Raw genomic sequence first — 288,358 nt, 5'->3', positions numbered from 1 at the left:
TACTACCTGTGACACTCTACTGCCACAACCAGGGGAGGTTGATCAAGCCTCCTGCCCTTTCCCTCGGGCTTACCTTTCTCCGCTGCAGACCTGTCCCCTCGGCGCCGTCCTCTTTTCTCCCTCAACCAGGATGTCTCCACTCCAGGACAGTGTGGCCAGTTCCCCCCACGAAACAGGCGGGGTGCGCACGGGAGCCTGCAAACGCTGCCGAGCTCTTCACCGTGGTTGAGCCTGGCCCTCCCCGGACCTTCAGGGTGGGGCAGATTTCCTGGCCAATGCACCAAAAATGAAGGCTTATTTTACCTTACCAGGGAATCGTTTGCCCGCGGCCCTGGGCCGAGGAGAGAACAAAAATGCACCAGAGAAAGTTCCTCTTTCGGAGAAAAGAGTTTATTTATAATCTGCGCAGAGACAGTCAGGAGAATCACTTCTAAAGCCTGACTGCAAAAATTCTGTGTCCAGCAAGCATTCTTATACCTAAAAACACACATTTGCCTCCCCCCAAGCAGCCCAATCAGCTGGCAAGTTTGCACCTTATTCCCTTTTATGGCATACAGCTATATGGCTAGCTAAGCACCCCCTCCCCTCTCCCCTATACGTGTCTTTTCTTATACATGTCTTTCTTCTCTTGCGTTACTGGAGCAGGAAGCACAAGGCAGGAAACGGCCTCTAGCCTGCCTGGTCAAATTTAGCAAGCAACTGTGGGTCCGGCTAGCTGCTTAACCACAATTGCAGAAGTAAGCTTGGTGCAGAAACTCACTATGTGCAGATAATATTGCGAGTAACCCTTCCTTCTCCCTTCAGTATTGCACCTTTAAGTTTGGAAAAAGGAAAGGAGGAGCCTGGAGTTCATATGCTTGGTGGTCATGGGTTATTTGTTCTTTTCCTTTTTTTTCTTTTTGGTGTTCTGGTTTCTATTTTGCACATGTAATTAGTGATAGAGGTGCAGACCTTCCTCCGCCCCCGTGGGAGAACCCATAATGAGTGTGCATGCAGTATTATCTTGTAACTTTAGATTGGAGGAAGTTTATGCATATGTATTGCTTTAACAGATAACAGCTATGTATATTAAGCAGGCCCCACCCTTTTGGGCTTTGCTCAGCTTTTGGAGAGTGATCCCACTGAGCCTTTATTGCTAGCAATAAACACCCTTTTGTTATTCCTCAATGCTGCTAGAGTTTTTCCTTTCAGCCCAGAGATTTATTTTGCTACAAGCTAAGCCAAGGTTTATGGGACGCGGGTGGCGCTATGGGTAAAACCTCAGTGCCTAGGAATTGCCAATCGTATGGTCGGCGGTTCGAATCCCCGCGGCGGGGTGAGCTCCCGTCTTTCAGTCCCAGGTCCTGCCCACCTAGCAGTTCGAAAGCACCCCTAAGTGCAAGTAGCTAAATAGGTACCGCTTTATAGTGGGAAGGTAATCGGTGTTTCTGTGTGCTGCGCTGGTGCTGGCTCGCCAGAGCAGCTTCATCACGCTGGCCACGTGACCCGGCAGTGTCTTCGGACAGCGCTGGCTCCCGGCCTCTTAAGTGATATGAGCGCACAACCCTAGAGTCGGACACGACTGGCCCGTACGGGCAGGGGTACCTTTACCTTTTAAGCCAAGATTTAGAAGGGACACGGGTGGTGCTATGGGTTAAACCACAGAGCCTAGGGCTTGCCGATCAGAAGGTCGGCAGTTCGAATCCCCGCGACGGGGTGAGCTCCCGTTGCTCGGTCCCTGCTCCTGCCAACCTAGCAGTTCGAAAGCACCTCAAAGTGCAAGTAGATAAATAGGTACCGCTCCAGCGGGAAGGTAAACGGTGTTTCCGTGTGCTGCTCTGGTTCTCCAGAAGCGGCTTAGTCATGCTGGCCACATGACCTGGAAGCTGTACGCCGGCTCCGTCGGCCAATAAAGCGAGATGAGCGCCGCAACCCCAGAGTCGGTCACGACTAGACCTAATGGTCAGGGGTCCCTTTACCCCTTTTAAGCCAAGGTTTGGCTGAGCACATTGTCCAAAGCCAGGCTCATGCTTAAACTCCCTCCTTGCTACCATGAGCTGTAGCCAAGGTTTGTTAGGAAAGAAAAAGCTTAACCATGAACCCAGGATTGGACAACACACTAAGCCAAACCTGGTCTTCACTCAGCACAGGGCAGAAGTAAAAACAAACAAATAAGGGAGTAGCAAAATGGCTGTATTCTCCTCTCTGGGAGCCCCCATATGGCTGTACAATCCTGGTAAGCCATAGTTCCTTTTGTGAGAGGAAAATATATGAATTCCAGTGGAACCATGTGTGGCAGTGAAGAACAGAAGAACTGGCTGGGTGCCTGGATTCAAAATGTGGGGCTTGCACCCAAAGAGCCCCAGCAGCAGAGTATTAAACTCACAAAAATAAGCAAAGCAGTAAAGTGCTAGGAATATAGGTCCCTTAAACCTATTTATCCTGTTCAGCTGAACACAGCAGCTCACCTCTTTCTGCCCGTCTTGCAATGAGCAGACCACACATTGTTGTGGTAAGAATTTACTTCTAAACCACCTCTTAATGATTCATGCTCAAATGAGGGTAAAGCACCTTAAAGAAAAATGCAACCAAGAGAGATATACAAGCTCAGCATCCAATAGGGACCCAATTTATTGAGAGATAAGCAATAGTGACAGCTATCCCAAACCAGGTGTTTAATGAACCACCAGTTAGGAGAACTGCCTTGAAGGCACATTTTAACAAAGCTTTTATAGGGTCTTTTAAACATCATACATCATAATAGCTCATTATCTCATAGAATGCATACATCAAGAGAGGGCACAGGTCAAGAAGTAAGAAGTGTCTTCCTCTCCATTATCTTCTTCCCTTCCTTTAGTGTGTGAATCTCCAGACTCTGGAGCTTCAGTTATCATGCTTAACCCACTTATCTTCTTTTTTTTTTTGACAACCAGACCTTCAGAATTAACCTTAACCTTGCATTCCTATAGCTTCCCACATCTTGAGGAATCTCAAAGAGGGTACAGCCTGTAGCCTAAACCTCCTAACCATTTGTGCCCTTCAGCTATGCAAGCAGTATACAGAAGGAGATAGACCAGGAATTTAGCAGTTCAGAGGTTCACAGAGTATAGAAATACAGGAATAAAAGAATCAAACCATTCATTGATACATAGCTTATATAGAGAGAATAAATGCATTTTCTAAAAGATATATAATTCTACTAAGTGGCTACAGCAAAATTCTATAATATTGTTAAGCAAGTTTAAAATGATTTACTTACAGATTTAGTGTTTCAGACATGCATGTTCCACACAGCAGCAAGTATAAGTTCCAAACACATGCTGTAAGCTCAGGAGCAAGCTTACACATGTCCTCCATGATGGAGAAAGGAAGACAGGGCTTAACCTAATTGAGTCTTTCTAGCGATACAGCTCCATGGTCCTTAACCCCTTCATGCACTAACTAGCAGTTGTGCATAGTTATGTTTGACCTCAATCTCCCACAACTTTATCATCTGAATCAGGCCAATCTAAGCAAAAGGAGTGTCTGTAAGGTTGTTCTCACCACCTATAGAAAGCCTAGAGTGTCTATGTGTGTGAAAGAGGGTGTGCATGTTTCTTTCCAAAACAAGAGCTCTGTACATTGTGTACATTGTATATTTTAAATTTTCCTAACACTGCAAGGCAAACTACTAGGTACTTACGTAGATAATTATCCTGCTGCGTTTTGCTTGAAACTCTATTTTGGTGTTTATTCTTGGGTGCTAGTTCATTTAGGAATCCATAGTGAGACTGTTTCTCTTTTCACCCCACCCCTACAAGAAGATCTCCAAAGATTACAGTGGTACCTCGGGTTAAGAACTTACCGTATTTTTTGCTCTATAAGACTCACTTTTTCCATCCTGAAACTGTTCTTAACCTGAGGCACCACTTTAGCTAATGGGGCCTCCTGCTGCCACTGCGCCGCCGCCGCACAATTTCTGTTCTCCTCCTGAAGCAAAGTTCTTAACCCGAGGTACTATTTCTGGGTTAGCAGAGTCTGTAACCTGAAGCATCTGTAACCCGAGGTACCACTGTACTTGAGTTGAAGTGCTGAAGTAAAGAAAAGCACCTTCCCATCTATATCTGCTCTGCGTTTGGCATTCTTAACTAATTACTCAGAACATGTTCCAAAACGCACAATGCAAATAAATAAGGTAGCCTGGAAAGGTCTAATTCAATACTAAGATACAAAATCTGCCTACCTGCTCATGCTACCAATTATCATTGTTATATCCTACTGGGGAAGAAGATTGTTTTGTCACCCAAATGAAGTGCTAGAGCTGATTGCTGATAATTTGGTGGACTGTTGTACTAATGACTTGCTGGCTTTAATAACAATTCTCCATGAAGCGATAACCAGTCACCATGTTTTATTCATCCCCCGCCCATTTTTTAAAAAAATCCAAAGAATAAATAAGTATATTGGGTTGTATTTACTGTAGTGCTAAACAAAATCTTCTCTCAGTGCAAGGATTTCTGCTTGTGTGATAGAATGTTCTTCCCCTCTCTTCTCAAGGTGTGCCCTCTAAACCTGTTCTAAAGGTTCCCCCAAACCTCTGGAGCAGATTTGGGGATGGTATGGGGTGCATGCAGGGGGAGGAGTGAGGGGAAATCCCATTGTACTGATGCTAATCCTTGCACAAGCAACTGTGGTAGGTCCATCAGATTGACTCCAACTCACATAGAGAGCCTCCACTAATACCCAAGCCTACTTGCTGCAGAAATTCCCTATGAGTGCACAAAGAAGCTGGAGGGGGTCCTATGTGTTAGGGGATGAGGCTAAAGTCGTTTATGCACAGTCCTGTTTTACTTAGGTTCCCTCTTCAAGTAATAAAACCTGAAGACTGCTGAACACACACAAAGACATTGGGCAACTGGAACTCTCTAAGTAAGGGGTCTATCAGATTAGCAGCAGCAAAAAGAGGATGTAATTAATAAGGTGGAAACCAGCAGGAACAGACGTCAAAAGAGGTTGGGGTAGTGATAAAGAACACCCACACCTCTAGACTTCGTGCTACTGTTCCATTTCCTTTTTAAAGAAATGCATTGCAAAATAGGTAAGGGATAAAATTCTACAGTAGCGTGGGAAATGCAGGCTGATTAAAGCAAGGCAGGCGGCGTCATGCTGAGCCCCCATAAAATGTGAGGTAATGAGACATGGCCTCCCACTTTAACTATCTGGAAGAATCCAGGATTGCTCCACACCAGCACAGAATTTAGTGCTAGGAACAGAGGTCAACATTCTAAGGGTTCTTCCAGACTGACTATTTTGGGGTGGGATTCAGTCGCATTTCAGCAAATTCAGGTTGTGCCGTTATAGCTGGGAGGTCTTGCACAACAAACTCACTTCCCCAAAAGAACAGACTTTTTGCAAAATGGAAAGTGATGGGAAGATGCACTGGGAAGTGTGGGATAACACTTGCTATGATGCAGTCATCTAATCTCCCTGCAAACAAATCAGAATGAGCAGGTTGTCTTGAACTTCCTTCAGTGTTTCAGATTTCAGACAGTAGGGAATGGAGACAAATTCCTAGCATACATAAGGCTTGAAAATATGTTGCTAAAATCTAGAGCAGACAAGAGGGAGTAGAGCTTGTTGCGTTGCTGTTCATCATTATCTGCTTCTCCCAATTGTTAGCAGAAAGGAGAATCGTTTAAGCAAAATAAGACTTGAGTACACATTCCCAACTTAAAATGCAGCTAGGGCTTTCTTTTTCTCAATTTGGATCAAAGCTGGCTTGGGAGAAAACATCAAAATGTAGTGTTTCATAAGAAATAACAGGATAGAAAGAGAATAGGTATAGATTGTGGCTACTGTCTTTTGTACACCACTTCCCAAACCAGTGCTGGATGCACAATAAATGGGAATGTGTACACAGCCTAAGTGAATAAATGCAGATTTCCTTTATGCGCATGTAATCTGGGTTATTTCCATGGAACATGACTTATTTTTATTCTATTTCTTTAAATATCATCTCTGTTTCAGGGCTCCCAAGCATGAGAGTTAAAATTGGTACAATTTATTGTATGCAAGGGAGTTCCTGGCTATTGTTGCATGAAGACGAAAGTTGAGACTGAATAATAATTTGTGCTAGAGGATGTTTAAGCAGACTTATTTTTCTTTATTGGTGTATCTGCATGGGCTGTCTAGATCTTGTGAGATCATAGATAGACCAAGAGTCATCTAGTCCTGACACAGGTTTTCCTCTAGAACTGAGAGAGAGCACCCAGCAAACTCAAGGGCTTGTAGTTTGAGAAAGAGAAGAGGGGAGTGGGTGGGGATAGGGAGGTTTGTCACCGGTCCATGAAAACATAGGCAAGAAGAAATTTTGCTATGCCCCCGTAAGGACAACTCATGCAAAACGTTTCTGTCACTATAATGGATTGGAAATCTTGATAATCACAACTAAACATCTGGAGTGCATTGCATTTGATTATGGGATCAAGGATGACCATATGTCGATTTTTCAGCATGACTTTAAATTTGGTTAGAAAGATGGAAGAGAGAAGTCTTTTTTGGTTGAATATGTAGTAATCGTACCTACAGGATACAAGACACTGCACATATAGAAACATTTTTGAAGTTCAGGATGAGACCTCTGAAATGTTGGCCTTTGAGATCTTGCAGCAATTATTGTAGGAACACACAGTGACAGGGCTGGTGGTACTGTCAGCCTGTCACCTGCTCCTTTGTGTTAATTCATTAGATCATCACTGTGTGCAGCTGTTTATAACAACAGCCTCTAGATCTCTTGCTTGAAGGCTTCTTTTTCCTAAGCTGCGAAATATTTTATGTACTCCATTCACCAAAAGGTATTTCTGTACTAAGCTTCTCCTTCTCTTTCTTCTTTAATAACTTCAAGAGGTCAAATAACACCCAGATTCCCAGTCATATCTAAGATTCTGCGGTTGAAATTGCCCAGACCCTCATCTACTACTACACAATGGAAACTGGATATTTAATAGCTCCAGGCAGATCTGAGCCAAGGTCTTGTTGCTTCAACATACACAAGATTCGGCTGCCAGCATCAGCGACTGAGCAGCTGGAGGGATGCTCTTTTCCTCAGCATGACATTGATAAATGACCTGCAGGAATGCTTAACTAGGTTTGAAGTATTTGTCTTGTGATCTGGACTTCATGCACAGCAATTCTGCATGGATTCTAGCAAGCAACATTAAATACGTACGATTGATTGATTGATTGATTGATTGATTGATACCCCACCTTTTCCCCTGATGGGTCTCAAGGCAGCTTGCAGATAAAAACTAGATTTACTAAAACGTAGCAAAAAACACACCCTATCATTAAAAATGATTAAACTTTAATAGAATTAAACTATATACATATATAGGTAAGGGAAAGTACATATCCATATACAAAATCTATTTAAAAATCTATTTAAAACATACAAGTAAATCTAATTAAAACATACAAGTAAAAACAGCACAGCACTAGCTATTTAATTAAAAGCACTTGATTCGCAAAAGCCTGTTGGAACCTGCCTGCAGAAGGACAAGGAGGGAGCCAGGGTAGCTTCTCCAGGGAGGGAGTTCCAGAATCTGGGAGCAGCCACCAATAAGGCCCCAAGCTATCTGAAAGATCGTATTCCCTTGTATGAACTTGCCCAGGTTTTGAGATCTTCAGGGAGGCCTTTCTCTTGGTCCCACCAAGATCTCAAAACCTGGGCAAGGGAATACGATCTTTCAGATAGCTTGGACCTAAGCCATGTAGGGGTTTATAGGTCATAACCAGTACTTTGAATTGTGCCTAGAAACAGACCAATAGCCACAACCAGTGGGGCTATTCTAATAAGGGAGTCATATGCTCCCAATTTGGCTGCAGCTCTTTGAGCCAGTTGAAGTCTCTGAGCACTTTTCAAAGTTAGCTCCGCATAGAACACATTACAGTAATCCAAACAGGATGTAACTAAGGCATGTATCACTGTGGCATGTATGCATACATACAAACACACACACACACACACACACACACACACACACACTAAGGAAGCTTTATTGTATCCAACTTAGATACTACAGTGGACATGGGGCTAACCCTAAATTAAAATTTGCAGCAGAGGCCTTGCAAAATTGTAATATTTGCTTTGTTGAATGCTGAGAATTCTAAATCAGTTCTGTTTTTATAATAATATGCCACCAGTCTCTAAAGCCGTATCAGTTCTTCCCCTTCCCTGAAGTAAACAGCATGTCCTTAGAGTACCTCCTTAGGGTGCTTCTTGGTGGCCAGGCACAAAGAAGTCTTCAACATCTGTTGTCTTCACTTCTTTGACTCCAATGACAACAGTGCTGCTGTTCAACTCCTACACAATCAAGGTGTTGGCAGTACAGGGCTCACTGCTGAAGGCCATTCCTCAGGACAAGCAAATGTTGATGCCCATGTGTTGGAAACTCTTAGAGAAACATTCTTCCTCACCCCCAGGTAGATGAACTCCAGACTGGTCCAATTCTCCCAGTTCTGTGCAGTTTTCAGGAGAGAGTGTGAATGAGAATGTTTTGAATATACATATATTGTTTCCTGTCCTCCTATATATGGCTCAGTGATTCTCTTAAATATGACTGCATGCATTCTACCTATATGTGTATTTGAGGAATAGTCATGTGAAACGTAGGCCTTTCAAATGAGGTAATCAGTTGCCAAGGGAGACACAAACTACTCCACAACAACTTGTCAAGGGGATGGAGGCAGCATGTTTTTCTCCAGCTGTTGCAGTGTTGATTGATGCTGCTGGGAGCCAGTGCAATACCTTCCTGCTGTCCCTTCAGCTCACTTGTCACATGTCATGGTCTATTTCCTCTTTCCTTCTTTTGCTGTTTCTGTCTTCCAACCTAGAATGAGTCCTTCCAGTTGAAGTGCAAGCCTTTGTGTTTTCACTAACTGCACAAACACTCAAAGCCCTTTTCCCCTACCACCTTTGATTTAGGACTGCTTTCCAAAGAGACCCACTTGGTCAGAGTTTTGGGGGAGGGGCAGGTTACAGGCTGGGGTGTTGTTGTTTTTTAAAGAAGGCATTAGCAGTCCAGGATTTGAATGATGGCCTGTGTCAACAGATGCTATTGATGCCCTGGGACACAGATTCTTAAGTACAAGTTCATATGACTGTTCTAAAATATATCTTCAAAAGGATTGCATCAGAAATTCTTTTGGCATTAGAGCTGCTTCAATGCAGATGAATGTTCCCAGTGTATCCCACATAATGGATAGCATGTGTGCAAAGCTTTTCATACCTTCCTCTCTCTGGGATAAAAAAAAGGAGAAGAAGATACAACATAAAAGAATTACCCTTTTATTTATGCTCTGCAAAATCTGCATCAGCACTATTGCTATAGGCTCCTCTGCACAGACAAATGTATTCTTTTCCCAAGAAGGGGATGACTCGAATCTTTTCTTGACTGGAACAATTTACCTTTTGTGCAATTTGGAAATGGCTGCAAGGAGGACATTAGTTAAAATGGTCAAATTATGATGCTCTGCTTTCCTGAAGCCTTTCATAAGGTACCATTACTTCTCCAGCCCAGGTATTGGCAAGGGGCTGAGAGCAGCAGGAAGGAGAATAGTGGAATAGTGGTCTCCAGGTGAATAAGCAGATACAGTGAATGAATGTAAGAGCCCTGGTGGAACAGCCCAAAGTCCCATACGGTCCAGCATTCTGTTCAAACAGTGGCCAACTGGATGATGTCCTCAGGAAGTCCACAAATGTGACATGCAGACAATAGCATCTCCTCCTGTTGTTCCCCAGCAACTGGAATTTAGAGACATGCTATTTCTGATCATGGAGTTGTATAAAACCATAATGGCTAGTAGCCATTGAGCCATAGACATCTTCTATAAATTTGTCCAACTTCCTTTTAAAGCCATCTAAGCTATTGGCCATCACTGCTGGCTGGAACAGCCTAAAGCAGGAGGTGAGGATATGTATGGGGCTGGAAACAAGGTTGGCCAAATTACAAAAGCAACTCAAACGATCATTTTCAGTTACAGTATTTTGCAGAGAGATTCCACTGAAGCAGCATGCCTCCTGGAGTTGCATTCCAACATCCCTTGAAACACTCCAATACATCACAGGGTATATAGATATTTTTTTGCAGGGAGGAGGCAACAATCTATACTGGACCAAGACTGAATGTGTATCTGTATAGGCTGGCCACTTTGGCAAAGAGCTCAGCCCAAAATGTTTTTCAACAGGCCTGCTGCCATGGGGAGTCATGCTCTTTGCTTGAGGGGGAAAACTCCTTTGGATCAAGGTTAGAAGAGAGATCTGGTATTTGTATCACTATCATGGGATAGTCTGCATTTATTCAAGATTTGCGTATGCCACATGACCACATGATAGCTATTGAAGTAGGAAATATAGTTGGTGGTGCAGAATTCAGCGGTCTGAGAACTTCAGTCTTTGATATTTAAATAAAAATGAAGTTTGTAGCTCTCATGCCTTCCTGAGGCTTTTGGAATAAGGAGGTCATGTCAGTGAATAATATGAGGTTTCTAATAGCACCCCACTGTCCAGAAATATTGTTGTTCATAATATTCTGGGTGCTATTCAGAAATTCTACCATTCATGGAAAGTCTCAGCCAGCATTACCATATGAAAACTCTCATTAAAAAAAAAAAGTCATAGAAATATTCTGATGTCCTTTTTCTAGTTTAAGAAGACATTGAAATATTAATGGCCTGCAGTCTCTTTGTGAATTACTCTTACGTTCTACTAAAATACATTGTTCTGCTTATAATAGAAGAACAAAGGGAAATCATAAGAAATCTATCTTGATGCTTTTAGAATGTAATCAAAGAATAAATATCTGGGGTTTATTTTTATTTTTTTACTTCAACTGAAGTGCAAGATTGTGCCAGAAAGGTTTGGGGCAATCCCATTACCAACCAGAAAATCTGTCTGTGATTGATGGGCATGAAACAGGAGCATAAACCTTTTATGGGCCATCTGTAGCCATGAAATCTCCACAGTGTTACCTGAAGATGAATGGAGAACTCACTGTGTGGGGTTCAGAATTGCTGCATGCTAAAATTTGCAGGGTGAAGAGGGTGCACAAACACAGAGAGACATCTTGTCAAGTAACTCCCTCTCAAATCCTTGCTTGGGTGAGGGTCTCTTTCTTGCAGACTTTGCATCCATCCGTGCCCTTTAACTGACTCCAATATTTCCACAACCTAAGCTGTGCCGGTCCCTCTGCACCACAGTTAATCTGTGCCTTATGGCATCTAATTCTCTTGGTATAAATAGACACAAGTGAGAGTCATTTCTCAAAAGTAGAGGCTTGGTGATAAATGTCTGTTATACACTAGGTTATAAGTCGCATATGGAAGCTGTACAGCCATATCCTGCCCATGTTCACTTAAACCATGCTTGTATTCCACCATATTCAGTGGAGTTTGCTCCCAAGTATGTGCGCATAGGATTGCAGCCTTGATACATTTACACATTTATAGACTGGATGCATAGAGGAGTACATGGAAAGATCCACTGATGGTCTGCTCTCTCCTAAATAATGTGTGTGTTAAGGCATGCTGTAGGCATGGCCCCATTTCTTGACCAACATGGGTCTTGACCAACATGGCTCTCACCTTTTGTAATGTAGAGAACGAATGGTGTAGGCAGACATAATAACTTCATCAACATGGAACTATAGGGTCTTTCAATGACATTGTATTTTCTCTATGTAAAATTTACTTAGGAACAAAATCCGCCGCCCCCCCTTCAATGTTCTCTCACTATTTCCCCCTTCCTTCTCTCAACCCTATATCTCAAGTGTAGAAGCATTTCCCTTCCCTATGTTCTGAAATGGCAGTGACTGACCAGTAACCTAACCATCACAGTAGATAGGTGGATTAAGCTATTGACCCAGTGTGCAACAACTGTGGAAAAAGGTGAATTCTGTGTTAAGGATCATTAGGGAAATGACTGAAAATAACACTGTCAATATCATAATGCCATTGTACAGATCTATGTTGAGACAGCACCTGGTATTCTGTGTATGGTTCTGGCTGTCTCACCTTTAAAATTATATTGTTGAGATGGGGACAGCTAAGGAAAGGACAACCAAAATTAAGGGGTTGGAGCAACTATCCTATGAGAAAAGCTTACAGCATTTACTACCCGGCATTACTGAAACCTAGTGTGATGAGATGTAGAAATTGAGGAGTACAACCTGCTCAGAAGGAATAGATCAAACATGAAAGGGGCGGGGGAGAGTAGCATTAAAGATTTGTACATTTGTGAAGAGATCCATGACTTGCAGGCTAAATACAGATTGAGGGTATATGGGTAAAAACTTTAGGAGATAGAAACAACAGGGAGCCTACTCTGCGTGTCTGCTACAGATCTCCAAGCCAGACTCAGGACTTGGACGATGCATTCCTAGAGCCAGTGGCGGAGTATATCTAAATAGTGCTTGGATCTGGCGCTCAGGGCACGACCCCAAAAGGGGTGGGGCACAGAGGGAGCCTGCTGCGGCACGAGTGCAGGGGCAGATGCATGCCCCAGTCCAGGAGAGTGGGCGGCAGCATTGCCAGAGCTGCCATCCCACTGCAAGGAAGCAGGAACTTCCTTGCACACCACAGCCTCTCTCCACCCCTGGTCAGCCTTGACCCAGGGAAAGAGGAGCCTTGACTCTCCTTCCTTGGATTGACCTAGGGAAGGAGGAACTTCGGCCGGGCTCACTGGGCACCGCAGCTGCATCCTGCCCCCAGGTCAGCCTTGACCCAGGGAAGGAGTAGCCTCAGCCAGGTGTGCCACAGCCACTCTCCAGAGTTGCAGCTAAGCATACTGGGTGCCACAGCTGCTCTCCACCCCTGGGTCAGGATTGGGCATGCCAGGCGGGGCCAGGACACGAAGAGGGTGATCTTCACCCTCCATGCTCTCCAGCCCCCACCACTGGCAGCGTGTGGGGCTCTGTGGGGGGGTGTCTCCCCAGAATGTGTGCCCTGGGCCACAGCCCCATGGCCCCCCATGCTACACCACTGCCTAGAGCACATTACCAAACATTCAAAAAGGTAGTAGTCATAGGGGACTTCAACTACCCTGATATCTGTTGGAACTCAAAATCTGCCAAGAATGTAAAGTTCAAAAAATTCCTCATTATAAATGAGTGGCCAACAGTCGCAAGGAGAAGGTGAGGCGGGCCAAGCTCTGACTGAACTCAGGTTTGCAAGAGACGTTTAAAATAATCAAGAGGTTTGTTTGGCTATGTTCGAAACAAGAAGAAGAAGGAGCAAGCATGGAGAAGATGGAGGAAATGCTGTTGCCGGGGGGGTGGGGGAGAAGACCCAGGTAATGACTGGTAAGTTTGACATTGATATCAGGAATAAAAGGGTGCTGTGATTACCAAGGCCCAGCATGGCTTCATCAAAACAAGTCATGCCAGAAGAATCTCATTTCTTTTTTTTTGATAGAGTTACAAGCTTGGTGGATCATGGGAATGCTGTGGATGTAGCATATCTATTATCTGAGGCTTTTCTGTTGGTATAAAAAAATTAAATGCATGGTGTGGAGAAAATGAATCATTTGTCTCCCTCTTTCATAACACTGATGGGTACCATCCATTGAAGTTGAATGTTAGAAGACTCACGACAGACCAAACTTTGTGGGTCTCTCTCCATAGCAGTCCATTATACTACAGTGGTACCTCGGGTTAGGGACGCAGGTGGCGCTGTGGGTTAAAGCCTCAGCGCCTAGGACTTGCCGATCGAAAGGTCGGCGGTTCGAATCCCTGCGGCGGGGTGCGCTCCCGCTGCTCGGTCCCAGCGCCTGCCAACCTAGCAGTTCGAAAGCACCTCCGGGTGCAAGTAGATAAATAGGGACCGCTTACCAGCGGGAAGGTAAACGGCGTTTCCGTGTGCGGTTCTGGCTCGCCAGAGCAGCGATGTCACGCTGGCCACGTGACCCGGAAGTGTCTCCGGACAGCGCTGGCCCCTGGCCTCTTAAGTGAGATGGGCGCACAACCCCAGAGTCTGTCAAGACTGGCCCGTACGGGCAGGGGTACCTTTACCTTTACCTCGGGTTACATACGCTTCAGGTTACATACGCTTCAGGTTACAGACTCCGCTAACCAAGAAATAGTACCTCGGGTTAAGAACTTTGCTTCGGGATGAGAAAAGAAAATTAAGCTCCGGCGGCATTGCGGCAGCGGGAGGCCCCATTAGCTAAAGTGGTGCTTCAGGTTAAGAACAGTTTCAGGTTAAGAACGGACCTCCGGAACGAATTAAGTACTTAACCCGAGGTACCACTGTATATACTAGCACTCAATTCTAGTACTCATATGTGGATACTTATCCTCACACACGAGAGCTTTATCAGCAGAGGAAAGCCTAAAATTTACAGTTAACAAAACATATTGGGGGGGGGCTAAGGGGAGGAATCCCCAAAACAGTTCAGTGAGAATTGAGCATGCCCAGTGGGCATGGTATGCTGGCTGAGCTTTTGCGGGTGCAGATGTGTGTGGAATGGAATATCCTGGAAAGGGGCATGGCTGGCTGGAATCCCAAACAGAAGGACTACCCACTGCAACCTTTTGCTTCATGTCCCACATTGTTATCTGACTTAAAAGTCTTCTAGCCTTCCCATACCAATGATTCTTTTATATACAGTATACCTGTATCCTGCTCCCCAGCTTGTTTACTTCTGGCCTGCCACCCTCCTTTGTCAGAGCCTGCTAGATTTTTAGACTCCTTATCCACAAAAAACAAAACAATATAAGCCTTGAATTGTTGCACAGTTAGAGAACGCCAGCTCCCAGAGTGATGTAGATTGCCATGAGAATTGCAATCCTCTTTTGAGATGCTCCGGCAGAGAGATCAGTAAAGAGATTTCAAGGCCGTACCCTCGGCTCCACACACACTTTCATAAGAAGGATGGATGCTGTGTGTGCGTGTGCCTGCGTATCCATCTGTTGGCACCCAGTAGTAACAGACCAAAGCAAGCAAGCGCTTTTTGTACATCTTTTTTTCTTAAAGATAAGGGCTGTGTTTACAATAAGCACTGTTTTTCAGCATGGCAGAATTCTGTAGCTCTCTGTAGATTGTGGTTAAGTAACTGTGAAGATAAGGACAGCTAAACCAGAGAATGAAATACAAGACACACCAAGTCCAGAGTACATGGAGGACAAAAGGTGGAGCCGCCAGATTTCAAGAGATCTGTTGCAAGAAGGGGAGTGACTGGAATGGAATTGGCCATATTTTGTATTATGGTATGTGGGTAACAGACCCTAACAAGCACCAATGATCCTACTAGAACAGGCATAGGCAACATCGGCCCTCCAGATGTTTTGGGACTACAATTCCCATCATCCCTGACCACTGGTCCTGTTAGCTAGGGATCATGGGAGTTGTAGGCCAAAAACATCTGGAGGGCCGAGGTTGCCTATGCCTGTACTAGAATCTCTCTCCGAGCGCTGGTGTGACAGTGGGATAGGCAGTCTTCTGCAGAGGCCTGGCAACTCTGCTCCAGAATTCAACCAACAAGCCTCGACTTACTGGGGAAAGAATGCTGCCGTCCTATGAATAGTTGTTCTGGATCACTGAAATCCATATGATAGTTCAAAAGGGAGCGACAATCACTTGAAAAATAGCATAGCTCCTTAAATTAGAATTTTGATTAAGGTGGCACACTTAAACTTACATACTTAGATTTAAATCTCATTGAAGTCCATTTAGCATCGGGGGGGGGGGGGGTAAGTTTCAGATCATCATATATGTGAAATATAGAAATGTGTGTTTTTTGGAAATATTTAATATGTGAGACCAAGAGCTTGTCCTTCTCTTTCATTCCTACATACATTTATATAGCTATCCCTATTTGTAGGACTGCTACTGTTTAGAACACCAGAATGAGGATTAGTTCCATCTGCTCAATAAGCCTAAGACCTGGTGCCCTCCATATGTTTCAGACTAAATCATGGGAGCATCAGCTCCAGCCATGACCAGCCCCTGGACCATCCAAAAGTGCTCTGCAGAATGGCTCTTTGAGATTGCAGTGGAGACATAAAGTAGTTATTTTCCATCTTTACCAATGCTTGGTTATGTAACCTAACAGGTGTTCAGTCAACTTCAGAGTGACTTGACACCTGCACTCTAGCCATCTCCCAGCCTCCTACGTTGTCTGCAAGGAACAGCGAGAGCTGTGCAACACTGAGAGGATCTTGAGGAGCAATCATGTTGATAGCCCTCCTCATCTCACCTGCCAAAATGTGAGACCAAGGCTTTGACAAAATCACATTCTCTAGCCACTGGAAATGGGACGCGGGTGGCGCTGTGGGTTAAACCACAGATCTTAGGACTTGCTGATCAGAAGATCAGCGGTTCAAATCCCCGCAATGGGGTGAGCTCCCGTTGCTCAGTTCCTGCTCCTGCCAACCTAGCAGTTTGAAAGCACGTCAAAGTGCAAGTAGATAAATAGGTACCACTCTGGCGGGAAGGTAAACGGCATTTCCGTGCGCTGCTCTGATTCACCAGAAGCGGCTTAGTCATGGTGGTCACATGACCCAGAAGCTGTACGCTGGCTCCCTCAGCCAATAAAGCGAAATGAGCTCCCCAACCCCAGAGTCGTCTGCGACTGGACCTAATGGTCAGGGGTCCCTTTACCTTTACCTATCAACTGGAAAATCCCCCAGGGTGGAAAATCAATTAGCCCCCAAGGTGGTCCCCCAGTCCTGCAAGGTGGGGCTGCTACCAAATGTCCAAACTTTACTAGAAAGTGATCCAACATTGGCAATGGGGTAGAGAGACACCCCCTCCCATTATATTCAGGCCACCCTTTACCTCTTTAGCCATGCCAGGCAAGAATCAAGAGAACTGATGGTAGGTCGGATACTTGATTTCAAAAACCAGGACAAAATTGTGCTCTGGACACCTCCAGATTTGCATAAAATGTGGTGTTGGGGTCATAGGAGATAGGGGTAATTTTGCCCACAAAGTGCTTTGCAAATTTGTCGCAACAGGTTTCTGAGGATGCAGACATTACCTTCAGGCCTTCACCACCCTTGACAGCTAGTCACAAAGTAATATTTTCTTCACTGTCACCACATGGTAGGTACAATTATGCTCTTACCAATATTCAGTTGTACTCACTTAAGTTCTGCTTCAGCTGCCATCTGGTCTGCTCCAGCATTTGGAACTTAGCAGAAAAGCATTCTGGGCTCCACTGTAGTGGACAGGGCACTCAGGGGCTATTGTGTCACTAGCCCTCTCCATCTTGCAGTTTGTTATGTACTGAATTGAATAGGATCCAAACTGCAACAGTCTGATTGGTCCTAGAACAATAGGATTCAGAATGCAGCAGTCTGATTGGTCCTAGAACAATGCAGCAATATGATTGGTTGGCAGGAACCACCCAATCATGCTCCAGATAGAAGTGAATCCACAACCTGATTGGCTTACAGTAGAATTCCAGAATTAGCCAATCATGTGCAGCCCATTGTGTAAATAATGTATATAAAGCAGATACTTTGAGGGGACATTCATTCATTCCTCCTCACCACTATGAGCTGAATAAAGAGCATGAAATCACTTTGCGACTCTGAGTATATTTCACTGGCGACGAAGGTGGGATCCCGCTGAGCTGACTGCCACACACAGCACTGCAGCACCGCCACCTGCCGCACCGCTGCCTCGCACCGGCTTCAGCTCCGGGACCCAAGGAACTCAGAATGGCAACCGACAGCAGCTCCTCACCGTTCAACCCAGCATCTGGAGACTGGGAAGTGTACGCCTCCCGTTTCACCTTCCTCCTAGAAGCCAAAGGGATCACCGATGAAGAAGACGCCAAGAAGAGGGCAATATTCTTCAGCGTCTGCGGAGAGGAGACGTTTGAAATCGCCCGGGCTCTCCTTGCACCTGAAGATGTCGCTACTGTTCCATACAAAACAATAATGGAACAGCTGAAGGGGCACTTTTCGCCACAGCCCTCAGTGGTGGCTCGTCGAAATGCCTTCTACGCAAAGCGGCAAGCCCCTGGGGAAACCATAACTGGGTTTGTGACCTCTCTCCGCCAAGCTGCCCGGTTCTGCAACTTCTCAGAGCTGGAAAACATGCTTCGTGACCGCCTCGTCGGTGGCCTGAAGGATGAGAAGCTGCAACGATGCCTCTACGCTAAGAAGAACCTAACGTTCCAGGTCACTCTGGAGGAGGCCCTGGCAATGGAAGCTGCCGAGAGGTCGACGCAAGAGGCATGGCCGAGCCAGCCGTCCCAACCGAGGGTCCACCACGAAGACCTCACCAACAACTCAGGATCTGACAGGGAGGAGGTGCACCGAGTACAGCAGCGCACTCAAGCAGCCCACATACCACAGCTGCCTCAACGAGAAGGAGGGAACTGCGCAAGCTGTGGAGAAAGTCACGAGAGGAGGACCTGCCGTTTCCGCAACGCAGAGTGCAGGCAGTGCAGAAAATTGGGACACATCGCCCGGGTGTGTCAGGCTCGGCCCACCCGACACCAGGCATCAGATGACCAATCCAAGAGCCCCAGGTCCCGGGGCCCAACGCACCAAGGCAACTCAACGGAGCTCACAGACTTCCAGGTATACCAGTTGCCCCACCCCAACGTAGAGAAAATTTATGTAGAGGTACGGATAGAGGGGGCCCCATGCCGCATGGAACTTGACACGGGTTCAACTCTATCCATAATCTCGGCAAGGACCTTAAGGAAACTGTGCCCTACTGGGGGTCCCAAACTCAGGCCGGCCCCATTCACCCTCCGGGACTTCCAGAAACGTAAGGTCCCCACAATGGGGGTGGGGACCTTCAGGGTGCAATACAGAGGGCGGACGCGGCAACTGGACTTGCTTGTGGTCAAGGGCCCCTACATTAGCTTACTGGGATTGGCATGGTTTGGACCACTGGGGCTAGCCATCACCGGGGTGAACCACATGAGCTTACAAGTGGACGTGGACGCCATATGCAAGGAATTTCCGGGGGTTTTCGATGGGAAATTGGGACAGTATACGGGGCCCCCCCCATTGCTCTACAGCTTGACCCTGCAGTACGACCGGTCAGGCTCAAGGCCCGCCGGGTCCCGTTCGCCCTGAAACCCCATATAGATGAGGAATTGGACTGACTCGTGGAGCAAGGAGTGCTGGAGCCGGTGCCTAATGCCCCCTGGGAAACCCCAATCGTCACACCCATCAAGCCTAATGGTTCGGTCCGCATCTGCGCAGACTACAAATGTACCATAAACAAGGCCCTCACGGCCCATGCATACCCAGTGCCAGTGGTCAGCCATGTCCTTGCCACCCTGGCTGGGTCGAAATTTTTGGGCAAGCTGGACTTGGCCCAAGCATATCAACAGCTGCCAGTAGATGAGGCTACAGCAGAGGCACAGACGATTGTGACGCACAGAGGAGCGTTCAGGGTAAAGCGGCTGCAATTCGGGGTCAGCGTGGCACTAGGCATATTCCAGAATCTAATGGACTCTCTCCTTAAAGGGATTCCTGGTGTCACCCCCTTCTTTGATGATGTGTTGATTGCCGGGCCCACACCCAAGGAGTTTGAGGACCGCCTCCGCACCGTTCTGCACCGTTTCCAGACGGCGGGTCTCAAGGTGAAGCGGGAAAAATGTCTACTAGGAGTGCCTCAGGTGGACTTTCTGGGATTTATGGTGGATGCAGAAGGGGTCCACCCAACTGGGGACAAGGTACGGGCCATTTGTGATGTCCCAGCGCCCAAGAACAAGACTGAACTTCAGGCCTTCTTGGGACTATTGAACTTTTACCATTCCTTCCTTCCCCACAAGGCGGCGGTAGCGGAGCCCCTACACAGACTCCTGGACAAGCGGGCTCCTTGGGTGTGGGGCCAGTGCCAGGAGGCCGCATTCCAGGCAGTCAAGGACTTGCTTGTCTCAAACTCGGTCTTGGCACACTTCGACGAGAGGCTGCCAGTTGTGCTAGCATGCGACGCCTCACCCTATGGCATTGGCGCTGTCCTGGGACACCAACTCCCGGATGGAAGAGAGGTACCGGTGGCATACTTTTCCCAGACACTCAACGAAACCGAGCGGAACTACTCGCAAATCGACAAGGAGGGTCTGGCAATCGTGAAGGGAGTAAAAAAATTCCATGATTTCTTGTACGGGCGGCCCTTCACTGTGGTGACTGACCACAAGCCGTTGCTGGGCTTGTTTGCCCCCGAAAAGCAGACCCCCCAAGTGCTGTCTCCTCGCGTCCTCAGGTGGTCAATTTTCCTTGCCAGCTACCAGTATGCACTGATTCACCGCCCTGGGAAGGCGATGGGCCATGCGGACGCCCTCAGCAGGCTACCACTACCGGAAACAGGCCCCGACCCAGCACCTGCACAAGAGGTTATGAGCCTGGAGCTGCTTCCCGACCGCCCCATTCAGGCACAAGAAGTTGCACACCATTCCAAGAAATATAGGGTCATCTCCCGGGTCCTGGACTGGGTGTGGAGGGGATGGCCCAGCAGCAGCCCCAGGCCAGAATTCGCCGGCTACACAACCCGCAAACATGAACTGTCAGCCCACAAGGGGTGCCTGTTATGGGGAAGCAGGGTCGTTGTTCCCCAGCCCCTCCACAAAAGGGTCCTCACAGCCCTACACGAGACACACCCAGGGGTAGTAAGAATGAAAGCCCTTGCCAGGAGTTATGTGTGGTGGCCGGGGATCGACGGAGAGATAGAGGCCTGGGTCAAACACTGCCAGGCCTGCCAAGAATCCCGCACAGATCCCCCAAGGGCCCCAGTCCAGTCCTGGGAGTCCGCCCGAGCACCATGGTCACGCCTGCATGTGGGAAAACATTCAGGGGAAAACATTCTTCATAGTGGTGGACTCCTACACCAAATGGCTGGAAGTCGCACTGGTACCGTCCACTTCTACGTCCGCAGCCATCCGGGTACTACGCCGGCTGTTTGCAACCCACGGACTCCCTGACACTCTCGTCTCAGACAACGGGACTGCATTTACGTCAGGAGAATTCCAAACCTTCACAGCGCAGAACGCCATCCGCCACATCCATTCGGCGCCATTCCACCCAGCCACCAATGGCCAAGCAGAACGCATGGTGCGGAACACCAAGGACACCCTTCGCCGCATGACGCAAGAGGATTAGGAGTACCGCCTTGCCACATTCCTTCTAGCACAGCACAGCACCCCCAGCTCAACGACTGGCCGGAGCCCCGCTGAACTACTAATGGGTCGCCACCTTGCAATCAGATTGGACCGCCTTCACCCCGATAGAGCTCAGGATGAGGTAGGGGTGGGGGAAGGCAGGAACCCCCGGACCTTCGAGGCCCAGGACCCAGTGTACGCAAAGAATTTTGGGGCAGGCCCTGCATGGGTACCCGCCACAGTCACCAGGGTCACTGGCCCCATGTCGTACGAGGTGCTAACAGATGGGGGGCAATGCTGGCACCGCCACTGCGACCAGATACGGCGACGATTCCCGGGAGAAAACCAGGAGGAGGAGGACAGGTCAAGGGAGTCCCAAGGGAACAGTGGGGCAGTGAGGCCCATAGAGCAGCAGGGGCAAGCAGGAGAGGCAGAATCAGTAAATACAGAGAGGACCCGTGAGGCCGAAAGGACACCAGAACCAGAACTACGACTGAGCGAGCAGGTTGCACCAGACCAAACAGCCCCATCACAGCCAGCATCCTAGGAACACGAGCCAGAACCTGAACCCCGGACCAGGGAACACCCCAGGCCGCAACGCACACGTAGGCCTCCGGCGTACCTTGAGGACTATGAATGCGACCTCCCAGGCAGGACTGGAACTTAGAGGGGAGGGGTGTTATGTACTGAATTGAATAGGATCCAAACTGCAACAGTCTGATTGGTCCTAGAACAATAGGATCCAAAAGGCAGCAGTCTGATTGGTCCTAGAACAATAGGATTCAGAATGCAGCAGTCTGATTGGTTCTAGAACAATGCAGCAATATGATTGGTTGGCAGGAACCACCCAATCATGCTCCAAATAGAAGTGAATCCACAACCTGATTGGCTTACAGTAGAATTCCAGAATTAGCCAATCATGTACAGCCCATTGTGTAAATAATGTATATAAAGCAGATACTTTGAGGGGACATTCATTCATTCCTCCTCACCACTATGAGCTGAATAAAGAGCATGAAATCACTTTGCGACTCTGAGTATATTTCACAGTTCTAAAGGAGAAGTCAGATACCTCAGTGTTCAGAAATCTCTTGTAGATGCATCAGAATCATGAGGCTAGATTCAAAAGAGAACAGTGCCCCTGTTGTGCAGAAGAGGACTTTATAGCAGGTGTTGTTTGTATGATAGCACAACTATTAAAGGTGCAGAGAAGCTCTGTCATTTGGCATTTAGATATCACTTTTTAAAAATAAGGTAAGCATTTTGTAATTGAGATTTTGTATGTCATAAGTTCCAAACTCTTCACAGCTTTAAGGGGAAAAAACCTTTTGAAAAATGGAAAGAAAAGCTGGTTCTGTTATTGACTTGAGTGCAACAGATATAGTTGGTGAAACTAACTATTTTAAAAACTGCAGAAGGTGGATGGGCAATGTGTTTATTGTTAATTATGACCTTGGCAATGATGTTTAAATGCAACCCTGATATTTAGACTTGGTATTAAAGCTACATACAACTGTATCACAGCTCATGTGACTCTACCTACATTTGTATGCATTTTCTCAGATCTACTCATTAATGTTCCTATTAACTATGCACAAGTACTACCAGGTGCGGCTATCATTATAAGTTGCCATTTACATATGTTTTTATTTCAGCTGTGACTTGCCATTAAAAGCCTATAATTAAGATAATTAGTACAAAAAGATTTATCTTGTAAGCAGCCTACATTTCAATTAGTTTTTTTTAATTTGCAGATGAAATTTTTAAACTTAAGCTACAATTTGTATATAGAATGACACAATGTTACTAGTGCCAAGTGTTTAGCTATCCAATTAATTTAAGGGATTTGCAGGAGAGCCTCCCCCCCTCCCCTTAATCCACTCAGTTGGTGATCCTGCTGAAGCATTCTGGAGCAGCAGTATAAATTCCCCAGCTGTGGAAGCTCACAGCTGCTGGGGCCCTCCAGAGAGTATACTGGACTCAGTAGAAGCCAGTGCCCTTCAGGTTACTCAGCAAACAGAGAGGATGAGCTATGTTGCTGTAGCAACGGGATTGTTAAGTGCTAAATCACACTTGTCAGGACCGTCCTGATAAAACCAACACGTAGATTCCTTGCAAGGCTGTTGCTCAGCCATGCTATCTTGATTCAATCATTCAAACTGTTCCCAATAATGTGCAGAAGACAGTTACTGCTTTAGGAAATGATTCCTTACTGCATCAGCAGTGGGGGTTTCTCCATTAGGGTAAATGAGGCACTGATCCACCCGCAGCCAGCCCCACCTGACTACCTTATTTCTTATAACCCCTACAGAGGGTGGCACTGCCTGTTAGCTTTCTCCTTAGTCTCAGTTTTGCCCTGGTAGTATTCAGAAGAGAGGAGGACAAAACTACAATTAGTTGGTTCTGCCTGTCATTGGTTCTGGCTCCACTTACTTTTGGTTTCTCTGCCTTCCACCCTAACGGTCCAATGGGCACCAGCCTCACTGTCAGCAGGGTAAGCACAAGTGGTCTGTTTTTCGTGGTGGTACATATGGGCATTATTTTGCATCACAATCATTTTGTTCTTTTGTTCCCTGAGTATCGTCAGGCATTATTTTCTTAAGCCTGATATGGAGTGAGCCCCTTTAGTTGGATCATGTATTTGGGAGATGTTGACTTCAGAATAAGTTTGGCCCAACTCATAGCCACGGACATGCCTTAGACCTGGTGTTTACCTCTACGGATGTTGGTAATCTGACATTAAGTAAAAGTGAAACAAAAGAAGTGCCGTGGTCAGATCACTCCCTGGTACAACTGGACTTCTCCGCGACCCTTCCCCTCTGCAGGGAGGTGGCGGGGTATAAATAATAAATAATTCTTATTCTTATTATTTTAGAACATAAAACTGGTGGTCAACTGGGTGATACACATTGCTGGGTGATACACAGCTGGGTGATAAACATTGCTTTTTTATGTGGCAAGAGAAGTGTGGAAGGTGGAGGAAGAGTGCACACAATCCTCCATTTCTCATATAGATTTCACAGATGGGAGACCACCTGGGAACCACACCTATGTCACCTTCTGTACCATAACAGAAGAAGGTTGGGTTGTAAATATAACATTAACCATGCCCCACTCTGGCATCCATTTTGCCAAAGGATGCATATTCACCCTCATCCATGTCATCAATACATCTAGACCATGGGTAGGCAAACTAAGGCTCAGGGGTCTGATCCGGCCCAATCGCCTTCTAAATCTGGCCCACAGACGGTCCGGGAATCTGTGTGTGAGTAGAATGTGTGCTTTTATTTAAAATGCATCTCTGGGTTATTTGTGGAGCATAGGAATTCATTAACCCTCCCCCCAAATATAGTCTGGCCCCCCACAAGGTCTGAGGGACAGTGGACCGGCCCCCTGCTGAAAAAGTTTGCTGACCCTTGATCTAGATTGTGCTGAATTGTGGTGACTGTAATTTGATCCATCTTGAGTCACAGATTTCATGAGAAAAAATACCCCTCGGGTAAATACTGTTGCAGTTTTTAAGTAACAGCTAATGGGACTTTGGTGTGTTTGAAAATTATCTCTTAATATCTTGGCATTGGATAATGTGTTGGGGTTTTCTATGCAGCATTCTTCTTTCACACATCTGGTTCCAAGCGTGGCAAATCCGTTTTTCCAGGCCCCGCACACTTTGATGGGCTACAGGCAATTTGCAAAAAGCTGTCTTCTATTTAATGCTTCGGAAGGCCATTTAGTTAATTTTACAACACATTGGGGAAGGCTGCTAGCTCAGCTGCAAAGATGCAACACATTTCACAAAGCTACTGGCCCAGAAAGAAGGAAGAAAGCCAAGCCACTTCCTGGAATGATGTTTCATGCCGTCCCAAACCTTTCACTGTTGTTTTTATCTGTTCTGAGGTGGTTATTAGTTTATTTTTTAAAATCCGGTCTGCCCTGGCCAGAAACATTTGAGAAAAGTTTAATGCAGATTGGGTTAAATACCGTATTTGTCAAATATTTGTACTCTTGATCTGTGAGCTGTTATAGAAGTGATTTATCCCAAAGTGTAAATCAGAACCCGTCCCAGATGGATGATCCAAGCAAAGTTCTAGAATTCTGTAACAGGTCTAGTTTGGGCTGTTTCCTGCAGGTACAAGAATCTTTGTCTGTTCTTATTTCTCAACCTTTCAAGGTAGCATTCCTTGATATCTCTTGGGGATAAGCTGCCCTTTAACTCTCAGATTTTAAAATATCAATAGGATTCCTTAAACAGACTTGCAGTCCCCAGGGCAAAGTAGAAGTTAAAATTATAAACACAACCAGCTATTTCCAGAAGTAGGTTGCGTAACTCTAGTATAAAACCAAGGATCTAATTTTTGTGCTGAAATTAGTAATCGAGCATTAGCTTCCATTAGCCAGTTGTGAAGTCCAGTCCCTTTGTGATAGTGAAAATCTTATTACAGTATATGCATTTATTAACACTAATTTGTTTGATAAAATTTGCTGAAGTTATGTAATTCAAGCATTATGTAGGTTGATGAACACATGGGTATTTTTTAAAAAAAACACCTTTTAGCTTATGATTAATTCTACCAGTTTTGACCTTTTAAAAAAACCTCTTCACAGCATGCTTTGCTGTGTTGACTCTCTGTCAATGAGAAGCTCTAGTGCTGCCCCTCCGCCTGGTCCTGCCGCCCATATTAAGACTCTGAACAAACCAGTACCTGGCTTTTCATTTACCACCTTCAAAGGCAACTGAAAAACTACATACAGAACAGGAAACATTGTAGGATGTATTGTTATGAGTTGTGGGTGCCAGGGTTGGTGGGTGACAGATTCCCCTAAATTGCTGGGTGTGTTAGAATTTAATCAGCACTTGACATGTTAATGCTGTGATCCCCTGTCATAGGCTCGGGTTGTATATACAGTCATACCTCGGGTTCTCATCCTGGGGCAAAGTTCTCAACTCGAGGTAACTCTTCCAGGTTAGCGGAGTTTGTAACCTGAAGCGTTTGTAACCTGAGGCGTTTGTAACTCGAGGTACCACTGTATTACCCTGCCTAGGTTGCACTCAGGAAAAGGGCACTGGTTGCCCTGCCGTAGTTATATTACAGAACATCAGGCTAGTGGTGCAACCTTAAATTGTACAGTTAGTTAAATAATCTTAAGGCTCATGTTAAGCATAGCCTCACAGAGTCATCCGGCATGGAAGAAACCCACAAAAAGCTCTCCAGAAATGTAGAGTTTGTATTTGAGGATAGCTTTCTGCACATCTGATATTCACTGCTGCAGTAAAGAGCAGTTTTAATCACCCCTCTGGCAAAGTCCATTTTCTCGAGCCGGAAGCATAACTATATTCTAATTGAGAACCAATTCATTAATTTGTAGCATATTGCAGTGGATTCCACTTGCTTATTCAAGTTCTAATTGCATGAGACATTCACAGGTTCTGCTGTTTAGTTTATGGTTGCACAAACAAAATGGCAATAGTGTACATAATTTAATTTAACTCTGATCATCCAGCTTGGTTTGCCAGAATATGCTGAGAGATGCCTCTCTAGAATCCCCTGCAGCATTGCAAAGAATACTGGGCCACTGTGTCCTGCGGTAATTTGTGCTGCTCCAGTCAGACTGAAAAGGAGCAGGTGGTTAATGCAGCATGGAGAAGGCGCAAGTGTAGAGCAAAGTAGTTTTGAGAAAATAGGGTAGAAGCACCTTAACAGTATTGCAGTATATCATGGGGCACTACTTCCTATTACAGAGGAGGTATCAAAGCCTGTCCAGTCTAGGATCAGATAGCTCCAACTTTAGGTCATTCATACTGATGGCACTCATATCAGATAGGATGTTAATATACCCATTGTACAGACTTAGGCCAAGACTGAATGATGTGCCCAAAGAAAGCAAACCAGAAAAAAAAATGTATTTCTGCCTATTACATTTATATGTCACCCATTAACTCTTTCATTAATTCCTGCTTACTGCTTTCCCGGACCAGTAAAAACCATCTAGGGCAGAAAGCCTTTTCCTGGATCATTTTCCTTGGCAGGAAAGAGTATCAATTTAAAACCAGCACAAAGCCTGTTAGGGGGAAATAAACTGGGTGCAAGAGTTTAAAAACATCTGGGTGACATTCAATTCTATCTGTCAGATTGTGCCATGGAACTTTGGGGTTTTCTTCTCCCTCGCTTCCCCGCCCCATTGTGCATCGCCAAATCTACTTTGAACAGTCCTCCAACCCTCCAGAGAATATTTGGGAGGCATGTAGGGGGCTGCAGTGGGGTGGAGAGGAATGAGAAATCCTGTGGCGTGAGCAGGTGCCCTATGCCTATTGTCACAACCTTACATAAACTACTTTGTGAGGTCTGCCTGGAAAATGGTGTATTAAATAGCATGGATATAAAGGTAAAGGGACCCCTGACCGTTAGGTCCAGTCGTGGCCGACTCTGGTTTTGTGGCGCTCATCTCGCTTTATTGTCCAAGGGAGCCGGTGTACAGCTTCTGGGTCATGTGGCCAGCATGACTAAGCCGCTTCTGGTGAACCAGAGCAGTGCACGGAAACGCCGTTTACCTTCCCGCCGGAGCGGTACCTATTTATCTACTTGCACTTTGACGTGCTTTCGAACTGCTAGGTTGGCAGGAGCAGGGACCGAACAACGGGAGCTCACCCAGTTGTGGGGATTCGAACCGCCGACCTTCTGATCAGCAAGCCTTAGGCTCTGTGATTTAACCCACAGCGTCACCCATGTACCCATGAATAGAATTAACTAAAAGGTACTGTAAATTAAAAGACCCTAGACATGTGAGGTAAAAGGAAAACAATTAACATTAAATGCATTGCTTAATTACGTGTGGTGTAGAAGGCATAATGTAAGTTGTGTGACAAGCGGCAAAGTTCTCAAATGACCCTGTGTTCTTTGGTTTTCTGCCCATGTGGATGGTGCCGAGGTTGTCTGGAATTCACTGAGCTTTGGGATTTGTGTTTTTGTGCCACAGTTTAATCTGGGAACATGTGAAGTAACAATTAAGGCAAGTTCCTCTAACTATGTGCAGGGCACATTTTATTCACTGTTGCGAGCACAACCTTGTCTCCAGTCCACACACAGTTCGGATTAGAGAGCAAGTGTTCCAAGAAGGACTGACTTCTAACATCTCTCTTCTGGAAACTATCCCGTTCTGGGGAGACGCTGCTTCCATTAATATTAGCAGATGAACAATCTAATTTTACAAGGTTTCGCTTAATTTTTGTTGTTGCTGGTTATTGATATACAGGCATGTCAATCCAAAGCTTTAGTTTCTCAAGGGAAATGCAGCGTTGCTGTGCCAGAATGGGAAATGACACCTTCCAGCACTTCCCTCCCCAGCACCACCTTCTATCATCTTTCTTTGAATTCTCCAGGATGTGTAATTAGCACATCTGCCTTGAGAGAACAACCTAGGCTATTAGCTACGATGTGCCAAGTGCATCCACTTATATGAGAGTGGAGGGAGAAGAGACTTTTTAATCTGCTTATAGAAGGAAAACTTGGCTCTTTCACAGTAGATTTTGCCAACCAAATCTCAGGTTCTTCTGACTGCCTCTGCCTTCATAAACACTCACACATTAGCAATTGCAAAGTTTTTTATCCACGGCTAAAAGGGCATGAATTATGCAGCAGCAAGATACATTAGTTAGCAGTGTGTTGGTTCTCTTGGAACGACAGTGTTGCCTAGCTCAGGGGTATCTCTTTTAAAAATGAAATCTAGCTTTCAGTGTTCCTGAACAAGGCTGGCGTAGCCTCACAGAGCCTTCCAGCAGAGAAGAAACCCACACAAGGCTCTCCAGAAATTTAGAGTTTGTATTTGTGCAACTCCCCTTGTGAGTGATTGTATTTGAGATTTATTGTGCTATGTCTCCAATTTTCCTTGTATTTTCCTTCAGTAATGCTTTGGACACCTTCCCTTTCAAATTACAGAGGGTAACAGTTTTCTGAATGTCCAGTGGTGCTACTAGCTTCTCCATTACGGTGGAACAGCATTGGAAACATCTACAGCAGGTTTGGAACATCTGAAGGGAAAAGGCGGATTTCGTGATAGGGATCAGTAGGAAAGGGACTGAAAATAACACTGCCAGTATCACAAGGCCATTATAAAAATCTGTGGTGAAGTCATCACACTTGGGACAGTATGTACAATTCTGCTTACTGCACCTCAAAAAGCATATTATAAAGTTAGAAGATGATCAGAAAGGGGCAACCAGAATTATTAAGGAACTGAAGCAACTCCTCTATGAGGAAAGGTTGCAACATTTGAGGGGTTAGGTTTGGGGAAGGAAGGCAAGTAAGTGGTGGCATGATAGAGGTGTGTAAAATTATGCATGATGTGGAGAATGTGGCTAGAGAGGTTTTCTCTCTTTCCCATAATACTGTTCCTTTTAAAGGAAGGGGCTGTTGATGTTTTTATGGTAATTATCAGTATGTTTTAATAGATATTATATACTATTTGAATCCTATTAATGTTTAATTGTTTTTTCATGATTTTTTTTTACTCTGTTTTTAGCTGCTCCTTTCTTACCTGTGAACTGCCTTGGGTCTCTGACAGGGAAAAAGGCAGAATACAAATAAACATGATAACAATAATATTAGGATGCCATAGAATTGTAGAGTTGGAAGGGACCATGAGGTCATCTGCTCCAACTCCCTGCAATGCAGGAATCTTTTGCCCAAGCTGGGACTCAAATCCACAACCCTGACTGAGATGATGATGATGATGAATTAACGAATAAATAAATAAATAATAGAACCTGGGGATATCTGATGAAGCTGAATGCTGGAAGATTCAGGACACACAAAATAAAATTCTTCTTGAATAATTCACTGCCACAAGTTTTAGATATGGCCATGCATTTGAATGGCTTTAAAAATGGCTTTAGACATAATTATGGAGGATAAGACCATGAATGACTACTAGTCATGCTGTCCATGTGGTAATTTTAGTATCAGAGGCAGTATTCCTCTGAATACCAGTTGTGCTGTAGGCCGGAGGTCTTGCTCAGGGGCTTCCCATAGGGATCTGGTTGACCACTGTGGGAACAGAAGCCTGGACTAGATGGACCCTTGGACTGATCCTGCAGGGCACTTCTTGTGGCTAAAATTACCGGTAATTCAAGATGCAGGAATCTTGCATAGATGTACTTTTTGCCTTCTCAGTTTATCATCATTCAGGGTATCCCTTGTGTGTCTTTCCTATGGAATATTTCCCCATACATTGTTGCTGAAATATATGAGAAGAGCTCACAGAAATTGCTTCCCAAGTGATTACCATTCTATAGGATCTTTTAATAAGAGCTATTCCGGTAACTCCAAGTGGAGGTGGTAACTGATGTGTAGAAGCTAAGATTCCTATTAAGTGCATCTTTCGTGGAGCATCATTTATCAGGGTAAGGAAAAGAAGCAAGATGACTCCATTTCTGTCGCTCCCTTCTGGTTTCTATAAACTGTAGTAGTAGGTTATAAATGAGCAGCTGGGAAAGAATTTTACATAGTTTTATTTTCTTTTAGTGCTACCCTGATCTATGAGCCATCACAAGCAAAGCCCTTCCCAAGAAGCTATAATAAATCATAAATATTTATGGCATTTAATCACAAAGCAGCAATGGTGCAGGAGAAATAATATTCAATCCTGTTATGATGCAGTCGGCATACAGCCCAGCTAGATTGGAACTGCTTTTTTTATATTCTCGGCTTTGAATAGGTCTTCCATAGTCCTTGCCTCCAAGACATCTAATCCCTCTTTGCAAATAAGGAATATGAAGTAGAAGTCTGTCAAACAAAGAAAATGAGTATGTGCTGTGGTGTGGAAAAGGGAGAGTCCATTTAGGAGTGGTGGACAGAACTTGGAATGCTAGACACGAATGAATCTCAGCTCCATTTAAAAAACAGAGCTGTGAATGCCTTATCTAGAAGGTGTCTAGCATAAAATAAAACGAAATACTATTAATAAACATTTCAGCATCTGGCAAGCAGAATTCCAAAGGGTATTCCCCCACCCATTTTTCAAGACTAAGTAAAAATGATGCACTTTGTTAGTGGTGAAAAGCTTTTTTAGGTACAGCTAGTAGCATCATAAGTCAGGTGATCCCATCAATCCCATCAAAAGCATTTCAGTTCCATCTCATAGTAGGCAAAAGGCTGAGTCAAAATGACAAAGGAGTTAAGTAAGGGATTATTGAAGTTTAGCAGGAAATGTCTGTGTGTCATTGTAGAGTTGAAGGCATTTTGAATTTATACAATAGGGGGCAGAGGACCTTTCCAGATCTGCCAAAATAGAAAACAGCATTTCATTCTTTCAGGCCCAATGCAGTCCATAGGGAAAATATTTATTTCTTTATTTTATATCCCAACTTTCTCCCAGTGAAGGACCCAAGGCAACTCACAGCACAGACTAAAACAAATGCAACTAAAAGCAAACAATATGAATATGTTTTTTAAAAAACAAAAAACTAAATATGTAACCCTATCAAAAACAGCACTCAAAACACTTAAAATCATGAAAAAGTACACACAGACACATAAAGGCCTAAAAGAAACACCAGAATTACTACACAGAAGAGCATATATAACACATCCTAGGCACAGTTTGGGGGCTGCAAGCACAAGTGAAAGCTGTGTGTCCTGTAATGGATGATTCCAGTCCCCTCTTTGGGTTGCCTAAGAGGAACAAGGCCAATCAAGGAAGAGGAAAGAAAGGAGGTGCCCAGATCCAATCTAAAAATCTGTGCGTGCTCTCTCACTCTCTCCCAGCCTAATGGCTGATCAGCAGTTTTGGAAGCTGAAAATGCAAACTCCTAGCTGGTTTATTGCAGGGTGAGGAACCACAGACCAAGGCGCTAAGCCTCTTTTTTTGGACCTTATGGCTCTCCCCTCACTGGTTGTACCTTGCACCCCAAGTGTTTTTGCCTGACTGGAATGTGTCATTGAACTCTTGTATTGTTTCTTGCTTGTTGGATGGAGGTTAGAGCAGAGTGTGTGACCCTATGTAGAAAATAGCCTACTGTATAAAAGTTTAAAATTTAACTTTTTACTTTTCCTACTACTATTACATCTGGACCCACCCACCACAAGCATGTAGCCCTCAGAAGGTTGCAACCCCCAGGCTGAAAACTTCCCCACCACTGGTTTATTGCAATACAAGAGTAAAGTCTATTTGTTTGCCCTGTATGTGATGGTGTGAGGGCACTTGTACTCTTGACTGCAAAGTCCTGCTGTGACAAAATCTGAACACCACCGTAGCTTCTTCTGACTTAATGCCATGGGACTCATAGCCCTGCGTTTGTACTGTGGAAGGGACTTGTGCAGATAAATGCATTTAAGTCTGAGAAGTGCCAGGAAGCTGAGGAGATGGGAACAACAGGAGATGCCTTGGGGTCATCCAGAAGAGTGGAAAGGGACACGTTTTAAATGCTTGTTAGACAATAAGAAGTCAGACTGCACCAGGGAACCTGTCAGCCCTGAAACAGGTGTCTGAAAAATCAGCTGTTGCAATATCACAGCTAGATTCAGTCTGATGTTTGTGCATTTTCAGGCAGCACAATGTGAAGCTTGGGGCATTTCATTCATCTCATGTAAATAGCAATTCATCAGATTAAAATATCTGTGGGAAAGTTTTTTGAAACCCAAAGTACATTTCTTCCGCATCGCAAGAGCAGAATTCTTAATCCTGTTTTCCTCTCTTGGCAGGGCATCTCTTGTTAGTGATTTAGCCTAGCATACAAGATCACAATCACCATGTCATCCTTTCATCTTCATAAGGAGGGTCTTGTCTGGAGAATACCCACCCATGATGAGTGTTTCGTTAGGGCTGTGTATAGACACCTATGACTGCAACCCTACAGTCTCAGCACACCAACCAGTGTGCTGCATCCTCCAAGCCACCTTCTGGTGTGGTGGAGGATGCTATCCCTTCACCAGTGTTCAACTGCATGTTCAGTCAGGCTGCGCATGGAAATAGGGAGGAGAACCACCATCTTGTCTTTTGCCTTAGTATTGTTCTGGTCCTGGGCATAAGGCAGCTGAATAGAGGACACTGAAAGCTACTTTATACTGAGTCAGACCACTGGTCACTCTAGCTCAGCATGGCCTACTTTGACTACTAGTGGCTATCTAGGGTTTCAGACAGGGAGTCTTTCCCATCCCTACTTGGAGATGCATGGGATTGAACTCGCAACTGCCTGTGTGCAAAGGAATTGTTCTACCATTAAGTTAACACCCCTTCCTGTGACACTGAAGCATGCCACAGTGCCTTATGAGGTCATAACTTCAAAAGGGAATTACAGTGGTACCTCGGGTTAAGAACTTAATTTGTTCTGGAGGTCTGTTCTGAACCTGGAACTGTTCTTAACCTGAAGCACCACTTTAGCTAATGGGGCCTCCCGCTGCCGCACAATTTCTGTTCTCATCCTGAAGCAAAGTTCTTAACCCGAGGTACTATTTCTGGGTTACCAGAGTCTGTAACCTGAAGCATCTGTAACCTGAAGTGTCTGTAACGCAAGGTACCACTGTAGACCCGTTTAAAAGGGAGTTGGATAAATCCATTAAAGTTGGGTCTATCAATGGCTGTTAGTTATAATGGTTATCAATGGCTGTTAGTTATAATGGCTATAGAATCCAGAATCAAAGGAAGAACCCTGAATACCAGTCACTAGCAGGGCTGGCCCTGCCATTAGGCAAGAGTGAGGCAGTTGCCTCAGACAGCAAATGCTGGACAGTGGGAGGCAGTGACAGCTCTCCCCACCCTACTGCCATTGCTTTTGAACCAACTGTCCCTTCTCTTCTGTTGGGCTACAGAGCTATGTTTGCTGTTCATCCAGCCCTATGCTCCCTCATAGCTGTCAACTTTTCCCTTTTCTTGCGAGGAATCCTATTCAGAATAAGGGAATTTCCCTTTTAAAAAGGAAAACATTGACAGCTATGTGCTCCCTGGTGTCCTCAAGTGCAGTGGAGGGTGTTGTCCCATTTCCAGTGTTAGAGTGAATTATTTTATTAAATGTGTATCCTGCCCTTCCTCCTAAAAAGCCCAGGATGCCAAACATCAAAACTGTACTATATATATATATATATATATATATATATATATATATATATGAATTATATATATATATATATATATATATATATATATATATATATGAATTTAAATCAATTTACAAACATGTAAAAGCAGTTACTTGCCCCTACAATTATTAATTTAATGGTTGCCACAGCCAGTTTCTATCCGCCATAAATGTCTGGGGTAAACAAGAATGTTTTTAAATTTACCCTGAATGACAATAATGAGGGAGAAGATGCATCTCACCAGGGTGGGCTTTCCACAAATAGGGAATCACCACCAAAGGCAGCACCATCAAGAGGGTCTCTCCTGCAGAAGGCCTGAGATGGTTGATGTTGGGGAAGTTGCTCCTTTAGATACTTGGGTCCTAAGCCATTTAGGTCAGGCTTCCTCAACCTCAGCCTCCAGATGTTTTGAAACTACAATTCCCATCATCCCTGACCACTGGTCCTGCTAGCTAGGGATCATGGGAGTTGTAGGCCAAAAACATCTGGAGGGCCGAGTTTGAGGAAGCCTGATTTAGGGCTTTAAATGCTAGTGTTAATACCCTAACTTGGCTCTGTAGCTCACTTGCAGCCAGCACAGACTTTTCAGGAGTGGTGATACAGGGTCCCATCAGCCTGCCCAACTTGACAACCTCGCAGCTGCATTCTCCACTGAGGCCAGCCTCCAAACTGCCTTCAAGGGCAGCCCTACATAGAGTGCATCACAGTAGTCTCAGCAGGAGGTCATTGGATCATGGACAACTGAGACCAGGCTGTAGACTGAGGTTTGGTCTGGTAAAGTTGTATGTGCAATAGGTATGTCCCATTTTGTCTTTTGCTTCAGGGAACAATGTCTTGGAAACAACAACAAATGAGAAGTGTTGCTGTCATGCATTACTTGTGAGCTTTCCAGAGTCAATGAGCCTGGGTAGCTCAGTTGGTTAGAGTATGGTGCTGATAACACCAATGTTGCAGATTTGATCCCCATATGGGAGAGCTGCATATTCCTGCATTGCAGGTGGTTGGACTAGAGGATCCTCATGTTGTTGTTGTTTAGTCCTTTAGTTGTGTTCGACTCTTCGTGACCCCATGGACCAGAGCACGCCAGGCACTCCTGTCTTCCACCGCCTCCCGCAGTTTGGTCAGACTCATACTGGTAGCTTCGAGAACACTGTCCAACCATCTCGTCCTCTGTCGTCCCCTTCTCCTTGTGCCCTCCATCTTTTCCAATATCAGGGTCTTTTCCAGGCAGTCTTCTCTTCTCATGAGGTGGCCAAAGTATTGGAGCCTCAGCTTCAGGATCTGTCCTTCCAGTGAGCACTCAGGGCTGATTTCCTTCAGAATGGATAGGTTTGATCCTCATAGTCCCTTCCAACTCTAGCATTCTATAATTCTATGTGATATGGCTGCTATGAGAAACAAGAAGCTGAGATTTATGGACAAGAATCCAACTGCTTGCTTTTATATTCTTCTCAAAAACTTTTGATAGAGAAGGTGAGTGAGAGGTCAAAGTGTGCCCAGAATAGTGGATTAAATTCCTGTTCCCTTACAGCTTTGGCAAACTCCTATTCAGCTTCCCTCCTATTCCAGCAACTCCGTTTTTGGCTTTGAAATCTTTTGCTACAGTACAAACTGGAAACCCTGGCAAGTGAGTATTGCTCGCCAGGGATAGTGATCTGAGTAAAGCTAAAAGTAAAGCAGCTCCTCTCGGAGCTGATGCCCAAAGACATTTTCCTAGCGGTATGATTGCTGCCAATTTGGGAAAGCCTGCATCACTGTAGAAAGCAATTTGCTTTTAAATTTACGATGCATTGCATTATGATGCCAAGTAATGGAATGTGAAATAAGTTTCTTAAAAACCTTTTCTTTTCCGTGCACATGCATGCAAGAATGCAGGAAGGGAAAATACAATACATTTGGGTAATTATCTGAGTCAGAATGTTCTTGTTGTTGGCAGGTTCGAGGGAAACAGGCTGGTGGCTCCTTTCCAAAATATTTGGCTCTGCCGCATGTTTGGGAAGGCAGGGAAGGGAAGGGATGGAGAAAAGACACTTTCCAGGCATTGCATAAACTCGCCAAATCTACTGGCCACTCCAAGCCAAGTGACTACAATGTGCTTAGAGGCTAAACCTCCAATATTGGGATACCCCAAAGTGTCTGTTGTCAACTATAGATGTGTGCTGCTGTAAGCACCACAAACCAAAATTCCATAAAATAGAAGTGAGTTAGGATGCAATGCAGACATCCCTTGCCTTTTGCTAAATGAGGGCTTTGGAGATCCTCGTTCTAAGTAGCCATTGCTGATTATCTTGCTGTCAGATCTCTGCTCACTCAAATAGGCCCTGGCAGAGCCTGGCCACTGGGCTGCTGACTGCACCAAGAGTCACTTATCCCCAGACACAGTGATCACTCAGTTTGATCCATCCTGAGATTAATTATCTTCTCTTTGCCAACCTTATTTAATGGTTGGGATTAAACAACCTGGTCGGAATTGAACAGCCTTGTTAACCTGAAATGAGGGGTCTAGAGAACATTTTAGTATGAAACGGGAAAGGGGACAAACATACGAAGAGATACAAATGCTTTTAAAGACCTGATGCCCCAAATGAACATTATTATTGTCACACTGATGCTCGAGCTTGCCTCTGTGCAGCTGAAACTGTAACCCACCACTTCAAATCCAAGGTGCTTTATGATGCAAGCACAAACAAAATACAGCAGTATTCAAATTCACACCATGCAAACCAGAGAGTGATGGATGAATAGACTGTAATCCAGGAAGTTCCTTTCATCTTCTTAAAAAAAAATCTCCAGATTGATGCATGTACACTGTTTCATTTAAGACACAGCACTTGCAGGCTTCGGAATAGAGTTAAGATCTTTATTGAGTTCTGTGGACTTACATGCTCTGCTCTGGGCAAGTTGCAAAGAGAGCACAGTCAGTCTATTTCCCTTCAAGGTACTGAGAAGGGATGGAAGGATCTGCCAATTTCAGTCCTTTCAGTTTATCATTTTTCTAATCTCAAATTCAGCTCACATTCAGCAATTGTGATTTATTTTTTTAAAAACCTCATGAAAATTATTCAACATGTTAATTTCTCCCAATAAACACATTTTTATGTGCAGTTTTGACAAATGTACACATTTTTGCATAAGTTTCTCTAATAAAATGCATTTTTGTGTTATCATCACTAATATATTCTTGTAAAACATTTTTGTAAACATTTGTTGGGGAATGCATCACAAAATTTGGAAAAGTGCAAATTTTGAAGGATGACTGTTTAGGTAAGTGCAAATTTGATAAATTCGGCTTTAAATGCAAGCAGAATCAAATTTCTCCCCCCATCCGTATTCCTGAGTTTCTCTCCACTTAGTTATACTACTTATTATACATCTTTCCTCTCTCTTTTTTCCACTAGCGTTTTTCAGACTGTGTTCTGTGGAAATCTGGATTCTATGGACATGTGTCTCAGGGAGATCAGTAATGGTGGATAAGCTTCTCAACATAATATATGCATCAGCAACTAAATATCTGGCATCTGTCCCCTTGGAGAAAAGCAGCTATGCTTTCCAGAGTGATGCAGACTTCCACAAATTGGCAGCAATCATGCTACTTAGAAAATGTATTTGAGCATCAGCTCTGAGAGGAGCTGCTTTACTTTTAGCTTTCTCAGATCACCATCCCTGGCTAGCGATGCTCACTTGCCAGAGTTTCCAGTACATATATTAGCAAAAGATTTCAAAGTCAAAGATAGAAGAGCGGGAACAGGAAGGAAGCTGAACAGGAGTTTGCCAAAGCTGTAAGGGAACAGGAATTTAGTCCAGTATTCTGGGCACACATTGACCTCTCACCCACTCTCAGCTATGACCCAGGAGGCCAACTCCTGGAGAGCTGACTCAGAGGTGTGGTTGGACTGGAAATGTTTCTGTGCAGGCTTCCAGGCATCATCAGAAATAAAGTTTGTTAACCATTAATTCATCTTGTAGTAAGTTTCTACTTAAACAGCTAAAAGCAACACACCCAAAATGGCAGCTTGCCCACTACAGCTGGTCTTGCCCTGCAATGTGCAACCATAAGGAATTGTTGTATGGATTCTAAGATGTGCACTCAGGATTACTTTAAATCCTAAGAGTCCTCTGGCCAGTGCCTTGTTTGAACTACAGTGGTACCTCGCGTTACAGACGCTTCAGGTTACAGACTCTGCTAACCCATAAATAGTACCTCGGGTTAAGAACTTTGCTTCAGGATGAGAACAGAAATCGTACGGCGGCGGCAGCAGTGGGAGGCCTCAGGTTAAGAACCTGAATACCTCAGGTTAAGAACAGTTTCAGGTTAAGAACGGACCTCCAGAACAAATTAAGTTCTTAACCCGAAGTACCACTGTAGTTGCACATTCCAATCCAGAGCATGTCCTCCACCATGTGCGACTTAGCAGGCTGGTATGGAAAAGGCCTCTTGAAGGGAGAAAGTTTGAAAATCTGTAATTTTCACATGTTGGGTCAGGAGTCATCTGTCAGTTATAAAAGGTCTGGGGATGCTCATCAGGCAGTTATATAACTAAACTAATGCAAAAAGCATAGAGAAAGTGAGCCTTGTGTTGGGTGTCAAGAAAACGGGTGGTAGATCATCTTGTGTTTATGTACCATACTGTTTATTCAAGTGTCACTAATGAGAGCAGGCAAAAGAACTTGTGGCTCTCCGATTAACCAACTTTTTGGGGTCTGCACACTTGTGATATTTTCTTTGTAACCTGAGAAATTTAGGAAAGCTACTTGGTGCTTTGAAAGAAAAGCACAGATGAAGAGAATTACATGCCCAACAAAACCCATCTTCTTTGTCCCAACCCCATTTTTATATACTAGTATAAAATCTGAGATCAGATTTGTCCTGTATTTATCACCTTGGAATGCTGTAGTGCCTGTAGAATTAGGAAATAGCTCCTTCATTATCACTGTTGACTCCCCAGATTTTCGCTCCTGTGTACAAAGTTGGAAGCAAACAAATGCACAATTGCAAATACCCCTTGATTTTATCTGCCTCATATTCAAGTACCTGTGCAGTACATTTTCCACTTATCACACTGGCTGTTCTAAATTCTCTTGATAGAAACACTGACTTTATTTCTGTCACACAGTAATGGAACAGTGACCATGTTCTGAACTCCAGGGAACTTCTTTGTGCAGGGAGCAAGATGGATGTACTCTTCAAATTTAAGAAACTCACAGACATCCCATAGCAGAGAGCCAGACTTGGCAGGAGGCTTGTTCTGGGTCTAGGATTGTCTTTATACATATATATATATATACACACACATATATACATGGGCGTAGCCAGGGTTTTTGTTTGGGAGACAGGACTTTGGGGGGGCAGAACCAATATGATTGGTCAGTTAAGTATTTCTATTGTTTTACTTGTTCTTGGGGGTGGGCAGCTGGCCCCTGCCCCCCCCCCTGAGCTACGCCCATGCATATATAGTATACGTTACATACACATTTTGTTTCAGGGCCTTCTAGGTAATGAAAAACAAACAAACCAAGGGTGTAGTCCAGCCACAACTACGCACTTGCATTTAAATGTATTTAATTTATATGCTTAAATCTCTCTCATTTGAATCAATGAGACTTAAAAGTGCCTAGCCTTGGCTGGATTGTGCTCTCCCGCCCCCCCGGCCCTTCGTACTAAAATGTCACAGAGACATCCTGTTCTCATGAAATGGAAGGGTGTGTGATCTTTCTGTACAGGTTGCAGGCATGCTCCACATGGGGATAATTTAAAAATAAAAATAAAAAAGGGCAAATGTCTTTGCCAGGATTTATTTTAAAGGAAAAACCTCTCACACAATGGCCTGGGGTTATGGGTATGGAGTGACATAGTTGGTATTCATCATAATTTTTCCTTCCTTTCTGATTATAAAATTCTACTAAGGGCTGCTGCTGAAATCGGTGGAGCAAGATGCCATTCCACCTTTAAAACAGCCAGAAACATAAATTTAGAATAGCTTTCAGAATATAATTTTTCAAAAAGGCACAGGCCTTGGGGAGGAGTGTGCCTGTTTCATGTCCATGGGTATCTAGTCTAAACAGGAGTGGGGGCTAGAGTTGAGGGGGAAGATCACATTTCCCCAGTGTATGAATACTAATTTTTTTTTGGGGGGGTGGAAAACTGCAGTCTCACCACAGTGCTTAACTTAGGAGAGGCATTTGGAGTATCCAAATTGTGCAATGAAGCTGTTGTCTGGAAAGGCCCTTATTTTTAATTAGATTAGGAATTCCTATCTAATAAGCTCTGCATTTTTATCCACAAAACTCATGCATATCTGCCATGAATCCATCTCATGAGATGGAGCTGAAATGTTGCTAAAATACTAATCACACAGCAGTAGGTTGTAGAGGACGGAGTCTGTTGTGGCTGAGAGCCCTTCTCACCATGCGCTGCTCAATGAGCTCTTTGTACATTTTTTGTTGTTGCCATCTTCTTGTTTAATTAGAAAACATTTTCTTTGCTTTTAAGATTTTACAGTAATTACAGCCATTTATTCCAGCTGCGCATCCCTGCAGATTACTAAGCGCCAGCCCACCCTGCATCCAATATGCAGACACACTACGTGATTACCGTGTCTGAGCCAAGAGGGGATCCTTAATTAGGGCTTTCCAGAAAGTACACAGCTTTCCTTTTCTTTCCCATGTAGCTTTGCCAATGAACCCTTAACCCACAGTAGCAAAATATATTCTTATTTCTGCATCATGCTTACTTTTAAGGTTTCACAATAGCTGCAGCAGCGTTTTCCATCCTTGCAAACCGTAAAAGGCTGGTTTATTCTGCATTCAGTATACACAGAGCAATCCTCAATAAGAGTTTACACAGTTCTTCTAATTGCTGCTTCTCTTCAGCAATATAGCTCTTCCACATTAAGGGGGCATCTGGGTGGTCACTGGGAGCTACTTCAAATGAGGTGCATGGATAACTTTTCTGACTTCCCTGAAGAAATTAGCATCCAGTCTGCACATCCGTTCTCATATGGCTTCTTGTAACTTTAAATCCCAGTGCACACCTGGCTCTCCACCCCAACACTAAGGTCTTCTTCAAAGTGCCCCAAATATTTAAGTGTCTTCTTGGTGGTGGTGCCAAACTTGTAGAATCCTCTCCCTAGGGAACCTTACCTGATGCTGTCTTTGATGTCTTTTTAGTACTAGGTATTTTTAATTTCCCCATAGCTTTTAATTCTTGGATCTGTGGTGGAACTTAAACTGTTGTTATCCTATTGCTTTCTTATACAGTGGTACCTCAGGTTACATACGCTTCAGGTTACATACGCTTCAGGTTACAGACTCCGCTAACCCAGAAATAGTGCTTCAGGTTAAGAACTTTGCTTCAGGATGAGAACAGAAATTGTGCTCCGGAGGTGCGGCAGAAGCAGGAGGCCCCATTAGGTAAAGTGGTGCTTCAGGTTAGGAACAGTTTCAGGTTAAGAATGGACCTCCGGAACGAATTAAGTACTTAACCCGAGGTACCACTGTACTCATCCCCTTGTTAATCAGCTTGCTCTTTTTGTGTTTTACATAAAAGGGGAGGATGTAAGACTACAAAATAACTTTAATAACCAGCCAACCTGGTAACACTTAAGCTTCAGGATCTGTACAAATATGCAGAATAGTAGTAGTAGCAGTAATTGTTAATATGTTTACCATCGTCATCATCATTATTATATTTGTATCCCACCCATCTCACTGGGTTGCCCCAAGAGTTCACATATGGCAATATGTTTTGCTAATAACATGAACAACAATAGATGGGGTCCTCAGATCAGGATTAAACCGCTCCCTATGTCACCTTCTGTGCAGAACAAGTTGCTAATTCCTACTTTGGAACTTCCAAGGCGAGAGATGCATTTCTTTCTTTCTTTCTTTTTCTAGAACAGATGTAGCATTCTCTGATCTCCCATTAATTTGCTATGAAGTCTCCTGCTCAAGCGAGTGTCTACATACTTTGATTAAATATCACTTTCTCCCACTGATCCTGGGAACCTGATTCATGGCACCATGCAGGGTTTGACATGAACCTGCAGTTAATTATCTGCACTTGCTAAAAAATAATTGGACAGCCTAAAGTTCTGATCACCATAATTGCAGCCTAATGAATTTATGTGTCAGCCTGTTGTGTATGACTTCAGCTTCCCTAGTAAATATCAAATACCATTTCTCATTCCGTCTCTATGTTCGTTATGTCATCGCTGCCTGACGTTGAGCTATATTTAGCAAAGACTGCTAAGAAGTCTTTGGACCATCTTTTCCTTTCACTAATTCTTTCTGTGCTGTCATTCAATACATGACTGTGACTCAGATTGTAAGAATAATACTTTGTTCATTGAGAATTCCTCTATTTAAGTGAAGGTTTATACACTTAGACCCATTTAGTTCATTAGGCATTGAAGAATGCTTCCATAATTGTTCATGAAAGAAGTTCACTGCAACGTCAAGAAAGTTTACACCCCAGTAAGTATGATTACAGCAACAATCCTAAGACAAAACAAAAGCTGGTGGACAGAGGGATCCAGACACACTTTGTTCTTTTCCTCTTTCGTAGTTGTAATGAACCTTCCATCCTCAGATGTTACTGCTTGCTAGTGCTGATGTGTGTTACAGTTCAGCAACATTTGGAGAACCAAATGTTCCCTATCCTTGGGCTAGCCTGATACATGGATACAGATGTTATGGTGACATGTTTTGGGGATGTACTATACCAGGCATTCAAACAAGAACAATGATATGATATACAGACCAGCTTTTCCCATCTAGGGGTGGCTAGTTATCCACTGGCAAAAAGGAGGTTTTGCATCAAACAAAGAGGACACCAGAGTGCATAAAATCCACAACTGGTAATTTATATGTGTAGGTGCAGGTTTTGAAATAATTACTAAGATTTAAATAGATAAACAAAACATCTCACCATAATGGGGAAGGCAACAGGTGACTTGTATGCCTGCTCAGTCTGCTGACCAGGTGCTACTAAACCCAAGTTAGACCCAACAGTATTCAAGCAGAAGACACCTTCAAATTAGAGGACTGGGAGTATGTGGGGACCACTGATGGGTGTTGTAGTCCAAAGCATCTGGAGGACATCAGGTTGGGGAAGCTTGCTCTAGGCTATAGAGGCTTTTAAAAAGTCTAAAGTATACTATGTTATGATATACGGCATTGTTTGAGTTACGGGTTGCCAAACTGGTCTGCAGACCACCAGTGGTCCACATGCTTCATCCAGGTGATCCACAGAGTGTCTGTGGATTTGTGATTGAAAACAGGAGATGGCACATCCATTGCATTAAATATTCATACTGATTTTTAATTGTATTTTTTATTGTTCCATTGTTTTTAAATGCTGTATTGCATTTTTAATTCTATGGAATTCACAGTGTAATGCAATAAAATAAAATACATAAGAAATAAATGAAGTAATAAATATCAAATTAAAAATCATACAGCATCAAGCCCACTATACTACAGTTGCTATGACAGACAAACAAATGATCTGCCAAGATGCTCAGCAATTTCCAAGTGGTCCATGCAGAGGGGTTGAGTTTTGGAACCATTGGATTAAGGATTTAAATACATGAGGGGATAAATCATGTTTGATCATCTTACCAGTTTTCTTTCTTTTTCCAACTATTTACAGCTTCATCATTATGACAGGCTGTATATACTTTTTCCTGTAGGGGATGCAGGTGGAGCTGTGGTCTAAACCACTGAGCCTCTTGGACTTGCCAATCAGAAGGCCAGCAGTTCACAGACTTTCTCGACCTGAAGCAAGATGAGCACCACACCCCATAGTCGCCTTTGCCTGAACTTAACCGTCCAGGGGTCCTTTACCTTTACCTTTAAAAAGGTAAAGGGACCCGTGACCATTAGGTCTAGTCATGACCGACTCTGGGGTTGCGGCGCTCATCTCGCTTTACTGGCTGAGGGAGCTGGCGTACAGCTTCCGGGTCACGTGGCCAACATGACTAAGCCGCTTCTGGGCAGAGCAGCGCACGGAAATGCCGTTTCCCTTTCCGCTGGAGTGGTACCTATTTATCTACTTGCACTTTGACGTGCTTTCGAACTGCTAGGTTGGCAGGAGACCTTTTACCTTTACCTTTACTTTTTTCCTGTGCTTCTTTTTTTGTCCTTTGAACAATTCATCCTTAAACATTCTTTCTCAATCTTTGCCAGCTGACTTCTTGATGCCATTTGCTGTTGTGACTCATTTAGGTGCCATTGGATCAACTACTCTGACATCACAGAGGGCCTGGGCAATCTTGGATTAGGCCACTGTGTGCTGAAGGGTGGGATTAGTGGACATTAGAATTGGAATTCCAACACCAGCTTAATTAATTGTACTGCATAGGTTTTTTATAGACTGCACAGAATTTTGAGTAACACGTTTTTGGTACAGATAAGTAGGATAGTTGCAGCCTGTCAATAGCACTTGGCAGACAACTGAACACTTGCTGTTTATGTTATGTGGTCCCATTTTTCATGTGTGATTTTTATTTATAACCAACCAAAATACTTGTCATTAACCTGATTTAGCGTGGTTTCACATTAACGTTGGTCTATTACCATAAATTATTTTTTAAACTAACATTGTGTGCAGTTCATATGGAACCAAAGGACTACTATACTGTATCTTGAATGGTCACTGGAAATCCTAATTAATTGCCCAATGATGCCATTTTCAAAGGACGTAGGCTGTTAGCTGAAGGCATAGAGGCAACCATGATAATCAGCTACAATTTATTGTTAGAGGAATGGATAATTGGAAACTGCATGACAGCGTCAGCCACACAGAAAGGATGCAATGATTTACAGCAGTGAATGTGATGGTCCTACAGATCTTCAACAGTTTGTCTTGTGACAGTGCATTTGTCTCCAGACAGCTGTGTTTTGTATAAATGTTTTTGGGTCATCAGATTGTGTTTGACACTATCTGCCTCTTTGTCAGCTTGGCATGGTGCCTGAACTCCTGCTGCAGAGCCTCTTTCCTAGAGCCTCAGTCATCTAAAGATTCAACGAGTTGCACAGCAATCTTTTCGGATGCATACACACCAAGAATCCTGGGGATTGTAGTGTGCCACTCACAGTGGTACAATTCCCAGCACCTTCAGCACAATACAGTTTTCAGGATTCTTTGGGAGAACTCATGTGCTTTAAATGTGCTTTTAACTGCATGTTGTGTACACAGTTGTAGCCTTCCTTAAGCAGGTTGTAAGCAAGATCCTAATGCTGGTCTGTCCCTTGTGAATGCAAGCCAATCTGGCCATTATTTTTCTCTGACAAGGTAGCACTGCCTGTTTTCTAGGCCTATCATAGACAGCTATTCATTTATTTATTGCCATATGTCTTGCCTGTATCTAATGAGCTTGTCTAAGTACACACACAGGAGCTTTAAATAAATAAATAAGCAGCTTGTTAACAGTGTCAAGCTAAATGGGCTCCAGAATTAAAAGTGCTCTGTCTCATTGTGATTCCCTCTTTTCTTTCCTCCAGAATGAATGAAGAGACAGCGCCTTAAAAGACTTTTAAGGGCGAGATGCACCTAAAAAACCCCATCAGTGGAACTCCCACAAAAGGACTTCCGCTTGCGCAATGGGGCTTCCACCCCCCTTCTTCCCTGTAGTCTCCAGAATTGGCTGTGGGGGTATTGGAAGACATCTTTCCCAATATCCCAAATTCTGGAGCCAAGATCAAGAAAAATGCAAGAGGGGCAGGGTTGTGGGAGAGTAAGTAGAGATCAACATAGAGTTGCTTTCCCCCCTCTGGCTATCACAAGTTCATCAGTAAGTCTCATTCCACCTTGAGGCAAAATTCTGCTGGGAAGCGTATGCAAGTTTTAATAAGTCATGGGAAGCAGTGAATCAGATATCGGATATTCCATGTACTTTTTCGCCTCATTCTCAGTGTGCTTGAAAACAGTATGTGATTGATTTCGTATGATAATCCTTCCCCAGATTACAGCGATGGAAAATCAACAAGGTTTTGTTTAAAATTCTAAAAGCCAAACGATTTCCCTTTTTAAAAAAGTGTGTTGCAGATGCAGATAAATTCACCTCAAAGGATGATGGCCCTTTCTCCCCACCCTGTGTGTCCTTTTGGAATTTTTAATATCTACTCTGATAATGAAAAAAAGTTATATGAACTTGAAAGTGCTTAGGCAACATTTCTGAACTCCACTGAAAAGTCAGCCCAATAGAATAGATTGGGACCTTTCATGTGGGCCCATCACCTCAAGGACAGCCTAAAGTGCAGTGATCATAAATCAAAGAAGTTGTATATCTATGGGGAGAACAAAACAGACGCTCAGCTAGAGTTGCTAAGAATCTAACTTTCTGTTTCTCCTGCAGCAATTCAAAGATACAAATTATAAAACTGAGTGCAGATAGCTGTGCATGCACCTTATTACTATTTTTTGCTCAGGAAATGTGCAAAAGCGCACAGGCAGTTGTAAATTTGCTTGTGCGGTTTTCTGGTTTTGTTCAAATCTGAGGGATCAAAAGAAATATATATAGAGAGAAAAGGCTAAGCTCCTGGTGTATCCTTACTAGCACACTGGAAAAGAAGTAAAAGCAAGCATACACTTTTTAGACTTCAGCCTAATATATCTGGTCTAGACATTTTTAATGTGGATTGCTTGTGAGGTTTTCTGGTTTAGTGTGAATATGAGGGATTAAAAGGAGAAGGGAACCATTCAGGAGCACACCAGAAATAGTTATATGCACAGCTGAAAAGGAAATGAAAGTTTTGAGGAAGTGGGCATGGAAAGAAAAGTAGTAGAAAATGGCAATTGATCTTCCCCTCTCCAAACACCAAAATGAGTAATCTGTGGCCCTGAGTGGAGTGGTTTGGAGCTCAATTTTCCCCAGTTTATCAGATTATCCTCATATTGGGTAAAACCAAATTTGCAGGGGGAAAGCATGAAGAGTGTTGTTGTTTGAGGGTGACATCATGTGGACTACACAAATTAAATGGGAGCACAAACAACTGTCAATACACAGTAAACTCCAGTGTGAACAAGCCCTATGTCTGATCTTATTGAGCATTTGTTCTGATTACCCGGTAGCTTGTGTGGCAGTTACACAATGAGCATTCATCCTGATAGACTTGTGCAATGTTTATATGCCTTTCTGTTAATAATTTGTATGAAAGAAAGAGAGAGAGAGAGAGAGAGAGAGAGAGAGAGAGAGAGAGAGATGATGTTTTGGTGGTCTGTGCTTAGTGTCCTGGGTTTTCATGAGAGCCAGTGTGGTGTAGTGGTTAAAAGCAGTGGACTCGTAATCTGGTGAACTGGGTTCGATTCCCTGCTCCTCCACATGAAGCTGCTGGGTGACCTTGGGCTAGTCACACTTCTCTGAAGTCTCTCAGCCTCACTCACCTCACAGAGTGCTTGTTGTGGGGGAGGAAGGAAAAGGAGATTGTTAGCCACTTTGAGACTCCTTAGGGTAAGTGATAAAGCGGGATATTAAATCCAAACTCTTCATGGAGGAACTGGAATTCACAGCTCAGGTTTTGCCAAAGACTTTTATTTTCAGATTAGAATGGTACATAAGGCAAGTCAGCGGTTGCAAGGATCAGCAGCTACATGACAAGCCAAAGACAGGGCAAGGCACAAGTCACCTGCACTTGTCTTTTGAAGGGTGGGGTAGGCATAGCATTCAGTCCAGCAAGCACTTAGTCTTGAGACTAGGAAGCAAGCAAGCACTCCTTCTATTAGGCTGGCTTGGTGATGTTTGTGCATGCCAGCTCTGATGTCTCCATGTCCTAGGCAACAAAGGTGGTGGGGTGATGCTGGCACACTATCAGATTTCCTCTCAGCGGCCTCCTCTAAGGCAAGTGTGCACCTGTGTAAAAGGGAAAGGTGCTGGATGCAGCTTCTTGGTTGGAAAAGCTGAGGGCAGGGATCTAAAAGGAAACTTAGGTCAACTTCCATCCTGCTGGAGCCCTCCCTGGGGGTCAGGGTCCTGCAGATCTGATTCCCCAATCTCTTCCAACTCCTCAGGGCCTAACCCCACCCTACCCCCGTGACAACTCCAGGGGGACTCGTGACAGGGCTGAATAATCTTTGGTATATAGCCTAGGTACAGGAGGATCTCCACATTGTTGGTACATTATCATTGCTATTGTTATTATTGATTCATTTATATTGTGTTCATATGCCAGACATCCAGGGGATACCTGGTAGTTGGGGGCTGTAGGCCTAGGACCTCAGAGACTTACACTGCCATTGGTGCGTGCTGAATTTCATGTATTGATTGGAATTTCCTAGCCAAATATTTGGGTGTAGGCCTCTAATCTTGTTCATGATTTGCTAAAATGTGACCTCCTTTTGAGGCTGAATGGGTTTGAAGATGAACTCATTGAATTTCAGTGTGTGATCTTGTTACACAGAGACTTGTAATTGTTTTAATGGGGTTTTGAATAAAGCTGCTGAAAATACTCTTTTAAGGGAAGAACATTACTAATCAGTCAGTCAGAGTGACTGACACTAGCCAGCCATTCTTTTCGCCTGACTAGATTGGCTGGCTTCCATTCAACACTGTGTATTGTTGCTTGTTTTCATGTTTCCTACCAAAAGGCCACCTACGGCTCCCATGCAAAATTATGCACGTTCATTAACCTCATTAAATCCAAAAAGATTAGTCAGCTCAGCTATGCCTCAACCACAGAGCTTTTAGGCAACATCTAAGGCTCGTAGTTATGTGGTTTGGAAAGTGATTTTCTAATGCCTAAACTTCAAAGGAATTTTTGAAATCTACAGTGTAAGGGAGACAGCCCAATGCTAATCCACTGGAGTGCTGCTTAATGGTCTGTTTAATTTTTGTCTTGATAGGTCTTTAATAAGCTGCTCAGCTTGAAGGCTGCCTTCATGGAAGCATTGCATTGGTTCAGAATTGCCTTCAGGCATTGCATCCTCATACACCATTCCACTCAATCTCCCTATGCATTTGGAAGATTGGAAGTCATCCTTTTCAAGGATAGCTTTGTACTGCTATGGTGTGGAATGGGGCAGACTGGAATGTCTAAATAATTTCCAAAGGGTCATAATTCTCAGCACCTTGCAAAATCTAATCACATCTGGAGCCACATTGCAGCCTTAAATATTAGAGTTCCTGTTTAATTTTAGTAACTTCAGCCCACCTTAACCAATCCACCTTAAGAAAGCAATGCCTTACTGACACATAGTATTGTCATATAAAGCTTAGAGCTGGCTTTCTGCCAGCTTGGACATTTTATTCTAAGCTATGCTGACTGTAGCAAAGATGAAGGCAAAAATGGAGAGGATAAAGATGTGCACGGCATTCATTGTTTTAAGTCTCCTGTGGCAAAATCCATTGAGTTATATTTTAGGATAGCTGTCATAGCATATTAGCCAGTATCTGGCCTGTAATTAGTTGAGCTCATATTGGGAAAGGATGGGTTAATGCCACACACAAGACTAGTAAGGCTGCTAAGTTACAACCTCTTGGTCGCATGCTACATTTCCTAAATTATTATGAAAGGGCTATTCATGGTGCACTGGTGGATCTATAATTGCAGACCCACAATATAACTGCATGGCTGGTCTTCCTACAATTGTTGGCTGGATCAATATGTATGCAAACACATTTGATGTGCATTGACCTTAATTGACTCTTCAGCTCGCTGGTGCTTAAGGCTGTTGAGAGGCTGAAGTCAATATATGGAATAGTTGAACTCTGTAAAGGAGGGCATTTATTCCTAATCTTAGGCTGGGCATCCCCAAACTCGGCCTTCCAGATGTTTTGGGACTACAACGCCCATCATCCCTAGCTAATCGGACCAGTGGTCAGGGATGATGGGAATTGTAGTTCCAAAACATCTGGAGGGCCGAGTTTGGGGATGCCTGTCTTAGGGACAGAGAACATCTATAGAAGAGGCATGTTGGCTGTCTGGTGCAACCATGAGAACTAGACATTTAAATAAGCAACCTTCTGAGAATATTAACTAAATTTGACCAAGACAATTTGCGTAACAATTCCAGATCCAGATGCAGATCCACAAACAACTTTTAGTCTTCTAGGGTAGTAGAGCAGTAGACAGCAACGGTTACTTCCATCAGCACGCTTGATTGAACTGCTCAACTTTTCCTCTTGGCTGAGACCTTGTAAAATTAGAGTCCTGCTTCCTAGGACAGATATAGCAGGTGAAAATGCTGTATTTGAGCAACAGCCCAAATAAGGGTTGCAGGGAATTGTAACTATGGAGTTATGAGGGATTTTCAGGAAAGGGTGATAACAACACAGGCAGCATCATAATACTGTGTTGTAAATTTATGGTGTGACTGTATATGGCATATTGTGTATGGTTCTTGTTGCCCATCTCAAAAAGCATCTTGCTGTGTGATCAGAAAATGACCTTGACTTGCAATACCACAAGGTAGCATCATTGAGGTTGGGCAAATAACATGTGAGTTGTGTTTTGGCAATGTTGTCAAACACTGAGGTCCAGCGCCGAGGGCCTTCTGGTGGTTCCCTCACTGCGAGAAGCAAAGTTACAGGGAACCAGGCAGAGGGCCTTCTCGGGAGTGGCGCCTGCCCTGTGGAACGCCCTCCCATCAGATGTCAGAGAAATAAACAAGTATCTGACATTTAGAAAACATCTGAAGGCAGCCCTGTTTAGGGAAGTTTTTAATGACTGATGTTTAAATGTATTTTTAATCTCTTGTTGGAAGCCGCCCAGAGTGGCTGGGGAAACCCAGCCAGATGGGCGGGGAATGTATGTATGTATGTATGTATGCATATAAATAAATAAAATATATATTTGCTTCTAACACAAAACGTAGACATGAATGCTCTTAAAATGTCATTTGTACACCTCTGAATCAACTGCAAATTTCTTCTCCCTTTGCCCTTCCTCCGTGCTTCAGGTGGAGTGTCTGCTTTTTAGAGACCCTTTAAAGTGCTGCTACTCACGAAACACTTGTTCAGCAAAAACCCTATCAGTCTCCTTTTTTAAGCTGAAAAAGCTACTCCAGAGAGATAGGGAGAGAGAAGTGGAAGCACAATATCAGAAGCACCAGCTAATCAGGGCTATGCTGTACATAGTCATTTGTGCTGGAGATCCTTTGCTCCTGAGGTTGATGTGAAGAAGCTTGTATGTCCAACTAAGATGGGATATCTGTGGTTTTACCATGGCATCATTCTAATGATTTACATCTCTGCTCAGCTTTCCTCCCCCATAAATAGGCAATGCTAAATACTTGATACAAAGGATTTTGTCCACATACTGAAATAAATCCTCCTAACTTGGCAACCACCGTTCCTGATTGAGAACACATTATTTATCCCCTTTGCTTCTTCCCCAAAAGGCAACCACAGACCATTTCAGCAGAAACTGCACAGCACCATAGAGCAGTCTTACAGTATCTTCTGCAAAAGTGTTTTGACACAGATAGTAACTGAAGGGGCACAAATTGCTCCTTAGTTTTTACTGCAAAGCTTCTGAAAATGGCTAAAGATAGACTCAGTATCTTAAAGTACCAAGAGAGAGCATCTTATAGTCTGGCTCAGAAAGGGCAGAAGACGAGTGCTGATTAGTGCCAGCTACTGAGTTTATGAATGAAATTCCCTGTATAGTGTTCAGTAAAAGAAAGGCTATAAGGGCAGTCAGCTATGCTATATATGCAATAGCCTTAGCATACTGCAGTTGCTTGCTATTTCAGCTGTCCTAGGAAAGGAGGAATAACATTCTGCAGATACAAAAGAGGCTAATATGATAGCAGCAACAGCATTTTTAAAAACCAAGTAGGGAACTAGGATGAGATGGGTGTGATATCCAAAAATATTTGGTTCCCATTTCTCTAGACTTGAGTCATGCTTATAAGGTATCTGCCCACAGTAGAAAAACAGGCTCCAGCTTCTCAAAAATTGGACTTTCTTGTATTTTAAGCCCAGGGAAATCTTTCCCCTGCCTAAACATTTATAAAATACTGAGAAGACAAGCTAATGGTAGGGTTTTCTTACTTTGCAAAGCTGAGCCCAAAGACTCAGAGCTTTGAGCCACACACATTTTGGCCTGAGGAGGTAGTGCTTGACCTTGTTTCAGAAAGTGCTTGAGAGCAACTCAATTAAGAGAGTTCTTGCAGAACAATGCATATGCTCCCATCACATATGACATTGCTGGAACCAGGCTCTCTGTGCCTATTTTACTCCCAGGCAGTAACAAATGTTCCAAGTAGCTCTGTAAAGTGGAGACAAAACTTGAGTCCTAGTAACAGCTGCTACATGCTAGAAATTGGGGGTGGAGTGGAGAAGGTAGATGGGGACAAATGTTTCTTTATAAATCAGAATTGGCCACAGCTTTAGACACATGCTCAAAGAGGCCAAGATTCTGCATTAGTCGTGTCTGGTGTAGGTGGCTCCATTAACGGTGCCAGAGCTGATGGCTGGCACAGTCATGCTGGCTGTTGCGAAAGTCAAGACACAATTTGATGAGCTTGTGAGGCACGGTAACAGAACTGTCCTCTTGTGGATGCTCACTCAGAGGGCCTTATCCACACTTCCTCTTGACCTGTTGCTCCCCACCACCACCCCCGGGAAACTTCCTTTTCGCACTCAATCGGAGCAAAGGGCAATTTGGGCTTTCTCTGGATTGATGTTTACTCTGATTTTGAGCTAAAGAGCAGGTTTTTCCTGGGAAGGGAGTTGGCCAATGAAGAAACTGCTCAGCCCTGTGCTTGGAAAGCAAAGAAGTAAAAGTATGGATGAGCCCACAAGTGCTCTCAGCAGAGTGGGAAAGGATCACCGCATGAGACCTTGACGTGCTGTTGTCAGACAGAGCAGATAGAATTATGTAGGGGCTCCTCCAGGTGACCTGATTATTGACCCTGATTTGCTTGCACAAAGCTTGTGAAAAGTTAGGCTATGGCTGCGTATACATTACTGTTTACAGTGGTACCTCGGGTTACAGACGCTTCAGGTTACAGACTCCGCTAACCCAGAAATAGTACCTCAGGTTAAGAACTTTGCTTCAGGATGAGAACAGAAATCGTGTGGTGACGGCGCAGCAGCAGCAGCGAGAGGCCCCATTAGCTAAAGTGGTACCTCAGGTTAAGAACAGTTTCAGGTTAAGAACAGACCTCCGGAACAAATTAAGTTCTTAACCCAAGGTACCACTGTACTCTGGTTCCAGTGCATTCCCACTGCTCATTTTTGAATCTGTGTACACACACAGCTACCCGGGTCCCAGCGCTATACTGTAGTTTCTAGTGAAATACTGTGTTTTGATGCAGTTTTCGCCAAGCTAGTTTCAATCCAACTTAAGCACTGTATTCTTATTCAAGTCACACTGAACCCCAAGTGTGTACATGTGAGAAGCCTGCCTTGCTTCCAGATTTTTGGGGGGCAGGGAAATCTACCAGAAAGTTCCATCTGGTGAAGACATCACTGACCAGTCTCCAGCGATTAGTATGGGCACACAGCAAGTGTGTACAGCGAAGGGCAAATTATTTTTTAAACTCTTTTATTTTGCTTCTTTGATATTGACGATAACAACAATGAACAATGACATCCAAGGAGGTAGTTACCGTATTTTAGGAATATTGTAAGAACTGGGGTGTATGGGGTGTTAGGGGAAAGGTAGTACCTCTGGTGGGTGACATGTCATGCTCCGTCTGGAATAGTTTGTCCACCTTTGGTCCCCACCCTGCACTCAGCTCTCACCTGTGGCTCCTAGAAGCTGTCGGCATGTGACACACCCCATGAACAGCTTCAACTGGCCAGCTAAACCAGGAGAGGGTAGCTGATGGATCTCACATTCTCAGGGACTTCCCCTGCATGCAAAGACATGCTTTGGCGGATTGAGCAGACGAGATGAATAGGGGCCCAAAGGTCAAGTAGGCGTTTTCTGCACATGCTGTAGAAGGAAGTGAGGGGCAGATGGGGCCCATTAACCTGGGAAGGTAGCCCATCTGTTGTTGTTGTTTAGTTGTTTAGTCGTGTCCGACTCTTCGTGACCCCATGGACCAGAGCAGGCCAGGCACTCCTGTCTTCCACTGCCTCCCGCAGTTTGGTCAAACTCATGCTGGTAGCTTTGAGAACACTGTCCAACCATCTCATCCTCTGTCGTCCCCTTCTCCTTGTGCCCTCAATCTTTTCCAACATCAGGGTCTTTTCCAGGCAGTCTTCTCTTCTCATGAGGTGGCCAAAGTATTGGAGTCTCAGCTTCAGGATCTGTCCTAGTGAGCACTCAGGGCTGATTTCCTTAATGGAGAGGTTTGATATTCTTGCAGTCCACAGGACTCTCAAGAGTCTCCTCCAGCACCATAATTCAAAAGCATCAATTCTTCGGCGATCAGCCTTCTTTATGGTCCAGCTCTCACTTCCATACATCACTACTCGGAAAACCATAGCTTTAACTATACGGAGGTAGCCCATCTAGGAAAAGTAAAACTCTGATGCATTGTGGCATATCTTTGGGAGAAGAAAAGGCCAAGGAGTAAAGCCTACACAAATCCAGAGTGGAGTCCCAAAGATGCTTGAATGGCACACCTTGTAACCGCTTTCCAGCAACTCCTGCACCCAAGCTGGTGCCAAAGGTGTTGCTCTGCTTTCCTTTGGACCACATCAGCAAGGCCAAGAGGTGGGTCTTGTTGTATGGGCAACCTCCATACACACTGACCAGGCTTGTGCCCAGTGGTCACTTAGTTCCTGCTATCACAGCAGTTTGACTTCACCCCCAGAGGCACACTCCATTGTCTCTCGAGACAAATGGACAAGGTGCCATCCAACCGTATTAGGGACTCTGCTCCACTTCACTTCCTCAAGGGCAAAATGACTAGCAACTGTATGAAACTATACTATAAACTTTTTTCAAATTTTAAAAATTAAATAGTAAAAGCAAGAAACTGAGGGGTGGGAAATTTCCAGGATGTAGCCTCGGAATCCGGAGGCCACTTCTGGACAATGGGTTGTATTCAATGAAGTCTTACTCAGAGTAGACCCATTGAAGTTTATGAACATAAGTCAGTTATATTTATTAATTTCAGTGGGTCTACTCTGAGCAGGACTAGCATTGACTTGTGAGCAGATCTTCCTGTTGGAGTAGCCAAACCATTCATAAGTCTTTGTTTATCTGTGTCAAAGCCACAGGTCACTGCAGTGTTCTGACATGGATCTTTGGCATGGATCCTCTGAAGAGGACTTTCCAACCTGCTTATTGAACATTCAGTCAGATTTGTTACAGAAAGATTATGCAACAGTGCATCAAGCAAGTGTTACCCCAAACTTTCCCATGCATTTCATGTCACTTTCATTATAGCAAAAAGTCCAGTATTTTGGGAAGTGGCTTTGTAGTGCAATAACTCCCATCAACTCTAATTGTGTGACCTGAATTTGCTGGTATGTGATTGGATTCCATCACAAAATAGCAACAGTATGGAAGCGCCGTAAGTCTCAATTTCCCACCCATACGACGACAAACACCAGTAGGTTACTTCTAGTTCGTAAAATTGTTGTGAGGGTGAACAACATACAAACGTTATAGCAGTGTATGATGACATGTGCTTTGGAGTTGGTTAATAATACTTCTCCTCCTGGAATATTACTGCTCAAGTGGATCCCTCCCCGCAAAAAAACCTTTTGACAGAAATTACCATTTTCAGCAAAGACAAGGCTTTTTTTCAGGGGGAACTCACAGGAATTGCAGTTTTAAGAGAACAAGGGAGGTATTCAAGGAGAGTTCCGGCACCTCTTTTTCTAGAAAAATAGCACTGAGCATAGGTATATATGCATGGAGATGAGGCAAGAAATTGTGTATTTGGGAATATAGAAGGAAATAATCCACGTGCAACATATGACAATTAAAAAATTATCCCCATGTTCCTAAAAAAAAAAAAAAGAATAAGGAACCTGTTTTGGGAGGGTGTATAGGATGTGATAAAATAAATATGGCAGAGTTACTGTATCAAATTAAAACACATATCTTTTCATCAGTAACACTTGACCAGCCCTTAACATTTACCGGAGCCAATAACAAGCGATTGCATGAACATGCCATCTCTGTTCAAGACTCTTAATGGCTGATTAGCAGTTGCACTGTACCATGACCTGAGTTAAAGCTAGTTCTGCATTTTGCCTTCAACGTAAAAGCATCATTTTAACAGGCCAGCATGTAAGTATACAGGGAAGCTATGGTATTCCATTCAGAAGCATGTAACTGTAATGGAAAAATTAAGTAGCAGAAGTTAGTAAGTTCAGCTAAATAATTTATTCCCTGGTATAGTATCAGCTGAAAAATCTGTTAGTAATAAAAACACATATGGAGAAGCAAGTGCACATGAATTTTTGATTGGCCCCAAGCATCCTTTAGAATATACCTAGCCTTCACTGCCTCTGTAAGCTAGGAAGCAAGCAAATGCAGCGGTGGGAATGCATATAGGGATTTATTTCCTTGTCTTTTAAAATGAAGAAATTAAAACAAGCTGTTCCTGCTCAGGGCTCCTGTAAATGGCAATGCTGCCATGCTGCCAATGGGTTGTTTTAGGCATGCTTCAGTGATGACCTTTAAACAGCTAGTGAGGTCAAGTGTGTCCTTTTTAATCCGTCACTGGGAATCTTATGCATCTACAGCAAGATTTGTGTGTGTGTTGCATGGGGGGCTTTTTAAAAAATGCTTCCAAGACGATTTTGCATCTTTAAGACTGTTGTAGTGCACCTCTCTTACCAACTTTAAGACCACTTTAAATTGATTATACAACACATGTTCAATAAAACCACCCATATGACAGAAATTTCAAGAGATTTGCACTTGGTGTGACTGTGGCGCCTTCTGATAACTTCTGGAGACAGACGCTACATTAAATTAACTGCTTGACATGGAGAATACTGGGCAACACTTTCTCCACACCAAATGGATGTGTGCATAGTATATATATTTTCTGTATACAAAATTATATATATTAATATGCTACAGGCAGATGTAATGTTAGAGAAAAATAAATGGAAGTTCCTCTGCATTCTAAAAGGTGACAACTGCTGCCTTGGCACTTACTTCTCACCAGTATATTTTGAGATGGGGGAAAAGCATATTTCACTCCCTCGTATTTCAGACATGTTCTAAGGCTGGGGGTCGGGGTAGGATCTGGGGGAAAATTCCCTGGTTCAAATTTAATTTCTGTCAAAAATTTAGTAAGGCTGTAATCCTAATGCCTCTCAGCTGGGAGTAAGCTCCCATCAAATTCATTAGGATTTACTTCTGAGTAGATTGCACTATAGTTTACTACAGCGCTTCAAATGTGCTATAAAGGTGTACTATATACTTAGCCCAAGTAAGCACAAAGGAGGCATTACAGGTAGTGTCAAATAAAATGAGCTAACACATCTTTAATATTGTTTCTGCACATCCAAAACTACTGCAAATATTTTCCAGTTCTGCCAGAAATTTACAATTTGGGATTTTGTTTTAATATTGACATACTCAGATACAAACACTTTGCAAAAGCCATATATGCTTAACTACAGTTCCATATTGGTAAGGTTGACATAAGTATAGTATGATCATGTATCATGCATGTTTATTCAGAATTAAGTCCCAGCATGTTCAATGAAGATTACTCTTAGGTTGCAATCCTAGGTTGAGCAAACCCCACTGAACACACTGGGAATTTTATTTCTGAGTAAATATGTTTAACATTGTGTTGCAATAGTAACCTCCAGAAAACTCTAGTAAATAAGAGACACTCACTCTCTCTCTCTCTCTCTCTCTCTCTATATATATATATATATAACAACTTGCAAAAACACACAAAAATGATGTGACTTTACATTTTCTAGTAACCAAGCTTTTGGAAACTAAACTGTATATATATATTTTAAAAATATGTTGACAAAATACCATTTTCAGAAAATCCCGGGTTGAGCAGAAAAAAATGGATTAAAAATGAAGACCTGAAGGGTTGGTAATGAAGATTATTTTTTTTACATGTTCCATTTTCAATCCTTATAAGGATACTTGAAAGTAGTTTTCATTCAAGATACATTTTAATTGGTTGCTGCTAGAATTTTGTTTCTCCTAGAATAGAACATTTGTAAGTTCAGACTATCCACTTTAATTAAATAAAGTGCTCTGAAAGCATGGATTTTGTGGCTGCAGCCTATGCAGCCTATTGAAGATGGAGTACTTGGATTAGAGCCAATTTAGCTTCCCAACAGAAAACTGGCATTTGGATCAGACTGCCCATAAAATTAGAAATAAGGGGTTTTGCATTGTGCCTTTATCTTCTTTCTTATCTATCCCTGCTACCTTATCACTGGCAGTGCCAGAGCTTCATGCAGAGAGGAAAATGACAGATTTCAGTTGTATAGCGTTGTGTTGTATAAAATTACAACCTTTTCCCCTGTCTTCAGTGCTGCTTTGAAAAGATACATAAAAAGAACATATTAAATGGCTGTGGCTTTTCCTTATAGGAAAATGCAGTGATTGGGGGGAACTCTCCATTAATCAGCCTATTGTCCATTAAAGGCACTGGAGTCTCCCCCACTCTAGTGACACCCCATTAGACTAATATGGGTAATAGCCTTCATGCCCCGTTGAATTTTTTTTAAAATGGCAACTTCTTTGTTCTTGAACAAGAACAAAGATCCCCAGGATCATGGAAATTTGTTGTTGTTGCCACTTCTTGTGTAGCTGCCTAGCACAAGGAGTTATTCCCTGTGCCTGATATGTGATGATGAGTGAGGAAAGTTCAGTATTTACTTTTTTTTCTCTCTCTCTCATAGCTGAGTAAGATTGTCTTCCATAAACATGGTTTTAACAGTGGGTCTGTAAGTGATTGTGGAGGCCAGTTCTGGATCCACACATCCTTCCACAGTGGGGACATTGGTTTCCGGGCGGGAGTTGGTCATGGTGAGGGTTTGCCAAGCGTGCCTTCCTCTTAGGACATTTCTCCCTTTCGTTCTGAGTTCGACCATCTTCAAAGCCCATGACACCTCCGGTAAAGGCTGTTCTCCAATTGGAACGTTCACAGGCCAGCTATGAATCTGTATAAAGAAGACCAAAGATAGTGTGAAGAGTCCTTAACAGTCTTTGTATGGTATTGTTATATCTTTGTGGGGTTTCCTGGCTCCCTTTCTAATTTCTGGACTCCGCTTCTAATTTCTGGGTGCCAGAGGTAGAATCTTGCATGTTAAAATATCAGCCAGTCTGGCTTTCTGATGTAGTAATCACCTGAGAGATGGGCCATTAAAATAACACAAAAGGGATGGGTGATGGCCAATTAAGAAAGCCATCAGCAAAGCTAAGGCTGTACCAGCTGGGAAATGTCAGTGTTTGTAAAAAGCAAAAAAAAGAAGGAAAGGGTTCTGACCTCCCTTTGTCTCCTCAGCCTGGTCCTCGGACCCTTTGCGGCACAAAAGAGTCCACGAGAATATCCTTGCAGAGTTTTATTCTTAAAAGTCTTTGTGCAAAAGCGACTGAACAACTATACACACCAACACTAACTAACTAACTAACTAATTAACTAACTAACCAACCAACCCAGACACCAGCCTCAGCACAAACTAACATTTCTCACTTTATATATACAACCTGCTGCAGGCCGCTGAGTCATGCTGACCCAGCTGTATTCGCATTAAAGAAACAGTGGCCATTTTAGCCGTGACAGGAAATGGGTGAAGCCCTCCCTGAGGTCAGAGTTAAGTAGAAGAAAGCCCAGTAGTAGAGTTTTCAGGGGTGGGGGGCATAGCTGTCAACTTACAGATTTGAAAATACGGGACCAGCAGCCAAAATAAGGGACCTGCAGCCTCACCTGTTCCAGGCACTCCAGTCTTCCTGTCCTCCTGCAGTCTGGTCAAACTCATGCTGGGTAGCTTCGAGAACACTGTCCAACCAACTTTGTAACCAGAGGTTCAACTGAATAGAATCTGAATCACATGCACCACAAGGCCTATGCAGCCTCAACTTAAGATGGCTCCCCGGCCTGGCTTTGCACTGCAAAGTTTGCAGCAGCACGTGCAACAAAATGGCGTCCAGAATTCAAAAACCTCCTCAGCTTGCATTAATTAGCCACACACAAGGCATACAAGCTCCAACCCCCAGTCATTCTTAGACTTCTTATTGGGTGAGCAACACAGCCAAGCAACACAGTTGGAGCCTCCCTCCTCCCTGGCTGGCAGGGAGGGAAGGAGAGGAGCTGCTTCCTTTGAAATTTATGGGACATCATTTAAGGGACATCCATCAATAAGGGACAGCAGCGGGACATGGCGCTGGAATAAGGGACTGTCCCTTCAAATAAGGGACACTTGACAGCCATCCTAGGTTCAGGTTGTATATTTGTGTAAATAAACCATATATCATAAAGACACCACAGTCTCTGCTGTGTCTCATTTCCAAAGGAAACACAAAACCTGAGTAGGTGCCTGGACTCCTAGCTGTGGTAATCCTAGCACACCTCATGAAACCAGAGAGACAATGGTATCTTGAACTCTGTGGTATTAAGTATTTTTTTTAAAAAAAGAACACACAGTAAAGTTCCTCTGAAATCTTATTCTTGCAACATTTAAGCAGTTCTAAAAGGAAGCTGTTCTGCTTTCCAGTAATGCTAAAGTAACAATTGTTGCAGAGCTCAGTATTTGAATCAGAGGTTCAAATCTCAGAATGGGCCGGAGGTAAATATATATATATATGGACAGGAATTCCTGAATGACACATACAACAGGAACTTTTAAAGTATGGTGTTTCTTTATTGCTCAAGAAAGGAAGCTAATTTGCAGGAGGGGAGGGAGACATCAATTCAACCACATGATTGCAATTATGGAGTGACTGAAGCTTAACCACATGGTCATATTGACTGTGTGGGAACCTTTACTCACACAAGCATCACCCAGAAATCCGGATGGTGTATCACCTGATTGTGCCCAGCTCTGAATCCCAATGTTGCTCAGTTACCAGCTATAACGATAGGAGCCCCTGGCCATATGGTACTAATGAGTTGTGCTCCAGACATATGGCTGCAATGGGGAAAGATATGAATCATCTCTAAGTGCGAGTTGACTGTTAAAGGGGGTGGGTGGGAGAGTATACATCCTTGACTACTCCACAAACATAATTTGTTTTAATTAATTTTGCTACAAGCTTTTCAGCATTTGGAATCCACTAGAGGGAATAATGTGTTTTAAGCTTGATAATGCTGAGTTTTATAGGGCCAGTGCCGTTCCATCTGGAGAAAAATGGTTGACAGCCACATCTGTGACAATGTGGACTGTGGTGTTTTTTTGTTAGAGACCATGACGTGCAATGGAAAGCGTGTTTTCAAAAATAACATGAAAGAGGTGTCATAATGACAATGATGTGCATTTCAAAAAAGCAAGCATCATTATTTGTAAGGAATAAATTAATGAAACAGAAGGAAAGCTAAGCCAGTATTTAGAAGCTGGAGAGAGAGAAAGTCTCATTTACAGGTAATCTACCTCATTATATTTTTAAAGAGTTGGTGGTGGTGGCGGCATCAGTCTTTCTCAGGAGACAATGGAAGAATGCACCTTCGGGGGTGAAGTCAAACCTGACTTTCGGTCTCCAGGCACTGAGGTCACCCACAAGACATTCCCACATGGTGGGTTTGATGTTGCAAGCCCTCGTGTCTCATTTGCAGACATCTTTGTAACACAGAGTTGGTCTGCCCATGGCCCTGGTGCCGGAAGACAGCTACCCATAGAGCACGTCCTCGGAGACCCTGCCATCTTCCATTCTGTGGACATGACCAAGTCAGCATAGATGTCACTGAGAGAAGAATGTGAACATGCTGAGAATGTGGGCTTGGGAGAGCACATCTTTGAGACTCTGTAAAAACAACTTCTCAGGCCAGCATACAACAGAACTAAAAACAAATTTATTTATTTATTTTTAATCAAACAAATAGGAAAGGTTTTATTAAACAACAACAAAAGGGTTTGTGAAACAAAGTGGTTCAGGAAATGCGGTCCTTCAGGTAGAAGTTAACTTGTTTACTTTAACTAACTCTAAGATGATTCAGGCTTAAATGCAACACTATAGGCACAGCTCTTCCTAAACTTCAGTTGCTGAAAATCAGTTGTTACACTTCAGGTGGTAGATGTTCAGTTTTTCTTACATCATCCCTGGTTGGTGGACATCCAGCCTCTGCCTAAAATCTTCTAGTGAAGGCAAGGCCACTGTCAACCATATGGCCAAAATCTCCTTTCTTGTCACTTGAACCTTGTTGCTTCATAAGGTAGGACCCAAATCAGTTGAGGACAAATTCACTGCATCCTTATGGTGTTGCTCTTTGGAAGAAGCAAAACAACAGAAGGAATTATTTGGGGAAGGTGAACTTGTGTTGACACCATTTCCAGCCTCATGGCTTGATCACAAATATTGCCCACTTCATAGCCATTGGGAGGCATTTCATTTAGATGGAGGCATTTCATTTAGAGGAGGCATTTCATTTAGTAAAAACGAATTTAAAGTACCTACAATAAAGCAGATTAACAGTAAAACATAAGAATTCGAAGATTCCTTTTACACTGCATTACCTGCAGTTATAGAACTGTGGCCCCTTTGATCACCATTCTAAATTTTAAATAGTGGAGGGAAAGCTGTATGGAAGAATACCACCCCAAATTTGGTCATGTGAAATTACAATGCAAAACGCCTATGATTTTCTAAGTTAACTGAATTGCTAACAGATTTTTTTTCCCTGGAAGCAAATAACAGGGACATGAGCACTAAGCTTCCACTAGATTCTGCTGGTTTTCCAGAAGTGGCTTTTAGACCATTTGAATAATCACATAATATTTGAAATTTAACAGGTAACAAACATTGGGAAGTTGGAATATTGTGCTGTCTATAGAAAGTGTGCGATCTGCTTTCCATTTGGACCACAGCCTCCAACAAAATTGACTTTTGTCTGATTTATATGACCACTAAGTTCCTGCTGCCCACTATGAATTCCTTCATATGCCAACTCTCACATGTGCAGCATGTGCAGCTGTTAAATTTTTAAGCCTACATACGTGACTTGCAGGGGGGAGGGGAACTATGTTGTTGTTTTATGACAAAAAAAGTGGTGAAGATTAGAGTGAGAGACAAAAAATTTAATTTATATTTGATGGTTGTGATGGGTGCATACAACCAGGCAATGGGTAAGGAATTTATATGTGCAGCAATTCAGGTAGCCATCTGAGAGTCACGGAATTTCTCGGTTTTTTCAAAATAAGATGAACACTGAATTGATAGAAAGAGGAACAACTAATCTCATCCAACCTGCCTCACAGCCTTCCCATTTAACAATCAACTTCTTTATATTGGGCAACACAAGCTAAGTGAAGTTTACTTGTCCCATAATACCCACTGCCATATTCTGATATATTTTGCAAATTGTAAAGCAGCACTTTAAAAAGGTTTAATTTTCAAGGCAATTGGTTTGATGGATGAGCTCATCTGCAATACCTAAGAATCAACCATAATAAAATTACAGAAGATGGATTGTAAAACTGGTCAGTTAAGAAGCCAGGCATAAGCAGCTAGGATAGTTAAGCACGGAGCTTGGGTATTTCTGTTGGTGTTATTCTGGTTTTTGTTGTATATATTCAGAACCTAGATTCTCTTATTCATTCTCAATATTCTGTACAGTAGCGTGTATCTTAGAGAGAAAGAAATATAGGACATGGAATTATTTACAGAAGACTAAACCCAGGAGACAATACAGCATTACCCTGCCACAAACATATGCATCCGCTGATGAAGCAGGAAGCTTCTTGGTATCCCTGATTATCTGCTTGCAAAAGTATGTTTTCTTTTTAAGCAAAGCAGATTTATTTTCTTCCTTACGTCTTATACTTACAAAAATTGACATCTACATCTATCAATGTAGAGAAGAGAGCTTCATTTCCACTCCAGTGCACTGTTCTTCACACTATGGAAAATCCTTGCAGCCAATGCAGGAGAGTCAGACTGTTATCTGTACATGAAGCTGGAATCAATCTTGGCTCCCCCCTCTTAAAAACAAAAAAAGCCTCAGCTTTCCAAGACAAATTAATTCTGACATCTTAATTATAAGCTCAGCAGAAAGGTTGGTGCGAGATTCATGAGCATTGAAGATTATCATTATATTGTCATTATTTGCTAATGACTGCAAGTGACTCCAGCACAGAATGGCAATTTATAACCATAAAAAAACTCTGGAAATGCATATTATATTCTATTTGTTCCAAAGGAGTTCTTTTGCTATTATGCTGATAACAAATAACAGAAGCGACAATACTGCTTTGACATTGTTGCTTTACAGGCATGAAACGCATTTTTGTTGTGGCAGCAGTCTAGAAAATATCTGTCAAGTGCTTGGTTATTTTTATACCAAATTGTAAATAGGGCATATTTTTGAGAACCAAATTAAGGAGACATCTCTCATTGCAGAGCTACTTCTCAGTTGACACAAACAGGTCTTAGCATCTGCATGAAACCAATGTCTGAGGCCATGATCTGGACCTAAGTGCTCAGGCCATTATCTTTCAAAAATGTGCTGAGGGTATTGCTAGACTTTATGTGGCAGACACAGGTGGAAGTCATTGCCGGAGGCCTTACAGTTGTTTCCCACTTAGGAGGTCACTGGAGCAAATAGGCACGTTGATGTTAGCAATCCCTGCAAAAAAGGACTGTTACTCCACAGATGGCTTGTGTGGACACCAAAAGGAGATCCCACCACGTAGCAATGAAAGAAATGAGGAGGGCAGGCAGCAATGGAACAGGATTCAAACACTCTGCTCAAAGGCCATGTGGGCCAAATGTGGACTTCTCCGGCATTACTTCACATAAGTACGTAGCCAAAAGAGATGTGGCAGATTAACCAGAGATGAAGATGGATTACGGTGCAACGAAAGATCACTGAAAGCAGTTGGAAGCATGCTCCCTCCATGCTTCTTCCCAGTAGATGCACCTACAGATAAAGAAAAAAATTCTCTGGAAGATGAGCCATTTGGTGAGCTCTCCAGGTGAGAGTGTATACGCTCATTGGAAAGGAGTACATGGCTGGAGGCTTTACTAAGGAGGCAAGTTTACAGAGGTGGAGGCATTTGTACTTACTAAATGCATGGAAGGCCTGTGCTATGTGGCTGATATCCAACTGAGTAAATGCTCAGAGCAGACCTCTTTATTGCAGTGGGTATGCTCAGCTTATGACTAATATTAGATATCGCCCTGAATTGTCAACTGTTCTTTGAAAGAGGGAATTGGAGTAGGTGCGTTTTTTGTAATCTAAGGCAGGGGGAGATGCTGCACCCATTGAAATTCTTTCTTCTTCACAGTTATTAATGACACAAGAAGACAAGTCATGTTTGTATGTAGCTACTTTAACAGTAAAGGTATATGTGCAGTAACTACTGGAAACTGGAAGCTTGCCATAGTAGGGTTGAGGTTCAAGGGAGAGGAACCTGGTGCCTTCCAGTTATTATTGGAGTCCCAATATCAATCAGCCCAAAGCAGCACGCTCCTTGATCAGGGGTGGTGGGAGGTGAGGTCTGGCAGCATCTGGAGGGTCATGGATTGCCCACCCCGTCTCTAGATCACCTGTCTCCAATGCAGCAACCAGGTTCCATATTGCCCTTCTTCTCCCCTTCTGCTGGGACCTGGATGGAAGTAATGCCCATGAGCAGGAATTTTGGCTTGAAGGGGTTAATTCCTGCCAAGTGCTTGTGTTAAGTAGGTATTCCAATTCAGCCCTGGAGATGCTTGACTGAAAAGCTATCAGGGCAACAAACATGCTCTCTCATCTTTCTCTACTAATGGGCTCTTAACTGTACTAGCGTACAGTTAAAAAAAATCTGACAGTATCCCTGAAAATAAGCAAAGCATTCCTTTCCTAATTATTCAATGGGCTGCATCAAGTAAACATTAATAATTTAATCAATGTACTTTTGAGCTGCTTTTCTGTGCTGAATTGCGTTAGAACAGCCAGAATACAGAAAGAGCTCCCAAGGGTTATCCTCCAAGCTTTGTATTTAAGAACATGTTTCTTGCAGTGAAGGCCACATCCCAAGAGGCCAGCTCATGACCATTTGACCCCCCTCTTGTGATGGTGCAATACCTCTATGGTAACTATAGTTCACTGAACCTTCCCTTTATCTAGTTCCACAGTAGCAGGAAGAAACAACCTCTTAATCCACTTCTGGGCTGGCCCCCACTGGTAAGTGTCCCAGAGACAACTGTGTGGAATGTGGAACTCTGAAATTCAATAAAGGCCTTAGCAAATGAAGTAGATAATTGCTCTACCAAATAATGACTATGTGGTACAAAGTGTGGGGATATTCTTGGAGCCTTCTGCCTATATATTCTTTAAATCTTATCCTTCAAAAACAACAACAACAAACCCTTTATCAAGGAATATTCTGGGATGCTAATTGAACTGGATAATATTCTATGTTTTGCCCTCTAGATGAGGACAATGATACATTTAATTGAATGATTAAACACTGAATTATTAATAGAATTAACTGGTCTGAAGGAACTCAACAATGATACATATGGCACACTGCTCACAGACTAAGGACAAGGTGGAAACTAAGGTCATATTTCATCATGTTAGCAGAGAAGAACAGCGTTAGTAAGTCTGAACAATTCCATAATAAGATCTAAACTGAGAGTAAGTAGTGACTTAAGAGTGAGGTTCAAATGTCATATTTTCTTAAAAACTCACCAGGTGGACTAGGATAGACACGAGTCTCTTAGTCCCTCATCATATGGTGATACCAGCAGTTTGCTTTACCTGACTGTTACATGGACTGTGAAGGCCTAATTCTCACTGAAATAGTAAACTTATAGTCTGGGTTGTACCACTATTGGTGGACAAAGGCTCACATGACTGAATAGATGATAGATGATAGATAGATGATGATAGATAGATAGATAGATAGATAGATAGATAGATAGATAGATGATAGATAGATAGATAGATAGATAGATAGATAGATAGATAGATGTTAGATAGATAGATGTTAGATAGATGATAGATAGATAGATGATAGATAGATAGATAGATGATAGATAGATAGATAGATAGATAGATAGATAGATAGATAGATAGATGATAGATAGATGATAGATAGATAGATAGATAGATAGATAGATAGATAGATAGATGATAGATAGATAGATAGATAGATAGATAGATAGATAGATAGATAGATATGATATAGATAGATAGATAGATTAGATAGATGATAGATGATAGATAACCAGCATGTTTAGGTTAGAGATTCATGTTCTAGCCTAGTCAATGTAGTGTCTTCCAGATGTGTTGGAGACCATCTCCTATCAGCCCAAGCGAGCATGGCCAATAGCCAAGAATAATGAGAGCTGGAGTTCAACAAACTCTGGAGGCAACACATTAGCCAACCTTGCACTCTGCTCAATTTAAGGTTAGTCCACTGTAAAGCACTATAGATGGAGTTCCCCTTAAAGTCAACCCAGAAGCTTCTATTGAATCAAAATGTGGTAGTAAGGGTTTTGATGGGAGCCAGGTGATCAGATCATGCTACACAAACCTTGTTCCAGCTACATTCGTTGCTTAATTTGCTTCTGGTTCAATTCAAGGTCCTTGCTGTTGGGACTGTTAAAGCTGTAAAAGTTTGCGTCTACAGTATCTCAAGAATTGCCTCCCACTCTCTTGCTGTTTCATCTTGTCAGTTGCTAAAAAGTGGGCTGGGAGGAGAAGGGTACTACTTATGGGCTGCTGGTGGAAGTCGAAGCATATTTGTCAATGAGTCCCATGTCCTTGTGTTTCTCTGCATTAGTTCCGTGTGTGTGCAATTCTAAATGTGTACATGCTATATTTGTGAGTGAGAGCAGCTGCCTCTTACTCATTTTTCACCTGAACAGTACCAGAACTGAAAATCTGTCTTCAGTGTCTGGAACAACTTTTGACCTAGGCAGTCAAAGTACACTTTACCCTTCTCTGTTATTTCATTCATTCGTGTTGGGGCTCACGTTCAAACAGATCAGAAGCAGAGAATAGAGAGACACAGCTGGTAGAGAAGGGAGTAGATTGGTTAGATCACAGTTTCTGTCTCTTCTTGTTGTTGGCTCACCTAGAGGACTTGTGATGCTCTGCCTGGAAGCCTAGGCCTGTGGTCAAAGAAAGAAGAACCGCATCAGCAGATGGAAGTCTGAAAGTGGCCAGTTGACAGCTGGGGAGGGCAGAGCAGAGAGGAGAATGGAGAGGGAGCCTGCAGTGCTGCTTCAGTGGCCCACACCAGCAACTGGATTCTTTCTGTGTTCCTTGCACGGCCACTCGGAGGAGCAGAGGAGCAGCTCACAGAGTTTGTGGAGGGACTGGTGGGTTCCTTGCTACTCCAAGCCAGAGTGGAGAGGCACAATTTTTGTGCATATGCTCTCCGGGCCTGGGCCCTTGGCGGGGGTCAAGTTGGCCAACCCCTAGGTACTCCCCTGCTCAGATGTAAAGTGATTAAATGCAAATGACAACAGGACTCATTTATCTACCATTAATAGCTGTGAAGAAATAAAAGAAACTTGCATCTTATGGTGTCACAGTGGTGCAAGTTTCAGAAAAGCTGGGCCTCCCAAAATGTTCTGTTCCACAAACTGTTGGTATTTGACCCCCGCCCCCTATTGTGATGCGTTACCCTGAGTGTGTAATCTGTAATTGCTGTCAGACATGCACATGGTGACTAGAATGCATGAAGATATGTTGAGTGGGACATAGAATCATAGAATTGTAGTTCAAGAAGTGACCCTGAGGGTAAAGCATCCATGACAGATGACCATCCAAACTCTGCTTAAAAACCTCCAAGGGAGGAGAGTTCACCACCTTCCGAGGGAATCCATTTCACTGTCAAACAGCTCTTACTGTCAGAATTGGTAATAGTTCAGAAAAGAGCAGTGAATATATATTTCAAGGTTGTTTAATATAAAAGCCATTTTCACTGCAGTTGAAAATGTAAAAATCATTAAAGTAATGGAATGTTGCTAGCTATGTTCTATAGTTATTCCTCTTGGTATCAATTATCCCAGTCACACAATTTCCTATAAAGGTACATGATTAAAATGCCGTTGTTGTTGTTGTTGTTGTTGTTATTATTTATTTCATTTCACCCTAGATAGCAATAAAAGTACTAAGAGCTGTATTCAAGTAGCTTATTCATTTGCAAGCTTGATAATAACAGGTAGGAAAGCAAAATAAACTTTGCATGATAAACATTTGAGAGGCATGGGAATTGTCACCCTGTTTCCTTCCTGATTTTTTTATTTTTATTGTTGAGCAAGTAGGATTACTGTTTGGTTCTGTGGCATAATCATCAGCCCCAAAACCAATGTTTCCTGGTTCTGCACTGCCGCCCTAGTGTTCTGCAGTGCAGGGGTGGGGGGGTGGGATTTGGTGCTTTGGAGTTCCAAAGCCAGGACTTCAAAGTAGGCAGCAGGCACTGCTAGAGGGAGGGGGTCCTCCCTTTCCTTTCAAAGGCATGTTGCTCTCTATGCTCAGCCAAATTGAGTAGCTTCAGGTGCACGAGAGAGCTCCCTGCAGAGAGCTGTCTCACACACCTGGATCAAGCAGGATTGCCCTCCTGTTGCACTGACTGATGGGGAAGGAATCCTGCTTAGAACTGCAGGCTGCCTTGACATGCTTTGCAAAAGCACTTTTTTAAACAGCTTGCACTTCTCCTTTAAGGCAGTGGGCCAACGGCAGCAGGGTGGTGTGGGAGACTCTTCTGAATGCCCAGTTGCATTTTTTTTTAACCCCAGAGACTTCACTATGATTGTGTTAGCAGCAAAAAGATAAACATAAAAGCAGGCAAAGTTTCGGGGTGGGTGGTGATATTGTGATGAGCATCTAGCAACTGAGGTTGGGGCCTGTATGCATCTGTGTGCATGTGAGACTGTGGGGTGATTTTACGTCCAGCAAGGGCAGTCCTCAAAAGTGCACTAGGTGCTGCCAACCTTGCACCAAGCCCTGGATCAGGTTACATCTGGGGGTGAGGCATCAAGATGTGCCTGCAATGAGCCTGAAATGTGGCTGTCCACACCCATAATCCAAAAGTCTTATCTGCCAACCCAGGAAGTGCCCAACTGCAAACAAGGATTCACCAGGAGTAGAGGTCTCAAAAATAAGACCCTCCTCTCAGAGAGACAGATGGGTGTTGACAGGAACCAGATGAGGTTGGGTGGTAGTTCCAGCAGCTCTAGCTCCACCCCCTCCCCAAGTGCTGGCCTGGAAGAGCTACTGGAGCAATGTCTATGTCCCAGTCACTTGCCTACTATTAGATCTCCTGTCTATGACAAACCTGGCCATGGGCTGCTCTGACCTTGTCTGACTCTTTGCAGTGGACTCTGCTTGCTTGGACCTTGGACTTGCCTTGGATGCTGCTATGGTTTCTGCCCCATTGGTGTTGCTGCTGCTAAGCTTCATGTTTACTCAGGAGCCCAGTAAGAACAGGATAGGTGGCTACACCCACTGCTGGCATGTGAACTCCCCCCCCCCCAGCTGAATATGAAGCCAAAAACTGTTTTCTATCTGCCCTACAGTCTATTGCAGGGATTGCATGGCAGACTTGTACGGGTTCTTTTGCTGAGAGTGGCACATGGGTTCCCGAAAGGTAGAAAGTTTTGAAAAATACTGCCTTAGGACATGCATGTTCTACTGCAAGAAGCAGCTGTCAGGTTCAGATACTGGCTGCAGCTTGAAAATACTTTGAAACCAACAAAATAACTCAGAGGAAATTACAAACAGCACCATAAAAAAAACCCTGCCACTTCTAAATGTTTGTTCTTCAGCATAAGAGGAGCCATATACCACTACTCATTGGAGGGGATAGAGTTCATCCTATTACATTGCTATGGAATAAATAGTTTCAGCAATACAAGTGGGTGTTGGTTGCAAATTAACAATTGATTACATATAAAACACTTTCTCCTAATAAAATGGAATAGCTAATTGATGTATTTTCAGCCACTTTTTATCTTCTCAGCTCCATTTCAAACCCTTGCTTTGGTTTGCTCTTCTTGAAAGACTAGCAATTATTTTGCAGCAATAAAAAAAAAATCAATTGGCAAATTAGAACCATAGTTTGCCTTCAATCCTTCAGTGTTTCTATTCTCTGCCAACTGGAACCGCTCATTTGGAAGGGCTGAACAGATATTGAAATTTCTCCCCTTCGTCACTGGCTTCAATATATGCAGTTCGTGGCAATGGGAAAGTGGTGACTCTTTGAAGAGGCTTATTGCAGGGTTCTCCACTATATACAGTGGTACCTCGGGTTAAAAACTTAATTCGTTCCGGAGGTCCGTTCTTAACCTGAAACTGTTCTTAACCTGAAGCACCACTTTAGCTAATGGGGCCTCCCACTGCTGCCGCACCACTGCTGCTCAATTTCTGTTCTCACCCTGAAGCAAAGTTCTTAACCTGAGGTACTATTTCTGGGTTAGCGGAGTCTGTAACCTGAAGTGTCTGTAAACCCAAGGTACCACTGTACGTGAGAAATTTCAATGATTTCTTGATTCATGTATGGACAATGTGTGGGCATATTTTACTAACTGCAATGTGCCCAAAGAGAACCAAGGACTACTTGTATTCAAAGACAAACATTTTATGTGAACTAGTCCAAAGAGCTGCAGAGATAGTAACAGGTTCAAGTCTTTGAAGAATGAATAGTAATGATTATCAATCAAGATATGAGAATATATTGAAATAACGCGGAAGTCTTTTTTCTCTGGGACAGAAGACAGGGACAGCGATATTTCTGCTCCCAAGTTCAAAGGACCCTCAAAACCATAGGTGAGCTCCAGAGGCCATGACCCTCACTTATAGATTTGAGAGAGAAGAAACCTCATACCAACATATTCTCCATATTCTTTTTGTCCATAAGAGAAATGTGGTTTGGGCCATACAAGATCTAAACTTCATAAAGAAGAGGCACTTTCATGCAAATATGCATCAGCAGGAGACTATCCATTTGACAGAGTCATGGTTTTTCATATCTATTTTATATGTTTGCCTAAGACCAGGGTGTGCATTTGGCAGCCCTCAGACTAATTTCATGCAGCCCTCACTCATTTTAAAAGTGCTCTGTAAGTTATCAAAGCAGCCCCTAGCAAGAGTGAACTGCCTTCCCTCCGTGGCCTGCTGGGAGGAGAAGAGAGCGAGACGGGGATGGCTGAAAGCGAGAGAGAGAAAAGCTGCAACCCCATCCACTTGTGGCTGTGACCCTGCTATTGGCTTTGGACCTGTCCACTGGCAGCATGTGGTCCCTGACAGTTTATCCCCAAGGGAATGCTACCCTCGACAGAGACAAGTTAGCCATTTCTACCTAAGACCAATCTACTGTTTGATCCCAAATCTTGCTGCAAAATCTGGTCCATAGACCAGTGGTTCTCAAAGGGTGTAGCAGGAGAGGATGGCAAGTGTGGTGGGAAGATTCAAGGACAATCAAAGAAACATTTAAACATGTCAGTGTAGCATAGTAGAATATCATTATTTATTTATTTTGCCGGAAATGGAAATCTGAGCGCAAGAGCACCAGGTGATACCGAAGACAATCCTAGCTGTAATCTAGAATCGCTGTTTGAACTGAGTGCTGGAGAGGATTCGTCTAATTTGACACCAGTAGCAGGCCCCAGCAAACCGTCCCCCCAAAAAAGTTTAGTCAAGAATATGTGGCTAGCTATCTGAGTTTTGGTTTCACATGGACTGGAGATGAAAATGTCCCTCAATCTATGTGTTTGATCTGTGGTGAGGAGCTTTTCCAATTCCAATATGTCCCCAAACAAGATGAAAAGATGTCTTGTTGTCAAACATGGAAATCTGGCAAACAATAATGTTCAATATTTTGAAAGGCTTTGGAAGAGCAGAAATGCCAACGGTCATATTTTGAAATGCTATTAAGTCTCAGATAAGATGCAAATTATATCTTACCAAGCGGTTGAATTGATTGCTTAACAGACAAAGCCACATACAATAGCTGAAAAATTGATTAAGCCTGCCTGCAGCTTGATTGTGAAAATGTTATTTGGTGGTGATGCTGAGTGACAAGTTATGGATATTCGTTTGTCTGATTATATAATTCACAGAAGAATAGTTATATATCAGCTAATATTGAGAAGTCTGTTTCCGAAACGAAGTGTGCTGGTCCCAAGGGTTATCTGTGCAGTGAGGTCCGAGTCCAGTCCGAGGTCGAGGGTGCGGAATGGAGGCTGTCTGTTAAAGCTGTAGCGGGGTCCAAGGCAGGGAGTCGGGTGGGGTCAGGAACTCTGGCAGTAGAGCAGGGCAGGGTGCTGGCAGGAACAGGCTACCAACAACGTTGCTCCCGCAACCTGGGACTGGGGCTGACTGGCTTTTATCTGCCCCGAGGCATAGGGCGGCCCCGATCCACAAGTGACTCGCCTCTCCTGGCCTGGAGGCGAGCACTCCTCCTGCAGGAACTTAGTTCCCCCGCCTCTCTGCCCTGAGCCTCTGCAGCTCAGGAGAGGCTGGAGGGTTACCGGACCCAGAGGCAACCTCCTCTTCCCCTGATGGGGCTGAGAGTGGAGCACCTGCAGGCAATGGGTCCTCCATCACCTCAGGGGCCAGAGCAGACTCAGCTGGTGCCTGCACCTGAGGATCCAGCACAAGTGAGGAGCCTTCAGGCTTAGGCCCCAGCCCTGGCTCAGCTGGTTCTGGAGGCGGGGACTCCTGTGCAAGTTGGGATTCTTCAGGTTCAGCCTCTGAGTCCGAATCCCAGGCCATCACACGAAGAAAAATTCTAAATTTGCCATTTAAGTTGATGAAGCTACCAACTTTAGTGGAAAAGCACAGTTGCTTGCCTATGTCAGATTCATCCACAATGATGAAAGAATTACACAATTTCTACTTTGCAACAAACAAGTAAAACACACCAGAGGACAATATATTTTCTAAACTGTGTCTGAGGGTTGTTGTTTTTTGTGTGTTTCCTGGGATTCTTGTATTGGAATTTGTACGGATGAAGTGCCATGTATGACAGGCAATGTGAGAGGCTTGGTGGCACTCATCAAACAGAAAAATCCAGATGTAATATCAACTCACTGTTTTTTTACACAGAGAGTCATTAATCTCTAAGACCCTTGAAGCTGATTTGAAGTTGGTTCTCGATCAGACTGTGTTCCCTGAATTTCATCTAAGTAAAGCCACTAAAAACATGGAACTCTGCAAAGAAATGGAATCAAAGTATCAGTGCCCAATCCTGCACTCTGAGGTTCACTGGCCGCCCCACGGAAAAGTTTTAAATCAGATGTTGGAACTGAAGAACGAATAAAGAGAGTTTTTGGAACAAGAAGAGAATACGTTGTACCACCGACTGGGTGACAATGACTGGCATGCAAAGCTGGCATATTTGGCCAATATCTTTACCTGGTTGGATGAGCTCTTGCCAGTATGCAGGGCTGCAATGACAATATTCTCACAGATACAGACAAATGATAGCTGTCAACTTTCAGATTTGAAAATAAGGGATCAGCAGCCTCACCTGTCCTGGGGACAGTCTACGGGGTATCTAACAGCGGGAAGCAGCAGGAAATGGCGCTGGAATAAGGGAATTTCCCACAAAAAAGGGGAAGGTTGACAGCTATGAGACAAACTGCATTTTTAAAAAGCTTCAGCTCTGGTGTAGAAGAGCGATGCAACATAACCTCGAAATGTTCCCACTGGTAAAAAGTTTTAAGACGAGCAATGAATTGTATGGCCTCATATAGGAACATATTGCAACACTAGTAGGAAAGAGTGATCATTACTTCTAATTGTTGTCTACATAAAATTTTGACTGGGTTAGGGACCCCATTGCGAATTGCAGCTGTTCAGGACTGACATTGAATGAGGAGGAAATGTTCTGCATTTTGAGTGATTGCACCTTGAAAATGAAACACGGGAGTATGCCACTGAACTGTTTTTGGCTATACAATCAGAAGCAGTATCTATGCCTCTCTTCAAGAGCATTGACTATTGTTCTGCAGTTCTCTGTGGCATATTGTTGTGAACAGGGATTTTCAACTCTGACAAATATGAAAGATAAGAAAAGAGAATTTTTGTGTTGATGAGAAAATGATGAGCAAAAGCAAGCTCACACCTCTCATTGAGTTTGAATACATACTTAAGGTACGTATATAAGAGGTTCATTTATAGTTAGATTTTGGGAAGGATTCATGTTCTTATGTAGCTGCATTGTTTTATAGTATACTTTCTGGATGTCCTATGATCGTACTACAAAATAGTTGTGTTCCGTGTTCTAATTAAGCAGTGCTATGAGTTGTTTCTTCTTCTTTTATTCTGAAAGTGTGTCCCGGGGGGGGGGGGGGGAGTTTGAGAACCACTGCCAGAGACTTCTATGAAGGAAAATTGTATAAGTCCAAATGTACAAAGTTATTTAGAATCTTCATCTTCTGGATTTTAATTTTTGGGATTGCCCAGTTTGTTTCACTGGCTTCACTGAATTTCTGATATTTGGCATATATTCAGATGCCCCTCTTGTAATATACATTGGACTGACCTGCGCTGTAACTTTTGTGAAAGTGCTATGATAGCCATGCACATATATGTCCTGTTTATTTCATTTAGTTTAATGAAATGTGTGAAATGTAAAGGTAAAGGTACCCCTGCCCGTACGGGCCAGTCGTGTCCGACTCTGGGGTTGCATGCTCATCTCGCTTAAGAGGCCGGGAACCAGTGCTGTCCGAAGACACTTCCGGGTCACGTGGCTAGCGTGACGAAGCTGCTCTGGCGAGCCAGCACCAGCGCAGCGCACAGAAACACTGTTACCTTCCCGCTATAAAGTGGTACCTATTTATCTACTTGCATTTGGGGGTGCTTTCGAACTGCTAGGTGGGCAGGAGCTGGGACCGAATGACGGGAGCTCACCCTGCCGTGGGGATTCGAACCGCCGACCATGCGATCGGCAAGTCCTAGGCACTGAGGTTTTACCCACAGCGCCACCCGCGTCCCTGTGTGAAATGTAATAATATGCAAAGCAGCTGCCAATATGGTGCCTTCCAGATGTTGTCCAATTCCAAACTCCAGCAGCCTCAGCCTGCTTGACCAGTGGTTGGGGATGACAGGAGAAGTAATCTATCAATACATGGAATGCATCACATTGGCTGCTCCTGTTGAAAGCTTTTGCCCACATATTTTCTTGACAATCGGAATGAATTCTAGGCAGCGATGTTAAGGAACTAGAACACGTGGCCTCCCATCGGGACCGTGTAGTGGATTACAGCTCTTGGGAAGAAATGAGCATTTACTTAAAGGTTCACATGATCCATTCCTAATCTCTGTGAATATGACAATGAAACCTGACAAGTCTGCCGAAGACTCCTTGAATCCCATTAATGATGTAAAACCAGTGACATGGCTCAACTGCTTAAAATGCAAGCCAGCTTCAGGTAGATACTGCTGGAAAATAGGCCATCACTGAGAAGGAAGCTGGAAAAGAGGATTTTAGGAAATGATGATCAGAGACTGGAAAATATAAGCATTCCTATTTAGTGTATTATTCATGTATGCAAACCTGAAATTGGCAGGCTTGTCCTTTAGTTTCTAGAGGTCTTTTGTCAGAGGCAGGGAGGGACAGAACTATCTTCGTTTAATACATATATGACCACCACACCATTAGTCTGCAATGCAAATGAGATTGGAACTAATGATGGAAAAGATTGGGTTCACAGGGTTGATTTGTTTGTTTGTTTGTTTGTTTTGCTTTTGTGAACAGGAAGATTAAAGAATACCAAATTCAGAAGATCCATGCAAATAACGATAACTGTAGCCCTTATGCCATGATTTAGCAAAATGAAAGCTCTCCAACTACGTTTTCCCCTTAAAGAGACAATGAGACATATTGCTTTGAAAATGTTAAGTGCAAAGAAAGACATTGACTCCTGCTGCAACCACTCTATGATGACTTGCATCTGAGACTCTGCTGTCAGCTTCTCCCAGCTTTTATTGATGCAATATTGACAGAGGACAGAGGCGCAGTTAGGGGATGGCAAAACCAGCCCCCACTGGGGCCCAGGTCCAAGAAGGGGCACAAAATCACCCCAGAAATCTGTCTCCAGTTATATATATATAAGGTTATGAGTTTAGACAAGAGCTGGGAGCTGAGCAGTAGGAGAAATGGCAAGGCAGTATGAAGGCAGACAGCTGGAGACAATGGATTGTATGACATATATATGTGTGGTCATGTGACGCCACTATAGTGGTAAGATTAAATGCAAGAAATGTTATGCGGGGGGTGGGGGAGATCTGTATAACTCTTTGCCAACAGCACAAGGGACCCTAGGTACGCATCTGACAAAGGATTGATCCAGTTCCTGAAAATGCATCTTTTAAAAGGCTTGATTCTCAAAGTTGGACTAAAATACCTGCACCCATATTACTGAGAAGATGAGAAGGGGCACTGAACTGCTACAATGAAAGTTTACAGCTGTATGGTAGAAAGGACTTATATTACTAAGGAAAAACACCTGCAGAAGGAAGAGAAGTGCTGGCAGATTGAACCATGGCTAATGAGATTAAATTGATGAAAAGCATATATTAACACAGGAGATCAAGAAAGCTGTAAGAGTTAAAACGTGGGGAATGTTTTGGCAAGGTAGCTGCAGAATTGTCTATACCCTAGGCAGTAAATATTCATAAGCAGGCAAGGTAAGGCATTCATGCATATTTAATCATTATGATCCTTGCATATAGCGTGTGTCACGGCCTGTGAGGGATCAGATTGTTTGCTGGGACTCTTCCCTCTGCAATACACAGTCTTAGGATTTGCCTAGAGTAAGGCAAGGACAAATATTTATTTATTACATTTAGATCCCACCCTTCCTCCCAAAGGAGCCCTGGGCAGCAAACAAAATGTGATCAAACATCTTTAGAACAATACCAATACAGATGCAGACAGGGAAAGATCTCAACCTTAAAGTAGGTGCTGAAAAGACAACAGTGATGGTTCCTGTCTAAATATTCAAGGGGAAGAAATTCCAAAAGGTAGGTGCCCAATTCCTACATTGTATGGAACAGACTTCCTGAGGAGGCCCTGAACCTGATTGTGTAGTGAATGATTGCGTACATAAGGGGTGAGATGATCTTTCAGGTTTCCTGGTTCCAAGATATATAGCACTTTATGCAGCAAAAACCAGCACCTTGAACCTAACCTGGTTGCTAATTGGCAGGCATTTCAAGTATTTCAACAGTGAGGGTAGTGTGTTGGTGGTATCTTGCCCCACTGAGCAGTCAAGTTGCCACATTGTGCACTAGCTGCAGCTTCTGGACCAACTGCAAGAGCAACCCCACATAAAGCACATTGTATTAATCCAGGCTGGAGGCTACCAGCACATAGGTTATCCTGGTCCAGAAATGACTGTAGCTGCTCTACCAGTCAAAGCTGGTTGAAGGCACTCCTTAGCCACCGAATTTACTTGGGGCTCTAGCGAGAAAGATGGATGCAGGAACATCCTCATGCTATGAACCTGCTCTTTCAAGGGAAGTATGACTAGTTGTCACACATTCACAACTTTATTAACACCTTGTAAATGCCAGCTGCAATAAATTTCCACAAAATATGCAACCACAAACTAAACATGGAAGTTTAGAACAAGAACTTCTATAATATGAACTGAGAGGAGCAGGTGCATAAATTATAACCAAAAAGGAAGGTGAGAGGTGTAAAATAGGTGGGGAGATACCATTTAAGAGCACAGTTTATACTGTTATAGCAGGCATCCCCAAACTTGGCCCTCCAGCTGTTTTGGGACTACAACTCCCATCATCCCTAGCTAACAGGAACAGTGGTCAGGGATGATGGGAACTGTAGTCCCAAAACAGCTGGAGGCCCGAGTCTGGGGATGCCTGCATAGGAACGTTCAGCTTTTCAAGTTTTACAAAATGAACTTTCGATATGATGAAAAGTTTTGTGTAACATGAAGTCTGTGCCACATTTTAGGAAAGATACTAACAATTTGGAACAGGTTCAGAAGAATGCAGAAAGCTGGGAATGTGGAAGCAAGTCTTACAAAGAACTGGGGTGTCAGGGACCAGGAGTCAGATGCCTCTTCATTGGGTAATGGAGGCTAGGACTCCAAAGCTGATGGGGAAGGGCACCAGAAATAGTGCTGTGAGGTGGTCAGGGCAGTGCTTGCCTGAAAGCCTGAGCATGTGGCATTTGCTTCCTCTGACTTAGGGACTCCAGAAGAGCCAGGAAGACCTGAAACTTCCTACTCTGCTGCCATAGGAGGTTCCTGGGGAAAGGTGGGCTCCTTTAAGTAAATAAGCATTTTACAACACAGGTGCTGCTAGCAATTAGGCTGCACCTGCTGCTGCTATATAAGAGCTCAGTTTCCACTTACTTGCTGCGGCAATTTCCTGGAGCTCTCGCAGAATCTTACTTTTTCTCTCGGCTCTGTCTTCCCTTACAATCAGTTGGAGACTTTCTTGCTGTGCCGCAAAGCAGTACATGAGTATGTTTAGCTTGAAGAAGAGAAAATGGGAGGCATTTTTCAAATCGCTGAAGGGCTCTCTTGCAGAGGTCTGAGCTGGCTGCTCCAAGTTCAGATTGCATGGCACTAACAAGCCTCTATTGAGTTCCTATACTGATAATTTAGTAGCTCTCACCACTATAAGCCAGGTTTTACTTCTTGTGCAACTTTATGGAAAAGCACATGAATCTGACCTTCAGAGAGTTTGTAAGTAAACTGGTTTTAACTTACCAAATTTGTGGTATTTTTCTATACTAGGGGAAGAGGGGCATATTTTAAAGGTCTAACAGTCTGTATTTCTGTGCGTATCTTGTGATTTAAATTCTCTGCTGAAGTTCGTGAGTTCTTGCCCCAACCTTGGATCTTAACACCCAGGAATTCTCCTTTTATACCTATTTTTTTCCTTGTCACCAACAGTTTTCTTCTTTTGTGTTCTAATGAATGCAAATAAGTTGTGACAGAGCTTGCTCTTGCAATGGTTTTCCTCACTTTCATGTGTTCACAGAAGCCATGGACATCGGTAAAGCATTATACTGTAGTTTATTCCTTTCAAAGAACAAAGTGAAGCAGTTTCTGTGCCTCCTGCAATCCAGAAGTCCCCTGCCAACCTTAAATGGTGTGATTTTTGTAGGGGGCAGGATAGCACCATGTCCAGATCATGGGAGGTATCCTGTACTTTCTACTGCACTCTAGTAAGTAGGGATGGAGGAGAAAATTCAGTTTGGTTTGAGTCAAACAGCAGGGAAATAGCTCAGTTGGTTAAAGTGTGTTGTTAATGCCAAGGTTGCGGGTTTGATCCCTGTATGGGACTGCTACATATTCCTGAATTGCAGGGGGTTGGACTAGATGATCCTTATGGTCCCTTCCAACTCTATGATTCTATGAATCCATACTTGCCAGAACAACGTGCAATCCATCATTAGAAATACGCACTTCTACAGGAGATTTTGCAATGCAGTTAGTTTTAACCTGTCTGTCCAAATTGCATATATCGGAGGGAAGTTTGCATACAATTGTATATATTCATGAAAATGACATACGGAAATGCATGTTTATGCACTGGGGAAATTGCTTGTAAAAATGGGTACAGGCAGCATTCTGTAAAAATGTGTATTTTACAAAGCACTAAAATACTGATAGTTTTTTTGGTTAATATTTTTGTTTTTAAAAAATGCAAATTGGTGCAGAAATGTGGAGAACTAAAGGATAAAAAAGGAGGAGCAGAGAGAAACTGAAATTGACATATTCATCAATCCCTAGCAGTAGATGCATATTTTCTTATCTGAATACTGCAGAGATAAAGGAAAGCTGCAAGTGGTAGAATTTTTCCCTTCTGTGCAGCTGTTAAAACTACAGCCCGCTTCATCTTTTTTGGAAATCCCACGAAAGACATTTAAACAAAGCAGACACAGATCGTACTCATGTCCAAAGGAAAATAATACAAAGAGAGATGAGAACAAACAAAAACACAATGTCAAGGTGAAGTGAGGCAACTGGCAGCACAGAGATGCCTGGAGTGGAAATGTATGTGGATTATCGGTGGGCAAAGTCAACTTGTAGATTAGTTGCTTAACACAGTGCTGGCTGTGTGAGATGAATAAAGGTTCTTTTATTTGGCGAGAGAGTATCTAGAAGATTTCTCCTGGAAGGAGGTGAATGGGTGGGGGGTGGGGAAGGAGCTGCATGCTAACTCATTTACTCTTCTGGCTACAGACCTTCTTTAAGCAAGGGTCTTATTGGCTTATTTCTAGTATCCTGAGACTGCAGATGGTGACTGCCCATCAGACATGAGGATTTTGTTCTTCTTTGCTGAAATCCTTAGGATTTTGTTGTTGCCTGTTGGAAGCAGATAAAGGGTCACCAAACAACCGGAACTTCAAGTACTAACTGAACTGCATTTCTTTTGGTTAAAATTAAATGTATAAATGTACTTGAGACCAGTCCATGGTTGCATTACAGGGGGCAGAGTGACCCAATCCCCATACTTTTTGGGATTATCCACTTTGATGATGGTTTTATACGGAGTGCAGAAGGACCATTATTTGGCTAAACTGGAGGGAATCGGAGCTTATGGATTTCATTAATACCCTGCCTACCTCTTGCTCTTTAATTAAAGCACTGCCCACATTTATTTGTGTATTTTTCAGGATTGACCAGTAACCTTGCCTGGCACCATCACTTTCAAAAATGTTTGGTTCATCATTTTTTTAAAAACTCACATATCTCGGGCTATAGTTGGGTTTCTGCTTCATTCATTTTGACAAGCCATTTAATTCCTCCTTTTAAGCTGTGGCATAGCACATGCCCCAACAACAAGTCAAAGCCTCACTGATAGGGAGATGTCAAACAGTCACTGCAATTTCTATTATCTGACTCCGCATGGTGAACACTACTGAAACTGGCAAAGTGGCTCAGGAGAGCTTACAGATTTATTGACTGAACTGTTTATGATTACAACAGTGTACAAGATGACAGGATACTTAAAAGAACATTGTTATATTGTCTGAAAGAGGCTGATATTACTCATTTGGAATTGATACTGTACTTGTTAATCACTGTGAAAGTATGCAAAACTTCATATTGGATACAAATGTGTCTGATTGGTTTAAGAAGCTAATGAGCCGTAGAACTTAAAACTGACGTCTGGGATCCGGCTCAGGTACAAAAACATTGAGTATTGGGTAATGTTTGCAATGTGCCGGAACAACAAACTTCAAGACAATATTTTTACCATAGGGTATAAATTCTTTCATATATTTAACTAAAGGCTACTAAAAAAGATTGTTTCCGAACAGTCTATTGGCTGCACACCAGCAGCATAATCATATGGGGTGGGGGTAGACAGTATGCTTGAGTCTCTGACCCCTAAGTATGGGTTGTTAAGGTAACAAAGGAGGGCCAGAGGGCAAATGGGTGGGTCCCCCTTCCTTGGCTGTTTGGTGGTTGGAAAAATGAGTTGAGGTGTGTGAGTAAGAAGCTAGAAGCAGACTGCAGGCTGGGCAACTGAGAAAGAGCCATGCCAGACTTCTGCTTGAATCCAAGGCTGTACCTATGGGAGAAGCAAGCCCCCCTTTGGGTGCTAATGCTGTGAGCATTGCTGCACTGCTGTCCTACTTGCAGGCATCTATAAGAAGCTATGTGGCCACTGTGAGAATAGGACACTAGCCAAGATGGACCTTAGGTGTGACCAAGCAGGGTGGGTCTGATGTTCATGGGCACTAACCCAGTGGTTCATAATGAGCTAAGTGCTGCGGACTCCGTTTTTCAAAACCCAATCCATGGACGCCTTTTCAAAATTTTGATATCTCTGTAGTAATGTTTGTTAGGTGAATGGTGCCTCAGACCTCCTGGGTGGTTTGCATGGAGCCCCTAGGGTCCGTGGACCATCAGTTGGGAACCACTGCCCTAACCCATTGGCTCTCTGCAATGGTCCAGTTTTGGATTGAAGCACATATGTTGGTTTGCATGGGGTGGGGAACCCCTCCCATTGCACCTATAAAGCTCTATGCAGCTCAGGATCGCAGTACTTCAAGGGCCACCTCTTGCTACATGAACTGACCCTAGACCTTGTGATCAGTATGCAGATGACACCCAGCTCTACCTCTCCTTTAAATCAGAACCAGTGAAGGCGGTGAAGGTCCTGTGTGAGTGCCTGGAGGCGGTTGGAGGTTGGATGGCGGCTAACAGATTGAGGTTGAATCCTGACAAGACAGAAGTACTGTTTTTGGGGGACAGGAGGCGGGCAGGTGTGGGGGATTCCCTGGTCCTGAATGGGGTAACTGTGCCCCTGAAGGACCAGGTGCGCAGCCTGGGAGTCATTTTGGACTCACAGCTGTCCATGGAGGCGCAGGTTAACTCTGTGTCCAGGGCAGCTGTCTACCAGCTCCACCTGGTACGCAGGCTAAGACCCTACCTCCCCGCGGACTGTCTCGCCAGAGTGGTGCATGCTCTGGTTATCTCACGCTTGGACTACTGCAACGCGCTCTACGTGGGGCTACCTTTGAAGGTGACCCGGAAACTGCAATTAATCCAGAATGCGGCAGCTAGACTGGTGACTGGGAGTGGCCGCCGGGACCACATAACACCGGTTCTGAGAGATCTGCACTGGCTCCCAGTACGTTTCCGAGCACGATTCAAAGTGTTGGTGCTGACCTTTAAAGCCCTAAACGGCCTCGGTCCTGTATACCTGAAGGAGCGTCTCCACCCCCATCGTTCAGCCCGGACACTGAGATCCAGCGCCGAGGGCCTTCAGATGTCAAAGAGATAAAGAATTACCTGACATTCAGAAGACATCTTAAGGCAGCCCTGTTCAGGGAAGTTTTTAATATGTAATGCTGTACGGTTTTTAACACTGATTGGGAGCCGCCCAGAGTGGCTGGGGAAACTCAGCCAGATGGGCGGGGTATAAATAATAAATTATTATTATTATTATTATTATTATTATTATTATTATTATTATCAACAGCTGACTCCTTTCTCATCCTTCAGTAGGTGGCAACACAAGACCAGGCCTTTCAAGTGGTGGCCCTCAACTTGTGGAATGCTCTCCCCAGGGAGGCATGTCTAGTACCTTCTTTATCTATTTTTAGGTACCAGGCAAAGATTTTTATTTTTACCCAGGCTTTTGGCCCTTAATTTGAATGGCAGCAAGGGGAGGCAGGTGGTGCTGTGGTCTAAACCACTGAGCCTCTTGGGCTTGCCGATCAGAAGGTTGATGGTTTGAATCGCCATGACTGAGTGAGCTCCTGTTGCTCTGTCCTAGCTCCTGCCAACCTAGCAGTTTGAAAGCATGCCAGTGAAAGTAGATAAATAGGTACCAATGCAGTGGGAAGGTAAACGGCGTTTCCGTGTGCTCTGGTTTCCGTCACGGTGTTCTGTTGCACCAGAAGTGGTTTAGTCATGCTGGCCACATGTCCAGGAAAGCTGTCTGTGGACAAATGCTGGCTCCCTTGGCCTGCAAGCGAGATGAGCGCCACACCCCATAGTCGCCTTTGACTGGACTTAACCATCCAGGGGTCCTACCTTTACCTGAATGGTGGCATTGTGGCTTATGTAAGTCCTGTCTTGTATCTACAGTACTTCACTTCTGACAGTTTCTAAGGTGCAGGAACTCCATCACTAGTAAATCTTGCAGAATGACTGCTTTGGGCAGTCCCAGTATTCTTAGTCTTTTTTCTCCCTGTGCCTCTCCCTCCATAGGATGCTTCCTGTGCATTAAGAAGTAAACAAGTTGGAGAGGAAGGGGTAGACAAATTGCCTTTCTTTTGTAATGAGTGGTATGAGTATCACCCCTCCCCCCACAGTGTGCCTGTTATACTCAAACTTGTATTTCAAGTTTTTGTAGGTCCTGAGGAATATATGTTAAATCTAAAAAACCAAAAGCTGTATACATATTACTGGCTGAAAGCACAGCTAGATCATTCTTTTTCTCAGTTTGGATAAAAGCTGGTTTAGAGGAAAATGCATCAAAGCACAGTATTTTGTAAGGAAAAAAAACAGAATTGACATGGATGACAGATAATGTGGGTGCACCACTTCCCAAATTAGTGGCAGGAGTGCAGTGGACGGTTACATGGGAGTCCCGAAATCAGGCATAGGTAAACTTGGCCCTCCAGATGTTTTGTGACTACAATTCCCATCATCCCTGACCACTGGTCCTGTTAGCTAAGGATCATGGGAGTTGTAGTCCCAAAATATCTGGAGGGCCAAGTTTACCTATGCCTGCCCTAGATGAAGCCCCAACTCAGCTTCTGAATGCTATATTGGATGGTGTCTATGAAGACACACCTTCTGGCCACTAATAGTCTTCCCTTCCACCAGGCAAGAGAATCTTTTGTAATATGGTGACCTGAGTGAGCCCAAAATTTGGCATCCTCAAATGGATCTTTTCCATTATTGATTTTCGCAGCTTTGTGCCCCCCGTGCAGGGGAACCGCCCACACACCCTATATCTGGCACTGGCTTCCACTCCTGCCTCACACCTTTTAAATCTTACATTCTTTTATTAAAACCTTTTGGGGATACTTGTAACTATTGTCCAGACTTTTAGTCCAAGTTATGGTCAACAGTTATTTATGAACTGCCCCCTAAGAATATTGTGCATGCTGTTTTAAATAGGAAAACAAATGTTCAAGTGTCTTTATATGCCAGAACGCATGCTATTCTTGGTTATATTAACTGGCACCCAAATGCCAGTGATGTTTCTAAAAGACTCACAGATGGCAGTTTTTGTATCTGTTAGTATGAGCTGATGCAGAGGTCTAATGTCTTGTCAGTTTCTACATGGAATCTGTAGAGAATGAAGCTCCGTCAGCCCAAACCGACACAGATCATCATTAAGACTTTGCATTTATATTCCAAACTCTCTTGAGGTTCATGAAATCTGTGGCAAGGATCTGTGGATGTGACACTCAGCTCTGCAATGAAACTCCTTTATTTTGCATTTTAACGTTATAATCTTCAATTATCTTTATGCAAGGGTCATATGCTGCTCTGGAAAACCCTTCGAGAAACTAATCTTTACAGAATACTTAATGTCTAGATTTGAACTGCCCTTCTCCCTCATTAACCTAGCTTTTCAGCTTACTGAACATTATTTGCTCAATGAACACATCTGTTTTGCTTGGCTTTTTTGAATGAATTCTAATTTCGATACTACTGTTTTTAATGGTTGTCTTGAACTGCTATTTTTAAATGAAATGTTGAAAGGGTAATTATGTTGTTGTTTTTTACATTCTTTTGGTGTCAATTGTTTTGAATATCTTTCTGGTAACAAAGCAGTATATAAATTGAAATGTTAATCAAATATTGTTCAGTAGGAACGTGAGCAGAAACATATAGGCAGAGTACCAGCAAAACATTGTAGAGGTTGGGTATGGGGAGCTTTATTGACATGAATTTAGGAGCTTCAAGTGCTGGAATAGTATTGTGTTATGTTCTTTGTGAAGACACTCTTCATTTCCACCAGGGGAGCAATGTGTGCAGGCACTTAATGCTTTCTTGCTAAAATCTCCAGCACCTTTATCTTCTCTTAACATTTGGTTAGATCCAGAGAAATCCAAAGTCCCTTTTGCACCAGGACTGGGGAAAGGGAAATTGGCAGAGGTATCCCTCTGTCATCCCTGCACCAGCTTCTCATTGGCTGCTGTTCCCTCTGTAGTGATGCTTCCTGCCAAATGTGCAGATGTGTGGAAAGCCACCAGTGGGATCCCAGCCAGTGGAGCCATCAGAAAGCCCTATAAATGATTTTTCCAGGGATGGTGAGAAGGAGGACCTGAGCCAGCATGGAATCTGCTGCCGTCATATGACAGCATTGGGCTCAGTGTAGTCCCAGTCACTGCCCTAGCCCCATGCTACTGCTGGTCGATGTACACAATACTGAGCTTGATGGAATAATGGTCTGAGGTAGCTTCCTTTGGTAGGGGAAACACAGGTGCAGACTTCAGGAACATATGCAAAACACATTGTATGAAAACAGAACATTGCATATATATATGCTTCATATGCCTTATGTCTGCAATTCCGTTGTTGTTTAGTCATTTTGTCATGTCCGACGACCCCATGGACCAGAGCACGCCAGGCACTCCTGTCTTCCACTGCCTCCTGCAGTTTTGTCAAACTCATGCTGGTAGCTTCGAGAACACTGCCCAACCATCTCATCCTCTGTCGTTCCCTTCTCCTTGTGCCCTCAATCTTTCCCAACATCAGGGTTTTTTCCAGGGAGTCTTCTCTTCTCATGAGGTGGCCAAAGTATTGGAGCCTCAGCTTCACGATTTGACCTTCCAGTGAGCACTCAGGGCTGATTTCCTTAAGAATGGATAGGTTTGATCTCCTTGCAGCCCATGGGACTCTCAAGAGTCTCCTCCAGACCATAATCCAAAAGCATCAATTCTTCGGCGATCAGCCTTCTTTATGGTCCAGAAGGCTGATCGCCGAAGAATTGAATTGTGTACAACTGCATGGAAACACTTGGTCTACAAATGTTGCCACTTGTGTGTGTACTGACCATGGGCATTATGAAGGCCCAGACCCGTACTCCGCTATATATAGGAGCTTAACCACCAAGCAGAATTGGCCCAGATTGTGTTCTGTATCACTGCTTTTTGCTAGCCCTTGGTTAAAAATCTCCCAATCATGCTAACAGCAGGAATACCAAGATAATGCAAGAAATATGCCAGAAAGCCACATATTACATAGTCTCTGTCTTGTATTTAGAATGGGGTAATATTTGATGTCTTTCTCCCTCCACCTTTTAAAATGCTTGTTTATTGTCATTTTTCTTTGCTGGGCTCCTGGTTCTTTGACAGCTGAATGACAAGCAGACATACAGGAACTGAAGCTTTCTCAGTCACTGCAGCTGCATATCAGGAAAGCTTCATGGCTGTTAAAGGCACAGAAGCATTGCAAAGAAGAAGAAAAGCATTGGCACCCTACATGATTGTGAATTAAAATAATTGAAAATGTCAGGCAGCATTAATCCAGCAAGTCCTGTTGGCACAGTGGGGCTTTCTGCCCTCTCTTCTCTCCCCATGCACCCCACATTTACAGGGGGGTGTTGGGGAAGCCCCCAGAGCAGCACACAGGGGGAGGGGGATCATTCCATCTTGCAGATGCTTGCGCAGACAGAACATTTGTAATAGTGTGACGTTCAATTCCAGCCTCTGAATTCTTTAAAGTATCTCGGTTATTATAAGAGGGAAAATAGGCCAGGGGCGACAACCGGATTAACTTGAGATGTTGCAATAATATGAGAATGGTAGCCAGATATTTTCCTGAAGGATATAGACTTGCTTCCTCTCCTAACCTGATTGGTTCCTGGGTAACAGGCCAGTCCAGCTCCCCTTCCCTTGGGGAAGGGAGATTGGGCAGAGGTGAACAGTCTACTGTATTCTTTCATTTAGGAATTGGAACTTCCATCCCTGGGTTGTTGGCAGAGAAGTATGTTCACCAGGGCCATGTGATAATTTTCTATATGGTGGAGACAAAAGGAAATAAAGGATCACTTTATAAACAGAGCTGGGGGAAAGCACAGGGAAGCCACTTGTTTGGAGCAGAGAGGCAGGTGGCTCCTACCCCTATGCTTCAGATGAAATGTTAAGAAGCTGCTCCACTTGTTAACAAGATCTATTCTTTTTGTTCCTGTTCCTTTCTTCCTCACCTCTCTTGCTTCTCACTCGGGCACATCAAAAATGGTACTCCTAGGGAAGCTGAAGAGGTGTGAGAAATTTATTTTCGAAAGGATTATTATTTTATTTTTATTTTTTTGTAATAGTCCTTTGTATTTGTAAAGCTTCCCCCCATCTTGCCTTGCAAAAGGCTAATCACAACATTGTCATTATATGCTTCGTCTCATGATGCATTTTCTATCTTTAGATTTTTTTTCTTTGTCCCAGCTATGTAATAAACTGTTTCCCTGCCTACTGAAGAGATCTATTGACTTGAACCTGCATCTTCCTCTAATTATAATACCAATAAAGAATGCATTTTTGGGAGTAGAGTTTGAACACGTATTGAATACTGATAGCCACTGTGAATGCAGCAATTTATTTTTCTTTGTGCTGCCCTTTCAACTAAATACATTTGTTTTCAGGTGTGATGGAGCTCTAACTCTCTGAGATTTTACGCATTAGCAATATGTAAATACATAATTCTTCGCTCTGCAGTGCATTAGGTAGCCAGATAGCTAAGATGCACACATTCCTCTTGGTTATCTTCAGATGAGCTCAGATATTTTACATGCTTGCGAGGTGAAACAAGGAAATCAGCATAGGAGAAGGAAAGTCTGCATATCTTCTGCCAACAATGGCAGAGAGTCAGATTAATGCTGGCAGCCTGTTTTCAAAACAATATTCTGTTTTTGTTGCAGCAGTGGAGCTAGAACGAGGGAAGCCAAAACCATTGCACCATGCATAAGGTGCAAGGTATAGGCCTGTGTTGGAGATGAGTTTGCAGACAGTATTTAAGCTGATGCAATGACAGCTGTCCATAAAGATACCTGTGAGCAATATAAATCTTTTAGTTTGTTCAACATCAAAAATCAGTGAATTATTTCTGAGGACCCTGAAGCATGAATACACTTTCAAGGACTTATTCATGACATTGTCAAATCTACTCACATATTTTGTCAGAAGTGAATCAGATTAGCCCTAATATTTCAAGAATTAATCCGCTGACTAAGCCCTACAAAGCTACAGTGCTTTTTTTTTTTTTTACAAAACTGCTTTATTATCTCCAGCTAAATCCACCAGAAAGTTTTGGTTCATCTTGGAGATCATATTTCACCTTGTATATCTTGGCGAAATCAGAACAAATATAGGAATCTGGAAATAAAATATTCCCTGTGTAGAGGAGTCTATGGAACTGCTTGCCCCGTTTGCTCCATTAGTCTGTATTTGCTCACCATCAGGAAACGAAGGAAACCTTTGATTTGGGGGAGCTGTTTATTTATTTTGGGGGGCATTGGGTATTGTGCACATTTTAGAAAATAAAGGAAACTACGATCGCATGGTTGGCGGTTCGAATCCCCGCGACGGGGTGAGCTCCCGTCTTTCCGTCCCAGCTCCTGCCCACCTAGCAGTTCGAAAGCACCCCTAAGTGCAAGTAGATAAATAGGTACAGCTTTATAGGCTCACCAGAGCAGCTTCGTCACGCTGTCCACGTGACCCGGAAGTGTCTCCAGACAGCGCTGGCCCCCGGCCTCTTAAGTGAGATGGGCGCACAACCCTAGAGTCGGACACGACTGGCCCGTACAGGCAGGGGTACCTTTACCTTTACCAAAAAGAAACTGACATCCAAGAAATAGCATAGTCTTCAGTAATCTGCATTCTACGACATCTGGAGAGAAGGAACACTTGACCAATGGTTGTAGCTCAGCTGTTTTTTAATATTTTCTGCCATTTATAATCATCTCTGGTTACTAGTCAATGGCAGAGAGAGGACGCAATCCTGCTTGACTTTGTTCTCTGGCCTGTTTACCTACCTGTTTAACTGTTAAAGGTAACGGCAAAGGGACCCCTGACCATTAGGTCCAGTCATGGCCGACTCTGGGGTTGCGGCGCTCATCTCGTTTTATTGGCCGAAGGAGCCGGCGTACAGCTTCCGGGTCATGTGGCCAGCATGACTAAGCCGCTTCTGGTGAACCAGAGCAGCGCACAGAAACACCGTTTGCCTTCCCGCCGGAGCGGTACCTATTTATCTACTTGCACTTTGACGTGCTTTTGAACTGCTAGGTTGCCAGGAGCAGGGACCGGGCAATGGGAGCTCATCCCGTCGCGGGGATTCAAACCGCTGACCTTCTGATCGGCAAGCCCTAGGCTCTGGTTTAACCCACAGCGCCACCCGCGTCCCTTGTTTAACTGTTAGAGCAGAATAATTATCCACATTTTAGTTCTATTGCCTTCATTTGCAGCAAGGGTGGCTAATTCCTGGCCCAAATCAAGCACCCTTCCAAAACATTTTCTCTGGCCTTCCAATACCCCACTGGCTTTGGCAGAAGTGGCAAATTAAGTATTTTTTAAAAACCCTCTGGGGTACATGTCTCCCTCTCTGTCATCTGACTGAGCACTTGATCTATGGGGAGGGGCTGATAACCACCTTCTCAGCTAACGTGGTTTTTGAAAATTGAAGTTGTCAACTTTTTGCAGTGGCGGGGGGCGGCGGGGCAAGCAGTTAGCCTTGCCTGGGGTGCAAAACAGCCTGACACTGGGTTCAGACAACATGCTAAGAAGTGGGAACTTGGAAGAGGGAGGTACCTTGCAAAAGCCTTTGTGAGGCCTCTCCCCATTAAGTCCCCAATCTTGCTCTGATCTTAAATCCTGCTGCCTAGGCTGTACAACTCTGTTCCCTACTGGGAACAGGATTGCACAGCCAGTGGCGTAGCGTGGGTTGTCAGCACCCGGGGCAAGGCAAGTAATTTGCGCCCCCTAACCCCTGGATTTTAGCACTCTAATGTGAGCGCGCCCCCCCAGATGTTGCGGCCGGCCCCCCTGCACCCCCCACGCCACGCCATTGGGGCTGGGGGCGAGTGAAGGAACCAAGGACCCCCCCTTAAGGCTCAGCAGGAATTTATTAAATTTATTATTTGCGGAGCCCCCGCGGGCCGAGGCAGCCGAAGCCCCCTCCCCTCGGGCACCTCCCCGCCCTCTCCTCTCCTTGGGCGCTCCGAAGCGCTCCAGATCCGGGCTTGGCGAGCGCCTCTCCTCCCCCCAGCCTGGTCCGGGGGCTTCCAGCCGCGCTCCGTCCTCGCCCGCCGCCCCCGCCCCCCCCCCCGCGGCTGAGGCTTGCACTGAGAGCCGGAGCCAGCGGCGCCCCCTTCCACCGGGAGACCCTCGCCCGCCCGTCGGCTTCCCCTCGGAGGGTTTGGCTCCTCCCTCCCAGTCGGCAGAAGCAGCCGCCGCCTGTGGCTGGGCCGAAGGGGATGGCGGCGGCGGGGGGGTGCGAAGGCTGCCCGTGCCCGGCCAGGCGTTGGTGGCGGCGTCGGCGCTGCTGCAGCGGCTGCTCCTCCTGCGAGCAGTGAGTGGAGCGCGGGCGCGCGCTAGGGCGCAAGGCTGGCGGTGGCGGCGGGGAGGCCGGCGGAGGAAGGAACTTGTCCCTTCCCTCTGGACTTGCGCCCCCCCAGATGTTGCGCCCGGTGCGGCCGGCACCCCTGGCACCCCCCACGCTACGCCACTGTGCACAGCCAATGCAGGATTAAGCCCTGTGCCCTGGCCCATCAGCTGACATCACCAGTTTGGGGGAAATGGCCACATGTGGCAAATTGAATTCCCTGGCGAGCCAAGAGTGGCCCACAGGCCAGAGGTCCCCACCCCTGTGCTAAGCATATCCTTGCCTAGGCTCAGTGTGGTGTAGCAGTAAAAAGGCCAGGAAGGAGCAAAGCAGCTGAGAGTGGCTCTCCAGGAGCCCACATGCTCATAAAGGTAAGGTAAAGGTACCCCTGCCCGTACGGGCCAGTCTTGACAGACTCTGGGGTTGTGTGCCCATCTCACTTAAGAGGCCAGGGGCCAGCGCTGTCCGGAGACACTTCCGGGTCACGTGGCCAGCGTGACATCGCTGCTCTGGCGAGCCAGAGCCGCACACGGAAACGCCGTTTACCTTCCCGCTGGTAAGCGGTCCCTATTTATCTACTTGCACCCGGAGGTGCTTTCGAACTGCTAGGTTGGCAGGCGCTGGGACCGAGCAGCGGGAGCGCACCCCGCCGCAGGGATTCGAACCGCCGACCTTTCGATCGGCAAGTCCTAGGCGCTGAGGCTTTAACCCACAGCGCCACCTGCGTCCCTGGTCCACATGCTCATACAGCCATGCTAAATTAATCCATCGTTTGGGCTTACAGTGGTACCTCAGGTTACATACGCTTCAGGTTACATACACTTCAGGTTACAGACTCCACTAACCCAGAAATAGTGCTTCAGGTTAAGAACTTTGCTTCAGGATGAGAACAGAAATCGTGCTCCGGCGGCACGGCGGCAGCAGGAGGCCCCATTAGCTAAAGTGGTACTTCAGGTTAAGAACAGTTTCAGGTTAAGAACGGACCTCTGGAACGAATTAAGTACTTAACCTGAGGTACAACTGTACTGTGATATGCAAACCTGAGCAGTAAAAAAACATTTCTGTGAATATAGTTCACTATTCCTTTATTTTTATATGACAGCTTCCATGTAAAGTATTAGATTTCTGGTCTAAAATTACTTGCTAGTGCACCTCTAATGTCCAAAACTCTTAATACTACAACATTTCAGTCTTCTCACTTCTGCCATGTAGGTGTGAAGAAAGCATATATTTTTTGTGACAGTTATTTTCACATTTGTTGGCAGTCAGCCAAATCCACTTGAATGCAGTGAGCCAAACCCGCCTTCAGAGTAACATCATAGATTCAGGGAGGAATTACAACATGAATGTATTTGACTCATTGTGACCACCCGCTCCGACACACTCATTTATTTTTCCCCCCTAGCTGCCCATGCAAGTTTTAAACATTGTTATTTCCTCCTGTCGAGCAGCCCTTATAAAATGATTTTACTACAAGATTAAAATATCATTACAATCTTTAGGCACCTTGTTATGGCAATATTATATGAGGTGAAGAAATGAAGGCACTGCATAGGTACAAAGCATTGCGTGCCTTGGAAAACAGAAAGACATTATGTACCAGTTCGTCATGGATAAGGTTTTATAGCCATTTCCAAACTAAAAAGAAATTAGACATTTTCTAAATCTGCCTGGATTTATCAACCATGTAAAAGAGCTCAGGGTTCAAAGCTGTTATTGGAGAGTCTATTGTTGTGTAATAAAACAAGAATATTGGGACATGAAGTTCAGGAGACGGTCATTGAAACAAAAACTATCGTTGTTTTACAGCAGAGAATGCAGCTCCTTTGGGATTTAAGGCAGCTACCTGCTCTTCCTGTTGAGATCTACAAAGGAATGCAAGTGTTTGAACTATCTTATGTCACACCCTTTTATGCTTGCAAACAATAGTGCTATTGAGCCTTCCTGATACATTGAGCTGAACCATTGTGTGTATTCTTAGAGCACATGATGTTTTTAAAAGAGTTCTAGTTGACTATTTCAGCCTTGAGAGGCAAATGTATGCAGGCAGCCACAAGCCAAAGGTCCTACATCTAAGAAAAGAAATAGAACTGAAAGTGCGTTAAAAGAAAATGTTATTGAGCTGGATCGAAAAATAGTAACGGAGAGAGGACCTAAATAATTGAACGGCGGGATGCATCATAAGAATTTAAAATAGGGGAAAGAGAAGTTTTCTGAAAGATGATTTTTCATATTCACATGTATCAAACTGAAATCAGAGTGGAAGGGACAAAGAAGCTATCATCCCGCTAATGTTGTACGACAACACCATCCACCTCCCACACACCCTTCAATCTCCTTGTTCAACTCAGACAGCAGTAGGCACAGGCAGACTTGTTGCTGTACAATAGGAAAATGGCTATGGAGCTCTAGATGACTCAAACACATGAGTCAAGCCACGCAGTGTTGCTAACACTTCTACCAGTCAACGCTCCAGTGTCTTTGAGAGCAGCTTGATTTGCAAACATTAGCAGATGACAGTGCTCATCTCCATGCTGCGAAACATGTTCTAATCTAATATCTGCTGTTCAGGCACGGGACTAAAACAGGCTGACTTTGCTGTTAAGTTAGCAACCCTAGTCATGCCTGCAAGGGAAGGCAGCCCAACTCACCTTCCCAGGAGAACTTCCTTCCTAGTACCAAAAATTGCAATCAAAGAGAACCTACCTACTGTGGCTTTCCAAGGAACCTGTAACCACACACCATCCAACATTGGGTTTGTTCATATGTTGTAGTAAATGATAGTTTGGATTTGGATTTGATATCCCGCTTTATCACTACCTGAAGGAGTCTCAAAGCGGCTAACATTCTCCTTTCCCTTCCTCCCCCACCAACAAACACTCTGTGAGGTAAGCGGGGCTGAGAGACTTCAGAGAAGTGTGACTAGCCCAAGGTCACCCAGCAGCTGCATGTGAAGGAGTGGGGAAGCGAACCTGGTTCACCAGATTACGAGTCTATCGCTCTTAACCACTACACCACACTGGCTCTCTCACAGTTAATAGTTTGCTGTGAATGCCCAGACTACTCCCACTTTACTCCTCCCCACTAGTGAACAGAAGTAACAAACAAGGGTCCCTGGCTTATTGTTATGTCTGAACTGGGGGTCATGGTTTGCTTTGCTCCAAATAAACCATGATCTGAAGCCAAGGTTTGTTCTTGGCTTATGATTAATTATGGTGATATGCAGGGGGGTTTTCAGCTGGAACGCAGTTCTGGCCCCTCTCAGGTTGGCGCCATTGCCTTTAGAAGAGATTGAGGGAGGTGTTCATGGTGAGTTCCAGCATCTTTTTCTAGAAAAACAGCATTGGTGATATGCATACACATCAATAGTGACAGTAATTATAACTATTGAGGAAGGGACCCACAGAGAGGAAAATATTCCTTCCTGACCCCTATTGGTCATGAACTGAGGTACCAAATAGAACACTAGCTATTAATTAATTGGTTCAGTTTATTAGCTGACCGTTAACTAAAGTCATATGAGTGACATAAAGTAAAAGCAAATTAAAAATCACAATTACAATAAACAGATTAATAGCCTTTTTATAAATGTATCCAAGGCAGTGAGGGGTGTTTTCCGTTAAAGAAAGGCCATGTCAGATTTTAAACTTCTAAAAGACATTTAAAATTATTTCCAACTAAATGTGTTAATAGTCCATTTGTAGGCATTAATAGGCAGCCACCCACATATCCCCTATTGTTTCCTGTCAAAACCTGGAACCAATAGATGTTTGAATGGTTCCTAGGCAACTACTTCCAAGTCCCCCTCATCTCTCCCCCCTCTTCAATGATTAAGTCACCTGAGACAAGCTATCACTGGGTTAAGTGTTAAACTAGTGGTGACAGACACCGTTTCTCTTGCTCCTATTGAGTAAGCCTATTAGTAGTGAACTCAATAGACCACTTCCAATTGTTTTGGTGTCAGGGAATCCCCAAGCTGAGGGCTGTTCATGAGTGGGGAGGGTCTGTTGGAAGAGGAGATGCTCCATTCCCATCATGCTCAACTCTAGGCTTACCTGCTGATGTTTAAGGCTGCATACACATAATACATTTCATAGAATAGAATCATAGAATCATAGAGTTGGAAGAGACCACAAGGGCCATCGAGTCCAACCCCCTGCCAAGCAGGAAACACCATCAGAGCACTCCTGACATATGGCTGTCAAGCCTCTGCTTAAAGACCTACAAAGAAGGAGACTCCACCACACTCCTTGGCAGCAAATTCCCCTGTCAAACAGCTCTTACTGTCAGGAAGTTCTTCCTAATGTTTAGGTGGAATCTTCTTTCTGGATCCATTGCTCCGTGTCTACTTCTCTGGAGCAGCAGAAAACACAAGTCCCCCTCCCCAAATAATTCTGGGAAGTATACTCTGCTCCTCAAAGAGTTGCAATTCCTAGCACTCTTAAATTACAGATCCCAGTATGTGTCGAAGAGAAAAATGTGTTTTAAATGTATGGTATATAAGCAGCCCCAAACTGGGTTTTCTAGTAAGAGCCATTGGCTGCTACTGTTGAGTGATCAAAGAGGATGAATCCTCACCTTTATTGGTTACCCTTATGAGGCAAGCATATGGTTGGGGATTGGCTGGCTGCCACAGGTGATTGCAAGAGCCTGGGCTAGAGGTAATTAGCCTGTCAGTAATTGCATACTTGCATAGTACTGACTTGAGGTGCCTCAGCCTTCATCACCTTCTGGAGGTTGCCACTAAGGCTGGGAATTTCCCTCTCCCTTTGATAGCTCTGCATCAGTGACTGACAGGTCGCACTAATGATCTGCCAATTGCTGTGTGCAGCTATGGTGCAACCATAACATGGTTAATTTTTGTATTAGTTCCCTGCTTCACTCAAACACACACACACCAAATCTCCCAGGACATTCTATACAAGATGTCAAAGTAGCTGTTTTACTACAAAGGAATTTCAGAAATAGACTGGAAAGAGAAGCTGCTGAATTGCAACTTATTACCAAACTTAAAACCATGGAGAGACCTGGTCTGAACAAAGACATTGGATTCTTATCTCATTATACATGACAAAGCCATTTTTCACCTTCTCACCCCTTGCTTTTTCCTGTAAGACCTATTGCAGTCATTAAGAGTCCTCAACAGGCTCATCACAGCTATCTGCCAATCACCCATTCCCACCACCCTTCTGAGTAATACCCCTCCCCACCTTCTCACTATATAGAAGGGTCTGGTAACTTCTGTTTCAGTGTATCTGAAGAAGTGTGCATGCACACGAAAGCTCATACCAAGAACTAACTTAGTTGGTCTTTAAGGTGCTACTGGAAGGAATTTTTTTTGTTTTGACTATGGCAGACCAACACGGCTACCTATCTGTAACCAGATCTGATTATTCTTCATATTATATTTTCCATTTTCCTTCTCCAAAGCTCCAATTATTAAAATATGGGATTAAACATGTTCTTTTCTCTTAATTACATTTCATATAGCTGTGATGATTTATCCCCACAGTCTTTACAAAGGGAAATAACATAGAAAACCCAACAGAAGATGGTGCATTGGCACTATGCTTATTTCGTGTGTGTGTGTGTGTGTGTGTGTGTGTGTGTGTGTGTGTTAAAGGGAACTGACTGAGCGGGGGCAATGGGGAGAGATACTGGCCTTCAAATTGTGTCCAGGCCTTTCTAGGGACAGTCTCACAGTCTTAGAGTAGTAGTTAGATCCATGGAGATATGGGATGGACTTTTCTCATGAAAGCACTAGAACCAGAAAACATGACACAAATGTAATGTAACCCTTTAGATATACAATGGTACCTCAGGTTACATATTCTTCAGGTTACAGACTCCGCTAACCCAGAAATAGTACCTCAGGTTAAGAACTTTGCTTCAGGATGAGAACAGAAATCGTGCTCCGGCGGCGTGGCAGCAGCAGGAGGCCCCATTAGCTAAAGTGGTGCTTCAGGTTAAGAACAGTTTCAGGTTAAGAACGGACCTCCGGAATGGATTAAGTACTTAACCCGAGGTACCACTGTAACTCCACATTGAATGCAAATAACAAGCTACAAGACAAACACAGCCCTTTTTAAGTACAGAATCCAGCATTTACACTGAAATACAAATTTAATCAATTGAATGCATGTCCATAGCACCACTGAGAAAGTTTCCTAGTTAAATTTGAAAAATCTTTGTTCTGTTTTTCAGTTTAAAGCTGAACTGAAATGTCATGTTAAAATATTGTATTGAGGGTCCATGTTTAAGATCCAGTTCAGATATAACTTTAAATTATGATTTAGCATTCGGAAAGCAAGTAGGTATGAACCTTCCTGATTCCACACACAGTGGGAGACAGTTCATAGATTCTGTTTTTGTTACATCCAAATATAGGATACTTTGTTTTATTCAAGCCAGTTAAATAACAAACTAAGATAAAACTTGTGCCTGTTTATCCTTGTACAGCTGAATTGGGCCTGAATAGCAGACAATGAAAAATACCGCAAAACTCCTTTCTTATATGGTACCCAGTGACTATTGATCATGAATCTGAGAACTATGTAGGTAGCTTTGAGCAAGTAACACTCACAAAATACCCATTTTAAAGGGTAATTACAAATGACCCACTTCTCAAGATGGCTGTGTTGGTGAAAAGGTGCAGAGAAGAATGGCATTCTTCTCAAGAAGTAAATCCCACTGTGCTCGCTGGGGCTTAAGATGGGACTGGAAACTCATAAAGCACTTTGCACATTAAAAGCCAATTAATAAAAAGTGTCTGCCATATGTCTGGAATGGGGATCCACATAAGAAAAGTTATACATAAAATTCTACCTAGCTTCATGTGAACCTGCCTGAGATCATTGTGGGAGCCCTATCAGGTTCCTTCTCTGTTGTGGTTATGGTGAATGCCAACTATAGACTGAGCCTTGTCAGTGGTAGGACCCCAATTGTGGAATACTTTTTCAGAAAGGCTTGTCTGTTGCTTATATTGTTATCTTGCCAGTACCATGTAAAGATGTTTTTTCAGCTGCATAAGCATTTTGTATAAGATTTTTATGTTCGTTTTACTGGTTTTCTGTTCCAATTCTTAAAAGTTTGTTTTCTTTTATTACTATTGTATTTTTATTGCCATTTTGTTTAATAAGCCACCTGGGAGCGATTTTGAAGGTATTATTTATGAGATACGTTTATTTTCCACCATTCAGCAAAAAGTCCTAGGTTGTGTTGTATCGCAATAAAACAGGAAAATTCAATACAAAAATAATCAATGCATCAAGCAAAACAATTAACAGAGGCTGAACAATAAACAAGAGTTTTCAAAAGCCTGGGTAAAAAGGAAAACTTTTATTTTGTCTTCTGAATACTACCAAAGTTGGAGCTAGCTGCACACAGTTAGGCAGAAAGTTATGGAATCTGGGAGCTGCTACTGAGAGGTGGATGTGGAATGTGGGGCAAGACCAAGACATTTCACTTCTGAAGAAGCCTGCTAGCAGATTTTTGCTGTCACTGTTTTCCCTGCTTCATTGTTAACATTGGGTGATAATTGAGGGAAGGAGTGGGGGAGATTTACATAGCAGCCTTTTCCAATCTAGTGCGCTCTAGGTGCCTGTTGGACTCCAACTCCCATCAGCCTTAGCCAGCATGAACAACAGTCAGAGATGATGGGAGCTGGAGTCCAGCAACACCTGGAGAGCACCAGGCAAGGAAAAGACTGTACATAGGAAGCTACTCCATAGCAGGGTAGAGTAAACAAGGTAAAGAAACAAATAATTAATTAATGCAATGGCACGTTATACTGAGGTGGATTAGTAGAGCTGGACTTCCAATGGTTTTAGCGTCTTGTATTGCAAGTCCTGCTGCTCTCATGTGCTTTGTGCCTGATTTGAGCTTCTTGCTATAAAAAAAATGTGCAGATATCAAACAAAGGCCTGTTGCTGTGACACTCCTGGGAATGGCAATGGGCTTGAAATGTTGTGGCAGTCAAGCAAGGAGTCGCAATTTCATAAAATAAATATTGAAGGTTGTGGCAGTGAGGTGTGTGTACAGAAAATCTTACATCTTATGTTCCTTTCTTTCTTCTCTCCTATGCTAATCAAATATATATCTGAAGAAAAATATTGCAATCTGTACTTACCGGTATATTAGAGAGCTGTTAACACAACAATGGTTCTTATGGAATTGCATTTGTTTTAATAGGGAAAACGGAGAGAAGGGGACATGTAGCTGGTGATAGGCAGAAATGTACAAAGGTTAAGTTTCAGAAACTGGCAGTGCAATCATAGCCCCATTCACTTGCAAGTAGGTCCAGTATAATTAAATAAGACTTACTTCTCACAGAATCGTAGAATTGGAGGTCCAGTATAATTAAATAAGACTTACTTCTCACAGAATCGTAGAATTGGAAGGTACCCCAAGGATCATCTAGTCCAACCCCCTGCAATGCAGGAATCTCAGCTAAAGCATCCATGACATGTGGCCATGCAACCGGTTTGAAAACCTCCAATGAAGGAGATTGCATCATTTTCTAAGGGAGTCTATTCCACTGGCAACAGCTCCTGCTACCTTAAAAGTTGTTCCTGGTGTTTAGTTAGAATCTCCTTTGAATCCAATAGTATGGGTCCTGCCCTCTGGAGCAGCAGCAAAGAAGCTTGCTCCATCTTCCATGTGACAGCCTTTCAGATATTTGAAGATGACTATCATATCTGTCCTTTCTTCTGCAGGCTAAACATACCCAACTCCCTCAACAGTTCCTCATAAGGTTTGGTTTCCAGACCCTTGATCATCTTCAAGCTCTCTGCTCTCTCTTCTGATGGTTCTTTATCTTGAGACTTACTTCTGAATAAAAGGGGCTTTGGGCTTTACTGTAATCGTGATAAGCATCCGATATAGTATGAAAAGGAAGCTAATATGGCTTTTGCCCATTAAATGCTTAAGTCACTGTCCTTGTTCTTAATGGGAACAGGGTACCTTTGAGCACCTTCTGTATTGTTTTTCACTATTTATGTGTGCAAATATTCAGAGGCTAAATTGCTATGCATGCTTGGGGCTGAGCCCCACTCTACTCTGAGTAATTTTCAAGTAAGCACGCATCTGCTCAGGCTCACAGTGTGCAAAGCTGAGAACATGGATTTGGCAGTAAATTCCATTGGCACGTGAGAATTTCAAGTAAAAGTACTTTGGATTTGTTTATGAAATAGCTAAGGTCAAATACAAGGGCTTAGAACTGCACCATTCAAAGCAGCCCACAACCACTTTCCTTTGGCACCAGAGCTGGGGGGGGCAGAGGTCAGCAGCATCAGGCAACTGTTGAGGTCCTAGCAATTTGGGAGGGCCCCTCAGCCACACATAAGTAGCTGGCACTTTGGTGCAGAAGACACCACTGCTGACAGCAGGGGCACCTACTCCTTTCTCTCTCTCCTACCCAAAGTGGGACTGAGTGGGTATCAGTTTATAGGAGCAGCCACCTTGACTCTTCCTCTGATCTGTGGTGGGAGTTGGGCCCACCTCTGCAGCCCAGAGGAAGTGAGCAGGATAGAAGAAGTCACTGTTCCTCAGAAGTTACTGCTCCATCTCCTGCACAACACCTGGCCAAAAAAATAAAAGCTCATCAACTTTTCTCACCGGATTCTCACCGTTGCAGCACTTCATGCACCTGACAAAGTAGACTGCAGCTTACGCTGCAATGCCTTTTTAAGGATTCATTAAGGTGCCACCATACTATTGCTGCTGTTCTTTCATGCCTGGCTGCCTGCTCTGGAGGAGAAGCCAAGAAGGCTTCTCTTCCTCTAGACGGGTCTCTTCCTCTAGACGGCAGGATGGGCCCGATCCAGAGGGAGTAGAGACGAAAGGCAGTGGCGAGGCGGAGGAGCCTCTGCCTCAGCCTCCCGGGACTTCTCCCTCTGGGCATACTGGTGGAGAGGAAGACCACGAGGGGCTCCGGCCGTGTCTGCCGCAATTGCAAGCACGCTTCCCGGGTACTGCAAACTTCGACGAAAAAGCAGCTTCAGGTCGGAGTTGCAGAGCTGCTCCGGGGCAAGGCCGAGGATTGAATTGCCTCGCGCCTCCCCTTCCCCGCCGAAGTTCTTGCCGCAAACCCCTCCCCCTCTCCCCGGTCCCTGAAAGTTCTTATCTCCTGACGTCAACCCACTTGGCCCCACCCCCCGGAATGTCGGGCGGGGCTTAAGACAACGGTGGGGAGGGGAAGGGAGGAGGCGAAAGAGGTGTGTCCAAGGGGAGGAGGGGGCGTGCTCCTGCCGCCGCCGCCGCCGCGCTGAGGGCGCCAGTTGGGAGGCAGTCGTGGCCGGTGGTGGCCGAAGGAGGCACGAGGGCGCGCGCGCGGGAGGTTGGGCTGGCCGGCCGGCCGCGAGGGGAGCTCGGCGGGACCGGGGAGCGGGCAGAGCGCGCGCGCGGAGGGGCGCCCATGGTGTGGCCTCATGTCTAAGACGCTGCGGAGGAAGCGCCACTGGCTGAGCAAGGTGCAGGAGTGCGCCGTGTCCTGGGGGGGCGGCCCCGGCCCGGACCCCGACCTCCTGCGCGGGGGCGCCGAGCGCGGAGAGTTCCCTTACCTCGGGGGCCGCCTGCCGACGCTGGCCGAGTCCGGAGGCGGCGGCGGGAGTGGCCCCGTCCTGCTCTCGGGGAAGCCCCCCGCCCCGGGGGACGTGCTTCTGGAGGTGAACGGCACCCCGGTGAGCGGCCTCACGCACCGAGACACCCTGGCCGTCATCCGCCACTTCAGGGAGCCGGTGCGCCTCAAGACTGTGCGGCCAGGTCAGTCCGTCAGCCGGTCGGTCGCCAGAAACGTCCGCTGCGCGCGAGGGGAGGGAGAGGGAGGTTAGGAGGCTTCTTTATTTTTCTGCCCCCCCTCCACCCTACCCTTTTAACCTCTCGGTGGGAGGGAGAGCCTGGCCTCTCGAGTCGCCGCCCTCGGCTCCACCCAAGCGCACCTGCCCCTCTTCAAATAGCCCCCCCCCCCTCGCCTTAGGTCCCTTCCTGGTCTCCTCCATTGTAAGGTTCACCTTTGCAAACCCTGCTCATCTCGCAGCCACCCTGTTTTCCTTTCTTTTGCTCTCTTCTCCCGCCCAAAGCACAGTGCCCTGTCGCCCTCCAGCCTCTACTCTGGGCAGTGTCCTCCTCGCCATTGCCTGTTCTGCCAAAGTACGCTTTCCTCCATCCGTTCTCTCCCTTTCCTCCCCCCTTACTTATGTTTTCCTCGTTCGTGTTGGCGCATCTAGCTTGCCTAACCTGCGCTCGTCTTGCCGCCTTATCACGAAGCTATCTTTCTGTCATATCTCCTACCCTTCAGGGCACACATCGCCCTACCTGTGTCACCCGACTTCGGTACTGTACTTCCTGGAGCACTAATCTCTGCCTGCCCATTTTTCCTTGGCATATTTGGCCTCCCTGTGTCTTATTTATTCCATGCCTTCTGTACAGCTGCCTTCCACCACTGTTTTCCCACTAAAGCAAACCTGACCCTGACATATCTTCTCTCTCCAAGCCCCCCCCCCTTGCACATCTGCTAAATCCTTTCCCTGAGCAGACTTGGCCCTTCCTGTTTACTCCAGTATCCACCTTCCGCCCCAGTATTAGTGTCATTATTCAAATGCTTCCATTTGCAAGACCTGCTTTAACCTGGAGAGGGGCTGGCAAGCTTTGTGGTAGCAAAGAACCTTAGCTGGGTTTGTATGTGATTTGTTCCAGTAAGGTCTATTGCTTTGCACAGTGTTAGATATGGTTGTCATCCTAGTAGTTTCAAGGTGTCTGACTTTCATTACAGTGGATTAATTATTCTTTTACAAATAACACTATTGCTAAAGGCAAGAATGGTAAAAAAATCCTTGACTTTTGGCATAGTTACTTGTAACCTTGGTGTTCAGCAATAAAGATTTTTAATGCACTATCCTGGCACTCTATGTTGAGGAAAGAATCATTATAACTATTTAAACATTGCATAGGCTGGGGTTTGCCATAATGCATGATTCTTATGTGTTTGTCTTTCTGTGCCATTCATTCTCAATGGAAGGGGGAAGCTTTTAGTTGCATGTATATTTGGGGGAGGGAGCTGCTGTAATTGTTCTTCATGCTTGAGCAAACAGGTTCTTGCATGTTGTATCTGTGATGTAGACCCTGCAGCTCTTTTCAGTGGAACAGATTCATGTTACAATAGACTCCTAGCCTTACATTTGATTTCTAACATTGTTGAACTGATTTTCATCTATGAGTGAAATTGTGATTAACCTTTTGTTTCAGCCTTCCCTGTGGCATTCATAATCCAGTGATTCCTCCGCAAAGCTAGTTGTTTGTATATTGCTGTGTGAGGGAATAAAGTTTATAGAGCACTGAGGTTTACTGAAAGCTAATGTTACTCTTGGGAAAGATTAGTGAATGAGCATTATTAAAAGCCATCATTTAGGCTAGTTGTGGGCTTGTTCACTATCTCTTCATATAAAATTAGTATTTCTGTATGGCAGAAACATGAGAGAGAGGCAAGAAAGGTGATTTCCTTTTCTTTGGTCAGTTTTCTGAAAGGACTGTTCATTTAGTAAGACGCATCTGGTCATACCTGTTTAAAAAACTCTCGTATCCAGAGGTACCACTGTAGTTCTTATAAGCAAAGGTAAATCCAGATGCCAGAGTTTAGCAGTTTGTTTTTAGGACAGCCTTTCATCGTGGGTTTTTCCTGTATTTTCAGCTGTGTTATTTTGTCTTAAAATTCCTCCTGCTGTATGGGGAGCAATACTTGACAGATTATGCCCCACAAGCTGTTATAGTTCCTATGAATATTTGCCATCACATAACAGTGATATTTTGGCCTGAGGAACAAAACATATCAAACATAGGTTTTGGTATGAAAACTTCTCTGTGCTGTTAGTGTTATAAATTACTCTGATCTTCTTGTGTTTTGCCATTGTTCACACTTCAAGGTTTTTTACAGTTAGCATACTCCTTTCTAGAATTAGAGAAAGTTTACAATATCTAAAATAAGGGCTTGTATTGTCTGTGTGGAATACAGTATGAATGTAACATATGAATGTAACAGTGTCTCTAGGGCAACAAGATAATTCTCTATTTTGTTTAAGTTTGAATGTGTTATACTGAATTTAATGTGTGGTTTTGAATGCTTAATGTTGTACTTAAAGAATGTGCAGCTTTCTGTTCTTTATTTAAGACTTACACAGGAAATGGGATTATTTTACTTAATAGTTTTTATAATAGCTTATGAAATAAAGCTTTCTGCTTATGTTTGTCTTCAGTTTGACATAGCAAAATATAGTAGTAGAGGCTAACCTTGAAGTAAGATGATTTGTGGTGATTATTTTCAGATCTATGGCAGCATATGTACATAAGTACATAATCAATATGTAAATTGATAGTGAAATAGGGTAATTTTCAGTAGAAGAGGACATACAGGAAAACTTTGGAGACTGATAAAATTACTATTACTCCCCCAAGCGATCTGTCTGAGCTTTTTTCCTAGAGTGCTTGCTTCATGAAAGAAATTGAAATTTGAAAGTAAAAGCTTATAGTCATGTAGTAGAAATGTCCTGGCTTTCAGCACCAGAAATTTATACAAAATGTAAAAAAAATACCCTTTGCTAACATGAAGTGGAGTAAGCATTAGTTATGCAATTACATAATTATATTTGTGTATGGCCTGGAACCTAGTGCAAAGTATTTGCAGTGATTCATAAGACTCTTGCATTTCTGTCAACTTCATTTTTCTAATGGAAGTCTCATCTTGCCATGGTGGTGTTAATTTGTGTATATATAGGAGATATCAAATAATTGTGTTAATTATTTAGCTTCCTTGCCAGTATGCATTTCAAATGTCAAGTTATTGCTAAGCACTGTTACTTGCAATCATAGAGTCTGATGATTTACAATTGTAAATTTGAAGCTAATTATAGCTGTTCTAGCACAGCACAAATATGAATATTAAGTAGACAATTATGATGAACTTTCGTTACGTGACACAACTCAATTTTGGTAAAATGTAACTCCTGTGTGCTTTTCAATTATAGCTAGTATCTATTTCTTGCCACATATATGAATTTACTTGGGAAATGATAGCAAAGTAACTTCAACTGTTAACTTTTCAGCTTCAAAAAAGATGTTTTCAATGGCGTATAGAAATGTGTATATAAGTTCCTGTTAGTGTATGGCTGAATATGGAAAAGTTGGGCTGCAAGTATTAACCTTAGTTGTTTTCAAGTAAGAATTGTGTTTGGCTTTAGTTTTGCTACAGAGGCCTTCTGTGGATTTTCTTATAGCTGTTTGACACTTCTGATTGCTTTCCAATACATTATAAGAGAGTGGAGTATTCATTTTAACTTAACTGTAAAACTTTTGTAGTTTGAATGTAAATGGCAAGATTCTTCTAATAATCAGGCTGTTTTCTAACTCCTTTCCTTTTTATTGTGGAAATGAGTGAAACGTCAGAAAATATGAAGCAGTGGTAGAATATAATGGTTGGGTGTGGGAAACCCAAGTTCAATTTGCTACTCTGCCATCAGTCAATCAGCTTCTTGGCACATAAGAACACATTTTGATAAATAACGGGCTTCACAGGGTAAAGTGAGACAGAGACTCAGACTAGGTTACAATATAACCTTGAGGTGGTGAGAAGCAGAGATCTAAATGAACTGACTTGCTTCATATACAGCATGCATTAGAAAATGGACCCACTTGTACAGAAATGTATTCAGGTGGCTTAAGGGCCCAGCTAGGTTAGGACAGCAGTTTCAAACATATGTCTTCAGAGAAGGAGAGCAGGGGATGTGGACTGCTGGAACTAAGCTTTAGGTAAGGTAAAGGTTCCCTCTCCTCTTTTGCATATAATACCTTTTCCTTTTGTTGCACTGTCTAACAACAATTTAGCCCAGGGTGGTCCAACATTTCATACCAAGTGGGCCAGAAGAGTACTTTGACATGGAACCCATAGTCTGCACACTGCTTTGTCACATGGCAGGAGACTGAGGCCAAAATTCGAGCCCCTCCCCTCCCCCAGCCCTTGAGCTGCTTTCCCAAAGCTAGCTAAGCAAGATGCTGGGGCTTTAGGAAAGGAGGCACAAGACTCTGGCAGGATCCCAAAGCCCCCCTACTTCCTTCCAAAAGCTGGGGAAGCACTAACTAGGCTTTGGAAAGGAGGCAGGAGGACTCTAGGGTTTGTCAGGAGTCATCATACCTCCTTCCCAAAGCCCAGTGCCTCAGCTGGGGCGTCAAATGTTGCTGAGGGCTGCCAAAAAGTGCCTTGAGGACCGTGCATTAGACCACCCTGATTTAGCATTTTCTGTGCAACTCAAGAAAGATTTTTCTGTGGAAACCGTTGCTGGCTTGCTTCAGTATGTCTTATCTGTTATTGGCTATGCAGAAAAACCTTAGTCAATGCCATGTTATTTGTTTGGTAGTGTCTATCTGTATGGCATTTTGTACAGTTGAGAGGAGTTGTATTTGTTTTGGCTGTAGAATTGACTTGGCTTTGTATTCCTGGGTTCTGCAAATGTTGTGACTCCTGTGCAAAAAAACTAATTATTGCCACACAATAAGCATTCCAAGGCCTGTTCTGTGATCCTGTGGATCAGTGGAGTTCAAATCTTTTACTCTCACTGAACTCTTTTTACCCTGAGCTATCTCTCTTGCAACCTTCACACATTGATGAGATGGAGAAGTTGATGAATATGTTTCCAGGCCACATTTGTCTTGTGTGACATTCCAGCCAGGCTGTTATTAGCTGTTACCTTGCATGGAGAATATTTGCTAAATGTTGTCCTGTGGATGAATGTTTCTTGGAAAGATGGAAATGATGCATAAACTGCTTTCCTGATTCCCCAAGGTGTCTGGGAACTCAATTAAAATTGAGTTGCTTTGGATTCTGCATAGGAGCTCTATTGAAATGAGATTGTGGTTAGATTTGATCACAAATTAAGGGTGTTTTACATTTTTTTCTATTTAGATCATTTGGGGGAAGAAATTGTTTCCATTCATATTATGAAGATTCATGCAAATCATTGGCTAGGTCACACATCACATGCAACATAGTTTAAAACAATCTATGTTCCTCACAGATGCTGCCACACCAAAAGAAGCTGGAGGCTGCTGTCCGACCCCTGGTTTGTGATTTGTTTCTCTCTAAAAAAGGTGCATGTGGTAACCAAGGTTTGTTCTTGGTTTATAGTACATGGCTTGTTTGGAGAGGAACCAGGAGCCAGATTCAGACAACACAACAAACCAGACTCTGGTACAGGCACAGCTGGGGAGCAGTGCTGCAGTAACTTTTGAGCAGTGTGCATCAACATGCTGACCAATCACATTAAATCATCATTAGTTTTAGACCACTTCATGTGGTACGTGAGCCAGGGCTTTCTATAACATACATTCAAGAGAGCTGATTTCATTTATTAGAGACCTGTATCCAACAAGCTTCAACACACATCACCACTTTTTAAATAATTTCCTTCTAAGTGTCCTGCCTGTCTTGCTCCCATTCCAGCTTCTTGCATGATACTGATAGTTCCCAGTTACTTGTTTGATACAGAGCTATATGAGCAGTCTGAATAAGAAATTGAATAATATATGCCTCTAACACAATATATATATATAATTCCATGATCTTTGTGTTGCATCAGTACACTTGCTGGTCTTGTCCTTGTAACACACTTCGGCTTGTGGTGGTCCCAGACCACATTTACAAGGAACTTGGGTTTTATATCCCTGAATATGATTTGGGCCCTTCCAAATCCACACTACTGGAAAACTGCCTGATTTGAGGTACCCTAGCATAGTGTCCAACACAAGACTTCATTTTTGTGCAAAATGAATTATCATCATCATCATCATCATCATCATTTTTAGTAATACAGGGAACTTGTGTTACAAATGCTCGAAGAAACTTTGGGCTATCACAAATTATAAACTGACACAAAGAGGAGTCCCCTTCTAGAAAACATTTAGCGAGGAAGTAGATTGCTCTTACCATGGTTTTATCTAGGAGTATGTATTTTGAATGGACATATAAAATATGAGGTCTTATTATTAGAATTTGATTTAAATTATTATTTAAAGTGTTTTTCACTACTCATATCAGTGATGTCTTGCTCCATTATTGCTATACAGCAGGAATGGTCAGTTTGTGGGTGAAGAGTTACAGATGGCTAAGAACAGTATAACTTGCCTTTTAAATCTATTTTCTTAGCCTCAACAGTGGCAAGAGCTGTGTGAAGACCAGACACATGACAAGCTTCTTTAGTTGTAATGAATATTTGTGAAGGAAGGAAGTTGTTATGGCTTGATTAAAGATTGGTCATAGAGTTCCAATTTCTCAGTTTTGTGGACGGAAGTTCCACCCACGTACATGCCTTGTAGTGTTCCTTTTATGGTTTGCTGAAGTGTTCTTAATTCTCATGCAGCAGGCCTATCTGTAGACTCACTTCTCTACTCCATACAGTCATAGAGAATTGAGGCAATCTATGCAGATTATTTGACTCTGTTGGCTGACTGTCGTCTTTAAAAGACAGTTTGTATTACTGGAGAAAACAATTAATTCTCCTGCAATAGTGTATGATGCAATGTGGCCTAGCTACAGTGCCATTAATTTCACTATGTCTATCTACCTAGCCGCCTAGTGTGGGGGGTGGTGGGGTTTGAGGGGGAGATACAGCATTAAAAATATACAACTTCACAAGTTCATCATGGGGGCTATGTTCTGCAGAGTAGGGAAGGAGAAGTGGAGTTACTGGGATTGTTTCTTAGGGAGAGTAGTGGCACCAAATAGCTGAACATTCTCTAATCAAAAGATGGATGTGGGGAGTCCTGAATGTGAGGAGGGAGAACTTGAGGCAGTCGATGCTGTAGATTGCTGGTCTTAAGGGGCCTTAACTGTAAGCAGGTTCTGCCTGCTAAGAACAATCTGATGTAATACATCTGTGAAAGATTGTGATAATTCCTTGTCTTCTAGCACCCTCTGTTCTCAAGAAAAATCATTGCTCTCTCCTAAGCAGCAGTGTGAATTTGTAGATTCATCAGGTACTGCATATTGAGGCCAAACTACAGAGAGGATGCGGTTTAGCGTAGGAAAGGCACCCCTCTTCCTCCAACATTCTCCTGAAATGGCTCTTCCCCATTATAAAGGCTGTTAGGCTGCCATTATGCATTTGCATGTAACATGCAGTTTAGCTCTCAGTATGGGCAACAGTGACATCTGTAACACCTGTTATTCTTTAAAAACTACCCAATGAGGGCGGGGTGGTCTATACATGCAGAAGAATGTGGAGGTAGAATCCTCAGGTAGCATAAATAGAATGCACCAGTTTAGGCAGCATTTCTGAGTACTCTGCATAAAATATTAGGGCTTCTGGGAAACAGGCTCTAACCCAGCCAGCTGTTTTTGCTGCTGTTGCCTGCACAAGACTGTTTTATGTGGTGGCACACTCTTAATTACTCTCACATCTGAAATGGTACACTCCATTCTATAACTTAGGCACTCTTACCAACTCATTTTATATCTGCAGTCTTTTTATTTCTAGGTGATTACAGTTTGAAGGTGAACTGCAGTGTGCTTGCCCCCAGTTACAGTAGACCATATTGTCCATAATATTGAATTTTAAAATAAGTAACTGCATCAGTTTTCTGAAAAAGCTATTCTGACCATTTTGACACTAGGGGTACTTCCAGGCAGGGACTTAATTTGCAAACAAGTCAATTAGATATTGGAAATTAATTGTTGGTAACTGTTTTTTTGTTTTTTTGTTTAAAAAGACTGGATTTCCCCAAGAAAGGGTAAATAGCAGGTAAATGGAGGAAAATATGAGCTAGCATTTTGATGCCAGTGTCATCATTTGCATGCTGCAAAATAAAAAATAAAAATAAATGTGTGAGGAGCACCATTCCCACAATGAACACCTTTTGTGGAAAGAGCCTGGCAGTTTAACCTTTTTAAGTTACCTTTTTACAGGTGATATATAAATATCAATCAAGTCCTGAATGTTGGGAGTTTCCCCAGGTCTGTGGATATTTGTCTATTATACATGGATATGGCTGTCTTAGCCACATAAGTATCCATGCTTAGAATGAATTTGCTGTTAGCATGAATTAGCTGTGGGAAATAGGATCTGGTTATCAGGCTATATCCAGAATTCCCTTACCTTGTAGACCAGGCATAGGGAAACTCAGCCCTCCAGATGTTTTGGGACTACAATTCCCATCATCCCTGACCACTGGTCCTGTTAGCTAGGGATCATGGGAGTTGTAGTCCCAAAACATCTGGAGGGCCGAGGTTGCCTATGCCTGTTGTAGACCAATTTGACAAGTGAGTGAAACTGCCCACTTGTTAATCACTTGATGACATAGGATGGCCCATAGAAATCCTTTTGCTTTGTGGGATGCAGCTTGATTCTTCTATATTTCAGCTCTGGCTTCAAGTTTCCTGCACCTGATGTTGGATGTGGGAAAGGCAGGTGTGGTTTGTGCCAAGTGGCTTGGCAGGCCAGAGGTTCTTCAACCCTCGCATAAATGATTACTATGATGCATTTGGTCTGTTTTATACTCTGGTAGTTGGCACAGAAGGGACGCAGGTGGCGCTGTGGGTTAAAGCCTCAACGCCTAGGACTTGCCGATCGAAAGGTCGGCGGTTCGAATCCCTGCGGCGGGGTGCGCTCCCGCTGCTCAGTCCCAGCGCCTGCCAACCTAGCAGTTCGAAAGCACCTCCGGGTGCAAGTAGATAAATAGGGACCGCTTACCAGCGGGAAGGTAAATGGCGTTTCCGTGTGCGGCTCTGGCTCGCCAGAGCAGCAATGTCACGCTGGCCACGTGACCCGGAAGTGTCTCTGGACAGCGCTGGCCTCTGGCCTCTTAAGTGAGATGGGCGCACAACCCCAGAGTCTGTCAAGACTGGCCCGTACGGGCAGGGGTACCTTTACCTTTACCTTTAGTTGGCACAGAAAAACAGCACATTATTTTAGCTTATCTCGAGTTAAAGAACTCTACAATTTATTTACTTTGTATGTGCCAATTTTCAAATAAGCTTAATGATTGTTTTTAAAATCTTGCTACATTTTTAATTCTGTGATGTTAAAATGCAGTGTGAACACTTTACATTGTCTATTTTGTTTTTGTAGTGAATTGCTCTTTCAAATTAGCTGTTACAATAACAGATGGACTGTTGATATGACATTTTATCAATTAACACTGTCAGGTGAAAATGTGGAGTTGTTAGAATCACTTAGTATGGCAGTTTGCACTGTTTCTGGTTCAAGGAAATGTGTGGTGAAGTTCTGTATACAACAGTTTTCAGAAATGTCCTTAGAAAGTTTGACTATTTAGACAGAATTTTCCTGTTGTCCAGTTAAGCTTCTCACTGCTATGCAAGCGCTTATACGGGCATAATTAGTTGGACACTGTCCTACAGCAGCAACATCAAAAGCAGAAAAACTTGAAAATCCACAGTTGGACCGCGCCTTTTTTGGAGCCAACCAAAGTGTCACAGAACTATGGCAAGTTTTGAATTTTCCAGAACCCTTAATCAGTCAAGATGTTGAAGAAAGCAGCAAGTTAGGGGGTGGGGAAGTAGGATGCAGCCTAGAGGCAAGATTGTAGATTGTGGGCTGTTATTGGGTTATGTTTGGATGGTGTGCAGGAAATTAAAAGAATCAGGTGAAGCTGAGTTACATAATTTTGCCTAGTAGGTGAAGGGGATATAACCTCAACATGAATGTAATAGTCATTGTGATAGAATAGGGTTAACACCACTGAGTGATGTTGGCCATTGGGCAGGAAGGTAGCTTCTTTGCAAAAGGGCATTCAGTCTTGGCCCTACAGGGGTGGGGAGATAAGGAACTGATCTTTTGACCAGAAAATGTTTCTCACCCCTGTTGCAAAAAGTAAGTGTAGTGGCAGCAGCTGCTTCTACAGCCTCCCTAGCTACCCATTAATTGCATCACTCCTGCTGCTCTTCCACACTAGCTGTGCAGAGAGGACACCAATCAAGATGTGGTAGCAGCAGGGAATATTAGCATGATGTCATAGAAACCAGCCTACTCTCTCTCCCAGTCACAATTCACAAGCATCACAAGCATGCTGTCTGGAAGCATTCATTAGTTCCCCTGCACAGGCCTCTTATGGCTCAGGGGAGCAGCAGCTGAATAGACACCTGCAGCCTCAAGCTGCTGTGCTTCTCAGATTTGGTTCTAATCCCTAGCAGCATAAACACAGTCATCAAACAAGTCTTTGGTTTCTAGTGTTTTTGAAGACAGGACAAGGAAGGAAGGAATTTTTGTTCAAATTGCAACAGTTGGCCAGTACCATAGTTAAATTGCCATGAGACTAGATGGTGCAGAAATCTTTAAATAAATAAATGTAGAACCCATAGGCAAAGGAGCATGTTGAATAACTCATCTGGGATAAACAAGTTTAATACTTGTTAAAACTCAGGCTGATGGTGAGATGTGTGATGATGTCAGCTGCCCTATCTCTTTTGGGAGTGGAGTCTGGAAAACTTCTTCCCAATCAGTCTGCTCCACTGTGCAAACAATAGGCTGATTTCTGAGCCTAGGGTTTACAGGTATTCCTAGCTCCTCCCCATGCAAAAGAGGCAGGAGCTGGGAAAAAGTTTAGACTGAAAAATAGCAATCCATCATCTATGTAGTGGAGCAGGCTTCTTAGGGGGGATTGTCTGGACTCCATTCTAGTAAGAGATGAGACAGCTGAACTCATCATGTTTGTCAAACTCCTCTCCTTCAGTTTTGAGTTTGACTTTGCACTAAATATTAGTCTGGATTACTGGAACAAATAAGGTAATGCAGTTTTAAAAGTTTGTTTTTCACTTCTGTTCAGCCCACTTAGCAGCTGTTAGCATTCCTTAGTAGAATACTTCAATGCAATGCTTTTGCAAACATTATGTAATGTAATGTTAATCCATCTTTATTTTAATTTTAAGTATTTACATACTGCACATCAGAAAGATCACAAAGTGGTTTACAGTAACGGTCAGGCAACAAAGTTAAAAATACAGTATGTAAAACAGATAAGGCACTATTAAATGTCAGCAAATATAAATAGGACACAATATAATCCCATAAATTGAAGCAGACCAAACAAATCTACCATATGCTTAGGTGAATAAAAAAAATAATTAAGGTGCTGCCAGAAGTTTAACAAGGATGTAGCTTTCAGTGCCCCTAGGGAAAGGAAATTCCATAGCTAGGGTGGCACTATTGAGAAGGCCCAATCTTGAATCCCTACTATAATTTCCACTCCTTTTACTGATGTGCAAATAAACCATCACATTGGTGATGCAGACAAAAAGCCTTAGTGTGTCAGATATGGTATTGCAAACCTCCCTTTGGAATTTGAGAATAGACCATAAACATGTAAAATCTTATGCAAATGCTTGGGTGTCTTTAATATAGCTATTGATATTTCAGCCTCTTAATGTTTAGCAACCCCAATTTGTAGTATTTCAAAAGAGTGTGATCATCTGTATATTGAGCTCCCCTTCAGATATAGTTTGGAAATTTCAACAGGTACAGAACACAGCTGTTTGATTACAGAAAGTTGTAAAATCTATTACCACATTTCACCATTTTTAAAAACAAACAAACTTGCATCTAGTTTGTTTTTGAAAACCACATCAAAGACCATCACTCGTATAAACTCTCCCTTCCAAAATAGCCTTGTTTCATTCTTATGAATGCCTGATTGTCATTTTTAAGCAGCAGGATATTTACTGTAGTGGTCTAGGAACTTTGGAATGCACTCTTTTCAAAAAGTAGGTGAACTATAATTTCTCTGAGTCAAAAGGAAGGCATTAGAAGAAGCACTGCCATGTAGGCTTATTAAGCAGACCACATTGTGTTTAGCATGCTAATTAACATTCTTGCATATCAATAGACTTCTCAGATAAAAGTTTTAATGTCTTTCATTCTGCCAAGGTAAATAACTGCAAAAAAGCCCTGGCATTTTGACAGATAACTTTTAGATAGAATCTGTTCTGCTCACTCACCATCCTAAGACTATTTGTTCTTACTTCCATCATTTATATTACTTCTGTTTACTATCTACACAAAGCCAAATATCAAAGAATATTGTAAATAGCCATAGTTAAGATGTTTTAAATATACTAATTACACACAGGTAAAGAGTAATCTTCTATAAAAAAAAATTAGGGAAGGGATCTGGGATGATTTTAATCAAAGTTATAAGTGAAAAGTGCCTTGCTCTGACTTACCTTCAGTCCTAATAGTAAAGGGACTAAAAACAAGGTATCCTACAGATCTGAATGGATAACATGGCAGTGGGTTACTCAGGCACACAATTTATATATTGTTATTTAGCAAAGAATACACTCAGCCCCAGGCTTGACTGCCTTCCTCCTATGGGCAGAGGATTGATTACCAACTGTTTTGACTGTCTGACTGCTGGAACAAAGGTTCACAGAGAAGTGTAACAATTTTCTTCTTGTTAAGAAGGCTTCCAAAGCCAACTTAAAGAGAGTGGCCACCAGGTCTTTTATTTAGAAATAAAGTATGGCTTCTCATGCAAATGTATTTTTTCATCCATTCAGAGTAGCAGAATGCACTCTTAAAGTCATCATCTATATGTATGTATAATCTCTATCACATTGTGTGTGTGTGTGTGTGTTAAATGAAAGGGGATTTTGTTACCATTGCTGTCTAGTAGTTGAACTAGAGAAATTGCTTTCGAAACATGGGATTCTTATACTTTCTACTAAGCTGCTTAAATATTATTTGATATATTGGTACGTTTGTGTGCTGTTGCCAGGCTTCCTTCCTTTTCTCTCTAGGATTCTGTTGTTGGCATCCATCTGTCTCAAGAGACAATCGAGTGTGCCGCTGGGGGTGAAGTCAAACTGCTGGAGAATCACTGCACCTGTTGTGACTGCAGAGACCAATAACTCATAACTATTGCTTACTATGTTGTTTTCGCTGCATTAGCAGCACTGAAGTCCCCTTCCTTGGGGGCAAGGTTGGGCAATGTGTATGGAGGTCGTGGGCTGCCCAGAAGACAAGACTCCCCTCTTGACCTCACTTAAGTGGTTCAAAGGAAAGCAGAGCAATACATTTGGCACCAGCTTGGCTGAAGCAGTTGATGGAAGGAGACGTTCCATAATGCCATCCAACCACCTTAGGGACTCCACTCTGGATTTGTGTTGGGTTTACTCCTTAGCGTTTTCTTCTCCCAAACATGTCCCACAAGGCAGTGGGTATGGATTTTTCCTCAGTGTTTACTCCCAAAGCCTTTCTAATGATTGTTTATAGCTGCAAGGAAGTGGAGGTTTTGGATCAGTTTTCCTTCTCCTAGGTGGGCTACCTTCCCAGGTTGATGAGCCCCTTCTGCCCCTCATTTCTCTCTACAGCACGTGTAGTAACCACCTCCTTGCCCATTGGACCCACCCACTATTGGTCTTGTCTACCTACTCTGCTGCAGCCTGTCTTCGTATGCAGGGAAAGTCCCTAACTCACGGAATGTTTGAGACCCATTGACTACCCTCACCTGATTTAGCTGACTAGTCAAAGCCATTTCCCAGGCTGTGGCCACTGTCATATGCTGACAGTTTCTAGGAGCCACAGATGAGAGATGAGTGCAGGGTGGAGACCAAAGGTGGACAAACTACTCCTACTCCAGAAGGAGCATGACGTGTCCCCCATCAGAGGTGCTACCCCTCTCCTAACATACCACCAGACATCCCTATATATTTAAGAAACCCTGTGAAATAACTTTAAGTAGCATTTTCTTAAACCTTATATAGATTATATAATGCAGACAATAAAGCAAGTTTCTCATCTTATTGAGAATGAATCGTTATTTCGTATATTTCTTTTTGAAATATAAGTAAGATGGGGAAAAGGATTGTTCAAACAAGTGATTTGCTTTTTGAAAGCTGAGTGTAAAACATATTAAAATCCAACAAATGTTATGTTCTCAAACAAAGGTGCTTTTTTGAAAGTTGATAAGCTGCTACAAAGATAATACATGCTAAGTTTGAGTATGTTCTTAATTGACTCATTAAAATTATATGAATGGATATAAATAAAGAAGCAAATATGCTGAAGATTGCATGGGACTGTAAGAAGTTGTGTATATGTCTGCATCTTTTTCCAGTCGTAGCTATAGCAGTTTGGAGGGGGCACTGGGGGCTGCAGGGTTAGGGGGAATCAGCAAAAGTCTCCTTCCCCCTCTGGCTGTGGGATCTGTCCACTGGATAAAACCCTTTCATGTATTAAAATAGCTTTCCCATAGGTGGAAGTAGTCTGTATCAAATTCTGTTGCAGGCCCTTAATCTTGCCCGAAAAACTTCTTTTTTCTGCTGCTTTTGACCAAGGATTTCAATTGGGCTGCTATATTTTTGATGCTGTTTTGCTTCTAACTATTTTTTGTGATTCTTTGTTTTAACTATTGTTGATTGATAGTATATATTATATTTCTGGCTTTAAATTTGTCTTCTATACTGTTAGTGTTTTGGAAGATTCCTTGGGAGGGTTTGGACCTAAAACGCAGTTTATAAATAACCTAAATTTAATGATAAATAGCCCTTAGTATTTAATGTTGGTTCCGGTTGTGTTGTGGTTGTAAGCACTAAAGCAGTGTTTCCCAACCTTGTGCCTCCAGATGTTTTTGGCCTACAACTCCCATCATCCCTAGCTAGCAAGACCAGTGGTCAGGGATGATGGGAGTTGTAGGCCAAAAACATCTGGAGGCACAAGGTTGGGAAACACTGCACTAAAGCATTCTGTAAAGGTAATCATCTTGGAGATTCCAGGCAGCTTTTTTTGGGTTGTGCTGGCCTCAGAGGATCTCCTGGTATTGCATGCTTTTGTGTTGTAGTTTTAGAGCCATATCATTTTGAAGCATAACACAAACAAATAGAACTCTTAACACTTACCTAGGAGTAAGTACTATTGAAATTGGTGAGCATTACACCTGAGTAGACATTAAAAAGGATCCTGAGACTTTCTTGAGCTTTCAAAAAGAAGCAATTTCACATTCATTTTATTGGCCACACTTTGAGACAAGTGTGGGAAAAAATAGATTACAGGGCACTACTTTCAATAGCTTTCAGTGGTTGGCTTGTGTTAGTGTTCTGCCATATATCCAAAGACTTGGCTGCTTTTCAAATGACTTTGCTGTACTTGACAATATTTTCAGATGACTGCATTGATGTGAAACTAAATTGTGGTGCAGCAAACTTGTAAATGCAAGCCTTTAATGTGTGTCCCAACAGACCAAACTACTCCAACTGGTTTTTAATAGTTTTCTGGTAAACCACTAGGCTGGGATATTTTAGTTGTTACAAGCTAATTGTTCGGGATATGTCATTCTGGAAGCTTTTGATTTTCAGAGTGCACATATCTGAATTTTCTTGTTCTTGTTTAAGGTGGTCTGTCTAACACACTCACAAATTAACAGTCCACTCTAATGAAGCTGAATGTTAGAAAATTCAGGACAGACAAAAGAAAGTACTGTTTAATGTATGAAACTATGGAATTTGCTCTCACAAGAAGTACTGATGGCCACCAGATGGCTTTAAAAGAGGATTAGACAAATTCATGGGGGATCAATGGCTGCAAACCATGATGACTATGTTCTGGATTAGATGGGCCACAAACATAATCCAGCAGGCTCTTCCTTCTTCCTTCCTTTAATAACTCATTGAATGTTTGAGACCCATTGACTACCCTCAACTGATTTAGCTGACCAGTCAAAGCCGTTTCCTAGGTTGTGGTCACTGTTGTATGCTGACAGTTTCTAGGAGCCACTGATGAGAGTTGAGTGTAGGGTGGGGAGCATAGGTGGAGAAACTACCCCAGAAGAAGCATGACGTGTCCCCCATCAGAGGTGCTACTCCTCTCCTACCATACTTATATATTTTAGAAGCCCTTTGGAATAATTTTAAGCAGCATTTTCTTAACCCTTATATTGATTATATAATGCAGACAATAAAGCAAGTTTCCATGTTTCCCATTTTATTGAGGATGTATTGGGGCTATTTCAGATATACATAGTAGCACTAGATTCTAAGTCAACATTTATTTGCATCACACCTAAAACCATCCTTGAGATACCAAAAAAGCACACATGCAGCCACAGAAGTTATTAGCCTGGAAAACATTTCTTTTACTAGTCGCTTTTCCCATGCTGGCCACAGGAGGAAAAGCCCCGCCGTTCTGTACGGGCACAGTGCTAGTAGGCTTTTAGGAAGCTAATAGAAAACAGCCAACTACCAAGTGGACTAGTGGAGGACTGAACCAATCCTAGTAGCCACTGAAGGCCTGGGTGGATTGTGGAGAAAGATTATTTCCTTCCTCTGCCAGCCCAGAAATCAATTATGCTAGGAGAAAAGGAACAGAGCAACCTGTGCTTTCTTCACCAGCATGTTCACTCATTGCTAGAATTCCTGATTACGTATACCTACCAAGCTACTGCTTAAATACAAGGCTGCAGACAAACAACTGGCTAGTTGCTTAATTTCTTTTAATTCTAAAATATTTATACTCTGCCTTTCAGGGTAAAATTCAAGGCAGCTTACGTAGTTTAAAATTGCTGCTTCAACAATAATGCAGTAATAATAATAAAAAGAACAGAACTAAAAAGCACACATCCAGCCCAGAATGTCAGCTGTAATGTAATGCAATCCTGTGCATTTCAAATGAAGAACTGAATGATTTTACAAAAACTCTTAGCATTTAAAAATACCTTTAACTGTAGTCTGAGCTCAGAGCCCTATCAAAGAACAGGTTGCAGGGGGAATCTACCCCTTACCTGCATGGTGCTTAATCCTCTTCCCCAGGATCTGGAAGCCCTGGGAATTCATGATAGCTCCCAACTATCAAAGATGAAATCATTGGCCCCACCTTCACAAGTGTTCCTTTAGGCCACTTGCCCTGCTTCTTGCAGAATTTGTTGTGGATGAACTGTAAAACCTGCTTAAGCTTCATCATAATTTAATCACTTGATAGAGTTGAGATATGAAGTCTCTGTGGTTAATGAACTTTTTGAATTTTGACTGAAGCAGCTGTAGATTGATAGAAGATGTGTTCTCAGACCTGTAAAAGTCTTCCCCACAACAACCTCACAATGTCTATGACAGCAGTCTCACATTCAGTCTCACACTGAATGTAACTGACCTATAGAAAGGACTCTGTGAACTGAGAACAGAGATGTTGTTGTCTATGAAAATCCTGCAATAAAAACTATATTTTTTTAAAAAAGTTAGTCTGCTGCCTAAAGTAGGAGACTAGGGACTCAGCTACATTAGTAAAGAAACCATTTGAATGTGCTATAAAAATGCAACATCAGATGGTGCCAGAGGGCAGGAAAGATTTATATGCGATTTCCCATAGCGTTTTATTTTATTTTGTTAAAATGATCTAATTTCTGACTTATTTATACCATTTCCCCCCCCCCTTGTGTATAGATCCACCCTGGTCCTCCTCCCAGGACCAGCAAATGTGAGGGAGCGGGGAGGGAGCTGGATCATTTACAGTTGGCATGTCTGTCTTCGGATACAATGGAGTAGTGTACCTTTGGAGGTGGGGTGAATTAAAACTGTTGGAAGGTTACAGTGCCTGCTGTGGCTGTAGAGACCAAGATGGGAGAGACATGTTTTACCATTAACAATGAAAAATAGACATTTGGATCTGTTAATACTGCCAGCTCATACCAACTATCTTTGAATTGTTGACCCAGTTCATTCTATTCAAATAAGGTGAATTTATTCTTGGAGGAGATTTAAATATCACAATTAACAATGAATTAGATACAACTAGTAATGATAAAAAATTAAAAAATCTGATTCTGCGCTGTTGCTGGTACCTATTAAATTTCAGTTCATGAACACTTGGCAATTTCTGCACCCATTAGAAAGTGATTTCACTTTTTCTTCTGAAAGTGATTTTTTAAATTTCCAAAATAAACTTTATTTCTCGTGATCTCATATAAACCCTTAATTCAACCAGAATTGTTATCTTGACCACCACAGACTCTAATTAAAGATTTAAAGTAATCCAGAAACATGATTTCACTTGGAAATCCATTATTACTTCAAAATGCACTCCCATGGTGCACTGTGGCATCCAAATCTGTTCTACCTTCATGAAAGTCTCTCTCCCATCCTTATAGGGCTCTCTTATGCAATTTCTTTATTATTTCTCCCCCTTTCTTATCTGTTCATATTCCCTATGACTGAATGTAAATATTAATATCTAAGAAATTATCAAATTGGTTCTTCATTTACATAGAGAGGCCTACTTTTACCCAGTGTAATTAGTAGAGTGGGAGTTCTCATACTTTCTATGTACAGAGCTTCCTTGCGACAACTGAAAAGTAATTCTACTGATATCTAATACATCTATGGAAAGTGCTAAATATATTTGCCACAGCATTTTCCTTGTGGCAAGAACTTCCATAACTCTAATTCCCTCAAGCTAAGTACAGAATTTGCTCTAGAGGTACTCTACATCTACATTTTAAGCAGGATTTGCTGATCCAGAGGCTCTGAGTAGAGATGGCGCTTTCTTTTATATTTTTTAAAATAAACAGGTGTTCAAAAATACCTAAATAGTTGGAAAGCATAATATAGCTATCGTTTTTAGGTGATTTTATATCCAATGATCAGTCACTGAAATAATATTTTGCGTGTTAAACACACACACTCTATCTGTAATAATATTACACTAGGAGGGGTTTTTCAGTTAAATGTTTGTACCTAGCTTTGAGATTGCATATATTGGAACATAGAATATCTTGTTTTTGTGAATATAAGAGTTACAGTGAACTCTCTCCTAGAAGAAAAATAACTGAAAAACTGAATCAGACATCAGTGGTTCAAGTTATTAAAGCCAAGAGGATTAACATCCAGTTGATTTCCTCTAAAACTGGAGCGCTATTGGGAAATAGCCTAACCCTAAAGTTTTAGGTTTGCACAAAGTAATTTCCTCCTAATGCATGTACTTTAGAGGAATTTATAAATCCTGTTATATAAGAGAGGAGCAGAGTCCCATTTTAATCCAGTAGAATCATGCTTAATAGCTTGTTTCATTTTTTTATTGATCTAAATAATTTGGAAGAAAATAGCTCATCAGACATACTAGTGAGAAGATAAAACCCTATTATACAATTTTACTGATCTATCTTTCAGTGAGATTAGGTTGTAAACTCATTAGTGAAGGGACTTCTCTCGCCTTTGTGTAGAGAATTCAACTACAAACATATGTCATGATCCATTTCCTTACCTACTTGCAGTAGATACCAGTGAAAGATAGTTGGCAAAGGATTTTGGGTTCCAAAGCCCTGACTGGGTTTTAAAAGACGTCTAAAAATGAGCAGGAATGACCTTTATTGGCAAGGAGTTCCAAAGAGCAAGGTCTGTCACACTAAAAGTTCAACCCCTAGTACAGGCCAGATGAATTTTAGGGGTATGTGGAGCTACTAAAAGTGCTGCATCAGAAGCGCTCAGTGATTGAGGCTGAACCTAAGGAATCAAGTGGTCCTTATGGTACTTTGGGACTAAATTGTTTATTGTTATTCTCCATTCCAGGAGGGTGTTGCTGCATTCCTACTGAAGGTCAGCCATTTGTATCTTCAATGAGTGGGTGGGTGTACATAATTAAAATGTGAAAATCTCTGAGAAATGCAGGCTTCTGTAAATAGAGCTTGTTTACAAAATACCTAATCCAGTGGATTTATTTTTTCTCATAGTTAGGGTAATGAAAAGTATTTTTTATACAACTAAGGTGCCAAAGTATATCAGCTCTGCTGAATCACTAGATGTTTATCAAAATATCAGTGACAAAGTGATTTTAGTATGTTGTGTTATGTTATGTCTACATTATGTCACATTCACATATGGCAGTGAATACATGACATTCTTATGCATGATTTCGAGTTTAGCAGCCAAAAAATCCCTTTAAATATTTGAGTCTAACTTAGAGATGTGGTTATGAAAAAAGAGACACAATCATCTTATTAAATTTTGAATGGTTAAAATGTATGCAAAGCTTGCAATGGTCTTTCCCTTTTCTCCTTACCCTAAATATTCCAGGGTGCCTGAACTTTACCTTAATCAGAATCTGAATCCCCAACTGGATGTTAAGCTCTGTGCATTAGAAAAGTCATCCTGCTAAAGCTGATATTAGTGGGTGAGCCACTTAACCAGCTTACAATGCACTTAAAGGGCTACATGCTGCATATGTATATATAGGATTGGTTTGTGCTGAAAATATATAGACTACTGCTGTCCAGTTCCATAAATTGTGTACTTTAAAGTACTGCAGGTATTTGTAACTTTTGAAAAGACCATAGTTACAGCTCCAAAGGAGTGTTAAGGAAACAACACAAGATATGCTTCAGAATGTAAAAAAAAAAAATATTTCACTATCAGAAGTGAATAGGCATTCTTTGGCTCTGCTAAAGGGGAGGTGAACAAAGTATCTTCCTCTTTAGCTCATAATGCATCATGCAAATTCTGCACAGGTTAGTTTTATACAGTATTCCTTGTCCAGTAAAAATACATTGTGTCTATTTCAAAACACTGTTTACCAGCAGGGCTGTTAAGCTTTTATGATGAAACAGGATATATTCTATTATTATTTTTTTGAAAATTACAGTAACTATTTTAATCTTATTTAAAGCAAAAACATTCACATTTTGTTCTGCTGCAAATATTTCAAGACATAAAAGCTTTTACAATCCAGGGATGAATTCACCAGATGCCAAAGACTCAGGTCAATGAAAGCTAGTTCTCCAAAATATTTGTTAGCTTTTAAGGTACCACAAAACCCGGCTATTTTAATAATATATTTTTCTGACATACAAACAAGCAGAATGTGTTTTAGTGCTGACTTCGTAGAGAGATTTTGTCTGCCAGTTTTTCCTGAGATTATTATTTTACTGATAGATCCTCAAGAGCATTAAGAGATGAACAAACCTTGCCATATGTTAATCGGTATGCAGTAGATAAGGGATTCTTTGGGCATTGCTATTTTTGCTTAGGTTTTGATGCCCTATATCAGCATTCCTGAACCTGATGCCTTCCAAAGGTTTTGGACTACAGCTCATATACCCCAGGCAGCATAGCCAGTGGTCAGGGATGATGGGAGTTCATAAAATCTTGAGTGTACCAGCTTTGGGAAGGTTGCCCTAAATTGACTCAGTTTTCTTGGGTCTCTGTTCCTTCCTTACGTAACACTGTTTTAATGATACACAGATGAGTTTATTTTACCATGGTGGTGCTTTTCTGTCACTTCTTTCTAGTTTTTGGGTTGGGATTTTCCTGGATTTTCCTCATACTGTCTGCTGTATATAATGAAAATAAATACAAGGAAGAAGAAACAGCATTGCTGCTTGCACACTAGCCCCCCCCCCCCCCCGGAATTGTCATTTTTGTTCATTCACTGATTATGGTGCACCTGGATGCCAGCCTTGTTGCATTCTAGTATTGTGTGTGTTGTGTGCTTTATAACCTAATTTGTAGCAGGGTGAGAGAAGCTGTAACAAAATCAATTGCAAGAAAGAATAGTTTTTATATAGTGTGGTCATGCGAAGTACCATTAGGGCTTTAAATGTTTTCTCTTTGTTGGTGCGACCCATTTTACTTCTTCCTGACTAGCGACAGTAGATGTGATGTCCGACTACTAACACCTTGTAATGACTGGTTCTCAAAGGTTTTTTGGAACAAACTCAAAGATGCTCAAGCCTCCTATATGGCATACAGGTTTATTCACTTATCTGAAGATAAGCAAGTAGCAACATACACATAAAGAAAAGTACTGAAAGCACTTGGCTGATTAAGTACTTTTCACTTGAGCTGGCAATCTGTTCATTGATCTTAAAGGACATTGTTCACCACTAGTCTGCTACTGTGGTAAAGGTAAAGGGACCCCTGACCATTAGGTCCAGTCATGGCCAACTCTGGGGTTGCGGCACTCATCTCACTTTACTGGCCGAGGGAACCAGCGTACAGGTTCTGGGTCATGTGGCCAGCATGACTAAGCCGCTTCTGGTGAACCAGAGCAGCGCACAGAAAGGCCGTTTACCTTCCCGCCAGAGTGGTACCTATTTATCTACTTGCACTTTGACGTGCTTTCGAACTGCTAGGTTGGCAGGAGCAGGGACCGAGCAACGGGAGCTCACCCTGTCGCGGGGATTCAAACCACCGACCTTCTGATTGGCAAGCCCTAGTCTCTGTGGTTTAACCCACAACGCCAACTGCGTCCGTCTGCTACTATGGTACAATCTATTAATGGATACTGGGCTAGCCTTTCATTTCCCCCAGTATCCGTTTCTGCTCCTACTGTGGAAGGGCTCTCCTCTCCTCTTTTTCCTTTTCACTTCTTAGCACTTGCTGATATTTGGCAGGGTGGGGGATAACAGTGCAAACAGTAGCTGAAGTCTCCCTCAGTCCAGGAACAGAAACAGAAACTGACCTAGAACAATTGAGAGGTGATTCAAGGGAGAATTAATAGGCTATTCATTACTAATTTTTCACGCATGCTCATCATGATGCAATAAAATGGCCTGAATCTGCAAAGAAGAAATTTTAAGATTACAAGAAACTTTGCTGAATTGGAACTTACTTCTGAGTAGATAGTATCTTGGACTGGGAAAAGGGCATCACTGGACATTAAAGGACTGTATTAAGTGCTTTATGGAACCTCTTTTGATATCACTATTAGTTAATTATGGAAAAGCAATTCCTCAGCATCGGTAAAGAGCTCTAGTAGGGAAACAACCAAAGTAAATTATTGACATTTCCATTTCAAATAGCTTTGGACATCTTGTTCTACCCCCCCCCCCCCCAAAAGGTCAAATTGTCACTTTTAAGTACAGTAGTGATACCCTTCATTCAGTTCTGCTTTAAATGTAGCTCTTGAGTAGCATAGAGATGCTCCCATAATTTGCTATGAAAGTAGCATTTGTTCTGCAATGATGATAAATTGAGGTAATCAACTGAGATATGTGTTGTTCTTTTCATGAAATGGAAGCACAATGGAGATAATTACTTTGGAGAAAAATATTTCTATTATTCCTGCGTAATACTGTTAATATTGTTTGGAAAATATCCTACTATTGACTTCAGATATCCTCCAGGCTTCTAAAAATTATTCATTTAATATATTTAAATACTGAGTTTTTAAAAATCAATCAATCAATTAATCACATAGCATAAAACACAATGAAACATTGAGGTATCTAAATTTGTTTTGTGTGCAGAAGAGAAGGCTCTGTAGCTCAGTGATAGAATATTTGGCTTTCATGAAGAAAACCCTAGGTTCATTCCCTGGCATTTCCAGGTAGGTCTGAATTTGACAAGAGTTGCTGCCATCAGTATAAACAATACTGAGCTAGATGGACCTCACTATAAGGCAGCTTCCCAGGTTCATAATCAAGTTCTTCATTTTCCTTACTTATCTGTAGCCAGCGGGATTTCCCTTCAGCCATCTGGCTTACCCAGCAATTTACTGAATCTGTACATTTAATAAATAAATAAATTTCTATAACACCCTTCCTCCAAGGAACACAGGGCAGTTTACAATACAAACCCTCTCCAAAAAACAAAAAACAACGAAGTAAGAAGCAAAAATAATAACTCCCCTTCCAGTTTAAAAGGCTATGGGAGAAGAGGAATGTTTTTGCCTGGCAAATAAGGATATGTAACAGAAGTGCCAAATGAGCCTCCCTAAGGAGAGAATTCCATAAATGGGGAGCCCACAGTAAAAGGCCATTCCTGTGTTGCCACCCTTTGGACTCCTCACAGAGGTGGCACACAAAGAAGGGGCTCAGATGATAATTGCCTCAGATGATAATCACAGGGTCCAGGTTAGTTCATATAGGGAGAAGCATTCCTTGAGGTATTGCGGTCTTGAGCCATTTAACCAGGCAGAGGGCCCTCCCCCTAGTTGTCAAGATAAACAGTTATCTGACTTTTAGAAGACAGGCAGCCCTGTTTAGTGTTTGATGTTTTATCGTATTTTTAATACCCTATTGGAAGCTGCCCAGAGTGGTTGGGGAGGCCCGGGTAGATGGGCGGGGTTTGTTTGTTTGTTTGTTTGTTTGTTTGTTTATGGCTTTGTAGATCAAAACCAAATTTTTGAATTGGGCCTGGAAACTAATTGGCAGCCAGTGCAGTCAGACCAGGTCCGGTATAATATGCTCAAACCAATTTGCCCCAGGGAGTAACCTGGTCACTGAATTCTGCAGCAGCTGAAGTTTCTGACCCATCTTCAGAGGCAGCCTACTACACATTGCAGTAACCTTACCTAAAGGTGACGAGAACATTGATGACAACAGTTATGCTATCCTTATCCAGATATGAGTACACTTGTGCCACCAGTCAAAGCTAATGAAAGGCACTACGCACCACCAAGGTCATTTGAGCATCAAGTGACAGCAGTTAATCCAGAAGTACCCCTCGAGTATTTCAGAGAGAGTATAACCCCATCAAGAGCAGGCAACCTCCGGTCTAGCCATCCGGTCTAGGGAACCACCCACTAACAGTGCCTCAGTTTTATTTGGAATTGTGGCATTTGCCTCCTAGGTGGGTCATTAGGAAAGGGTTAAATGAGTGAGATGTGATTGGCCAGGGGGAATGCAAGGGAGGAGCAAAAGTCAGAGTGGGAGGTTTTGAAAGTCAGTTGAGGTTTGGGAGTTGAAGAAGGAAGAGGGAGGATTAGGTGTGGGTTGGTAGAGTTGTATTGTGAGAGAGGGAGAGAAATTGTCAGGTGGAGTCAGATAGATAGTTGGGAATAATCAGTTTGAAGTTGTTAGGAACTAAGATCTAAGAAACTGACAAGAAAAATTAACTGAAACCATAAGCTTGTTCCTGCATTTAAAAATAAACTTGATTATTTGTTTATGTTAACAACTGTCTGGACTCTGTGTGTCCCTATGAGAAACAGGGTGGTGGCAGCGGAAAAAGCAATCGCAGTGGTGGCACAGGGTCAATAGACCGTCAAACGTCCGGGGGCCCTGTGTGATCGCCACAAGAATGAGCTTCCATTTTTTGGCTCTCATCCAATCCATTACTGAGGCAACACAACAGTGTGCTGTATCCACCGCCACACCTGCAGATTTAAAGGAAAAGTACAGCTGTGTGTTAAACAGCACAAGATCAAACCCTGAGGAACTCCACATTGAAGGTTCTACAGGGCTAAACAGCAGTACCCAAACATCACCCTCTGGAAACGATCATCTAAGTAGGATTGGAACTGCCTGAAATTTGAATCTTGAGCACATTTATTTGTATCAACTTTTGGAACCATGTCCTATGGTACAATAAAGAGTTAACCATTTTTTCTACCACCTATAATTTGTGAAACTGGTCACTTATAGTTGAAATTAAGTAGTGAACTATTTTTTTCTGAGGACTATTGACCAAGGTTTCCAGATTTCTATGTACCGTATGTTTTCAGACATACACATGCTGTTTTTTTACTCTGGACAAACAGTAGCTTGGGCCCAGGTTACACAAAACATATTCTCATATACCAGTGGTTCTCAAAAGGTATGGTATGCCACACTGGTGTGGCAGGAGAGGATGGCATGTGTGGCAGGAAGATTCAAGGACAATCAAAGAAACATTTAAACATTTCAAATATAGCATAGTATAATCAATAAAAAAAATATTTGCAGAATATTGATAGATATCTTTGCAAAATCAAGCACTGCTAGGAGTTGTTTCTTTTTGTTTTCCAGTATATTTCTTAACAATAAAAAAATCAGTGTGGCATGAGCAATTTTTTATTCTGAAAGTTTGGCCCAAAGAAAAGAGTTTGGGAACCACTGCCCTATACAATTCTTCCCAGGTACTAAAATCCTCAGGTGAGCAGTGGTGGAGGAAGGGTGTGTGTGGGCCACTCTGGGTGTCATCACTGAGGGAAGTGACAAAATGACAAAAATATGAGTTTTAAAAAACAATAATAAATTGGGCTCAATAAACTTTTTAGTTCAGTTAACAAACGTAATGAAACGTGGCTGGCACTGGGTGCCAGCTCTTACTGTGGGGCCTGCAGTGTGCCTGAGCCACACGTCTCTCCTGGTTCCACACTGCCTGAAACTGCAGGTTCCACATTGCCTGAAACTGCAGTGTGGGGCTTGCGTCTGCCCTCCACCTCTACCTCAGCTGCCCTACAGCTGAGGGGGAGGTGGCGGAGAGGCTCCATACAGCGTGCCCTGCCCTCATGGCTAGCTTGCCTCGCTCCCTGATACAGGATGCGCGGGCCATACCCGGCACCCGAGCAGCTAGCTACGCCACTGCAGGTGAGTACCTTCTTTTGGTCCAATCAACATTGGAAACACAGTTGACTGTGACATGAGAGAAAGCCCATATTGTGGGCTCCCTCTTTGTTATCCTTCCATTACCTCCTTATTCAGATAAGCCTTTGAAAATTAAAGTGCAGATGATGCTGATCACTGGGCTGTTGGGTTTTTTGTCATGGGCTAGAAAATCAATGTGTGCAATGGTCAGTATGGATACTGCTGATCTGAATATTAGAATGTCTTTCCCTTTCATTCAAGTGAGTTTTTCCAGTTCAAAATGGCTAACTGTAGAGTGAATTTCCCCTTTCTCCTTGCTTCCAAGTTCTTTGTTCTGGAAATAACATATACCTGGAAGCAATATCAGTCTACCATCTGCTCCCCCGAACATCGGAACCCAATTTTGGACAGTGAACTGACTTCAGTAATTCTTAACTAATCATGTATGTAAGTATTTGCTGCCTTTTGCCAGCTTAGGCAAGGCAAAGACTGATGTCTTTTCAGCCTAGTACAGAAATAGTCTCTTTCCATTTACAGATGAGAACTGTGAACATCATTTTCTTTTTAATGCAGTATTGTGAATTTTAAATGGCAAACCATGTCTAACATGATTTGGTTTTCATACTCATGACAGACAGATATTTTAGGATTCTTTTCATAAAAGGTTGGTATCCACAGGGGTCTGTAGTGGGAGTTCTGTCTGAGAGTTCTTGGAGCTTTGAGGAAAAGTGAAGAGACTGGGGTGCTTCTCCCACAATGACAAAGCCAGAAATAGCCAAAATGCAAACGGGTTTTGCTAAAACAACTGAAGCCATTGCCCAATGCAAGTGATGTTCTATCTAGAAAGCTCTAATATTCCTAGAAAAAATTACATTGGGTCCTTTTCTTATTCTCTGTGGTGTTCCACTGTCCCATCACATCTATTCAGGTTACTTTGCAAATATGATGGATTTTACAAATGAGAGATGTTGGAAAACAGATGTTGTATCACTGTAGTACCCAGCAGTGTACTAACAACTGCTTAGTTAACAGTTTTTGGCAGTCAGGCACACATGTAACACAATAAGCACAGCATGGGGAAATAAAAAGAATTTTCTGAGCTTCAGAACATTGGCAGCAAACATAAAGTCAAACATCTGTGTGGGCAAAGTGCTGATTATGTTAGTCATACTGAGGTCAGAGGGACTGCCATAGAAATTTTTAACCATGTAAGATAAAAATTGTGTTTATTTGAGGTTCCCTTTTATGCTCTTATGTTTATTTATTATTGTTAGCAATGTGGTTGATGTTTTGATGTGTGACGTGTATAAAAAAACTATACATGTGCTTAACTGCTAAATGAGGGTGATTTGTCTAGCTTCTAATGTTATGAGGAAATGAAAGGGCAAGAGCCATTTAATGTTTAACTTTGCTATTGTAGCAATGCAGTACAAAACACTACGCCTACATGTTTTGTGTGACTGATAGTCATTTATGTTAGCTTCCCTAGTTATAAAATTCAATAAAACGTCATCATATTTACCACTGCTGGCACTATTTATCTGCATTTTCACCCAAAGCCTTCATTTTTTCTCTTAGCTCAGTTGAATTTAGGATTAGAATAAAAAATGAGCATCTGTTGGCATCCATTTCACTTTAATATGAAAAATCTAAAAGAAACTTTTAGAATATATGCTACAATCTTTTTAGTGTTTTGGGGGAATTTTCTTTCCATAAGCCTTGAGGCTTTTGCCCTACATGTGGGAAAGACAACATGTTCCTCCATGGTGAAGAAGAGAGGAAAACAGGTGTTTTCTTTGTTTCCTGTTTGCAAAAATACATAATAAAAACAAGAACAAAAAACCCAAACTCCCCCTCCCCAACCCTCAAGTTTACCCTGATGCAGCACCAAGTCAATCATAGCCAGTAAAATTGTCTTCCATGAAAATGATCTTAATGGTGTGTCCATAAATTAGTGTGGAGACCAATTCTGGACTCACACATCCTTCCATAGTGGGGGCATAGTTTTCCGGGCAGGGGTTGATCACAGTGAGGATTTGCGAAACGTGCCTTCCTTTTAGCAGTTTCTTGTCCTGAGTTTGTGCTGCTTCAAAGTCCATGACGCCTTCGGTAGAGGCTATTCTCCAATTGGAGTGACTGGTACATGCTGTACCAAGTACCCAGGTGGGCACAACTGGGTGAGACCAACTGCATCCTGCTCACCCACCCAGGTCTCAGTGATCAGCCTCCTCAGCCACAATCAGATCATGCATGAGGGAGGTCTTATTCCGATTCTACCTGGCTTTCAACAACAGCAGCTGCAGACCCAAGGACTGGCTGATAGGACAACAGTTGGAAGAGGGGCTGGCACAAGCCGCAATCACCAGCTGCCTGTCCCATGTGTCTGTGACCCAGCCTGTCCCACCTCCCACGCCATACCTCCCCCTACTCTAAACCACTGTGATTGCCCCCCGCTCTCCCCCACTCCTCTCTTCCCAGCCACATCCTACGCCCCTTTATTTAAATAAAAAACAAAGCCAAACCAAAATTTTAAACTGACAAATTAAAAGCTGTTTAAAAACAATTTCAAATAGTTGGGGCAGTAAAACCAATAACAGAGTACCCAACATGAGCCCCTAGACACTGCCCCAACCCAAGGGCTTGTGGCTGAGGAGGGCTGCTCTCTGCCATCAGGTCAGAAGTTACCAGCGGCAGAGCTGGTATTCACTGCTTTGTAGTCAGTGACATAAATGGCATGGAAGGGGATTTTTTTATTCTATCTATAAAAACACACATAAACTGCCGTCATAAAATAATACCAATGCAGCATACAATAAAGTAATATAAAATTATAGAATTGTAAAATACAGAACAACTGACCTATACGGAATCAAATTAATTCTCTAAAAACACTTGCAGAAACAAATGTTTTCAGCAGGTGGAGAAGCTGGAGTTTCTGAAGCAACCTCAAGAGTAGCCCCATGTAAAGCACATCGTAATAGTCCAGTTTTAAAGTTACCAAAGCCTGCATCACTATGGTGCTGCTATTTTTCCCAAGAACAGCTGTAGCTTGTATACCAGTTCAATTTTTTGGGGGGGAGGGACCACTCTTGGCCACTGAAAGTGATTTGGATGTTACAGAGAATATTGTTAGCATACTGGTGACATGCTGCTCCAAGTCTCCTAATGACCACTAGTTTCAGGTAGGTGCTAAAATCATTAGGAGCAAGATAGTGCCCAAAGGACTCCATAGCACAGATCCTAGGGGGACCACTCTCTCTGAACATTCATGCACACTGGAATATAACCTCTAAAGTACAGGGCCACCAGTTCCCGTCCAAACAGCTGGTCCAGGAGGATACCATGGTTGAGGATATTGAATGCTGCTGATGTCCTGAGTAAAAGAATTAGTCTTCTATTTATACCTTTTCATATTTACAGAAAGGTATACCCCATCCATCCACAAGTTCCCATAATGCCTTACAAAATACTAGTACCCATCAAAAATCAAATCCTGATCCTTTCATGAAGCCTTGAGTTGCTTGGGGCTGATTGTGTAGATAACATGAGTGAGATAAAAATATAATAAGTAGATTGATTATGACAACTGCCATTATTTTGTATCTGGTTCTTTGTTTTACCAGTGGAGTAGATACTATATCTGGAATATATGTATCCTTTTATAAAAACTTCTAATAAAGTGGGTGTCATGCTCTCCCAATCTTTTTGGTGATAATCTCAATAGACTTGAATACTGATAATCTCAATAGAGTTATTAATGTTTCTTAGGCTACTACATTTGCTGGTGTTTTTAAAGTTAATAGTATTTTTCTTGTATCTTTGAATCATGTTTTTAAACAAGGGTTCACAAATTTTGGCCGGCTTTGCTAGCAAACCAAAAGTTGGTTGTCAGCAAAATCTCCCCTCACCCAATGAGCAGGGATCCCATTCTTGATCTTGTGCTGTAGCTTTGAATGGGAGGGCAGTTCTTCCCAATATTATAAACAAGCCCTGTCCCTCCTCCTCCCGGTCACCTTGCAGGGTTTGTGAGGCACAGAGCCAAAATATATCCCAGGCTTCATCCAGATGTGGAAAGGGGAGGGTTTCCAAGAAGGCTCATCTTGCTTGCCAAAGCCGGGCTGGCTCCTTTTGTTATGTTGAATGAGATTCTCAAACTTTGTTTTTAAGTAAACTAGTTTGCATCAGAAAAAGTGGGATGAAATGTTTATCTTGAGTTTTTCTCGGGCTTTTTAACACAATCTGAAAGCCTCAGCTTTGTCAATATGTATATTATGGGAAAGTGGTGTCTGCTATTTCTCATTCTGTACTCTGTTCAGGCTAAATCTAAGATCTTGGTAATTGCAGATGTGATGGTAAACCTTTGTCTGGATTGTATAGACTGCAAATGGGGATTCAACTATTTCATCTTAATTGTCAGGGGCAAGACCATTCTTGGAAGTACAGATTGGAAATAATGAAACTTGGCTTGTACATTAGCGCAGGGAAAGGGTGGGGAAGTGTTTATGAAGTCATTCTATCTTTCTCTGAATATTTTGAATTGCTTTCCCATAGCAGCAAATGCTGGTCGCCATGCTACTGACTGAATATTACTTTCCATCTGTTCTTCAGAATACAGTTACAACTGCCTCATCTTAAGGTAGAAATGGTTCTGCAGCCCTGGCTTTATTTATTTTGTATTTGAAGAAGTCAAATGTCCCTGGCAAGCTTTCATACAGTATTGTAACATCTGTTTGCTTTCTCAACCATAATTTTTCTTTGTGATCTCTGTGTAGTCTCACACTTGGCTAAATTATTTAGCCAAGAAGGCAACATTGGTATACCTCTCATCTACTGAAGGCTCACCTGCACCTGCTCTGATGGATGGGTTGTGCACCTTCCAGCGTAGCTTCTCTTCTGACTATCCCTAACATTTTTGAGAAAAGTTCTGCATCAGATGTTAGTGTTCTCACTGAGATGCTCCATAACTAGTTTTTTTATTATAGATTTTTAAAATACCTTAAAGTAGGAGAGATTATTTCCTTCCTCACTTGTAATGGATGAGAGGTTCTTTGTAAAATAGTGTTTTGGGTGTATAGATGTGTTTAGAAAGAAGGCCCCCACTTTGGATTGCCATTAATGTTGAATTTTGTGTCCACTTTGTTGTTGTTGTTGTTTAGTCGTTTAGTCGTGTCCGACTCTTCATGACCCCATGGACCAGAGAATGCCAGGCACCTCTGTCCTCCACTGCCTCCTGCAGTTTGGTCAAACTCATGCTGGTAACCTCGAAATAAAATAGTGTCTGGATAGTGTTTTCGAGGTTACCAGCATGAGTTTGTGTCCACTACCAAAGGTTAACTAAACAATTTTCAAAACCTAGCTCTGGGTTCTCCTTTAGGAGAAGGTTTTATAGGCTACTACTAAGTGTAGATCCTCTCTGAATTCAAGCAAGCTGATGCAAATCCTTGTCTCACTCAGTTTCAGGATACTCAAAGCTCATACATTAATAAGTCTGAAGCCAAGCCCATATCAAATTAGAGTCATAATTTACAAGGTTTGGGAATTTTGCTCTTTGCTCTGTGATGACACCTGTGGAGGGAGAGGTACTGTAGACATTTTGAATTCCTGGAAAATACTAGATTTAATTCTTAAAAGTGCTATCAGGAAGTTTAGCAACACCAGGGTTTCTTGACTGATAACATGTTTTTGAAGTATATATGGCATGCTGTGATTTGCTTCTGAAAAAGACACTGGACTTTCTGTATCGTTTAAGATATGCTCACGTGAAGAAAGTTCCAGAGAAATTCAAAGAGAGGTTCATGTTCATATTTACAAAAAAATATAGAAATGCTTCTGTTGTATATTTTAGTAATAAAGATGTACAGTATTGCTTATAATAATAATAATGATAATAACAATAATAATTTTATTATTTATACCCTGCTCATCTGGCTCAGTTTCCCCAGCCACTCTGGGCAGCTTACAGCACATAAAATATTGTAAAAATTAGACATTAAAAATTTCCTGATACAGGGTTGCCTTCAGATGTCTTCTAAAAGTCAGATAGTTGCTTATTTCCTTGACATCTGATGGGAGGGTGTTCCACAGGGCAGGCGCCACTGAGAAGGCCCTCTGCCTGGTTCCCTGTAACCTCACTTCTCGCAGTGAGGGAACTGCCAGAAGGCCCTCGGCACTGGACCTCAGTGTCCGGGCTGAACGATGGGGGTGGAGACTCTCCTTCAGGTATACTGGGCCAAGGCCATTTAGGGCTTTAAAGGTCAGCACCTTTAGTCTCACTGTAAGCATGGTAAAAACGGCAACATTTGTTCAGCATCCTAAGCTGAACTTTCAGTGGTATTTTTTTCAGCAAACATCCTATAACTGGAACTGAGTAAGTGTAAATTTCTTAATGACTGATATCCAAAGTTGCAGCATTTTATCCTCAAAATAGAATTTTAGTTTGAATACTGAATAATTTAGGAAAGAAAAAAGTCCCAGTGAAAGTAGCATACAAGTGCAGTATAGATGCCTACTACAACCAATTCACTTCTGTGCCAAATATTTTCTTATTTGTGTTTAAATGTTTATGTAAATTGGAAGTGAGCTTCCGTACAGAATATAATCTACCCTGTCTGATCAAACTGCCACTTTGTATGAATTACAGTTTGTATTATTATACAAAAGCTGGCATGTGCTTGGTGAAATAACTAATTCAGCTTTTAATTTATGACTCACTATTTAACTTTGAAAACAGATCAGTTCTTCCTGCTCAATCTATGCACTCTCTCTCTCTCTCTCTCTCTCTCTCTCTCTCTCTCTCTATTTGTGTGTGTGTGTGTGTGTGTGTGTGTGTGTGTATAGCACTGGAACAGGTTTACAGAGCAATCAAAAACCCCAATCTGCCATGCTGGAGGGGGTTTATATGGAGCAGAGGTGTTCCTCTGTCCAGCTTTATCCAGCAGATATATGAGTTTGGGGCAGGAGTACTGAGGGAGGTTAAACCTTTTCCCCAGCACTATTTTCCATATGAAAACTGGCCCCTGCTGCTATTTGCTTTATCAGAGGAAAATTATGTCCTCTCCCTTGATGCTGCTATTTGCAACAGTTGACCCAGAAGAACTTTGACTGCCATAAGAAGCAGCCTTAAACAATCTGAGAAATACACAGATTGTGTCAGACGAATTTTGCTTAATATGGATATTTGTGTCTGAAATCTCTACTATTTTTTTCCTTGAGCTTTCCCCTCCTAGTCCACTCTTGCCAGTGATTTTTCTTTTCTTTTTGTGGGGGCAGGATAGGCTTCAAATTAAGTATAGTATGCTTTTAATAGGAAAGGGGTTCTGTAATTCAAAAGCCTTTAGGGAAATTTTATCAAATAATGTTGAACCAAAGCAAAATAGAATATAGTAGAAGACTGATAACTGCTTGAATCTGAGCTGCTTAAATCCAAAGACTGTTTGAAATCCAGTCTTCTAGAGCACTGGCTCCCAAACTGTTTCCCCAATGGACTACTTGAAAATAACTGATGATCTTGGCGGTCTACTTTATGATTTTTCTGCCTGTTATAGCAATTGCGTTGCATGGTGCAATGTGTGATTTTTAATTGCATTTTATTGCTTCTTTTATTTTTTACATATTGTATTTTCTCACATTACACTGTGCATTCCATAGAATTCAAATTGTAATACAATACAATACAAGCAGTAAAATATAATTAAAATGAAACATGAATATTTAATGAGGAAATGCCACGAACCACCTGAATGAAGCTCATGAACCACTGGTGGTCCACAGATTTGAGATGCTCTATTCTAGAGCTTATATTGCATTGATTTGCAGTGACTGAAATGCAAATAGGTTTGGGAGGGTTTTTTTGTTTTGTTTCCTCTAGGGTGCTTTGGCAAAGAGTGAATTTTAACACATTTCCATCACAATAAAATATTTATGGGCGCAAGCTGTGTGTGCCTAAGGCAGCAGTACAGAGGATGAAAGAAAATACCATTAGAACTGCCATTAGGCATCCAACCATGTATTACAACTAAAGTTTTTGTAAAGTTTTGCTACTGCTATGTTCAGGAAAGTTTAATAATAATAATAATCAGTATATCTCTTAGTGATTAACTCTATCTGGATTTTTTGAGAAATGTGCACCTAACCAGATACAAACTGCGCTAAACAATTCCAAAGCACTATCATTTAAAACAAGGATGGCTAACCTGTGGCCCTCCGGATGTTGCCAAATTATAGCTCCCATCCCTGGCCGTTGGACATGCTATCTGGGGCTGATGGAAGCATCTGGAGGACCACAGGTTAGCCACCTCTTCTTTAGAAGCTTTCATGTCACCACCAGCAAACTGTTTCTTCCCCACAAACCTCAGTACACTTCACTTTAGTTATTAACAGCTTATTCAGCCCTGAGAGAAAGCACTTTATTGTTGCCTAGCAACTAAATAGTCCTCTTGTTGCGAGGAAACCTAGATGTTTCCTTACCTTCTCCAATAAAAATTGTCTGCATCTAGGGAGACTGCCAGTTGAGTACTGATGAGGACCCACAACCTAGGAAGTGTTGAAGACAAAAGCAAGGAGACTGATGATAATTTGAGAGTTTCTAAGAGGAGAGGAAGGATTTTGTGGATGGTAGCCTGGACTCTTTTTCAGGACACCTTACTGAAAATTATTACGATTGTGATACAGAAGTTAATAATAAGTAGCAAACAACTTTCTCAGTCCATTTTTATGTTCAAATGAAATCCTTTTGTTTTATTTACTTAAATTACTTTGCTTAATTCTTTAACAACAATCTATGAGTTAGCTTCTACATGTATTTTGCTTTTGTGTTTGTTGTGTATTGAGCTGCTCTTTTGGAGAAATATAAAATAAAATAATTGATATAAATGGCGGGGGGGGGGATCCAGAGGGGTAGTTGCAGTGTTACGCCCAGTTCTCTAAATTTATATTCTACCTACCTGAACTTCATAGTGAGTTTACGTAATATATGTAAACTGGTGGCCAGTTGTCTGGTTTGAGGCGCTTATATTTGTGAGCTCTGCTTCTAAGCATTTATCTCCAAGGTCACCCAGTGAATCCACATAATTACACATCCTCTGCACCACCTCCCACTGGGGGGAAACACTTCAGAATGATATTATTCCACTTTGGAAAGTCTGTTATAACCACTAGATGCCACTGTAGTGCACACAGTGACAAAATACAAGCATTAAAAAACCATAGCTTCCAAAAGGCTTCTTTCCTCTTCAGAATTCTCTGAGAGGAGCACAAGTAAGGAGTAGGAACAACTACTCATTTCTAATTGTGGATGTTTAAATAAGTGAGTTAATACAAATTTTCACCAATGTAGAACACAAATTATGGAAAGAAACTAAAGAGTCCATCTTTGTACAAACTCATCCTTCGGGTTAGACAGTTTTGAGGTATCTGTTTCAGCCATGACAAGGAAAACTGCCCTGAAAGGATCATATTATGCAGGGAATTCACTTAGCTATTATTTTAAGTTCTTAACAGATGATGGTAGTGAGATGGTTTCTGAGATCCTTATGAGATTGAGTAGTTTCCCACTTCCATGGCAAACTTATTTGAAGTATCTCTTCAAGAAAGGAAGGTGAAAATGGTTGTACTGTGTGTCCTTAAAGAGTATTTAGGAATGTGTACATAGCAGCTGGTGAATGTATGTACACACTATGCTCAGAGCAAGGATCATGATGTAGCAAAAGAGTTGGAACTGCAAAAGAGACTGCCTAGTCTGGATCTGGGAAAGCAGCCAGCTGGGACCAGGTACCTCTTTTTGTACAAGGCTGCTTAGGGTGACATTGGCATGAGAAATTTCTGAGGGTGTCCTTTCCTGCAGAGGTCAGGTGATGCCTGGACAGAGGGACTATTCTGTGATATGCCCAGATTATGGAACCTCCTTCTAAGGACGATCTGCCTGGTGCACTTTGGACACCACGCAAAATTTCTCCTCAAGCCATTCGCAAATGTAATTTATTGAATGTCACTTATTTTCTTTGCCTCTAAAATGTTTGTGTTACTGCCTTAGGGAGTCTTCTTCTGTCCCTGTTTTATAATTGCATATAATGGAAACCTCTTTTCACTTAATAACTGTATGGTGATATTATTGTCTATATTGGAGGTGAGAGTAGGACACAATTCCCACTGCCATTTGTCCAGGCTGCCAGGAAAAGGTACTCTGCCACTGTTTTTCGGTAATTGAGGCACTCTGTTGTAGCTGAGTATCAATCCTTTCTTTGTTCCCTTACTTCCTTTACTTACACTTGCCATCTCCTACCCACAAGGGAGCTTACTGCAGACTTCAGATTGTCAGGGAGGAAATATTTATGAAACATTAATAGAATAGACCTACAGTGCTTCTGTGAAAGCCATCCAGATTTCTACCCCACCAGTATCCCTACCCACATTGGCAAGTGTACCTGAGAAACATGAGGGAATTTGTAAGGAGGGTTGGCAGTCAGCAAGCTGATTTTGAGTTGAGTCCAGAGTTGATTGATTTGAGAGCTTGAATTTGCCCTTCTAATCCAATTGCTTCCTTGCAAATAATATGAAATATGAAATTTAAAACAGATTATCTCTATATATAACAACACTGCTAATTTGAAAGACACTGTTTGGTTGGTGTCTTTTTACTCATTCATTTCTTCTGCCTGGTTTTTATCAGCCAGTTGGGTTTTTTTATTTTTAATAGCTGCTACATTTGCAATCATTGCTGATATTCAAGCATTCTATAACTCTTAATAAGTAAATGTACAACTGTATATTAAGTTGAACAGCTCATTGGCCAAAGTTGCATCTCACACTCACCAAACCATGGCTTAATGTGAATGCACTGGCTCCCAAGGGACCCCAGCTAAGACAAAGTTTGATTTAGTGTTATATTAGCCTTTGTTGTCTACACACTACAATAGCATAGGAGTTCTAGTCCACCCCTTGCTGATGAAGGATTTTAATAAAGTTGGCTGATCACTTTTGAATACAATTCTCTAGTTTTAACTCTGTGATTCTAAACCAGAGTATTAAACCAAACTCATATTCCCAGTTTCATAGAAATTTTCTATAGCTGAAATCTGTTATAAATGTGCATGAATCTGTTAAAATCCTGATTAGTGTTTACACTAGCATAACTTTGGTTGTGTTTTGATGTTAGGTTCTGAAGGTCATTTGGAGCAACTTCCCTGTAACTCTACTGTGATGCTAACTCTGATCTAACATTGGTAGATTAATTAATTCTACCACTATAATGAAAGGACGGGGAGAGAAAAACCTGACAATTTATTTCTTAATTGAAACTGCTTGCCCTATTGTTATATAAGCCTCTAGTGCAGTAAATTCCATTTCTAGGGGAAACTTAAAAAGTAAGAAACTGGTATTAAGTGCCAGACTATGCTAAGTGGAAGAAGAATGTCGCCTACGCATCAGAGTAGGTGCTTGTAGCCCCTTAAGTACTACTTAAGGGTTCAGCTGTCTTTTTTTAAGTTAAGGCTTTTTAGGATTTGTTTAGTGAAATTGGAAATGGGTCAAGGTGAGTGAAGAATGAAAATGTATAGCTACTATAGTCTTACATTCTGTGAGAGCTAAAAGTGAAAGGATCAATACATAATTTACGTGTGGCACAAGGGTAAGACATTTATATAATAGTCTATGGCTGGGCTTCTAGCACCTATTGTAAAGCACCTGAAGGGGTCATCCTGAAAGAGAATGCATTGATAAATGACATTGATCTGACAGTATTGTATTTCTTATGTTCTTAAGACATACCGGTAAGCAACAGCAGTGGTGTCAGGTTTTAACAATATATTTAGTTCATCAAGCATAGTTGTGACGCGCTTCTCTGTCAAGAATGGTTGTGCAGTATGCTCCTTATAAACAAATCTTAAGTAAACGGAAAATATTCCTGATTGCAAAGTTTCATGAAGCTAATAAATTTGCAGTTAATAAATATGCAATTATCTAGTTATGTATGGCATCTTCCTCTTAATTTTAGTAACTTGAGAGTCCTCAGTCTGCATGAATTAAAGATTCATAATGGATGTGTGACTTCTATTTGCTTGAGCTTTTTCATGCTCTGATAGTACATAGGATGCAACTAGATATGGTGTAGGACAGGGGTCAGCAATCTAAGGCCCATGGGCCCGAAGCGGCTCACGGAGGTCATTTGACCGGCCTACAAGCTGCCCCCGAACCGCGTTGCCTTCTTGTGCACTGTACTAAACCGGCGCAGCACAGTGCGGGGACTCGCTTCTTCAGTGCTGGAAATTGCATCTGCTCAGATGCCGGAAATCGCACATGAGATCCAGCCCACGGAGGGATCTCCACGGGACCAATCCGACCCAGGCAAGATAAGCCTTGCCCAACCCCTGGTGTAGGAAATACCTTATAAGAATTTCCTGTGACTTTAAAAGATATAAATAGTAACTATTTAGGAAGGGCATTGTATTGAGACTGTGGCACTGGGGGTGAATTAACTGTTGTTTTGATTTGATTCCTCTCCCCTGGCAGGTGCTATAATTTTAAAAAACAACAACTGTGGGCAATGTTAACCTTGCATCACACTTTGTTTGGCTTTTAGACTCCCTAAATAAAACATTTAACAATTCAATGCAGAACTATTAATGAATAGCAAAGGGCAGATTGAAAGGGTACACAGCACACATTAAGTCAAAGTTTGTGATGGAAATTCCCCTATAAAGTTAGCTGATAAAATTCTTGATTAGGTCTTGTTTAGACTTAAATGATAACATTCTTGATTAATTCCACATCTTCCACCAATGAGCACCACAGATCTCCTTTTTCTATTTGTGCTGAAGATTTCTTCATTATATATAAGTGTGGATTTGTCCAAACAATATACATTATAGCTACTGGACCATAGTGCTTGGATTCAGAGATTCTCATCTTCCTGATTGAATGAGTTTTTCTTCTGTAGCTTGAAGTGAATCTTTAGATCCATCTGTGGGTGTAGCCAGGATTTATATTAGAGGGGCAGGATCAATGTTAGGGGAGGAAGAACCGAGCTATTTGCGACATGATTGGTCAGTTAATTAAATTTTATTTATTTATTTATTTATTTATTTATTTATTTATTTGGGGGGACAGCTGCCTCCCTGCCCTCTCCTGTACCACAAGGATTGGGAACCTTTTTGAGCCCTAGAGCCACATTTCCTTCTGGGCAGGCTTCCAGGAGCAATGTGCCAGTGGGTTGGTCCCAGAGACAAAAGTGGGCAGAGCAGTGAACATTAATTTTACCTTTCTATAGGACCATAGTTTTTACATGCCCCCCCCACCCTCCATTCAGGGAAGCTGGAGGCTTTACTGTACACATTCCAGCCAGACGAAAACAGCAAACAGGGGTGCAAAGCAGAGCCAGTGAAGACTGTGACCAGGGGAGAGGGGATGTGGCCACTAGAATAGAGAGTTCTTCTTCCCTTGCTTAGTGCCATGAAAATGAGTTCCATCCTGTTCCCCTCTCTGGCATTAATGCAAGAAGATCACAGCCTTCTTCCTCATCTAAACTTGAGCAAGCTGCAGTTAACTACAGTTACTAGGAATAATAGTTTGAAGTTGCCTTGTTTCTACTAACCATAGTGAAAATTGACCTTAGTCTGGGCTGATAGACACAGAAAACTGGTTAATCTAAAATGTAAACTAAAGCTTTCATTCTCTGATAATTTGCTTGAAAAAACTTTTTAACAATGTAAGTGGGAGCGGGAGACGTGAGGAAGTCCAAACGAGTTATGAAATTTTGTGTATGACATAAGCAATGTTGTTTGTTATTTATGCTTTTTTCTTATAAAAATTCTTAATAAATATTTATTAAAAAAAAATAAAGCTTTCATTCTCATCCTCATAGCCACACTGGAAGGGGGTGGGCACAAATCCAAGGCTATTTGCAGTTCATTAATGTAATAATAAGTTGTGATTTGCTACTTTGTCCAAACCAGCCTTTTCTATCTATAATTTGTACGCAAAAACATATTTTTTGGAACTTGGATTTTAATGAAATATAGTTTATGTCCTCTTTAGTTAATAGCTTGGCAATGTAAGATCCACTTGATAATGGATGTTTTGGACTGATTGTGGTTAAAAAGTAGTTTTTCCTGTCTAATTCACACTCAAATTCATACTCAACTGTCAGCATCGTAGCATGCTCCCTCACTGTCAAATACTGTAGCTTTGCTTCAACAGGGCATGCTCAGAGCCTTCACATGCTAATTTCGTAAAGTAGAACTAGAGTTGCAGTAGTTGTCAAATAAAGGAGAACTTTGACCTTTTCTTCTCTTAATTCTTGAAATACATTAATCTAAACACCTTTTTAATTAATATTTTGATAAGAGATTCAAAACAAGCCTATTTCCTGCATGTACTGTTGAGTTCTAAACTCAGGATAATGACTTTGTGCGACCTACTTCTCACAATATGGTTGTTATTCAGCATTTAGCTTGTCATTACATAAAGGCAACTGGTGCATAATTGAATGGACTTGGTAGCATATGCACTCTGAGTTGTGTTTATACAAAGCAAAGATGACCAAAAAAAACCTGTTTTCTGCAAGGTTTCGGCATGGATTGCCAAAATAAAATGTTTTACCATTATAAAAGTGTTAAGGAATTAAAAAGCTGTGCGTTTAAAAAACCTTAAATGTCTTTAAAAAAATTAATTCTATAAAAACCAGGAGTGTTGTGGCATAGCAAACTGCAGCAGTTTGCTTTAGAAGCAGCAGTATTGATTGAGGCTATGTAGCTCCTGATTTGTTAACTTTTTTCTTTCTTCAGAATCTTTGTAAATTCCCACCCAATTTGAGTCATGTCCAAGGCGCTGAACTGTGATGGCTCTTCATAAAAGAGACAGTGCTGGAGTCATCTGGATGCTCCAAAATGAAAGAGTCACTTTGCATAGGAGTTCTATCCTGGACATCTATTTGCTACAAATGCTTATAAGAATCTGAGTTAATATCATTAAGGCAGATGAACTTTTTCTGGATTAAAAAAATAATACTTTGGACCAGCTACAAAGGCTGTTCCTGCTACTGAAGGCACATAGAATGTTTTTCATCTTAGGGAAATCTTAATGTGAACGTTTTTATTAGGTTGCTAATATGGACGCGGGTGGCGCTGTGGGTTAAAGCCTCAGCGCCTAGGGCTTGCCGATCGAAAGGTCGGCGGTTCGAATCCCCGCGGCGGGGTGCGCTCCCACTGCTCGGTCCCAGCGCCTGCCAACCTAGCAGTTCGAAAGCACCTCCGGGTGCAAGTAGATAAATAGGGACCGCTTACCAGCGGGAAGGTAAACGGCGTTTCCGTGTGCGGCTCTGGCTCGCCAGAGCAGCGATGTCACGCTGGCCACGTGACCCGGAAGTGTCTCCGGACAGCGCTGGCCCACGGCCTCTTGAGTGAGATGGGCGCACAACCCCAGAGTCTGTCAAGACTGGCCCGTACAGGCAGGGGTACCTTTACCTTTAATATGGATTTAAAATGCTATATGGGGTATGATGAATTTTTTATATTTTCACCATACTCTTTTGGTGAAGTCTCCCATAGTGGCTTACAATAATAAAAAATAAGATGATCCCTGCCCTCAGGCTTAAAACCTAATAAAAAAAACACAGCACAAAAGGAAGAAGGGAAAAAGCAAACTCAGACACTGCATTCATTCTTTTAGTTACAAAATTCTTAAATCTAGCCAGGAGGGACAAAGGAAGCTTCCTGCAGTTACTCCCTCTCTGACTAATGGATGGGACAAGGTTGCCCCTTGGCCCTCTGGCTAAGGACAGCGTGTGTTGCCCTTCAGATCTGCAGACTATATTCTGGATAGGTTTACAATCCCCGTGAAAGAGCAGGTACATGGACTGAAAGTTTTCTATTCATCACTTTCTCCATATGATGGTGGCAGTTGTTAAGAGTGGCTTTTAAAAAAGTTTTCTTTCCTAGGACTTTGGGCTGTTGTTTCTGATTCTGTTACCTCCAGACTAGATTATTACAATGTTATCTATGTCGGTGTTTTAGAGAGAGAGAGTGAGTTGAGTCACTGTGCTCAATTTGGCCACGCCAGCTGCTGGCATGTGGCCCTTGCAGGGTTTACCAAACGGAAGCACAGTTTGGGGGTGAAAAGGTTAGTAAGGTTAGTCACCTCAGGGCAAAATTATGAAAATGTGCATTATTTCCTCTCACTAAGATTAAACCTGACACAGCACACTCAAGCCACTACACCACACTGACTCTGGTTATGATTATCCAGTTAGCACTTAACACTAAGCCATAATGTTTGGTCTAGTAAGCCATTGCATTTTGTAAGTATTTTATATTTTATGTGAACCACCCTGAGACCTTCAGATATAGGGTGGTATAGAAATTAAACAAACAAACATACAAACAAACAAATATAAATACTAATAATAGCTGCATGCTGGTACACACAGTCCAAGCACTTCTACCTTGCATGCGCAGGGACACAATCTGGGTAGAAGTCTTAGCATGATGCCTTAAGCCATGGGCTGTTCTTGTTTAACAACTTTAGTTTGTTAGGGTAAAAAAACTTGATAATCAAGTTTGAACATCACACTAAGATTTCTCTGTCATGGTTTGTTTGTGGCTGGGGAAATTCAGCCAGGTGGGCAGGGTATAAATAATATATTATTATTATTATTATTATTATTATTATTATTATTATTATTATACTTATTCAAGTGAGGATCAAAGCTGTATGCTAATGCTAAGGTTACCAGGTTTTTCCCACAATGAATCCAGGGACACTTTTCAACTTCCATGGACTTTGTATGGGGACTGATTTGTAAATCCAGGGACTGTCCCCAGGAAACATCTGGTAACCAAGCTGTATGCACTACCACACAGATCATGCACGGTATAACCTACTAAACAACACTTCATTGTGTAGCTTTATTTGCAAATACAGCTAAAATGGACTGTATAGAAAAGACAGAAAATATTCTTATATAAGACTAAGCACTAAACCTTGTTTAAAGTCCCTGAAGCAGCTAATTATTTTACTGTTCTCAAGCTGCTTTCAGATGTTTTATTTCCTTTCACTGTCTTGTCTGCTTTTCTTCTGTTTCCCTTCAGGGTTTTATTGTAACAGCTTTTGTTGTTCCTGAATTATCCTTAGAAAATGGCTGCACCCTACGAAGCAGAACACTTGGAAATTGATTTTTCTATCCACAGGGTTTGGGTTTATTTTTTTTGAGAGTATAGAATATTCTACCGCAGTTCCCTTTTTTAGTTTGTAAGAATAGGGAATATGCTGCAAATCAACCTGTACCTCCATGTTTTGTTTTGTACACACACAGTTGAACTGTTTACAAAGCTGCATATGCCCTAGCAAAATGTCCTAATACTGAACTGTAACAAATTTGTGTATCTGACAAGGAGATGGATGAACCACTTGAACAAATGTTGACAAGTCAATCTTTTAGTAGCCAGTAAACATAAGAAAATCTCTGTCTTTTGTTGAAATACTTACATTTTTTATTATTTTAGCAGGCACTTGGTTGACTTCTGCTATGAGAGAGAGAGAGAGAGAGAGAGAGAGAGGGAGAGAGGGAGAGAGAGAGAGAGAGAGAGAGAGAGAGAGAGAGAGAGAGATGATAGATAGATAGATAGATAGATAGATAGATAGATAGATAGATAGATAGATGGGCTAGGCTCCATCCATTGCCACATTTGCTTGAGACGATCATGCAAATTTGAACCTGTTTCCAAGTTTGGGAACAACAGATGGCTGAAGGAATGATGATGATGATTTTATCATTTATACCCCGCCCATCTGGCTGGGTCTCCCCTGCCATTCTGGGCAGCCCACAGCACATAAAAAAATTGTAAAATGTTAGACATCAAAATTTTCCCAATACAGTTTGTTGCTAGGGGAACCCTTCCTTCTATTGTGTCTACTCTGTCTGTCCTCTACAGCTGTTTTATATAGAAGATGGGAATTTTGAGGGCCACAGGTTCCCCATCTGCCACAGGGAGTATGGCTGTTGATAGCTGCAAAAGCATGGTTGCTTGCACCAACCTTGAAAGTGTTGGTGTATCCATTTATTTTGTTCAAAGTGTCTTCTATCTGAGAAGCGCTTTCTTATAAATTATGGGTCCTTGGTGTTTTAATGTAATTCATTAGTAGAATTACAGATTACAGTATTCTAAGATGCTCTGTTCTTGTCTTACAGGCAAAGTCATCAACAAAGATTTGCGTCACTATCTAAGTCTGCAGTTCCAGAAAGGTTCAATTGATCATAAACTACAGCAGGTGATCAGAGATAATCTCTACTTAAGAACAATCCCATGTAAGTGTTTTAACATACCAACATAACTATTTTGTTAAACATTCAATATCTGAAATGAACTCCATAAAGAATACATACCATATGTATAGACCGCAGCCATCTTATTCAACAGTATGAAATGGAATGAAGTGAAAAGGTAATAGGTTTATTTGTTTTAAGATATTTGTATACCACCTCTTCCTGAACCTGTTTCCATTTTTTAAGCCATTGAAAATTATAAAATATATAATATATAAAAAGCTGGATCTTTATCTCTACCACTTCCTGTGAGCTAAGTTTGAGAGATGGGCTTATTTATCTGCAGTGCTGAAGTATCTTGGTTTTCTATCTCACCTGCTATTTCTTTATTAGTCTTTTCTTATTAAACCATTTATTATGCCATTCTTAGACTTCCTCTGTATGTAAAATAATAAACAAATGTTAATAACAAGAAGAACAATATGCTATATTAGACCACACGATTTCCATACTTGCATCTTTCTTAATCAGCATTTCTCGTCTAGTTCTTCATTGTAATAGATTATGGTAAACACAAGAAACTTGACCTTAGTTTATTTTTGTAGCTATGTAAAACTTTAAGCAGAATGTTTATATACAGGTTTGCTTAAATAGCTTCCATATTCCTTTTACTCCAGTACCATAAAATATAGTGCCCTTCTCTACCCAGACACTTTTTTTTGTTTAAGCTCTGTTGGTAGCAAGTTTTGTTTTTTAATTTATTTTTTAGACTTTCACAAATCATTAATACATTTAGGGGGAAAAAATCAAAATGAATGAAATATTATGGACATCTAATATAAAACAATAAAATCAGTACGTAAGTCTCCTTCATAGTGCCTAATAATCTATGAGGTTGTATCAATACCCCCCCCCCATGCACAATTTTTAAAGAGATTATTCTCTGACTTTAATATTGGTTAACTTGCTCAAGAATAGATAGGTAGCCGTGTTGGTCTGCCATAGTCAAAACAAAAAAATCCTTCCAGTAGCACCTTAAAGACCAACTTAAAGACTAACTTAGTTGGTCTTTAAGGTGCTACTGGAAGGAATTTTTCGTTTTGCTCAAGAATGTGGTTTCTAAAACTCATGAGACTTTTCATTTTCTACTGGCAAGCCAGGATTTTCCCCATTTATAGGTTAAGGCAATCCTTACTGTCATGAGATGGGTAATTATTTCTAAAAAATCTAATAATACCATGGATCTTGCATAACAACAACATAAACCACCTGTCAACAGGTCATATGGAATGGTATTCATATGAAGTTCCAATATTAATTTCCAAAATACTACATTTTTAATACTTCCTCCAAATAAGATATATGTCTCTCCCAGACATGTCTTCAAAGAATGTCATCAGGACCGGCATAGATTTTGCTTGCTCTACACAGAGGCAAATACTATTTAGATAGTGGGTGATATCCAACTAAGTCATAGTCTTTAATCAGCCATTGATTTCAGTTCATCTACTCGTGAGTATGACAAGCATTGGATCTCATCCAGTATCTTAATTTTTCTCTCTTAAACTTTGGTATCTTTTGTTGTTGTTGTTTAGTTGTTTAGTCATGACCCCATGGACCAGAGCACGCCAGGCACTTCTGTCTTCCACTGCCTTCCGCAGTTTGGTCAAACTCATGCTGGTAGCTTCGAGAACACTATCCAACCATCTCGTCCTCTGTCGTCCCCTTCTCCTTGTGCCCTCCATCTTTCCCAACATCAGGGTCTTTTCCAGGGAGTCTTCTCTTCTCATGAGGTGGCCAAAGTATTGGAGCCTCAGCTTCACAATCTGTCCTTCCAGTGAGCACTCAGGGCTGATTTCCTTAAGAATGGATAGGTTTGATCTTCTTGCAGTCCATGGGATTCTCAAGAGTCTCCTCCAGCACCATAATTCAAAATGGTATCTTTTACTTAAAGTTATTAAACAATAAAGATTTAAATTAACCAACATTAATAAGTACTCCTTTGTATTAACAACACAAAAAATCTGCTGAAAAATGCTATTGTCTGAGTAAACTAAATGTATATTGGCCTCAAAGTAATATTTTGAATCTGCTGTGTTTTGGAAGCCTAACTTTAAACTATTTGAATGCTTTGAATTAGTTCATTGAACTGGAAAAAACCTTGAGGCTTTGTTTAAGTTTGTTCTTCAAATACTTCCCCTCAGTTCAGAAATCTCAGTAGATCAAAAGACTTATTTAATAGATGCAGGTGAGAAACATGACAAAACACGAAAGGAAAGTCAATTTTGCCCAAACTGCAATATTATTGAGGTAATAAATTGTATTGGAATTACTGCCTATCGGTTATATAACAGAAAATCTTTTTTTAATCCACCCTTGTTATAAAATTGCTATTTACTGGATTGAGCTGGAGGACATTCAGTGAACAGGGTGATGTCTCCCTCTGGATGTGATAGGCAGGGTCATCAAAGCCTTTTGCCTCCTCTTCCTGCAGGTTCTTCCTCCCTCCAGCTGGTTAGCACAGGCCTTTTTGCTTTCCATGGAGAATTTTCCGTCTTCCTTTGTTTTTTGGTCTCCTTCATCTCCTTGTTCATCACTTCCTTTCCTTTGTGTGCTCTTTAAAAAAAAAAGTTTATTATATCTTCGCCCTTTGTCCTTGCCCCAATTCCCATTCAGCCAGATATTCCTGGGGTAGCTTTCAATTGCCAAGGAGTGACTATCTCCCACAAATGCTTACCATCAGACTCTGTTATACCCCTACAAAAAACCAACAACCCATACTTCCCTATAAAGTCCTTTTTACAAAAGTGACAAAGCACCTCAATAAGAGTTGGTCTTATAAGTGACATAGGTAACTTCAGTGTTTTTGATACTTAAAAAGGTAAAGGGACCCCTGACCATTAGGTCCAGTCGTGGCCGACTCTGGGGTTGCGGCGCTCATCTCGCTTTATTGGCTGAGGGAGCCGGCGTAGAGCTTCCGGGTCATGTGGCCAGCATGACTAAGCTGCTTCTGGTGAACCAGAGCAGCGCACGGAAATGCTGTTTACCTTCCCGCCGGAGCAGTACCTATTTATCTACTTGCACTTTGACGTGCTTTCGAACTGCTAGGTTGGCAGGGACCAAGCATCAGGAGCTCACCCCGTCGCACCGCCGACCTCCTGATCGGCTAGTCCTAGGCTCTGTGGTTTAACCCACAGCGCCACCTGCATCCAACTTTGATACTTACACCTCTCCAAATAGGTTAATTTTCCTAAATAGATGGCAATAAGATTTTAATCAGATGTTTACATTTTACTTTTAATTACACAAATAATTTATGCTGAAATATAATGTCCTAACATGTTAATGCTTATAATTTCCTAAATATTGGTCAGGTGTGATTGCTATTGCTACTGTAGCCAATACAGCATTGCACATAAACAAGAGCAAAGTAATGACAGGCTTGGAAGAGACTTCCGGCTAGAGGGGGCAACATAACTGAAACTGAAATTTGAGGTACTTTTGCCCTTGCTAAAGCATGACATCAAAAGCTCCTGCAGTCAGAAATGCTAAATCTGTTCACAGCAAAAAGTGTGATGGGATGTAACTGGATGCACCAGCAATAAAATTATATAATTCCAATAGGCGGGTTCCTAAACAATGTTAAACCATATAACAAACTTTTCATGGCTTACGGTGAAGGAGGAGTTGCTAAAATCACTCCCATCCTGTGGCACTTCCTTTCATGATTTGTTTCAAGAGAAACAAAATACAAGTCCTAGTTCACATGTAATGCTAAACTAATGCTGTCATTTGTTTCTTACCCAGTCGATAAGGAAGGAGTGGGATGGGCACAATTTAAGCAGTGTGCACCAGCCTGTTTCTCAGATATGGCAAGCCATAGTTTGTAACTATGGTTTACTGTGAAACACAAACCAGGCTACTGTGCTCAGAATCTTTGTTGTTTTTTTACTTTCATTTATATAAAAACTGTTTTAAAATTCATTCAAAAGCTTAGCTGATAGCAGTCAATTGCAAATTCCAAACTCTGTTATCCCTTCAATGCACCAGCAGCTGAATTCAAATGTGTATGGCCCCCTAGGCTAAAGGAGATGGCAATCCCTGTTCTCAAGGGAGAGTTTGGAGAGGGAAAAGTGCATTAGTGCTAAAATGTGAAAGAATATTCAAATAGCCATTTTTTTAATGCACGCATGCATGCATTTCATAGCAGTAGATTGCATAAAATCATGTTGGTTCTTTTGTTAAAATATATTAATGCTACATAATTTATTGCCCTAGTTCCACAAACTAGAGTGCTTTTGAATGAGAATTTTCTGATTATGATCTTGCTGAGGCGACAGCCTTGTATGCAGCATAATTTTTTTTTTTTTGTCAAGCCGAGCTTCTGGTACAAGCCGAGTGTTTTGTAAACCAACAGTGCTAGGAAATTTTACAGCTGTTCTTCCTTCTTTCTTTCCCCTAGGCACTACAAGAGCTCCCAGAGATGGGGAGGTCCCTGGGGTGGACTATAATTTTATACCTGTTGAACAATTTAAGGCACTAGAAGAAAGTGGAGCCTTGCTAGAAAGTGGAACATATGATGGTATGTTAAAAAAAAACTTAAAATCAATTCACCGGCTTGATTCCCATATTTTGTAAGATGCAATAATATATTATTTTGTTTACAGATTAATTCTTCCATGACAAATCCTGTTTTTATATGCTGCTTTTTAATATTACATTTATTTTATATTCCAGAGGAATGAATTTTGTTTTTTTTAAGTACTTTTAATTTAGATTATTAAAAACAAGGTTCCCCCCCCCAATAAGTTTAATTCTCCAGTTTCCAAGGAGAAAACATGGTTTAAGAGTCTAGATTTCTACAGGGTGATTGGTACCAATCCCTCTCTCCTGGGCTTGCAGGCACCTCTGTAAATGACAAATATAATGGTACACTGAAGTTAACCTATTCTGCCCTTGCTCTTAGCCATGAGCACTACTATCATTCAATGGTGCTTTTCTGCATCACTATTAAGAATAGGGCAGATCTGATAAAATGTGGTGCTGACTTTCCTAATGTAGAAACAGAGAATGCTACAGCCAGGCACCCAGAAGTATATTGTTGCATTGTTAGGAAAATACTCTAATCCTAAATGTCAGGGAGAACAAAATCTAGCATGTGGTTTAAAAGGGGCTTCTCAGTTTTTTAGCATGTTCACTGGCCTGGTTTGAATGAGAGACACATGAGACTTTTGCTCATGTGTCTTCAATTAACCATGGTTACCTGTTATGTGCAAACTAGGAAGCTACAACTCCAAGGTTTAGAACATGCCAGGATCTTAAGCCATGTTTCTGAAGTTGGTTTAAGACCTGACTTATTCTGAAACAGGTAACCATAGTTTCCCTGTTTGGACATAATGGGAAAATAGTGTTAATTGGAGATCTCCATATATCAAGCTGAGAAAGGAAGGAAGGTAATTGTGCGCCCAGCACAAGGCTTGTTCATATCTTGTTTTATTAAGCCGAGATATAATATGAATGCAGCAACTGAGTATACACTCTTGATTTTTTGTTTTGCTTTATGAGGGTGGTGTATTTGCATATGCACAAATAGAGCAGTTACACATAATTTGAAAACTGGTCTTAAACTGCCATTTAAACCCTTAAATGTTTAAAGAATCCTCTAAATTTAAGACACTGATTTTGTGTAAATATTTGTACTGATTATTCATTTTAAGCTTCATAAATTGGCTTCCTTTTCAACATTTTTGTAAATGACAGCTTCTAATCAGGTAACAGCATTTGCCAAAACATTAACTTTCTCTGCCTTGCCAGCACTATTTTGCCTTGCCAGCATAAGCTGATAATGACATTTGGTATGGATTTCTAAAATATTTTGCAAGGGCAAAATGCTTAGTTTCAAAACATAGCTGGAGTCCTGGCAATCTCTTCTGTATTACACAAGATTCCCATATTCAAATCATATGATTAATTAAGGACTGAAAGCAGTTTGTTTAAAGTTTTGTTCCAGAGCACTTGTTTTATTGGAAAATACTGCCGGAATCCCTCAAGTGAGGCAGCATATTAAAATAGAAGTATTTTTAGGTGTAATTCAATATTCAGCTAATAGCTTTATTTGGAGAGCATGCTGCCATTTGAAAGCATGGGACTAAACTTCCAGCAGTGTAATATCGCCTTTGTGTAAATTGCTGTTACATATTTCTCCATAAAAATAAATTTGCTCTTGACTTCACTTTGCCAAAAATTGCAGATTGTTCCAGATCAGTTAATTATAATGTGCTGTGTGTTAAAATGAAATTGGTTTTCATTTTCATTGTTGCTCTTGCAGGTCTCATTCTGGGGCATTAGTGAATACAAAGTAAAATAACAAGTCCCTTATTTTTTAGAAGGCCCATATAGAGCAACCACTTTTGGTTTCTTACTTACTCTGTTGGTATGTTTGAAAATTATAGTATATCACCATTCATGGTGACTTCATGCAAAGTAGAATATGCTACTTAATCTCTGTATTCTATAGAAACACACAGGTACTTAGAGAATTAAACACATAGACAACGGAAGCTTATAATCCACCTCTAGCTTTTAAGTGTATTGGGGAGGGGCTTCTATTAGAACAGGGGTGGGGAGTGCTTTCCCCCTGGAGGCCCACATTCCTTTGGAGGTAACCTGTCAGGGACCCTCAAGCCAACAGTGGGCAGGACCACAGTCAAAATAGAGCATGTTCACTACCCTCCTCTCACATACACGCACACTGCCCCATTGATCCATTCACAGCCACATATAAGTAAACCCTATCAACCATGGGGGACTCCAATGGGTACAATCTTTCTATATTTAAAGTGAGGGTATCACCCCACTTCATGTGTAGAGGTCAAGATTGCCTCACTATGCTTCTCTAACTGTATAGAGTCCCATAGCAAACGCAAAAAGTGTGTGACATATACATCTCCTTCAGATCTCTGTAAATACACATCAGGGAGCTCTGGCCCATTTAGGATACCAAGGTGATATATAGATGTTCAAAATCGGGAGTATGTCATCCACACAATTTCCTGCGGAAAACAATGGTGTACACCAGCATCAAGCATGCCTGTAAAGTGACCATTATGAAAACATGAAACATGTCTGAAAAACTTGGTACACAGAAGCTTATTAAGACTTACATTTCTTCTTCTTATTATTATTTCTAATTCATGTCATGATTTTTAAGGATACAAAGAGTCTTTTTTTGAATATTGTATGTAAGTAATTGTAGAGCTTATAATACCCCCACAAAAACCTTGGTTAACATCCTAAACTGAGAATGTATGCAAGCAAATTATATTAATTAAATATAAATTAGCTGAGCTTTAGACTAGTGCTAAAGTTAAAATTTGGCAATTAATGCTGAATGAGGTGCCTACCTCTGAAAAAGAATGCCTCAGAAATCCTTATTATAATTCCTAATTAATGCTCATATGTTTTCTTTCTTGTACATACAAAAAAAGGAAATTTCTATGGTACCCCTAAACCTCCAGCCGAGCCAAGCCCATTTCAACCAGATCCAGTAGACCAAGTGCTTTTTGATAATGATTTTGATCCAGAATCTCAAAGAAAAAGAACCACATCAGTCAGCAAGATGCAAAAAATGGACAGTTCATTTCCTGAAGAAGAGGAGGAGGAAGAAAAGGAAGCAGTTAATGGTAGTGGAGGCACAGGTCAGTACAATATATAAACATCAAATTAAATTCAGTGCTTTTATCTGCAGTTTATCTTCTCTATTTTGTTTTTATCTGTATAGGCTCACCTGTTCCTGCAACACAGGGCAAATTATAAAATTAGTAGTGGGGAATCTGTGGCCCTCCATATGATGCTCAATTACCACTGCTGTCGTCTCTGAGCATTGGTCATGCTGGCTAGAGTTGATGGTAGCTGAAGCCCAAGAACTTCTGGAGGATCACATGTTCCCCATTCCTAAAGGCCCAGCGTCCAAAAGTATATGAAGGGCTGGGTGATAACTGCTTTCCAACATCGTAATATACCGCCAGCTAAACATTGTGGTATGGCGGTATATCACAATGTTGGAAAGGAGGTGGGAAGGAAGAAGGCAGTTGCCGGTCACAGTGCGCAGCTTCTGCCTCTTCCAAAGCACCGCCTCCTCCAGTGCCCACCATCGCCCATATCAAGGCAGCGACAGATGAGGCAGATGTGCAAACAGAGCACCCACCTCGCTGCTGACTCGTGCAAGCCGGTGGCGGGTCGGGGGGTCCATAAAACTGCTTGGCTGAAGCAAGGACAGTGGTGCGCTCCTCAGCCAAGCAGTTTACAGAAGCGAGAGAGGAACAAGCTGTATCGGCGCCTCGCTGATGCACCTTGTTTCTCCCCCTGTGGCGATATAAGGGCAGAGTGTGAGGACTGTTTCACTCAGCGATGTATCCTGAGTCCCTCTGCCTCCAGTGCCCAGCTGTAGCGTGTTTCTCCTTTGGTCACTGGTAGCAGAGGGACTCAGGAGATGGTGGTTTCATCCATGATGTACCACTGAGTGAAGTCATCATTGTGGTCTGCCCTTCATACCAGATCTGGGCGATATATTGATATATTGCCCAGGCCTACCGGGGGCAGGGGCTGGTTTGAAAAAGATTCTTCCCCAAACAGTATAGTTTGCCCCATGATCCAAGTCTTCATCCTTTCTTACTCTGTTCTTAGCTCAATTATATTGCAAACAAGCATGCAAGCAAGGAAACAAACAAACAAATAGGGATCTGGTCGTTTTACTCTGAGATTGCTTAATATTTCCAGCTTACCATGTTACTTGGGGTAGTATTGTGAACCATGTAATCACTTTTATTCTTTACAATTATAACTGCCATTGGTGAGTACAGTGGTACATCAGTTCTTGAACAAAATCCATTCCAGAAGCCCGTTCGGCTTCTGAAACGTTTGAAAACTGAGGCGCAGCTTCCCATTGATTGCAAGAGCTTCTTGCACTCAGCGGAAGCTGTGTCGCACATTTGGGTTCCAAAAAACATTCAAAAACAGAAGCATTTACTTCTGGGTTTTCAGCATTCAAGAATCAAAATGTACAACAATAGAGGCATTCGGGAACTGAAGTTCCACTGTAACACTTTTGTAATTGAGGAGTTTACTTAAAAAGATGGGCAAAGTAATAATTCTTTGGGGGACTCAAACTCCAGGCATCCTTTGGCTATTTTTTCAGGCTGCTGCCAACAGAGCATAATAGATAATACAATGTTTGATTCAGATATCATGGGCAAATTATGTTTTGTTACCATGTGTACGTTCTGTCTCCCTTGTGCATGCTGTTTTCCTCTATTTTGTAACATGTAGTAACTATGGTTTGCCATGGTATGTGAGCCCACAGCATGTTATTGATAGTCAGATGTTTGGCCATGATATCTGAATTGAACCAATTATTCTTGGTTGCAGGGTTTGAGTTAAGAACTTGACCACAAATACATTTGAATGAAGTCTCATTTAATATACTGAAAGTAATTTGTGAAACTTTCTGGTTGCAAGCTTTTTTTTGGTTTGTTTTTGGAGAGAAAAAGAACTGTGTTGACATTCTCTTGGAATTTCAAGATACAAAACTACTAACACAGCGAGGCTCACATGTCTCATAGAATCATGTAATTATAGGGTTGGAAGGGACCCTGAGGGTCATCTAGTTCAACCCCCTGCAATGCAGGAAACCATAATTTAGTGTGATGTAAACAAGCTGCAGTGAGCCTTAGGTTTTAAATAATCCATAGTTAATGTAAATCATAGTTTGTCCATTCAGATGAAATGAAAGACTATGGTTAAACAAAAGCAGAAGTGAAAACTTCAAATGTAGAATCATAGAGTTGGAAGAGACCACAAGGGCCATTGAGTCCAACCCCCTGCCAAGCAGGAAACACCATCAAAGCACTCCTGACATATGGCTGTCAAGCCTCTGCTTAAAGACCTCCAAAGAAGGAGACTCCACCACACTCCTTGGCAGCAAATTCCACTGTCGAACAGCTCTTGCTGGCAGGAAGTTCTTCCTAATGTTTAGGTGGAATCTTCTTTCTTGTAGTTTGGAACCATTGCTCCGTGTCCGCTTCTCTGGAGCAGCAGAAAACAACCTTTCTCCCTCCTCTATGTGACATCCTTTTATATATTTGAACATGGCTATCATATCAGCCCTTAACCTCCTCTTCTCCAGGCTAAACATGCCCAGCTCCCTTAGCCGTTCCTCATAAGGCATCGTTTCCAGGCCTTTGACCATTTTGGTTGCCCTCCTCTGGACACGTTCCAGTTTGTCAGTGTCCTTCTTGAACTGTGGTGCCCAGAATTGGACACAGTACTCCAGGTGAGGTCTGACCAGAGCAGAATACAGTGGCACTATTACTTCCCTTGATCTAGATGCTATACTCCTATTGATGCAGCCCAGAATTGCATTGGCTTTTTTAGCTGCCACATCACAGTGTGTCTTCCTTCAGAGTTGCTGTGAAGCCAGAAGCTTTCTGTGGGTTGCTCATGTCTATTTGTAAGGCAGTCATATCTTTAAGGTACACCCCAGGGGTTTTCCCAATCATTTCTCATGATCTTAGATTCAGCAAGGAGAGAGACTCTTTATTTTTTCCTTGTAGGTCTCCTGGAAGTTGTAGGACTGCCAGAAAATAATAGCTAGAGTGACTTGCAGTGATCATTCCACATGCATCTTTATTTGCTAGTCGTCTTTAGTCTTTAATTTTCAAGGTGACTGCATGAATCAGATTATTATAAAGAGCATAAGATGACCTTTAAGTAGCATTGTGATGTAGCTTCTGAGCTATAAAAGCTTTGGGGCTTGATTTACTGAATTCATTAAAGCATAGACATCCTAAAACTCTGTATTTAATGCCGCATCATTGTTTCACGGTATGCTAGAGCTTTAGAGTCTAAATTTGCTCCATTTGCTCCACATGCATGTTCTGAGATGCATCCTAGGGCACCTGGAGTGGTATCCAATCCCCTCATCCCATTAGTGCAATATTTTACACTTGCACAATGGAATCCCCCCCCCCCCGCCCCTCCAGGCACACCCTGCACCTTCTCCAAATATGCTCTAGAGTGTTTAGATTGTGGAGGGAAATGGGGAGAGGAGTTTCATTGCACAAGTAAAATCCTTATTTTAGTGGAATAAGAGAGTTAGCACTGCTTCGGATACAAACTTTATAGTTTACACGGGTACATAATGTGAAACTGTTTGCAGATCACTGGCAAACAACATTGGGAGAAGGAATAACAATTTCTAAAGGAACAGCACTTGGCAGAAATAGATATGCAAAGTCTCTGCATGTAACTTTGCTTTCTCATCTGCTGCCTGGATCTTGATTAGCCTAGTCATTCTTGGAACTTCGATTTTGCAGGCATGCAGAATGAGGAACTTGTGAGAAAATATTTGTAAAATAAGGTGATACTTGAAAATACTGTTCATCTTTAAAAGTAAATTTAAAAGTTAAATTTCCAAATAGGGAATGACATCCAGTTTTTACTGTCTTAAAGGGTAAATTTACCAAATCCTTTGATATTCTCCTGCATAAGTCAGAGCAAAGTCAGACTTCCACACATCTGAATATAGCATCCAAAGTTTGGGCCAGAGGCCTTGCTCAATGTACCAGCCAATAAACTGCAGAACTGAAGTCATTGACATTTCCTTCATTTCCTTCATTATGATCATGTACCATGTTTGGTTACATGTGAGAGAGAACATGCACATTTTCTAATAAACAGTGAAAATATTATATGGTAAAAGGAAATGCAATGATAGATCTAGTTGGTCATATCTGCAGCATAGAGATTTCAGGTATATAAAGTTTGCAGTAGCAAATTACATGGGATAACAATATGGATGGAATTTTATGTTTGACATTTGCTTTATAACCAAGCCAAGAAGGTGCCTTTGTGTGCAAGTCAGCATGAATATATGACAAAACTAACAAGTTTTCTTTTAAACAGCCGTAGAAAACAAAGAAAGACATTCAGATTCTTCCGACTGGATGAAGCCTGTTCCTAGTTACAGTCAGACAAGTAGTTCGATGGATTTCAGAAACTATTTATCAAGGGAAGAAAACCTAGAGCCTCTACCCAAGAACTGGGAGATGGCATACACAGACACAGGCATGATCTACTTCATTGAGTGAGTACAAGTTTGGTATGCTTGTGTGCAATTTAGTTTTGATTGAAGTGACTGAAGGTTTTTTGATTGTTTAAGAGGATATTATTTTTGCCAGTTAATTTGCCTGTTAAAGGGTTACCAGTCCTTACAAGTTAGGGCACAATCCTGACTTCCTCACCTTCTGATGGTGCCTTGTAGATCAGATGGACTACTACCACATCCACAACCCTACTATTCATGGAAACTCAAATGTAGGGGGGAATGATTAGTCCCAGTAGGGGCTGATCACTGCATACTGGCACAGTGATTAGTCCCCTGTTGGGCCTGATGCCATTATACGATGGCAGTGAAACTGACTCAAGACCCAGCAGAATCTGAGAGAGCTCAGCCTCATTTTAGGACTTTCCACTGGCCCCTTCCATTGGACCGCCCATGGGTTCAGTGGCTGACAAGAGGGAGAACTGGGCAAAGAGACACCTCTATCTAATACAGCCCCCCCCCTCCCAGTTTAGATTAAGGGAGACTTGGATTTTTATGCCCATACCCCAAGAGATAAAGTTGGTATGTTCTAATACAAAGGTTAATTTGAAGGAAAGGGCAATTGTGTTGCATTTTTCTCTTATAAGGACATTCTCTCTCTCTCTCTCTCTCTCTCTCTCTCTCTCTCTCTCTCTCTCTGAAAAAAAGCATTTCCCTAAATTCAAGGTCTATGCAGATTGCTCAGGACAAGCTTCCTTTTATAGGAGGCATTTCCGTAAATATCCATATTTAAATATGTGACAAGTTAATCAGTGAAACTTACAAAAATAATTGAAAGCTTTCATTCTTAAAGTTGTATCTTCTTAGTACAAGTATTAGCCTGTCTGCCAATTTAGAGATAGTAAGGTCACCCCAGATCTTGCATACAGCCTTCACTTATGTAGAACACAGTGCTGCATTTTGAAAAATAGATCTCCATCTTTTCTGGCCTTTATGGTATAAAATTGCACCATTCCATATCTTAAACGACACAAGAGATTATGTATCTTTACATAGGTATAGGTTCTTAAAAGCAAGATGAATAGAATATGTTTTTATGTCTATTTCCAAGAGAGCCAGAAGGGACATGTGTATTTTTGTTTCAGTAGGTCTGTTTGTTCTCTGCTGAACTTACACATACACCCACGCAGTTTCATGGAACCACTAGATTCATCATGCATTGAATGCTAAGTTACCAGCATTTTTTGACAACTGTAACCTAGGTTAACCTTCACGCAAAAGATGCCTGCTGTTTTGTAGCATTAACAGCATGAACTGTGACCATGAAACATAAACCTGAGACCATTTGTGGCTGATTATTATTTCATTCCTTGTGTGAATTGTTACTTCACAACTATACAAAAGAACATGATTCAAACATGTCGAAATGTATCGTTTTCCCTCTTTGGCCTCTTCATCACAAATAACATTGGTGGTATTTTTCAAACAATTACAAAACACAGTTGCGTTTTGCAGTTAGTTTTCTATTTTGGAATATTTGTATAAGTGGGAATTAATTCCTTAGGAATCTTTTTTCCACAAAACCTATCTTCATACAAGCTCCAGTTCCACAAATGGAGCAACTGTGTGCCATGGATCTTTTGCTCTCAGTTAGCACTTTGCTGTGAGGGATATTGCCTATGTGATTGCATGTTTGTGTAAGCCACATCCACGTTAGACTGCGTAATAGGGAAGAATCAGTATGTGATGGGGACTTTTGTAAACAACCTTTAACTAGATCCTTTGCGTCCCACAGTCACAACACCAAAACTACCACCTGGCTGGATCCTCGCCTTTGTAAAAAAGCCAAAGCTCCTGAAGACTGTGAAGATGGAGGTGAGAAACTCAGAATCCTGTTACTTAAGTAGGGTTCAGTTTAGCTCTGGTTGAAATTGCAAAAGTACTTTTGGTTTTAATACCCATACAAGTAAACTGCACATTTGAATATAATTTGTCAGAAAAGTTATCTTACCCACAAATTAAAACTATCTAGCAACTTGGTTCTAGCTAGTGTAGTTTGTAATAAGAGAAGGCTGTGAAAAACCTGGGCTTCAGAGCATTGATGCAGTTCTGTGTAGTCTCAGGCATTATGGATATGTACAAAGCTGAGCTGAGGCTCCAATACTTTGGCCACCTCATGAGAAGAGAAGACTCCCTGGAAAAGACCCTGATGTTGGGAAAGATGGAGGGCACAAGGAGAAGGGGATTACAGAGGACGAGATGGTTGGACAGTGTTGTCGAAGCTACCAGCATGAGTTTGACCAAACTGCGGGAGGTAGTGGAAGACAGAAGTGCCTGGGGTGCGCTGGTCCATGGGGTCACGAAGAGTAGGACACACGACTAAACAACAACAACAACAATCCAGGCACAATAAAAGGAGCTTCAGCATTTTCTAACCCAAGCTTAGTCCTGAAGGCAAAGGCAGAACTGGTTAGTTGATTGTTAACACCTTTGGCAACATCAGAGGGAAGTGGTAATGTAGCAGCTGTGTTTACCTCCTCCATTAACATATAAATGCAACATTTTCTAGCATAAAAGAACGGCATACAAGTGAAATGTGTAGGCAGGAGGTACGTAAGGGTGGCCTTATGTCATGATAAATTATTTTAAAGCGAGACTACAAGAACTGCTTTTGTTCTAGAATGAGTTTTTTAAAATCCTACTATGAAATGAGTGAGGAAATGCAGCATGCCCAGCCACAGTTAATTTCAGTATTTGCAAGTAAGAAATATGAGAAATAGATCTGCAGTACGAAATCCCATTGGATGAATTGAAGTAGATAAGGCAAAAATAAATAAATAATCCACAGCAAACTATTGGTATTTAAATGTAAATATAATCTATAAGTAATAAACTCCATTGTTCTTTTCCAATTACAGAGCTTCCATATGGTTGGGAGAAAATAGAAGATCCTCAGTATGGAACATACTACGTTGAGTAAGTTTTCTCACGCTTCTTCATAGCTCGATTTTATGATCTCATAGAGAAACATAGCATGATATGTAAAAAAGTGCAAAGTTCTACTTTTTGTTTTTTAATAACAAATAAATAAATATTTTTTTTATTTCTACCCCGCCCATCTGGCTGGGTTTCCCCAGCCACTCTGGGTGGCTTTCAACATAACATGAAAAACAGAATAAAACTTCAAACATTAAAAACTTCCCTAAGTTTTATTGTGCTTAAAAACCATGATTAGGAGGCCAATATTTAGTTAATGTATCCACGTATCTCCCAGAAGAATCAAGTAACATCTGGACATACAAAGTATGCATTTGTGTTCCATAGATGGATAGATACATACATTCCTACAGCAAGTGAAGCAGTAGTGTGTTCTTAGCTTTCTGTCCACAACTGAGTGCCTGTTTTGTTTTTGTTTTTTGACAAATGCCCTACTTTGTCAATAGTACTACATAGGACAGGGATGGGAAACTTCCAGTGTGGGGGCTAAATTGTTTATTTGGTTTAGTTTATTTAAAGGCATTTCTAAACTGCTTGTTATTTAAATATCTCTGAATGGTCTACAAAAATATAGCAAAAGCAATATTAGAAAAGCAAAGTCAGTTAAGGAGAATACCCTAGATTTTGGCATTGAAAGCCACTGAAAAATCAGGCAAGAATAACAGGGTTGCTTCAGTACATCTGAAACTCTCCAAAGCACATTTTGATTCTCTGAAACATGATCTTTCTCAAAATAGCTTAAATATCTCTTATAACTATTCTTATAGTTCTGCATGTTTCTATTTAAATACAAAATACTACACCTTACTATCTTGCGATGGTTATACAACAAGCACCCTGGATAAAGCATGGCTTATTTTAGCACAGATCGTGAGATGCTTTTATTGTGTCCTTGATTCAATATCTCCACTGCACTGTAAGTAACAAACAAAAATCAAAGCTAGATGACGTATTAGGACTACCCAGGTCACTCTTTCTCAGGACTTAATGCCCGGTTTTAAAGTAATCTGTTCTGGAAAATTGATTGTGAGTTTTATGTAGAAATGCTGGCATTTTAGTCTTATTACAGTTAATATTTCCTCCTCAAGCTCTAGTTTGACTTCCTTATAAAAGTGCTCCTCTATAACAGCATTCAGGATAATTAGAGGCTACTTTATTTCATACAGGAAAAAGAAACGTGTTTTCCGTAATATGTCCATAAATTCCTGTGTTTAGAAGTGCAGATGTGAGTCTGGAAGGTTCTAAAGTTTGAGCAGAGACCAATTTTTGGAGGAAGATTAGTGTTTGGTAGATTGAATCATTGCACTAATTATTGCACTGTACTTCAGAGAATATCACAAGGCCTTGTCCATGATAGAGAGATAAGAGTGTGTGTATGTGTGATTCAAAAATGAAATTGCTACTAGTATTATTAATATAAGCACATATACATAGAAAGCTGCCTTGTGCTAAATCAAACCATTGTCCATCTAGCTCAATATTGTCTATACTGCCTGGCAGTGGCTCTTAGGATTTCAGCCAGGAGATTCACCAGCTGTACCTGGGGATGCTAGATATTTAACCTGGGACCGTCTGCATGCAAGGCAGATGCTCTACCGGTGACCTATGGCCCTTCCCTGATCTCGTCCTGTCATTGGCATAACAGAGTGCTCTGTCTCCTCAAATATGTAGCAGTATAGAATGCAGGTAATAATGAGGTAGTTCTGGCATGTTTTGTTGGATCCATTCAATGGACCCTTTTTGTTAAACATTATCCTAGGGGGTATTCCAAAATGTTAGTGGACAAATCTATAGATTTGCCCATAAGGTTTAACTCTGATCTTGATTCTTAATGTCATTCAGAAATAATAAACCGATGCAAATCAAGCAAGGTTGGTCACTGTCAATCCTATTAGATATGCTATATAAGTGCAGAAAAACCTTTTAAAGATGTGTGATTTTGCATGGCTGTAGTTGTGTTCAACAAGTATCTGGCATGAAATATATTGCTCTGGGAAGAATCCTGAAAATCTCAACTTCCAGTTGAGGGAGTTCTGTTTATACAGGGTTTTCATAGATTTAAGCTTGGTGACATGTGTATGTCAGATTGCGGATCTTGGCCACACATGGCCCAAGAACAAACAACTTCCTCTGATTTAGGATATACTCATATGTTGCATAGGAATTCAAGGGCTGTAAGCAGCAAATGAGATATACATTGGAGAGGTTGATCTTTTAATAGGCTCTCCCAGGATGTTTTGAAAGCTCTGATTATACTCTGATGCCTTTTTAAGCATAGCAAGCTTTAAGTTATGAATTACTATCTTTAGACCAGATTATTTTGTGTCTTATTTTGATGCTAGCTATCAGAAGTAACACAGCAGCAGTTGTCTGTTAGGAACAATATCTGCCAATGACATAGACATAGATTTAACTTTTATTGTAGGATTTAGAGAACTTATGGTGGAGTAGATAGAGTTGTGGCTTACATTTCATGTCCTCACTCTGTCATGAGCCCTCTGGAGATATCACAGAGGTGATGGGCGGATCCTGTAAAGGTGAGGGAATCAGGGAATTGGAACTAGATGACCCAAAGGACGAGAAATTGAGAATGTCAGAGCTGGTGGAGGGGGCCAGTGATCAATAGAGTCCGGAGTTTGATTCTGGTGAAGGTTCAAGCAGGTTGTCAGAGAAGTGTCTCACCCCTGTGATATCAGCCAGGCACCTCCTATAGGGTCTATGCAGCTGTTGGTTCCTCCTATCAGTAAGGAGCCTCCTCCAGGAGAGTAAGTTGGATACTGAACTGGCACCAAGTACATTGAAACAAACCCCACAGGACCAACCCACTAGCAGATGTGCCCATTTGCTTGCCTAGAGCACAAACAACTGTTATTTGCCATGCTAAGTCTTGTGCTCACCTTATCTTCAAAAAGAAGAGGCAGGGTGTGTGTAGCTTGTTGGATCAATGTTTCAGCTTAGCCATGCAGTTCACCTGATGTACCTTTAATTCTTGCCTGACTATGTACTTCTCAAATATACCACGGTATGCATTTAAGAATTTGGCAGAACGTAATCCTGAGTTTGAGTTCTTCATCTGGCAATGAATTCCAGAACACATTCAGCCATAAGGCTCACTTTGTCAGTTCATTCTCTCTTAACCTACCTCACACAGCTGTATGGACAAATGGAACTGCTATGTGTATGTCACCATGTGGTCTTTGGAGGAAGGATGAGATATGAATGGGAGCAATAAATGGGAACTAGAACGCATTGTCTGGTTATCCATTTATTTGGCTTTCATGGCACCTTTTGAGGAAGCTGTGATTAAATTTCTATAACATTTGTTTTACAAATGAAAGCATGTGATCTACACTCCTAAATATATGACTGGAATAGTTCATCTGCAGTCAATAGTTCTTTTTTCTTTCTTTTTTAAGGTACTAGGATTTCTCAACCTGAATGCTTATAGGAAAAGGTCACAAGAGTTCTATTATCTTTAATTACAGAGAAGTGTTCTGATGTAATACCTTCCAATGTTATATATTTAATGTGTCAGAATAATTATATATATATATTTAATGAGCACGTGGTATGCTACGGGTACAAAGTAGCATGAAAATGCCTCTACTTAAGAAATATGTGACTTGATTCCCAGACTGGTAGAGATTGATTGTAATCTGCAGTAACTTGAATAGAAGCCAATAAAAGCTAGCCATAACTGTTCCAGACAAAGATTATTATTGCTGTCAATGAGACTTATAATTATCTGCATTGGTTGTTCAGCACAGTAAGATTGCATCTTGTGCACATTTAACTTGCAAGATTTCAACCACCCTCAATTAAAGGTAAGCTGGTTGAAATTGTGCCAGTTTAATCCAAGCAAGGTGAAGCTCTTAAAAACTCTTTATGCTGGGTCCCTTTGGCGTTATCTAGTGTGGCAAGAGCTTTTAAGCTCTCCACCCTGCTTCCAAGATCCACTCAGCGCACTGGCTGTGTGATGCTTTTGCGAGGCCACCCATGTTGCTGCAAGAGTATCCCCGGCTTCCTACAGCTGGCACATTGAGTTGGCCTTGCTCCCCAAGCAAAGCAGAATCTGCTTGGGTTACTTGGTGCAGAAGCAGCTTTTAAGCTCTCCATCATGCTTGCTGGGCAAGGCCCGCTTGGTGTGCAAGCTCTGGGAATACTGGCAATTCCTTCTGTCTCCTCCTCACCCATGAGCCATGGGGTGACTCCAAATGTTTGGGTATATGTGGTTTTCATGTATATGTGGAACCCTTGGAACAAAACCCCTGTGTAAGATGCTATCATACTGTAATAATTTTACTGTGCATTCAGATACTGCTAAGAAGTAAACTTGGAATTTTGCAAACCACTAGCTGTTTTCTCTTGAATTACATGATTAAAGCTTCCAAAGTATCATAATGAGATTCAGCCAGCTTCCTAGTCAAAACTTACATTTCTTTAAAAACCTGAAGAAGCAGATATTAAACTTGAAGTCAATATTGGTTTATTCATTTTATTTACATTTTATCATTACAGTAACTAATAGAGAAAAGAAAATATAACTCAACAATTTCACAGCTTCCTATATCACAGCTTTTAAGATAACAAACAATAAAGACAAGCCATGTATGAGTTAATGTCTGAGTTCTTCTATAAATGACCATGTGTTCAATGGGATCTTGATTCTCTCTTTTGCCTTTTGATATACGGAATAAACAAAAACAATAAAATAGTGAATTTATCTCTGTCAGTTTAGCCTTGAGTTTTTTAAACAAGACTCCTAAGTTTCTCATCCATCAGTATGGTCCACACTCAGTATTTTATGAAAAATATTTCACAATTAAATTTTTACTGATGTCTTGTATATTTTTTCAGTCATATTAACCAGAAAACCCAGTTTGAAAATCCAGTTTTGGAAGCCAAACGGAAAAAACAGCTAGGACAGACGGATGGAGGCCCTTCAAATCCAGGTATTGGTTTCAATGGCAGCTTTACATGTTGAACACAGTCGTGTTAGCTTTCATTATCACACAGGGAAAAAATTGTCAGATAATTTTAACAGATATTTTAGAAAATATTTTCAAACCATTAAGTACTACTTTATTAATCTCACCAATGAGTGGTTTGTGTTTATTTTTGTAGCTTATTTATCTATCTTTCAGAAACTATTAGCATAAATATTTTTCCATCTTATAGCGCACTTTATGTGCAATACTATATACCTAAGGGCCATTAGTAGGCTGGCCACCAAGCTTTTGTTGGTGAATGCAGGATGTGCCATCTGCTGCTATTACTGCTGCTTGAAAGTGAAGCTGAGGCTTGCTTTGGATTCCCATTCAAAGATCCCTCATACTAAACACCCCTCAGTTGGGGCTGTTGGGAGTTGGAGTCCAGCATCATCTGGAGGTCCTCATTTGTATTTAGAAGCTTTGTGCTACATTGAGTTTCCTACAGACATGACGTATGTGTAAAATGTTTAAAGATTGAAATAATAATTACATTTTCAACATACAATGTGACAATTTGAAAATATGCAAATGGCACTGCTTCCATTTGAAGGCTTTATGTTTTATACACACATTGTCATAGGTGTGCATTAGTACCCCATAAGACAGTATTGCTGTGCTGTATATTTATAACAATCTCTGCAGTTGAAACAAATTGGTGGTCTTATAGCTGCATAATGAGCTTAAGACATCCTAAAGGCATTTGTTGTAATCAGCTTGGATGGACAGACAGTGATTTGGCTATCTGGACACAGGATGAAGATGGAGCAGCAAGTGTGTGGCTTCAGGTCTTCTGGTTCCTGCCTTCAGTTCTAATCACAGCATTTGATAATCAGTTATGGCCCAGCCATACTGCTGGCATCAAACATAGGATAACTGGAACAGTCATAATCTCCAGTTGTCTTTTGTGTTAACATGAAACTCAAAAGGTTCTTTTCTTTCTTAGCATTATCCTTTTAACCAGATAAAGGCAAATCCATACTTAGCTTGGCTACCCCACTACCCCCTGGGCTGGAACTGGAGCTGCTATTTCATTGGTTATGACTTCACATTTGATTTCTGCTATGAAGATTTATTTCTAATCTTATTCCAAATGCTATATTTTCCCCTGCATCTCCTTTGTTGCTTTTATTTGACTATTCTTGCAGTTATTTTTCTTGTTAGATTGTGTATTACTGCTATATTAGTTAGCTTTAGCTGCGGCCCCAATTATTGAATGACTATATGGGGAACCCTTTTGTTTGGCTGCAGAACCAGTGAAGTCTCTCTTCACCCGAGACCCATCCCAGTTGATAGGAGCACTCATACGGACATCATTGAAGAAAAGCAATATGGGCTTTGGCTTCACAATCATTGGTGGAGACAGACCAGATGAGTTTCTGCAGGTGAAGAATGTACTGAAAGATGGACCAGCTGCACAGGATGGCAAAATTGCACCAGGTGAATTAAGGGTTCCCCCCCCCCCTCCATATTTATTTTGCAGTTTGGACAAATGGTGATACAAAGATTATGAAAACAGATGGTGAAAACAATTCAGTGATGGTACTGTTGAAGTTTGCTGCTGTGTGTTTCAAAAGTTTCATTAACAGTGAAAATGAAGTAACAAAGTGTTTAAAGGAAGCACCTGTCTTCTGTATTGCATCTCCTTATCTAGCTATGTTTGCTGCCGTTACTCTTTTCTGTTCAGAAGACTAAAGTAGATTTAAAAAGATTAACATTTGTGCTTTTCAGTCTTTTATTCTTTTGGCTCTTCGGACTCCAGTTTAAGACTAGGGTAGGTTGCAGCTGCTGTAGATTCCTTCAGGATTTTCTAAATTTAGTTGCTACATTCTTAGCCATGCATGACATAACATCAGGCTTATTGCATGCTATTCTGGTGGTGTAAGAGTTCTTGTGCAAGATTTTGTTAATCGGTTTTTTGTGTCTTTGGCCATTTTGCAGATGTTTAATACATGTTTAAAATGAATATAGAGAACCACAAAATAAGTAGCTGAACATTGGTGCATTCTGTTACGAAGTACACCCAGTGTTCCAGATCATTTATTTGTTTCACAATTACATAAGAATCACTTTTTTAAAAAATGTATAAATGCTTCTCTATATAATTGACCGGTAGACACAGGTTCAGAATTTTAGAACCACTTCATTCATTGAATAGTCATAATTTTGTAAGTACAGCCACATATTGTGTACGGTTGCATCTAACACTCATTTAACTTGCATGATTTCAACCATACATTGTTGAAAGCAGGCTGGTTGGTATTGTGCAAGATAAATCCAAGCCAGGTGGAGAGCTTAAAAGCTCTTTTTGCACCAGGCTCACTTGGAGTTACCTGGCACATAAAAAACTTTTAAGCTCTCCACCTTGCTTGTTTGTTCCAAAGTGGTTTGTGGAGGGCGGAAGTCCAGTGTAGAGCATAATGACCATTATTAGCGCCATCATCATTATCACCTTTTTCCTGGTTGTTCCAAAGTTCTTGGGTGTGGTGTGGCATCATTATTATCAATATCATCGCCTTTTTCCGGCTTGTTCCCAAAGGGCAGCTGGGCAGGGCAGGGCAGAGGCGTTATCATTGTCATTATCATCATTATGACACCACTACTACTATCATCATTATTATCTCCTTTTTCTTGATTGTTCCCAAGTTGTTTTGTTTCATAGGGAGAGGCATTTTTATCCTCATCACCTTTTCCTCCTGCCAGGAGGGATTGTTCCCAAGTTGTTTGGGGAGGAGAGAACACAGTGCAAAAGCGAAAACATTAATTTTGTTATAATCTCCTCATACACCCCTAATTTTGAGAAGCATATATATGACATTCTGCCTCTAATATCACACTTATTATTGGCCAGTATTGTTCAGCTGCTATTCTGGTGAGTTGACTTTTATGTATTTTAGGTGTATTGTATTCTTTTCTATTCCATAAAGATTTTTTTAAAAAAAATACTTGCCAGCTATCATTAAAGGGTCATTTGTTTTTGTTTTCTTGACTATGCATGGTATGGCTGGCTGTAGCTATTGAATATGTTTACTGGATTCAGTTATGTTCTAATTTTCTGTCTAATTTACAGCAACACACCAGGAGCAGATGGCATAAGTACCAAGACTTAATAGTGTCTGGAAAAGCAGAAAGATTTTTCAAACTTTTAATCCATTTGTTCATATTTGAACAATCCAATTGTTCACATTTGAACAATTTTATGTTCCTGTGTCTTTTCTTGCAGGTTGTATTAGGTTGTATCCAGTGTTAGTCCTACTTGGAGTAGACCCCTTGAAATTATGGACACTACTAACGTAGGTCCATTAATTTCAATGTGTCTACTCTAAGTAGAAATAGCTTAGTTGGTAGAGCATGAGATTTTTAATCTCAGGGTCATGGGTTTGAGCCCCACATTGGGCAAAAGATTCCTGCCTTCCAGGGGGTGGGACTAAATGGCCCTCACACTCCCTTCCAACTCTACAATTATTTGATTCTTTCGCAAGCAGCGGCCATTTTGTGTTAGGCCACACCCTTGGTGGCAGTCATTTGTGACTGGTACCCTCAGCATTTTCTCAAAATTTCATATGTGCCTACCAACCCAAAAGGCTTTCTTCTCTTGTGGCAACGACAGTGCCCTCTCGAGGTAGAAATCTATTGAGAGTTGTACTCTTCATTTGTACAATTTATGACTTGCTTGTCCTCTGTGTAATGTTCTGATAAGTCTTACATAAAGGTCTTCCTGCTACATAGTTTTTAGAAATCATTTGGGGAGAGTAAACATATGAACACCTTGCCCTAAACATGTATTTCATTGTAAAAGAAAACATTCCACAATCTTTTTTATTATTTGTTTGGAAATAAACTTTAAAAAGCTTTGGAGAAAAATGAGGAAACCCCACCCCATTCCTGGCCCCCTCGACCTTCACATCTGTGATCCAGACTTTTCTCTCTCTGTTTGAGAGCTTGGTTTTCTCTGTTTTTGCTCAGAGCAGAGTGACTACCTTCCTAGAGTTCTCTTCTGACCACCACAAAAACAGCAGTTTATGGAATGTTCTCTTTGAGTCACTCTCCACATTGAACATTAGCGCCTTTTGTCTTTTTTCTCAGACAGGTTCTTCCTTTTCATGCTGTTGCTTTCATATTTTGTTTAGAAGGTTGTGGCCCTCATTTCTAGTCTCTATAATCTCTTTTCCTTACTTCCACACACATCTAATTACTGGGCAGATGTCTTAGATTGATAGATCTGAATCGTGTGAAATTCCATTGCAATAAGTCATAGATACAAAAAGCCAGTAAGAATTCATTTGGTTTACTGGCTTGCTTACAAGGAGGGCTGTTTGTGAAGTTGTCCATCATCAGACTGGGCATATGGTATGATAGCATTTATCAGATTCTACTGATTTTTCTTGTGTAGAGTTCAATGATGCATGTTCTCCATACTTGCTTTTGTGTTCTTAAATGGCAAATTATTTATGAAATAAGTTTAATATGAAAAAAAACTTGTAAGACTTTTCAGTGGCAATACATGAAAGCTAGAAGACTAGTCTATTTCTTTTGAAATGTGTTAGAATGTATGAAGTAAACTATATGCTTACTGTTACATGTACACTGCTTCCATTTTGAAACCCACTGATTCCCTTTTGAAATTGCAAGAGTCTGCTGCAGATTAAGCTTTATATATTTAGAATTGTGTGATCCTATCAGAGCCAAAACACAGATTACATGCAAGAGAAATCCTGCCTTGTGCTGCAAATGAGCAAAAGGAAATAATGCTATCTTTCTTCGCTAGTATTTTGAGTAGTTTCCAGTTTTTTTCCTTAGAGAGGTTACTAACCTTCTGCTCATGCTAAGGTATGGGAATAATGTTTAATTGTATTAACAGTGTCCTGTTTGCTTTTAACAGGTGATGTCATTGTGGACATAAATGGCACGTGTGTCTTGGGCCATACCCATGCTGATGTTGTCCAGATGTTTCAATTGGTTCCTGTCAACCAGTATGTGAATATGACTCTGTGTCGTGGATACCCTCTTCCTGATGAAAATGAGGACCCTGTTGTAGATATTGTTACAGCCACTCCTGTCTTAAATGGTCAGCAAATAGTAAAAGGGGATACTTGTATGATCAACCAAGAGTTAATACCCGGAACAATGGTTTTGGACCAGAATGGAAAGCCAGGGCATATCTTACTCAATGGACGCTTGAATGGCCCTTCCACAGACCTCAACGAACAGAGGGCCTCAGTGTCTTCTTCAGGATGCTCTCAAGCAGAACTGGTCACAATTCCTCTGATCAAGGGACCTAAAGGTTTTGGATTTGCAATAGCTGACAGCCCTGTAGGGCAGAAGGTGAAGATGATCTTAGATAGCCAGTGGTGCCATGGTCTTCAGAAAGGGGATATAATTAAAGAGATTTATCATCAGAATGTGCAGAACTTAACTCACCTTCAGGTGGTAGAAGTACTGAAGCAGTTTCCAGTTGGAGCAGAAGTGCCACTGCTTATCCTAAGGGGAGGTAGGTAATGACATTTTTATGTATTTTAAAATATCTGTCACTTTTAAGCACTGTGTAATGGGGTAAATGTAAGTTTATCACTCTTTTGCACTGTGTATTTTTATATTTATGGGTGATAATAAAACTAGAAAATGTCATACTCTCTCTTTTCATTTTTTTAAAAAAGATACTAAGAATTGTGAAACACTGTAAGATCTTTCTTTCAACATACATTGTCTTAATACATGTTGATGGTTTAAATCAGTGTGGTTTTGACAGGTTCATTCTACCTTGAAAATGAAGTGCAGTTGTCCAAGCAAAATCCTGCTTCTCAGGAGCCAACATGCAAAATTTGATTATGCAGTCTTAAGAGGTGTCCAAATGTATAGTGAAGAAACAGCTTTCCCAAATATATTGTAGATATAATGTATGAAAGGTGAATACTTGAGTACTGCCAGATAAGAACTTCACTTGTGGTTTCCTGGTTTGCCTTTCATTTGTCTTGATCTACTGTCTGTCCTTTCTGGTTGCTTATTTTGGCTTCTTAACTTCACCTTGCCGAGGGTCACATAATCAAGAGGGTCACATAATCAAGTGTTAAGCATAAGTGTAAGCTTTCTTTTACTGGTGGGCTCTGCATTGTCATAAAGTACTATTTGTGATATCAGTTTGTCCAACTTGCCAGGTCACTTCAGCTCTAAGTGATCTTGGTTAAAGTGGCTAAATAATACAAATCCCTCTATTGATCTTGTATATATTTATATACAACTTTTGGGGGAGTTCAGATTTGGAATTGCCCTCAGTGTGAAAACTGACTGATAGGATTCACTTTTCCTGTGGTAAGGAAAATTCCTTTTTTGCAAGATGTTTTGGCCATCTGTTACATGGTTAGCCTAGGTACTAATGTTAACTATAGATCGTTGTCCACTCCACCCTTGGGTAGGTGGGTGGGTGGTGAAGGCAGAGGGAACACTCCAGTGGAAATATCAATTTCTATTTATTGTGTTTTTCAGAGGTTTAGCTGTATTGCAGCAAAAACATCTGAGAGTCCCATGACTTCTTAAAGACTAAGAAATTCATGGACTAAAGCTCACGTCATTAGATACTTCAAATAAAATGGACTCTAGTCTACAAAAGCTTATAACTTAATACATTTGTTCATATAAAAGGTGCCACAATATTCTTTTTTCTTCCTGTACTATACCTGTAAGCTTTTCTTTCTGTTGGAAAGCTGATATGCTCCCTGTCCCTCTTCAGCTCAATGGTTGATTACTAAGAAGATAAACAAATTTTTATTGTATTTAATTGTATGAGGCACCCAGAACATTTAAAATAAATGTTGGAATAAAAGGATTTTGAATTCCCCTGTGAGAATGGAAAATATATATATTAATTTATATCACTGTGTCTGGGGCAGATGAACTTGTTCCATGGTTCTTGGAACAAATTGAAAGATGCTGATTTACTGAAAACAACCTGTTTATAATGCCATCTGTTTGTAGGTTCACTGATTCTTATCTCTATTATCAAATGTTCGGGAAGTTGGGATTAATTGCTACCTAAAGTGCAATTAAGCCATGGTACTATTGACCTGTTTTTGGAATCTACTTTGTTATCTGAGCTATACTGTCATGGTTCAGATTATAATACTAGCTCGACACCTGAATTTACTGCAGAATTCATTAACTATTGTGATTTTAGTAGTAGGCTTTTAGAAAGCTTTTTTTTGTGAGGAGAACAAATTAAGTTATAGAAGAGATTTTTCTATAATGTAAAATTAACCAAACAGAGGATGTATCTTCGAGTTCTTGGAAGGAACTTGTGCTGTTCTTTATCATCTTAAAAACTGCAGTAGAAATAAGACCTCTTTGGTAGGGATGTGTAAGGTTCTAGGTGGCCTGCTCACTAGAAACCTGGAACACTTTCTCCTTGGCAAGCTTACAAGTGGATTTGTGAATGCTTGGACAAGACCTCTAGAATACAGAGTTCTAACCCACCAGATTAGTATACCGGATATAGAAAATTATAGAATATAGTGGTGTGATGGGTTATATTAATATTTATTCTCTATTTTAGGCCCTTCCTCACCTACTAAAAGTTCCAATGTTGTGAGTATTGATAATGTGAGTATTGATCAGAGTTGTTTGAATTGACTGCAATTTTTTGTTCATAAAGTAAGTTGATGATAATTCAGATTAGCTCTTTTATAGCCCTCCAGGCAGGGCTGTCTTAATCATATGCAGTGCCGGGGTACAAAGATCCGCCCAGCGTCCACCCCCCCACCCCACCCCGGTTGTCCAGTCCCAGGTGCGCAGGAGGGCGGAGCTGGCCGGCTGCCTCAGTGTCTCGCTGGCTCAGTCACCCCCCAAACTCTTGGCACAGAACCTGCACAAGGCTCGCAGCAGAAGAGCCCGCTGCAGTGCTCCAACCAATGGGCAGGTTCTTCCCTAGACTCAACTCTCGGGCCCTGGACTCTCGGCCTGGCGCTCCTGACTGCCTGGCACCCGGGTGTCCCACACCTCTAGCGCCAATGGGTAAGACGGCCCTGCCCCCAGGTTCCTTTTGAGGTATAAGTTTTGATCTCACTTCCACATAAGAATGGTGTGCAGCAAAAAACATCTCTCTCTGCTCAGGATTTGTGGTGGAAGACTGACATAAAATTTAAGTTGTACAATAGCTGCTAGCCACCACTGGTGTTTCGTAAATCTGGATGAAATTATTTATATATCTCCCTTAACTTTTGTAAAGGACAACTTATTCCTAAATTTCTGAGTGTAGTAAAAATCCCCTCCATTGGCTTACTTTCTGGTATTAATTTGAGAGGAGAATGAATTTTGCTTGCTGCCTCAACTGCATTAATAGCTCCCAAACTCTGTTGTTCATTGGAGTAGATAATAGCAAAGGAAAGGCTGTGTAGATTGAATAGAATCAACGAGCAGCCTTTCTGTATTCAACCTTTACTTGTTGTTTTCCTTTCCAAGATAGGGAATAGGAAAAGGCTTAGCACAGGTAAGGGCTGGTGAGCATGTTAGCTATGCCACTTAAGGACAAAGTTTAAAACAGTTGTACCGCTAAAACAATTTTGGTGAGTATTAGTGCTGAGCCAAGTGAAAAAGAGATTATGAACCCTTCTTGAACTCTTTACAGTGCACAGTGGTAACTCTTACTTTAAAAATTCTGGGTACACATATTAGGCCTTGCATATCGATATATTGCCCAGGACCGGTATGAAGGGCAGAGCGCAATGGCAGCTCCACTCAGCAATATATTGCTGGTGAAACCACCACCATTCCTAAGTCCCTCTGCCTCCAGTGCACTGAGGGAAAAACAGACTGCAGTGACAGCTGAGACAGTTTTACCCCTCACCATTTGGGGCCAATACAGCTTCTTTCAACATCACGGTTTATCGCCAAACCACAATATTTCATCACCGTGTTGAAAACCTAACATCACCCAGCCCTAACACATATAAAATATATGTCAGCATCCTAGTAGAAGAGTGTGGTCTAATAACTCATGGAAGCACTATCCAGCTTGATTACCCTCCAAGATTAATCCAAAAAAGAGTTATGAGCACTTCTTTTATCTTTCAGTGTACCATGTATATTAATCTTCATTGTTTTTTTTTACCTGTCTCTGAATCTCATTTGTGTGCAAACTGATAAGATGTGATGTTGAAACACATACTTCATATTTGCTTTGCCTTCGCCTTCAGTTTATGGTTTTCAGTAGGATATGCATGCATGCACAAGCACATATTTTTCTTTGCTTTTTTAAATGAAAGTGCTGAATGAGACATGAAAAAGTGTTCCTCTCAAGTATAGTTTAAGTAGGGAGATTGGGTTCTTTCATAATTGTCATGACTCCATTTTTTATTGTTACCACTCCTGGCAAAATACTCATCCAGGGTATGATTGAATTTCACAAAAATCAATATCTTTCAGGTTGATTAAATGTACTTTTTTCTTATATCTACTCAGAAATTAGAGTAAGAAGCATTGAAAGATTACTTTCGTGAATGGTACTTGATAGGGCCTTTTCTCTCATACTCAAAAAAGCACCGTATTTTTCGTCCCATAGGATGCACCTAGTTTTTTTGGGGGGAAATAAAGGAAAAACATTTTTCCTTTATTTCCCCCCCCCCAAAAAAAAAACCAGGTCAGGGAAACCAAACCAGGTCGGGGAACAGCGGTATGGCAGCGCTCCGCCTCCCCGCTGTCCCCCGAGCTTGTGGGGCTGGCGCTGGGGAGAACTCCCGCAGGGCTCCCCAGGCTGCGGATGTCTGCCCGGCGCGCGGTGTACTCTGCTTCAAGGCCCCCTGCGCGCGGGCTGCAGGCTGCTATCCTCAGCCGAGGGAGCCCTGCAGGACCTCCCGCAGGGCTCCCTCGGCTGCAGATATCTGCCTGGCGGTGAGGCGCTCTGCTTCAGGGCGCCGCGAGCGCCGGGCAGCAGGCTGCTATCCGCAGCCGAGAGAGCCCTGCAGGACCTCCTGCGGGGCTCCCTCGGCTTGCTGATAGCTTGCTGAAGCCTGGAGAGCGGTTGGTGCACACCAACCCCTCTCGCTCTCCAAGCTTCAGCGAAAGCCTGCATTCGCCCCATAGGACGCACATAGATTTCCCCTTCATTTTTGGAGGGGAAAAAGTCCGTCCTATAGGGCGAAAAATACGGTAATTTCAGAGTTATGCTGAACAAAAATTATGTTTTGGTCCTCTTATGTGAATGCATTTGGTTCATTTTCTATTAGCGCAATAATACTGTTCGGCAACTATTTTTAAAACTAGGAAATCATGTACAGTAAATGATTAGAAGAATCACTACTTTTATTTGAGTAAAGCTCTGAAGAACAGGAACACACTAGCTGTTGTACTAAGGTCACTTCTTGAAATCTTTGGAGGAATGCATTAAAATGCACAGACAGTTTTAAGTTCACTAAACATAAACTGAATGCTTAGTGACATCTACTTTGTCAGCTAATTGGTTTTAAAAGGGCAAATTCTTATGCTTATAAACATGTGGAAAGTTTCCAACTGTAAAATCCTTCAGGGATTTTCTCTTGGCAGCCATGAATCTATTCAAATGCTTCTGCAGATGAATATGCGCTCATTTGCAGACACGTTTCAGGCTTTGTCTCAATCCAGAACAAACATCTTAAAATCAACTAGTTTTATGAAACACTGAAAACGTACATTTGATCTGGAGCAGCCATTTTTTGCGGTCTCTTCTGCACAGAGTGAGGAGGAATTTTAGAGGGCTTTTACTTTCAGCCGTTTAATTCCTTGTGAATGATTTCCCCTTGTTATTCAGGGGGGACACCTGCAACTGTAGCAGCTATTCACACAAGTATACTGTATAGAGAAACAAACTGGCATAGATTGCATGTAGATTAGTTAAATGCAAATGTCAACATTACAAACCACTGTAACCAATCTATATTTTTCCCTTATAGAAGCTATCAGTATTGTAACTGGTTTCATTTACTATATAATGCTTTAAAATATTGCAACAGTTTAACACCTGTTATTTCAGTAATTCTTGCAACAGCTTTATAAAGTAGCTCAGTACTATTATTTCCCTTGTATTATAGTTGGTGGGCTGAGGCAGAGAAAATAGCAGCTTGCCTAAGGCCAATTTGGAGATTTGGGAACTTCCTAACTCACAACTATGCTGCATCAAATGCCCCTATTGTGGGGAGGGCATGACAAAACATTACAGGATAAGGACAGGGTAATCTTTGACAGGCCATCCATAATCCTTCTGGGTTTTCCTCCAACCCTCTGGAGCAGATTCAAAGCTGGGGGCACATGAGGAGAGGAGATGGAAGGGAAGTCATATTGTGCAAATGAAGCCCTTTCACAAAAGGGACAACTTCGTGGGATGCAACCCATTATTTTGGTATTTTGCCCATGGTTTCCCCACTTGCCATTTCATTCTCACAACTCTATGTGGTAGGTTAGGCTGAGAAAAGGGACTGGCTCAATGCCATCCAGTGAGCTTCAGTGGCACATACTTTCTGAGCTTGCAGCAGAGGTTTTATCTAAAACAGAAGTAGATTTGATGTGATGAATTTTTTAGGGACATTGGTAAGTGGAATCTTAAAGGACTTATGGCCACGTGATGTTCTCTGAAGTTATCATTCTTTATTCCACTGTTTTTACTGCTTTCACCTCATGAGTTAACTACAGTGGTACCTCAGGTTAAGTACTTAATTCGTTCCGGGGGTCCATTCCTAACCTGAAACTGTTCTTAACCTGAAGCTCCACTTTAGCTAATGGTGCCTCCTTCTGCTGCCACGCTGCTGGAGCACAATTTCTGTTCTCACCCTGAAGCAAAGTTCTTAACCCGAGGTACTATTTCTGCGTTAGCGGAGTCTGTAACCTGAAGTGTATGTAACCTGAGGTACCACTGTACTCATATTTAAAGTTTCAAATCAAGGCGATAAACTAAACAACTTGCAAGTTTCAGATCAAGACCATAAACCAGGGGTCAGCAACCTAAGGCCCATGGGCTGGAAGCAGCCCACGGAGGTCGTTTGACTGGCCCACGAGCTGCCCCCAAACCGAGCCACCTGCTCTCCCGCTGCGCTAAACTGGCGCACTGCCGTGCAGGGACTCACTTCTGCAGTGTCAAAAATCGTGTCCGCACACGCACCAACGCTGAAAATCATGGGCGCGCACGCGATCCGGCCCATGGAGGGATCTCTGCAGGACCGATCCGGCCCACGCAAGATAAACCATGCTGACCCCTGCCATAAACTCAATAACTTGCAGTTCTAGATTAACATTTCATTAGAAAACACTTTCAAATACCACAAGCAGTAATAATCCTTTTAGAAAGCATTAATTGAAGCATGCTTGTTATGAGCTGAGTTGTTATGGTGCTCATTACTGCTTCTCCCACTTGTTTAAGCGAGTTGGTATATTCTTGCAACTTTGTACAAGTGTATATTTCTGGTTTCTCTCTCCCCACCCTCTGCAGAAACTAGATAAGCAAGAAAATTCAGGAAGCCAAGAGACCATCAGTGAATCAGCCCCACAACCCATGCCTTTTCCACCCAGTGTTCTAAGGTCAGCGTCCCCAAAGCTAGACCCTTCAGAAGTCTACCTGAAGTCTAAAACATTGTTTGAAGAAAAACGTGAGTACATAGACTTAAGATACATATTGCAGCAAAGCTACCGGAAATGCATTCTGATCTGAGAATTGTCAAGCTCAGTCCTAAAAGGAGGTGCAGTAGAAAATAGTATCTCTAAACATTAACAGAGTGCTTTGCTCTCCCAATAAATACAGAGGTAAAATAGTTTCTCAGAACAGGTGATTAAGTTCCAGAGTCACTTACTGACCATTTACACTTGAGCAAAAGGTCCTATTTTATAAATTAGAGCACTGCTTTTACCACCAGATACCCACATACATTGAGCCTTTTGTATTTTAACTGAAACAAATTTTAAAGGACCTAAGACCCCTGTCCCCAAATGGGAAACACCAGAAACACCCAGATTGACAGCCATTTTATCTGAATCAATAACTCCATACACATTTTTCAGTTCAGGAGTTTAATTGTATGATCCGTGGAAGATGTAGGTAAGCAAACAAAGATGCAGTTGCCAGTAAGCCCAAGAAAGCAAAGGGAAGAAGAGGGAACTAAATAGTAGGAGCTCATACAATGAAGCAACAAATCATTGAAGAGAGAGATCCAGAGACAATGAAATAAAATACAAGCACTGACAAGAAAAAAGTAACTTAGAACAAGTACTAAAATATTCAGAGGAGATGGTGTTGCTGAGAAATCCAAGACCACACTGCAGCCAGGAGAACTTTCTTGAGTAAGTTCTCCAGCCATCTTGTTACAGCAGACAGCGGCTGTGAGCAACCAGCAGCATTATTTAATGCTGTTTGTATTTGTTTTCAAAGTAGCTATTTTGCCTATCATTTATTGAAATGTCCAATGAGTGGTGTGAAAAATGCCAAAATGTTTCAGGCCTTTGAAAAGTAAGAAGAAGCTGGATGTGGATTTTTACTAACCCATTGCAGATTCACTATCATCCCTAATGTATAGGTGATTAGGAAGTTATGACAAGAAAGTATATGACATAGGAAAGAAAGCTGCCTTGTGGGCAGAAACTAGCCCTGGTGGTGGAGGAGATATGGATGGTCCAAAAGGAGAAAGATATTCCAGGCTTCAGTATGTTAAAAACAGGATGATGGATCCTAACATTGGCTTCACCGGGACCCTTAACTTCTCTTTAAACTACTAGATGCCTGCTGGGACTCTTTAGGTATCTTATTGGACCACCCGACCATAACAGCTGAGAAGTCTTAACACACTCTAGCTAAAGCTCATCAGGAATAGGAAATAAATGTTGCCCTCACTGTAATAGCATTACAGAACTGAACCTACAGCTAAACTATTATAGGCTCTGGTGTGTCACTTCTAGTTCCTAGACATTGCAATTCAGCATCTGACAAAGAGGACTTTAGCCAGTGAAAACTTCTGTAATAATAAAGTAAGATTTTTGAAAACACTTATTTCAATTTAGCAAGAGGTGTATTTTGTATTTTATTGTATCTTTGTTTATTATTGTTGCTTTAAAACAGCTTGTATGAACAGATGCAATTATATGGCTGGCTGGCTGCCTGCCTGCCTCTGTTTTTAAATTTCATACTAAAACATTAGAAAAGACAAGGTGCATCACTGGTAGGCAAGTATATATGCAATAAATTTCAGTAGAGTTTAAAATCCTTTTATATAGATAAGATCAGGGATATGGTACAAACTGAGTGGAAGAGAAGGTTCTTTTTGTACGAATTATAAAATTAGTTTGGTCACCATATAGTCACCATCTCTCTAAACCGCCTGAGCTTGGACCTTAAAATTTATTCCTCTGGTACCTATAGAGCAGGCATAGGCAAACTCAGCCCTTCAGATGTTTTGGGACTACAACTCCCATCACCCCTAGCTAACAGGACCAGTGGTCATTGATGATGGGAGTTGTAGTCCCAAAGCATCTGGAGGGCCGAGTTTGCCTATGCTTGCCATAGAGCAGTGTTTCCCAAGCTTGGGTCACCAGCTGTTTTTGGACTACAACTCCCATCATCCCTAGCTGGCAAGATCAGTGGACATGGATGATGGCAATTGTAGTCCAAAAGCAGGTGGAGAACCAAGTTTGGGAAACACTGCTATAGAGGATTGGAACACATGCGATTACCCTTCCTGACCACAGACACAGATCTCTTCTTCAGAAGAAGGGTGTCTCATAATGCTGTTAATATTGTACTCTTTCTCTCAGTATAGATGATACTAATGCAAATATCTTAACACTGCCCCTCAGAAACTTATTAGCCAGCAATGATTTTCATATGTGAAGTAGGGGAGATCAATAGTCAGCTTCTGACATTGACCTAGTTACTGTTTTGTAACTGTCATTAAGATTTTGTTGGACTTCTCATTTCTATTCCATCTTCAGCAGTGTTTTTCCTAATTTTGTCAATAGAAGTTTGATGATAGAACTCTGCCAGTTCTGTCCTTAAGAGGAGTTTTCATCAGGTTTGCATATTATCAGAAGGCATCGGAAAGTAGCCCTGTTTAGGGAAGATTTTAATATTTGATGAATTATTGTATTTTAATATTTTGCTGGAAGCTGCCCAGAGTGGCTGGGGAAACCCAGCCAGATGGGCGGGGTATAAATTATTATTATTATTATTATTATTATTATTATTATTATTATTATTATTTTATTATGTGATTAGACAAATTTCTTTTGACAATTAAAACCAATTTTAACTATAAACTGTGAATTAAAATGATAGCTGAAATGTGGTGCTTCAACACGACAACCTAGTGCAGGTTGTAAATATTTATGGGGAAACATTGGATTTCCAATATTTTATATCCTGCTGTTAACAGTAATAATAAAAATAAAAATACAATAAGAAAATCACAAAGGTACAACTCTTCAGGATCCTTCCCACAGGATAGTCCAACTGAAGCAGAAATAGACATCTGGTGTTATCTTTGTCTGCCTCTCTCATAGTTCCTTCCCAGAGGGCAGCTGGTGGTAGATGATCAGGGGAGGGGACAACCTAGTTGAAGCAGGTTCTGTTATATTCTCTTTGACCACCCAGTGGTCCCTATTCAAATCATAGTTATTTTACATTTAAAAAGATGTACATAAATTGATATGGTCTTGTTCCATGCCACTTTACACTCCCTGTATATAGAGATAATATCAGTCAGTGTAAGAAAAAGTCTCAATGAAGCTGGCTCAGAATATTCAGCTGTCACAAGCTGGGAAGTATGAACTCCCATTAAAATTTGTGGCAATTATATGAAGACAGCTACAGAAATCATAATTATCCTGGATTAATACTAATATATGTATCATATTCCTACAAGGAATTACATAATTTTAATGACAGTAAATTCTGGAAGGCTTGTGAATAACCTTGATAAGTTTGCCTTGAAGATAGTCCTATCTGAAGCCCAGTCATTCAGTTGTTTACTAGCATACCTTGCCCACACTTACCTAGGTAAGTTATTTGTGATTCAAAGACAGAGAACTTTTTTTAAAAAATCTGCCCGGTCACCTGGAAGCAGTCTTTGTCAAAGGCAGCCAGATCACTGGCTTATCACTAGAATTTTCAGAGGGTTAGCCATGTTGGCTTGCTGCAGCAAAAACAATGCAGACTAACTAATGTATTATGTCATAAGCTTTTGTGGATTACCGTTCACTTCTCTAGTCCACAAAAGCTTGTTCCATAATACATTTTTTAGTCTGTTAGGTGCTGCAAGACACTGTTCCCTACCAGCTGAAGAAATTTGCTTATGGTAAAATTTGTTAAAAGGTTAAATCTGAACCTGAACCTGCTTCACTTGTCTGACTTAACATTTGTTTTTGATCTACATAATTTGGCTAAGTGGGAAAGTTTTGAGAGAGTTGGTAAAGCGTGCCCCAAGAGTTTGGTTTTAAGCTGGTTCTTAGCAGTTCTTAGGTAAATTCTTATAACTGCTAAAGTTTGTTTCAATCAGCTTAACACCAGTTTTGACCTTTTGGAATGCCTAAGTGCCATTTACTAACTTTGTGAAAAGGATAAAGTTTTCATCTAAAAGCTAATACCTATCTTTTTGGTTTCAAATATCATCTTCACCAGAGCCTACTATAGTTACACACTCTGAGGTCGTGTTCTCTTCCCAGATTTTACTAAGGGAAGTATTGGGAGCAAGAGTCAGGATTGTACACTCCCTCCCCTGTCTATCTTACCATGGGAGAAGCGAATGAACCCAGAAAGTTGTTTGGTCATTCACTTGTCTCCATGATGAGAGGAGCAGGGGGAGGAAGCAGATTAGTCCAAGGCCCACTCCCAGGTAACAGTCTGAAGGGTGTAATAACATCTAAATAGGGCTTAAAACTAAAGTTAACCAAATCTCCTTGTAACTCACATTATTCTGAAGTTTTCTTTTGATTTTTCTGAGGCTTTAACAGAGTATTTGTATTGTGGACAAGACGGAGTGCTTCCGGAAGTGGCAGAGAGATATCTCTAAATTTGTCTGGCAGGGCAAAAAGCCCAGAATTAAGTTTAAGATATTAACTGATACGAAAGAAAGAGGGGGCTTTGCCCTGCCAGACCTAAAGTTGTACTATGAAGCCGCAGCTTTCTGCTGGCTAAAAGACTGGCTACTTCTCGAAGACACTGATGTACTGGACCTGGAAGGTTTTAACAATGCTTTTGGTTGGCATGCATACTTATGGTATGTTAAGGTTAAGAGCAATAAGGCCTTTAAGAACCATATTGTCAGGAAAGCAGTGTTTAATGTCTGGACAAAATACAAAGACTTATTGGAAAACAAAACTCCAAGGTGGCTTTCACCTCTGGAAGCTAAGGCCCGAAAAAGACCCAATACGGAGGCCAAATGGCCAAAATATTGGGAAATATTAGAAAAAGATGGAGACAATTGGAAATTGCAGAGTTTGGAGAAAATGAAGGATAAAGTGCGAGACTGGTTACATTATGCTCAGATTAAAGAAGTCTTTAAAAACGACAAAAAGCTAGGGTTCCAGGTGGAGAAATCGAAGTTGGAAACAGAATTGTTAGAACCAAAGACTAAGGTACTCTCAAGAATGTATAACTTGCTGTTAAAATGGAACACACAAGATGAAATGGTTAAATCAGCTATGATAAAGTGGGCACAGGACATTGGGTATAATATCATGTTCAAGGACTGGGAAAGGTTGTGGACCACTGGGTTGAACTTCACTGCATGTAACGCTTTGAAGGAAAATGTAATGAAAATGATATATAGATGGTACATGACCCCAGTTAAACTTGCCAAGATATACCATTTGTCTGATAATAAATGTTGGAAATGTAAAGAAAATGAAGGAACATTCTTTCACCTCTGGTGGACCTGCCCTAGGGTGAAGGCCTTCTGGGAAATGATATATAATGAGCTGAAAAAGGTATTTAAGTATACCTTCACTAAGAAACCAGAGGCCTTCCTTTTGGGCATTGTCGGTCAGAAGGTGTTAAAGAAGGACCGAACATTTTTCATGTACGCAACAACGGCAGCAAGGATACTCATCGCTAAGAATTGGAAAACTCAAGATCTACCCACGCTGGAAGAGTGGCAGATGCAACTGATGGACTATATGGAACTAGCTGAAATGACTGGCAGAATCCGAGACCTGGGAGAGGAGAGGGTCGAAGAAGATTGGAAGAAATTCAAGACTTATTTAAAAAAACATTGTAATTTGGTTGAATGTTAAGAAAGGATGCTAGATCATAAATAATTGTGCACCACTAAACTAGATGGAATTAAGATGATAAGTAAGTTTGAGGAAAAATTATAAACCTATTGGAGAACTAACAGATTATATTTAAATGAACCTGACACAAGAGTGTAAACAAGATGATAAATTGCGGGCAAGAATTGACAATGATGCAAATGGGAGCGGGAGGTGTGAGGGAGTCCAAAGATGTTAAGAAAGTATGTTATGACATATGTTATACTGTTTCTTTATCTTTGCATTTTTATTCAAAAATCTTAATAAAATATTTATTTTAAAAAAAATAATAACAGAGTATTTGTAAATAGTTTGCAGCCATTTTAACCCAATCTGCCATTTTAACCCATGGAGGTTTAGTTCACTGAGTGGATTAGTTGGGGCTCGAGTGTTTTTCAGTTTGTATATTTTTGTATGTATATTGAGCAGCTGGGGTGTTAGTCTAATTCATGATTTAATACTGCAGGTGTCTTAACATTTTAAATACTTTCAGAAATGAGCATTTCTTTTTTAAAAAATCTATAAAACGATTAAGTTTTCATTTTTGCTTATGCTTTTTTGCAATGTGGAAGCATGGCCCAGTGCAAACATAACTCTCTCCATCTTATCTTAACTAGCTCCAAATACAAAAGATTTGGATGTTTTTCTTCGAAAGCAAGAGTCTGGCTTTGGCTTCCGTGTTCTTGGAGGAGATGGTCCAGATCAGTCAGTGAGTAAATACATTAGCTGTTGTAAATCCTATTTGTCCTTAATATTGTCTTCGCTAATCCACAGTTATAAAGTAACTAAGTTATCAGTATCTCGGTTGCAATTTGTTTATTCCACTGATAGAATATTTTGCTCTTTTTCATGTTAGTGTAACTGTGCTGTTCTGATAATCAGTGGCTAAACTTTAAAAAGAAATACTTTTACCTATAGCTTGATTCGTTGGTAGGGAACTCATTAAACTTCTGAAGATGATTTGGGGTGAGAACTATTGGCTTTCTCCATATGAAAGCCATCAAATTTCCAGGCCCTAAAGTCTTGCACACATTTTTTATCGAAGCAATCAGAAGAAGGGAAGGAGTTTTATCATTTACCAATCACAAGGCAGAAGATAGCTTTTCAAGTAAAACTGAGCAGTGAAATTGAGAAAACAATGCGGTCCTCACTGAGGTGATTCTTATCAACTTTAGCAATAGATGAGAGATAATATGAACAGACATGCTAAGGTCAAATCTGAATAAGGCAAAAATAATTTATCCAGGCAGACAACTGCCAATAAGTACATAATATATTTAACGATTAGCATCTTGTTTATTTATTTGCAAAAGCCAATTTTCTTTGAAAATATAAAAAACAATTTATCATTACAAAAGCTGTGTCTTGATTAAATTGCAGTACCAATACAACTAACAGCTACACTGAAAATGTGATGGGTTTAAATTTCAGATGGAATGTGAAGTCTTGAAGGGCCAAATTGCGTGATTCAATTAAAGGCCTGTTTGTTGGCAATCCACATCTCCCAGTAAAGTTGAATTCATTCATATGCTTGTAGTGAAGTCATTATGTTCCACACTGCCCCTTTCCTCACAAGTGGCAACCAGTTCAGCTGGAGCAGGGAAATGCTGAGTGGAAGGACATCATCTGTATGCTTTAGCTAAACTTTACCAGGCTTGGCCCTTTTTATTTGACAAATTCTGAAGCATTCCTTGTTTCCTCTAGTTGGACACCCCTGCTCTTGTTCTGCATGGGAACACCCAAACGTGCTTATTGTTGGGCTGCTTCCTACATTAGGGCCGGGATCCATAGAGCCCAGTACGTGAGCAGAAATAACTTCAGTGCGTTTGTGTGGGAGGAGTAGGGGTTGTTTGTTTTCTGAATGCATGTCCTCCGCGTTGCATTAGACACTCGTCTGGAAGGTCTCCTGATGCTCAGGAACAGTTTTGCATTGGGTGTAAGGGGCTGCAGTGGGAAAGGGAAGCTAGAAAAGCCATAATGCACCCACAGAACACCCCACATGATCCTTCTTCAGTATAAAAAGACCCTTCTGCATCGGAGAGGGTGACTACAATGTTTCATCCTGTCATTTCTAGGGTTGTAAGTGGTGATAAAGGCAAGCAAGCAGAGCTGTGAATCAAAACTCCCATTGATCACGTTTGTTTGTTTTTAGTTTGACATACTCTGCCACATCCCATGGGATTAAGCGTAGATAACTGAGTTAAAAATGTAGTACTCTCAATTGTGGCGCCTGGACCAACATGTCTTTCCCTATCCATAGCCACCATCTAAGTTAACTTAGCTTAAAGCACATTAACAGTTTCTGAAAGCTTCAGGACTCAGTCTTTTCAGGGAAAGGGTATTCCATAATGGAGATGCATCAACTGTGAACATCTCTACATGTTCTTGAAGTCTTGATGGTACATAGATTGTAAAATTGAATGGGTATTCTAGGCTGAGGTCTTGAGAGCTCATTCTTACATTATCTAAGACTCTAATGCACTAGTGTAATGTGCTTAGAGTGACACATCCCAGACAGAAAGTAGGTTGTTGAATTTTGCACCAGCTGACGCTTCTGTGCTTCAAGGCAGCCATAGAGGACATAGTTTTGCAATGCGAGATGCAGATGTTACTTTTCCTGGTGCTTTCGTTTTTGTTAAAACTGATTACACACGCATTCACCCTTAAGTGTTGTGGGAACATGGGATTTGGGGGTGAACCCAGAACAATTAAATATTGTGATGTATGTGCATTCCTTATCCTGCATAACTATTCTGCTTTGCTGTTAGATCTACATTGGAGCCATCATCCCACTGGGTGCAGCAGAAAAAGATGGTAGACTCCGTGCTGCTGACGAGCTGGTATGCATTGATGGTATCCTGGTCAAAGGGAAATCACACAAGCAGGTTCTGGATTTAATGACTAGTGCTGCACGAAATGGCCAGGTGCTGCTGACTGTCCGCAGAAAGATCTTCTTTGGTGGTATGTGCCACATCTGTCAAGCCTGTCTGTTGCACTTGGTCTTGCCTCCTGTCCTGGCAGTGATTTAGTGCCAAAGTGTGTTTCCATGTCTCTTACAGGGATGATCCACTCTTCTTATGATCAATTTTATGTAATTTATGAGAAAGAAATCAAAGTGATGAAGTAAAAATGACCATGTATCGATGTAAGATACTAATAGATTCTTAATGCTTCAGAATTAATACCACAATTGAGGTTTTAAAGAAATTCATACTCAGGGTTTTTTTAAGTAGTCCCACATTAGCTTTCAGTATAGAAATATGATATATTTAATATTGATTCGCTTTTGGGAAAGCTTCACATCATTTAAGAGACTGGTAGTAGGGCTTGCTGAACTAGCCCGAGTGGGAATTGTATTCCTCTAGTCAGCTTCCAGCCTGTTTTTTAAAAAGACCTCCCATGAGAAGCTCACTTATTTCTTTGCCTACCCAGCCATTCTTGTATCTGGTACATTAGAAGTACTGCTGAATATTGCTATATGCAATGTATATGCATTCAAATCTTTTTTTAAAAAAGAAAGAAATCCAGTTGATGCAGGTGGCTAGGAATGCCAGCAATTTGCCATGTGGACTGTTGCCTTCCTTATGGCAACGGTATTTTTTCTTACTGGTGGTGATGGTGGCAGTTACTGTTATGTTGTTGCAACTGGTATTATAGCTCTAGATTAGGGTCATGGCTTAGAACAGAAACAGAAGGCTGAGCTCCCACTGAATTCACAGCTAGAAGTCATTGGAGGTTGGGAGTGGTATGGTTAGTGGGATCAGCTCATATTGTCCATCGTCATGGGCCAGTCCTTCCTCCAGCATTTGCAAAAGTTGGGTTTTCAGCAGCATCTTGCTGATTCCTGCCCTCCCAACTCCGAATACCTGGAAGCTGTTAATGTATTAATATTATGATATGTTTTGATTCCTGTTATGGACACAAGTCAGCGATAAGAAAGGGAAAAGAAAGATGACAGGCAGCTTCTCTGTCTCCTGTTTAGAATGAAGATGTGTTAAGTAACAAATAGGTTTATATTGTACCTCTCAGCCTCTCTTATAGAATGAGAAGATCAGTTTGACTGAGTATGTGGGGAGGCCATCTGAAAAGTATGAACAGATTGACCAAAGAAAAGCACTTTTTGTCTTTGAACCTCAGCCTGTATGACCAGCCTAGATTTTTGATAGTGCTGCATGTACTTTACAGTACTAGTGCTCATTGTTTCAGTGAGATTACTTAAAGAAAAAGAAATCTTAAGTTGCTCATGAATGGGACCCATTCAAAAGGCACAATAATTTGCTGGCAGTTCCCTTGTTTCCAGGACTCAAGGGCACATGAGATCATTGTTCGTATAAAGATTACATTTTTGGAGAGCACTTTATGCAATATCAGCCCTGATTATGATTTTCCGAATGAATAAAAAATTGTTTAAAATAACCTATTGGCATTCTCTGTGCTAAAAACTGGGGCAATGCCTACTGTAGTATGTTTACAAGCACAGTTTGGTGTTGATTTAAACATGGAGAAACACTTCTAAACACATAATTAATGTTTATATTGTTAGTTGTAACATAGCATGTGTTCTTTAATTGTTTAATGATCTGAAATATTAATGTGTTGGGGTGCACTTTTGAATCCATTTTTTGCTTTTAGCTGCTCTGCACATATCTTTTCAATTTATTGGTTGCATGTAAATGTTGCTAATACATCTAGCTACATACTGAGCATCATTCCTAATTCATTCCACTGTCTATTTCTGTGGTATTCAATAGTAGATCAACAACTAGAAGAAGAATCATCACCCCAAGTTCCCATTTCCTCGCAGAACGGCTCTCCTCGGCTAAACCGAGTAGAGCTACACACCAAGCAATTCCCAGAAGCCTATGATGTTGTGCTGCAACGGAAGGAGAATGAAGGATTTGGCTTTGTGATTCTTACCTCGAAAAACAAGCCACCACCTGGTGGTAAGTACTAAAAAATTGGTTGTCTGCCTTGCTTATCAAGGGAGTTGGGCTGGAGTTGCATCCTTCCATTGTCTGAACCATTTAACATTTACTCCCCAAATAATTTAAGGCTTTACCTCAAGAGTGGGGAACTTCTGGTCTAGAGGCTGAGTGCAACCCTCCAGGCCTTTTTATATGGCCCTTGAGACTCTTCCTATGCCACATCTCCTCCCCAGAGTCACCCCATCTTTCTAGACCACACCCCTCACCAGCCCTGCATTGCACCTTCCTGGCCTGTTTTTGCTTCACCTGTAAGGTGTCCCTGGACCATGATAAGGTCTGAATGGAGGATGGGGAAACAGCCAAAGTGGCATACAAAGGTGTAATTTGCAGTCATCGCTCTGCTCACTTTTGCTTCTGACGCCACCCGCCACTGACATGCAGCTGCCAGAAGGTTGTCCTAAAGGGAATATGGCCCTCAGGCTGAAGAGGGTTTCCCACTCCTTCCTTACAGTCATCCCTTACCTAAAAACAACGGGTGGATGGGTAGAAAGCCCTCAGCAGTTTCTCAAGTTTGTAAAAGGGCCCATGAGTCAAAACATGTTGGCAACCCCTGTTCTGTAGCATACACAGCCTAAGAGTTGTTTCCTCTGAAGTAATACATTTGCTGTGTTTGTACAACCAGTACTGTCAAATGGAAAGAAATAACGGTCTAGCTCTTGTCACCTATGCTGTGGTAATATCCATAACTGACTATTTCATGTTGCGTTAGGGGCTACCCCTTGAAGGTATCTCCGAAACTTCATTTTCATAGAATCATAGAGTTGGAAGAGACCACAAGGGCCATCGAGTCCAACCCCCTGCCAGGAAACACCATCAGAGCACTCCTGACATATGGCTGTCAAGCCTCTGCTTAAAGACCTCCAAAGAAGGAGACTCCACCACACTCCTTGGCAGCAAATTCCACTGTCGAACAGCTCTTGCTGGCAGGAAGTTCTTCCTAATGTTTAGGTGGAATCTTCTTTCTTGTAGTTTGGATCCATTGCTCCGTGTCCACTTCTCTGGAGCAGCAGAAAACAACCTTTCTCCCTCCTCTCTGTGACACCCTTTTATATATTTGAACATGGCTATCATATCACCCCTTAACCTCCTCTTCTCCAGGCTAAACATGCCCAGCTCCCTTAGCCATTCCTCATAAGGCATCGTTTCCAGGCCTTTGACCATTTTGGTTGCCCTCCTCTGGACACGTTCCAGTTTGTCAGTGTCCTTCTTGAACTGTGGTGCCCAGAACTGGACACAGTACTCCAGGTGAGGTCTGACCAGAGCAGAATACAGTGGCACTATTACTTCCCTTGATCTAGATGCTATACTCCTATTGATGCAGCCCAGAATTGCATTGGCTTTTTTTTATTCTTCTTTTTTGTACAAAAACAAGCAGCTGGCCTTGTTGTCTGACCCTGGTTATTCAGAGCATATCTTCCTAGCTTTAAGAAAAAGCTGTACTAGTTTCTTGTGTCTTTCTGGGCTTAATTTGGGGTGCTTATTAGGGCCCCTGTTGCATGGGACTGAGATATCCCAAGGAGTTCCCCCTTCTTTATGGTAATTTGGTAAGGCTCTTTTTCATGCATCTCAGTTTACTGAGTTAATCCATGTGGTGACCAATGATCTGCCCTTTTCTGTTGTGGCACCTGATTTTGGAATGCGTTCTTTGGGGGGCAGTCCTCCTAAAACCAATCCTGATGAATATGCTTTATCAGGTGAAAACATTTTAATTGTTTAGGCCCATGGCATTTTAACTTGGAAATGTTTAATCAGTTTGCTATTCTTAGTATTGTTTTAGCCTGCTGGCTGTTTTTATAGTTATCCATCTTAAAACCCTATGTAATAGGGTAGTAAATTAAATGCAGTCTCAGAAAGCTAGTTGTGCCTTGGACATAGATTTGTGGCATATATAATATAGATGGAAGATTTTTGCAATGTTTCTTTTTTGGGGGGAAGCATAGTGTGTTGCATTTAACAACAAATATGACTTAACTCAGGAAAACCAATCAAGCTGGAGTCCATGTGTGCAATAGTGGATTTGTATCCTTACTTGACACTTGAACAAAGATACTCTTGTCACTAAAATTGACTGTAGATATCTTAACATGTTGGATATGTTTAGACACGATCAGATCAGATATGATGTATAGTGAATATGGAGAGTTTCCCCTTTTTTTAAATAATATTAAGCTTCTGTTAAAGGCAAAAGAGTAGGTAAGCCTGGCATTTTCTGGTCAAATGTCAACCAAAAATACATTTAGAAACCTTATTCTTCTAGTACCAAAAGAATAAAATGTTAATTTCATGTTCATTAAGAATATATTTAAAAACAAATTCTCAGCTATATTCTCCTGAACGCCTTCAGATTTTCCCTACCTCATATGAATAACTACGACAAAAAATTCTATATATTTCCCAGAATATTGTTTTAGTAATATTTGTTCATAAAATTAAAACAAAATACAGATAATGAAATTGCAGATTTGTTTAAACTCATCCAATATATTTTTTGTTAAAAATGTTCATTTCTGGCTTCCTTTTGGGTACATTGACCATAAATCCTAATCTGTTATTTTCTCAATAGCTGTTCTTTTGGTTGCTGTTAATGGAGTGATTTTTTTAAAGTGTGTGTGAGAGAGAGAGGGGGGGGGGAGAGACACTTAGGATTATTTTCATAGTTGACTCTTTCCCCACTTAGTTGCACAGAAAAAAGGCAAGAATATAATGGTTATTTTCAGATTGTATTGTCTGAGACTATGCTTTTAAGAATGATTTGTATGTAAACTGTTTTCTCACAGTACACTTCATGAAGTAGCAAGGAGCAGTGTAAAAAATAGCTATTGCAATGGTACTAGGTCAGTACTTGGAGAGTCATCCTCTTTTTTAAAAGGCAGTTGCTATGGAAACTATTAGAACTGGAGCTGTCACCCTCTGATGCTGTTGAGTTGATTATGTGCCCTGTGTTAGAAATATGAAATACTATTTTCATGCTGCCTAATCAGTGCTTAGACCACATCAGAAAGGAAATGGTTTTTGATAACTAAGCCAATTTTTCTGTGTAATCCTGATGCTGCATAATGCAAAACATTCTTGTGCCCCCCGTAAAAAACAACAACCCAAAACCCAGACCCAATGGAACAAGTATCGTTTGGCACAGAAAATGGGGAGCTTTGGTAGAAAGTTCTGGAAGATAATGAACATTTTTTTTCAGCATCATAAAGACAATAATATCAGGCCTAGGGTTTGTGGAATACTTTCAAAATATTGTTCGTTTCATTACAATTTGCACTTTGATACTTTTTTACAATTGAAAGTTAGCCCACTCTGTGTTAACTTTATATTGACACGTTATTCTTTTCATTTATAGCCACAATATAACATTAATTAGATTAAAACTGAGAAGAAATACAAAAAAAAAAACCCATGGTAGACATCAAATAGAATTAAAAACTAGAAGCCATATCTGTCATCTTCTTTGTGACAGCTATTTCATTAATTACAAGCCTGAATAAGATAATCTCAAATTGCTGGTGGCTTTCTGAAACTGCATGAGATTTACTGTCATAGTTTGAAATGCCATTTGGTAATTTTGCTAAGTACAGCTCCGCACACCTCTGTCCCATCTGTTTCCTTCATGTGATGCATAGTTTAGAATAAAGCATCAGTTCTATACAAAGCAGTTCAGACTTCCAGCTACCACGCAAGGTTTGGAGTGATTCTAGTTTACTTGGTATGTAAGATGTCACCCAGGGTGCTAACAACGTGTGGGAAAAAGCAGCAGGCATAAAAAATTGATGGATACTTGGGATCTTGGGAATGGAATCATAACAAAAACTGCCTATATGTGCAGTGTTGTGTGAGCAGCTAATCACAGAGGGAGTATGAGCAGCTGCAAGGATCTAGGCAGAATTCAGTCTCTTTCTGCTTTAGATCTTCAGGGTTTCAGAAAAGTATAATAATGGCAAAATAAACAGATGCATGTAGATTTAATAATTTCCCCCACAGACCCATAAGCTGAGCAGGAGGGCACCTCAGAATCACTTGATGATACATTTCAAAATAATTGGAGAGCTAATAAGATCACCCTCAAAAAACTGGAGAATAGTAAATAATAGTTAAGCAGTTAAAGGGAAGATCTAGTAAGATAAAGTTGCCAGACAGGAGATTTCAAATTCAATGGGCAGTTTCTCTATTTCCACCACATGGCAGTGGGAATCTTGCTCCCCTTTGTGTAGCTGACCAACAAGTGGATAAGAAAAGAGAACCTTACTTCATTCAGTGGCAAGCCTTATTCAAGTTTTGTACCTAGGGGGAAACATAGCACTGTATAGACCGCCATGAGTGGGGCGGCCCAGAGATGTTGCATCTTAAATATTATTATGAGGTCTTGGAATTAAAACAATTGATTTGAATTATTAAAGACTCAATGGATATCCCTTGGGTTCAGTTGGAACTGGGCCCATTTGAACCAGCCCTACATGCATTCCCCTTCCTGTGCCCGACATGGTTGCAGCTAAGAAAGCTTTTGAACCCCTTTCTAAAAGCAACCTTTAACATGGGGAAGGTTTTCCATCTGTGTGAGAGACATGTCTTAGTACAACCGATCAGTAGGTGAAATACCAGGTGTAGAGTCGACAGATAAAATGAACTACCCAGCAGTACTTATTTCATCCACAACAACTGAATGAACTTCGTCACTTATTAGATCAATGAGTTCATCACAAACTGTCTTTTTCTGAAATATCAAATATCATTTAAACAACACGAACAAAACTAACCCTCTCTTTTTCATTTTTGCCCCGTCTTTGCTGGTTCCCTAACCATGTGCTTAATCTGCATTTTGGGTAATCCAGCAGTGCCTATAACCCCAAACTGAGTACTACATATTTTGATCTGATGATCATTTCACTATGGTCATAGGCTATCAGATGGAGGCTTCCACAGTTAATCCTTCCAGAAGGTACAGACTTTTTAGATTCATGGTTCGTAGACTAAGCATTGTGTGCTCATGCAGTGGTTTGTGTAAATGATAATGGATAACAGTGCCCATATAACAGTGTGTAGTAGAGACATTGATATGACTTTTGTTCATTCTTCAGTGATTCCGCATAAAATTGGGCGTGTCATTGAAGGGAGTCCAGCTGATCACTGTGGAAAACTGAAAGTGGGAGATAGAATATCAGCAGTGAATGGCCAATCAATCGTAGACCTCTCACATGAAAACATTGTGCAGTTAATCAAAGATGCAGGGAACACTGTCACACTCACTGTTGTTGCTGAAGAAGGTAAGAATGTTACTGTTGTACTTTTTAGATACAATAAGATTCAGCTGCCACATGGTCACAACCTGGATCTTTTCAGATGCTTTCAATATTACCTACAGTCATACCTCATGTTACGGATGCTTCAGGTTACGTGTTTTCGGGTTGTGGACTGTGGGAAACCCAGAAGTACTGGAACAGGTTACTTCCGGTTTTTGCTGCATGCGCAGAAGCACTAAATCATGCTTGTGCAGAAGCGCTAAATCGCACATACACAGACGCGACGTTTCAGGATGTCAGCGTTGCGGGTTGTGGACGTCCCTCCCTCATGGATTACATCCACAACCCAAGGTTCCACTGTATCTGAATGAATTGAATGGGTTTCGGATTGAAGGGTCATGTATTCCACTGGTTTCATTCCAATCTGGACAGTCAATTCCAGAAAGTGGTATGAAAGAACTTCTGATGGTCCCTGTGCCATGTCCTGCAGGGTTCTTTATTGTCCCCAGTGCTGTTCAACATCTACATGAAGCTACTTAATTAAGTCTTTTGGTGATTTGCATTGCGATATCATTAGCAGTCTGGTGACACCTAGCCCCCTTTCTCCTTTTATTCAGAATGGGATGGGACAGTGAAGATACTGAATCATAGTCCAGAGTCAGTAATGAACTGGATCAGGGTCATCAAAGTGCAACCCAATCCAACGAAGACAGAGGTCCTTTTTGTAGGTGGTGTAGGCCAGGGAGGTGGTGATCAAACTGTTTTAGATGGAGTTGCACTTCGTGCTCCTACCCAGACCAGTATTATATGTAGACTCAGGTAGCATCTGTAGCATGCGTATGTCACAGTTCTTAAATGGCCATACTAGTTGTCAGTCCATTTTGGGGCAAAGGACTTGACCATTACCTAAAAAGCATCAAGCAGTTTGGAGACTGATTGCCTGGAGCTTTCTATCCCATGAGTCTTCCCAGACCTTATTATCTCCATTGAAGGCCCTCCTCTAACCCCACCACCACCATTTTGAAATTAGATGGGTTGTGGTTGCTTGCACTTGAAATTTCCCCACCAAAGAAACTTGCTTTTGTATCTGGCAAAATTTTCATTTACCCAGACATTAGCCAAGTCCTTACAAAATGAGTGAAAATCAGGGCAAGGAAGATTTTAAAGTACTACATGGGTAAGTAGGAGTGGGAAACGAACCACCAATCTGCTGTCAGTCCCCACCAAGTTACTTTTATCCCTCTAGCAGAGGCTACTTCATAGAGTCCAACTTTGGGGGAGGGGGTAGAGAATGAGGTAAGAATAGGGCTGTGTTTTTAATTTTTTCCCATCTCACTTTGCAGGGATTGGGTGGCAATCTCCTCCTGTCACATCTAACTTCTCCCTTCAAACCAACCAGGCTGATGCAAAATACTGTGCATCAAAACAACCTAGTCCTCTAAGTAACAAAATGACTATTATTCTGAAATCCCATCTGCTGATGTAGCATTGTCCCCATATAGTATTTTCCCTACACAAACAGTTCAGTATAAATATGTAAAATCTAATCACTTGAAAAGAAGCTCTTCTTTAGCTCAGTTTACTGGTATGCTTTTTTCCAGACTACTGCCTGTGCATGTAATTAAACTTGCTATTGATATTTTGCCAGAAAGATGGCTTTCTACAGTATTGAATAATAATCACCTAAAACCAACCTGCCACAATATTGATTCCACTGATTTCACATGTTATGACTTGTGACAGAATATCAAAGACATAATTTATCTACTTGTCAAGGCTTTTATACTTACAACATTCATTATTTTCAAGGAAAGGCTTTCACATTTCCCCCCCACTCCCAATTTCATTTTTTTATATTAAAGGGGAGAGAAGATGGCATTGAGATTATTTTTGTTATTGTTCCTGCCCTTCATCCAAAAGGCCCCCAGGGCAGGTTACAACAATTTAAAATACAACATTAAAAACAGTTTAAAACAACTCATGGTAGTCTCTTTTGTCTTTGGGTTTGAATCGTTGCCACCACAATCTGCTATTTTCTCTAAATGCTTGAGAAGTGAGCCAACTGCAGAAATTTAGAGATGTACCCAATTTTCTGTTCCCTGGATTTTTGCAGATAAAATTGAAGGTAAAATGAGGACCCAAGAATACATAAAGGAAAAAACTGATTGCAAAAGAAAGACTAGGCAATCAGACATCTACATGGTTCAGAGGATACTTTCTTGTGGGTTACATAAGTTAATGATTTATAGAAAATTGCTTAATATAAAGCTGAGTTCAGGTAGGTGTACTTGAAATATGTGCAAGTGTCCAGATCACAAAATATTTGGTGGTTACAGCTATATCACTGAGGGAGGAGCTAGTGTTCATGCCAGTGTGGTTAAAGAGCAGAATTGAAGAAGCTATTAGGCTTCTTTCAAAAAATAGAAGTTTTGTCCAAATGAAAAGGAAAGGGAACTCAAACATTTGTGGGGTGGTGAGTACAAACAAACAGTAAGGGATGCTAAAAAATAATAATAATAACAATGAGGAATGCATTGCTGAAAACATTAAGACCAATGGCAAGAGGCTCTTTAAATACATTCATAGCAGACTGTCTAGGGTAGGCTTGCTGTATGTCTGAAAATCCCAGACATGTCTTCTTTTGGGGGGCCTACATCCCCATCCGGGGGGGAGGGTTGCATTTTATAGGAAATGGCTGGGTTTATGGGGAGCTTTATTTTATTTTTAAACTGTGCTCCAGAAGCAGAAGCGTTTGCTTTGGCCGGAGGTGAATGTGTGTGAGGCCTGCACGCTACCAGCATCGCAACCAGGCCTGCGCGGCTCTTTCCCAGCCTGGGCTGGCAGTGGCCACTAAGGAAGCCACCACCACTGCTGCTTCCTTTTCCTGCTCCATTTGGGCCACCTGGAGCCCAAAGTCTGTGAGTAGCGCCAGGGCTGGGAGTGCTAGAGGAGGTGACAGCTAGGGACTCATGATGAGAGCTGGGACTGGGGTTGCCAGAGCCCGGCAAGTGCTTGGAGCTGGCCCTCTGCCTCTTCCCTGTTGGGGAATTAGCGCAATCGGCAGTGGCAGACATCAGTGGCCCTGCTAGCAACCTCACAAATAAAAAAGCTCAAAAATTTTGCACAAAGAAAAAAAGCTGAATAGATTTTGTTTAGCCGCTGGCCACCTGGATTTTTACTTCTTGAAATATGGCAACCCTAGTCTAAGGAGGTGGTTGGAGCTTTGGATGTCAAGAGATTCAAATGTGTGCTAAAGGAGGATAAAGAGATTGCAGAGAAGCTGAATGAATTCTTTGCAGGAATCTCTCTTTGCAGGAAAGGAATCTGAGGAACAGAGGCAAATAGTTGTGACAAGATATGAAGTTTTAGGCCTAATGGACAAAATAAAAACTGACAAGTCACCAGGTCCAGATGGCAGCAGCCAGAGAGTTCTCAAAGAACTCAACTGTGAAATGGTTGATCTTCTAAACAAAAATAAGTAGCTTGTCCCTAAGATCAGCCTCCATACCTGAAAAATGCAAACTAGCCAACATAACACCAATTTTAAAAACTGAATCCAGGGAGATCCTGTAAATTATAGGCAGGTTAAGTTAACATCTGTCCTGGGAAAACTGGCAGAACGTATTGTTAAGGATTAAATAACCAAGCATATAGAAGAACAAGGTTTGCTGAAGCAGAGCCAGTGTGGTTTCTGCAAGGGCAAGTCCCATATCACAAACCTATTAGAGTTTTTCAAGAGTGCCAACAAGCATTAGTGAAATGGTAAACATAGTGCAGGTATCCCCCAACCTTCGGCCCTCCAGATATTTTGGATTACTATTCCCATCATCCCTTAGCACCGGTCCTGTTAGCTAGGGATCATGGGAGTTGTAGGCCAAAACATCTGGAGGGCGGCAGGTTGGGGATGCCTGACATAGTGTACTTCAGTTTTCAAAATGCTTTTGACAAGGTAGTTCACCAAAGATTCCTAAGTAAGCATAGCAGCCATGGAATAAGAGGACCTTGTGGATCAGGAATTGGTTCAGTAGTAGGAATAAATTGCTGGGGAGGAGGGTGGACTTGTGCATGGGTCCTGCTACAGTGAGAACAGGATGCTGAACCAGATGGGCCATTGGCCTGATATAGCAGGCTCTTCTTATGTTCTGTTTCATAAGGCTGATCTATACCTCCATCCATGAACTGATCAGTAGGACTATAAACAAAGAAAGAAAAGCAGCTTTTGAACCTGCATCACCATAGCATACTAACTACTACTGACTTTGCTTTTCCCTGTTGTGTTTCCATTAGTTGAAACACCCTAAACTAGAAATTAAAAAACCCACTATTAAACTCTTTTTAGCATCTAGAAATGCCAACTTGTAACTTTCTCTGTTTTTTGTTCCCATAGTCTCTTTAATTTAAAGAAAAACAAATTGTGCTTCATGCTCCACAAAGCATTATGTTAGCATTTTGCTCAAAACAGAAGCTTGTCAGCCCCAGTCATGTAGAAAGTAGAAATGCAGGCGGAAGAGGATGAGCAGTGGAGAGGGGAATGAGTACAGACAGATGGCCTTTTCCCTACCTGTGCTTATTAATTAAAACTCTTGAGTGTAAAACAGGAGAAAATGTTGACATTTGTCTTTATGGGGGCAGGGATATTCAAGGCATTTCATAGTAATAAGGCCAAGCAATTCTGTGCTGAACTCTACAAGGTTTTCTTGCATGGCTGGGAAAATGGAACCTAATGTAGAAATCTGTGTTAAGGAATAGTGTTAAGGCCATTAATCTTACCACAAAGTATTGCAGATGTGAATTAATTTGCATTAAAGGAGGGAAAGCATTAACTCAGCACACCTAGTGTCATTAGACTAAAAGTTATGCAAGCCTTTTTGCTTCTTCCAAGATTTACCAGTTCTAAAATCCGTTCTTTAAGGTTTTTCACTGAGGGAGATTGTTTTGTTAGTATATGCTTTGTTCCTTTCTAAGTGGCGCCTTATGTTTCAGAAAGCATTTGTTTTTGTAAGTGTGGCTAGGCTTACTGTGAGCATCTAATCCAGGGGAAAGGAATCCAGATGTTGCTGGATTCCAGTGCCCATCATCCCTAGCCATTTGCCAGGCTGGCTGGGGCTGATGGGAGTTGGAATCCAACAACATTTGGAGGGTTTTGCCGCCCCTCATCTAATCACTGTATATGCTGTGTTGGAGGTAGAGGCACCAGTAAGGCCTTATTCAGACAATTCTGCTAAGATTCAAAATTTGGTCTTGTGTCTGTAGCATTTGGAGGCAGACTGATCTGCTTTGGATCCACTCTGCAGTTCCATTTTGATTCATTATCCATGTCCAAATCAGATCTGTTAAAACTGAACCTATTTTGTCTCCATTTAATATAATGTGGAATTTTAAGAACTGCTGCAGCTTATTTTATTCCTTTTCACATAAGTAGATGAAATTTGCAGACAAGCCCCTCCAGAGTCCTTAAGCCTGCCAGTAGTCAAGCAGATCCATCCAGGGGTTTTCATGTAGGGAAGTGCGCAGATTGCTCCTGCGCATGCACAAAGCGGCAAACCCGGAAGTAAACACTTCCAGGTTTGCCGCGTTCATAACCTGAAAAAACGCAACGTGAAGCAAACACAACTCGAGGTATGACTGTAAATAACCTTTTGTCACCATTTTTTCAGCCTGGGAAGAAGAGCGGTCTGTCAAACTGCAGATAACTCAATAAAGAACCTTATCAGTTCCTTGGCAGTTCACAGACACCTTTCATCCTTCCTTCCAACTGAAGATATATGAGCAATTATACTTCCAATTAAATTGAATTCCAAGTCTTCTTTGTGTTATTCAGTTCACTTTGTAAATAATAAAGGATGGGGAAGAGTCAGCTGTAAGTTTCCATCATAAACCTTCTGCAAAATAGAGCTTTCCTCTTTCCTTTTTTTACAGAGACAGTTCCGTTTGATGTTATATTCTATATTTATAATCCAATTTCTTCCAACCTCGCTTGTACAAATATAATTTGGACTAACATTCAGAGGAGGGTTGCCGAATCATAAATGTAGAGAAGAAAACTTTAAATAAATAAACCATAGGCTCCCTCCCTGCACCGTCTTTTGCACCGAATGAAGTCTTATCTCAAGTTCAAACCTTAAAGTCCTTGCAGTTGGTTTGTTCCACAGTTTGTGATCTCATCTCTTCCAGCACATGTCTGTACTTTGGTCCAATTAAGCTCTAATTAACAGGAGAACCTCTGCTTCCTAATGGCAGCATTGGAGGGTTTTCGGCAGGCAAAGTGCTTTTATACTCAGCGCCTCCTTGCCCCTTGCATTCCATGCCGGAGCGAGAGCCAGGTACCAAGATGAACTGCAAGTGAAGCCTGTTCTCCTTGTCCCTGGGGGTAATTTGCAATGATAATTACCCTCAATCTTCTTGTTTTTCCTTCGCCAACAATCTCCCACTGTTGTGGGGGTTGCCTTCATTAAGGCAGAGCAGAACCAGAAGCCACAAAAGTAGTATATTTGGCATATTTCTTCCTTTTTTAAATAGTGTCATTATGTGCGGGGTACTTCTAATCTCTCTCTTCTGTCTTGATCAGAGCATCGTGGTCCCCCATCAGGAACAAACTCTGCCAAGCAGAGTCCAGCCCTACAGCATCGGCCAATGGGAACAGTGCCAGCCAGCTCTTTGTCTACTGACAGGTACAAATACTTTTGTTTTTTTCTTATTTTTAGGCCACTTAGAAAAAAGGGAGGCAAGAAGGTAACCCTTTTTGTCTTTTCTATCTATGGTCAAAACAAGTTAATTTTCTGGGATGCTTTCTTAACTCAGGAATTGATCTAGTCCCAGTGCAGAGGACTTGTTCTCATCTGGTTTCTTGAGGGTTATGTTTACACCAAGGGTGGGAAACCTTTTTTGCTCCAGGAGACACAGATCCCAGCATCATGTGCCAAATGAATTGGGCATGAATTAGCACTGGAAAAACATGCCCTGCTATGTAAAATATCAAGTACCGTATATTTTTACAAATATAGGATGCCCCCTTGTATAAGACCCCCCTATTTTGGGGGACTCAGTTTTAGGGAAATGGGGGGAAATGGCCCAAAGTTGTTGAGCATCTCCCCCCATGCAGCTGTGGGCAGGAACACTCCATAGATGGTTTCCCGCACCCAGCAGCATCAAGGGAAGTTGCACTCCCAGAAGCGCAACCTCCCCTGATGCTGCCGCGCACAGAAACGACCCAGGGAGCACTCCCTGCACGCAGCAGCATTGGGGTTAGTTGCATTCCCGCCAATGAGCTGGCTGGTGGCACGCAGCTTCTCCGCCCCCCCCCCATGTAGCTGCGGGCAGGAAACACCCCCCAGATCACTCCCCACTCGCTGCGGTATCAGGGGAAGCTGTGCTCCCGCCAATGAGCTGGCTGGCAGCATGCCGCTCCCCCTCCCCGTGCCACTATCCATGTATTGGACGACCCCAGTTTTTTGACGTGAATTTTGAGTCAAAAAACCTCATCCGATACACGGAAAGATACGGTATGAATGTTGCTTCATGCTTGTTTTTCTTCATTGGGTGGGTTATGCCTAGGAAAGCAGGAAAACTCATGAAAGTCTTCTGGGTCAGCCATATAACCCAAGACACCTCCTCTAGTTCTTTTCCTGCCCAGGATGGAGCTTTTTCTTCCAGTTATTCCTGTTCAGTCTCTGCAGACTGCCCCCCACATTGCTTCTCTGAATCAAACTCTCCCCTTTGTTCAAAATCATTGTCAGTCTCCCTCCCCACAACTTTATATTTTAAAGAAAACCTCTTCTCCCCCCCTCCCCGCCCAGCCCCCTTTCTGGCTTTGCTTTTTCTGTTGTCTTTCCTCCCTTCCCCAGTGCTCTGTTTAGAAGGCAGGCAAAAGCTGCAATAAAAAAAGACAACGGTATGTTAAGCAGAACACTATTGTCACTAAGAAGCCTCCAACATGGCCAGTCGGAGACTTCCAGGAACCATTCGGTTTCAGCACCTCCCTACATTGGTTGCATGTTCCTGTTTTCAGCAGGGAACAGGATCACTCACTGTAGGCAGCAGGATTTAATCTCCATTCATCAACCCATGAGTGGAGATTAAAGGCTGGTGTAAGATTAGGGACATAAAAGGGAAGGGGGGGGACCCTCAAAAGGCTTTGCAAGACTCCCTCTCCCTCCTGCTCTAAGTCCCCATCTCACTCTGATCTTAAAGGGAGCATTTTGCAAGCAAAGGCAGAGCATGGAAAAACTCTTCCCCATCCCCTTCAAAGCACTGCAGAGAATCAGTATTGCCAAAGCCACTGTCCTGCCAGCTGATGACGCCATGGATGCTCTCCAGTTTTCATCCCGAGCTATTTCAGATTTCAACAGTGGCATGTAGGACATGATTACATTGCCACTGAAGACCACAATTGTTGTTGTTGGTATCCATTTGCCTTGGGAGATATATTTTAATAATAATAATAATAGTGTTAGTTTATTCAGCTCCGGCCCTTGAGCTGATATGGCTCATCTTGCCTTGAGCCCAGCAGAGTTTAATCCCAGTCCGCAAATGAAAGGATGAAGCAGGTATGGTGCTACATTGCTATGCATTATTTCTAAGCTATGCTGAGAGCATACAAACATACATCTTGCCTCTGTGAGAGCAGAGAGCAATTCCAACAAAGAAACGACAGAACAAAGAAACAGGAAACCAGTGAATGTCACATCCAGTCTCCCTTTCCCATGAGAATCCAACAGTAACTGAACTGTGGAATGAAAACATAGTCCCATGACTACCAGCTGCTGCTCAGTGAGGGAAACAGAAACCAAGTAGTAGTAGTAGTAGTAGTAGTAGTAGTAGTAGTAGTAGTGGTGGTAATGCCATCAACCCTGCCCATCTGACTGGGTTGCCCCAGTTTATATAAATAAACAAACATCCCTCTGCTTCCTTTAATTTCAGGAGTGCTATGGAAGCTGATACTGGAAAAGAACAATGCAACAGTTTCAAGCACTTCTCGTCATCGGAAGGTGTTTCATCTGTCACAGGGAGCAAACTATCTCAGGTATAAACTCTTCTCTGGACAACAGCTCTGTTAAATTGGTATCTATTGTTTGAGGCTGAAACTTCCCATAGCAAATATAGGGATTGGTAAGACTTTGTGTCACAGTCACTGCAGGGGATATTCTACAAATGCTATAAAAGCAGCAAAATTCATGAAACTCCTTGCTTTGAACTCCAAGGACTGGTTCAAATCTAACAAGAACTTTTTGGCAGAAATGTTCAACAGTGGAACAGACTCCCTTGGTAGATTGTGAACTCTCCTTCCTTGGAGGTTCTTAAGCAGAGGTTGCATGGTCATCTGTCATGGATGCTTTAGTTGAGATTCCTACATTGCAAGGGGTTGGACTAGATTAACCTCGGAGTCTCTTCCAACTCTACGATTCTGTTATTCTATGTTACCATCACTTCTAACTTTATAAATGTCAAGTGCTTCATGTACTGTATTGGAGCTTAGAAATTAAAGAGGCAGCAGCCACATTTTGTGCAGAACGTAATTCCACGTAGTTGATTGGAATATTTAAAGTGCAGGAACTCCACTGGTGGTTTTGAGGGTGGAGATGGGCTAATTTGGAAGCAGACCCCATAGAATGTATTGTTCTGAATTCAGGAGCCACCTGGTGGCTGCCATGTGCAATGTCTGTAGCAGCGCAATACACAGATGGTACCAGAGTTCACCAATCTTCATAGGTTTCTGGGCACATTCGGAAACCTGACAAACTGCCATGGGCACCATAAACACATACGAACAGCCACCCTGCAGCTGTGCATCCCACAACTATGCATCGCCACATTTAATAAAAGTAGTGTTTAATAATAAACCACAACTTGCAGAAGAATTCCTCTAGCATTACAGTAAGGCTCAGGTGCTTCATAAGACAATACAGGACTAGGACAACATGGGACATGTTTGCTGGTCCTAGGCACTCCATCCTCCACATCAGGATTTGGGCCTGAAAAAACAAGCAAAAGTGTGGGTGCATGGGTAGTAAGTTGTAAGAAAGCACAATTTGTACATTGCACAGCATCATTTATGTTAAACTGTCAACCTTAGCTTTTCATTTCTCAGCTTTGTAGAGCTTGAGCCAACATGAGACAGTCTGAACTCTGGTCTTAAACTAGCAGGGTTTTTTTAATCATTTAATCTTCAGCTGACTAGAATCAATATGAAGTGGGAAATTGGGATATTTTTGGAAGATCTAGTAGTCTGTTTAAGGATGGAGTGCTATGCTTTACATAAAGCTTGCTGGGTTACATCTGTGATAGAAGCCTTGGCTAATTTGATAAAGAACTTAAAATGTCACTGCAGCTTCAGTTTATCCCTAACTAGTTAAGCTAGAATAGTTGTATTTCCAGGGACTCATAATAATTTTCTCACTAAATCCTCATACTTCTAAAAGCAACAGAAGGGGGGGGGGGAGGCATAGCTATTACAGTTGTGCAGAGTTTCTGACCTAGACTTTGGTGCTAAAGAAATCCATTTTCGGAACTTATTTTGGCCTTGTAAGTTTTAAAGTAAATGTAGAATTAGTTGAGGAATTACTAAATCTGCACCAGAGGATTAGGAGAAATCCTAGAATATACGTAGGGGATATGGAGGTGAGGAGAGGGAAAGAACGTTCCGTTGCACAAGCAGAAATCCCTGTTCACTTAGCACTTCATTGGATTCCACCCAATATGACTAAATAAGCATTGAGCTATATTGCATATCCCTGTCAATGGCTAATGCTGGCACAAATATATGCATGCATATCAGCTAATATACAGGGCAAAACACTTTTAAATGCTACATCTGCAGCATGGAGACCAAAGTCGGGTAAGCACTTTGCAGCAGCCCCTCTCAGTCAAAATAAAAATCAGGATGATCTTTAGGAAAGCCACTTTTCATTTGCAATCTTATGTTAAGATCTGCCTGAGTCAACTTTTTCTCCCTGAGCTTGTGCTTGAGAGATCAGGATCTGTCTTAGGCTCACTTTCTTCCCCAGTTTCTTCACTGTATGGAGAAGTAAAGAACAGAAGTGGGAGACCCCAAATTCATGATCTCACTGAGTGAAGAAATTTAAGCTTGTGCCTGAGCTCTTCCTGGGTGCATTGCTGAAGGTGTGTGTGTGTGTGTGTGTGTACGTTGCCTGATATATGAACTTCATTTCTGCTTAGATCATCCTTTGAATTTAAGAAATTGAAGCTTTCTCTAACAATATAGTAAGGAAGGTCTTTCTCCAATGTGATCTAAGTCTGCTCTATGTTTTCTGCTCAGATCCCTGGATGTTATCCTGTAGAATTGGAGAGAGGTCCTCGAGGTTTTGGATTTAGCCTTCGTGGAGGAAAGGAGTATAACATGGGGTTGTTTATTCTTCGGCTTGCTGAAGATGGCCCTGCCATTAAAGATGGGAGAATTCATGTGAGTATCTAATAGGTGTTGTTTTGGGGTGGGGGTGGGCTTAATCACCTAAGATTCTTAAAGACTAAATTGGCTGACGTTGCTTGGTGTTTCAGGCATTATTATTATTATTATTATTATTATTATTATTATTATTATTATTCAGAGTAAGTATTGTCATTGCCACTCTCCCTTGTTTGCATCAACTCCCAAATAGTTACCAGAGTATTTGCTGGGGCTCTTCAGCAAAGATAGCCAATGTGGCAGTCTCCAGTTGTTGGCCAGGGTGGCCAATAATTAGCGATGATAGTAATTGTAGTCCAACTGCATCTGGAGGCCACTGTGTTGTCTGTCCCTACTCTAAGGGTGTACTTGTTTTTTCCAAAAATATGCTATGGGCTTCATCTCAAGTAGTGTCCCTTACTAGAGCCCCAAACTTGAATCGCATATTCATGTTTCCCACCTTCCTCCCCCCCCCCCCACTTTAATCTTGAATTTATACAGTTGCACCCAGACACTAATATACCTAATGGTGAATTAGTAGAAAAGGGAGACATAACCTCTATTATCATGAAATAATAAGTAGCTTATGTTGGCAAATGCCAAAGTAGGTGTCAAAAGCATAGGAGCAAATGCATGAATTCCTGACAAGCAGAAGGGCAATGTTGACAGAGGTTGCTATATATTATTTTGGAGGATGAGCAGGGGAGTGAGCTCTTATATGACTTTGTCAGTGCTGCTTTTTCAAGAGTCTCAACCTCTTTCCTACTGCCAAGCATATGTCCCGCTTAGCATATTGGCATACTGTTTTTAACAAATGGTGTACATCAGGAGCCTCTAAAAGTAGCTCCAGGGCACTGGACCTCCAACACACTATTCATTGGATCATACTCTCTTCTTTACACTTCTAAACAAATAAAACAAATACTTTCCATTTTTTATAAGGCCCATCTGCCCAGAGTAACCTCATTGGTCACCTGGTAACACTGGGAAAAATGAAGACTTTGTTTACAGTTCTTCCCTGCTGGTTGCAGTTTTGAACAGACTCTTTCTCAAGACTCTACAGTGTTCACTGAGATGTATGCTATAAACGAATTTAATGATGTAAATTTTATTACTGCAGTATACCACTTTTCATTTTAGAATCAATTTGCAAACCATAAAATTATATCTGCAAGGATGTTTCTTGTGGCCCACGGTATATTTTGTTTATAGGAAACTAGATGCAGCTGTGCTGCTTGTGGTATATGGCTGTTAAGGCGTTGCTTCCACACTTTTTATTGCAGAAGTCTAAGGGAGTGATGAATTTCCCTGTAATTGGACAAAATACACATAAGCTAATAAAACTTGAAACCAGTTACAAATCGGAGCCTCAAGAGCTGTCCCATGCTTTTTCCTGTAGATCTTCTTGCCTAAATGAATATTCTCACTGAACTCTTTCTCCTTCAAAATGTCTTTTCAACCACACAGTAAATATCTAGAGGGAGTTTTTCACAGCACTGTGAGTTGTTTCTATTTTTCAAGCAAGAAACTGCTCCAAACAACTAGAATGCAATGCTGCTTCCCCACCTTAAATGGAACCTGTTCCCTCCCCCTCTTACTCCCTGAGGTGTCAGGCTGCATCCAGCCCTGCATGTTACCTTGTATGTAACAGTGGCATCTGCTGGTCAGTTAACAACACTGCAATATACACTTTGTAATTCTTGGGTTGCATTTCACACCTCAATGACAACCCTTCCATCTCTCCCCGCCCCCAGTTCCACAGCTGGCCTTTAGCATTGTCCTTCAGCAGTCATATGTAGGTGCCAGCTCACAGAATGTAAAGCTGTAATGAAGTTATCTAGAGGGCAAGTCAGTACCTGGAATTCCAGGTGATAATTGGGATGCTATTCATGGGTGGTGCTGTGAGTTCAGCAGATTTTATAACAGTATGAATATTGTTAGCCACTTTGAATTGAATATGCGACAAAACAGGATTTACTTAAACAGGGTCTATGTATAAGGCAAGAATTTGATGTGCCCTTTGTGTTTAATATGGATGCTTTTCTTTCCTCAGGTTGGGGACCAGATTGTTGAGATCAATGGGGAGCCAACCCAAGGAATCACCCATACCCGAGCCATTGAATTGATTCAGTCTGGAGGAAATAAAGTTCTCCTCCTTTTGCGACCAGGAACCGGCTTAATACCAGATCATGGTAATATGGTACTTTCTGTCCTGTTTATGGATCTGATGAATGAGAGGGAGTGACTGTCTTAGCCTGTTCTGTATGTTGCAGATGCTGCTGTTCTTCAGTGTTAGAAGAGCATTAACTCTGCTATCTCCTCCATAGACAACGTCAAGCAGACTTACATCTATATCTGCTTTCATACCTGAAGGCAGATCAGAGTTTCATGAGAGCTTTGTTTGCCAGAGTCAGCTAGTTGCCTAGAAATAATCTTCCCCATTTCCCGCTCCTTCTGTGCTGACTGTATGCTCTTTTTCTTCCTTGTCTTCCTGTATCACTTAGAGGAAAATGAGGTATATCCCCAAGGCCCAGGCATTGTTCTCCCTCCTCACCAATCCTCAGCAATCCCCAAGAGAGACAGTGATGTAGGTCCTTTGCCATCCACACCCACCAGTCCTTGAAGTCTTTGCAGAGGTGATACAGGCAGACACACAGAGAGAGGGAATTGACATGAATAATGTAGAGGCATTAAATTCCCCCAGTCAAAGGTAAATAATGTTCAAATGCACTAGAGCCAGGTTAGCCAATGTGGTGCCTTCCAGATGGTCTACAACTGCCAGCACCCCTTCAGTATAGTCCAGTAGTCAGGGATCGTGAAAGCTGTAGTCTTACAACCTCTGGACTTTACCTGGTTAGGGAAGGCAGCACTAGAGAAAAAGAAACATGTTGGGTACTATATTTGGAAGGACTGATAAAAGACACAGAAGTCTCAGCTCCCAGAGGATCTTGTGAGATCAGTCTATTTTCCCATGAGTGGACCCCTTTGTTTCATTTCTTTACAGGAATTTGTGCCTAATAGTCTCTGAAAGTGACATCAATCAACGGGTTATATTGAGCTGTATTAGTCTGAAAGTAACTTTCCACAAGAGTGGAGCAGTTTGCAACAGACTTTGCCCCTTAACTGAATAACCCTAAGAAAATTGAGGTGATCCCTTTTGGGTGCAAACATTCTAAACAAACATGGGAACTTGAGAAAGTGGCTAAGGGGGGAAGGGACACTTCAGCATCTTTCAGCACTTTCTCTCAGGACACACATACAAGAGCAACCACAGAGACCTGAGGGTCTGTTTATTTAAGACACTGTGACTACCAGGCTTCCTTAGTGAAGCGTACTCAAGCAGGTCTTGCAAACACAGGACAATAAGGAATAGTGTGATTCTTTTTATTCTCACTATGCCAACTCTTGCACTCTGCTTGTGAATCGTACATTTCTGATGAAGTCTTTTGCTGTGTGCTGTGATTTTGGTATATAGTCCTGGGCTTTTTCTCTTCCTCCCTCAGGTTTGGCTCCTTCCAGTTTGTGCTCCTACGTGAAACCTGAGCAGCATTAAAGCTTTCAGTGCTTTTCTTGGTCTTTCCTTAAAGACTTGGTAAATCTGCATGTCTTGTGATTGACCTCTTTTTATTTGCTTCAAACAGTAGTTTTTCGCTCTCCTTGTTTTCAGTTTTCTTTTGGCATGTATTGCTTAAGTGTAGTCTATCACTGATGCAGAAGAATAAGTTTTAGGAGTCCTGCATTTCACAAGTCTTACCAGCTAAATAAATCCCAAAGCCTTTCCATGTGTCAGCAGAGATCATTGTCCTTCCTAGCACATCCTCCAAATCAGTGATTTTTCCCAACTGTTCTATGTAACATACACTATGGTGGCTACTCTCTCTTGAGAAAAACAGCAGAGGGCAGCATGAAAACACAAACAAACAAAAAGAGGTAAAGCCTCAAAACAGTGCAAAGGTATGTGGGGTACTCTAAAGAAAGATGTGAAATACTCAGCACATTTCAGTTTCAACTTTCCCTGGGGTCAAGGACTATAACTGGTTAAAGGCATCATGGTTTGTTGACGTTCTCTACTCATTTATAGTATTTGCCTCTGAGAAAGGCTGAAATCAAGCTGCATTGGACATTTTGTTTCTTTTATTAAAATTGTGTATTTTGTGATTTCATGGTTTTATTGTATACCACCATGAATTATTATTTTTTGAATTGGTGGCTTATGAATATTGTTATAAGCTACATTGAATTAAATGTGCCCTACATACTCAGCACGATTTTGAAGATTTGTGTCCCTTTCATTTATTCTCTCTCCAGACCATTCTGCAAACCCCATGCATACACTTCCCTAGACCCTGTGGGAGAAATTCTTTCCCTGAAATGTAAAGGAATAATAAGACTCTTGTTTTAATTATCATGCAGTGTTGTGGTTAACAGGAAAGTGAGTTAATGTAGATTGCAGTTTTTTGTTGTTGTAGTGGAAGAGTTGAGCATGCACAGAAATCAGGTTTGCAAAGCAGGGAAGGATGCGCACATATGGGGGATATGCAGCACTTGTTAAATACAGTTATTAGCAAAAGAATACATGACCTGCAGTCTGTAAAACCTAATTTGTTGTCTTGCCATATAGAGACATAAGTTGGTTTTTCATTGTACGAGTTGTTGTGTTTTTACATAGCTTAAAACTGGAAGGGCTTTAAATGTCAAAAACACATCCTTATTGCTTAGTGGCATATTTGTCCTTGTTCCGATGCAGGTGATCTGGATAGTTTGAATCCAACGTCCTCAAGTGTAACACACAGTGAACAGACACCACTTCTCTCATCTTCACATTCTGCTTCCACATCTGAAGCATCTCATTTGCCAGGACCAGAAGAAGCTTTAGTGAAAGTCCAGATGCCTGAGAAACTGGAAGAACTGAAGAAAACTGTGCCTGAAAAGAAAAGCACTTTAATGGAAAACCACTTGGAGATTAAGAATGCCACTTCTGCACAAAAGAATGTGAACAAATGGGACTACTCCTCCAGTCCAGGTGATAAGGTGGTACACAGTACTGCACAGTTGGCAGTGGGCAATGCAACCAGCAGAGGCAGATCAGCCAGCCCAAAAAAGTTGAGCAATAGTACTTCCAAAGGCCATAATCAAGCACCATGCAACAGCCCTCGAATGGGTGAACCTAAAAAAACCACCAAGGGTTGCTTAGACCAGCCAGAAAGTCCCAAAAGACGCGAAAACAAGCACCCGGGAACCACTGAGAGTGCAGATATTGGGAAAGTCCCTGTCAAGGAAAAGAGAGGCAGATCTGCCAGTCCCCAGAAATATCCAAAGAAAGAAAGAAGCAGAGATAATCTGAACACAGAGCAAAGATTAACAGAATTTAAAAGTGGAACACCTGTTAGTGAAAAGCACACAACTGTGCTACCAATAGAAAAAGTGAAATTAGGAGGCATAAAAGAAGTCACAAAGCAAAACATATCTGGGAAGGATGAGAAATGCCCTTCAGAGACAGCACATTACAAGTCAGAGGAGCAGTCTCTTCCACTTTCTGAGGCTAATCAACTTAGAAAGAAAACACTGGAAGATGAAAAAATCAAAAGCTCTAACCAATTAAAAATGGCAGGTCTTCCTGATGATTCAGTACTTTCTGGAGATAACAACACTAGGCTTGAAGCAGAAGAGCCTGTTGTCCTGAACAAATACAGAGACAATGACTTGGAGTCAGCTGATAAAACCAAAGAGGATGGGATTTTCAAAAGTGAGAGCAGATCTCCTGTGAAGAAAGCTATAACTCCTGGACCTTGGAAGGTACCAAGTGCAAGCAGAGTCACAAAAGCAACAGGTGTGACAGACAAACGGGTTTGACTGACAAACTTTTTTAGAACATATTTTAATCAGGTTTCTAATGTGGCCACTTAAAACAGTTTTTCTTTTCACAAAACTGTCATTTTTTCAGACACTGTGATGAACAGAAAGTACATTTGATGGGAAGTTAAATTAGGCTGCATGAAGGACCTTTTGGATTGCATATATGGAACTCTTGAAAAGCTGCTGTCCTTTGGTCCCTTTGAAGGTGGTGTCCTGCTGCTCCTGATGTTGCACTGCTAAGGCTTTCTGATAGTATTGTGAGATAATGAACAAAATTATTTAATGCCTATTATCAGTGTAATCATGACTCACTACTCTTGTTCTTGTGCCAAGTTATCTACTGTATCCTGTTGAATCTTCTGCATTTTCCACTGCCACAGAAAAGGGGGGGGGGAGTTTAAAAATGAGTATTTACTCAAGCATGCTGCATGTTTACATAGGGAATATTTCTGAGTTCTCGCTGCTCAAGCAAGAAGTTAGATGTGCTTGGTTTTCTTGGCTCTCTGGAGTCAGGGAGCAAACATGCCCCAAATGCCTTTTTTCACAAAGCTCTCTTCCACCCTCCTCAAACCTGTCAATACCAGCATAATAACTTTAAACAGGACAGTGCCCCTTTATATGTGCTTTTTTGTCATTTGCTCTCTTCACTACCTTGTTTGAGTTGTCCATTCCAACTTTAAAATACGTGATACAAATTTAAATCTGAAAGCTGAGTAGTTTTAAAATCACAACAGTTCTCTTAATTTCAGCGTGATTATATTGAAGTAAGTGGCTTCAGGATTGCCACGAAATTATGTCCTGATTATTATTTTTTAACAAGCACTTTTAACATTAGTTATTAAACATGCAGAGTGTGCATATGCTTTCAAGCTTACTGCCATGCTGTTTGTCAGCATCTCCCATCTGTTGTTTGTTTTTTTGCTTAATGCTGTCTAAACACTTGAATATTTCCTGCCTTGGCTCAAAATTCAAGATCTTAAAACACAGCAGAGTAAACCGATCCACCAAAGTCAAATTCTCAAGAATTGTCCTTGCTTATCGCTATTACTAGAAGACCTCACTTTGTTTTCCATTTTTTTACGTACCTCTCTTACTTCTGCGTGAGTGTAAATATGATAGTGAGGAATGTTAACAGTGGAGCACATTTGCACCTCAGACATGTAGTTAATTGTGATGGGATTTAAGGAGATGGCAAGCTGCAAGAATGGAGACTTTGAATTTTACATCATTCTAGCAATGGATTTGGCAGCCTCTGAATGAGCTTTTGTGAGTTTGATCCATCTCAGCAGAGAGTTTGATCCATGCCCCTCATGTTACCCTAAATCAAAGATTTCCACATTTTGTCAGGGAGCTTCCTCTTCCAGTAGGCTGTTTAATTGTATTAGACTTCTTTCTTCCAGCTTTCAAGTCTTGTTCTCTATTTTATATTTTATTCTTTCCCCTTTCTTCTCAAACTTATTTTCTTTCCTTCATCCATTAGTTTCTCTTCCTGTCCTTTTTTTACCTCTTCTGTTAGTTACAGTGTATAAGTGATGATTTCTCAAACATGCAGAATGTTTTGTAATGGAACTTTCATTGCCTGTGTGTTTATGTGTGGGTTCGTTTTGGGAATGTCTTAATGCAATGTCTGGTTAATAAGTTCTGCAAGTTCTTTAGTGTTTTGAGCTTGTCTTGCTTTTTGTGCGGGAGTGTGTGTGTTTGAGATTGGACAAAACAAGTTCTTTCCAGCATAGCAGCACTGTGGCAAATGGATGTCCGCAAATTAAGGACACATTGTTAATATTGCCTTTTAAGAACTCTACTACTGCTAACATTCTTCTCCCTTCCTCTCCCCTCTATTTTGTGAAATCCCTATCTACTAAAGAAAAAAAATGCACAGTACTATTTTTCTTGCACGGTAATGTCCAAGCATTTTTTTTTAAAAAAAATATCTAATGGTGGCATTCCTGTTTTGCTGACATATTAACCCTTTCTTTTTATCAGTTGCACTCTACTTTAGGCAGTCTGGCAGTCAGTTTTACTGCTTTGTTGAACTGAATGAGACAAGCTTCTCCACTTCCTTTGCATGTGTAGTTCTTTGCATGTGCAATAACTACTGTTACTGTGGCACTTCCCCTGAGCCACTAGGAATAAGAGAAAAGTCATTCCCATTGCTGTTTGGAAATATTTATCTGTATAGAGCCCATCTATCTGCTCAAGGTTTTACCATTTCTGTTCGATTTTCACTTTTGCATGATACTGCTCAGCCTTATTCTGGAAAACAGCTGAAGTTGGCATTGTGTCGTAGTAACCACAGGCTTGCCACTGAGGGCTTTAGCGATGTCACTTTCAGAAGATTATTGCTTTGCATTCAACTCGATTGCTGACATACCCTTTTCACCTTGCCCTGCTGGGTCTGAATGCTTTGAGTGTGATGGGGAATAGATTGGTGAAGATATCTAGGATAGTGGTAATCCTGTGAACTCTTGAAATGGACTTTGATTGCTGAAGAATGAATTCCTTAGATGCTGTCTGTGTGAGATATGATTTCACTGAAGCCTGGAATACTACTTCAAGAGGTGTACTTGCTTGGTGCTATTGTTACTGGTTTTGTATGACTATCCCTGTGTGGTTGCTGTGCTTATCCTGCTAGCTTGATCAGAAGCAACTGACATTAAGTGACATCCAATTGCCCATTTAAAAGCACTAGGTCTCTAGAAAGCTGCTGATTAGCCCTTTCCTCACCACCACCTCTCAAGCTGACCATTGCAATGACAGTGAAAATGCTTGAGAAGGAAAAGTTGAAAGCATAAACGCACCTGTAATCAGAGCCTCAATAGGATGCCTGATGGCATTGGTCAGAATGGGAATTTGAAAGGTGCAAGGTTGTCTATTGTGCAATAGTCCTGCACTTTCATGATGGATTTGCTCATGTGGCACCCAGAAACATATACTGGTGTGATGATGCACATTTAAGTTACGTTAGAACATCTGTTCACCTTTTTAAAAAATTGTGCAAGGTGTATGTATGTTGGCTGTGAATTTACAGTATCTTACAGTTCCACATGGGTTTGTGCTTTTTATTTTTAAATGGTGTTTTCCCATCCCAACAATATCTGTGTTGCTTATTAATTTCCCTAAGTTTTTAAAAGTTTAATGTGGCTCAAATGAATTCCTGTTTTGAACAGGAGGTTTTTAAAAGCCCTATATTCTTTGGACTTGGTTTTCCTAAGCATTTATGTGGTGTGATGCTACCAAGACAAACCAGTTCTTGAGGAAATTGTTTTTTAAAAGACAGCTGGTTAAACTCTTAATATTAAGAAAATTGTTTTTTGAAGTGTCTTTTCTTCTCTCATTTAAGAACTCAAGTTGCTGTAGGACGTATGTGCAAATATTGTAGAAAATTACTGTGAAAATATTTAATACTTGAGTTAGCCTATGTAGTTTAAATACCTTGACAAACATCATGAAACATCCCTTCAAGATTCTTATACTCTGTCACAGAATAGTGTTGAATGAAAACTGCAGAAATATCCAGATGACTTAGTAAAACTAAAATGGTTCCCCCCTCCATTATTCAGCAAGTAATCATTATCCATATGCAATTTAACCTTTAATGGTGTGACCTAATTTGTTGTCCTCTGTTTGATGTGAGCCCTTCTACCCAGAGACTTTGTATCTGTACTTAACTGCATAAAATGACTTTAGCAATGTGGCCTTGGAATGTTGAGAAACCTATGGTTGTACTGGATGTAAATGTTTATATATTGTACAGCACCTTTATATATACTTCTAAGGTTCTGATTAGAAAGAGACCTGTAAATCGCTCGTTATTTTTTATATAGATACATTAAAAAGAGACTCTAGTTCATGGCTTCTGGAGTACTGTACTTTATGAAAATATCACCTCTTCAGTATTTTATGAATTAGAACAAGTGTATATAACTTTTTTCAGGCCAAGGGCTGCATTGGCCCCAGCTAACACTGTAAACATGGGCATGACCATTTTTCAAAAGGGGTAAATTTTGGAGATCACAAAACTGTTTGGCATTGCAGAATCAAATTATGTAGAGTAAGAGAAATGGTTGGGAGGGATTGCAGGGCCACAAAAAACTATTGGGCAGAGTCAGACTGTTATCCACCTGCTACATTATAACTCTAGATTGGATGTAAAAGATCATGAACAGCAGGAAGGTACAAGTTCAAAAATTCTAAAATACGTAGGCTCAATAGCATTGTTCATGCTTCTGCTTGTGTAGAAACATCTCAAAGGTTTAATTTTACTTTTCTCACAGCTGTAGCACAATGTAAAATTAACCTTCCACCTGCAGCCAACACATCTCTCACAAATGGCCCTTTTACCTGTAAACACAGTGGTTGCCATCAGAAAAGAACATAGCAAAACTTCAATGTTTACATTACTTGTTTTATTCATCCAGATTACTAACATTTAGTTGGACTTGAAGAATATTGTATGACAATAAACAGTTTGTACAAAGCTGTTTGTATAAACAGTATCATATACAAAGTATATCTTGCTTAAGATGCTACAGGCAGTGCTGATTTTAAAAATATTCAACTATTCCATACATACTAGTGACAGCAACCAACCACTCAGTGATAATTTGGTAAGCCCTTTTAGAGTTACTTCACATAGTTATATGTGGATTCAGGAATAAAATTATAGTATCACATATAGAAAAACATAGAAATATGGGTTTGCTGCATGTACATTCAGAAGCTGCCATGTAGGTTCTAAATATTTATGTATGGTAAACCATATGTATACCATATGTGAAAATCAGTACAGCTATAGAAAATTTTCTTGTGTGAAGCTGTCCACAGCCCTAATACTTACCCTACTTGGGAAGGATTGTGTGTAAAGTTCTTTAATCAATAGCTCCCTGTAGTGGGAAAATTTTCAGGTCCAACCCACTTTCCGTGCAGCTAAATGCCAGTAATGGGTGTTGTAATCTATCCCAGCAGAAATTTGGTTCTAATTGCCTCTTAAATACTGTACTCTGTTCTCTCTGGAAGCATATAAACATTGCTGTATTCTCTCATGGAGAGATTGCTTTGCTTGTTCAGATCAGTCTGAGTTCACATAATGAGTTATTTGAAGAATGCTAATCATATAAAAACTATCATCTCTCCTGGTGTGTGTGGCAGACCTACTGTAAACCACCTTCTGGAGCTGTTTGTGTGTTCCTAAGCAACCGCTGCATGCCTGGAGATAAAAATCCATCACCACAAGTTGAGTATATAATTTCCTTCTCTTATAAATCAACATCAGTAGGCAAGGCCTCCAGCAGCTTCTGCTGCTAAGTCTAGTGCCATTCAAGAAAATTTTATTGGAGGCACTTTAAAGTAGGTCAAGAGCAAGCTACCAAAAGGAGGCGATTCTGCCAAAAACAAGCACCTCTCTGAACTTAGAACATAGCACCATGCTCAGCCTCATTTTAAAAACATGTCCCTTAACATGTTCGTAGTATGCATTAAGTTCTGTTCCCCTTACAGGTGACTTAACAGCAAGCCTTTTCAGGTCGGAAAATGACTGGCTTGATGCAGTGCTTTTGTTTATGCAACAAATATCTGTTGTATGATTTCATACTACTGCACTCCATGGGAGCTGCAGGTTTGTCAGATAACTTTATTCTAAGAAGCCCGTTTACTAAGGTTTCTTCAAGCTATGGCCTCACTGAGAATAAAATTAATTTATTCTGGTCTTGACAGAATGTATGAAAAACATAAGATGTGACGACTACTAAAATGAGAGAAGCACCTTCAAATGCCATTCCAAGCCCAGGCAGGACTGCCAATAACTCTTGTGGCACTGGACAAGGGCCCAACCTTCTTTCTTCTTCAAGTCACGGTTTGATTTTCCACAACTAAAAAATTAAGTAGGCATTATATCAGGAGAGTAGCTTAACAATTGAATTTTTAAAAATCAATCTTAAAAACCGTAGTTTCATAGTTCAAAAATAAGCCTTTTAAAGCATATACAAACAACTGTCAGATCATTGTTCAATTGCAGGCTACACACATGAAGAAACAGAAACCAATGATTTAAACTGAGCAACCTTCTCTGATTTGGTTTGGTTTGTTTTCAAACTGAAGGTCCAGAATCGTGACGCCCAATTGCTGGTTTCATTGGTAACAGTATCTGTTGCAGCATCACCAAGCCCATAGGAAGGGAAGGCTGTACTTCAGAGTATGAACTTGAGTATAGAAAAACACCAAACTGAACTAGCCAATCTGCATGCAGACATATCAATACTTACTCTAATGTTGAATCCCAGTAGATCACTTATAACACCAGAGACTGCAGACAGGATCACCACACGAGTAATGTTGTAGATTAAGGGATTCATTGTCAGGCCATACAGTCTAAATGGAGTATCTAACTCCTGCCATCAGAAAAGGAAAGTTAACGGGCTAGTCTTGCTTAGGAACATAGACAGTTGCTTTACGCTGTGGACCATCTAGGTGAGTACTGTCCACACTGACCCTTCAGGGTTTCAGACAGCAACATTTCCCATCCCTACCTAGAAATGCCAAGCACTGAACCTGAGACATTCATGCAAAGTATGTGCTCTGCCCCTTCCCAAATGGGCACCACAAAAAAACCCTTCAAATGGTCAAACATCATTTTATCAAGTATTAAATAGGCAAAGAGTTACATAGTTCTGAACTGCTCACCTTCAGGAGTTTGGTAGAAAGTTTTAAGACATTGTTCACCAGTGTGAGCTGTTCTTTCTTGTTTGGCTTCTTCTCCATCTTAAGATATAAGTTTATCTGCAACAGATTTTAAAAAAGAACAGTTCACATCTTTTATTGATCCAAGTCTGTCCTTCACCTATAGGGATAGGAGGGATAGGAGGCATGTTCAGCATAAGCAACATTTCTTCATCCATCCTTAGCCTTAGGCACTATTAACTGAAGTAACAATACTTGCCCTTTTATTAGCATGGTGCTTTTCATCAACTCATAAGCAAAGCAGCAGAAACACAGGCTCCCACAAGGAGCTTTAAAATACACACACACCTAGATGCAGTCCACAAAAGGCTTGAAGTTACCCCCCCCCCCCAAAAAAATTAACCATTTGCCTGCATACCAAAGGAGGGTCAGCAAATTACAATATGCCCTAGCACCAAAATGAGAGACAAGCTAGTCTCTCTACCGGAAACATGGGTACCTCAGAGAAAGGGAGATGATAGACTTAGAAGACAGGTGTCTAAACAAATCTTGGCTGCATAGACAGGTGCTTCATGAAGGGTATGTTTTAAGAGTCCATGCAGCAGGAAAAGTAGTGGGGCAGGAATACAAGGAATTGGATACAGCATCATTTATATCCTGCCTTTTGTTATAGAACTAAAGGCAGCATACATCTGGTACCCTAGGACTCGTCCATCCTGGCACTGACAAGACCCAGACCTGCTTAGCTTCAGGAAGGCAGTAGCCTCATGAGCCTTCAGACCATGCACTGGGTCTGAAAGATGAAAATTAAACACTGAAATTTTGTTACATTTTAAATGTGCAAGTGTGGCACTTTGTAGTCATTAACAAAATGACCCCAGTATCTTCAAGCACCTGGCTTGAAAACCAGCTTGTTCTTCAAAACTAATAAATTCATTTTATATAGATTTAAGTTGGTAAGTAACAGACTAACTTGTGAACTGTGCAAAGATCTAGATCAGAGTATGGATATTTATGTCAGAAGTTCAGCCTACACTCAAGTAGGACCCTGGCAGAGAAACATGCCCAACTGGCATGTTCCCTCCCTCCTGGTCGATTGTACGGGAGCTTCAAAAGCTTTCTTCAGCCCGAACATCACAGCGACCGATGCCAACCGACACCAGCACACTTAGGGATCTGCAGAGTTTGCGCACCTTGCGTGACAGACCTCAGCAACTCAGCATTTTGACTAATCTACTTTATTTACATATAAACACACACGGAGCATTGCAACATGGCTCCCTCTCTCTCTAGCATCAGACAGCAAAGAGAAAAAGAACAAAGGACAATAGTCCCACTTCACGGAACACAGTAACACAAACATCCTGTCTTCGTCGCTTCCCACTCTGCAGTCAAAACATACACTGTCATGTGATAGACAAAAATCCCATGACTGCAATCATGGAGCAGGAATTCTAACAATTTACAGGCATGAATGGCAAACTGAAAGTGGCAAATAATTTCTAGTGAACAGACCCCAGGTTATCAATTTTAGTTTATGTATTTGATAGCCTATTATGACAAGAAGGGTAGGTGTTAGGCAAAATACCTGCTCAGTGAGTAGAATTGAAATATTACTATATTTCTTGTTGGTCTCAGAGCCCAGGGATGCCAAACGCAACAAGAAGAGAAGCAGGGCTGTTTCCCAGATTAGGAATTCCCAGTTGTAAGCAGCATTCAAGAATGTCTTGTGACCTTTTAAAACCTGTGGGGGGAAAACACAACAAAATCAGCAAACTGCCCTTTACTAGCTGTAACAACTGCTATAGCACAAAATGGGGACTTCGTTTATTTCTTCTCACAATGCTATTGTGTACCTGTTTAAATATTTCTCTGATTATCTTTAGGGAAAAAATTGTAGGGCACTTAAAGAGCCTGCACAGCAAGAAGACCACATCATTCACACAAAAGCAAAAAATAATCTCGAACATGTTTCCTAAAGTAACAGAAATGCAAGGGGGCTGTAGGAAAGAATTAGCAGGTGAGGAAAATGTAAATAACTCCTCCTACCTGCCCTATTAGCTTAATAGCATCTTCCCTGTCCTATTTCTCAGTTGAATTAATCATATGTCACAGCGGAGGGCTTAGCAAGGGCAGAATTATGCCCCTGTGAGTTTGTATCTTGCAACAAATGACTGTCTCTAGTCTAGCAAGGAACCTAAACTATGGGAAGAGAAAAAGCTGATAGTGTGGGAAGTGTCCGTACCAAAGACTTAAGTTGTTAGCTGAACAAACTTTGAGTTGTTAGCTGAACAAACTTGGTGCTTTAAACCATGCTTGGTCACTTGAGTTCAGTGTTCAGTTGTATTGGGATATCTTGTCAGTTATGAAATAGATTATTAAAGGAAGCAAAAAGCTGAAATTATTGTAACTGAGTTTAGATACTACCTTCTCTATAGTGTCATTTAGAACAGCTTGCATTATATAAAAGAACAGCTGGGTGCTTCTCCAGTACATGTAAAGCAGCCACTATAACAAAGGTGGAGAATTGGATGAGGCTAGCAGGCCAGATCCTTAACTCCCCTAAGCCTGGGTGAAGCCACCACCTCACATGTAAGGTGATGGGAGTATACAAAAAACCCTGCATAGTTGAAGCACCAATCAGCTGATTATGGGCTCTTCAAAGCACCAAACAGGGCACTTTGCAAGGTGAAAGGGGCTTCCAAAGAGCCCTGGTCTGCTCTTTGCAAGCCCCTGGAAGGATCAGCTGACTACAGAGTTCCCAGGGAGCTGATAGGCACTGACTTCAACCTCTGTTTTCTGCTAGGATGAGCTGTACTATGGAGTTCCGCCATGGGGAGGTTATTAGCATAAGCAATCCTAGCTGACTGGTAGTACATTGGTAAGGAAGGCTTGGTGTCACCACTGGGAGTGCATTGCCACTTTAAGGTTCCCACTTGTGTTTTTTAAAATATATTTTTTATTAAAGATTTCTTAGTTTACGAAAAAACGTGCATTGTCTCTTTTTTCAAGATGCGTTTTCTACAGATCTGTTTTATTTTTTGTGAGACATTAGTGTTACATACAGTGTTAGGTTAGGAAGAAAAGAGGGGGGAGGGGAATGGTGAGTGGGGTAGGGTCGGGTGGCAAGGTTCTTACTTGTTCACGGGCAACTGTGTCTCCACCTGTCACTCACCTGACATCACATAAACTTTCAGGGTGGGACAAGTGGCCGTGGTCTGGGGGAAACTGCCTCTTGGGCTAACAAGATGTGTGTTGGGCCTAATTAGGCACAGAGGCCAGAGATTCCCCATGCCTGCTCTATAAAGGTCTCTCCTCTGTGGAGAGGAAATGTACCAAATCAAAAAGGAATTTTAGCTATAAACCTACTTTTTTAAAAAAGAGAGAGAATTGTTTTTATCCTGTTATTCAGTCAAAGAACTCCTCTGGAACAGCTTACACATCACTGGGGGGGGGGGGATCCTGCCCATTGGATCACAATTTTTTAAAGTGATGTTTGAAAAAATGTTTGAAAAGGAGGAAGAAACAAGTAAATTCAGGTCCAGCTTTTTAGTTCAAGTCCTTTAAATAGAAAATTTTCAAACTCTTCCCTTTGAGGTGGAACACTCCTCACATTGCATCATACACCCAAATTCAGATGCTTGTATTAGTACTGTATTGATATATAAATTTGATTATCAGCATTGTATCTTCAAATAATTATTGAGATCTTACCTGTGCACAGCAAATGAAAGCAATGGAAAGAGCCAATAAGAAGATGGAAGATACAACCACGTCAACAGATCGCTGTGGGCCTCGCCTCTGCCACAACAAAAAAATTGAATTATAAAAGCAGGAAAGTGTGCAAGAAAGAGAACAGAAACAGTTCAATTTGATTCAGTATTTGCTAATTTTAGTGCTATTGTTATTGTGAGCTGCTTTGAGCTCAAAATTGTTGAGAAAATGGCATACATTTTCTATCAACATAATCATAAAAACACAATAGCATATAAACAACTCAGCAAACAATGCAGTTCAAAACTGACTCATGATTCAAAGCTATCAAAAATTGCTGCTAAGCACCAGCCCATTGCCAGCTGATGCCTTCTCTCCGGGAAGAGACCTCTTCACCAAGGGAAACATGCAATCCCTTGTGGCAGGTCCTTTCCTTAGATTTTGCCACAAGGGAGATGGGGCTGATCTCACTCAGTGCTTGGTGGAACAAGCACTCACTTGAAAACAGCCGCACAGTCCTAGGCAGCAGGCTCTTTCATAGTTTTTGTACAAAAGAGGCAGGGCTAGTCTCACTCCTTTGAAAACATACAGTAGCAATTGGAATCTTCTGTTTAGGCTGAGATGCCAATGCTTTTAGACGTACCTTTAGGTAGGACCGGAGTGATAGCCAGATCTTAATGTTTTCAACTTTCTTGAGTCTAAAGTGAGGGATTTCATACTTCCTGGCTTTCCGAGCAGAAGTGATATGGCTAAAAAGTTTTGCAAACAAAAACCGCTGTAAAAGAAAAGTAAGTTTCTGTCATGACAAACTGCACTTTGCTGTCACTTGGGACTCACAACCACATCCTCCTCTTACCATTACTGCAGTCAGGTTAATAAACAATATGCTAAGGAAACCTTCAATAACATTTCTCCAGATTAGGAAACACATTACTGCAAGGTGTCAAATGAGGAGGAAAACATAATCCATTTAGACTCTTTCCACAAGCTGCCACTTGCATGCAGAGGGGAAAGATGCAACCTGGTAACAAACATCACACTCATTTTGTGATACTAGAGGCTATCTGGGAGAAAGGAAGTGAAGGAGACCATCGACCATAACATCCTTCTGGACCGTCTAGAGGGGCTGGGAGCTGAGGGCACTGTTATACAGTGGTTCCAATCCTTCCTCCTGGGCCATGTTCAGAAAGTGGTGGGGGGGATGAGTGTTCAGACCTCTGGGCTCTCACTTGTGGGGTGCCTCAGGGTTCTGTCCTCTCTCCCATGCTTTTCAACATCTATATGCAGCTGCTGGGAGAGATCATCAGGGGGTTTGGGCTGGGTGTTAGTATGCAGATGATACCCAGCTCTACCTCTCTTTCAAATCAGAACCAGTGAAGGTGGTGAAGGTCCTGTGTGAGTGCCTGGAGGCGGTTGGAGGTTGGATGGCGGCTAACAGATTGAGGTTGAATCCTGACAAGACAGAAGTACTGTTTTTTGGGACAGGGGCTGGGTGGGTGTGGGGGACTCCCTGGTCCTGAATGGAGTAACTGTGCCCCTGAAGGACCAGGTGTGCAGCCTGGGAGTCATTTTGGACTCACAGCTGTCCATGGAGGTGCAGGTCAATTCTGTGTCCAGGGCAGCTGTTTATCAGCTCCATCTGGTATACAGGCTGAGACTATATTTGCCCCTGGACTGTCTCACCGGAGTGGTGCATGCTCTAGTTATCTCTCGCTTGGACTACTGGCAATGCGCTCTATGTGGGGCTACTTTTGAAGGTGACCCGGAAACTACAACTAATGCAGCTAGACTGGTGACTGGGAGCGGCTGCTGAGACCACATAACACCGGTCTTGAAAGACCTACATTGGGTCCCAGTACGTTTCTGAGCACAATTCAAAGTGTTGGTGCTAAAGCTCTAAACAGCCTCGGTCCAGTATACCTCCACCCCCATCGTTCTGTCCAGATACTGAGGTCCAGTGCCGAGGGCCTTCTGGTGGTTCCCTCGCTGTGAGAAGCCAAGTTACAGGGAACCAGGCAGAGGGCCTTCACGGTAGTGGCACCCGCCCTGTGGAACACCCTCCCACCAGATGTCAAAGAGAAAAACAACTACCAGACTTTTAGAAGACATCTGAAGGCAGCCCTGTTTAGGGAAGCTTTTAATGTTTAACAGACTATTGTATTTTAATATTTTGTTGGAGGCAGCCCAGAGGGGCTGGGGAAACCCAGCCAGATGGGTGGGGTATTAATTATTAATTATTAATTGGCTGGTGCTTTCAGTGGCAACCATTTCACTGCCATGGCATTTCTGGCCTACTAGTTGCCCCAAGGCTTGATTGTTCAGACCAACCTGTTTGTATGTTCTCTCGGCAACACACATCATGAAGAAAAACATCCAGGTGAGGCACAGGCGCTCAAGGAAGATGATTGCTGAAAGGGCGACGACCGGAGGGATGGTGGGAGCCCCGCAAAAGATATATAAAAGTTCTTTTAAAGAAAGGGACCATAACTGCTCCAGGGTCTTGGAGTGGAAGAGTCGATAGAGGAATGGAAGGAAAGCTAAGCCAATAGTAACAGTATTTCCCAGCCACTGGTAACCAGCTCCTTGCTGATAGGCATTGACCTATTGGTTAGGGAAAGCAAGAGCAAAATTTCACAGCCTGCAAGAAATGTTTCATTGTAACAGTTAGCCCCCCCCCCCCAAAAAAAAACATTTCTCCCCATAGCAATTTCCAAAATGGTAGCAGCATTAATCTGTTTTGTGGGGGCAGTGTCTTGTGGCACCTTGAAAATAAACACATATATTATGGTAAGCTTTTGTTGACCACATTTCTCCTTACAATTAAATGGCTGCTGCATTCTCCCCCAGTTTTGGGTGTCCATATCACAGTCCACCTGTCATGTTTCAGCAGAAGTTGCTAAAGTGGGGGACAACTTGGAGCAATTTTAATAGTTTGTATAAAGCAATGATAGCATTTTAAACCTGACCCAAAATGCACAGAAAATAAATGTCACGTTTTTCCTCCCAAAATACACAATGCACATAACCCATACCTTGCTCATGATGATCCCACTGATCTCCAGCACAGACATGTCCACCTTCTTGCACTCATTCCCCTCCCAGATGAGGGCACTCACTTTGGTAGAGGCTGGGTTTGTGTTCTGTAGCCAGAACAAGTGGTTCTGAGGAAGAAAACGCATCTTGGAGCCACATTCTGGAAAATCTGTCTCTAACATGGGGAAAAATAGCTTCAAAACAGTAGCTTTAGTGACACATTAGCAAACACTTTGCCACTAAGACGTCAAACTTCACTGTTCAAGAGATGGACCTTATTTGAATATGCATGAACACCCTTCAAGGCCCCAGGCTCTATCCTTACTGCACACTTTGGATGCCATCATTGCCTATAATAACGTACAGATGGCTTTAACATTATGCAGGTTGAAGGGCGAAGTAATTCTGAGAACAAGAAGCTTTCACCAGATCTATGAGGCCCTATAAGCTGAGTCTCCTCAAAATCTTTTTTGCGCAATAAATACACGCTTGTTTTATCATTTGCTGCCTTGAATCAGCATGGCTTCCACCAATAGTACCACATTTTCTGAGCACTTGAAGGACACAATATTTTATACTTATGCTTTCCCAGAGAGTGCATTTATTTCATATGCAAACTGTACTAATGTCACAGGTACATATCAGAAATTTTCCCCAATTTGACAAACAAAACTCCTTTCACTTTGAAGAATTTCTTTAGTAGGAGGCTTAGGGAATATAACTCTCCAATGCCCCACAGCCATTGCTGAGACTTTGTCACTTGAAAGATCACTGCCATGCACCAGGATTCAAGTCTCCCACGCCATTTATGAAAATCTCCTTAGCCCTGCCCTTGTATCGTTGAGGCCATCTAGCAGAATGTGCCTAAGCTAACACTCTGTTTCCTGCTGAGTGGGAATACTCCAGAACGGAACCACAAACCCAGCTACACTCCCAGATAAATGGCAAAGAGAAGTGACTTTTGTGCACAGAAACTCCTGACAAAGGAGTTTCATGCCCTGTTGCTTGAGGGGGAGATTTTAGCAGTTTGACTCTAGCTTTTCATTCACTTAATTTACAGCGATGGGGAAAACACTTCGCATGTTACAGACCTGCTGGAAAACATCCTCCTTCAGATCACGTTTGCTTCCCTTTGCTTCTTTTCCTTTGGCTCCCTCGCTGTCACTGGTGTAGGAGGAGCGGTACTCAGGCCCGTGAAGCAAATCATCCCACAGCACATCTTCCGTCTCAGAGTCATGGCGGGTGCTGGATGAGTCTCTGTGGGATGCACTGCCACTCCGAGATCCACTACTATGATAGGATCTGGACTCCTACAAGGAAACATCATGCCAACTGATTCAGCTGAGACCAGTCACTAAATGGCCACTTCAATGAGGCCCAAATTGCCCCTGTACAATGCTTTACTGATTTAAGCTGCAACACAGCAAACAAGCCCAATCCTATTCCTAGCAAGAAAAATGTACAGATTCCTCCTCTGTTTAGAATTGTCTGCCATATGTTTTCACTGGGTCTGCTAGCTTAGCATTTTCTACAAAGTCCCCCTGCAAAGGGAATCACATAACCGTGCCCTCCAGGGACCAGAGAATCATGCTGAACTCATGTACTTACACTGAATAGGGTGCTGATAGCAAGCATAAGTATTCTCAGTGGTAAGAAAGAGCATGCATTTCAATCACAGATTGCAGAAATGCATACCAGGCAACTGCTACAATCACTAGCTTCTCAAGTGGTGTACTTGTGACTGAAAACACTCTCCTCCTCTTCTTCAAGTATCCTGGAAAAATCACGTTTTCCCAAACTGGCTGCTGACAAGGTTTTGGTGAGGATAAAATGAAAGCCGGGGGGAGAGAGACATGGGCACTACCACAAAGTACAAACACAATAGACAAATGTGTCCTATACACATCCAGAAGCATTGCAATATGCAATGCAGGACCCTAGAGACAAGCTAAGAATAGGGATACTTCACCTGCCCAGAATTTAATTTTGCAGCAGAAAAAATAGTGTTAGATAAACCAGTTTATGTGCTAGTTTTCTGCTTTAATAGATTCATTGAAGCTCCAGTGCACCAGTGAAGTCAACATTTTTATGACTTGCCAGTGCTGGAAGGCAGGTAAGAGGATTTTCTCCAGATTGGTAGAGATTTAAATTTTATTTCATACAGAAATAAATTTGGTTTTAGAAAGGAAAGAGCAACATATTTGCCTTAACACAAGAGATCAGTGTCCAAAGAACACCAGTCACAGAGCACTGTGTGATATTTTGGGGTGAATTTTTATTGTCAGTGGAGAGCTTTAACAAAATGGAGTTTCTCAGTAGAAACCAATTTTTAAGCGGTGAAAACAAGAGATCCCCACTGTTGAAGAGTCAATGAAAAAAGCCATTCAAAGTTCAACAAAATTCTCCCATTTCTCCACTCTGATGCTATATAAAATGTCATGATTTCCCTTTTCACCTCCAAAACTAAGTGGGCTATACACTTTAGAATCTTGTATTCCTAAAAATAAACTGGCCTGTTCCTTTGTTCGCTTTTAAATAGAAGTGGTACATCACAGAAGAACATTTTACCGTTACAACAAGAATGCATTCTGAGTCTCAAATTGGGTATAGCAAAGCTTGATGAATATTTGAGTCAGCTACAGGTATACCTAGAGTAAGGAGCACATATTTATTCCCATTCTGCTGACTATGAACTGCTCAATGTGCCTTTTCAGACAATGCAAGGAGCAGACATTGAGATAAAGTAGCATGTTTCAACTGGAAACAGGTGTCATTCATTTCATTTTCCATCATCACATACCCAATTAAAGTTGCACTGAAAGGGTCATGTCATTTAATAAAAAAAAATCAGCAACTACTTCCTCGCATAGGGCTAAAGATAACCCCAAATTCAAAAAGGGTCATTATCTGCATCCAGACTCTTCAACTTATGTGACATACTGTAATAATCTAAACTTTTGGGTAAACTGGTACCTCATGAATAACTGTTGCGTCCAGTTCCGATTCCTCTATGCTGTCAGAGTCTTGCATAGATTTCACGACCTCCTTGATCTGCCTCAGACCACAAAAGACAGTAAGTGCAGAACTTTTACATGTGGGAATGAACGTACTATTTCTTATCTTCCCATTTCTCTTGTCCAAAGTGTGTGTAGGCACACACGCCTACATAAACATAACCAGGGGTGGGGGCTTAGTCCTAATCTTGCTCCTTCACCACCTCACTTTGCCATTTCTTCTTGCCTTCCAACTTGCAGAAAGTGAAGTGGGGTCTTTATGCAAGTTGTAGAATGCTGGAAAATCAGGGTTCTAAAACCCATGGGGAGCCACCATAGATACATACATCTTGCCATCCATACTTCTGAAGTGTACAATGAAAAGGCAAGCGTAGCTAACAGCATTGATATATCAAGTGATACTTTTGCATTACTTCCTTGTGCATAAGGCTCCAATAGCTGGGATTTTTAATTTTAAAAATGCAGGTGTATGAAGTCATCTAAATAGCCAAATGATTTCCTTTAAGCCTATGACAACTGCAAACTCTAGCTGCCACCATCACCTCCTGTTTTTCTGCTGCCACCGCAGGCACCTTGATGTTATATAAGAAGAGGGACCTTCTTATATAACTTTTCTGAACAGTTATTTCCTTTCATCAACAGCAAATGAGTTTTGCTTTAAAATTAACTTTAGATAGCTAGAAATGTGAAGCCTCTAATCTTGAACTACTTACTCCTATCCTTAACATCTGAAAATACTGTTATCTAAGAAGTACTTTTTAATAGATTTATTTTTATCTTCATGTCTAAAATCCTTACGCTTTATTTTCTTTAAGTACCATTAAACTCATGTTTCGTTCTGGGTTTACTCTAGAACAAGCAAAACTACTGAGTCTACAGGGTTAGCGAGTCAGAAAAGGCCTTTGGGTACCAAAGGGTACCAAAACAGAAAGGCGTCATCCTAGATGTCAGTGTCAGTTCTGTGATTCTATTTTACATTTTATTATGTCCATCTAGAACACAAACCGTATCAATACATTAAATATACTAGAAAAAGTGGCTTTCATTTTATGTCAATTCCCAATAAGCATTATTCATTTCATTTTCAGGCATCCCCAAGTACTGAGGAGTTGAAATACATTTAACAACGTGGCAGCATTTAATCCAGGGCTTTAGGATCAAATAAAATTTAACAGCTTATTTTCTAGCTGCTTCTGATCAAAGATGACACCCAACCTGGGTCTGTGGAAGTGGAGTAATTACTTCTCTAAGACAGCAATCACTGTTACAGAAACTGTAACTTACCTGTGATACTGATTGGTTTGGAGAAGTAGAAGTAGTAACAGAAGGTTTCCTGCTCTGATTTTCACTAGGGGCACCTTCTACACTTCTGCGCAACAAAATGTTCTGACTCACAGCATCTGTATCCTCCTCACTTGACAGCTCATCAGAAACCCCAGAGCGCCTGGCATTAACCTGAAAAGAGTACAAGTTAGAATGAAAGCTAGTCAACATCATGCAGATCGAACTCGGCATGTTCATGTAGCATAATCTGTGTAATAGTTACCAGTAAGTAGAAAACTGCTTGTTAATAGAACCAACTAAACACTACAGTGGTACCTTGGGTTACATACGCTTCAGGTCACAGACTCCGCTAACCCAGAAATAGTACCTCGGGTTAAGAACTTTGCTTCAAGATGAGAACAGAAATTAGCGGCAGCAGGAGGAGGCCCCATTAGCCAAAGTGGTGCTTCAACTTAAGAACAGTTTCAGGTTAAGAATGGACCTCCGGAACGAATTAAGTACTTAACCTGAGGTACCACTGTGCAAGCAAACAACTGAAAGGAGAGGAATTGCAACCAAAATTTTAGTTTCTGCGACATATGGTTATCAGCATGGTTATTACTCTCCTAAAAGCACTGCCATTTGCTCCAGGCTGTGAGACAGAGGGCTAAGTTGCTGTCAGAAGAACCTGCATTGCTATTTTCCTACATGGTAGCATGGCAAAGTAATCTACCATGTTGAAGGAGTTTGGATGCAGTGCAGGTATCCCTACCATCAAGGGGCTTTAAATCTCAGCTTGGTCATGAAACACACTGGGTGACATTGGGTCAGTAACTGACTTTCATCTTTCATCACTCATTATAGGTGTGTTCTGAGAATAAAGTTTGTGGGGGGGGGGACGGACCACATGTGCCACCCTCTGATCCTTGGAGGAAAGGTAGGATTAAAAGAGATAATGAGGTAATATAAGTCATAACAGAAGTTGTGTTGTACGAAATTAACTTATCTTTTGTAATTCGTATTAACCTTTGGGTTTTTTGTTGACTGTTTCTTTTTGTTTGTTTGTTTTACAATCAATAAAGCAATTAAAAAAAGGAGAGGTAATGAATAATGATAAAGTAAATAATAAGAATAAAGTAAAGGTAAAGGGACCCCTGATCGTTAGGCCCAGGCACGGACGACTCTGGGGTTGTGGCGCTCATCTCGCTTTACTGGCTGAGGGAGCCGGCATACAGCTTCCAGGTCATGACTAAGCCGCTTCTGGCGAACCAGAGTAGCGCACAGAAACGCCGTTTACCTGCCAGAGCAGTATCTATTTATCTATTTATCTACTTGCACTTTGACGTGCTTTCAAACTGGTAGGTTGGCAGGAGCAGGGACCGAGCAACGGGAGCTCACCCTGTCGTGGGGATTCGAACCACCGACCTTCTGATTGGCAAGCCCTAGGCTCTGTGGTTTAACCCACAGCGCCACCAGTGTCCCTAGTAATAAGAATATGTTGTAACAAAAACAATTCTTCATCCAAAGTAGCCTCTTAGGTGATTTTGCAACAGGGGTAAGTCTCAATCCAAAAGCGGGGACTGAAGGGTGTTTGATGGCAGCCTCAATCTAATCTCTTCCCTTGAGGGAATTTACAGATTTAAACTCCACAGAAGAAAAAAAAAGACATGGTTTTTGACTTTCTGAGCAATATCTAGGCAGGATGAAATTGCTTTGCAGAATATATTATTTCCATGATTAAATAAATGGCTAATCATTTTAATGATCCATGCTTGCAGCAACAAAGTACATTTTACAAAGCTGTATTCCACGCTTTCTGAAATATGTGGGGGGTTGTGATATATATCATTATTCCTACAAAACCCATTTGACATTTGCATCTGGAAAACTAAAGCATCAAATTCATATCATATCTTACCAGGGTTTTTTCTGCACTAGGTAAGACCGCCTCCTTGGACCGCTGCAAGCTATGGTCAGATCTGGAAATCCGGCGTTTCACACCACTGCTATGTTCTGTTTCAGTCCCTTTATCCGCTACCCGTCTTCCCCTTTTAATCCTAAGGAAGGAAATGCTAGATAGCATGTCTTCTTTCTACACATTTTTAAAGTGAATTTGAGATGCTTCATAGGAAGTGATCCATACACGAAATAATAAAAATAATAATAAAATCAAGAAATGGCAGAGGGATTACAGAATTAGCCATTTCCTTTTCTATCAAAAGAATAAACACACACATTCACTGGCTTCTTTCTTTCTTTCTTTTTCTTGGAAATAAAAGAAAGTGTTTCAAAGTTTCAAATCCCTGGAGAAGGCACGGGCAACAGGCCAGACATAATTATGTACAAGAGAAATTTCCCATTGCTATTAAAAGTGGACTCTTAAAAAAGATGAACAAAATAATTCCTCTGTCTGACTGAAAACCAGTTGGGAGAGTATTAATTCCTCTCAATAACACCTCGATTTTTATCCCAAAGAGAACATAGAAAAACAATGCAACTCTCTTCATTTCAGAGGCAAATCACAGTGTGGTACAGTAGCTAGAGTATTAGACAATCACTGGGGAGATGAAGGTTTCAATCCTTGCTCGGCCATGAAGGGCCTTGGGACTGCCACAGCCTAATCTATCTTGACAGGGTGACTGCAAAGTATGACGGTAGGGGTGCGGCTTTTTTCAGTCGGAACTCACCAGAACACAGTTCCAGGCACCTCTTTTTCTAGAAAAATAGCACTGGGTAGAGGAGAACCATTTGCACTCTCTTGAGTGTCATGCTTCTCATGCCTAAGCAAGGCCAACTTACATCATTTAAATAAAAACAACTAAATCGCCTACAAAAGACAACATTCCATAAAATTAGAATATGATGTAACAGAGGCAAGGTCAGCAGATAGAAAAATATTAGATAAAAATATATATAATTGCTACCTCCGGAACAAGCCAACACTACCAACCGTACCCCTCCCTGCTCCTTCTCCGCAATACTGAGTCAAAGAAGCTGCTGATTCTGGATGAAAACTCTGACGGCTCCTCAGATCTGCTGAGTTTGTCTAAGGAAGAGTATGGAATGCTGCCATCGCCTCCTGCAAATTTTCGCATTTTCCTACATTAGAAAAAATGTTTTAGCAACAGATCAGAGTTTTGTAAGATGGCCAAACTCTCACTCCTTGAAGAATCCTTGACACATATTACATAGGTGGAAGACAAACATTACCAGTGTGAACTTAGTGTGTGTGGCTGTGTGTGCATGGGTAGAGTCAGATAAACACATGGGAGCATGAATGGAGATAATCCATTGTGACCATAATGTACTGATTATATATGAAATCTTCTTTTCCTCTCTCTCTCTGCCTTCTCTCAGCAGTAGATTGATATGGCTGAGACAATACCAAGGGTCTAGGCATGTACTGCTGAATCTGGCATTTCTGTGGAACCATTAAAATACCAAATTTCCTTCCCAGTGTTCTTAAAAAGAAATACTTGCAAAGGAGCAAGATGTGTTCTTAGAAATTCCCAGATCCAAGAAGTCTTGGTAATGCCACTGTGGCTGGAATGATGAACATTGTTTGGTCTGTATATGCCCTATCGCAGTACACATCACTCCTCACCTATATGATCCTATCTCATTTCCTTCCAACACTTCCCAGTCCTATTGAACTTGGAAGCAGGGTGGGTTCAAAGAGAATTCTAAATCCCCAACAATGCCTGTAATAGCAGTAAGAACTGAAAATACAAATGCACTGCTTCATTCAAGAAATGACAGATACATCCACCCTAGAGTTCATGTCATCATGTTCTGCCTGAACCTCTAAGAGTGGAATCAAATCACAACAAGTGTAGAGGCCAACCCTATAACCTCTGCTAGGAGTCCCAGCCAACATGGAAGGGAGAATTTACATACACTCAAGGACACAAAAAGGTGACATTTAAGTACAGTGGTACCTTGGTTCTCAAACTTGATCCATTCCAGAAGTCCGTTCAACTTCCAAAACCATTCAAAAACCAAGACACAGCTTCCAATTGGCAGCAGGAGCTTCCTGCACTCAAGCGGAACCTGCGGAAGCCGCGTCAGATGTTCAACTTCCAAAAAACGTTCACAAACTGGAACACTTACTTCTGGGTCTGCAGCGTTCATGAGCCAATTTGTTTGTCAGCTAAGCCATTCGTGAACCAAGGTACCAGTGTAGTGCCTAACCATATGTTCTAATTCCAGCAAGCACCTTAAAAACTGAGACCCTTTCCAATCTACTGACTTTGCTCTCTCACCTCCTTCTCCGTCCAACACCGCTTCCATCAATTCCTGATGGCTTCGATAACTGTGTAGATACTATTTGACAGTGTACAGTCCCCATCAGCAGCATAAGGCACAATGGTCCAATAATTTCACTTGCACTCACAACTGGCATCATGTAGTACAACACAATTGCTATGACTGAAGAAAAAAAATGTATGTAAGTTGTCTGCCAGGCAAACCTTTATTTTAGTAATACAACATAAAAACACCTATTTGTTAATGCTGGGAGCCATAATCAAGTGAATAATAATAATAATAATAATAATAATAATAATAATAATAATAATAATTTATATACCACCCATCTGACTGGGTTGAATATTTGGAAGACTGGTGACTATCTACAGGGCACTCTCTCACACATCCAAAGCCAGCACTTAGCAGGGGATCTCCCCCCACTGCAGTTGATGCAAAAGGGGGCCAATCCTGCTTGGTCCAAGCACATGGAAGAGATCTCTCTAGGAAACTCTCACACCTGAACTTGCTGATTTTGGCTGAGCACACAACGGATAACAAGGTGCTGATGATGGGATGGTTTCATCCTTCAAAAGGAAGGGGGGAAACTTCCTTTACTAGCTTCTCTCCAGCCAACCAAACATGAATGCTTCTGCAAGGCAAAGCAGTGACTACTTTTCAAGCGGGAATGGGAAGCATAGATACTTACAAACAGGGGAAGTCCCTAACTCACTGAAGGTTTGAGACCCATTGGCTACCCTCACCTGGTTAGCCGGTCATAATGTGGTTTCTATAGTATAACTCTAATGTGGCCTGTTCTCCCAACTTCTTAACTTCTAGTTGTTTCTGAAATGTAGGGTATGATAGCAGATCTTGTAAATCTGTAAGATCATTTCCTAACAAAATGGGAGTAATTACCTGATATAATCCTAATTGTTCTTGAATCATTTTCAATGTCCATATAGGAACTTTATATGTGAAACCACATCCTATAATCTTAGCTATACCACAAAACATCTATTAATATATCTTACCACAGGCTGTACAAATTGTGTGGCAATTAAAATTTAATCATAGCCAGTTCTAACATATATGCATTCACATGGCACATAATATAACAAGCTTATATTCTCAATTAAGTCTCAAACAAACAGCACACAGCTTTGGAATTGTTTAATGGAAAAGCAAATACCTGACAACATGCTCTCCACAAAAGTGTTTACTTAAACTTTTAATCTAGCTGTGATAAGCACTCTGAAGCATTACACTCTATCAGTGGAATCCCTGAATGGAGTAGAGTCTGGTACAAAGACAATATTTAGGAAAAAGACTCCCAACTAAATAAAGATTCCTTCTAATTCATAATTCCCACCATGGCTGGTATATTATTAAGACGGATAATTTACAACAAAATTATTTGCATGACTTTTCTCTCACTTTGAAAAGAACTGGATAAATGATGAAAATCAGGTAACAATGTGTTTATCAAGTGCTGTTGCAGTCCACACAATAAAGCTTGTGTTCTGTGATCATAAGGTTACCCCATGACCAGCTTTGTTCTTTCCTCCTCATTGGATCAAAGTCCATTTAAAGCTGGTCAGTGATGGCAAAGAGGAAAGTGAAAGGAAACAGAAAATGTAAATAGAAGGGAAATGATACGAAGGGGAGACAGAAATGAGGAGAGTGTTGCAAAGCAAGCTCAAAAGCAAGCAGACAAGAATCCTAGACTGCTATTTCTACCAGGTCACGTCTGTGAAGATGAGCTACAGGGACAGATTCTCTCTCAAAACCACTTCTTTTCCAAGATGTTAAGGAGCAAATGCACCACCAAGCTGCAAAAGTGAAGAATGATTTACGATTGATTCCTGACTTCTTGATTTTTTGCTTGCAAAAGTTTTCCTCCAACTATTTCCCTGGAGCAGGTCTGTTAAATTTGATGGATCAGATTGATTATACCATCCTAAAATAGGTCATCTTGTTTTTCCCTTAAAGCTACTCTAACATAATCTCAGTCTTTACTCACCTTGTAGGAGATAGAGAGCTAGCAGCCATGTAAAAATACGCCAGGAAGTTACTTGTATCCACCACTGGCTAAAAAAGGGGAAGAAAAGCACCCGCACAAGCCCTTTTCTTGTTAGAGATGTCCAAGGGATTTCAGGTTTAGCTTTGGCAAATGTGGAACCTAGAAAGCATACATGAAAAACACAGGTAGTTTATCTGGGAATTAAGGGAAAATCCATTAGACTTTTTTCCTCCCTTACTCAGTCCAAGACTCCCTTTAAAATTGTGGATGTAGGAAAATATTTGCAAAACTTCATGGCCACTCAGGACTAGTTCTTATAAATAGATAAAGTGTGAAACCTGCACCAGGGAAGTATCATTTCAGACTAAGTGGGAGGTCATGTAACTGAATAATTGTTGCTAAAGGGTAGCATTTCTGCAGTTAACCCTCCCTCCCCCACTGCAATCTCTAGGAAGATCACCCACCCTCCAGCAATCTGGCTTCAAAGGTTTTCCATGCCAATTGCTTAGCAGGGAGAGTGAACATGTGCCTGTATGCTGCATGGGTTGTATGGGTGTGGCCATGTCAACCATTGGCATGCAACCCCTGGAGGGTTGGCCAAATGGGAATGCAGCTCTTAAATAAAAATTAAAAAGTTCCCTGCCCCTGCTATAGACAGCAAGATGTAAAGTGTAAACCTCTTCTGCTAGCGCAGTTTAGAATGCTCTTCTGCAGTTCTAATCCTATCTGAAATGGTGGTTCCAGGATATACTATTGGGAGGCTGTTGTTCACCTGCTTAGCCAACGGGGTCCCTGAAGGGTTCCATCTTACTCTATTTAACATCTAGATTAACTTCCTCCAATGTAGTACCCTCCATATGTTTTGGACTGCAATACTTATCATCCCGGACTATTGGTCATGCTGGCTGGGGCTGATGGGAATTGGCATTCAAAATATCTAGAGGCTGTGGAAGGCTGATCTACATGAAGTGGGAGATCACACCGGGACTGCATGCCATCAACATGCTGATTTCACCCACATTTCCCTTTCCATTACATCAGAATAGGTGCAAGCTAACAAAGCCAGGCTTCATCAAAGCTATTATCAGTAAGTAGGAAAACAAAGATACGATTAGGTGTTTAGTCTGTTCTGGTTGAGGTCTTCACACCCCTTGAAGAAACAGATCCTTATGAGTGTGCTCCTGAACACAGCATTGCTGCTGGATCGTCAGATACCGGCTGGGGCTAGGAGAGTTTTTGCACCGCTTTGGTTGGTTGTACTAGGAGTGCCATTTTCTGGAGAAAGCCTATCTGGCCACTGCTACACATGCATTTGTCACTTCTAGATTAGTTTACTGCACTCTACATAGGGTTGCCCTTGAGAAGTGTTTGGAAAGTTCAGCTGATGCAAAATGGAGCAGCCTGGCCATTATTTGTCACTTGAACAAGATTGGAGTAATACACTTTAGAAAGCAATTTATACTGGCTGCCAATTGGCTTGCGGAACCAATTCACAACACTTTTTATTACTTATAAATCTGAAAACAGTTTGGGACCAGTTTACTTACAGGGCAATTTTCTCCCAACCTAATCCAGCCTGTACACTGCATTCATCACTGGTCCTATTGACTTCAGAAGTGCAGAGATGCTGCAAAATGATTTTTTACTGTGCCTGCATCTTCCTACACTTATGGTCCCACCACTCCTTTCAGTTTTCATGAAATCATGATTTCAACACACTTTTTGATTGTGTTGAGCTTTTATGATTTCTCCCCTGCTATTATTTGCTTACTATTTTTATTTTATTTTATTAATTATTATAAGCAGCTTTTTTGGGCCACTGGTCCGAAAGGTGGGACAGAAATTTGTGGATAAATAAAATTAAAAGTGTACTAAATGTCATACCTATCCAAAAGATGAAATAATTACCTGACCTCCCAGACTCATGTAAAATAGTGATGATGAGCACAAATGCAGTTATTCACACAATACCTACCTCTGATTAAATCAACATCTATAAGATCAGGCTGAATGCGGCCTTTCTTTTTGGGTTTGTTTTTGAAGCCCTATAAATTTAATCATAAAGAATGAGTAGATTTTGTGGTGAATATAATAGGCTGTCTACTTGTATCTCCTAGTTCTAATCTCATTTGCAAAGAGACTGGCTTATAAATAATCATTCATGTCCTCTGGGTATTTGAATTCCTTACACTTATGCATGTATATGTACTGTCACAGGACTTCTGAGATGAGGTTACTTATTTATCTAGCTTTTTATTTATTTTTAAAAAGCAAATTTTATGCTCACCCTTTATATGAAAATATGAGAGAAATGTATATTAAAAAGTACAAAGACCTGAGAACATTGGGGTGGGAGTCATGGGGCATGAAATGAGGTTTTTTTTGTGCCTTGCACTAGTTCCTGTTTCCTACAGTACCTCAAGCCTATCATATTTTACAACCTACTATCCCCTTCCATGTAATGTCTAAAACCATCCAGAACTTTCCTGCAAAATTTCAGCACTACTGTAGATAAAAACCTAGTAATTAAACACTTAAAGAAATTCAGGTTGCCTATTTATGCTTAATCTGCAAAATAACTAAAGGCAAATAATACAGTTCTTCAATGAATCAGTTTGTATTTGTGAGTGTAAAGGACAACTCTCTGTCAACAGCAGTGAAATATAAATAAAAATATGAAATATGTAATAGATGCACTCATGTCCTGCTTGCAGGCTTTCCATGAGTATCTGGTTGGCCCCTCAGAGAACTGGATGCTGAACTAGATGGCACTTTGGTCGGATCCAGCAGAGTTTTCATTATGTTCATATGATCCCCCAGGGAAATATGCCACATATACATTTTTGTTAGGCTCTTCAGGCCAACAGTCACATAGCTGAAATTTAGGATCACCATATTTAAAACAGTGAAAGTCCGGACAGAAAAGTTGTTGACTTTTTTTGGCTATTTTTATGGAAAATCGGCAAAAACTACACTGCTGACATGGGTTGCCATATGTCCAGATTTTCCTGGACATTTCCCAATTTCCACCCGGACACTGCTAACAACCAAATTATTCCAGATATGTCCAGGAAATTCCGGGTGTATGGCAACCCTATGAAACTATACAGTTACAGCTAGTACTTTGTTGTGTACTAACATTATGCTGTGGGCAGGATTTCTGCTTTGCCAGTGGTTGGACTAGATGACCCTTGGGGTACCTTCTAATTCTACAATTCCGTTGTATTTCAAAAAGACTAAAGTACAGGCAATTTCAATCTTTAGCTAATCTGCCAAAGATATGCAAATCTCTCAGTCACAGGTTATTTGACCGAGTACAATTATTCAAAACAAAAGGTCACAATCTTCATATCATTCTCGTCCAGATCAGATCCTTTATTGTGATTCATTTCTGTCAGAATGAAACACACCTAGTTTGCCAGTTCTTCAGCATAGTACAGCTTCTTTCTAGTTTCTCATAACACTATAATCTGAACCTAGAGCTCCACTGACCCTTTGGGATCAAATTCCCAGCAACCAGAGACTTCATCACTTGTGGCAATGAGGCTGCATCTGCACAGCTGTCTTCAATGTTGCAGTGAACTAGAAAGCCATTGCTTTCCATGTAGAAAGCTTGTGTGCACCTTCAGAACTTCCTAAACCACAAGTAGCCGTTGGATCAGATCAGGGCAACTGTAATTAGGAAATATCATATGCTACACAATCCTCTTGGGCATGCTTATTTCACATGCATATCTATTTGTCAAAATGCAATGTACTTTTGAGTTCTGTCATTTCACAAAAGAGATTTTTACCTTCATTTCAGTTTGTTCTATAGATTTTTCCCATATCTGCTGATCATAGGCTCCAATCTGAAAAAGAGTTGTGTTAGTTCAAGAGGAGTCTAGGGAACTAAACTGCTTCCTGTATTCTACTTCCATCTCCAAATTAAAAATATTAACAATACAGGCATTAAGTAATTTATCAAGTTATTACCCAGGATCCCACTATTTAAAACTATAGACATGAAAAGCATTGAGGGAATGCGGGGGGCAAACTGCATGTTTTAATATTTGTTCCATGCCACCCCAATATCCACAAGTGAGATTCCAGGGGCACAGGCACTTACCCAGGGTTCATATTTCCACAGTAGAGACAGTGGTGTCTTCATGATGTATAGTTTATTTACACATACAAGTGTTTGTTAATTTGGGGTTTTCATCAGCTGTACGCCATAATCATCACAATTATAACAAATAAAGGCTTGACATATCTCACTTTGCATGTCATGAGCCTATCGCATGTATTAGTTTCACCTTTTAAGTTGAATTACTGAAATAAAGGAACTTTTCCACGGTATTCTAATTTTTTGAGTTTCACCTGTATATACAACCTGAGCCTACAATACAAGGGCTTCCAGCATTATACTACAAGAGGGTCCTGGTTCTCCCATGACCAGTTGTGGATCCCATCAGAAATAAGCTGTGGCCCTCTTTCCCCCTGTCCCAGCTTGCTGCATACAGATTTGACACCTTTTCCCTCAAATTTGTATCAGGCAAAACCATAATCCTAATCCTTCTACCATTACTGGCCTTTGTCTCTGCTAACTATCTCTCAGTGGAAGGAGGTAGAAGAGGCCCCACCCTCTTACTGTCTGGCAGAGCCTCTGCTAATGGCCCATATCCCTGCCTTTGCCTAATGACACAGCCATTCTTAGCAACTGAATCCCTGCTACATCCAGCATGGGGCTTACCGGTAGTTAAATTCTAATGCTTTCCTGGTTCCAGAAATTTAGGAGAGTATTGACATCTCCAAAACTTAAACAATATAGTACTAACTTATGAAGAAAGCCTCCAAAAACCTTTCAATATTTTATAAGTTAAAGGAAATGCTGACTCAAGGGGAATTGGAATTCATCATACATCAAAAAAGATAATCAAGGAAAATGCATACATAATTATACTTTGTGCATAATAATTTTCACACACCCATCTTAAGAAATCAATCTATGCCTAGGTAAGCATGTATAGGATTGCAGCCTGAAGCACAAAAACTATCTACAATAACTTTGTAGCAGGCACCAAAAAATGTAGTCTGCAGTACCATGTTCAAAACAAACATGAATATTCTTTAGAACCCTCCTCCTTTCCCCTCTTCAGGTACAGTTTTAATTACAACCTACAGAATGGGCAAAACCCACACACATCTGTACAACAGACGAAAGTAATTACAAAAATAAGCCTCGAGACTGACCTTTTTTTGGTACCAAGCAATGGCATCTTCACCATTTGAGGCCATCTGGCATCTCCAAAATCAATAATCAAATTACCTGAATAAAACAAAGAGAGCTCATTATCCAAGCCTAGGATCTTAAGCACCATCCAGGGGACAACCTGAGGGTGGCATCAGAAGCCGGTGCCCTTGGCCAACTTGGTCCAAGGCCAGCCAAGAACAGTCCAGCTGGGCTGGTGGCTCCAATCTTTTCTGTTGCATAAACGATATGCTGGTGTTGCTTTTAGAAGAACGGCTTGTTTTAATTTTCCAACGCGTTTTAAATCATAATCCTCCCGGGTTGCTGCTGCTTGTATTTTTAACGGAAAACTTAAAAAGTTTTACGGATGGATTCGGCTTAGGAATCACCGCCGTGATGCCACAGGGATGCTCCGGTGCAAACAAAAAAACCCCTCCTCTCGGGAGGGTTTTGAGATGCGCATTCCCGAGCCAATATTGAGAATCGATCAGGTTGCTGCGCATTCCCGAGCCGATATTGAGAATCGATCAGGATGCGACGCAGCCCTTCCCAGCCTTTCTTCCCCTTTGCACGCGGGGAGCCGCAATCTTCAGCCAACCCAACCACTCCTCTGTTTAAAACCTCCCTTTTTCCACACGTGGCTGCAGAGCTCCCTTTTTCCTCTTCTCCATCCCTCCTTCGCCTCACCTCGTCGACGCCCAGCCCTATACGCCCCCCATTCCTTTCCTGCCCCTCCGAGCCTCACCCTTTACCCCACCCCGCAACACACTCACCCTGCCTCTCTCCTACCCCAGGAGCCCGCAGCCGCCCGTTTCCACCCTAATCCCGCGGCCCTCCCCCCGCCGAGGCCTAGCGCTTGCCCTCCGCCGCTTCAGTGGCTTCTCACCGTTACCATGGAAACGCGGAGCGGCGGCTCCAGGGGAGAGACCAGGCTCCCGGCCCGATCGGGGGAAAGGCCGCAGCTGACATCTTTGCTCAGGGCGAGGCAGCGCCAGCCGAGCGCTGCTGCCCCCTCTGATCTTCTCTTCGCCGTTCGGCAAAAGGGACGTCGGCAGCAGGCAGCGGCAGCCGAACGCCGAATCCAGGATCAGCAGAAGCGGGGGGGGGGGGGGCGGAGCGCGATGTTGCGCGTTAAACGCAAGAGGGGCGAAGGGCTCCGTGAGAGCGGGGAAAGGAGGGGCAGTGGGGCACTGGCCAGTTGTGGCGGGGGTAGGGAGCGAGATAAAGAAAGCGGAGTCAACATCTGGACTCCGCCAGGTTCCTTGTTGGTGCACGGCACAAATTAGTTATACATGCAAGTACTGTAAGTTACTCATCATCATCATCAGTTGTCTGCATCAAAAAAATAATAGTTGATCTGTTAACTTAAATACCACTCTGTAATTGCAAAAAAATTGTAGCTGTTGACATTCTGATGAGTTTTTTAAAAAATGTATTTGCTGTAAAGGTAAAGGGACCCCTGACCATTAGGTCCAGTCGTGACCGACTCTGGGGTTGTGGCGCTCATCTCGCTTTATTGGCCGAGGGAGCCAGCGTACAACTTCCGGGTCATGTGGCCAGCATGACTAAGCCGCTTCTGGCAAACCAGAGCAGCACACAGAAACACCGTTTACCTTCCCGCCAGAACGGTACCTATTTATCTACTTGCACTTTCACGTGCTTTCGAACTGCTAGGTTGTACTTAGAAGCAAACGGTGCTTGCACGTAGCGGCTGGGGGAAATATCCACTTCATAGGTGCGTGGCTCTTAGTTCCACGAACCTAAGCAGCCCATTCTGTAAGCATTTACATGACTACTTCATATTTAACTCAGTGCTGCACCTCTGGCAAATCTCCATTTCGGCAATAGGACTCTGAAGATCATGCAAGCACAGCTGTTATAAGTGCCTGATCAATGCAGCTGATCAGACTACGTGAATTTTTAAAAAAACCAATCCCTACAATAGCTCTATACGTTCCATATAGGCTCCTCAGTGCTGTTGCTGACACTGCTTTTGGCTTAAGGATTGCACGCAGGTAATCTGGGAAGTTCACCTCTTTAGCAGTGTTGAGGCAGGAGGACAGTTCCATTCCTCCACTGGTAGGTGTAAATAGCACAGGTCATGATTTCCCCCATAGTAAGCGGGAAGCTAAAGGGTAGAGACTCTTTAACTACTGCATTATCTCTTGCGCTTCAAATGTATACAGTATAGGAAGATTGCAAGGTTGTGATGACCGTTCTATTCCTCCCCCCCCCCCGCCAAAAAAAAGCCACACTGAAAAGCAAACATTGTGCTCTTCAGATTTTTTTATACCTACATCTCAGCACAGAAAGATTCAGCTGTATTTTCCCTACCCTCCCATATTGCTTGTTTCCAATATGACTGTCAGTGGAACAGTCTAGTTCAGGACTAATTTGCAGCCAGTAATAAGTTCTAAAGTATAATGGTTTATTCCACCCTGTCAGCACCAGATTTAGGGCAGTGCAGGTGGTTCCCCTGCACTGGACGCTGAGCCAAGGGGAGAAAAATTGAGCAGATCCGTAACTTGAGAAGATTCATTTGGGGACACCAAATTTTGGGCTCACACAAGGCACCATATTACAAAAGATTATTAAAGTCCATCCCTGCCCCTGCCCAATATTCTAACAGTCTTTCTGCCAAACAGCAGTTTTCATTAAGGACAAATCAGACTTCTGTTTATTAAAAAAATACTTTACAGGGGGAAAATCTATGCATTCCATTGTACTATTTGTTTGTTTTACAAAGAAATAACTTTAACAGTTTGATACGCTTGTACAGTCAGCTACTAAAAGAAATGCACTGCGTTAGAGGATTATTCACAGAGAGGCTTAAAATTTTCCCATCAGTTTACACTATTATAAAAACCTCTTTAAAACACTTGCTAAATGTCAATAAATATACTAAGGCCACACAAAGCCGAAAAAGAAAAAAACAGTCTTCCAGACAATTGTACATATCCTCTATATGCAAAGACCTTAGATATATTAAAACCACAGAAAAATATCTTGGCTGCCAATCAAAACTGAATTTAATCACAAAACACTACACAAATCTATTTTATACAACATGTAAAGATAAGTATTTGCTTAGACAGAATTGAAAGTGCTATATTAAGAGAAGCCCCTTCTCAACTACATGTGCTGTTGGGTCCTAAAACTATTATGTATATCAATGGAAGGCCATAACATTATTGGAAAGTTGTTTATTGGACCAACATAAAATTTATCTACAGTACAAAGCTTTCAGGAACTGAAGCAACCCCACTCATAGCAACCTTCAAACACAACCAATATGGCTATAAATACTCAGCATTTATAAAAGAAATAAGAGTGCAATCCTGCCAACATTAAACACATTTAGTTTCACAGATTCCAATGGAAAGTCCAGCTTATTTCCCATTAAAAAAAAATCAAAGGAACTTAAAAGTGCTTAACCTTGGCTAGATTGTGCCCCATGTGAAAAGAGCTTACTGCTCATAATATAGTCAAGCATGTGAATGGCAGCATGAGAAAACATTTATGTCCATCCATAGGCTCTTAGCAATAAATGAACTCTCCTATCTCTTGATAAGCAGCTACATCCTCACATGTAGGAAAACTACCAACAAAACAAGAGCCCTTTTACTGTTTGAGAAAATCTGTGTGATAAATGTAAGTGTCCCTTAAATATAAAGAACCCTGCACATGTTCCATCTTCATGGAAGAGAACATGTCAGTTATTTACAAAATAGATATTTGCTCATAAATATTTGGGGTGGGGTGTGAAATGCCTATTCCACTTATTTCTTAATCTTACTTTTGCTGCTTTGCTAAAAGGATCAGTGGCCCAATACAACCATTCACTGAACACAAATTAATGTTGTTCTTTGGTCCTTAAGGAACAGTGGGATATTTATTCAACATGGAGAGATTCAGAAACTTTAGACAAGAACCGTATTTGTGAAACTGCTAGTAGCTAGCAGATTCTTTACAGTTTTGAGACAATATATATCAAAGAATAACTGGTTTTCAGTTATAGAAATTGGACAGAGAAAAGTCTTCCCAGCTGGAAAATTACCTAATAAATTAATCTAAAGATAATTTTGCCTTTGAACTCCTTTTCCACTTTGTAACTAAGTTTTACTCGAGAGTAGACCTTAGAAATTACTGTTATGTTCATTAATTTCAGTGGGCCTACTCCTAGTAAAACATAGCTCTATAGTTTATAACATTGCATTTCTTGTTAAGCGAATTTTATTTGCACATCTTGGCATTCAATAATCAATTAAGTTGGCATGAGAAATTTCTGAACAATGCAAGATGTTACTTCCCAGTATCTTCCTGCAAGTTCATTTCTAAAAATACCTTATTTCTCTGAGAGCTAATGGGTATATGTTCACCAAATAAACAGTTATTTGGATATGAACCCAGTCATCTGTCACTCCTATTTTTCAGGTTCGTAGTAGTAGTCATTATTTTTATTGCAAATGTTTAAACTTGCCTTCCTTTGCCCAAATCCGTTAATTTATCACCATGCTAATCCTACATGGCATGTCTCTTTATTTAAAAAAAGGAGACCAAGGCAGAGATCCTGAGGGTCATACATGCACTGTGTGGAGCAGCCTGTTCTCCCACTGCAGCCTCTCATTCCCCCAGAAATTGGAGACTATCTAGAATACAGTCCAAAGCTTCAGCAGCGAAATCAACAAAGTCTCAGTGTGTGAACAGAACTCTTTGGTACTTGACCCTAGAATTTAGAAGTAATGACAATTTGTGCTTCTGAACCATTTTGAAAAGTATTTTTGTAAAAGATAATGGGTTGGATCCAGACTTGTTCCTCTGACAGCTGAAGGAAACTAGAATAAAGAGCACTGGAGGAAGAAGGGGATTTTTTTCCTGCACCACCTCCCACATTGTTCCAGAGGGTCTCCCTGTCTTCCAGAGAAAATTTTCAGGGGGCTACAGTAGGAAGATGGCATTGGATGTAAATCACCTCCCTGCCTCCCTCTACCCTGCTTCCTCCAGCACAAGAAGAACCCAGTGGAGCATTAATTCTCAATCCAAACCAATATACTTAAAATGAAATTAAGATAAGTGAACATGACAGAAAGAATTATCATTAAATGTCTGAAATATATTCAAAATGCTACTACATACAACACAGCATAATTCAACACTAACATACTGAACTGGAAAAGCACAGAACATCACTCCAAGATTATCCCTCTCCATTGGGTGCAGAGACACATAAGAGGCCATGAAAGATTGATCCATACTCCTTTTGCAGGGTGTAAATCCATTTGAAAGCAAGCTTCTGTTGTACTTTATGCCCACTGCTATAATTTAATGTGTACAAAAAACTTTTTATGAATGGTATTGAACTAACTTTTACTCAGAGTAGACCCCCTGAAATTCATGAACATGACTAAGTTAACCTCATTAATTTTAATGGGTCTACTCTAGGTGGGATTCACCTGACAAGTCTCATCAGACCTCTGCTTGCGCAACAGGACTTCCCTCCCATGCCCACCCAATTTGGCTCAGAGATCTAGAATACCCCCAGAACAGGACATAGGGAAGATAAGGGGTCATTCTATCTGACAAGCTAAATAGCTTGCTCAGACAGAACATTTGCAATAGTGCATGTGACATTGAATTCCACCTTACGTTTCCATTTTAATTCTGTCTGGTCCTAAACTACCACTTAAGCCACTTTCACATATAATGCTTATAAGTGCATAATGCACAAAGTGCATGTATTGAAAAAAGCCTACGCAGAAGTTAGACTCATGCACTTTAACCTCCCTGATGTCCAGGAGAAAGATTTCATTGGCATTTAGTTTCACTTTCCTCTTATATCAGCATGTGTGAACCAGCTACCACTGTTCAACAACTAAGCATGGCTGTCTGTTGGAATTCCTGGTTAGTTAGCATAGGATGCTAAACTCATATTTTTAAAAAACAAAAAGCAAACTTAGCAGAAATTCTCCTGGCTGCATAGAGGGCAGAATACAATCTAGAAGCTTAGAAAGGGTCACAGAAGTTTGTCCATGTATTAATTATTTTTTGTTATGTGGGAATGGAGTTTCTGTGAGTACACATTGTTAGAATTTGTTCTTTTAGATTCTGTCGAAATTTTATTTGGGGACAAAGAGATAACAGTTTTCCCTTCAACTGTAAGAACTTTTTTTTAAAATTCCAGTTCCTGAGTGATTATACACAGTGCTGTTTTCATGCTAAGTTGTAAAGACCAGTGTTATATTTGTTGATATAGCTATGTGCAATGCATGGGTAAAGGGAAATCAGTGCTTGGAAGACTAGTAAAGTGGATGGAAGAGAAATGCAAAAATAAAGATGGACTTGGTCAAATATAAATCATGCACTGAAACTTGTATTGCCTGTGAAGAATTTTACTTTGCAGAGCCTATTAAAGCTTATGAAAATTCTTCTGGACAAGAGTAAAAAAGTGGAAAAAGCCAGAGTACACAGGGGTTATCATCTGAACCAGTATTGGTCAATCTAGAATTTTGTTAAAAGCTACACTCCTGCATTAAAAAAATTACCTTTTGTAAAAAGGTTTTCATCCTAACACCTTATTTACACAGATTACTTAACAATTCATCACCACTCCAATCTGAAAATTCATTTTAAGTTGAAATATTTTCTATTTGTCTTCAGTCTGTACCAAAGACAATACATATACATGTATATATCAGGAGTAATACAAGTTCTATCTAAATCACTGCAATATTCTCTGATCATTTTGCTATTGGTTTAAAACTGTCCTCTGTGCAGAGGTACTAATATGCATATAATCTACACAAAATAATATTGCACAAAGTAATTGCTATTAGAAACAGATTAATATTTGCAGTTCTTTTCAAAAAGATTGATAAAGATGTGTTGAAATAAACACAGCTGCTTTCTTACTTGCATTTATGTAGTGCTGCAGATCTCTCTCCTACCCCACAAGTATGGAGTTGCTTATTAACAACTATGATTACACCTTAACAAAGGTTATATCCTACATGTGAAGGGCCCATCTCTTCTAGTACCAGAAATAAATGTAATTCAGCATACAAATAATGAATGAAAGTTGACTATAGTTAACATTGGGAAATATTGTATGAGTGCTAAACAATCTTGCTAACGATACTGAACATACTAGTGAGTGTCATTTAACCTTTCAACATAGCACTAGGGTATCCAAGAGTTACATGTGGAAATAGCAGTACACATGAGATTCCCTGTGAAACAGCAATATAGAATTCTTGAGAATAAAGGCAACCAATTTATACTGTGAAGCCTACTCTACTGGGTTAAGTGCATCAATGAAAAGGAACATATGGTTTCCACCTCAGGTGCTTGCTGTGAACTGAACAAGCCACCAAGTTGGTTTGAATATTGTAAAGCCTTAAAGTGCTCTAAGATGGCAATTTCCTCAGGGAGACTGCCAACAGTTACTTTCATTTGACACTAGTATTACATTTTGCAGTCAGGGAAGATATAAAAAGTAATATTCCCACAAACATTAAAAGCAGAGGTATGGGAAGTGTGCCGTCAGGTATTACAATTCAACAAGATCACACTCTGCAACTAATCTCAGATATCAGCTTCTTTGTGAAGGTGCTGATAAGCAATTAGGATTAATCTACACTGCTGGTAACTTGAGCTTTCTCTAGGCTTTCAAAGTGTCTCTCTCACAAATGTCATTGATCATTAAAAGTGCTGTGCTTTCTCTTTCATTCAAGCCACTAATCAAATGGGAGAGTCACTTTGTGACTCCTCCACAGAAACCAACACTTTTATGCTGAAAGCTAAAGATAAAATAGACGGAGGGATATCAGATTTACCAAATGTTAAATACTTAATGTTCCTGAAGGAGGGGGAAAACATTTGTGGAGATGTTGAATTACAAAGAAAAATGTAGTCCACTACTACATGCTGTACTAAGGAAGTAAAATACAACTCTAACTTTGCATAATCTGTGTAAAAAAGATATGCTTGACATTTTGGAATGTCACCTTTCTTTATAGAATTATAGGCAAGATTTCTCCAATAAAACATAACCCAGTTATAAAACTATAACTTCACATCAAAATTTTAAAAAGCCGTTTAAAAATGTATATGATTATGTACATATCACACAAGAGAGCACATGTGACCATCCTGTGGCTTGTGTTGCTGATCGGATTCTAGTTTAAAAACTGGAAGGGGCTGAGCCAGCTTGTCTTGTTGTAGAACAAGTCACGACAGAGATGAAAACAATGATGGTGACGCCACTGTTGCTGTCTGTACTTCTGTTCCTACTTCTTCAGACTCCTTTTTCACAAGCACACATTGATCTTCACCTTCTGATTTAGTCTCATCACAGATGCTAGTGTCCATATTTGAAATGCTTTCTGTACTTTGAGAATTCTCCCCTGAAGGATGGTATTGTTTGAGTCTTATATGCCAAGCTAAGCTGCAGACAGCTGACACTGTCTTGAACTGATGAATGACATTTCTAGGGATGAAGTAGATGTCATTGTCACATAGCTGGATTCTAGCATAGCGAATCCCTTCTCGCCTCATTTGGTTTAGCTTAGCTTCATCGACCCATTGAACACACTGAAGGAGAAAAGAAGTTAGAGGTAAACCAGATGCCAGGCCCAAAGTGGGCATTTAGTGTGCGGTGCACATATTCTGCCCTCCAGCCTTTAGTTATTTATTAGCCACAATAATGGCACAAATACCAACAGTCTGGAATTGGAGCTGCTGCTGCTAAACTAATGAGTCAAGTACAACATTTGGTGCAACTTAAAAGATGTGCTTACATATTCAGGTAGCAAAAGCAAACAGTGAAATCCCCATGACTGTCCGAGAAAAGCTACTCAAAAACATGCAGCATTTAATCATGGCTGGTATATCTATACTTTATACTAGGTTCAAGCAAATAGTGAACTGTTAAAACTTCCAACTCATAAGTTTGTGACAGCCACACCAGAGCTTCAGCCTTTCTGTCTCAGGGAAGCTGTAAAACAAAAGGAAATGCAAACTTCCCACAAATAATCTTACTTGACTGATCAAAACAACTTATTGATTAGCTCAAGGGTTTTCTGTTCTCACACTATTTAAAAACTGTACCCCACTTTTCAAAATTATTTTTCAAAGTGTTTTACTTTGAAGAGAACACACATACAGACAAAATCAAATTATAAAAATGCAACAATATTAAAACCAATTTTAAGATACCTTAGGTAATTTTAAAGTATTCCAAATATAAAAGTGGGGGGGGGGGAGTGAACTTGTAGAATTATTTCCTGCGTGAGTTATGACAACTATGGTGCCACGAGTGAGAAGACCCTGCCCCTAGTAACCACCAATTGCATTTTTGCTACAGCAGGACCTCTGATACCAGTCTTAAGGCTTGGGCAAATTCATATAGTTCTATTCAGACAATGTCTTATTACAGTCAGTGAAAACCTGCAGGAACCAAGGACACACACACACACACACACACACACACACACACACATGTTTGTCCACTAACAGGGTAGAACCTTTAACAGAAGTTTACACTGCACTTAAGGGAAAGGAATCCAGTATCATCACTTCTGCAAAATCCAGATGATAGTGCAGGTTTGGCCAGTGTTGTGGAACAGAAATTTTGGAACAAATGCCTGAATATGCATTTCATATGTGGGAATTTCATGTGGAAAGAAAGGCCGCATGTAATGGTAAGGCTCTATGAAACACTGGTATGAGGCACTGTTGAGGCAATGTCCCCAATACTGTTCAACACACTGGTCAATGTGGCTCTGGTAATTGTATGATCCTGCTTGTGGCAGGGGAAAGAACTACAATCTAAGGTGCTTCCACTTGCAATCCAATTAAATGTTCGTCCAAACGGAACATTATCTGGTTAAAAAAGGGCATGTTTGTTTTTCAAATCTGTATGCTATATTCTGGAACTGTGATTTCATAGTAAATATACCAGCAGTAAGGGGGGGGGGGATAGGCAACTAACATCATGCTTTGAAGCAACATGCAAAGTATAGATTTCAACAAATGAGCTGACTACCTGTGACACTGGAGGTTCATGTAGATCCAACTGAAGCCTCTGAACTACATCTGTGAAATCCTCAGCATGAAAACAAACTACATCTTTGGTTATACGAGGCTGGTCACTCCTAGAAAAATGAAGACTTTTCCAGTGAGAATGTGCTAGTAGACATCTTGAGAATTATACATGGGGCCCATTTGTATTCTAAATGTATGGTAAAGGTAAAGTAAAGGACCCCTGGATGTTTAAGTTCAATCAAAGGTGACTATGGGGTGTGGCGCTCATCTCATTTCAGGCCAAGGGAACCAATGTTTGACCACAGACAGCTTTCTGGGTCATGCGGTCAGCATGACTAAACCACTTCTGGTGCAACGGGACACCGTGATGAGTGCCAGAGCACATGGAAACGCCATTTAATTTCCTGCCACAGCGGTACCTATTTATCTACTTGCACTGGTATGCTTTTGAATTGCTAGGTTGGCAGAAGCTGGGAAAGAGCAACGGGAGCTCACCCAGTTGCATGGATTCAAACCTTACGATCGGCAAGGCTCAGTGAATTTAGACCTGCTCCATCTAAATGTATGACCGGGCCAGGGACCCACTCCCAAATCCCCCTAATTCTATAACAAACTAAGCTATGATCAGCAGGGCTCTGGGTAGACTGGGAATTCTCCATTTTCCCCAGAGGTCCACAGAAAACAAAAACTCAGTTTCACTTTGTTTCTATGGTGGTTCAAAGTTTAACTCAGGGTAGTTTATTATGACAAGACTGGAGAGCCCCTCGTGTATAACTATTTGCTTAGTACAAATGAAATATTCCTGACAAATATTGGTTTGTAAATGTTCTGTTTTCCTGAATATTCTAGTGCAGCATACTAGACAGCTTTCCAAATGATCTGCTCAAAAGAATTCCAAGCATATTCTGACTTGCTACACCACACTTACCATTCACCAAACTGTACAGCTTTCAACACTCCAACAGCAGCTGTACTCTGCCAGTCAAATCCTTGCCCAACATGATCAGCATGGGCTCTTGTTCTGTCTTCAAAGAGAACTTCACGGGGTTCACTGGTCCGAGGTAGATACTGGAGGTTTTTTATTTCATTCATTGATCTATGAAGTGGGGAGAAGAGAAAGGAGGCTGTTAGAGCTATGCAGTGGGGATATTGACATCTTAAAACAAAAAAAAATCTTCCCCAGCTCTACTATAGAGGCAGTCATGTGATATTCAGAGATTTAGCTACAGTTTTACAGTTTTACCTAGACTAAAAACAAATGATAGCAACAAATCTCACTGATGTTTTTTTTAATCAAGGGCTCTGCATAACCTCTGTGGCACTTCAAGATTTTAATAACTCAAATATAAAATGGAATCCTGTTTACAGGAAGACTTCTAAAATGTGTTCAAGTGAAGACACTTACAAGCCCCAATCAAACCTCACCCTTAAGTGCAGCAAGGTCAGGGGTCAGTGAACATAGCCAAATGCCTCTAATAATATTTCAATTTAACAGTACCCAAAGAAGCTTAGAAAGTCATTAATATGGTGGCACTTTAAAAAGTCAACCATTTAATAAGATATAGAATTGTAATGCTCTACCTCTACACAAATATTATGCTGGTGTGTCCAGCTGTATTGCTATTCTGGGACATTACATGTCATAATCTGTATTTAGGTGCTTAAGCTGGAATATACTGCTACCCATTTCCTGGAGGAAGAAAAGGTTTTTAAACGCTCCACATACTCTGCAATGTATACAGTTTGAACTTCAAAACAATGGCACCATCAGTATACATGGCAATTTACCAAACAAGAGGCAAGTCCCTGCCTGAAGGAGTTAAGAATACATGGCACTGAGGTAACTAAGAGAAAAGAACATGACTACTGTTCTGCAATGCATAGTTAAATTTCAATATGGGAAAAGCTGGTACTAATTATATGATCAGCTGAGAGATCAGAATCAGTAAAGAGTTTTGTGAAGTCAACTCTATGGCAAGCATGAAAACTTTCCTGTAAAATAAATTTAAGGAGTATTACCTCCGCCGTTTGAATGGTGACTTTGGCATATCAGCTGTTGGGATCATCTGTTCTCCTGGTCTTACCCACATTATGGGGCCATCATCACTTTGTGACCTGCATTGAAGTCTGAGGCTAGAAAGAGTACCCCAAGGTAAAGTCATCTGTATAAAGCAAAAGAAATCCAAATCAGGTGGTCAGCAAGACAAAATGCTACTGAACAGAGGCACAGCTTCCTTATTGAAAAGAAACCTCTACACACACACACACACACACACACACACACGAGAGAGAGACATGTGTTTACAAAACCAGGATTATACTACATGGAAATAATCATATATACACAAAATATGTCATATATATTCCACTCAGTCATGTGAAAACAGTGGGGTGGCGTGGGAAACCTCAGGCGTGGGGGCCGAATGCAAGACACACCTTCACCAGCTCTGCTTTGAGTCCTCCTCAAATGATCTTGCCTGGTTAGAATGTGTCATTGGGCCGTGGTAACATCTCTTGCTTAGTTGGATTTGTAAAACAACTCTGAATTTTGATACATGGAATGAAGCCTTCTGTACAAAAGATAGGAACCACATCCTTTCACCCCCAGCCATGTCCACCACTGTCATGTGCACCCCCTCCCCACAAAAGAAGCCCCATTATGGAATGCCTCAGGCTGAGGAAAGTTCCCAGGTCCTGTAGTAGGCAGACTCATGTATTCATTATTATGCTTAAGTATTCTGTGATTCTCAGGGACGCAGGTGGCGCTGTGGGTTTAAGCCTCAGCGCCTAGGACTTGCCGATCGAAAGGTCGGCGGTTCGAATCCCTGCGGCGGGGTGCGCTCCCGCTGCTCGGTCCCAGCGCCTGCCAACCTAGCAGTTCGAAAGCACCTCCGGGTGCAAGTAGATAAATAGGGACCGCTTACCAGCGGGAAGGTAAACGGCGTTTCCGTGTGCGGCTCTGGCTCGCCAGAGCAGCGATGTCACGCTGGCCACGTGACCCGGAAGTGTCTCCGGACAGCGCTGGCCCCTGGCCTCTTGAGTGAGATGGGCGCACAATCCCCAGAGTCTGTCAAGACTGGCCCGTACGGGCAGGGGTACCTTTACCTTTACCTTTTATTCTGTGATTAATAATATGTTACAGGTTCTCATATGCAATAAAGTTAATTCTTACACGAAGAAATGGAGATTCTTCCAACATATCAAGAAATTCAGGGAAATAGTCTCCAACTTCTTCATCTACTGCTCCAACAAGACTGATCTGCCTCATCGGACCTGCTCTGTAGGTTCCACAGCAGTATGTTCGACTGACCTGTACAAATAAAGCAAAAATGTGTTTTTACTCCATACTCCATACTCCATACCACTGCATAATGCTTAATATAGTGTACTATGTTATTGTGAAGTCTAAATGAGTACTGGAATTGATTGAATATAGTGAAGAAACAAACACTTGGATGTATGAGTGAATTTCTTCTTTTTGTAGGCAATTGTTTACAGGTTGGGCCCTTCTGAGCATAGATCATACAGCATTCATCTGCAGGGAAGAGCCATTACCACCCTGCATGAGGGAACCACCAAAACATCTACAGAAAACTGAAGAACCGTGGACAGTCTTAAAGAATGCAAACAATTTGAACTAAAGGTGACAATCAAATGGAGAAGAACTGAAGAAAAAATTCCCCTGGTAGGTATCAAAACAAGTTGATTAAGCAGGTGCCCTGAACTGACATTATACCACCCTGAACAATACCGAAAAGGAAACAAAAGTTGAAACACATCTGTTCATCCAAGTTTTTGCATTTCACCCAAAATGCTGTAACAAAAAGGATTCTAAGTGAAAAACTAGTGTAAGCCATATAAGCAAATAATTTCCTATAGTCATCTCTTGTCAAGGAAACATTTATTATTATTATTTTTAGTAATTGTGTATCTAAATACTAAAAAGTGGCTTTCTTAAATTTACCTGTGGTGGAGAAAGATAGCTACCCAATTGGCATCCTAAGAGACAAGGTTGATGAAGCATAGCAGTAAATAAACATTTAAGCTACTTTGGGAGCAATCCTATGCATCTCGGTGTACAGGCTATTGTGGAATTCCCCTGCTGTCTCCTCCCCACCGCCAACACATGAGCAGAAAGGGAGGTCCACTCCAGACACCTCCACATTGCAAAGTTTCCCCACTATAGATTCTTCTGCCACCATCTTCCGAAGATTTTTATGTAGAGTAAATTAACAGTTCATTGTAAACACCAAAGGTATGCTGTTCTAACTGTGTATAGTAGAGGGGAAAGGAAGAAAGAATCTGTGTGAAAGCACAATGCCCTTACACCTTCAGAGTGGCATTTAAGCAGCTCTGAAGTCTAAACTGGATTTCATTCAGAAGCATATAGAATTACAGAATCATAGAGTTGGAAGGGATGCCTTACATACCATATTGGCCCAAATATGAGCCGCACCTGAATATAAGCCACACTTTTAAAATTCAAGGGGGGGAAAGAAAAAAAAGACAATACCTGAATATAAGCCGCTCCCTTAAAATTCCACAGGCACTCACACCTGTTCCGTTTTACCAAATGTCTGTTTCAGCAGCGATATCGTAAAAGCCAGTTTTTGTAAGGTCGCAAATTTAAGCTGCACTTTAACTTTTTGTGGTTGGAATTTGGGGAAAAAGTGAGGCTTATATTCAGGCCAATACGGTAATATTTTGCACTTGGATTCAAATGTTTAAATACCATGCGCATATATTTTTCACCTGTGGTGAAGGGAACATGCACATTTTAACTGAAGTTTATCCCAGAACAAAGGCAATAATAAAGAATGGATCTTTCCTCTGCATACAATCATGTGTTTTGCCGATATGGATAATTTAACCGTCTATGTGCCCTTCACAATTGATCTCAAGACTGAACATTCTGCATTCTGATGTTGATACCAGAGTGCAAGTAGCATTTTTAAAATAAAGAAATAACTATTCATCAATCATTCTTTATCAGACAGTTACAGAGGCAGTGTACAACCAACAAAACAAAATGTAAGCTTAAAACAAGTAGAGGAATCCTACCACCAAATGAGGCTGATCTGGGATTCCAAGATACTTAAGCAATGTCCTGAACATCAGCTTTCATTTGAAAAAAACCAAAGCAAGAAACTTGCAGAGAAGATACTGACTGCAATACATGCTCCAAACAAAACTTTACAGTCATACCTCGGGTTAAAGTAGCTTTGGGTTAAATCCTTTCAGGTTGCGTCCCACAGCGACCCGGAAGTAACTGAACAGGTTACTTCCGGGTTTTGCCACTTGCGCATGTGCAGACACTCAAAATGATGTCACGTGCATGCGCAGAAGCGATGAATTGCGACCCGCGCATGCGCAGATGCAGGTTGCGTTCTGCTCAGGATGCGAACGGGGTTCCGGAACGGATCCCATTCGCATCCAGAGGTACCGCTGTACTTGGCAAACATCCTTCTAGACTCGCCTAAGAGGGCGTAGACTTAGGCTATGTCCTATATTACCAAGGTTATAGCTTCAGAAAGGGAAGAGAAACCTTGAAGCCAAGCCAGGAAACGTACTAGTGTGGAAGGAACTGTTGGAAGGAACACATGGAAGTTGGAATATGATGCTGAACAAGGCTGTGGACAATAAATGACTAGTACAGCATGGATGTGCACACACAGCAACAATAGCAGTAAATGGACCTATTGTTCCTTTTTCTTAATTGCATTTGCAGAAATTTGAAAAAGTTTACTTAACTGAGTTACAAAGTAAACAAAAAAAATAGTGTTGAGCTGAAAACCTTCTTCTGACAGTTCAAAATACCGTAGGTCCATATCACATGACTTTTAGACCAGCACACCTAAAACAGCATGAAAATTTGGGGACACATATCTGTCCCCCCAGACCAGCTGTTGTCTCAACTTCAATTGGACAGTCTAGAAAGCACTTTAAAAACCTGTATGTTTCAGTGCCAAAAGATCAATATGCACTTTCCACTGAAACCAATGAAATGTCATAATAGAGCTGGTTAACTTGTGGCGCTTCATATGCTGCTGAACTACAGCTCCCATAATAATAATTTTCTGACTTGGGCAATTTTAGAATATACATATATAGCATTAGGATCAAAGTACATTAGAGCTAGGGAGTCTCTCAAAACAATTAATGTCAGTTAGAAAAATATGGAATATAATGTCTAATAAAAATAAAATTGATCAATTTTCTCATGGCTAAATTGACTTTGTGGGGAAACCCAATTTTAAAAATTGGGAGAAAGATGGTAATATGGAAGAACTGCACAGAAGCGAGCATACTGACTCTGAACCAACTGACAAATGAGAAAGATGAATTTTACACATTATTTTAAGAGACAACTCTATCAACCCAATGAAAATATTTGCAGCTGCAACACATGTTAACAACTTTGTTTGGACCAGCAGCTTTTACAGCTTCTGAGGTACCAGAGATATTAGAACAACTGATCAAATACTTTGAAACTAAAAAGCCTGCGATTACTTTTTATAGATATTTGCTATTAATGAATCAATTCGAAACACAGATTTTAAGAAATGAATGGAACAAAGAATTGGATGTTCCTGTATTATCTAGACAGTGGGAAAGTGTTTCAGCTTCCTTAGTAAAGGTGACTATGGATCTGAAATTATGACTTATGCAACAGAAAATGTTTACCATCTACTGGACTCCATTATGTTTATATAGAAAAAGACTGTCTAAACCAGCATGTTGTTTGATATGTAATAAAAATATTGCTTCTTTAAAACACATTGTCCTTCACTTACTAAGTTTTCAGAGAAAGTATTGGATTGTATAAACATGACTGTGCAGAATTGGTTAGAATTTTCAGAGGTAAATATTCTATTGAATTATGTACCTACTTTATGGAATTTGACAAGTAGAGAATATAAATGGATTTTTTGTGCCCTTACTAAAAAAGTAAAGGAACCCTGGTCAGTTGTATCCAGTCAAAGGTAACTATGGGGTGCGGCACTCAACTTGCTTCAGGCCGAGGGAGCCAGCATTTGTCCACAGCTAGCTTTCCAGGTCGTGTCACCAGCATGACTAAACCACTTCTGGCGCAACGGAACACCGTGCAGCAGTACCTATTTATCTACTTGCACTAGTATGCTTTTGAACAGAGCAACAGGATCTCACCATCATCATGCGGATTAGAACTGCCAACCTTCCGACCAGCAAGCCCAAGAGGCTCAGTGGTTTAGACCAGTGCCACCTGCGTCTCTCGCCCTTACTATGGCCAAGAGACTTATACTGATGCACTGGAAGGATAAATATATGGCCTCATTGACTAAAAGTCAATGGATTAAGGATATGGCAACACTTGCAACTTATGGACTGCTTATAGATATAGACTTTGTATGGGCAAGTATAAAGATATTTGGAACATGTTTATAAAAAACATAGGTTATAAATAACTATATATATATATATATATATATATGCAGGTTTTGGTGTCCTCGGGTGTCTTCCCGTGTAAAAGTTGGGGTGTCTAGGCGACGTTTCGACGAGGTCTCACTCGTCATCTTCAGGCTGGTGCTTTCGGCTTCTTGTTACTGGAACAGAGCGGGATCTCAATGTTTGAGTTCCTATAAATACTGTAGAGGGGGTGTGGTGTCTAGCCTCCAATGTTCTGGGCAGAGAGGAAGTTCCCAGGCTAGTGTGCCTTTTCTTCTTTTGTTCCTTAATTACTTGAGAGATACCTTGAGTGATTTCTTGAGTGATATCCTGAGTACCACTTAGGTGGGTCATTAGGTGTGGATTAGTTGCTAAAGTCTTTGTGTCTTGACCTCTTGAACTTTGTGAAGAGTTTTCCTGAGAAGATGGCTGTATTGCACTTAGTTGTGCTTTGGCTTGGCTTCGTGTATAGGGGCGAGCTGTGGTTTTGTGGCTTGTGTCAGCCAGATCTGTGTAGGGATTGCAGGGGGGTGCAGCATCCGGAGGTGCCACCATGGATTGGCTACTGGATCCAGTAGCCAATCCATGGTGGCACCTCCGGATGCTGCACCCCCCTGCAATCCCTACACAGATCTGGCTGACACAAGCCACAAAACCACAGCTCGCCCCTATACACGAAGCCAAGCCAAAGCACAACTAAGTGCAATACAGCCATCTTCTCAGGAAAACTCTTCACAAAGTTCAAGAGGTCAAGACACAAAGACTTTAGCAACTAATCCACACCTAATGACCCACCTAAGTGGTACTCAGGATATCACTCAAGAAATCACTCAAGGTATCTCTCAAGTAATTAAGGAACAAAAGAAGAAAAGGCACACTAGCCTGGGAACTTCCTCTCTGCCCAGAACATTGGAGGCTAGACACCACACCCCCTCTACAGTATTTATAGGAACTCAAACATTGAGATCCCGCTCTGTTCCAGTAACAAGAAGCCGAAAGCACCAGCCTGAAGATGACGAGTGAGACCTCGTCGAAACGTCGCCTAGACACCCCAACTTTTACACGGGAAGACACCCGAGGACACCAAAACCTGCATTCCTGTACCCGTGAAAATCTACGAAAGCATATATATATATATATATATATGGATGGATAGTAATTACATTTATATACCTATATACTAGACAAGCATATATGGAGTTATAGCTGCTTGAATATATAGTGATATAATATAAGTTCACCCACCTTTACTTCTTTTTTATTATTTTTGATTCACTTTTAATTTCCAGTATATTTTGTTCAATTGAAATATACTCAATAATAATAATAACTCATGTTTGTTCAATGACAAGCTGGAAATGGGAAAGTAGGGAACAATGGTTCAAAAAGGCTATGTACTAGTTGGAGTGGTAAGGCATTCAGAAGCAGCCTAGATAGCACAGAATCTACTGTATTTTTCGCCCTATAGGGCGCACTGGCCCATAGGGCGCACCTAGTTTCGGAGGCGAGGGGGGGATAAAGAAAAAATATATATTCCCCCCCCCCCCAGGCGCAGGGCTGGGGTGGGCGAAGCCTGAGCTTCCCCTGACCCCAGCCCCCAGAACAGGCTGCTATCTGCAAGCCTTGGGAGCCCATGGGAACTCCCACCAGGCTCCCCAGGCTCGCAGATATCTGCCCAAAGCCCGGGGCGCGAGAGGGATCGGGGCGCATTCGCCCCATAGGACACACACACATTTCCCTTTCATTTTTGGAGGGGGAAAAGTGCGTCCTATAGGGCAAAAAATACGGTACATGGCTTTAAATTGCAGGGACTATCATCCTATATACAGACAAAGTTATAGGTTTGTTATTGAAGGAAAGGTAGTTGGAAGGCAGTAGCTGACAGAACTGTCTAGATTTTGGTTTGCGTTTCTGCCCTAGCGCTCCTTTGTGAGTTTCTCGGGTGAATGATATGCTTAGTTTCCAATACTCTTGGGTCTTTAGAATGACATCTCTTACCTGAGCATGAAAGTTTGAAATGGTTGTTGTTTCAATATCCTTCTTGCCAAGGATTTCCATTTTCACTGGAGTGTTAGGAAAATTAAAAGCAAAGTAATCCAAGAAGTCTGGCAAGTAGGCAGCTGCCCCATGAACTATAGCTAGAGCATAGTATGCTGCATTTTTCTCATTTTCACTGAATGTCAAAGCAAGAAACTCTTCTGCAAATCTCTCCATCTCCACTGGAGACAAAAATGAGAGTTCATCCATGTAGGCATGAAGAACCAGAGCTCCTCCATTTGACTGATGCTCTTCATGAATAAAGTTACTAAATTTAGTGCCTGTTTTTAAGAAGCTGCTGCGAACAGAATGCTCCTGGTGTGTAGTAAATGGAGACTGCACCCCCTGGGGTATCCTATATTCCTGCATGCCCAAATTCAACTGACACAGCTGCTCATCTTTTAGGTACCTAAAAGATTCCTTGTTTTCTTCCAAGTTATCACTCTCCCCTGGAGTCAAAATCTCTTTGTTGATACGGGTAAGACCAGCACAAACAGTCTGCACTTCTTTATTATACATTTTCAGATGCCTCCCCCTCATATCTTCTCTGTGTTTCTTTTTCTTCTTTTTCTTTATTTTCTTTACAATAAGACTGTCAGCTCTCTGGGTCTTGCCATTTTCATCTCGGCTTTCTAGAAATAATAAGAAAATTAGAATTCTATTGTTGCACCATAAAAATAGTCAAGAACATTAGGAAGAAAAGCCCTGACCCACCTCCCGGACACTCAGTATGAAAATCTTCACAGTTCTCAGTGCTTGGATATATCTGGTTAGGAACATATTATGACACCTTCAAGACTAGCAAACTTAATATGTCCTAAGTGTAAGGTACCGTAAGATTTTTTTTGCTGGAATAGACTAATTTCTGAAAAGATTTTCAGTAAGTTTGGGGGGGGGGGTACTGCATCAAGACAGTAGGTTTACAGAAAAAAAATGAGCTACTTTCTGCATTATTAAGTGCTCCTGTACGTGATTTATACAACACATAGCAGTTCAAGAAGGATTTGTTTGCACATTTATCTGTTAGTTATACAGAAGTATGCCAAGCCTATTTGAGAATTGTGAGCAGGGCTGTTTTGATGCTGTAATTCTATAACAGGCATAGGCAAACTGAGCCCTCCAGGTGTTCTGGGACTACAACTCCCACGATCCCGAGCTAACAGGACCAGGGGTCAGGGATGATGGGAATTGTTGTCCCAAAACATCTGGAGGGCCAAGTTTGCCTATGCCTATTCTATAATGTAAAATTCAGATAAAATAAGCTGAGCTTGAGAAGTGATGAACAATTACTGGTAAACTTTCAAAAGGTAAAGGTAAAGGGACCCCTGACCATAGGTCTAGTTGTGACCGACTCTGGGATTGCGGCGCTCATCTCGCTTTATTGGCCGAGGGAGCCGGAGTACAGCTTCCAGGTCATGTGGCGAACATGACTAAGCCGCTTCTGGCAAATCAGAGCAGCACACAGAAACGGCGTTTACCTTACCTATTTATCTACTTGCACTTTTTGACGTGCTTTCGAACTGCTAGGTTGGCGGGAGCAGGAACCAAGCAACAGGAGCTAGGTTTCAAACTGCTAGGTTGGCAGGAGCAGGAACCAAGCAACAGGAGCTCACAAAAAGGTAGAGTGGTGCTAAAAGATTTCTAGTGCCTGGGGGTAGTGCTCATCCCTCCTATAACCAGCAAACCCAGAACTAAGTATAATAGTAAACAATTAATTAAGCACAATGGCTCCTGGCAGTCTCCAGGTTAGCTTATTGTTTATTGTAGTGTGGTGGACTCAATTAAAAGTAATGGATTTGCCATTTAACTCACTTCACAGCCAGGGATCAGGATACCTGAAGGAGCGTCTCCACCCCCCTCGTTCTGCCTGGACACTGAGGTCCAGCACCGAGGGCCTTCTGGCGGTTCCCTCATTGCGAGAAGCAAACCTTCGGGGAACCAGGCAGAGGGCCTTCTCGGTAGTGGTGCCCGCCCTGTGGAACGCTCTCCCATCAGATGTCAAAGATATAAACAACTATCTGACATTTAGAAGACAGCCCTGTTTAGGGAAGTTTTTAATGTGTGATATTTTAATGTATTTTTAATCTTTGTTGGAGGGACGCAGGTGGCGCTGTGGGTAAAAACTCAGTGCCTATGACTTGCTGATCGTAAGGTCGGCGGTTTGAATCCCCGCGGTGGGGTGAGCTCCCGTCGTTCGGTCCCAGCTCCTGCCCACCTAGCAGCTTCGAAAGCACCTTTAAGTGCAAGTAGATAAATAAGTACCGCTTTATAGCGGGAAGGTAAATGGCGTTTCCGTGTGCTGCGCTGGTGCTGGCTCGCCAGATGCAGCTTAGTCACGCTGGCCACGTGACCCGGACGTGTCTTCGGACAGCGCTGGCTCCCGGCCTCTTGAGCGAGATGAGCGCACAACCCTAGAGTCGAACACGACTGGCCCATATGGGCAGGGGTACCTTTACCTTTACTTTAATCTTTGTTGGAAGCTGCTCAGAGTGGCTGGGGAAACCCAGCCCAATGGGCAGGGTACAAATATATTATTATTATTTATTTATTTTTATTATTATTATACCTATTATTATTATACCTTAGGGGCTACACAGAGATCTTAAACAAGGACCCTTCTTTGGGTGCCCCCATCATAGGTGTAGCTGGGGGGGCAGGGAGGGGCAGCTGTCCCTCCCCAAATTCAATAAAAATACTGGTACATAGTAAACTGAGGTTCTGCCCCCCCAAAAAGGCCTGCCCCCCCCAAAATCATGGCTATGCCCATGGCCCCCATATCTGAGGCATGGTGGGCTACATGAGAAAGAGATTAATAAGTGGTGACATCTCAACTGTGGAAAGCTCTTCCTGCTTCACTTGGCATGTCCCCTAATACTTATATTGCCAAATTTTTATAATTTTTATTATTTTCAAAAAAATATTGTTTCTACTGCCTAATGTTGGTTCTTAATTCTGCTAGCTACTTTTATGCTGCTCCTTGATATTGTGGTGCTTTATAATGCTCTTGTTTTGTTAGTTTTTGTAACCAGAGCTAGACTGGATGCAGAAAATACAAGCAGTCCTGATTATCAGTAGAAGGAATCAGCCTGTGCATCTTGTATATATGTACCCTGGCAGACAGGATAGGAAAAGTGCATTTGCAATCCACTTTTACTCCTTCACATAAAACAGACCAAGGCAGCCCAGGCGTGCAGAATGTTTCTTCATGCCAGACTTGGACAGCAACAGAAGACAGAACATAAAAGGACATCATCACTATTTCTCATGTTTGAAGTTTTTGCACTTCAAATTTTCTAGAAAGCCCACACCATTGACCATTATTAATTGACTGTTCCCTCCAAGTCCTGAAAAAAAGGAAGGAAGGAAGAAGCAGAATTCTGCGGAGGCATTATGCAAAACCAAAAGACAGTCACTAGAAGGATTACAGAGACAAATACAAGAGACAAATAACTCTATTTGTAATTTGACAGACTATCTATAACACTGATTAGTACAGGTCATCCTGGAATGAGTTAGTATTGTATTTAGTTTGAACACTTGAAGCTGCATGCTTCTGAAGTTTAACTTGCCCAAGATTAAAAAAAAGTTGCTGGAGCTTCCAGCAACGAACTAAAGTTACATAATTCTCTAAGTAGGCAGAAGAGTGGTCTAGAAATAAGTCAAAGAGTAATAAAGGGGCTCCCCATCCCACAAGTTAATTAGCTGAAAAAGAAAAAAGATTGAGAGAAAACTAGGAATTGATTGCTGTGTGGTCAGTTCTGGTACTGAAAACAAAACTTTGGACTAAGCATATACAGTGGTACCTCAGATTAAGTACTTAATTCGTTCTGGAGGTCCGTACTTAACCTGAAACTGTTCTTAACCTGAAGCACCACTTTAGCTAATGGGGCTTCTTGCTGCTGCCGAAGCCTGATTTCTGTTCTTATCCTGAAGCAAAGTTCTTAATCTGAAGCACTATTTCTGGGTTAGCGGAGTGTGTAACCTGAAGCGTATGTAACCTGAAGCGTATGTAACCCAAGGTACCACTGTACTCAGAGGCACAACTTCCTTAATTTTAAATGGATGTCTGTCCCTCACAAGCCACTATTTTGCACCTGGCCTCAGCTGGTAGATCTCAAGTAGTGGGCGGCGTGTGTGTGTGTGTGTGTGTGTGTGTGTGTGTGTAATAGGTAGTTCTACAAGGTCTGCCCATTTCCTGCCTTAAACTGCTAGAAAGGGTTGTTTTGTTTGTTTGTTTTACAGAAGAGTACTTTACAGACATAATCAGATTGTGGGACATCAGGTAAAATAGAAGACAACAAATAAAGAAAGCTTTTTCTGTTCAACACTTCTCTGAAGAACATTCGCAAGTTCAGAAATATATACAGGGAATATGACAGTGAGAACCTATTAACCCAATATTCAAACAGCTAGTTTTTTCAGCAGCATGTGAGTGCAAGCTTTACACATACCTCAGTACTGGTGGAACTTGGAATAAAGTAGCACAGTATCTAGAAAGTTTGTGGGAGGGACAATCAGAGCCTTAGGCTGCAGTCCTAAATGTATTAACTTGAAATTAAGTCTAGTTTATTACAAAGGGGCATATTGTTGAGCAGAAGTTGTTAGGAATAGACTGTTGCAGCTACATTAGGAGCTTACTGCCAAGCTAGATAAGACACCTCTTGTCATGTCTAGTTTGGACCTTAAGAGACAGGTACTCACAATCCTGTTCTTTAAATAAACATAATTCAAAAATAGAACACAATCCAGAGAATATTAGGTGAATCCAGGTGGCAATCCAACATCCATTTACTAGAAAATAAGACCTATAAAACCAATGCTACAATCCTATGTACACTAAAGTAAGCCTGAATGAATTTAATGGCTGTTACTTCTGTGTAAACAGACATCTATAGGATCATGCATCATATTCTCAATGGGATGGAATGATCCTGGGAAATTTAGTTTACACACCCTCCAGTACTATACTATACAGTACTATACTATACGAATGGGGAAATTCCTGTGCATTAATGGGGAGGAAAAAGCCAGTGGTGTGGCCTCACAGGCGATATGATCAAATGTGCCACCAACAGAAACTATGAATGCATGCAAGCAACTGGCACCAATAATGAAAAGCAGTGTGGCAAGCCAGATACTACAAGTTAATTCATATGCACAAAATACTACATATGCCAGTTAGAGGATATGATCACTCTGGGGAATTTTCTAGTGGCAAAAGATGGCAATCCTGCATAGATCGTAGTGTGGCCACTCTAGAAAAAAACCAACATTGCCTGAATGGTATTCAACAACTACTGTTCAGTTGCAGACACCCGCTTTTTTGCCAAGGCACTTGAGAGAGTTGTAGCAGTGCAACTGCAGAATTTTTGGAGAAAACAAATTATCTAAACCTATTCTAATCCGGATTCAAGCCCAGGTTCGGGACTGAATCAGTTTTGGAAGTCTTCATTAATTACCCTAATCAAGAGGACAGGGAAGCCATGATTCTGCTGCTAGTGTTCAATCCCCCACCAGATGGGTATCAGGGAACTGTTCAGCAATGGTCCCGATCTAATCTCCTGGCACAGTTCCAGAAGATGCCATTAGATGAATTCTTCTCACCCTCTTGTTCTTGATCTATGGGATGCTGCAGGGCATTGTCTCCAATGTTATTTAATGTCTTTATGAAGCTTCTGGAAGCAGTCATTAGGATTGAGGTGTCACCAGTATACTGATGATACCAAACTATTTCTCCATAGCACCTGAACTGAGAATGGCTGAGCAGGCCTTGGATGCAATGGTGGGCTAGATGAGAACTAAGTCCAAATCCTGGCAAGATGGAGGCTCTATGGGAGAGTGGATCCTGAGCCCCAGGAGTGGGTAAGTTCCTGCTCTGGACTGGGTCACGTTTCCCTGAAGGAGCAAGTGCATGCTTTGGGGGTGTTCCTAGTTCTAGCTCTGTCACTAGTGCCACAACTGTCACCTGTGAGTAGAAGTACGTTTTTATCAGCTTCAGCTGGTAAGACAACTGTGGTTGTTAATAGATTGGAATAGCATATGTAGAGATATACTTGAAGTTGGTCTAAAGCTTAATTGGGCTTAATGCAGCCCGCTAGTCTGTTTAATCCAGCTCCTGTGGCAGTTTGTATCCTGGGGTAAAATCTTAAAAAAAAGCTCAACAACTTCAATCCTAAAAAAAAGCTCATGCTCACTTCATCAAATCTGGTCCTCTTTCAAAAAGGTCTGGGCACCCCTGAGTGCAGCTAATGTAGATCACAGTAGCAAGGTTGCTTGAGGGGGCAAACTACCACCAGCATAACATACTTTATTTACATGATTTGAAGGGGCTGCCTGATACCACACCAAGTTCAAGGTATTGGTACTAATGTAAAAGGCCCTATACTACTCAGGACCAATTTACTTTAGAAATCATCTTATCCTTTATATAATCAGTAGGTCACTGAATTCTGTGGAAGAGTTTCTCCCTCAGTTCCCAAAATATTGGACATTTGCTCCACAGCAACCGAGAGCAGGGCTTTCCTTATGGCTGCTCCTGATCTGTGGAACCTCATTCCTGTAGATATGACAGGCACCCACTATTCCTATTTTTCAATAGGCTTTTCCAGCTGGATTAGAAAGTCTCTGCTTTGGATGTTCATTTTGTATTGTTTTTATACCTATCAATTATTTTTGTACTTTTTAAAAAACAAACTATTTTTTTCTTTTTTTGTGATATGTTTGTAAATTGCCTTGACGCATGTTGAAGTCAATTCATAAATAAATAAAATTCCCAAATCCCTGTGCAGTGTGCATCATTTGGAGAAGCTGCTAGACAGAAAGAGAGCAAGTAAGCAAGAAGAAGCAGCTAGGGAATATAGAGCGCCAGCACAACCAAGGAAGACACCATACACAACTACAATAGTTATTTTAGGCACCACTGATTATTTGTTGCACTGCCTTAAGTCAGAATGATTTATCATCAGTCACGAGTCCCTGAATACAGCAAGTACCACTCAAATAGCCTCCTGAATTCATCTCGCTGAGATCAAAGCTCAATAAGTTGCTATGACAGGTTTCAGAAATGCTGAGTAAAAAGGAAGCCATAATTATATACTCCTAACAACTTAATGCCCCAGCAGCTAACAATGTTTTATTTTGTAACACACCTATAAATTGCTTATTCTGGATCCTTATAACAACAACAACAAAAAATCAAATCATGCCTCATAGCTGAGTGAGCATTTTAAAGACCCTTCAAAAGGCTATTCTGCTTTATGAGGAAGGACTCTTAGAAGAAAAAAGGCAACTCTGTAATGTTACTTTGTTGGTGTTACTGTTTGTAAAGTAACATGTTGCAATATAATAGGCAATTATAAAGCAGAGATCCAGAAAAGTGATACAAATTAGGAAAAAACCCTCAATATTTTTTTGGGGGGAGGGGGAGTAACCTGATGGATTTTCAACAAAATTGGGCAAGCAAAATATACTGACAGTGTCATACTGCACCCAAGGGATCAAATGTCTAGGATTCAGACATCTGAAGATTTAAACAACTGAGCAGCAATGGATTGAGAAGTCCCCTACCCCACCAAGAGATATGAAAAATTAAGGTATTAAAAATTGAGGCAGACCATCATATTGCAGAATTTTAAGTCTTAAACTCTCTCCTTGGAGATTTTATATTAAAGTGAAATGTACTGTACAGTGATATCATAAGAATTAATAGCAAAAATGGCTAACAAGAGATTGTATCTAGATATTAATGTGAACTAATCATTCTAGTAAGTTTCAAGATGCCTACTGAAATTATAGCCTTTGGGTATACAGCAAACCTCAACAATTTCAAAGCCCATCTGGTCCACACAAAAGGTATCAAAAGTAGCGGTTTATCCAGGTAGATATTTTTATACCAGCATTGATCAGTGAAGCTGACCAGTAACTGGCAGACTCCCATGTTTTAAAGTCACAGAGACAATGGCTCAGGATGGAACTCAGAAGCACTGAGTGGCACTATTTCTGAAAGTATTCATGTAGCTGTCCAATTGTTGTTGGCTTCCAACTCCTGTGACCACCACCAGCAAGGCCAATGGTAATTGTTGATGGAGGTTGGAGCCCAGCAATATCCTAGGGCCCATGCAATTAAGACAAGAGATGCCGAGATTTGGGATCTCATGCAGACTCAGAACCTGCATTCTACTTATTTGCTACTCCCAACTACATCAGCACCAATGTATCATCAAGTTAGACTGTCTCTGGCCAGTATCACCAGCAGTAAGCCATGCCAGCTTGCTGAAGCTACACAGTGTAGGCTGAATTTTCTCACCCAGATTATGTGCTTTGCTTCACCCCAAGTCTCCCCTTTGATGGTAAGCTTCAATGGTTATCAATAGGAAGCTTTACACAAAACCTGACCTATTTTACCAGTGGATTATTATACTAGGATTTGTTAACTACCAGTTGAATATAGCAAGTCAAAATCATCCCTAGAGAAAAGGATTTTCAGAAAAAAATGTAAATAACTGCGTTTTTACTTATTTCAGACTGTGATTACCTTTTATGTGGACTTATTTCAGCAAGTGATTACCATGTGTGTGGACTTATTGGCTGCATTCATACATAGTGCCCATCTATGGTTTGTTCATCATCTCATGCACAAACCATGTCTTCTTTCTCCAGAATTCAGTTTGTTTTTCATCAGTTCTTGCCACAAGCCCCTGCAACTTAATCAAGGCTGTTGGGTTCCAACGTAACACCAACATACTGTATTTTAAAAACAATTATTGGCTTATAAGGCAACTGCAAACCATAGCTTCACATGGTAGTTATTTGCAAACAAAGCTATTGTGTGGCTGATTTATAAGTGTGCCCATGTTCGCAATGGTCTTGGCATTACGCTCAGTACATAAATTACCCTTACTGTCTGATTACCGGATTCCTGTGAGGACCAAGCACTAAGGCTTGGTTCATAAATAGCACTAAACTAAACTATAGCACAAACCACCAAATATGCAGGCCCTGGGAAAGGAGGCTGTAGCTGCTTTGCTCCTCTCCACTGGTCATTAATTCTGCTGCTGCACTAAACTACGTCACAGTCTGAATTGGCACGTCATTCAAACCCAAGCTTGTGCTTTAACTCTCTCCAGACAGCTTTACATTTTTATGCATATAAGAAGAAAAACTATCTGTGCACTCCCTAATGAATTTAGACTTCATTGGCTGTTATAGATGACTGTTGGTTTTTATTTTATATATTGTAAAACCTGGAATGTCACGAACCATGTGCATTGGTCACCCATTATTCCACTATCTCACATGTTTGGTTGGGGAGATGGTTAATTTTGTAAAATGCAGAAACAATTTAAAAAACAAAAAAACTAAGGCTGTATTATGTTCCTTAGGTTTAAGCAAGCATCTAACACTTTTCCAGCCTATATACACACCTATCCCCATTAAATGTATAGCCTCACTGACAGTGTTAGAAACTCAAGGTATATAAGCTAGGCATCAAATGGCACCTTAAACCTGGGTTAAAGTCACCAAAATAGAATGTCTAGGCACCATGGGGGGGGGGGAGAGATTAATATTTGTATTATTCTTATTCTTATTCATTTCATTTCTATTCTGCTTTATATTTTAAAGAAAAAAATCTCAAAGCAGTTTACAACACATTAAAACATCAAATAAAACAATCCAGAATAAAACAAATTCAAGCTTCAATGAAAAGTTACATTTTGTTTTCTCCATATTATGTACCTACTTAATTTATATAGCTGCCCCATAGCAGAAGTACTCTACGAAGCCAGTGTGGTGTAGTGGTAAGAGCATGAGACTTGGACCTGGGAGATCAGGGTTCAAATCTTCACTTGGTCATAAAGATCACTGAGTAACCTTGGGCCAGTCACAGCCTCTTAACTTAGCTCACAGGGTCATTGTAGGGATTAACTGAGGAGGTGGGTGAACCTTGTACCCCCCCCTTGGAGAAAAAGATGAGATATAAATTCAATAAATAAGCCCTTCTGCTTACCTGCTTAAGAAAGCTGGAGGGTGAAGCCAAATGGAGATGTCAGTTGCCAACCTTGCATCCAAAGATCTCCACATGGTCACAACTGAACCCACACCACCAAACCAGTCACAAAACTCGCCTGGTGCCTGAGAAATTTCTAGGAATGCACATGAGGCAGCTACCATATTGAAGCATACCATATTGAACACACGTCTGAGTCTGATCAGTTTCTAGATAGAAGACCACATGGGAAACCCATGTATACCATTTTGAGTTGTATGAGGGGAAAAAGGGGAAATAGAAATCATAGAATTGTAGAGTTGGAAGGGATCATGAGATTAATCTAGTCCAACCCCTTGCAATGCAAGATTTTAACCACAACCCTGAAGTTAAGTATCTTGTGCTCTACCAACTGAGCTATTATATCCAACTAAGATCTACTCATAGTAGACTCACGGAAAGTAATGGGCCTAAGTTAGCAATGTCTATTAATTTCAATACGTCTGCTCCAAGTAGGATTAGCACTAGTACTAGATACAACCTATAGTAATTTGTTTTTAATGCCTTCCTTTTTCTAAAAATTAAAACATGCTAATTATAGGACATCTGAAGAGTTATCTGAATGTGGATATAATTATATACATGCATCCTAGAAACAGTCACCTGAAAAAGTTACACTTTTGAGACTACTCAGACTGACATTGTATATATTTATTACTTTTCTACCCCAGCCTTCTTCAGATGCTCTAAGGGCAGCTCACACAAAAAAATACAATGAAAATACAAATGTTTTTAACAAAACATTTACAACAGCATGGCAGTGGATATACACAGGATACAAATTAAAATTACACTAAGGTTTTCAAAGGCCTGAGTCTTCTTAGAGTGTCAAAATATATCCATCTTACATTACTAATCTTATCAAACTGAATTTTTAGCAACTGAAAGCTTTCTATAGAAAGTACAGCAATAGAAAACTTCACATTAAATATCACTGGTGGGGCTCTCCAATGCTAGCACAGAATGGAGGACTCTGATATGCCTTATGCCTTAAAGGTAAAGGTACCCCTGACCATTAGGTCCAGTCGCGGACGACTCTGGGGTTGCACGCTCATCTCGCTCTATAGGCCAAGGGAGCCGGCATTTGTCCGCAGACAGCTTCTGGGTCATATGGCCAGCATGACTAAGCTGCTTCTAGCAAACCAGAGAAGTGCATGGAAATGCCATTTACCTTCCCACCGAAGCGGTGCCTATTTATCTACTTGCACTTTAACGTGCTTTCAAACTGCTAGGTGAGCAGGAGCTGTGACCAAACAATGGGAGCTCACCCCATCCTGGGGATTCAAACTGCCTACCTTCTGATCAGCAAGCCCTAGCCTCTGTGGTTTAGACCACAGCGCCACCTGTGTCTCGCCTTATGCCTTACACAACTGAAATCCCATGGTTGCTTGAAGGTTGGTCCAATTTATTTAAATTTGCTTCTAAGTAGGATGGCCTTATGCCTTACACAACTGAAATCCCATTTTAAACATCCTACTTAGAAGCAAGCTCATTTAAATAAATTGGACTAACTTTCAAGCCACCGTGGGTTGGATTTAGCTGCTCGTATGTCATGTATTATTAATGAAGTATTGCTTTAAAGAAAACTAAATGGAACTTTAGTGAACAATTGACTGATTCACCATAACACTAAACCATGTTTAGCAATATGTGAACAAGGCTGAAGTGTTTCTGAACAGTTTTCAGCCCACACTCCACCCCTTCCTGTGCTGTCCATGGTTTGAAGCTGGCAAACAATTTGTTTGTAGTAAGCCATGTTAGCAGATAATGCTATGCCAATATTTAAAACTGAAAGTAAACTTAGCATAAATTGTCTTCCTAGTCTCGCAGGAGGGGAGGGTGAGCAAAAACTTGATGCTTCACTCAGGGTCACTCATTCATGTAGCACTACATTATGGTTTAGCATTACATGTAAACCGTTTCAACTTAGACCTCTACTACTGACATTTTCAAAAAGTGTTTACACACTGTTCTGACATTACTGGAAAAGTTTTTCAACCTTACTAGGAGTTACTACTTGTTTTAGGAAATCCAGACATCTAGGATTTCACTAGTCCCATAGAACATATTGTCTATTGCATTTGAAGTCACAGGATTATGGGACATTAGAATCTGCCTCACACAAAGTCAAACTATTGGTCCATTCAGCTCTCCATATTGTCTACACTGACTAGTAGCAGCTCCTTAAGTTTTCAGACAGGGAGCATTCCCTTAGAGCTTGCACCTGGAACCTTTTGCTTGCAAAGCATATGTTCTACCCACTGAGCTACAGCTCCACTAGTGTGTTGATCTTTACAAACTTCATGGCAGCTATTTCATACACAGCCAAAGTTTGCCATATTTGGCATGTATCTTATAAGTATATATTTATTCCCCATATCACAAAAAGCCAGGTGTAGGGGTGCTTGATACATTACTGCTTTACTGCCTGTAACTGACTACTATAATCTTGGTACAGGCTTCCATGGAGACACCAATTCCATAGTGCCCAAGCTTTTCCAGTTCCAGGAAACTGTATGAAGTTGCATGAATATAGTATTCCGAGCAACCATGTAGGAAAACCTTTTCATTTAGTAAAATACTGAACTTTTACTACATGTAAGAATGTGTGGCAGGAATATGTTCACCACTGTACTGCATTTAAAATTATACTGTCATTTTAGTAATACAGAACTAGGCAACTATATGGTAGAAACTTTATCTGGTGGCTCATTGGTCATCTGGTGACTCATACTATGTGTAAAAGTGATCTGCAAGTAATGCATCAGGTAACAGCAAATAGTTTTGATACATGCCCACTCTTCCCTCTGCTCTCAAGAAGGTCCACCATCTTAGAATTCCACATATAAATGGCACACACCCACACCCCAAACTCTTTGAGAAAGGATTCTATACAGACTCATCTTTCATCTTGATTCTTAAGTGTCCTGGTTTTTCTGTTCTCAAAAAGGTTTCCAACTATATATTTCCACCAAATTAGAGAAGACTAAACTACTAGTGCTTTCATAAAACCCTGCATCAGGGGATATTCTGGTCTTTGAGGTAACAGAAGGTTGCACTGGTGAAGTTGACAGCACTTTTTCCATGTTCTTTAACTATAGCTATTGGTTTGGAAGGCTTATGTACTGCCATGAAATCACTATTATTTCTGGCACTCAGCTACTTCATCTGCTTTTCGCTCAGGAATAGCTGCTTCTTAGCCTTCTCAGATGAGAAACTATCTGCACCTCTGGTATAATCCAGTTCTTGTCATTCTTACGATTGGCCACAAGCGTTTCTGAGTGGTTATATAAAAAGTAATGTGTTATGCAGGTACACACAAGAGCCAGGACTGTTGAATGTACATGACACCCAACTTGGGCTTGCTGCCATGTATTATAGAATGAGCCATAATTATCAGTAAATGCAGAACTAGGACAAGGTAGCCCTACTACAGCTCAATTAGCTTTGCATGAAAAGAGCCTGTGCTTTAAAAATCTTTAGCAAACAAAGGCGAGACTGTGTGTAGCATTCAAAGTGATGGTACAAAAATAAAAAGGTCTTATTATATAACTCTGTCATCATGGAAGTGGAAGTGTTTTTCTTCAGCCAAAGGCCTAAGTAACACACATCAATAGAGCAAAATATTAGGCTCTTCTCTTTTTCACTGAAGAGTGTCCTCTGAATAACAGTTTCAACTAAGTTCAGTAGGCATTACAATGCTTCTTTTTCATAGTAAGTGCATTCTAACCACAGTGAATATTAGGGATTCTAATTTTTCACTGAAAGGTAATTCTAAACACATTAAGCAGAGTTCTAATGAACTAATGTGATGAATTTCATTTCCCCCCCCCCCCACTACTTTTGACACATAAACTAAGAGGTCTAATCGTGCACCTATACAGTTACCCAAATACTACTTGCAAGCCACAAGTGGGATTTCACTACTGATGTTATTCCACATTGGTTTGTACTACTAAATAAATCACAGGAAAGCAATAATTAAAATATTCTCAGTCTAGTATACAGCAAGCAAAATTTATGGATTATATCCTGTTCACTACAGGAAAAATAAATGGAAAGAGCTTTACCTTACATTAGTACTGACTTTCTTTAACTGTTCACTGTACACAAGTGTTTCAAGTTTCAAAATCTTCTTCATAATATGTTCTTAACATAGCAAGAATCTTGGTCACTCAAATATTCTCCTGAAGAACAGGCCTACAATAAATTTTCTTGATACCAGCACTGATAGGCATCAAGTGAAATTGTTCTTCTGCCATCGTGATATTTAACAGACTTACTGTTCAAGTGTTCATTTATCCAAATCTTATATGCTTAAATATGGTGTTGCTTCATTAGCAAGGAAAAAGAACAAAGAAGGTTTTTGCCTCCATGTCTATAATAAATGTCACAGCATAGCTGACAACTACCTAGGTTAAAAGTCATCATTACACTACAATACTATAGTGTCCTATAATAATAGGTCTCCTACTGTTTCATTTATCAATATGTCATTAGTGTCATAATATGGTTAGTAACTACCACGCTGTATTCCAAACTAGAAATCTCAAGTTTCGGTTTGAGATTTGGTAGCTATCCTTAGACTGCAATACTAAGCACAAAGGTAAATCCTACTGAACAACTGGATCATACATCTGAGTAAACATGTATAGGAGTGTTAAACAAATTCTGCCTAAAGTGATACAGCACCATGGCTACCTTCAGTCGCTAGAATTGTACTACTAGCATTAGGCCCCACTATTCTATTAGATACGCAGGGATTTTTCAGAGATACTCACAAACATGTCACAAGCAGATCACATGTACTGAAGAGATTCCAAAACTAGCAATTCCAAAACTAGATATGCAACTGTTAGTACCACAGACTTCTGAAGAATAGCCAACTGTCTAAAAGAGGGCAAGCTATCTAGAAGCAGGGCAGTTAAAAAACCCACTCATCTCTTTTTTAAAAGGAAAAATTTTGTAAGAGTTAGAGACATTAAGTATATACATTTTAAGCATTCCAAAAGACTCAGGTATGCTCACATGAAAATTTCAGAAGTCTGCACAATAACATGTTTATGCTCCCAACAAGCATGTAAGACTTTAATATGCAGCATCCCTAATTAAACAATTTAGCTACTGACTTTTTAAAAAGTTGCAAAACTAGAAAAAAACTGTTCAATGAATCAAAAACAAAATGTTCAGATCAAGACTTTTTGTAAGTGTAAAAATAATATTGCAATATTATGTTCTGGACACCTACCCCACTAACACTAGTTCAAAAACAGCCATTTTGTACCAATATATGTACTTGTTGGACTTCTTGGGTTAATGAGTGTTCAGTCCTCTTAAGAACCATGTTTCTTAAGTGTGTGTGTGTTGTTGTTGTTTTTACATACCAGCTTTTCTTCCAAAGAGCTCAATGTGGTGTACATGGTTCTCATCCTCCCCATTTCATCCTCCTTACCCTGTGAGGTAGCTTAGGCTAAGAGATGATGATCGGCCCAAGGTCACCCAGTGAGCTTCATTCATGGCTGAGTGGGATTCAAACACTGGTCTCCTTGATCATACTCCAACACTCTAACCATTATGCCACACCGGCTCTTTTTAAAAAGTTCACTTTTATCTTTGTTTAAGTTCTATTTCCACAAGAGTGAGGTTTCAAGAAACACACTGCATAGAGCAATCCTACTGCTACTATCCTACTGCATAATTGAAATCAGGAGCAAGCATAAAGATAAGACACCGTCAAGAGAGAATGAACTTTAGCTCACCCTTTAACCCTTAACAAAACGGGCAACTAACTAAACATATCACTATGCAACATCTGGAGGAAAGGAAGGGATTAACTTAAATACGTAGTGAAGAAATGCAGCTGAGGAATGACAAGCACAAGCATTTAAAAGGCAAGAAGGAACTCTGACAGGGCCAGGCGCGCCTTAGCAAGCCAGCCTGTCGCTAGCCAACTGACAAACGAAGGTGAAGTCCTCCAACAGGTATATAATAAGCAAACTCCGCCACCCCACCCGGCAGCTCGAAGGGGCACCCTCCGTCGCCAGAACCAAATGCAGCGACCTCTGCCTTTGACTGGGCCCACTATCCCGCCGCGAATTTCAGCATGCAGAATCTAATAGCCAAGCGACGCACAGAGATGCATTTCCCCCGCTCTGGCCTCCAGGAACCGGACCTGGCAGATGCGCTGAAAGGCAGCAGGGGGGTGTCGCTCACCTCCGGCGTGGGGCGCCACAGACCGAGGGGCGTGGGGCGCGCGACTACCTGCCGGGCAAGGACCCCGACCCAGAAGGGAGACTCGACCCAGGGGGACCGACGGGCGCCCGCACCCCACCGCCGCTCACCTCGCTTGCTGGGCCGCCCGACGGTGCCGTCGCCGGAGCTTCCCCGCCTCCCCTTGTGCAGCTTCCCCCCGGAGGAGCGGCCGGGCTCGCAGTCGGCGCTGTCCGGGCGGTGCCGGTGCCGGTGGTGATGCCGCCGCTCGCAGCGCGGGGCCTGCGCGGGGAGGCTGAGGGGGGAGAAAGTGAAGAGCCCCGCTGCCGTGGACGCTACAGAGGGCGCCGCCGACAGGCCGGGGACGGCGGCCGGCGGCAGCGGCGGCGGCGGCTCCGCCTGAGCGGGCCCCACCACGAGCGGCTGCTGGCTCAGCTTGGCCCTCTTGCACCCTCCGAGCTCCCCCGGCGGGCCCTTCCGCTTCCTCCCCCCTCCCCTGGGTCTGCCCGGCCGGTCACCAAGTGGGAGCGAAGGCGTCTCTTCCGCGCCCCGGGACACGGCGCGCACTGCAGCGACCTGCGCAGCCATTTCACCGTCTCCCTCACACACATTTAAATGGCCCGAGCGCCAGCTGCCACCGCGCAGGCGCCGCCTGGTACCCCCTGGGAATTGTGGTCCGGGTGGGCACGTCGGGAGCTGTAGTTTTCGGAGACTAAGCGCATGCTCGGCTGCGCACAGCTTGCTGGGAAAGCAAGTTTTCGTTTGGGCTCCGGGTAGTTCTTGAGGGAGAGGAGCGTGCGAAGAGTCACGCAGTGCGGCCTAATCACGTGGACTGTTCGTTTACTTCTGAGAGGAGGAGGCGGCGTTGCTGCCATCAGGGACGGAAGACAGTCGTCGTTCAGCTTTTTGCTGTGCCTTAGGGGTTATTTTGGAACCTATTTTTAGTTGCAAATTTGAATCCCGGGAAATAAAAAAACAGCATTTGGCGATAAAGTCTCTGAGCACATACAGAGTGCATTTCATCATTGTTAAGTAAACAGCTAACCCGCACTTTAGTAAGAAGAGAGAGGACTTCTATTTCAGCAGGGTCCATTATTATTTTCTGTACGTTTATGTTACCGGTTTTTTAAGCCAGCTTCGGGAGCACGAAATTCTAGATCTGATTACTAATTTTTACAGGTTTCACAATGGCAAAGTTGCCCTTGAAAGTGTAACTTGTGAAATTACTAGAGGAAATAAAAGGCACATTAGACTATTTTAATTATCTGATCTTAAGTGGCATGCACAAAATTTAGAAATCCTACTGAATTCGTTGGACTTTACCTTGGAGTCAACAGACTACATACTGTTTATTTTAGGTTTAGTCATGATACTTTATGGTAATAGTGTTGATAGAAACAAATGGATCTTTGTGTCAGTAAAAGAAAACTGATTTGTCCAATAAGTCAGCAGCCACACACAAACATACCTCCCCCCAATCCTGCACATGTTAATTGCTCAGGAAAAGAGGTATGTCTTTGCCCAAGTAGCAGCAGTGTAGAGAAGCTCATGGGCCTGCTGTTGAAACTGAAAAAATAATCTTAAAAAGTTTGAAAAGGAAACCAACTTCACAATCTCATCTTCATAGACAAGAGGTATAACTTTGGAAGAGCCATGTAAAACACAAAGGTTAAGCTGTTAGCTGCACTTGCAAAGAACCAGGATTTGTGTTGTCTGTAATTACCAACATACTTCCTTTTCTTCCTGATCCTGTAGAATATAAATTGGTCCAGTGAGTTTCGAAAGTGCTCTTTGATGCAAAGATAAATGTTTTCCCTCCGCAATTAGTACTGCATATAGGTGTCTGGTAACAGATGTTTAGGAAGCTGTGTTTCAACAAGTAGTGCATTTGGTGCACATTTTAAGTTCTGGCCTAGTTATCTCTGCAAATGCTGCAATCTAGGTCCTTCATCCTGAAGCTGTCAATACTCTGCTCAGGTGTATTATTTTGCCTAACTAGCAATCCCCTCATGGCAGATATTTGTTCTGCCACCATAAAGCATAAAAAGTTCAGCTCTTTTTCAGAGAACTCCAAAAAGCATTTGAACTAGGACAGCTCATACTTACTTAATGAAGAAGCAGCAGCAGCATTCAGACTGATAAACTAGGTCACTCAAATATTTCAGTTAATCACTGCTAGAGGGAGCTCTGTTGTTTTGTATTTTATAGAAGATCAAAGTTGTTAACTTGAGTACAGTACAGTATGTACAAGGATGAGAGTCTGGCAGATAGAATTCATCTCAACTGTACATCTGCTTATAGGATATATGCTTTTTAGACACATTACTCTCTCAGTATCATGCAGGATAAGAAATTTGCATTACTTAAGCCAAACAAAATAGAATACAGTATGGGAAGCTGCCTTATACACAGTCAGACCACTGGTCCATCTACCACAGTATTGTCTGCTCTGGCTGGCAGTAGCTCTCCATGGTTTCAGACAAGGGATCTTACTATCCCTACCTAGAGATGCCAGGGATTCAACAGAGACTTCCTTCATGCAAAGTACTGAGCTGTGGCACATCCAAGATGCTGTGTATGTTCTGAGACATACTTTCAGATCACAGTGAGTGGTAGTGAGGACCAAAGGTGCCCCTAGGCAAGGGTGAGCAGAAGATTGAGCCCATTCTACTAGTATATTTTCAAGTGTTTTGCAGTGCCTCAGCATTTCAGACTCACCGTTCTAATAATTTCAACAACAAAATGACACACACATTAAATTGGACAGCCAAAATGAGGGAAGCCTAGGGTAACTAGGAACAGACTGTGAGCTTAGATCCATTCTAGAATTCAAAACAAACCTTTGTCCTCTTAGTATATATGTCTTGCACCCATCTCCATTTGATGAGATATCATGGTTCTTCTTGTAAAACAAAATAATCGAAAACAAAGTGAAGTGTGACATCTGACTTAAAACATGTCTCACCCAAAGGAGTGCAAAATAAATTGCATAAATAACTTAAAGCAAAATCTCTTGAAAAAGCACTTAACAGTTGAACAGTTCCTCAGATAATCCTAGATCTAAAGTATAGGTGGGAAATCATCTGTGTATGGTGATGGTGAGTAGACCAGAGCCAAAAGTAGGTGAGGATGACCCATTTGTATGCATTCACATATCCAAAAACCATTTGACATCAAAACTAGAAGGGTTTAAAACCATTTCTCCCGGGTAAGCTTCCTTCTGAGTTGATCTGCAGGCAGTAGCTGAGCAGTGGGAAAGAAGGAGCTGTGTGCTGCTGATCAGCAGGACTGGTAGCCACACTTTACCACGGCTCAGAGCAAATCTCTTCCTCTCTCTGGCTTTCCTTTTTCAGCAGCTCTCACAGAAATGCATCAGGCTCCAATGAAGGAATAGAGCTATCTGTTCTTCCCCTCCAGGAACTTGCTGGGAGGGGAGGGGGGAGGAAAATAAAGGAGAAGCAAGACTGCAAACTGTATGGGAGCCCTCCACAAAGTGCATTTGGACCACAGGTTGAAGGTTCACCATCCCAATATAATATATACTTCAAGAATTTATGGAGAGCGAAAACCAGAAAGCAAAAATTATTTGAGTTGAGAATTCAGAAGGTGTTCCCAGCAGGTGGAAAGTTTTAGGCTGAAATATTGGGAAATAATAGAAAAAGATGGAGATAATTGGAGGTTGCAGAGTTTGGAGAAACTAAAAGATAAAGTGCGAGATTGGTTACATTACGCTCAGATCAAAGAGGTTTTCAAGATGGATAAAAAGATAGGATTCCAGGTGGAAAAATCAAAGTTGGAAACGGAATTGTTAGAACCTAAGACTAAGGTACTTTCAAGAATGTATAATTTGCTGCTAAGATGGAATACACAAGATGAAACGGTTAAATCGGCTATGATAAAATGGGCACAGGACATTGGGTACAATATCATGTTTGCTGACTGGGAAAGGTTATGGACCACCGGGTTGAAATTCACGGCATGTAATGCCTTGAAAGAAAATATTATGAAAATGATATATAGGTGGTACATGACCCCAGTCAAGCTTGCAAAAATATACCATTTGTCTGATAATAAATGTTGGAAATGTAAAGAAACTGAAGGAACGTTCTTTCACCTCTGGTGGACCTGCCCTAGAGTTAAGGCTTTCTGGGAAATGATATATAATGAGTTGAAAAAGGTATTTAAGTATACCTTCCCTAAGAAACCAGAGGCCTTTCTTTTAGGCATCATCGGCCAGAGGGTGTTAAAGAAGGATCGGACATTTTTTATGTATGCAATAACAGCAGCAAGGATACTTCTCGCCAAGCACTGGAAAACCCAAGATTTGCCCACACTGGAAGAATGGCAGATGCAACTGATAGACTATATGGAGTTAGCAGAAATGACTGGCAGAATCCGAGACCTGGGAGAAGAGGCTGTGGAGGAGGACTGGAAGAAATTTAAGGACTATTTACAAAAATATTGTAAATTGTATGAGTGTTAAGAAAGATGTAAGATTATTAATAATATGGCACTATTAAGATAGTTAAAAGGAATATGAAGATAAATGAAAATATAAGAAAAGACAAATTTTGGATAAATATTATGTTAAAATTAAGCTTTTAAGGTTTGGGTAAAATTATCTAAAATTAGGGACACAATATTGGAAATTATAATATAAGAATTGAAACAAGGTGATAAATTGCTGGGTAAAGTTCGAAAAACTTAGAACGCAGGAACGAGAGATGTGAGGAAGTCCAAAGAAGTGAAGAAAATGTGGATATTGAAAAAATTATATGTTATTTTGTTTGCTTTTTCTATTGTATTAAGAAAACCTTTAATAATTTTTTTTAAAAAAAGGAAAGTTTTAGAAACTACAGCGAGACACAATGATATATCTATTACCAGTACTGCCATAATGTTTGTTTTAAATATGTCTATCCTGCCTTCCAACCTAAATATCAAAGGCAGTTAACCCCATGGATTAAAACAATTCAAAACACATGAAAGTACAATTTAACAAATACTATAGCATGTCAACTATCAAATATTGAAGACATGCATCTTGAATGTCAAACGTATCAAATACTTGAGTAGCTGACAAATAGACAAACTTTTCAAATGACAAATTTGAGACAACCCTGCGCTCAGTTGGTTAGGCTGTGCTGTGATGCATGCTTAACTGGGATTAAGCACCTTTCAACAAAGTGGGACTTGCCTCTCAATAAACATCTTTAGGACTGCACTAATCATGGAACACAGTTTCTAGGCATACTGCATTTTACATAAGGATTGGTTTTTAGAGGCATTTAGTTTGAGGTGTTCCCTATATTGCAAATATGAACCCAAATACTTTTGTGTTAAGGGGAGATAATTCTTCAAAGCAAACAAGCCCACTAATTGCTATTTGATGTACTTATGCAAACTGTAGCAGCCCCAGGCTGACAAGCAGCCACTTCTAAAATCTTCCCCACCTTCCAAACGAAATACAAAAGTAGTCTGAACTGGAAATGCACATTGAAAGACAAGGAACTGATATATAGTTGCTACTTGGCTTTGGCATTCTCTCTCTCCCTTTCAAGTTTCGATTTGCATCATTTAAAATAGGTGTGCAAATTGCCACCTCCATGCTCACCTGAAGCATAGTGCTTCAGTGTTTGCAGTGAGAGATGATGTTCTAGTCCTTATTGACAAAATGAAAACTTAGCAAATCATGCAGTCCAGTTGGCATCCACCCAATAGTTTTTTTTTTAAGAACTCAAATGTGAAATTGCAATATTCTAACCAAACTATGTGACTTGTGTCACAGATCAGTCTCCATACCTCACTGGAAAGTGGCCAATGTAACACTAATGTTTAAAAAAGAATCTTGTTAGTTTTATGTCTGTTCTGAGAAAACTGGTGGAAAGTATTGTTGAAGATAAAATAACCAAGCAGAAAGAACAGGTGTGGGGAAATTTTGGCCTGCCAGATGTTGCTGAACTATAACTCTTGCCCTTGCCACTGGCCATGCTCGCTGGGGCTGAGGGGAGGTGTAGTTCAGCAACATCTGGAGGGCCAAAGGATCCCCACACCTGATGTAGAAGAACAAGTTTTGAACCAGAACCAGTATGGCTTCCATGACAATTAGTCCCATTTCACTAATCTACTAGGGTCCTCTGAGAGGGTCAATAAACATATATAGGTAATCCAGTTTACATAGTGTACCACAACTTTAAAAAAAACTTTCAGTGCACATTGGGAAAAACCAACCTTAGTGTCAAATATATACACTTATGGAGTCTGAACTGGTAGTGACTGACTAGGAACAATACCTTGAGGTCATAGTGAACAGCTCAATTAAGATGATAACCCATTGACCCAGTGTGTTGCAGCTGTTAAAAAAGCAAATTCCATGCTAGGCATCATTAACAAAGGTACTGAAAATAAAATTGCTGGTGTCATAATACTGTTATACAAATCAATGATGCGACAACTCTTGATATATATTATGTGCAGTTCTGGTTGCCTCACCTCAAAAAAGATATTGTAGGATTGGGAAAAGTTCAGACAAAGGCAATCCAAATGATGTGATGAAGCAACTCTCCTCTGAAGAAAGTTTATGGTGCTTGGGCCTTTTTAGTTTAGAGGAAAGAGCAAATAGAAATGATAGAAATGTTTAAAATTATGCATGGAGAAAGGAGGTGAAGAAATATTTTTCTCCTTACAGCATTGGAATTACTCAGAGAAATTTGCACTAAAATGCTGGTGAATTTTCATGAGGGTTTCTTAAAACCTCAAAATGATGCAAAATGTGGAGAACTGAATTTAAGACTGGAGAGAAACTGAGGGAACTGAAACTGACAGATCCTTCCATCCCTATGTCTGAATGCCAGTTGCTGTAAATAGCAGGAGAGGAGAACAAAGCTCGACTCATGTCCTGCTCAGGCTTCCCATAGGTATCTGGTGGGTCCCTGCAAGAACAGAGTGCTGGACTTGCTGAGCCCCTGGCCTGATCCAGCAGACCTTTTTATGCCTCTAGTCAATGAGGAATATACTGAACCCATAGAACGTGCTGGACACCCACAGGAAACAGCACCTTTTCTTCTTAATCTATTTAGCTGAAAACATACTTAAAAGAATACAAACTGGTACAATCTCACACAGCCAGAAACAGAAGGAAAGAAAATAGGTTTGATTACTCCCGAATCTGCACTTAACTTCAGGTTTCTTTCCTTTAAAAAAAGATCTGAGCTAAGCATGTTTATTTTTAATTAAATCCTTCATGGCAAAATTAGAAATTCAACACATCTGTGAACTGAGTAATTAGGAAAATCGAGATTTGCACAGAGTACTAAAACAGTTGGCAAGTGCTCTGTTGTTCGAATGTTTGGCTACAATGGTTCCTATTAGCATTCGCCTAATTAAAATATTATTCTGAAATAGATGAAGCATAAATTACGCCTTGATTGCCACAGGATTTTCTATTGCTTTTCCAAAATCAGGAAGAGGCTGACTGAAAGAGGGGAAGTAAGCAGCCCAGTTCATCTAGAAACAGATTGCCCAGCAACAGTCTTGCTGTTGGGCTGTTGAAGGGGGTGTGTGCTGCACTCTTGGTGCTGTCTGAAGAAGAGGAAACACAGCTGGCTTATCCAGTGTAAGGCCAGTTCTTCTTTTCACTCATTCTACACTGGCAGAGGAGACATGCCACAAGAACGTCCTTGTAGATCTGAGAATTAATGAAGTTCTTATTGTTGCATGGAGGTGCAGATATGGCAGGCAGGAATATTTTGCCTCACTCCATTTGCAGATCCAACTTTTTTTAGCATTAGAAAGACCCATGTATAATTCCGTTTTTCTCCCTCTTTAAATGGAGCAGCTCCCATAAAATTTGTTGTCCTCTATCAAACTTGTATACATCCTTTCTTACATCTCTTAAAACCAACAGGTCACGACCACATCAACATCCTGAGAAGGGTACTGATTCCCACAGACCTACAATTTCCAGCACCCCTAACAAACCATAGTTCCCAAGATTCTCCATGACTGCAAAAGTGGTAAGTGTGTTTTGAATGCATAGTGTGGCTATGTGCCCAGGCCATTATTCACATGTCCACCCCAATTACATACAAAGCCAATGGTATGTCTTACTTTTACAAGAGAAATATGATCCTCTCCTCTCTTCACCTTCCCTCCCCATAGTTACTTTTCTTCTTGTATTACCAGGAGTGAGCCATGGACAAAGAAAAGTGGCTGGAACAACTGACTATGAGGAAGTAAGGCATAGAACAGGGGTCAGCAAGGTTTACCTTGCCTGAGCCAGTTCACTCCCACAGAGATCACTCTGTGGGCTGGATTGCATCTGCGCATGTGCAGATGTGATTTCCAGTATCTCTGTCTGTCCAGGCGCAATTTCCGATGCTGCAGAAGCGAGTCCCCGCTCCGTGCTGTGCCAGTTTAGTGCAGCGTGCAGGGACTTGCTGAGTAGGCGGCTTGGTTCGGGGGCGGCTCGGGGGCCGTTTAAACGACCCTGTGGGCTGCTTGTGGCCCATGGGCCGCAGGTTGCCAGCCCCTGGCATAGAAGCAGGGGGTGTTCAGTGCCCCTCTCCCAAGCAGCCTCATTATGAGAGCCAGTGTGGTGTAGTGTTTAAGAGTGGTAGACTCGTAATCTGGGGAACCGGGTTCGCGTCTCCGCTCCTCCACATGCAGCTGCTGGGTGACCTTGGGCTAGTCACACTTCTCTGAAGTCTCTCAGCCCCACTCACCTCACAGAGTGTTTGTTGTGGAGGAGGAAGGGAAAGGAGAATGCTAGCTGTTTGATACTCCTTCGGGTAGTGATAAAGCGGGATATCAAATCCAAACTCCTCCTCCTCCTCCTCTTCTTCTTCTTCTTCTTCTTCTTCTTCTTTATGAAAAAAACCTCTGTATTATATGTGAACAAGGCAGCATTTCAAGTTCTAGTTCTAAGATATTTGCAACAGGAGTGAAAAAGCAAGTTCAAAGCCCTCAATGTATTCATTCTTGACTGTTTCTATTTATTTTTTTAATTGATTTTGTTTTAATAATCTTGTCACATGCCACCCTAATGTCTGAGCAGTGCGAGATTCCAGAGGTTCCAGGTGCTTACCCAAGGTTTGTGTTTCCTTGGAATGAGGCACAGCGGAGACTGTGCTGTCTTTAGGATATATGGATTATTTACATATATATACAACCTGAGTCTCTGATGGTGGGGTTCACAGCATTAACACCCCAAGAGGGAATTGCTTCCCCCATAGCTACAGCCTTAGATTCAAACAGAAATCAAGCACTGTTCTGTCTCTCTCACTTCCCAGCTTGCTGCTTTGCTTGCATCCCTCCAACTCTCTGCTCTGAACTCTGGTTTTGTCTTTCTAACTATCTGTGAATTGGGGGATGCTCCCCCACCCTGAGGAGGGCCCCCCATTATTGCTGTTCCCTTTAATGACCTATCACCCAGGCTATCACATCACCAGGGTGCTAGCCTGGGTATTCCAAGAATTAGAGGGGGGGGCAGACATTCAGCCTACCCCCCCAAAAGTCGTCATATTGTTTATTGTTTTTATGTTGTACACCTCTTATATTTTTTAAAAAATATTAAGCGCTCTATAAATGCTTTTAAATAGAAAATGAAATAATTCACACCGCTGCAGAAAAATAGATTCCACTAGAACAAATAAGATATAGACATTATTGTACAGTATGCAGTTGGAGTCCATCCATGCATGTGTCAGGGAGATCCAGGGAGGTTGAATATGTCCCTTTCCTCATCTCCAAGGCAGCAACTAGATGCAACTAGAACAGATGCTAACCTGACAGTGAGAGGAGCACTCTTTGTATTAGACACACAATGAATCCCACGGTAAAAGAGCCATGCAAATATATCAAAAATTGAATAACCTGCCTTAAGATTTTCATACACGCAACCCAATTTGCATTCTCTGACTCATTTGTGTTTGTAA

The 288,358-nt window shown here is 41.6% G+C and overlaps 3 protein-coding genes and 2 long non-coding RNA genes across 17 annotated transcripts; 1 reads left to right on the top strand and 4 right to left on the bottom strand.

Moving 5' to 3' along the window:
* Positions 1-60,643: 60,643 nt before the first annotated feature.
* Positions 60,644-102,784, bottom strand: LOC310847582. The gene is made up of 3 exons (XR_014565907.1): positions 102,705-102,784; positions 63,974-64,127; positions 60,644-61,893 (listed from the first exon to the last, which is right to left on the bottom strand). It is a non-coding gene; the product is annotated as an uncharacterized lncRNA (long non-coding RNA).
* On the bottom strand, positions 89,799-91,044 carry LOC310847585. The gene is made up of 2 exons (XR_014565912.1): positions 90,370-91,044; positions 89,799-90,095 (listed from the first exon to the last, which is right to left on the bottom strand). It is a non-coding gene; the product is annotated as an uncharacterized lncRNA (long non-coding RNA).
* On the top strand, positions 102,438-217,322 carry MAGI3 (membrane associated guanylate kinase, WW and PDZ domain containing 3). Of its 5 annotated transcripts, XM_083745397.1 has the most exons (23): positions 102,438-102,458; positions 102,537-102,906; positions 147,581-147,697; positions 152,118-152,237; positions 155,143-155,352; positions 159,617-159,797; positions 161,551-161,630; positions 162,674-162,731; positions 167,610-167,704; positions 168,992-169,180; positions 172,623-173,231; positions 175,287-175,333; positions 180,186-180,342; positions 186,604-186,695; positions 188,755-188,947; positions 190,738-190,929; positions 196,050-196,235; positions 202,780-202,882; positions 205,131-205,233; positions 207,487-207,630; positions 209,666-209,804; positions 211,116-211,204; positions 212,360-217,322. In XM_083745397.1, exons 2-22 carry the CDS (start codon positions 102,573-102,575, stop codon positions 211,163-211,165), a joined length of 3,399 nt encoding a protein of 1,132 aa, XP_083601523.1. In that variant the 5' UTR covers positions 102,438-102,458; positions 102,537-102,572; the 3' UTR covers positions 211,166-211,204; positions 212,360-217,322. The 5 variants fall into 5 exon arrangements, with proteins under 5 accessions (XP_083601523.1, XP_083601521.1, XP_083601524.1 ...); XM_083745395.1 differs by lacking the exon at positions 211,116-211,204; XM_083745398.1 differs by lacking the exon at positions 102,438-102,458 and having other exon boundaries at positions 102,506-102,906; positions 190,741-190,929.
* Positions 217,323-217,852: 530 nt separating this feature from the next.
* PHTF1 (putative homeodomain transcription factor 1) lies at positions 217,853-243,749 on the bottom strand. Of its 9 annotated transcripts, XR_014565897.1 has the most exons (20): positions 243,552-243,715; positions 242,668-242,743; positions 241,230-241,286; positions 239,411-239,480; positions 237,436-237,594; positions 235,430-235,595; positions 234,123-234,266; positions 233,086-233,224; positions 231,189-231,359; positions 229,864-229,941; positions 227,982-228,200; positions 226,890-227,018; positions 226,186-226,458; positions 224,501-224,632; positions 223,858-223,944; positions 221,732-221,887; positions 220,147-220,242; positions 219,729-219,854; positions 219,230-219,335; positions 217,853-218,674 (listed from the first exon to the last, which is right to left on the bottom strand). XR_014565897.1 is itself a non-coding variant. In XM_083745408.1 (19 exons), the coding sequence occupies exons 2-19, from the start codon at positions 242,710-242,712 to the stop codon at positions 219,315-219,317; spliced, it is 2,268 nt and encodes a 755-aa protein (XP_083601534.1). In that variant the 5' UTR covers positions 242,713-242,743; positions 243,552-243,749; the 3' UTR covers positions 217,853-219,314. The 9 variants fall into 9 exon arrangements, 8 of the variants coding, with proteins under 8 accessions (XP_083601534.1, XP_083601535.1, XP_083601536.1 ...); XM_083745408.1 differs by having other exon boundaries at positions 217,853-219,335; positions 243,552-243,749; XM_083745409.1 differs by having other exon boundaries at positions 217,853-219,335; positions 243,558-243,715.
* Positions 243,750-245,313: 1,564 nt separating this feature from the next.
* Positions 245,314-279,070, bottom strand: RSBN1 (round spermatid basic protein 1). The gene is made up of 7 exons (XM_083746073.1): positions 278,555-279,070; positions 262,130-262,800; positions 255,879-256,016; positions 254,726-254,868; positions 253,635-253,802; positions 252,708-252,816; positions 245,314-251,254 (listed from the first exon to the last, which is right to left on the bottom strand). Exons 1-7 carry the CDS (start codon positions 279,009-279,011, stop codon positions 250,892-250,894), a joined length of 2,049 nt encoding a protein of 682 aa, XP_083602199.1. The 5' UTR covers positions 279,012-279,070; the 3' UTR covers positions 245,314-250,891.
* Positions 279,071-288,358: the final 9,288 nt, after the last annotated feature.

Source organism: Podarcis gaigeae, assembly GCF_964106915.1.
Source record: "Podarcis gaigeae genome assembly, chromosome: 6".
NCBI classification, from domain to species: domain Eukaryota; kingdom Metazoa; phylum Chordata; class Lepidosauria; order Squamata; family Lacertidae; genus Podarcis; species Podarcis gaigeae.
Note: the sequence above shows the minus strand (reverse complement) of the source record. Positions and strands in the feature narration are given on the sequence as shown.

Coding starts and splice junctions, on each gene's coding strand:
- MAGI3 (XM_083745395.1), top strand. CDS start 102,573: ATGTCTAAGACGCTGCGGAGGAAGCGCCACTGGCTGAGCAAGGTGCAG. Junction 147,698..152,117: donor CTACTTAAGAACAATCCCAT/GTAAGTGTTTTA, acceptor TCTTTCCCCTAG/GCACTACAAGAGCTCCCAGA. Junction 180,343..186,603: donor AACATTGTTTGAAGAAAAAC/GTGAGTACATAG, acceptor TATCTTAACTAG/CTCCAAATACAAAAGATTTG.
- PHTF1 (XM_083745408.1), bottom strand. CDS start 242,712: ATGGCCTCAAATGGTGAAGATGCCATTGCTTGGTACCAAAAAAAG. Junction 226,459..226,889: donor GTGGGATCATCATGAGCAAG/GTATGGGTTATG, acceptor CCTAACCAATAG/GTCAATGCCTATCAGCAAGG. Junction 219,336..219,728: donor TACTGGGATTCAACATTAGA/GTAAGTATTGAT, acceptor TTAATTTTTTAG/TTGTGGAAAATCAAACCGTG.
- RSBN1 (XM_083746073.1), bottom strand. CDS start 279,011: ATGGCTGCGCAGGTCGCTGCAGTGCGCGCCGTGTCCCGGGGCGCGGAA. Junction 256,017..262,129: donor TTTCAAACTTTCATGCTCAG/GTAAGAGATGTC, acceptor TTATTTGTACAG/GTCAGTCGAACATACTGCTG. Junction 251,255..252,707: donor ATGAACCTCCAGTGTCACAG/GTAGTCAGCTCA, acceptor TTTCTCCTTCAG/TGTGTTCAATGGGTCGATGA.